This window comes from Macaca nemestrina, chromosome 7 (genome assembly GCF_043159975.1).
Source record: "Macaca nemestrina isolate mMacNem1 chromosome 7, mMacNem.hap1, whole genome shotgun sequence".
NCBI lineage: Eukaryota > Metazoa > Chordata > Mammalia > Primates > Cercopithecidae > Macaca > Macaca nemestrina.
In genome coordinates, this window is record NC_092131.1 from 52,601,232 (window position 1) to 52,862,653 (window position 261,422).

The following is a 261,422-nucleotide window of genomic DNA, read 5'->3' on the forward strand; positions in this document are numbered from 1 at the left end:
GGACGGTGGCTCACACCTGTAATCGCAGCATTTTGGGAGGCCGAGGCAGGTGGATCACCTGAGTTCAGGCATTCAAGACCAGCCTGACCAAAGTGGTGAAACTCTGTCTCTACTAAAAATACAAACAATTAGCTGGGTGTGGTGGTGTGCACCTATAATCCCAGCTACTCAGGAGGCTGAGGCAGGAGAATTGCTTGAACCCGGGAGCAAAGGTTGCAGTGAGCCAAGATTGCACCACTCCACTCCAACCTGGGTGACAGAGTGAGGCCTTGTCTCAAAAAAAAAAAAAAAAAAAAAAGTGGAGTTCAGAACAGATAGAAGCTGAAATCTTCATCCATACTTTCCCAAGCAAATACTGTAAAACCTAATCTCCCTGTTTTGCTGTGCGTGGCAGGAGGCAGGTAGCTACTGTCTGGGATCAGACATCCCTGATGTGCTCAGCGTGGAAAATGGTAAAGCAACTCTCTCCTGCCCAGAATCAGTGCTGATTGATTGGTTCTGTTTCCATGAAACAACTGCCAAAACGATGCTTATAAATAACACTTCCCAGTTATAATATGCTTTCTAAAACAATGCATTATTTATTGGAGAAACGCTCTCATGGAATATGTTCACACAGAAAGAAAATAATAGGGATCAGTCGAGGGAGAACAAGGAACTTGTGAAATTTTCATTCTTGTCTTTAATATTACATGAAATTAAGCCATTTTCCTGAGAAACTTTAAACACAGCGAGTCTTCTTTATGGCCAGTGTACAGCACCGCCTGAGAAAGAAAGCTGCACCATTACGATTCAAGATTTTCAGTGGACTGGGGTTGGTGAGCCAAGACTATGGAGATCAAGGTTATCTGTGTTGTGCTTCAGCACCTCCTGACTAAGCCATTACACAGCTCCTTCCCAGATGCTGACGTTCATGCTCCACCTCCACCAAAAAGGGGGAGGAAGAATTACTGTGGGTTTTTATTTCAAACGATTACTGAAAGGACAAGAATTCATTGAATTTTGATCTAGAAAAGGCCTCTGTGCAGTGCTCAAATCCACCTCCCTATTCCTGTATAAAAAATCACTGTCTGGAAACTGACAGCTCCATGTAGAGATTAATCACACCCAATGTCTGCGGCTTCTAAAAGAAAGAGAAGGCTGCATTTAGCAAATATTGCCACCATTAAAAAAATGTTCTCTCCCAACGTGGCTTCTAGAAACCTAATCTCATTTATGCAAATTCTTTTCCATTTTTTCCTGGGCAGCAAAATTGCCCCCTCACATTTAACAACCATCAAGATAGTGTGAATGTGGATTACTCTACAAGCACTTTCAGTTTAGCTCCTATAAACAGGACCTCCTTGTATAAAATGTGGACATACATTCACATTGACTGATACAGTAACTAATCTTATTTATTTTTGGAAGTACCCTCTGGTCTTCTGCCATGGAGAAGTAGCCACCCTTTTTTTCCTTAACATTTAGGGAGTACATGCTCCTTTTTTTTTTTTTTTTTCCTCTTTCCCCTCAAAGCTGTTTGTTTGCTCCCCAAATCAGAAGGTAGTCCCTTCATGGAGATGAAAGTGCGCCCCCTAGTGAACAATGTTTCTCAACATCCCTCCAACACTGAATTTCCATCTTCATTATTTTTGCCAGAGAATCTCAGGCCCCAGTGGTGACGTGACTGCATTTGAGAGGTTGAGGTTCAGTGCCTAGGGCTTAGCAGCTTTTCAAGGGACAATAAAATTGTTCAAGAGCTAAGAAAATCTATTGACTCCAAATATTTTTTTAAATTCCAAAACTGAAATTAGTGAATTTGATTAAATGTCTATAAAATATCAACTAATCATAAGCAATTCAACTCTTAAATTGTTACATAAAAATTATATTTAATGTACAATGTAGGTTCATTTTAATATTGTCTATGAGGAGGCCAGGCATGGTGGCTCACGCCTATAATCCCAGCACTTTGGGAGGCCAAGGTTGTGGGGGGATTGCTTGAGCCCAGAAGCTCAAGACTAGCCAGGGCAACTTAGCAAGACCCTCAGCTCTACAAAAATTTTTGTTTTAATTTCCAGCGAATTCTTAAAAATTTTGTGTAGAGATGGGGGTTTTCATCTGTAGACAGGTGTGTGGTACACACCTGCAGTCATAACTAATACTTAGGAGGCTGAGGTGGGAGGATTACTCGAGCCTGGGAAGTTGAGGCTGCAGTGAGCCATGATCACACCACTGCACTCCAGCCTGGAGTGTCTCAAATATATATTATATGTATATATGTATGTGTGTGTGTGTATGTGTGTGTGTGTGTGTATATATATATATATACACATTTTTTTTTTCTGTGAGGAGAGACAGGTCCTCTTAAAATAAGAGTTAAAGGCATATTTTCCATAGAGTTGACCTCTGTTCAAGACTCTTCATGATCACGAATATGCACTCCTGTCTTAACATTATTCTCTTAAAGATTCTAATAATAATACTTCATACTTGCAAAGTGCTTAGTAAAAGTTTATGTACGGCCAGGCACAGTGACTCATGTCTATAATCCCAGCACTTTGGGAGGCCAAGGCAGGTGGATTGCTTGAGCCCAGAAATTCAAGACCAGCCTGAGCAACCCCAAGGCAAAACCCCCATCTCTACAAAAAATACAAAAAATTAGCTGGGTGTGGTGGCGTAAGCCTAGAGGCCCAGCTACTTGGGAGGCTGAGCCGGGGGGATCACCTGAGCCTGGGATGTCGAAGCGGCAGTGAACTGTTACTGTGCCACTGCACTCCAGCATGAGCAACAGAGTGAGACCTTATATCAAAAAAAAAAAAAAAAAATATATATATATATATATATATATATATATATACTCCTATTTAAATCAGTTAATCCTTACAACAGTAAATTGAGAAAGAAAAGAATGAATTGGATAAAGTAGTTTCTTGGTTTTCTTCTTTTTTTGCCAAAGTATAAAATATTATAAATTCTAAAGCCAAAAAAAAAAAACAAAAAACTCAGGATCAAAACAGATAACAACCACAGTTCAAAAGAAAACATACTTCTAATTTGAAATGGTCTATGTAAGCCTTTGGTAAGGGACAATACATAGCAAATGACTCCATAGTCAGACACTCCAGGATGAGTTACTCAACCTCTCTGTGCCTCAGTATCCTCAACTGTAACATGGGGACAAAAAGAGTATTTATCACACCAGGTTGTTAAGACATTTAAATGAGTTCATATATGTGAAACATTTAGAATAGCGTGTGGTACATAGTAAGAGCTGAATAAATGCTAGCAATTAACTGTCAATCAAACCATAGCAATCTTTGATTCCCAGAAATAGAATAACTTAAGATTTTTGGCCAGGCGCGGTGGTTCACGCCTATAATCCCAACACTTTGGGAGTCCGAGGTAGGCGGATCACCTGAGGTCAGAAGTTTGAGACCAGTCTGGCCAACATGGTGAAACCCCATCTATACTTAAAAAAAAAATTTTTTTTTAAATGCAAAAGTTGGCCGGGCGCAGTGGCTCAAGCCTGTAATCCCAGCACTTTGGGAGGCCGAGTCGGGCGGATCACGAGGTCAGGAGATCGAGACCATCCTGGCTAACACGGTGAAACCCCGTCTCTACTAAAAAATACAAAAAACTAGCCAGGCGAGGTGGCGGGCGCCTGTAGTCCCAGCTACTCGGGAGGCTGAGGCAGGAGAATGGCATAAACCCGGGAGGCAGAGCTTGCAGCGAGCTGAGATCCGGCCACTGCACTCCAGCCTGGGCGACAGAGCGAGACTCCGTCTCAAAAAAAAAATAAAATGCAAAAGTTAGCTGGGCGAGGTAGTGTGTGCCTGTAATTCCAGCTACTTGGGAGGCTAAGGGGGGAAAATTACTTGAACTCGGTAGGCAGAGACTGCAGTGAGCCGATATCACAACACAGCACTCCCAGCCTGAGTGACATAATTATTTTAAAAAATAATTTAAAAACATAAATAAGATCTTGTATAAATCTCAAACAACTAAAACACTCACAAAACAATCACTAATATTATATTTTGAAATGTTTCACTTGGAAACAATCTCAAACTTACAAAAAGTTACAGGAATAAAAATAATGTAAGGAACATTGGTACACCTTTTACCCAAGTGAGCTTATTAGCCTTTTATTCCTCTATCATTTGCATGGCACATCACTGCAAATTTGTGTCCCTACTTATTATAATTTTGATGTATTTGTTTTCTCTTGTAAAGTAAGAAATTACCACAAATTTAGCAATGAAATGCCAACTTATAAGCTCACTGTTCTATAGATGTCTGAGTATAGCATAGCCAGCTTCTTTGCTAAGAGTCTTTACAAAGCTAAAACCAACATATTGGGCCACACTAAACTCCTTTCTGGAAGCTCTGGGAAGAATCCACTTTCAAGTCGATTCATGATTGATGGCAGTCATAGGACTGAGGTCCCCATTTCCTTGCTGGCTCTCAAATGTGGGCCACTCTAAGCTCCTTGAGGCACCCACATTTCTTCCAATATGATTTTTTAAAAATTATTACTTCAATTATTATCATCTTTTGAGACAAAGTCTCACTCTGTTGCCCAGGCTGGAGTGCAGTGGCGCTATCGTGGTTCACTGCAGCCTTAACCTCCTGGGCTTGAGTGATCCTCCTGCCTCAGCCTCCCAAGTAGCTAGGACTACAAGTGCATGCCACCACACCTGGCAAATATTTTTAAAATTTTTTGTAGAGATGAGGTCTCACTATGTTGCCCATGCTGGTCTCAAACTCCTGGACTCAAGCAATCCTACTGCCTTGGCCTCCCAAAGTGCTGGGATTACAGGAGTGAGCCACCATGCTGTGCCCACATTCTTTCCAATATGGCCCCATTTATCTTCAAAGCCAGCAGTGAAAAATCTCCCTCATGGCAAATCCTTCTCAGATTTTTGACTCGCTCTCCCAAAGAAGAGCCAGTTCCTTCTAAAGGCTTACCTGATTAGGTCAGGCTTACCCAAGAAAAGCCTGGATACTCTTTCTCAAAGTCAAATGATTTGGGACCTTAATTACATCTGTAAAGTATGTGCATAGCAGCACTTAGATGGGTATTTAAATAACTGGGAGAAGGTGTGTATATACCACGGATAGGAATTTAGGGGGCATCTCAGCATTCTGCCTACCACATATGATGAGAGACTTTATAAGTCTATGTGTAAGTCTGGTAGGGCTGCCACAATAAAATACTACAAACAAAATACTATAGCCTGTGGTGGCTTAAACAACAGAATTTATTTTCTCACAGTTCTGGAGGCTGGAAGTCCAAGATGAAGGTGTCAGCAGGGCTGGTTTCTCTTGAGGCCACTCTCCTTCATTTGCAGATGGCCGCCTTCTCACTGCATCCTCACCTGGCCTTTTTCTCTATGTGAACATCCGTGGTGTCTTTGCATGTCCAAATTTCGTCTTCTTGTGAGGACAACAGTCAGATCGAATCAGGGCTTCAACATATAAATTTGGAGGGGACGCAATTCAGTCTATAACAGTCTAATAACAAAATTAAGAGCTAATATTTGAGCTACTAGGCAGGTACTGTGCTAAAACAAATTTGTAGGTTATCTCAACACAAACCTCTAGGTTAAATTAAATGCCATCATAAGCAATTATATGAAATTCCAATCTCATCAAAATGTTTCCTTTATTCTTAATTAGAAATTCTGTAAGACTTCTGTTGTGATTTGATTCTTAGAGTGAGCTGTCTCTACTATAATGTGCTTCCTATGCTACGTTCAGTTTCCTCCCTATGCTAAGGTCAGTTTCCTTCACCTATCCAGTTTTACTGAGCAGATAAGCTTGGTACAGAGATATTAAAATTAGTTATCAAAATTCTTGCTCTCAGAGAGCAAAATCTAGTAAAAAAAGATGTATTTTATGTCTGCCTCTGTACAATTTTTTTTTTTTTTTTTTTGAGACAAAGTCTCACTCTGTTGCCCAGGGTGGAGTACAGTGACACGATCTGGGCTCACAACCTCCCAGGTTCCAGTGATTCTCCTGCCTCAGACTCCTGAGTAGCTGGGATTACAGGCACATGCTACTATGCCCAGCTAATTTTTGTATTTTAGGTATAGGTGGGGTTTCACCATGTTGGCCAGGCTGGTCTTGAACTCCTGACCTCAGGTGATCCACCTGCCTCAGCCTCCCAAACTGGTGGGATTACATATGTGAACCACCACACCCGCCCATCTGTACATTATTACACATCTTACATTAAAAATGTCAATTATAGGCCAGGCATGGTGGCTCACGCCTGTCATTCCAGCACTTTGGGAGGCCAAGGCAGGTGGATCACCTGAGGCCAGGAGATCAAGACCACCCTGGCCAACAAGGTGGAAACTCGTCTCTACTAAAGACACAAAAATTAGCTGGGCATGGTGGCAGGCACCTGTAATCCCAGCTACTCGGGAAACTGAGGCACGAGAATCACTGGAACCTGGGAGGCGGAGGTTGCAGTGAGCCAAGATCTCACCGCTGTACTCCAGCCTGAGTGACAGAGCAGACTCTGTCTCAAAAAAAAAAAGAAAAGAAAAAAGGTATCAATTATGTTTATAAAATCGTCTACATAGTACACAGTTAAGCTCTTATGAAAACTCAGGCACTGAAAATTAAAATAATGATTTCAGGAAAGAAACCCTCTCTGAATGTTTTGCGTTATTTTTGTGAGATTTCCTCAACCCTAACTGTGCAGCAACACACTGTTTTGTATGTGGCTTTAGACAGAACGCTCAGTGACTGGAGAAAAATCACGTGGGATTTGATGGTGAGAAGTACTGATAATGTAAAAATACTACATATGACTAGGTAAGGCGACTCACATTCCACTCACTCTGCTCAAGCGAAAAAAAAGATCCCTGGTGGAATGTGGTGGCTCATGCCTGTAATCCCAGCATTTTGGGAGTCTGAGGCAGGAGGATGGCTTGAGACCAAGAGTTCAGGACCAGCCTAGGTAACATACCGACACCTTGTTGCTACTAAAAATAAAAATTATAAAAATAAAATTAGCCAGGCGTGGTGGTGCTTGCCTGTAATTCCAACTGCTAGGGAGGCTAAGGTGGGAGCTTGAGTCCAGGAGGTCAAGGCTGCAGTGAGCTATGGTCACCTGTCACTGCATTCCAGCCTTGGCAACAGAGTGGAAACCCAGTATTTAAATTTTTTAAAAAATGGCTGGGTGCAGTGGCTCACGCTTGTAATCCCAGCACTTTGGGAGGCCGAGGCGGGTGGATCACCTGAGGTCAGGAGTTCGAGACCAGCCTGACCAACAAGGTGAAACCCCGTCTCTACTAAAAATACAAAAATTAGCGGGGGGGGGGGGGGGGGGGGCGGGTGGTGCACTCCTGTAATCACAGCTACTTGGGAGGCTGAGGCAGAATAGCTTGAACCCGGGAGGCGGAGGTTGCAGTAAGCCAAAATGGCACTGGCAAAAGAGTCGGATTCCATCTCAAAAAAAAAAAAAAAAAAAAAATCCCTTTTTTTCTCACTAACTTTCCATGCACTTGCACGGAGAATTTCTCTCCTGGAAGCAAAGACCACATTGCAGGTATCGAAGGAAATCAAATCTGCAGACCCAGGCGCTTCCCAGCTGCAGGCGGAGTAGGGTGACTGCTCTCAGGTGAGGCGCCCCTCTCCGGCCCACCCCTAGCCCATCTCCGCTTCCCAGCGCCCATGGGCCGGTAGCTAAGTTCCGCATCCCGCTCCAGGAACCATCGCCCAACGTTTCTCTCGCGCCCTCTGCAGGAGCCTGGGCCGAGGGCCGCCCCGCCTCGCTGCCCCCAGGCTCATAAATGGCCTCTGCGCCCCGGCCCGAGCGGGATCTGAGGCTGCTCGCTGGATGCTTACCCCCTTACCCGCCCCCACCCCCAACAGTGGGATTACTGTCCATGGAGCAGCAGGAAACCTACCTGGAGCTCTACCTGGACCAGTGCGCCGCTCAGGTAAGGCTGCCGGCCACTGTGCCAGAGTCAGGACCCAAGTCCCGCCCGGTCCTGTGTGCCAAGGGCTTTCCTTCGTTCCTCTAAAAACTCATAGCGACCCTAAGAGGCGGGCTTGGTTTCCCACGTCTTTCCGTGGAAGGTTAGAAGCTTCGAAAAGTGAAATAATTTGACCAAGGTTGCCAAACAGAGCTCGAACTTCATCTAGCGCGAATCCAGAACCGTTCACTCAGTCACCAGATTACACGGGCTATCCCGGGTTGTTTTGGTTTTTGATTGATTGATTGATTGATTGATTGATTGATTTTTTTCTGAGATGGAGTCTCGCCCAGGCTGGAGTGCAGTGGCGCGATCTCAGCTCCCCAGACTGGCTTGAACTCTTGACCTCAAGTCATCCACCCACCTTGGCCTCCCGAAGTGCTGGGATTTCAGGCGTGAGCCACCGCTCCTGGCCCCACGCCCGGTTCTAAAGGACACGCACAGAGAGCGCCTCGTGCTAGTTGTAGCGACTTCAGGTTCCCAAGGGTTTCTGCTTTGACAGGCGAAACAGAGATCCCTTGTACCCTGCAGCACGGATGCCAGTACTAGGCCTCCCTCGAGAATTCAAGTCTCTGGTGGAGTTGGTGGTAGCAGGGTTTGCCAAATATCAACTAGAAACACCTGTGGCTTCTTTTAGTTAATTACTCTTAAGACTTTTAAAAATCCTTAGCATCGGGCAGGGTGAGGTGGCTCACGCCTGTAATCCCAGCACTTTGGGAGGATGAGGCACGTGGATCATTTGAGGTCAGGAGTTCAAGACCAGCCTGGCCAACGTGGCGAAACCTCGCCTCTACTAAAAATACAAAAATTAGCTGGGCGTGGTGGCAGGAGCCTGTAGTCCCAGCTACTCGGGAGGCTGAGGCAGGAGAATTGCTTGCATCCAGGAGGCAGAGGTTGCAGTGAGCCGAGATGGCGCCACTGCACTCCAGCCTAGGTGACAGTGAGACTCCGTCTCAAAAAAAAAAAAACCAAAAAGCAAGAGAGCAATTTTTTTTTCTTTGCTGGGAGAATTTTTTATAAAGACAGTGGTCAGCACTGAGGTAGAAATGCTGACTTTCCCTAGAATTTAACACAGCAAAGAGCCCAGGCAGGAAAGGTTCTGAGAAAGATAAGTGGATACAGTTTAACAAAAAATGACTAAAGATCCTGAGGCCAAGGATGCAGTGAACATGCTACACAGACATGCTCTGAGGGGTGTCCCTACAGGCAGACCCTACAGGGAGCCCGTCAAGTGTCCATTACTGTAAAACATCCCCCTTCAACTCCCCGCCATTGCCTTACATTCTTGTGTACATTTAGCTTTGTTCCCTAATAAGATGCCTTGATGGGGAAGGGGAAGGGAGACACTGTTGCAGCTTTGGTGCTTTAGTGTAAATTGCCCTAGGAGACCCTTTCCATCCGGGACAGGTGAGGCCAAGGAAACCCTGCAGTGGAATCGGGGCCCATTGTCCCCACCTCACTTAAGGCCACTCTGTGGGTTGAGGGTGGGGAAAGATGAGAGCCTATCATGTATTCAAAATGAAACAGAGGTAAAAAAGTCTTATTTCAAGAGACTAGCTTGATTTTTTTTCTTCTAAGGGCTTTCTTCAAACAATTAGTCACCCCTGCCACCTGCTGGACTTGTAACAGAACACTCCAATAGGCTCTAGTCAGACGTACATTAGCGGAGGTAGCATTGAAACGGAGAAGATGCAACACAGTGCGTTCCTGACCCTTTAGTGGTCAGAAAAGAAATAAGATCTTTTTGAGTTTCTCTTGCAAGCAGTGCTCAAAATCTGGAGTTCAGGCCTTTAACTTGGGTGAAGCAGGTGGTATGCATTTATAAAGGTAATCGATATTTTTCCCGTAATAAAGTTCATGAATTTTACATTAGTTGTTTTCCTCAGGTGCACACGTCATTCTCTCCGTTGCCGGATAATGGTAGTTGAGCAGCCTTCCCTGGACTGAAAATACATTGATTTACACTATTCTTACCATTTAAGTTTCAATAACTTTTTTCCTAGTGTAAATTCTTGTAACTAGAACATTACAAGAATTCTTATTACACCTTTGCCTCAGAAGGAATAACCATGGGTCTTTAGTGAATCTTGATTAGCATTCAACTATATCTTAAACTTCATTTATTTAAATTCAAAACTCAAAATTATTTCAAAGTTAAGTCAACTAAAGTTTATAATTAACTTAAATAGTACAGTATATCTGTTCTCCTCAAAGTATACAACAATTTAGAGCATGGTTGCTAAACTGCCTCTACTGCAAAATTGGACTTAGAGAGTGGCAACTTATTAGAGATCTAACCAGAGTAGCAAAGATAGTCTATGAAGAATGCTTTTTCTGCATTTTAAAATATTCTTTCCTGTTTCCATTAAGTGTGCTGTAACCGTAATAGAATCTTTTTTTAGTTGGAGTCTTGCTCTTATCCAGACTGGAGTGCAGGGGCATGATCTCGACTTACTGCAACCTCTGCCTCCCGGGTTCAAGAGATTCTCATGCCTCAGCCTCCCCAGTAGCTGGGATTACAGGTGTACACTACCACGCTCTGCTAATTTTTGCATTTTTAGTAGAGACATGGGCCAGTCTAGTCTCAAAACTCCTAGCCTCCAGCCATCCTCCTGCCTCGGCCTTCCAAAGTGCAGGGATTATAGGCATGAGCTACCACACCTGGCCTGTAATAGAATCTTAACGGCATTTTCTAGAAAGAAGCAGTGCACGAATACAAGCAATCTTGAACTGCCTCTAACACTGAATACATTGCCTGCCTGCCAAAGTGACATCCCTTTTGTGTAACATGCTGTTCTGTCTGTTGTGTTTTTGTCTGTCTGTTTTGGGAACTGCCTAGGATGACCTTGCCCCACCCAGGTCTCCCCTGTTCAACCCAGTTGTACCTTACGATATGTACATATTGAATGCATCCAATCCGGATACTGCGTTTAATTCGAACCCTGAAGTCAAAGAAACATCAGGTGATTTCTCATCTGTGGATCTTAGCTTCCTACCAGATGAAGTTACCCAAGAAAATAAAGACCAACCTGTCATTAGCAGCAGACATGAAACTGAAGAAAATTCTGAAAGCCAAAGTCCACAAAGTAGGTTGCCATCACCAAGCGAACAGGACATTGGGCTGGGCTTAAACAGCAGTAGTTTGTCAAATTCCCATTCACAGCTGCACCCTGGTGATACTGACTCAGTCCGGCCCTCTCCTGAGAAACCAAACTCCGACTCCTTGTCTCTGGCACCCATAACTCCCATGACACCAATGACCCCTGTTTCAGAATGTTGTGGAATTGTACCTCAACTACAGTAAGTTTTTATTTTTGTTTTAATTGAGCAGATTGGGTACACATTTTATATTCCTGAATGTGATGACAACTAATTTCAGGATAATAATGTAGGGAAGAGAATTTCAGATTTCATAATTCTTTGTTTTATCAGTTCTAAATGGATTGTTGCTTTAGACAGTTTGATTATCTTTAAGGCGAAGCACTAATTCTTGATCTTCTATGGTGGGTGGAGGGGACTTAAAGATTAATAGACTCATTCTTGAAGGATTGTATTGTTTATACTAAAGCACTGAAGTTGCTGATAATTGTGGGTAGGGTTGGATAAACACCAAGGATATAAAGATGTAAAATTTAGTTTGATTTGCAAATTGATTCAGAATTAAAATTTCTATTTTGAGGCATTGTTTTGAAAAAAGATCTAAAACTTAATTTTAGCAGCTAGTCATGAAATTTTAGGAAAGGCTCTTTTAGCACTTCACTTTGGGATTTTACACTTTACTAGGAATCGTGTTGTCATGTATTTCACATTTGGAATAATTCTCCCCCTAGGAAATTGCTAAGGTATAACCTAAGAAATGAGAAAATAAGTTGTTTTGCATTTTTTTTTTTTTTACTCTTTATATCTGATATAATTTTCTAAACTAACTTATTTCTTCAGGAATATAGTTTCCACTGTAAACCTGGCCTGTAAGTTGGATCTGAAGAAAATAGCTTTGCATGCAAAAAATGCAGAATATAACCCAAAGGTAAGATTTCTCAGTATTCCTTTCAATAATTAGCTTCTCTTTAGATTTACTTTTCTTAATATGATCATGATATTGACTAATTCCTCTGTTTTTTCTTAAAAAAATTGTTACTGAAAAAGCTTTTGGCAACTCAAGGTTAATATCTCACTCTGTTTTGAGTTATAAAAAATAGTCTCATTCTTTATGCTGAATAAAGCAGTAATTGAGCAGTAATTTTCCACCTGACTATTGGGATGCTAACTTTCTTATATTCCATCATATTTCTGGAAATAATTTTTGCTAAATGTTGTCTCAGCTACCTGACACTTATTTATCTTTCCATTTACAATTCCTCTTATTTGAGCAGGCTAAATGGATTCTTGCCCCTATTGCAAAATTGGAATTAGAGAGTGGCAACTTATTAGAGATATAAGCAGAGTAGCAAAGATAGTCTATGTATAAAGTTCAAGCTCCTATTTACTAATGTAAGATTCAGGGATTTTTTTTCCCCCCTCCTCAAAGTTTAATAAAATCTGTTCTTTCTTGTATCCTGCAAAGGCCAGGCATCCTGTTTTCAATGGCTTGTTTACCTAGGGTAATTGGATTTGTCCATCCTGTCAACTTTTAACGATTTGCCAGGCTCTGTACTTAGGAATACAAAGACAAGTAAGACCTGCTTCCTACTGGCAAAAAGTTTACTGGCTTAGGTGGTGGAGGATTTACGAAATTAGATGAAAAAAAAGGTCACATTCGTAGGAACCCAGAGACCTTGCAGGCATCAACTATTTATGTATTATTTGTTTTCGCTGTTGTGGTAGTATTGTTGCTGACATCTGAATTTAAATGTTACCTGCACATTACCCGAACACGATCAAGCTTTCCTTTTGATATTTCATACAGCTGACAATGGTGAGGACAGACACAAAGATGAGCTAAGATCCTCACAGCTGCAGCTGTGATCACATTATTGAGCAATCAGCATTTTAGGCAACTTTTATTTTCCACCATCCTCAGCACACCCCTCATTTTGGATGAGTGGTAGGGGTAGGAATAGGCGGGACTGGGGATGAAGTGTATAGGATCTCTCTGAACTTGTGCTTGACACCCAAAGAAATTCTGACTTGGCCCTTAAGCTAGTACCCACCCCACTTCCCTTCCTAGCTTAATTGGGGAGAGGAGTTGGGGTGAAGAGACTGTGTAGGAGCAGGCCATTTGATGACATGTCAATGTGGCAGGCCAGAGGTTCCCTATCTCAATGTGTGTCAGCCTCACCTCCAGGGCTTGCTGATGCTACTGGTCTTGGATGACACTTTGAGAACTATAAGAGGCAAGAACTTGACATCAACTTTCTGTCATTCATCTTTAGCATGGCTGTCATATAGACTCTTCTGCATTTTGGTTGCTTTTCTGTACATTGTAAAGTCTTGGTGAGCCTTTAACATACTTCTTATTTTTTTCCCAAAAATTCTTCAAAAGAAAAGAAGTGTATCAAAGTAAAAAGTAGGGAATCTGATCGGTTTGGGTTTTGAATCTTAACTTTACCATTTCCTGTGTAACATCGGAGGTTAAATAGCTCCTTGTTTTCCCTGAGCACTAAATGAGAGTGATAATGAACACAGGTTCATCCTATCATGAGGATAAACAGGAACTGAAGCATAACAGGCATTCAAATTTAACAGTTACTGATATTATTTTTACCTGTTAATAAGTACATTTTAGAATCATCATTATTTTTGTTAACCTTAATGTAGGGAGAAAAGACCCAGACATTTAGTTTTCCCATCCAATCTGTTTCTTTGAGCTTTTCGTATGCAGCTCAGCTTTTCAATTGGGATAATGTTATCTCCTAGCAGAGGCTAATTCTCTTTTGGTTTCTGGGTATAGAGGTTTGCTGCTGTCATAATGAGGATCCGAGAGCCCAGGACAACAGCCCTTATATTTAGCTCTGGGAAGATGGTTTGCACGGGAGCCAAAAGGTAAGAGGAATCATCCCTCCACCCTTTCCAGAGAAACAGTTTTTAGTATGTGAAACAAGGAAGCATAGAATTAATGTGCTAAAGCACATAGTAGGAGCAAAATGCCCTTCTTTGCTGAAGCCTTTATTCAATGAAATACCTCATTTTGGGTTAAAAACAGTCTTATAATACTGACTCGGGCCAGGCATGGTGGCTCACATCTGTAATCCCAGCACTTTGGGAGGCCTAAGCAGGAGGATTGCTTGAGCCCAGGAGTTTGAGACCAGCCTAGGCAACATAGTGAGACTCCATCTCTGTTTAAGAAAAGAAAAGAAAGCTAAAAATAGCTGGATGTGGTGGTGCATGCCTGGAGTCCTAGCTTCTTGGGAAGCTGAGGTGGGAGGATCACTTGAACCCAGGAGTCTGAGGCCGCAATGAGCTATAATCATATCACTGCACTCCAGTCTGAGTTACAGAGCAAGACCCTGTCTCTATTAAAAATAATAATAATAAAATACTGATATAGCCCCATTTTACAGTTTCCCCTATTAAACCGAGGGGACTTAACTGTTACCACTTGTTTCTAAGGTAATTTTTTTAAAGTTACAGTAATGATAAAGTGTGTTATAAGCCTAGGCAAGTAGTTACTGTGGATTTTCCTCACTGCAGATAAATGGATAGAACTTTGTAAAGGAGCTAAATTAGACATTCCTTGACCATTAGCTTGCATTAGCTCAGGAGGCATCCCTTAAAAATCTCATCTCTCCTGGATCTCACCCAGAGGAAGCTCTGCGTTGATGGGTATTCTTTCACCATGACTCTGTAGTGGGAGAGCCTGTTCTCCCCTGTAGGGTTAAAAGATGAGAGACAAACTGTCCTCCTGAAAGGTTGTGCCAATTTCTAGCTCTAGAAATGTACTAAGTGTTCATTTTGTCCTATGAACACTGGGTGTCGATATTCTTTTCATATTTGCTAAATTGATTGGCAAAAAGTTATGTTGTTTTACATTTCTTTGATTTACTAGTGAGATTAAATAACTTTTTAGAAGCACAGAAATTGCTGTTTGCTCAATTATCTATGGAGAGATTTATCTTTTGTTTTTGTGTTTAACTATTTTCACCACTTTATACTGCAAATATTTTTTCTTAGATTACTGTTTATGGTGTTTTATGGTGGGTTTTTTTGTTTGTTTGCTTGTTTGTTTGTTTTTCTGAGACAGGGTCTCAATCTGTTGTCCAGGATGGAGTGCAGTGGCATGATCTGGGCTCACTGCAACCTCCACCACCCAGGTTGAAGCCATCCTTCCAGCTTGGCCTCTCCAGAAGCTGGGACCACAGGCATGCACCACCAGGCCTGGCTAATTTATTTTTAGAGATGGAGGTTTCACCATGTTGCCCAGGCTGGTCTCGAATTCCTGGGCTCAAGTATCCCAAAGTGCTGGGATTATAGGCGACATGAGCTACTACATCTGGCCTATGGTGGGTTTTTTTTTAAAAAAAAAAAACACAAATTTTGAAGGGTATACTCATTTTATCCCATTTTTTTCTTTGTTTTCTACATTTGGCTTTGCCCTTAAGGCATTTGTGTACAATATTATACAAATATTGACTTTCATATATCTTTCTGGTCTTTTTCAGGTCCTGCTTTGTGATAGGAAAAGGATAGCTGGTATTTTGATTCACCTAGAGCTTTCTCTAGATGGAAATGTTCTATATCTGCACTGTTTAATGCAATGATGTAGCCACTAGTCATGTGTGGCTATTGAGTGCTTGAAATACAGCTAATATAACTGAGGGACTGAATTTAATTTATATTAATTGGACAGAGCAGATCTAGAATTTTATTTCAACGTAAGATAACTATTTTTCCCAAATGATCATTCAGTACTCAGATACATTTACTGAAGAATCCATTGTTGCCACATTTCCCCCTACCTGTTTTTACATATTAAGTTCTTCACATGTGTCTGACTACATTTCTGGACTTTCTCTTATGTTGATCCCAGGAATCCCCATTTTAAAGTGATTATTGGACAGTTGTGCAAGATGTCTGTAACAATGTTCATTTCAGCATTAAAACGGGAAAACCTAATTAATAATAGGCTTTCAATTTGAAGTCATAAAGTAAAATTATATTAGCCATATACGCACACATACTGAGCTGAAAGGATGGTCACATTGTATTAAGTTGGATTGCAGAGGGAGAAGTAAGAAACTAAATGGTGTTTGTTATCCAACTTTCATTGTAAAATATGCTCATGTTACACATATTACACACATTCATGGGTGTCTTTTCTCATCTGAATTTATTTGGTTCCTAAAATCTGATTGTGAAAGTTTGGATAATGAGTTCAGATAATAAGAGATACTTGTTATCCAAATACATTTGATTTTCAAGTTTTGGATAGTGAGTTGTGAGAATTTGGTTAATAAGAGGTGCCAGTATTATCTCCGCATTTTATCCAAACCTATTCTCTTTAGTTGTAATAGCAAGAGTAGGAGAGATACCTGTGTTTGCATAGGAAAAGTACAGAAGATCAAATTTAGGTAGTTAACACTGCTATGGGTGAGATTTTAAGATTTTTAAACTACTTTCTAATGTTTGTACAATGAACATGTATGCAGACTTTCAACTATTAGTGGTTTCTTTTTTTTTTTTTTTTTTTTTTTTTTTTGAGACGGAGTCTTGCTCTGTCGCCGAGACTGGAGTGCAGTGGCCGGATCTCGGCTCACTGCAAGCTCCGCCTCCCGGGTTTACATCATTCTCCTGCCTCAGCCTCCCGAGTAGCTGGGACTACAGGCACCCGCCACCTCGCCCGGCTATTTTTTTGTATTTTTTGCTAGAGACGGGGTTTCACCGCGTTAGCCAGGATGGTCTCGATCTCCTGACCTCGTGATCCGCCCGTCTCGGCCTCCCAAAGTGCTGGGATTACAGGCTTGAGCCACCGCGCCCGGCCATATTAGTGGTTTCAATAGAAACTTCTGTGTCCTTAGAATATCACAGCTGATATCCCAAGAAACTACAGGACAATGCAAACTTGAAATTTGAACTTATTTACATTATGGGAAATGTAATAGATCAGTTAGGCAAAATGTAGTTCAAAATGGAAACAGTTTATTTCACTGCTAACCTGGGGACATGGCCTTGCTAAGGACATTTCAGGAGTGAGAAGTGGATGAAGAGAGCCAAGGGCAGTGCTGTGCAGCAGTAGTCAATCTAGTGACTAGATACCAGATCAACAGAGGGCCATGTGCAGTGGCTCACACCTGTAACCTCAGTACTTTGGGAGGCTGAGGTGGGGAGGGTCACTTGAGCCCTGGAGTTTGAGCCCAGCCTGAGCAAGACAGCAAGACCCTGTCTCTATAAAAAGTTAGGCAGGTGTGGTGGTGCATGCCCCTGCACGCTACTTAGGAGGCTGAGGCAGGAGGATCACTTGAGCCCAGAAGTTCAAGACTGCAGTGAGCTATGATCGTGCCACTGCACTGCAGCCTGGGTAACAGAGCAAAAACCCAGTCTCTTAAAAAAAAAAAAAAAAAAAAAAAAAAGGTGGGTGAGGAGAATCAACATTATCAACATTAAATGAGGTGACACATACATGAAGTGATGAATACCCAAGAGGGGGCAGTGTTGGTGAAGGATCTGGATAAGAGAATCAAACGCTTGCTTTGGTCCAGGCAAACAAGTTCAAACTGGCTTTTCTTTCAGGTGTTTCTGATTTACGGCCTAAAAATAGGGCCAAACCCATGGGGGTGGAATTCACCTGATTCACCCACCAGGTGTTGCTACCTGGTTTTGTTTTGTAACAGTTGAAAAATACCTAAGGAGAAATGAAGCCTCACCTCTGAGGACCCCACAGGCTCTGCTATGAATTTAGGGGTGCAGCAGGACAGACATTTAAAGGACACAGCCACAGAGTAGGACAAATTCCTGTCTTTCTTGTGTTGAGTATGAATTGAATTGAAGATTGGGCGAGAAAGCCAAGCAAAACAAGGCGGGTTTTGAGGTATTTTCATGTGGTTGTTTTGGACAATGTGTCCAGTAAAGACTCAAGAACTGATATCTTGTCTGTGCCACTCAATCAGCACATATCTTACCTCCTTATATGGGATTTTTTTTTTCTTTGGTATGCACGTGTCCTTATTTTTCTTGTTGTTCCCTTTTTTTTTTTTTTTTTTTTTTGAGAGGGAGTTTCACTCTTGTTGCCCAGGCAGGAGTGCAATGGCGCGATCTCAGCTCACTACAACCTCTGCCTCACAAGTTCACGTGATTCTCCTGCCTCAGCCTCCTGAGTAGCTGGGATTACAGGTGCCTGCCACCACGTCCAGCTAATTTTTTTGTATTTTTAGTAGAGACAGGGTTTCATCATGTTGGCCAGGCTGGTCTCAAACTCCTGACCTCAGGTGATCTGCCCACCTCGGCCTCCCAAAGTATTGAGATTACAGGCGTGAGCCACTGCGCCCAGCCATTGTTCTCTTCTAAATGGGACACACTTTGAGGCTGGATAAATGGTTCCCAAACTGTAGTGAGCAGCACAGTTACCTAGAGGGCTTGTTAAAAGACGGATTGCTGGGCCCCACCCCCAGAGTTTCTGCATGTCTGAGGTGGGACCTGGGACTTTGCATTTCTAACACGTTGGTGAAGCTGCTGGTCTGGGGACACACTTTGCGAATCCTTGGAATAGTTTTAGCAAATAGCACCCAAGTAAAAGTAAAAGTACCTCATATATGAAAGGTGACAAATTGAAGACAAAAATTTGATTGTGTTCAATAGCTGTACAACTGTACAAGATCTTTTATAAGGTGCTAGGGACCAAAGTATGGGAAGTAAGTCCTCCTCACAAAGCCTACAGCTTCATAGTATACGTTGAAAGATGAACATGGTACAAACGGTAACAACCCAATACAACACCAGTAGTTTAGAGGATGTAGTGATTAAGACATCTTTAAACATATTTGCCCCTCCCCAGTGAAGAGCAGTCTCGACTTGCAGCGAGAAAATATGCTCGTGTGGTGCAGAAGCTTGGGTTCCCTGCCAGATTCCTCGATTTTAAAATTCAGAACATGGTTGGAAGCTGTGATGTGAGATTTCCCATCAGGCTGGAAGGTTTGGTGTTAACCCATCAGCAGTTCAGTAGGTATGATGGTTATATAGCTTGAACTTTGAATTTACCAAGATATTTAAGTTACATTATGGGTTGCTTATATAATGTATCTTTTAGAGAAACTGTGATTAAAAAAAAAAAAAAAAAGGTGGGGGGCACAATAGTGAAAAGATTAAGATGCTATGTATGCCTGAGTCCTCATAGGTTACCACATGTGCCTAGTCTTTTGAAATCATGGTTCTTAAACTTAAATTTAAGTTTAAATTGCTTAGCAATTACTTAGCTTATTAAAGCACACATCTCTGACTGGGCTTCTTCATAAGAGATTTTGCTAGAATTTGTGCTTCTAAAAAGCTCAAAGGTGATGCCAGTGCTGCTGGTCAGAGGCCCACATGTTGCAATCCACTGATCTACAGATTATAAGCACACACGTAGAAAATAAGCACACATGTAGCTTGGCAATGGCACTGGCAAGATAAGGCATGTGAAAAGGACTAGGGCAGTAGGAAGGGGCTGACAGCTGGTGAGGGGAGAATGGATTGGAGAGAAGATGAAAAAAGAATGGCGGTAGCACAGTCTATGAAAGCAATCCTAACTAGCTTTCCCCTATTTGAGTGTGTGTGTGTAGCTGCAGCCCCCATCACAACATTGTCTGTAGTATATTCCTCTCCCTAGAGAATATCTCTAGCCTTCCTGACTTCAAACTTCCCGTCTCAACAGCTAGTGCTCCTCCCCTGCCCCCAGCTGTTTTGGTGGCTCTCCCATCCAGCCCAGGCCCTCAGAGAGCAAGGACGGAGGGTAACTCATCGACACCAAATCCCTCGACTGACCAAGATATACACCTGGGCTAGGGCACTTGACCTCGGTTAGAATCACAGATGCTCTTAAATTCTCTTGGCCAGGCTGGAACTGAACTTCTTTCATTCCAACATCTTACCCTCTCGGCCATCGAATGTGACTATCCTGTTAGCAGAGTAGATAGGGGCCGGGCGCAGTGGCTCAAGCCTGTAATCCCAGCACTTGGGGAGGCCGAGACAGGCGGATCACGAGGTCAGAAGATCGAGACCATCCTGACTAACATGGTGAAACCCCGTCTCTACTAAAAAAAGACAATAAAACGAGCCGGGCGCGGTGGCGGGCGCCTGTAGTCCCAGCTACTCGGGAGGCTGAGGCAGGAGAATGGCGTGAACCCGGGAGGCGGAGCTTGCAGTGAGCCGAGATCCGGCCACTGCACTCCAGCCTGGGCGACAGAGTGAGACTCCGTCTCAAAAAAAAGAACAAAAAAACACCTCTTAGCAGGTTTGAATTTTTAACATGAGGCCTCCCTAATTGTCTGTAGCTCTGTGGGGAACCATGGCACATAATCAGTTGTAATTATCAGGCCAAATTTGCCATGTGTTAAACCCCTAAGGTCATTCAGTTCCACAGGTTCTGCAAATTTGTATGTCAATATTTAATAATACAAGTATCTCCTTTTGTTACCGGGCACTTTCTCTGGCAGTCTTTCTATGTCATAATCATTTCCACAGTTGTCAATGAGAATTTTTCCTTTTTTTTTTTTTTTTTTTTTTTTTGAGATGGAGTTTCGCTCTTTTGCCCAGGCTGGAGTGAAGTGCCATGATTTCAGCACACTGCAACCTCCACCCCACCGGGGTTCAAATGATTCTCCTACCTCAGCCTCCGGAGTAGCTGGTATTATAGGTGCCCACCACCACATTCGGCTAATTTTTGTATTTTTAGTAGAGATGAGGTTTTATCATGTTGGCCAGGCTGGTCGCGAACTCCTGACCTCAGGCAATCCACCCACCTTGACTTCCCAAAGTGCTAAGATTACAGGCGTGAGCACCGCACCCAGCCCCCTCTTTAATTTTCATTTCAAAGGTATCCTGATGATAAATACTTGCTATATGAATAAGATCTAGGTGACTACCATGTAGCAGATACTAGGATGATAATGGCAAGCAATATAGCTATAGTCCCTTGCCCACATAGAGATCACTGTCTAAAAGAAAAGAAAAGATGGACAAGTAAATGATGAATAAGATGTAGGTGACTACCAAGTAGCAGATGCTAGGGTGATAATGGCAAGCGATATAGCTATAGTCCCTTGCCCACATAGAGATCACTGTCTAAAAGAAAAGATGGACAAGTCAATGACAGTAATGAAACATGATGACTGTGAAAGTAAGGCCCTTTGGGGACTATGAGACTATAAAGCAGGGTCTTTAATGTAATCGGGGGTGGCTAGAGATCAAGGAAGACCTTCTTGGGGAAGTAACATTTAAAGTGAGACTTGAAGGATGGGTCAAAGTTGGGTTGGCCAAGAAATTGGCAGGTGTTCAATATTCTGAATCTTTGTGAAATGTTCTTCATCCCTAACTAAAACCACTCTCTTTCTCTGCCTCAGCCTTCTTTTGGAATGAAGTATGTTCCTAATTGGGAGCTCATTATACTAGTAATCTTAAAACCATGGTTCTAAAAGCCAAACGCAGTTCAATATCATTTACATAGCAAAATTTTTGTTTTTTCTAAGTCTTAAAATTCAGCTGGAAGATCAAATGGAAATCTTCCTTTTGTGTCTGCAGCCTTCATTTTCTTGGCCTGGATCTCATAGTCCTGGAGGGGTTTTCAGGGCTCCCTCTAGTATCACGGTCTCCCCCATGTCGGGAAGTGGTTAGTGGGAGAAAGTCTTGACGGGCTCCCTGCAGTAAGACAGAGTGATGTTCCAGGAAGACAGTTCCACCCACAGTGACCTCCTATACTTGAGATGGGCAAGCCTCACTTCAAGATGGCCTTTCTGGAGCCAGTAAGAGATTCCACACCTGCTCTTGTTTTGGGGTTTGTTCATTGCTGAACTGAAGGGAGCTTTTCCATGCAGTCTGGATTCACCCTTTAAGTGCAAAGATGCTAGTGTTCCATTGCTTGGATGTCTTTTGTTCTTATATTTCTTGTTCATTGGCCACTGCTTTGAGAATAGTTTTATTCACCTCCTCTCACCCTCCTGACTTATTTTTGGTAGGTTCCTCGAGCTTTTCTAGGAATCTGCCCTCCTCTCCAGGCTGGAGTGTGGAGAAGCAGCTCTTAAGTGCTATCATCCTTTGCTCCACGGAGAAGCCAGCTTACATTTACTAGTAAATATGAGTTACTATTTATGGCAACAAATCCTGAATTTTAAAAACTTGGGATAATTGGATTTTCTTTCTTTATATAGCACCTCTTCAAATACAAAGAGCAGTAGCCTAGAAATATTTTTAGGTTCTATCTGCTGAAAGTGTGAACTTCAGCAGTTTATAAAAGCATACAAAATGTGTGTATGACTGGAGAATCTGGAAATCCAGAAAAACATGATTATGCATTCTTATTAACAGACTTTTTAGAAAAGATAGAGGGGCCGGGCGCGGTGGCTCAAGCCTGTAATCCCAGCACTTTGGGAGGCCGAGACGGGCGGATCATGAGGTCAGGAGATCGAGACCATCCTGGCTAATACGGTGAAACCCCGTCTCTACTAAAAAATACAAAAAACTAGCCGGACGAGGTGGCGGGCGCCTGTAGTCCCAGCTACTCAGGAAGCTGAGGCAGGAGAATGGCGTGAACCCGAGAGGAGGAGCTTGCAGTGAGCTGAGATCCGGCCACTGCACTCCAGCCTGGGTGACAGAGCAAGACTCCGTCTCAAAAAAAAAAAAAAAAAAAAAGAAAAGATAGAGGATGTTTAACCAACAAGATCTTAAATACACTAATTCAGATGCCCTAAGTTACCTTGATTTTTAATAACCATCCAGGATGGCTTGCACTTGAAAAAGTGTTATGACCAAAAATTAATTATGTTCCTAACTTCCATAAGATATTACCTAGGACACTCAAGACTCTTTTCATCAAGATAGTTAAAAGGTTTTTGATAAAATAGTTAACTTATTTACAAATGCTTTAATATGCACTTTAATATACTGGGCCTTACATGTTATGGAAAAGGAGCTGAATCGTGCTATTTTTAACATTTTCCTTTTACATCTTAACAGTTACGAGCCTGAACTGTTTCCTGGTCTTATTTATAGAATGGTAAAACCACGAATTGTGTTGCTTATCTTTGTATCTGGAAAAGTTGTGTTGACAGGTAAGTACCAAGATTATTTTCTGACTCATAAAATGTAATTGCTATGCATGTGCTTTGCTTATTCTTTTAAATACCTTTGTTCACCATGGCAAAGTAATTCTTGTTAATACAGAATACCTGGAATGAAAAATAAGAAAGGAATAACATAGGTCCCAATACAGAAAACAATAATTTTTTCATGTTTTTATGTCATTTTATAAGTATTTCATCTTTACATCCTGAGTTTAAAAAAAAATTATCCGTGATAACATATATGGCTTAAGCTTACTGTTACAAACTCTTCATAAAGGCTTTTAATAGCCACACAAGGTCCTAACACAGGGGTCAACAAACTCTTTTCTGGAATGGGCCAAATACTAAATATTTTAGGCTTTGTAGGCCACAGGGTCTGTCACAATTACTGAGCACTGCCATTGTAGTGTGAAAGCAGCTCTGAATGTTACATTATATAAAGGAATGGGCTCTGAATTGTGAATTTCATATCACATAATTTGTGTGTGTCATGCAATATTTTTTCCCCCAACTGCTGAAAAAGATAATAAACCATTCGTAGCTCATAGGCTAACAAAATCAGGCAGCAGGATGGCTTTAGCCAACAGACCTACCTTTCCTGAACCCGTCTAACATGTTGTTGAATCAAATGTACTGTCCCATTGTTAGCTAGGTAAATGTTCCTTCTTTGTTTGGTACTTATGAAGGGCAGATATTTGGCTGTTTTTACCTGTAGACAATTATGTTATTAGTGTGGACACTCAGAAATGGGACTTTCATTTAAGGCTATGTCCATTTTGTTCTTAGAACAAATCGCCCAATTGTTTTAAAGGGATATACGACATAGTTCTGTATCACATGGTCTTACATGCAATGTATCTAAATATCTTTTACCAAATACTCAGCAGCATTCCAAACAAAATGGTACCAAAGAAAACTTTAACTGTATACGTCAAGATTATCTCACTGCTTTAACTCCACTGGTAATCAGAGACAGAAATCGACCACTTTTCAACATATCCAATAAATAGCATTTTTTCTCTTGTAAATAATATGTACATAACTTATCCTTTGGTCTACTTAGTTTGTATTCATATTCTCAGGATTTATGAGTTTACTATAATACTATTAAAGATAAATTACTCTTTGCTATATTTGTTACTTTTCCAGTTGGCTTATTTTTAATAATTTTTACATAAACAGCACTTTTTAAAACTACTTGAGGGAATGGTTGAGACTCCTTTCTATGTCATTCTACAGAATGCTATATATATATATAGCAACCTATATATATGTTTTCATTTTTGAGACAGAGTCTCACTCTGTTGCCTAGGCTGGACTACAGTGGCGTGATCTTGACTCACTGCAACCTCCACCTCCTGGGTTCAAGCGATTCTCCTGCCTTAGCCTCCCGAGTAGCTGAGACTACAGGCCTGTGCCACCATGCCCGGCTAATGTTTTGTATTTTTAGTAGAGATGGGATTTTGCCATGTTGGCCAAGCTGGTCTCGAACTGTTGGCCCCAAGTGATCTGCCTGCCTCGGCCTCCCAAAGTGCTGGGACTATAGGTATAAGCCACTGCACCCAGCCTACAGAAAGTTGCTAGTTTGTCTAGTTTTGTCTTTTTATACATTTTACTCTCCTCTACCATAATGAATGTCAAGTTTATGTGGCCTGAGCCAAACTGATCTCCATGCCCCAGTCCCAAATAGCTAGCCAACCAACTTAACACTACATATTCTTCTCATTAATTTTGGATGACTCCTTTTGACCTTTATTTTACATATGCAGTTGTTCTTCGGCTCTGCCTTTGCTCTAGGATTATCCCATTATAATCCCATTGCCTTGATCTTATTGTAGCTTTAATACTCATGGTATGTCTAATAGGGCCAATTTCCCCTCATTACTTTAATTTTTATATTTCTTAGCTTCTCTTAAATATATATTCCTCCAAATTAGAATTTTATAAAATCTTGCCTCATCTAAAAAAATTGAGACTTTTATATTACCTGAATTCAGAAAAGTTGATTAAGTCATAACTCAGCATCCAGCAGAATGACATGTCTATTTTAAGTGTAACTCTGAGTTTTGTAGTTGCTTTTCTCTAAGAAATAATTAATGTGTCTTCAAAGAGGGGAAAGTTGCTGGGTATAGTGGCTCATGCCTGTAATCCCAGCACTTTGGGAAGTTGAGGCAAGCAGATCACATGAGGCCAGGAATTCACGCCAGCCTCGCCAACATCATGAAACCCCATCTCTACTAAAAATACAAAAATTAGCTGGGCATGGCGGCAGGCACCTGTGACCCCAGCTACTTGGGAGGCTGAGGCAGGAGAATCACTTGAACCCGGGAGGCAGAGGTTGCAGTAAGCCAAGATCGCACCACTGCACTCCAGCCTGGGTGACAGAGCAAGACTTCATCTAAAAAAAAAAAAAAAAAAAAAAAAAAAAAAAAAAATTAATTAATTAAAAATTAAAAATAAAGTGGAGAAAGCCAAGAGCCTTTTGAATGCAGCAAAACTACAGTTCCTCAGATGCCACTAATTTAGAGTCTGGAGTAATTAAGACCCTCTAGTGACTGACATAAAGTTTACCTCTATATGTCCTAGAGGAAGTGAGAAAAGCCTGCCAATAAAATTGAATAATATAGATATCAGAGGCAAATACATACCCCACTTAAGGAAACACACTTTCAAGTCCTTTGGAAGGAAACTTTCATAAATGCCATGTATCATTACAAATAAATCTTATTAAAAGTGAAAATTGCCAAGTACAGGCAAAGTTCCTATTATAGATTTCTTTAAATGCTCTTAATTCACATCAGATTTCCCACTTACCCCAAATCTGTTTTAAAAAGCTTTCATGGACACATTTGCCAGAAGTTTCAAATCACAGAAGTAAAGGATTGTTACTAAATACTAAAGACTATACAGTACACTTCCCTTAAAATTTCTAAGTATACAGAATAGGAAAATTTAAATTTCTTCATTCTTGCAAGATGTGGATCATGACTCTTCTGGAGGAGAGGATTAAATATATTAACTGAAATTCAAATTCTGCTTATATTGTGAAGTAAAAGTTAATTCATGACTTACTACTGAAATGATAAATAATTATCTGTTGGTGTTTTACCTGTTTATGCTATACCATCTTAAACTATTTTGCCAAAGCTGCATGGTTTAGGTGATTTTTGCCTCAACCTTAGAGACAAATGTTCCTTATTCCTTAATCCTGTGTCTCTAGACTCTTTTCACCTGCAAATGGATTAAAAACTTAAGGGCCTGGCTAGGCGCCATGCTCACGCCTGTAATCCCAGCACTTTGGGAGGCTGAGTTCGAGACCAGCCTGGCCAACATGGCGAGACTCTGTCTCTAATAAAAATACAAAAATTAGCCAGGCATTGAGGCGCATGCCTGTAATTCCAGCTACTCAGGAGGCTGAGGCAGGAGAATCGTTTGACCCTGGGAGGTGGAGGTTGCACTCTAGCCTGGGTGACAGAGCAAGAGTTTGTCTCCAAAAAAAAAAAAAAAATCTTAACACCTTAAGGGACTAATCTCAGAGAAACACCTCAGGAAAGGGACCAAAGTGGTCTCCTTTCAGACTTCTCCCTAAACTGAAGTTTGAGGAGGCTCATGTGTGGCCTAGTGCAGCATGGCACAACTGGGTACTCTATAGAGATGTTCTGAAAGCAGTAGCTCAGTAATGGTAAATAACTTGCCTAGAAAATGGTAATGTGTTGCAATTACAAATGAACTTTGAGTCTGACTGTAGAAAATAATTCCAGCTCTTGCCTAGGTAGGAACTGTAGAATGCCAATGCCCATAGTACAGATGGGTGGCAATTTGAAACCCTTGTATCATGCCATTTGCAGGCCTTAGAAAATAATTTATCCATATAAAATGGTCTTATTCCCCTGAGTTGCCAAAGCTACAGCCACCATGTTCAAGGTTACTTCTGAAAGTCCTAATTATCGTCAAGTAAGCTGAAAACAAAGAGGCCCTGCTGTCCTACTGTCATGGTCCTGAACAGAAAGCAACAGGACCTGGGCCCAGCTTACACTGTTCTCCTGGATCTGTGTTCGTTTTCTGTGGCTGGTGTGACATTTAGGACCCATGTTTTTTTCTCAAACCACAGTAAAATTAATAGCATAGCTAGGTTCTGCTGGAATAATGTACAACAAACAGCAAATATGTCAACTTCCACTTCTAAGATCAGGCATAATCATCAGAGCTAACATATTGGGCACTCATATGACAGACACTGCTACATAAGGACTTTCACGTGGGGTCTAGTTAACTGTGAGTTGTACTTTATACCTCAGTTTCCTCACCTGTAAAATGGAAAGGCTTAGTACACTTAACAGTGTCAAGCAGCTGTGTGTGCCACAGGGCAACAGGCATATGAGCAGCCTGGCTCCAGAGCCCACTGGGCTCACCCTGTCCCACAGCAATTTACAAGTCTACAATAACACCTGTGTGGTCTCTTGGGCAACTTCTTAATTCTCCTTGTCAGCTGAAAGAATGATTAAGATTCTCTTAGCAGCGAGGGTCAGCAGGTGTGGTGGCTAAAAGGATGGCCTGGAGAGTTGTCCAGTTTTAATCTTGATCTGCCATTTATTGACTGTATGGCCTTGGTGAGTTTAAGTTCTCCAACTTGGTTTCCATACATGCAAAATGCAGGTGACCACAGAATCTATCTCCTAAGCATTGTAAGGAAGCAGAAAACCAGTGCCTGGCACTGTCGAGCTATCATCTTAGTGAAAACCCACTCTCCTGGTTTTTTCTCTATCATTGACAAAGACTGGAATTTTGCTGTGATGTCTTGCCCTGATGATAGGAATATGAAGACAAAGAGGCTTCAGGAAAATGCTTATCTACTTATTTTCCTCTAGCAAAAAGAACTAAGTTGGGCCATTGTTGCTGAGGGTCACCCTCAATCAGCTCAACATCCGTGCTTCTCGGAAATGAGTAGATCAGAGGGCAGCAGAAAAATGCCAAGACTTATTAGTGAGTGGGCCAGAGACATGACAGGATGTCCCTGCCAATTGTTAACAGTAACCCCCAACTAATAGCAAGTTGGTATATGTCATAAAATGAATAACTTGAGCAGTGCAATGCTATTTTTACAAACCTGTAAGACTTTGACTTATATACACACGGATGTGGCATAACTTGGGAAAATAAGATGTGCAGTTATGACTTGATGTAAGAACAGAACTGGAAAATCCACATAGTATTGGAGGTTGACATTTGGAGCTGACTAAGGGGTAGGGATGAACTTACAAACCTTATCGACAAATTACAGATATTTAATAAATTTTGGGTGCCTACCAAGTACTTGTAATGTGCTGGGGGCTGAGGACAAAGGTGAATCTAACATACTCCCCATCTGGCAGGAATCCAGCCCTTCTGAAGGAGACAGACATAAAGAAACTACATGTTGCTGGCTTATCAGAATGAAATGATAAGCCATGTGTACTTGGACTAGCCTTGCCAGTCCCTAATCCAGAAGTATATTCCTCTAGGGCAATAAAATGGCTTAGATTTTATAAAATGCCCCTTTCTACAAACCTTAGCTCACACACTCTTTATCACAACTCTATAAGAAGGTTTATTGTCCTTATTTTACAAGAAAACTGAAAGTGGTTAAGTACTTTATTTTCCTGTTATTTTAAAGCTAGTTAGTGGTAGAGCTGGCACTTAAGCCCATATTGTTTGATCTCAAAGCCAATCCTTTCTCTAGTGCACCAGGCCACACAATTTTCACCTTACTCACCAAGGTTAGGAATGGTATTTATTCCCCAGTCATTACAGCCCAAAGAAAAGGAATGGTAAGTTTTGCTTAAAAAGCAAGGGTCATATCCCAGCACTTTGGGAGGCCAAGGTAGGCAGATCACTTGAGTCCAAGAGTTTGAGACCAACCTGGGCAACATAGCGAGACCCTGTCTCTACTAAAAATACAAAAAATTAGCCAGGCATGGTGGTGCGTGCCTGTAATCCCAGCTACTTGGGAGGCTGAGGCAGGAGAATCACTTGAACCCAAACCCAGGAGGCAGAGGTTGCAGTGAGCTGAGATGGCGCCACAGCACTCCAGCCGGGGTGACCCAGTGAGACTCTTTTTTTTTTTTTTTTTTTTTTTTTAAAAAGGCAAGGGTCATCTAATTGGAGCCTGGTACTACAAATTGGGGGTTTCAATTATTGATTGATTATTAATAGGACTATGGAGGCAATTTAGGTTCCCTTAAACTTTTGATGACAATATTTTAGTGAGGAAATGTTTGATTAAATTGACCAAATTCCCTCATTGTAACACCTGGTTACAAATACTGGCAATGTTGATTTGTTGACTTTTGGTGTAAAGGAAGGAACACTGGATACGCGAGCTCTTTTCCCACAGCTGCTGCTGTATGGTTCAGGTGACATCTGTTTCTTATGCCTCTATGAAATGAAGAAATTGTACTAATTTCCCTAAAGTCCTCTTATGTCTAAAATCATTTCTCTATGATGATCCCTCAAATGTCCATTTCCTCTTGGGAAAGGGTGCTCCCGAGGGGCCTCCAGATGGTATACTCCTTGTGCTTGAAGGCAATACTCTTAGTTATGATTTTTGGTCTGCAGTCTGATGCTCTACCCCTGAGCTATACCACCTCCTAGTTATGATTTTTTAGTATAAAAGTGTTATGCAAAAAAAGTGAAGTTCATGGCTATCCCAAAATACTGGACCTGGACACTGTTCCTCAATTAAATGTGAAAGAAGAACCTTGGTTTTGGGGATTCTGGGAGAGGGGCATGTGTGTGTTTGCAGTACCTATTATGCTTCACTGTCTGCTAACAAGGTTGTTCAAGATGAATGTAGCTAGAAGCCCAAGAAGTCCATCAAACCAGAGGCAGAGGTTCTTGCTTCTTCACCAACTCACTGTTTAGTTTCTAAAGAGACTGGTTTTGTAGAAACCAAAATTTTAGTGCTGGAACTAAAAATCTGCTGAAACTTGTGACTTTTTCTACCCCAAAGGTCCAGTTGCTCTTATGTGTGTCGGTAACTCACTCTCTTCCCCACCCGAAATCTTTGAAGGTGAAGACCTACAGATAGTAAACTTTTTGGCAATGAATAAATAACTTACCTTTTCTTCTCTTTATTTTTTCTCTTTTTATTTTTTCTTTTTTTATTTTTATAGAGACAGGGTCTCCCTATGTTACCCGGGCTGGTCTCAAACTCCTGGGCTCAAGGGATCCTCCCACTTTGGCCTCCCAAAGTGCTGGGATTACAAGTGTAAGCCACCATGCCTGCCCTTACTTTTTTTTTTTTTTTTTTGAGACGGGAATCTCGCTCTATCGCCCAGGCTGGAGTGCAGTGGCCGGATCTCGGCTCACTGCAAGCTCCGCCTCCCGGGTTTATGCCATTCTCCTGCCTCAGCCTCCCGAGTAGCTGGGACTACAGGCGGCCCGCCACCTTGCCCAGCTAGTTTTTTTGTATATTTTAGTAGAGACGGAGTTTCACCATGTTAGCCAGGATGGTCTCGATCTCCTGACCTCGTGATCCGCCTGTCTCGGCCTTCCAAAGTGCTGGGATTACAGGCGTGAGCCACCGCGCCCGGCCTGCCTGCCCTTACTTCTAAAAAAATTAAGCTTATAAGGACTTCATCCCTGATTATTTAATCTTTAAGGTGAATGCACATAACAAATTTAACCATTTTAAAGCGAACAGTTCAGTGGCATTTAGTAGCTGGTTGTGTATTGTGAATATATGACCAGCTCTACCTAGTTCTAAAACATTTCCATTGCTCCAAAATAAAACCTGATATCATTAAACCTTTCCCCTCGTTCCCCTCTCCCTGGATATTTCTTATACATAGAATCTTATGTGTCTTTTTGTGTCTGGCTTTTCACTTAGATGAGCCTAAGAAACATTCTGTATGTTGTAGCATGTGTACTTCATTTCTTTTTATGGCTGAGTAATATTCTATTGTATATATACACTATACATTTTTGTTTCATTTTGAGACAGAGTCTGGCTTTGTCACCCAGGCTGGAGTGTAATGGCATGAGCTCTGCTCACTGCAACCCCTGCCTCCCAAGTTCAAGCAATTCTCCTGCCTCAGCCTCCCAAATAGCTAGGATTACAGACGCCTGCCACCATGCCTAATTTTCTTTTGTATTTTTAGTAGAGACAGGGTTTCGCCATCTTAGTCAGGCTGGTCTTGAACTCCTGACCTCAGGTGATCCACCTGCCTGGGCCTCCCAAAGATATGGGATTACAGGTGTGCGCCACCACGCCCCACCTACACTATAAATTGTTATCCATCCATTGATGGGCATTTAAGCTGTTTCCACCTTTTGACAATTGTGAATGGTGCTGCAATGAAAGTGCATGTTTTTTTGAGTACCTGTTTTCAATTTGGGGAGTATTTACCAAGGCATGAAATTGTTGGGTCATGTAGTAATTATTTGACTTAAAGAATCACTGAACTATTTTCCACAGTAGCTGATCCATTTCATGTTCCTATCAGCAATGTACTTTATAGTTCTTAAGAGTCTTTATCAACTAAAGCTATTTTCCCTTTCTCTTCATGCTAACAGTTGTTAGTCCTTTCATTATCCTCCTTTCTTCCTTCCTTGCCTCCAGCCCACAAAATATCAGATTAGCTGATTAGTGTCCTGATTAGCTGAAGCTCCATATAAACATAAGTAGTATCAGTCCACGACCCTTAGCACAACGTGCCTGCATAATTTGGAAGGTGGAGGTAGTGGTGGTGGTTAGTTGGTGGTGGTGAGAGATGAGTAGGGACTGACTAATATTTCTCAAGAGTGGAGACTGTCTGATTCATGTTTTTATCCCTGTAATTCCTAGAGCAGTTATGATTTACAATTTCTTGAAACCCAAGACTTTACAAGTGACAGTAGTACAATTTTCCCCTCTAATCCTTCCCATGCACTAAAATTTAAAACCTTTTTAAACTTAAAATTTAAAACCCTTTTAAACTTAAATTTTAAAACTTTTTTAAATTTAAAACTAAAATGTAAAACAAATTTAAAGCTCATTTGTCTCAATCTGTTAGTCAATATTAGGGAATCAAGATGTTAACTAGAGAGGAGGTGGGTCAAAGGAAGTCCCTTTTGCTGGTAGCTAAGTGCCCGCAGGTGCTGATGAAATTACTCTGAGGCCATATTCATGGCACACGTAGAGGTAACATTCCACATTTCACACTGAGCACTGTGTGAGCAAAGATGACAGCCACAGAGAAGTTCTAGAAAACTCTGCTCTAAGGTTTGTGTCTTGTGGAAATATGGCTGTAGTTGCCAAATTATTTACCTGAAATAAATGCCATTTCTCAGGTACAGCTAAAGAGATGTCATATTAAAAGTAATTGGAGACAATACAATGAAATTTTAGTGTTTAAATTTTGGTATTTTTTATATTAAAAATTATGTAAACCTGGATTTCTTTATAGGTGCCAAAGAACGCTCTGAGATCTATGAAGCATTTGAAAACATCTATCCTATTCTAAAAGGTTTTAAAAAAGCCTGAGCATATCATTCAACATCTCACATTATTCTGGTCTGAATATGTCCATAAGCCCAGCACAGAAACAGCTGGATTCTTCTACCTTTAATTGTAGATGTTCCAAGTACATTACTTATTAAAGGGTGATTCTGTGTAAGTAAACCTGTCTAAGAAACGAAGAAAAATTTGTATTCAAAATGACTCCTGTGTTATTTTAAAAACTGAGCAAGTAAACATTTCAAAATTTGAGAGATTTAGGGTCTCACTAGAATGATATTGTAGCATCATTAAGACTCAACGCGTTTCCTTTTAGCCGGAAGGGCCATCTTCCAGTAATTTGCCATAAATAACGAACACAAAGGGAAAGAGGTGAGGCACCTGATACATGTTCTCTAGGCCTTTTAGAAAATATGAAATTGTTCCTTTGGCCACATACACGCGAATCTACGAAAAAGGTGATAATGTAGACATCAAGGGAATGGGTGCTTTCCAAGAAACGAGTGCCTCGCAAATGTTACCACAGCAAAGCTGGAAGAGTCTACAGTGTTACCCAGCATGCTGTTGGCATTGTTGTAAACAAGGGCAAGATTTTTGCCAAGAGAATGAATGTGTCTACTGAGCATACGAAGCACTCTAAGAGCCAAGTAAGTTTCCTGAAACGCGTGAAGGTAAATGATCGGAAAAAGACGTCAAAGGGAGAGGTGTGGGGAGAGGTGTCTGAGTTCAACTGAAGTGCCAGCCTGCTCCACCCAGAGAAGAACTTTGTGAGAACCAATGGAGAGGAGCCTGGGCTGCTGGAACCTATTCCCTATGAGTTCATGGCGTAATAGGTGTCAAAAAAAATTCTGAACTGTACAAATGTTTCTCTTCATTGAGAAGTGTGGCGCCCCCCTCCCTTGAAATATTTAAACTACATTTTGTATCCAAAAACCTCAGTACTCCGCTGTTAAGTAATACATTAATACGCGTTCTCTGAAAATACATAGCCATATATAGGAGTTTCAAATAACTGCATAAGCTAAATACTGTGATATCATCTACCAGGATAGGAATTAATGTGTATTTTTTGCCTTTTAAAATATTGAACAGTTGATCCTGATCATTAGGTACTAAGCACTGTGAAGGATCCTGTCTGAATACAAATTAAACATAAGCCTGAGACCTTAAAAATAATCCTTTCGTTTGAAATGATCAGAGAGAAAGACTTCTCACTTAAAAATAAATCTTAAGTTTTCAGGAACCATTCAAGTTTAGTGTAAACTCCATTCTGAAAATTAGAGAATTTTTGCTTTTGCTTGATTTTGTAATCCTACGTGATTTGTATTTAAAAAGACTGGATAAGATTAAGAAGACGGAGGGGCAAAGGGCTCAGATTCAAGACCGAATTAGCTTGTAGAATCCCCAGCATTTGACGGTGATGTGGAGATTAACAGGGAGGGACGGGCTGATATGAATCATGGCTCTTAGCTGTAAATCATCAGTGATTACGTCCTTCACCAAAGTAAGAAAACAGGTTTGTAGGGAGGTAGAGGTCAGTTTCCAACAATCTGAGTTTGTGGTGTCCTGGAATGTCACTTGATACCTAGTAAGCAGTTCTGGATCTTTGGGTATGGAACTTGAGAAAGGAATCCTGGCTAGAGAGAGAATTCAGGGCAGTTTTTCAGTGGATAGCCTAGTCAAATCCTTGAAAATCACTGGTCTATTTAATCTGACCTATAAACCCACTCTTCTCTGTAGTTTAGAGGCATATTCAAACACTAATTACTCTGATATGATCCTCCCAACACATCATCTTATATATCCCCTATCCCCCAAAAGAAACTTGAAGGGAAGTCCTAACCACCTACCTAGTTCAAATTCTCTTAGAGCATGCCCCAGGATAGGGAAGGTACGTTAGCCACGTGATTAACTTTTCAGAAAGATACAATTCTAATTTTGCACGTTCACTTTGGTTGTTTTCACTATTGGTAAAGTATAATACTATTAACCATATTAATCCTCTGCATTAGATAGGTACTATAATTCCATTTAACACGAGAAAACAGGCGCAAAGATTAAGGAACTTGCCCCAAGTCACACAGCTATTAAGTAGGTAAGTGAGCCAAAATTCAACCTAGTTCCAAGACCCAGCCCCTTCACCCTACTTTGTTTGCTGTAGTTTTAGCCAGATTTTAAAGCATCCACAGCAAGTTAAATTCCCTTATTCCGCTCCCATTCCGTTTACCCAGAATCCTTAGGGTATGGTATTACAATTTTCTGCACAAGTTTGAGGCTGTAACTCATAGTCTTGGCCTGAGCCAGCAGATGATGACATTTTGTTTGGCAGACTAGCCCCTCTAATATAACTCTCCCCTTGCTTCGGGACCTGTTGCCCCTCAGCAGACCGGAAAAACAACAGCGCCTGGGACAAGCACCCGCGCGGGGAGAGGGGTCCGGGGGGGTCGCCAGGATCCCAGCCCGCCTCCCCCAGGCCCCTCCTCCTGGCCCAGAATGCACCCGGTTGAAAACAAAATCCCACGTGACTGGCTCTCCTCTCAGGCCATCATGGCGTCTCCCAGTGGGAAGGGACCCCGGGCGCCGGAGGCTCCTGGGTGCGGGCCCCGGCCGCTCGCCCGGGACCTGGTGGACTCTGTGGACGACGCGGAGGGGCTGTACGTGGCTGTGGAGCGCTGTCCGCTGTGCAACACTACCCGCCGGCGGCTGACCTGCGCCAAATGCGTTCAGAGCGGCGATTTCGTCTACTTCGACGGCCGCGACAGGGAGAGGTACGGCGGCCGCCACGGCCCTATTGTTTCTTCTGCTGTGTCTCCTCCAGCCAGGCGGCCAAAGGCTGGAACCTGGGGCTCCCCGTCCGGGCACGAGATCCCGGCGAGAGGAGGGAGAGAGAGGGAGTGTAGCTAACTGCTCTGCACCGGAGCTTTGCTACCGGAGGACAGCGTAGGGGCCAGATGAGGGAAGGTCGCCGTTTCCCCATCACCCACCCAAGAGGAGTTTGACCCCACGGTGCTCTTGGCCACTGGGGAAAAAAGGAGTAAGTGGTGACTCTCTGGAGAAGTTTTCCCCTGTAGCTGCCATTGACTTGGATTCCCAGCTCTTTGCTGTGTGTGCTCCCATTCAAAAGCTTGGCTTTCTATTTTTTAAAGCACATTTATACTCATTCTCTAGAGAAGAGAGTAGAAGAGAATCAAATAACTGCTTTAGAGGTATTTGGGCCTGGTAGTCTGTCACAGATGGACTTTGTTATCAGACATACTTACTCTAATGTGTGAATTGGGGCTTGCTGTTAACTCCCCGTTCCCCTCCCTGCCTCTAAAGATTATTTTGGATTCTTAGGAATTTGTGAAAGTGTTTTGGCCTTGTTTTAAAATTCAGATTGAGAGCTGCATGCTTTTAGCTAAGAGAATTGCTTTTAGGAACATGTTTTGGTTCCATTTGGAAATCTAAACAGAGAGCTACAAGTTCTTGGTTAAGAAAATTGAAAAATTAGCGTGATTAGCTGCAGGGTCTCCCACTCTCAACTTCTGTTTCAACAACTTAGTGTCAATGATAGTAAGATAGCTAGCATTCTGAGCACAAAAATTCAGGTATTAATTCATTAGCAGCAACCCAATAACTTATCCCCAACTTACTAGGAAGCTGCATAGTAAGTGCTTTGCCCTAGGTCACACAAATGAGTGTAGGAACAAGAATTAAAATTCAGACAGCTTGGACCTATGTACCCGCATTTAACCACTAGATACTATATCCTCTATATTTGGGAATGTTTTGAGTTCTTAGTATTTCTGTGATCGTGGATGGAGTTCTCTTTTGAGGAGATTTGAATGACAAACTCTTTTTTAGTTTGTTGCTGTGTCTCATTGGTGCTTTTGATGACTTTAGAAACTGCTTAATGTAGTAAGTGATAGCTTTAAAAATTAAACCAGTTATAAAAATACTGGATATGAGATGGAAATGTCTAACTGATGGATTTAATTGAGGATTTAGTTCTGGACCTTCTTGTCTGTCTACACGTTTTACTATATCTGTTCACATAATTTAAATATCATCTATGTGCTTAAGACTGCCAGACTTGCATCTGCAACCTAGACTTCTCTGAAGTCCAGAAAACAGCTGCCTAGCAACATCAATATTTAGATTTGTAATAGATATCTTCATTTTAATATGGCAAACTGAACTCATTTTCCATCATAAATCTCTTTTCCCATGCTCATCCCAACCCAGTAAATGTCAATCTCATTGTTCGTTTGGTTCAGGCCAAAAAACCTTTCAGTTCTCCTTGACTTCTCTCTTAACCCGACTCTATTTAGTCCCATCAACAAATCCCATCTACTCTTCACAACTTATCTTAAATCTGACCCTTACACCATCACCTGGTACGATCTACCAGAGACAGAAGGTTATTTCCTGTTATGTCTCTGTTTCCATGCTTGCTCCCCTTTTATGCAATTTCCATGTTGCAGCCAGTGTTATGCTACTCCTCCATTTCTGTTCAGATCTTCCAGTGGTTTTTCGCTTTACCCAAAGTAAAAACTGGAGTCTTTAACCAAAGTTCTATATTATCTGTTCCTCTGATTTAATCTCCTATTATTTTCTCTCTTAACTAATCTGCTGTGCCACTGTGGCCTTCTTGTCTGTCCTCAGACATACCAAGAACACTCCTTCCTCAGGACCTTTGCAGTGGTATTTAGACAGCCAGGAACTCTTTCTCTGTCAGAAATCCTCAGGGCTGCCTCCTTTTTTTTTTTTTTTTTTTTTTTTTTTGGTGCTTGCTCATACCTTAGAGAGTATCTTTCTGATCCTTCTATTAAAATGCTAACCTCTTGCCTATTTAACCAGCTTTATTATCTTTTCTTTTCTATAACACTTATCATCATCTGATGGTTGTGCATGTTAATTTGTCTAACTGCCCCCCACCCAGTGATATAAACTCTATGAGGGTAAGAGTTTTTCTCTTTTATACACTGTTGTATTCTCACATAGTAGAAGCTCAATAAAGATTTATGGAATGATTGAACTGACTCTGGCGCTCTTTCCCAAACTCAGTTTCTAGACCATTTCAGTATTATTCATCATGATCTATTTGTTACTAAAGCCAGAAACCTGGGAGTTATCCTAGACTTTTCTTTTTCTCTTACTTTCTGCATCCAAATAATCAGCAAGTCTAATTCATTTTGATGTCAAAATATGTCTTGAATCTATCTAACTTTTAGTTCAGACCACCATCTTTTCTCTCCTGACTACTTAGTGATCTCCCTTCTTTTACTCAGACAACTCTTCCCTACCTTGCCTCTGGTCTCCAAACACAATAGAAATGTAAATAAGCCACAATAGAAATGTAAATAAGATGTCACTATTTTGCTTAAACCTCTCATTGGCTCCCATTGCATTTAAAATAAAATCCAAGCTCCTTATTATGGCATATGAAGCCTCCTGTGATTTGGCTACTGTTTGCCTCTGTAACTTAGACTCTGAGGTTGAGTTTAAAATGTGGGCTTTGGACTCATGCTCCCTTGAATTGAGTCCAAGTTCCACCACTTGCTATGTGATTTCTTTCTTTTTTTTTTTTTTTGAGACAGGGTCTTGCTCTGTCACCCAGGCTGGAGTGCACTGGCCCAGTCATGGCATACTGCAGCCTCAAACTCCTGGGCTCAAGCAGTCCTCCCATCTTAACCTTTTGAGTAGGTGGGACTACAGGCATGCACCACCACACCTGGCTAATTTTTAAGTTTTTTGTAGAGACAAGGTCTCCCTGTGTTGTCCAGGTCGATCTCAAACTTGTAGGCTGAGCCATCCTCCTGTCTCAGCCTCCCAAAGTGTTAGGATTACAGATATGAGCCCGGCTGCTATGTGAGTTTGAGGAAGTTTTTTTGACGAGGGAGGGGGCAGGGTCTCACTCTGTCACCCAGGCAGTGCAGTGGCAAGATCACAGCTCACTGCAGCTTTGACTTCCCTGGGCTCAAGGGATTCTCCTGTCTCAACCTCCCTGGTGTCTGGGACTACAGGCGTGCATCAACACGCCTAACTAGTTTTTTTGTATTTTTTGTGGAGACAGGGTTTTGCCATGTTGCCCAGGCCGATCTTGGACTCCAGAGCTCAAGCCATCCGCCAGCCCCGGCCTCCCCATGTGCTGGGATTACAGGCATGAGCCACCATGCCTGGCCCTGAGCAAGTTTCTTAACTTCATGTTTATTTCATTTTGAAATTGGCAGGGTATCTAACTCCATAGGTTTCTGGTAGTGATTACCTAAGAGCATGCATTTAAAGTGTTTACCATTATGCCTAGAATGTATTAAGCACTCAAATAAGTTCATCCCTGTGCTCCCTCTTTTTCACTGCTCCACAGTTATAGCCTTCTCTCAAATCCTCAGTCACATGAAACTTCCACCAATGGGGCTTTTTCCTTGCCGTTTCTTCTGCCTGGAACACTTTTCCTCCTGTTTGATACCTTGTCTTTCACCATTCAACTTAAAGTCCACTTCTTCGGTGAGGCCTTTCCTGACCTCCCTCAGTAAGATAGGTTCCCACCTCCATCTTTTCCCCCATTCATTATTTGCTGTCAAAATACCCTATTTCTTTCATGGTACCACACATGATGTGTAATACTATTTATTTGAGGAAGATGGCCACATCCAGAATGTAGTTTCATGAAGGCATGAATTCTGGTCTTGTTCTTTCAAATCACCAGCCCAGCAGCAGCAGGTAGCAGAACTTAGGCGTGTTGTTGAAGGAATGTCAAAAGCAATACAACTTTTGAAACTCAACATAGGGGTAGGGCTCAGTGGCTCATGCCTGTAATCCCAGCACTTTGGGAAGTCAAGGCAGGCGGATCACTTGAGACCAGGAGAGCGAGAATAGCCTGGCCAACATGGTGAAACCCTATCTTTACTAAAAATACAAAAATTAGACCGAGTGCGATTGCTCATGTCTGTAATCCCAGCACTTTGGGAGGCCGAGGCGGGCAGATCATGAGGTCAAGAGATCGAGACCATCCTGGCCAACATGGTAAAACCTTGTCTCTACTAAAAATACAAAAATAAGCTGGGCGTGGTGGCACGTGTGCCTGTGGTCTCAGCTACTCAGGAGGCTGAGGCAGGAGAATCGCCTGAACCCAGGAGGTGGAGGTTGCAGTGAGCCAAAATCGTGCCACTGCACTCCAGCCTGGTGACAGAGTAAGACTCCATCTCAAAAAAACAAAAACAAAAACCAAAATTAGCTGGGTGTTGTGGTGCAGGCCTGTAATCCCAGCTACTCGGGAGGCTGAGGCCTGAGAAGCGCTTGAACCTGGGAGGCAGAGGCTGCAGTGAGCCGAGATCATGCCACTGTACTTCAGCCTGGGCGACAGAGCAAGACTCCATCTCAAAAAAAAAAGAAGAAGAAAGAAAATCCCCAAAATTCTTGGCTAAATGTGAGCATTAGATTTTCAGAAGAGAGATACGTTATAGTGGATTTCCTTTCCTGACCAAGCAGAAAAATATAAAGCAAATAACCAGAACCATTCAGAATTTAGAATAAAAAAGAAATTTTAGGGTTCAGGGATAACAGAACTGTCACAGTGGTCTGCTTAGGTCCGCTTCACCTAACTCTCCATCTTTCTCTTTTCCAAACTATGTGTTTTAAGAAGAATGGCTTGTTAGTTTTTCTTTGTTTCTAGAATTGTGCCCAATATCTAGTAGGGTGAAAGAATCTCTTGAGACCCAGGACCATTGTTCTAATAGCCAAATATTTTTTAATGAGCTCTCATTGTGCACTGTTATGTGCACAAAATGGTCTGGCAATACAGAGGAGAAAGACGGGTCTCTGCTCTCAAGGATTTTTACTGACTGTCAATAGGCCTTGAATTTTGTGGGCCACAGGTTGATTGTGAGATATTCTATCTTCATTATTTTTGAAAATTTTGTATTCTGTGATTACCTTTAGACTCTTTTTCCTTTTAACTTCATGAAAAGCCCCTCACTGTAGAAAACCACTTGTTAATAAAATATGGAACCTTACAGCACAGTTTTAAAACCCTCGTTTAACCTCTGATTTTCAGTAAATTAGCCAAACCGGCTGTGCGTACATGGATCTTGAATGTGATCATGCGTATCAAAGTTCTTGCAAAGGTAAATGTATTTTTTTAAGGTTCCATTAACAGACTAGCGGAGTATCTAGGTTTTAGTGGTTTGGCAGCTCAAGGAAAATTAAGTATTAAAGAAATAACTCGATCTCACATTAATTAGTTCCTTTGACTCTTAAGGAGGGAACCATGTGTCTTTATATACTTTTGGGGACAATATGAGTTTGGCAGACAGATTAGTTGAGAAATACCTAAACTTATTATTCTTTTGTTGTTGTTCAATGGGAAGACTTCCCTACAACTTTGGTGTCCTCACCCACATCATCCTTTCCTCGTCTCCCACCTTGCCCCCAGTCCTGAACAGTACCTCCTCTACTTTCTCATCTGCCTTTTCTCCCCCCACTCCCGCCCCCACGGGAGACCCAGCCTTCAGTGTAAACTGAAGGTGCGTTCCCTATCACCTGCCCTTTAAACTGTATGCTTCCTTAAGGGATGAAGAAGAGGAATGATATTAGGCAGTACCTCCAACACAATCTTCTTTGAATCTGTACTGCTGTGAAGGGGTGGCCTGCCCCTCCACACCTGTGGGTGTTTCTCGTTAGGTGGAACGAGAGACTTGAGAAAAGAAATAAGACACAGAGACAAAGTATAGAGAAAGAAAAGCGGGGGCCCAGGGGACCGGCGCTCAGCTTACAGAGGACCCACGCCGGCACCGGCCTCTGAGTTCCCTTAGTATTTATAGATAATTATCTTTACCATCTTAAAGATAAGGGAGTGGCAGGACAATAGGATCATTTTTAGGGAGGAAATTAGCAGTAAGACATAAGAACAAGGATCTGTGACATGAATAAGTTTAAAGGAAAATCCTGTGCCTTGAGATAAACCTTTTAGCAACATTGTTTCATCCTATCACATGGGGATAAACCTTGGACAATACCTAGCTTTTCTAGGAACAAAGTCACACCCTGCACGCCCAAAATCCATTAAACCTTGAGTTACCACAGCACATGTCTCTTGCAAGGACAAGGTTGGGGGTAGGGTCACAGATTAACAGCATCTCAAATACAGAACAAAATGGAGTCTCTTATGTCTACTTCTTTCTATATAGACACAGTAACAGGCTGATCTCTTTCTTTTCCCCACACTGCTGGACATATTAAAATTACAGGAACAGAACTGTATGGATTATGTATTTGTCTGACACCAGAAATAGCACTGCCACCCAGTAGACACCTGATAGGTTGAAGTAATCTTTCCACTCACAACAGGAAAGAAATTGGTTACCAGTTCTTGTTAGATGGGGGAATGGGGCTGAGAATTAATCTAAGGATACCTGGGGAAATGTACCTGCTGGTTTAGGAGCCCTTGATTTTCACATGTGGATTAAAAAGAAAGACAAATTGTATGAACATCTAGGTACTACTTTATAATTATGTTTTCAGGAATGATGTCACATTATCTTCACTGACAAGTTTTTTTTTTTTTGAGACGGAGTCTCGCTCTGTTGCTCAGGCTGGAGTGCAGTGGCCGGATCTCAGCTCACTGCAAGCTCCGCCTCCCGGGTTCACGCCATTCTCCTGCCTCAGCCTCCCGAGTAGCTGGGACTACAGGCGCCCGCCACCTCGCCCGGCTAGTTTTTGTATTTTTTTAGTAGAGACGGGGTTTCACCGTGTTAGCCGGATGGTCTCGATCTCCTGACCTCGTGATCTGCCCGTCTCGGCCTCCCAAAGTGCTGGGATTACAGGCTTGAGCCACTGTGCCCGGCCCTCACTGACAAGTTTTAGAATATATGATTATACTTTTGCCAGGAAACAGAAATGCATGCCCTAAACAAATTGAGAAATGGGATAAAGGATGAAGAAGAAATTTAAATATTACTGCAGATTTCAAGGGGAAGGCACAACCAATATCCAAAAAATATCCTTTAGATACTTCTGTTCTGCCTCCAGTATATTTTGTCAGCCACTGTGGCTCATATAAATCTATTGTCTTGAGAATTCAATTCTGTATACTGAACTCAGCAGAACAAAAGCTCTACAGGTAGACAGGAGTTCACCAGCCTTACAACTATTTCACTGTGTCCTTCAGAGGGTCTCAGTTCCTGTCCCATGGAGTTTGTTTATGGTGTTTCCACCAGAAAATGGGGATCTGCTAGGAAAATATAACTTGTTTTCAGCCAGTATCACTGGCTACTCTTACGATTATACCTTCTAGAACTTATAAAAGGTTTTTGCATTTACTATCTCAATTCTTCTCTACCCTCACCCCATGAGTTATTAATGTATTTAAAGCAGAAAAAACTGGGTCTCAGGATTGTTGTGACTGACTTACTCCCGGGTTCTGCTAATTCTTAAGTTCATATTTGGATCTGAACTATATTTTTATACTGTGTGCATGTGTGTGTGTAACAGTATCAGAAAAGAAAAACATTCCATTTTGTTATACAGATTGTGCTATATCTTGGAAGGTCGTATGTGCTCTAGTGAACCAAGGGCTGGGATTAACCCTGGAGAGGCAGCACCCCTCACGTGTACACCCTGCCACTGTGTGAAGATTCCTGAAATGCCCAGTTTCTCTCACCTCTAGATATTTTCAAGGCCTGTCATAATGCAAAAGAGTTTTCATAATCTCAAGTCTCTTTTGAACACCAAAAGACAGACTTTATGGAAAATAAAATGTGATTATGTAAAAATAATCCTGAGATTTGCCACCTCCTGTTGCTAGGGAAGGTACTGAATTGATGTGATGATGGAAATTGAGTGCTTACTTGCGCATGGCAGAGCAGTGATGGCACATCTCAGAGGGTTGTGTAAGGATTCAGAGAGAGCATGTGTTTTCTTTTAGAAACTGCCAGAAAGGAGCAGGGCACTTTAGGGATCAGGGTTGTAGTTAAGATGTCATTGTGAGGTTTCAGTGAGTGTTTTTTAAGTAAAGTTGAACTACTTTCAGCCAGAGCCAAGTGAAAGTCTCCAGCCCTAGTTTAATCCTTTAAAATATTTTTCAGATGAATTTGTAGTCATGTCTTAAAATGGAAAACTTAGCTCCCTTAATAATCAGAGTCCATTTGGGATAGATATTTGTGAAATCCTCTTGAGCTGACCTACCTCAAGTAATTGATGTAATCCAGGCTCCCAGAAGGTCAGTTCCTTGGGTCTTCTACTTGGTAAAGAATAACTCGCAGTGACCATTTCCAGCCCATCAAATTTAAAAACCATTTTTATTTTGGATATTTTCTTCAAACAAGATGTAGTTGAATTTGAGTATTTTGAATTTTAAGTTTACATTTTAAATCAAAATGCATGTTTTTAAAGAGAGCTAAATATTGTAAATATGACATTTGAAATTTTGAAATGTTTAGCTCAAACATTGTAGAAATAGGAAAATTCTCTCACAATCCCACCACATAAAGGTGCCTCTATTATGGATGAGGCACAGTCCTGAATATTCTGTGCATATTCTCTGCCAGAGTGGGATCACGCAACACAACTATTTTGCTGAGTTTTTTTTGTTTTGTTTTTTTGGGGTTTTTTGGTCATTTAACATACCTAAACATCTTTTCATGCCAGTACACAATATTATTCCTTTTACAGCTGTAAATTTTTATCTTTTTAAAACCCAAAGTTAGAATCATTCAGTCACTTCATGAAAAAAAAGATCATATATGACTATCCCTTTTATTTTTCTGTTTATTTACTATTTTACAAACAAAAATGAACTTTTCTATTTTTGTTTCTAAAGGATGCCTCAGTTTAGAGTAAGTTGAATGAGGGAACTGTAGTATACATTTTCTCTGTGTGCAGAAGAAGCGAGTGTAGTTAGGACTGCCTTATCCTGGTTTCGTAATCCCTCAGTCTCTTCTATAGAACTGTATTCTATAGTTGAGTTTAATGCATGGTAAGATTAAGTGCAGAATCACTCATTGCAGTGAAGAAGTGGAAAGCTGGCATATGTGTGTGCTAAACATCTGTACCCACTGCTTTCACATTTATCTTATTCCTTTACCAAGGAGTATGTAAGCATTATTCCCATTTTACAAATGAGGAAACTAAACAACACTTTGTTTCTATTTTATTTTATTTTATTTTTTGAGACACGGGTTCTAACTCTGCCACCCAGGCCAAAGTATAGTGTAGGATCATAGCTCACTGCAGCCTCTAATTCATGGCTCAAAGGATCCTCCTACCTCAGCCTCCAGAGAAGTTAGGTCTACAGCCATGTACCACCATACCCAGCTATTTTTTAATATATATGTATTTTTTTTATATAGAGATGGAGTCTTACTATGTTGCCAGGCTGGTCTTGAACTCCTTGACTCACATAATCTTCCTGCCTCACACTCCTAAAGTGTTGAGATTACAGGTGTGAGCCACCACACCTGGCCTGTTTCTAATTTCCGTAAATGATTTTTAACCGTTATTCCTGACAGTGGAATATATTTATGCTATGCTTTCTCATATCCTAAATATTCTAACATAAGGTTAAAAAATCGTGATAAGGACCCGGTTTTTAAATCTTATTTGCCTATGAAAATCATACTCTTGTATGATTAAAGAATAAAAGCATACTCATATCTTTGCCTATAAAAATATTTTAATGTCTTTTGTGGCAATATACTATCATTTAGTCTTTCTCCCATTGAACACTAGTTTCCATTTCCTTGCAGTTAGGCCTGATTTTGTCATTGGTGCCTTCAAACATGAATCTTTCGTCATCTCTGTTATTTTCTTAGGATAGATTCTTTGAAATGCAATAACCGAACCAAAGGGTTGGATATTTTTTTTAGGCCTTCAATTGCTTATTTGAAATCTATTTTTTGCCTTTCTTAAAATACATTAGTAGTGTTTCTGACTTTTCATTGCCATAACCTTAGTAAGTAAATGTGTAACCCTGGGATGAGGGAAAGGACTGGACAGACAGGTAGAGGGGTGAGAGTTACTTTATGAAAGGTGCTGAGCTTGGGACATAGTAAGTGCTCAGTAAATTGTGGGCGTTATAGTGAGGCTAGTTATTCCTAGCACAGTATTAATAGTCTGCATCCCTAATAGAGTGCATGCCCTGGTGTTGTTTTTCTGGTAATAAAGGGCAGACTTATGTGAATAGTCTGACCTGTGGTTAGGTCCACTCAGTTGCCCATAATTGTAGTCGGGGTACAGAGTGGAAGTGAGACTCGCATTCATAACCACTACCGCATTAGTAGCATACTCCCATCATTGTTTTCCCACTTGGCATGTTGAAATGCTTTGGTGCGTTTACATAGAATTTTCTCTGCCTCCATGCCCTTCCTTCCCTTAACAGGATCAACTCTGGCTCACCCTCAGGTCTCAGCTTGGACAGGCAGTGCTCCCGGGTGGCTCCCTCTGAAGCCCCAGCTGGGTTGTGTGCGTTCTGTGGTGCCACTGGGGCTGTGTATGAGCAGCCTTCTCCTTGTTCCCATCAGTCTGTATCACAGAGGAATTGCTGGAAAGTCAGTTTAAGGGAGTACCTTTTTTTAACAGAAAAAAATTATAAGTCATAAAAGTATGGAAGAATTTATGAAACAACAAAGTTTATTTGAGAGAATACTTTTTTAGGGGGGAACAACCCAAGTCATTTAAGTGTGGAATAATTTAGTAAATAACATAGAAGACTTTTTTAACTGGGAGAGAAAATACAGGAAATAGTGTTGTAAGAGCCAGGCATGGAACAGATTCACCGGCAGATTTCTTTCAGAAAACAGCACAAAAACTAGTGCCATTAAACAACAGAAAAATGATGTGTGCCTACATAAAAGTTCAGAAAATTCTGTAGAGCAAAAACATAAGTAACAAGAGAATAGAAAAAATATTTTGTGTGAAAGAAAAATGGCCAATTTCCCTGCTAAATAATCCTCCAAGGAAAAAAAAAAACCTATTAAAAAATTGGGTGAAGGACATCGGGAAATAACAAGAAAAATCAGTAGCCAATAAAATATGAAAAGTTGTTCAAACTTTCTAATAATGAAATAAATGCAAATAAACGAATTACGAACCATCTCTCAGAGGGAGGGATGGGAAGCCAATCAGATTAGCAAAGAATAAAAAGAAATGTCCAATGTCTGGGGAGAGTGTGAGAAAACAGGTTCTGTTGGTGGGGTTGTAAATTGTATGAAGTGTTTTGGAGGAAATTTTGAGGATTACCCACAATTTTGCTTGTAAATATCTTTGACTAAGCAGTTTATTTTGTTTTATTTATTTATTTATTTAGGGACAGTTTCACTCTGTCACACAGGTTGGAGTGCAATGGTGTGATCTCGGCTCACTGCAACCTCCGCCTCCCGGGTTCAAGCAATTCTCCTGGCGCAGCCTCCCAAGCAGCTGGGATTACAGGCACCTGCCACCACACCCGGCTCATGTTTTGTATTTTTAGTAGAGACAGAGTTTCACCATGTTGGCCAGGCCGGTCTCAAACTCAGGTGATCCACTCACCTCGGCCTCCCAAAGTGCTGGGATTACAGGCATGAGCCACTGTGCCCAGCCCGGTTTATTTTATTTATAGGAATTTTTCAGAGAGAAACTTAAAAGCCTGTAAAGGTGCACTAGGCTATTCATTTGTATCGTTACTGATCATAGTGAAAATTTGGAAGGAAGACTAGTGTTCACCTGTAGAGGTTTATATAAATAAATTACATGGCATCCATCCAGCGAAATGCTGTGCACCTGTTAGTGAATTAGATCAATATGTTCTGGCATGGTAAAAGAGACCAAGATATTTTATGTGACAGCTGCAATTTGGAAAACAATATGTGAAATATGGATCCCCCTACACACACTTTTAAAAACTATATATATAATATGTATCATTAAATTTGGTTTGACTATAGTGATACTCTTATTTTTCACCTCTTGGAAGCTGTATTGAGAAAGCACAGACTTGTGGAATGAATTTTTTCTCCTTCTGTGAGTGGTGGGATGGAGACTGCAGAGCCTGGATGAGTGACCGAGTGAGCAGTTGCAGCCCTGACCCACCCATGTGGCCTGGTAGCATCTGCTCTTTAGCTTTGCTGATACCACCTATTTTTGATTTCTTTCATGAAGGAGGACATGACTCATGAAGTATTAGGTTGGTGCAAAAGTAATTGCTGTCTTTGCTGTTCCTTTCAATATTTGATGCACTAGTACTTATCTTTTGTTCGTTATTCCTGCTGCCATCTGTATATTTGTTTGTAAGAGTTTGTTTCTTTTGTGTTTTTAACAAAGTCTGAGAAAATCAACCAGCTCATACTAAGCTGGACACAGTTGTCTGTCTTCCCAATTTGTTTTACAGCAAAGTGGCATTTTTACAACAGACCTCAAAGGAGAACTTTTATGGCCTCTAAAGTCAAGATTTTATTTTCCCGTGTCAGTCCTTTGCATGGTTTGAGATTGCTAACTTGTGAGTTTGTTATTTTCTACATTATCAGAACATAAATCACCATGTTGTCTCAGTGATGTAAAAGTAAATACCATATTAGTCTCTCATTTTTGATACAAGGAAATGGAAGCATATAACAAGTGATAGGTCCAAGAATTCAAGTCAACTGCAGGAGAATTTATAATTAGACTTCTTAGTATTCTGGAGGATGCCTTGTTCTGTGTTGCAGGTACATAGTAAATGCCTGATAGACTGATTGATGAATCTGTGGGTTCATCCACATTCCACATTGGTTTCTGAGTTTTCTAATACTGTTTCACGCCGTTGCCACCTTACTGGACACTGCAGTGCTATCCAGTAGAACTTTCTGCAATGATGGGAATGTTCTTGTTATGCACGCCATCCAGTAAATCATATGTAGCTGTTGAAACGTGGATGGTAGTACAACTGAGAAACTGAACTTTTAATATAATTGTAATTAATTTAAATGTAAATAGTCATATTATAAGTATATAGTTCTGTCACATATAATATTGCCTATTTGCTTTTTCTGTTTAATGAATATTGTGCATTTTCAGTGATTATTAAATTTGTTAGAGTCATGATTAGACCATTATATTTCTTCCTCTTAGATATCTTGGGGTAGGTTTCAAACATGGGGTTACGGAAGTAGTATTTTAGAAAGACATCTTTGTCCAGATTATTTTTAGGTCTGTTATGGCCTATTGAATTGTTTTCCTTTATGCTGGGAGATAGCCAAAAGCCTATTCTTGAACACCACATCATGTTACTGCAGCATGAGTCATTATCCCTGTTCCCTTGAAAATGGTCAGTGGGTCACGTTCACTCCATAGTCAGTTGTATGATGTTAGTCATACAATTTTTTTTTTTTTTTTTGTCCATGCCCTTATTAAGCAGCAAGCCACATTTTAGGCACTCAGTAGCCATATGTGGCTGGTGGCTACCACATTGAACAGCACAGATCTAGCAGACATTTATAGAACACTGCCCAACAGCTGTAGAATACACATTATTTCAAGTACACATTGGAACTTTCTCCACGGCATACCATATGTAAAGCCATAAGATGGTCTCAAGTCACAAGATTGAAATCACACAATGTATTTTGTAGCTATATCAAAATGAATTAAATTAGAAACAGTAACAGTAAGCTACCTAGAAAAGCCTGTATATCTGAAAATTAAACAATATACTTCTAAATAACGGATGGGTCAAAAGGGTTCTTATGGAAGATTAAAAGTTTCAAACTAAATGATAATGAAAATACACAATATCAAAATCTTAGGATATAGCTAGAACAGTGCATAGAAGGAAATTTAAAACTTCATGTGATTATATTTAAAAGGAATAGAAGTTTAAAATTGACCTGAGTTATCACCTTAAACTGCAAAATTAAAAAAAAAAAAAAAAAAAAAGACCCCCAAGTAAGTTAGCAAGAAGAAAATAAGGATAGAAAACTGGCAAATAGAAAATAGCAACTGCGGCCGGGCACAGTGGCTCTCGCCTATAAGCCCAGCACTTTGGGAGGCCGAGGCAGGCAGATCACCAGGTCAGGAGATTGAAACCATCCTGGCTAACACAGTGAAATCCCATCTCTATTAAAAATACAAAAACAAAATTAGCCAGACTTGGTGGCGGGCGCCTGTAGTCCCAGCTGCTCGGGAGGCTGAGGCGGGAGAATGGCGTGAACCCAGGAGGCGGAGCTTGCAGTGAGCCGAGATTACACCACTGCACCCCAGCCTGGGCGACAGAGTGAGAAAAAAAAGAAAAAAGAAAATAAGCCGGGCGCGGTGGCTCAAGCCTGTAATCCCAGCACTTTGGGAGGCCGAGACGGGCGGATCACGAGGTCAGGAGATCGAGACCATCCTGGCTAACACGGTGAAACCCCGTCTCTACTAAAAAATATAAAAAACTAGCCGGGCGAGGTGGCGGGCGCCTGTGGTCCCAGCTACTCGGGAGGCTGAGGCAGGAGAATGGCATAAACCCGGGAGGCGGAGCTTGCAGTGAGCTGAGATCCGGCCACTGCACTCCAGCCTGGGCGACAGAGCCAGACTCAGTCTCGAAAAAAGAAAAAAAAAAAAAAAAAAAAAAAAAAAAAAAAAAAAAAAAAAAAAGAAAATAATAACTGCAATGTGATACCCCTTCTTTTTGATAACTTTTACTAAGTAATTTGTTAGCCTGTAGTAACTAGCAATAAAATTAGTGGAAAAAGTGTACGTACAATTTTTTAAAATTTATTGTAAGGAATCAATTTATAGGAGAGAGCAAGATTGAGTGTAGATTAGTAATTAAAATTTGTTTTCTAGTGAAAGCATTCTATTTCCTTGAATTCAAATTCACTTTAGTGTTCTGATGTTCCTGTTTTGACAAATAATTTAACCTGAGGGGAAGATATCTATAGACATTTTATAAACACAGGAAAGAATTTTAAAGTTGAGGATTTGAGCTTAGTTTTAAAAGAACCAAATGGTTAGCAGTGGTGTGCACCCCATTGAAAAGATGTGTATTTACTGTCAGGACAATGACATTTTCACATGACTCTGCAGAATGATTGGTTCTTGGGAATTTGCATAGTCTCATTGAAATGAAAAAAATGAACATTTAAATAAGACATTGAATTTTTTCTTACAGGTTTATTGACAAGAAGGAAAGGTTAAGCCGACTTAAGAGCAAGCAAGAAGAATTTCAAAAAGAGTGAGTGTTTTGTTTTGCCTTTTAATTTGTGGAGGTGATCTAGTCACCATTTGGTTTAATTCATTGCTGTGGTATGCAGATATATGGATTGCTGACTTACTGAATCTAGGATACAACCTCTTTTTTTTTTTTTTTTTTTGAGACGGAGTCTTGCTCTGTCACCCAGGCTGGAGTGCAGTGGCTGGATCTCGACTCACTGCAAGCTCCGCCTCCTGGGTTCATGCCATTCTCCTGCCTCAGCCTCCCGAGTAGCTGGGACTACAGGCGCCCGCCACCTCGCCCGGCTAGTTTTTTTGTATTTTTTTAGTAGAGACGGAGTTTCACCGTGTTAGCCAGGATGATCTCGATCGCCTGACCTCGTGATCCGCCCGTCTCGGCCTCCCAAAGTGCTGGGATTACAGGCTTGAGCCACCGCGCCCGGCCACAACCTCTTAAAGTGTAGGAAAGGAGTACATCTGGGAGAGGTAAAGTGGGAGAAGCTACCAAGTTTCTAGAAAATACTGGCCTCAGACCCCGTACGTGGTACAAAGTAGATACTCAATGAATCAAATCCCTGGCACTGGTAATTGATGTGTGAGTCCAGGACAGTTGGCATGATTAGTAGACTTAAATTAGTGCTGGTGGCTCCCATGGGGCATTACTGCTTCCATTTACCTTTCTTCTTTTGTCCATATCAGTATATTACAGCATATGGTCTGCACATTATCTATATCAGAATTCATTAGCTGAGATAATGGTTAAAAATTCAGATTCTTGGAATCCTATCCTCAGAGATTCTGATTCAGTAGATATGGGGTGAGGCCTAGGAATCTGACGTTTGTTTTTTTTTGGGGGGGGTGGGGCTGGGGAATCTGAGTTATTAACAGGTACACCTGATGAATATCTCACCCCCTAGGATTGAGAATTGTCCTATAGAACCTTCTGGTATAGAACCTGCTCCCTAGATGCACCCCAGATGTTTGCATCTCTGTGCCTTCATTCAGTTTCTCTCTACCTCAGTGTTTTTCCTCTTCTCTGAGCGCACCTTGCCCAACTCAAGGTTCTTAAAGGGTCGTCTCTTTTGTGGCACCTCCCCAAACCATGCCAACATGGATGTCTCACACCCCCGATGAAAACAGTTAATGCTCAGGCCAGTGATTCCCAAAGTGTGACCCAAGCTTCTCTAGAGTCTGCAGTGGTCTGATAAACACATTCATGAGCAGTTTAAATCTAACAGGATATTCTGTATTAGAGAAACCTGCTTGAATTTATTTAACTCTGTAATTTCCCTAACTTCCTCAAACACAAAAAGTTTATTTTTCCCATAGAACATTTTATTCCATAGAACCAATATTTGGAGATACTGGCATGTATCATTTCGTTGGGAACTATTAGATCATTAATTCTCTTGTAACTATTACTGTGAATTATGACGGATGGCAGTTACTGATGATGACTGAGGACAAAGGCTAAGACTGTTAGGCAGATTTATTGTGGACGTTTGTAGAAAGGCTCTTAGCAGTGTTCAGAACTACGAAAGGAAGGAGATGAAAAAAATTGCAGAGAACAGGGAATTTGGAAAACACTTTAAATGCTAAGTCCCATTTTAACATTTCTAGCCATTTCTGAGAACTTAATTTTAAAAGTGTTTGATTTTACATTTTTGAACTTAGAATTTTATTATTTTCAGGAACTTATTTTCTGTCTCTTTTCCTTACAGAGTGTTAAAAGCTATGGAAGGAAAATGGATAACAGATCAGTTGGTAAGTTGTAATACATGTTCTTTTTCTTGGGGCTACATGTTTTTAAATTGGTAGAGCTTATAAAATCTTTTTTTTTTTTTTTTTTTTTTTGAGTCGGAGTCTCGCTCTGTCGCCCAGGCTGGAGTGCAGTGGCCGGATCTCAGCTCACTGCAAGCTCCGCCTCCCGGGTTTACGCCATTCTCCTGCCTCAGCCTCCCGAGTAGCTGGGACTACAGGCGCCCGCCACCTCGCCCGGCTAGTTTTTTTGTATTTTTAGTAGAGACGGGGTTTCACCATGTTAGCCAGGATGGTCTCGATCTCCTGACCTTGTGATCCGCCCGTCTCGGCCTCCTAAAGTGCTGGGATTACAGGCTTGAGCCAATAAAATCATTTTTAATTATAATTTTTTAAAAATCAAATTTGGCAGTCCTCTACTTAATCCACTTGTAGCGTGGCCTTCTCAAATATTTTGTCTAGTTACCAAAAATGGGGTATCGGCAATTAATTATGGAGCCATCATAAAGGATAATTTTGAAATCTGGGGTGTCGACATAGAAAAACAAAAACAGCGGGCTATTATCCTTTTTGCAAAAATTATTTATCATACACACTCCAAATGGATTAATGATTAAATGTGTCAAAGAAAATATGGGTGGGTATTTACATAATCTTAGAGTGGGGAGAACCTTTATAAACCATAGAGGACGGCCGGGCGCGGTGGCTCAAGCCTGTAATCCCAGCACTTTGGGAGGCCGAGGCGGGTGGATCACGAGGTCAGGAGATCGAGACTATCCTGGCTAACATGGTGAAACCCCGTCTCTACTAAAAATACAAAAAACTAGCCGGGCGTGGTGGCGGGCGCCTGTAGTCTCAGCTACTTGGGAGGCTGAGGCGGGAGAATGGCGTGAACCCGGGAGGCGGAGCTTGCAGTGAGCCGAGATCACGCCACTGCACTCCAGCCTGGGAGACACAGCGAGACTCCGTCTCAAAAAAAAAAAAAAAAAAAAAAAAACCATAGAGGAAAGCATTTTGACAGATTACATAACAGTTTAAAACTTCTGGGCAGGTGCAAGGGCTCATGCCTGTAATCCCAGCTACTTGGGAGGCTGAGGCAGGAGAATCACTTGAACCTGGGAGGCAGAGGCTGCAGTGAGCCAAGATTGCCTCACAGCACTCCGGACTGGGCAACAAAGTGAGACTTCCTCAAAAAAAAAAAAAAAAAAAAAATTTTAACAATTAAAGAGTTTGGGGAAGGCGTGGCAGCAGCCAGGCAGCCCAGCTTTGCTAAGGCTCTAGAGGCGCTGTGCCTCGCAGGCACTCGGCACCTGCCTTCCCTGCAGCCAGCATGCCCAAGAGGAAGGTCAGTTCCACTGAAGGGGCCACAAAGGAAGAGCCCAAGAGGAGATCTGCACAGTTATCAGCTGAACTCGCTCCTGCAGAAGTGGAAATGAAGCTGAGAAAGCCGCAGGAAAGGATAAATCTTCAGACAAAAAAGTGCAAACAAAAGGGAAAAGGGGAGCAAAGGGGGAAAAGTCAGAAGTGGCTAACCAAGAAACTGAAGATTTACCTGCAGAAAACGAGAAACTAAAACTGAGGAGAGCCCCTTTTAAGTGTCGGTGCTTTTTTTTAAAAGGTGGAATCATTCTCTGATTGTTTACTTTTTGGTACAACCAGAAGATAGTGTGGGATATTGAGTTATGGGAGGCTTTGACTGTCTTGGGGGTCAGCTTAACATTCCATAGTTGGGGGGTTAGTTTTTATATCCTGTAATGCCAAGCATACTAAATGGCACTATGGAGTCACAGTCCTGCATTTAATGTATTGAACATCTGTTCCCATGTTGTTTTTTAGTAGAACTGTTTCCTAAAGAAAACCGCTCCTTGATGATGGCTCTCCCTGTCAGAATTTCGTGCACTCTGTGAGCTCTTTGGTCGTGGTAGTCCTGTTTTCCTAATAACTTTGATACTGTGCTATGAAAGATTAAAAATTTGAATATGTAGTGTACATGCTATTTGGTTGTGAATTGGTGGGACATACGTAACAGCTTATCAACGTGTGAAGATACTGGTACTTGATGACCTCATAAGGAAAATTTGCTTCCAGATTTTAAGCTGGAAAGTCACTGGAATAACTTTAAAAAAGAATTAAAATACATGGCTTTTAGATTTTTGGTACGTATATTAAGAATTGGGTACAAATTGCAATGTCTGTGTACTGATCTTCGGCACAACCAATGAAATCTCAATTACAAAAGAAAAAAAGGGCCAGGCGCGGTGGCTCACTCCTGTAACCCCAGCACTTTGGGAGGTGGAGGCAGGCAGATCACGAGGTCAGGAGTTCGAGACCAGCCTGACCAATATAGTGAAACCCCGTCTCTACTAAAAATACAAAAATTAGCCGGGCATGGTGGCAGGCGCCTGTAAGCCCAGATGCTCGGGAGGCTGAGGCAGGAGAATCGCTTGAACCTGAGAGGCAGGTTGTAGTGAGGCGAGATGGTGCCACAGCACTCCGGCCTGGGTGACAGAGTGAGACTCTCAAAAAAAAGAGGAAATACTCATGAATAGAGATTTATGGGTAAAAAAAGCTGATTATAGCATAATGGTGAAGCTAAATATATAAATAAATGTTCATCAATCTGGATGAGATAAAAAATTATACTGAGCTGGGCGTGGTGGCTCACGCCTATAATCCCAGCACTTTGGGAGGCTGAGGCAGGCGGATCACGAGGCCAGGAGTTCGAGACCAGCCTGACCAACATGGTGAAACGCTGTTTCTACTAAAAATACAAAAATTAGCCGGGCATGGTGGCGCACGCTTGTAATCCCAGCTACTCAGGAGGCCGTGGCAGGAGGATCACTTGGACCTGGGAGGCGGAGGTCACAGTGAGCCGAGATTGTGCCACTGTACTCCAGCCTGGGCGACAGAGCAAGACATTTCAAAAAAAAAAATGATACTGTGTAGTTGGTAAAAAGAATGTGGTCAGTCTACATGCTGTGGAATGATGTCCAAGTTGTAAGTTATATTTATTAATGAAAAAAAAAGTAAACTAGGATGAAGTATGAGTCCATTTATGTGAGTATGTATTTTAAATATAAATAGACTCATAAAATCTGGGCTGGGTGTTGTGGCGCATGCCTGTAATCCCAACACTTTGGGAGGCCGAGATGGACTGCTCGAGCCCAGGAATTCAAAACCACCCTTGGAAACATGGCAAAACCCCACATCTACAAAAACAAACAAACAAACAAACAAAAACCAAAAATTAGCCAGGCATGGAGTCCCAGCTACTCAGGAAGTTGAGGTGGGAGAATCACTTGAGCCAGGGAGGTCAAGACTGAAGTGAGCTGTAATCATGCCACTGTCCTCTATCCTGGGCAACAGAGTGAGACCCCGACTCAAAAAAAAAAAAAAAAAAAAACCCTGAAAAGATACACATTAAACTTTAATTTTAAAGATTACCCCTGAGAAATGGGAAGGAGTCAGGCTAACAGTCACATTTTCTGTTTTTCTTCTGTAATGTGTAATTTTTTTTCACAACAGTAAACGTTATTCATACATTTCATTATACTTAAAATTTGTGATAGAAGTGAATTTTGCTTATTTTAACTCTGAATGTTTTAGTAAACAAAATATGTTCTGTGGAAGATTTTTCTGAGTTCTGTCATGTTTCTAGTTTTTCTATCTAAGACCTCAATATTCATTTCTAAAGACTCTTACTACCTTTTAAAATTGAGCATTGGTCATATCTGATATATTTCTGAACCCCTCAGTCCCTGTGGATCTGTTTTTGAATGTCTGACTCTATTCTAGAGGTTAGAGTTTCGCTCACCACAACATCCCTGTAATCTGTTCTGTATCTCTTACCGTCAGACTACTTAGATAAGTGTAACACCATAAACATTTGAGCATTGTTTTAAGCTTTTAATTTTCCACGTTTACAGAGGCATTAGAGAATATTCATTCTTTTTAACTAACTAGTAGATCCCCTCTTAACTAACTAGTAGATCCCCTCTTTTTTTTTTTTTTTTTTTTTTTTTTTGAGATAGAGTCTTGCTCTGTCACCCAGGCTGGAGTGCCGTGGCACAATCTCGGCTCACTGCAACCTCTGCCTCCAGGGCTCAAGCGATTCTCCCACCTCAGCCTCCCTAGTAGCTGGTACTATAGGTGCATGTCACCACACCTGGCTAATTTTTTTTATTTTTGGTAGAGATAGGGTTTCACCATGTTGCTCAGGCTGGCCTCAAACTCCTGAGCTCAAGTGATGTGCCTGCCTCAGCTTCCCAAAGTCTAGGATGACAGGTGTGAGTCACTGCACCGGGCCATAGATCCTATTTTTATTGATCCTTTGTTCACTTTAAGGCGGGGTCCCCAACCCCCAGGCAACAAGCTACTGGTTTGTGGCCTGTTAGGAACCAGGCCACAGAGCAGGAGGTGAGTAGGGCGAGTGAGCATTACCGCCTGAGCTCCACCTCCTGTCGGATCAGTGGTGGCATTAGTTTCCCATAGGAATGCAAACTCCATTATGAACTGCATATGGGAGGGATCTAGCTTGTGCACTCCTTATGAGAATCTAAAGCCTGATGATCTGAGGTGGGACAGTTTCATCCCTGTAAACCATCCCCCACCCTGTCTGTGGAAAAATTGTCTTCCACAATTGTCCCTGGTGCCAGAAAGGTTGGGGACTGCTGCTTTAGGGGATGCTGAAGCTAACTTCTGGTAATATAAAGAGGCAATTTCATGTTTCATGTAATTTTCTGAGGCTTTTTAAGGAAATCTTACTTGAGTTATGCACTGAAAAAATAATGTTTTTTTGCCATTTTTATTAACTTGCAAGTACTGTTTGCTTATTGGGTGAGATGACTCGGTTATGTTAACCGTCTCCTCAGTAACTAGAACTAGAGGTTTGGAGCCGTGTGTCAGTAGGACCCTATGTGATGATGCTTGACTTCTGTATCTGCACTGTTTGGTCCAGTAGCCACTAGCCATGTGTGATGTCAGACATTTGACATGAGGGCAGTGTGAGTAAGGAACTGAATTTTTGATTTTTGATTTAAATTGAGTTTTAAGTAACCACATGTGGCTAGTAGCTGTATAGTAGAGCGGGTTTAGACAATGTCCTTCAACTTTTTTCTCTTTGCTTACTGATACATACAAAAGAGCTATGTGAATTTTTTTCGTGTAATTTCCCTTTCCTTTTTTTTTTTTTTTTTTTTTTTTTTTTTTTTGACGGAGTCTCACTCTTGCCAGGCTGGAGTACAATGGCGCGATCTTGGCTCACTGCAACCTCCGCCTCCCTGGTTCAAGCGATTGTCCTGCCTCAGCCTCCCGAGTAGCTGGGATTACAGGCATGTGCCACCATGCCCAGCTAATTTTTGTATTTTTTTTAGTAGAGACAGGGTTTCACCATGTTGGCCAGGATGATCTTCATCTCCTGACCTCGTGATCTGCCCGCCTCGGCCTCCCAAAGTGTTGGGATTACAGGCATGAGCCACCACACCTGGCCTAATTTCTCTTTTCTCTTCATTGAACTAGAAAAACATTGTTCTGTTTTTCGTAATGTTCCATAGTTACAAAAGCTATAACAAACATAATTATATTGGTCTTTTTCTTCATTATGTTTTCTGACATATCTGAAAACAAGCAGTGATCCCAGGTAGATAATCATATTAATCATAGGAGACCAACGTTTGTGATATTTATTACATGCTTTTTTCAGAGATGGAAAATAATGTCCTGCAAGATGAGGATTGAACAGTTAAAACAAACAATATGTAAAGGAAACGAAGAAATGGAGAAAAGTAAGTATATCGCGTCCTTCCTTCCAGCCCTAGAAAGTGCCCATGTGGAATTTCATGGGATTAATAAACTAGAGGGACACAGAAAGAGAGGGAGGGGTGGGGCAGTGGCAACTTGGAGAATTTTGCTACTCGCCTTCATCTGTCCTTGTAAAACATTTGTATAAGGAATTTTTAAAAATTAAATACACAATTATAGAGGCCTTAAATAACCAGATTCTTTTCTCAATTAAAAAAGTTAGCCAGGCATGGTAGCTTCTGCCTGTAATCCCAGCACTTTGGGAGGCTGAAGTGGGTGGATCACCTGAGGTCAGGAGTTCGAGACCAGCCTGGCCAACATGGCAAAACCCTGTCTCTACCAAAAATACAAAACTTAGCCAGGCGTGGTGGCAGGCGCCTGTAATCCCAGTCACTTGGGAGGCTCAGGCAGGAGAATCGCTTGAACCCGGGAGGCAGAGGTTGTGGTAAGCCGAGATCGTGCCATTGCACTCCAGCCTGGGCAACAAGAGCGAAACTCAGTCTCAAAAAAAAAAAAAGTTAAGGAATATATGTTCCTATTTGCCTTGGCTACCAGGAAGCTCAGAGTCTAACTTGGTACTCACTTGTAATAATTATTGGCTCATGCCAGAAGCACAGAATGTTTTTTGTTGTTTTTGTTTTTTTTCCCTTAGTGAGTCTCCACATTGTAATCTGTATTAATTTTACCTCATATTTGTACACTTTATACTTTATCATAGGTCGCTGTCAAAATGAATTCTCTTAGAAATCCTACATCCTTAACCCATTTCCCACTTGCCCCAGGAATACTCTTGTTTCTAATCCTAATGTAACATCATATGCATTTCTGTTACATTAGGGTTAGAGACAAGTTCTGTTTAGAAGTAACTCCAAGAACAGGTTTTTTGTTTTTTTTTTTTTTTTTCGCTCTGTTACCCAGGCCGGAGTGCAGTGGCGCAATCTCAGCTCACTGCAAGCTCTGCCTCCCGGGCAAAAACAGTTTTTATATTTTATTTTCACATTGAAAATCAGATTTACTTCAGACTCAAAGAGCGTGTTTATGTAACATTAAATGAGCGCCAGCAGCAAGCTGCAGTCCATGAATTTCTGAAGATCACTGTTTAAAGTTTAGAATGAGTCACCATCAGACCTCGTGAATTCTGTTTCTTGTCTACTCATTGCTTCCAGAAGCAAGTCTTTTATAGTGACATGTAATGGTGTAAAGCCTCCGCTGAAAACATTTGTCCTAATAAAGTGCTCACGTGGAGTTTCACGGGATTACTAAACTAGACAATTAGGGCAGCTCAGTGAACAGTGCACAGAACTATATAGAACCTACTTTCCACCCAGTCTTGTATGCATTCTCCAAAGGCTCTGGTTCAGTAGCAACATAAAAACCCATTCCTTAACATTAGTTCACCCTCTCCTCATCTTCCCGTGATATTCAGGGCTTTGTCACCGGGCATCTGTGAACCTCCTGAAATTGCTGAATTTACTGAGCATGTGTGTTTCTCTGATGAGCAAGTTAAAAGCCCTGATCAGCTCTTTGTAACACATTCCTAACTCCCAAAAACAAAAACAACCACCACAAAGAATTAGACACAAAGATCTAAAGGAGTGGACCCTATAACAGTGGTTTCCATCCCAAGCAAATCATCAGTTACCTGGTGACCCTTTTAAAATCTAGAGAGAGAACCCTAGGATCTATCCTGGACTTAGGAAAATGATCACATGCTTGAATGTTATGGCAATGTCAGATCGCCATGTTGAAGAAAATAGCTTCCATGTGCTTACTCTGTATTTCTGTCCTCCTCTCCTCATGACCGGTAACAGTTTACAGATGGGCCCAGGTCTAGAAGCCACACTTTGAGTAGTACTACTCCACGTGGTTCTGATGACCTGCCAGGGTTGGGAACTGTTGCTCTTTTAGAATGTACATGTAGTCTCCTTCCCACCCTCTAGACCAGACTTACAAAATTTGCAAACAATTTTAAAGGTGTTAATGGATTCCAGAAACTATGCTTGGACTCATGCTTAAGAGCTTGTTGTTGAATTACGCCATGTATTCACGAAAGGGCACACATTATAAATTGTAGAGACTGATGAATTATTTCTCTAGAATCTTTTGACTTAAGATTTCATGATATATGGTATAATACAGATAGGGCATAGATAGGGAAGTTAGGTTATATGCAATTGCAGTGTTGAGTTGATCTGTGCTGTAGTCAGAGTTACTTATCTAAAGAAGCAAGAGTAGATTATACAGCACCAAACATTTTGATGTTTATGGGGAGATGGTGAGGAGAGAGGATGACTGGGTGCTGAGTCTGCACTGAGTGCAGATGGGGTGACTGATGATTTCCTGCCACCTGCGAGTGGTCATGATAATAAATTTGAAATGGATCCTCCCCCAAAATTCTGACCATGATCCTGTATGACTCAGGATCATGGCTGGATAGATTCATTTCAGCACTTGTAAAGAGCTCGGTAAAGATAATGAAAATGAGTTAGCACGTGATGGAACCAAGAGACTGAACCTTTAGGACATTCACATTGAGCAGGATGGCAAAGAGATGTTGTTGTTGTTGTTGTTTTGAGATGGAGTCTCGCTCTGTCGCCCAGGCTGGAGTGCAGTGGCACGATCTCGGCTCACTGCAATCTTCACCTCTCAGGTTCAAGCAATTCTCTTGCCTCAGCCTCCCAAGTAGCTGGGATTACAAGCACCCATCACCACACCTGGCTGATAGTTGTTTCAAAACTGTAAGAAATCGGCCAGGTGCAGTGGCTCACGCCTATAATCCCAACACTTTGGGAGGCCAACGCGGGCAGATCACATTGAGGTCAGGAGTTCGAGATCAGCCATGGTCAAACTCCATCTCTACTAAAAATACAGAAATCAGCTGGGTGTGGTGGCCTGTGCCTGTAATCCTAGCTACTCGGGATGCTGGGTCAGGAGAATCACTTGAACCCGGGAGGTGGAGGTTGCAGTAAGCCGAGATTGTGCCACTGCACTCTAGCCTGGGCAACAAGAGCGAAACTCCATCTCAAATAAAAAACTGTCAGAAATCTCATACATGCAACCAAATACCTAAGTTCAGTGGTGCTCAGTGAAAGAGGGTGGGAGGGTGATTGGGACCCACAGACATTTATCAGGTGCCTTTTATACCCTAGTTAGGAGACAGCAAGGCTTCGGTGGGACCTCATGTGAGGAACCAAGAGCTATGTGCCATCAGAAGAGTCCTAACACATTACCGTAGGGTGCCAAGGAGCAAAAGGTCTAGGGAATGTTTATGGAGGGGGGCCTCCCTGAATGAGTAAAATTCGAACATTTAGAAAACAGGAGCAAATACATAGCCTGAGAGTTAGGGAGTGATGACTCGTTCAGCATTCATCCATCCATGCATTCAGGTGGTTCCATCTCACAGAAAGGATTTGAAATATGTTGCAGTTGAGTACAGCTAGAGCGAAGGGTATGCAGAGGGGAACTGTGGGATATGTACCAATTTGGAGGAGGCCTTGAGGCTGAGGGCTTTGCTCTGTGTTAGACAGGCAGTGGAGAAACACTGAGCATTGACTATAATTTGTAAAGATTGAGCAAGTGAAAGAGGGCATGAAGGCTTGGAGTTGAGCCATGCTGGAGATAGGCAGAGTGTTGGTGAGCATTAACTAGGATTGTGATAGTAGGAATGAAAAGAAAGGCCTCGATAGAAAGACTTGGAGTGGGAATGGAATTGACCATCAAGGGGTTGATTAGGCAGTGGACAAGTCAAACATAATCTTGAAGTAGGGAAACTGGAAAAGATGTTCCTGGAAAAATAATGAACTTGATTTTGAACTTGGGTTTAAGTTGCCTAAGCAGCTCCTAGGTATCTGTCTGAAAGTTGACAGCTTGTTTTTGTCATTCAAGTGAAGTTTAGCTACAGCCCAGCAGCCCTAGCAGGTGTAAGATCCAGAACCCGAAGGAACTCCACAGAAAGAACCTACGTCTGACAGGACGAGTGTATGTCTCCTCATGGTTGTGTGACCAGCGCTTAAAATGCTGGGCATGTGTGTTCTGGATACCTCACCAGATATGTTCCCACCCACCCTGCTGGTGGCTGCCACACTCCACTGTGACTTTGCAGAGCTCTTGGGCTGTTTCTGTTGCCCTTCTCCTCTACTGGATGACCACCTGCTGTGAGATTATACCTGGGTTCTCTGATGATAGCCCAAGGCACACCTAAGAAGTTTGTAAGGAAATCAGATAGCCAATAAGTTTTTCAAACTTGAATTAGATCTCTTTTCTGCCCAACACGACTATTCTTTGGTGCGCACTGTAGGAAAATTAGGTCCTTCCTGTGCTAAACTTAAACTCAATAGTAGTTGAGTGACTCCTTTTACTAATGGTGATTACAAATAGAGATCCAGAGTCATTTTAATCATGATTCTCTTTGCTTTATGTGTAATATCTACTTGAACGAAACTCTCCGAATTTCCACTTAGTGAACATTAGTTGATTTTATGGAGGTTTTTCTTTCAGTTTAGATTGCAAGGGAAAACACGTGTGCTTGCAGGGCGGAGCTCTGCGGTACACAGGAACTGTTTGCAAAGATAATTGTTGGGTGTGATTTATTTATTTTAGATTCTGAAGGCCTTCTCAAAACCAAGGAAAAGAATCAGAAGCTTTACAGTCGAGCACAACGGCACCAAGAGAAAAAGGAGAAGATTCAGAGGCATAATCGCAAACTTGGTGACCTGGTAGAAAAAAAGACCATTGACTTAAGAAGTCATTATGAGCGTCTGGCAAATCTTCGACGATCCCATATATTAGAGCTCACCTCTGTCATTTTTCCAATCGAGGAAGTAAAGACTGGTGTGAGGTACATTAAGCAAGTCTTTTGACTCCAGGAATAGATCAAGTTCCAAATACTTTTTAAAGTATGTCATTACCTCATTTATTGGGCCTTATTCTAGGGTCATTGGTTTTCCTGGTGATGGAACATAAGTCTTATCTGCTTCAACAAACAGTACGCACTGCACAGAGCTGGGGAGGCAGCCAGGCGAGGGGTGGGGCCCAGGCTTGTGTACTCTCCTGGAGCTTCTAGATGAGGTGCAGACTCACTCTTGATTAAGAACCATCTAATGGCTGGTAGTGGTGGCTCATGCCTATAATCCCAGCACTTTGGGAGGCCGAGGCAGGCGGATCACCTCAAGTCAGGAGTTTGAGACCAACCTGGCCAACATGGTGAAACCCTGCCTCTACTAAAAATACAAAAATTAGCCAGGCGTGGTGGCGCATGCCTGTAGTCCCAACCAGTTGGGAGGCTGAGGCAGGAGAATCACCTGAACCCGGAGGCCGAGGTCGCAGTGAGCTAAGATTGTGCCACTGCACTCCAGCCTGGGTGACAGAGCGAGACTCTGTCTCAAATAAACAAACAAAGAACCATCTGATGGGCGATATTGGGCCATTTATTCGTTGTGTGTTGTGGGGCATGTTCTTGGACCTCAAAATCTTGATTACCTTGTCTGATAAATGGAGATTTAAAAATGCCTTTTTCACAGAGAAATCATGACCAAATATATAAGAAAACATCTGGAGCTTGGGGTCTCCGATATGGTGGGCACTACATGTTGACTTAGGCTTTTCCTGGTGACTGCTGCTTATTGTGTTAACTGTTATCGAGCACTGAATACTGTGACTTTAGTCTTAGGCGGTAGTGCATGGATAACCTCTGGTGGGATGGACAGGACAGTGATTCCCCCATCTGGCTGTTCATCTGAGAAATAGAGGTTCCAGAGGGCACCCCTCCACCCTCCCAGTCCATCTTGTAATACTTCTGTATCTTTACACTTCCCTGATGCTGCTGCTGGTCAGCAGATTTGGAAACTACCACCGAAGGCTTCCATTTTATTCAACCACAAGCCACCAGACTGCTCTATTGAGGATTTTCCTGTCTCTTCTGACTGCTCTCACTCTCCAGCACCTTTTCCTGGAAACTGACACTCACTGGACTGTTGCTAGTTTCATAATTATTCTCTCCAGTCCGTCCTTTAGTCTGTTACCAGAGTTGGCTTCCTAAAAACCAAAAAGACTGACAGCTGCTTCCAGCTTGAGAAGCGGCTCTCTGGCTCTAAATATTTTGTCATTAGTAAGAGTTGGCAAATAGAAAAATAAAAAGGTAGATTCAAAATAGAGCAGAATAGAAAGTTTTTAGGAGACTAACAGCTGAGTGCAATGTGTGATCTTGGATCCTGAACCCCAAAAGAGATATTAGCAGGACAGTTGGAGAGAATTGAATAAGGTCTATAAATTAGTTAATAGTGTTGTAGCAGTGCTAATTATCTGGTTGTGATTATTGTGTAATATTTTCCTGAATTGATACTTTGGGGAAGTTGAGCAAAGTGTATACAGGGAAACTTTAAAATTCTTGCAACTTTTCTGTAAGGCTGACATTTTTTCAAAAAGAAAATACACGAAGAGAAAACGTGAAAAAAAAACTATTTCTGTGCTGTTTTAATATTTTATTTAGTGTATATTATTATATGCCATTAATTTTTTTTTAAAAGAAATTGGTGGTTTTAAAGTTATCCTTCTAATAAGGTTTCTTGTTTTCATTTCTCTCAACTTCTTGTGGGAGAAGGGAGACATAGCAGTACAGCTCATAACTGGCCACAGTCTTATCTGCGACAGGCGGTAGCAGTTATCTTACACGTATGTTGTGGCAGAAGGAAAGATATGAAGAACCCCTGGCCGAGAGGACAGAATCTAAATTTGGTGCAGCACAGAAGGCCCTTCCCAGTCTGCCTGCTTCCTACCTGCTTTCCCAGTACCATCTCCTGGCACTTCCCTTGTGCATCCCACACACCAGCCACACTGAACATCTCTGTTCCCCAGGCACACTATGTTCTTCCCCCTCAGTGCGTTTGTACCTGCTGTGACTTCTTATGGTGGGTTTGGTTTTTTTGCTTTTTTATTTGAGAGGGAGTTTTGAGAGGGAGTCTCATTCTGTTGCCCAGGCTGGAGCACAGTGGTGTGATCATAGCTCATTATAACCTTGAATTCCTGGGCTCAGGCAGTCCACCTGCCTTGACCTTCGAAAGTGCTGGAATTACAGGCATGAGCCATCATAGTGGCTTGTTGTTATTTTTTGTTGTTCTTGGTTTTTGTTTTTGTTTTTTTTTTTATTTTGAGATGGAGTCTCGCTCTGTCACCCAGGCTGGAGTGTAGTGGCATGATCTTGGCTCACTGCAACCTCTGCCTCCCAGGTTCAAGCAATTCTCCCGCCTTAGCCTCCCGAGTAGCTGGGATTACAGGCGCCCACCACCACACCTAGCTAATTTTTGTATTTTTAGTAGCAATGGCGTTTCACTCTGTTGGCCAGGCTGGTCTCGAATTCCTGACCTCAAGTGATCTGCCCACCTCAGCCTCCCAAAGTGCTGGGATTACAGATGTGAGTCTCACCGCACCTAGCCCTATTGTTTATTTTCTTTTTTTCCCCCCCCCGAATATTTTCGACCCTCGGTTATTTCGAGACATGGAACCTGTGAATACGGGGCTGGCTGTGGCATGGGAAGCATGCATAAGGCCCTTGTGCTGCACACTGAAGTACCATTGCTGGCTCGAGGAAAAGCACTTGAGAGACTGAGCTGCATGCTGAACTAGCTGCTGTTTTTGTGGGATGCTATTTTTACTTGAAAGAACAACAGAAAGACTTGAGTATTAAAGGGAGTTTTAAAAATGTAGAACAGTTTCACTCTTTACTAATTTTTTGTTTTGAAAAAGATTTTTTTCATAAAAATGTATAATAGGTTTATTGGTATTTTTGAATGAATTATTTATGTTTTTCTCAGTATTTCTACTTCAGTAAGTATCAGTAATCTAACCCATATAAACAAAAGTTCTTTGGGATTCCAAAGTGTTTTAAGCATGTAGAGAGGTGTTGAGACCAAGTAGTTTGAGAACCTAATATGTTCAGCCCTACCTCATGGTTCCATCTTCCTCACATACAGCTGGTTTGATCTTCCTCTCTGATGGCAAGCTCTTTTCTACCTATATTCCAGTTAAATTCCTGGCCAGGCATGGTGGCTCACAACTGAAATATTTGCACTTTGTCTGGTCACGGTAGCTCATGATTATAATCTCAGCACTTTCAGAGGATTGCTTGAGGCCAGGAGTTCACGACCAGCCTGGGCAACAAAGTGAGACCCCATCTCTACAAAAAAAATTGTTTTAAGTTAGCCAGATGTGGTAGGTACCTGTAGTCCCAGCTCCTTAGGAGGCTGAGGCAGGAGGATCTCTGGAGTCCAGGAGTCAAGGCTGCAGTGAGCTATGATTGCCTCTGTCACTGCGCTTCCTGTTGGGTAACAGAGTGACACCCATCTCTAAACATAAAAAATAAAAATGTAATGTAAAATTCCCGTGCTCATAGGCAGCTTTTCGATGTTCTAGCACGTCTCGCAGGTCTGTTGCATGCCCTTAAAACCCTCTCTCGAAATCCGTATGTGTCTTCCTACTTGTAGAGACCCCGCAGATGTGTCTTCAGAGAGTGACAGTGCCATGACCTCCAGCACTGTGAGCAAGCTCGCCGAAGCCCGGAGGACAACTTACCTCTCAGGACGATGGGTCTGTGACGACCACAACGGAGACACCAGCATCAGCATTACAGGGCCTTGGATTAGCCTCCCTAACAATGGGGACTACTCTGCCTACTACAGCTGGGTGGAGGAGAAGAAAACAACCCAGGGGCCTGGTGAGAAGCAGCATATCCTTTGAAATGTATATAGAGAGATAGTTATAGGTAAAATTGACATAACAAAATGAATAACTTTCAAGTGAACAATTCAGGGGCATTTAGTACATTCACAGCACTGTGTTCCCATCACCTCTGTGTTGTTTCAAAACATTTTGATCATCCCAGACAGAAACCCCATGGCATGAAAGTGTCACATTCCCCCACTCTCCCTTCCCCTCAGCTCCTGGCAGCCACACATCGCTTTCTGTGTCTGTAGATTTGCCTGTTCTGGGCAACTTATATAAATGGAATCACAGAATATATAGCTTTTTGTGTCAGACTTCTTTCACTTAGCATAATGTTTTCAAGGTTCATCCGCATGATATGTATAGTGTTTCATTCCTTTTCATGGTTGAATAATATTCCATTGTGTGGATAAGCCACATGTTGTTTATTCATCACTTGATGGACTGAAAACATTTTTTAGATGTCTCATCTTTTAGGGGTTAATATTGCCTTGTTTATGCAAGAAGACATTATTTAAAGAAGTATATTTCACCTGTTGAGACCCGTATTTTTAGAGTATAACTTTGTAACGTGTTTTAGTAGTCCTAAATGGAGATTGAAAGGCCCCGATGGAAAAACCCTTTAAGACCCCTGCAGTTTCTCTTTGGTGGAGAAAGATTGTTCATTTAGTCACTCAGTAAATATTTAGTGAGCTCATGCTTTGTGTTACGCACATTGCCGGGTGCTGGAGATAAAAAGGTGACCGAGACAGATGTGGCCCTTTGCCCTTCTCAGGGGAGAAAGGTAGGAAGCAAGTAAATGATCAAGGTGCTGTCCACTGAGTGGGTGCCGTGGAAGGAACTAGGGGAGCATCCTTGGGTGGGGTGGGGTACAGAGGAAGGGATGACTCTTCCGTAGGGTTGTCAGGAGAGGCCTTTCTGGGGAGGTGCCATTCAAGTTGGGCCTTTATTGTTTTGACATTACATTATCAGGTTCACGCAGGTCAGACTTTAATTTCATTTATGCTGGGTCTATTTAGGCCCATTTGCCCTGTTACATTGCTCTCAGCAAAAAAAAAAAAAAATACAAATAAGGGACTATGTCTGGTCATGGAGCATCTATTGAGTAAGCACTAAAACGTAACAGTGCTATCGTGATAAAATCATAAATGATAAACTCTTGGCTCATTAGTAGTTTTGCTGGAATTAAGGTTTTGTACGTGGTGGTTGTTTTCCTACTGCAGACATGGAGCAGAGTAACCCTGCCTACACCATCAGTGCTGCGCTGTGCTATGCAACTCAGCTGGTCAACATTCTGTCTCATATACTTGATGTAAATCTTCCCAAAAAGCTGTGCAACAGGCAAGTAATTGAAGGTGGTAATGTCATCTTTATCGTGGCTCTTTTGGGTTTCTATCTTGTCCATATTTATTCCAGTAAACCAAAAATAAGAATGTAAGTATTATCAAGACAAAGAAGGTCAGATTGAAATATTGAGATTAATTTCAAAAGCCTTATGTGCAGATTAGTTTCATTATCTTACAATTGTACATGAAGCCTTCGAGAAGGTCACAGAGAATATAAAGGGGAGTACCAGGATGTTCAGAGGGTTTGCTGCAGATCCTCATGTGTTAAATTGTAGCTGTTGAATTCTTTGGTTTGTTGTTGTTGTTGTTGTTGTTGTTGTTGTTGTTGTTTTGAGACAGTCTCGCTCTGTCGCCCAGGCCAGAGTGCAGTGGCACAATCTCTGCTCACTGCAACCTCCCCCTCACAGTTTCAGGCAATCCTCCCACCTCAGCCTGTTGCGTAGCTGGGTTACAGGCACCCACCACCACGCCTGGCTAATGTTTGTATTTTTAGGAGTGAGGGGTGTTTTGCCATGTTGGCCAGGCTGCTCTTGAACTCCTGACCTCAAGTGATCCGCCTGCCTTGGTCTCCCAAAGTGCTGGGATTACAGGTGAGCCACTGTGCCCTGCCCTGAATTCTTTTTGTTTGTTGTTGTTTTTTTCTTAATGAAAAACTCCCATGGTTTAAAATTCAAAACATTTATACAAAAACTAGCTGGGCGTGGTGGCCTGTGCCTGTAATCCCAGCAATTTGGAGGCTGAGGCAGGAGAATCCCTTGAACCTGGGAGCTGGAGGTTGCAGTGAGCCGAGATCACACCACTGCACTCCAGCCTGGGTGTCAGAGTGAGACTCCGTCTCAGAAGTAAATAAATAAAATTCAAAAAATTTAAAGATATACCGTCTACCCAGTTTGCACTACAACCTTCCTACTACCCTCCAGCTATCATTGCATTTCAAGCATATATAAACATATTATTACTGTCTTCTCCCACTTAAAAAAAATTCTTTTTAATTTTTTTTAAAAACTAAAAGTTTGCTTTCTTCTTTTTTCTTGAGACAGGGTCTCACTCTGTCGCCCAGGCTGGAGTGCAGTGGCGCTCTCTCAGCTCACTGCAACTTCCATCCCGCCCCAGGCCCAAGCGATCCTCGCACCTCAGCCTCCCGAGTAGCTGGGACTACAGCGCACGCTACCACACCTGGCTAATTTGTTTTGTATTTTTTTGTATGAGACAGGGTCTCCCTATGTTACCCAGGCTGGTCTTGAACTCCTGGGCTCAAGTGATCCGCCCTCCTCTGCCTCCCACAGTGCTGGGATTACAGGCATGAGCCACTGCACCCAGCCATCATCTTTCCCCTTTAAATAAACACAGATGGTAGTATGCTATACTGTGGTGTTATACACTGTGCTTTAAAAATTTTTAGTTATGTAACATTTATGAAGTACCTACTGTGTGCCAGCACTGGAGGATACATTGGTGACAAAAAAAATAATCCCTGCCCTCTTGGAGCTCACATTTTCATGGAGGGCCCAGCATAAATAGTAAACAAATCAACAGCACGTCACATGGCAGTAAGTTCTGTGGAGAACATTAAAACAGGATGAGAGGGCCAGGTATGGTGGCTCATGCCTGCCTGTAATCCCAGCACTTTGGGAGGCTGAGGCAGGAGGATCACTTAAGCTCAGGAGTTCGAGACCAGCCTGGGAAACATAGTGAGACCTTGTTGCTACTAAAAATAAAAAAAAATTAGCTGGGTGTGGTGACACACACCTGTAGTCCCAGCTACTCGGGAGGCTGAGGTGGGAGGATCACTTGAGCCCAGGAGATTGAGGCTACAGGCTGCAGTGAGCTGTGATCACGCCAGTGCACCCCAGCCTGGGTGACAGAGTGAGACCCTGCCTAAAAAACAAAAAAGGTAAGAGAAAGAGAATGTGGTGAGAGAGGGGCTTGCTGCGTTTGAGTGGGCAGGTGTGTGGTCATAGGGGAACTGAGGGAGGAAGGGAGTAAGCAGGCTGTGTGGACCCCTAAGGAAAGAGGCTGTGGGCAAAAAGAATGGCAGCTGCAAAGTCCTGGATAGAATAACGAGGGCAGAGAAGAAGATGGGGTGCAAATCTTGTGGGCCTCATAGGGCTGTTGTAAGCCTCTGACTGCCATTCTGCATAAAGCAGATGACAGTTGTATAGTTTACCTTTCTGTACAGGTGTCAAGATCTTACCAGTCTGCTGTTGATGCTTCAAGAAATAATCTTGTACATTTTTCATTTCATTAGTGTGCAGATATTTGTGTAGAATAAATGTCCTGAAGTGGAATTGCTTGGGCAAAGGGTATGTGCCTTCGTAACGTGTATAGGTGCAGTGTAATTGTTCTCTGAGGGGAATGGTGTTTTCTTAAAAAGTCCTTAAGTGCAATTTACTAAGGAGTCAAAGGGCACAGAGTATGTGCTATACCTAATTGTACTGTAAATGGAAATCTTAACATACAATTTTCTCAAAAAAATACAACTTTATAAATTGTATATTTGTTTTACAGTGAATTTTGTGGCGAAAATCTAAGCAAGCAGAAATTTACTCGAGCAGTGAAGAAACTGAATGCAAATATTCTTTACCTTTGTTTTTCTCAGGTATGAAAAATAGGTTGTGAACTAATTTTTACTTCGTTAAATAATTGAAAATATTAACCAATTCTTTTTTTTTTTTAGCATGTAAATTTAGATCAGTTACAACCACTGCATACCCTCAGGAATCTAATGTACCTGGTCAGCCCGAGCTCTGAACACCTAGGCAGGTAAGAAGGTATTTGTTGCTTTTCTCTAAGTGTTTTTGTGACTCCTGTTAGAGGAGTGGTATATTGGCATAGTAGAGTCGTGTTCCCTAATCCCAAACTCCTCAAACTGGACAAAAATTGCGGAGTCCCATACAGAAAGAAAGGTAATTATATTTGAACTTTTATGAGTTTTTTTCTGTAAACATGTCTTAGAAAAAATTAATATCAATCATTTTTAATACCTGAAGCACAGTCGAAGAACCCAAGTGTTGCTGGAGTGGTGCCTTTTTGTGCTCTCCCTGAAGGCCATGTCTTTGGATCTGCATCTATTTTTTTTTTTTTTTTTTTTTTTTTTTTTTGAGACGGAGTCTCGCTCTGTAGCCCAGGCTGGAGTGCAGTGGCCGGATCTCAGCTCACTGCAAGCTCCGCCTCCTGGGTTCACGCCATTCTCCTGCCTCAGCCTCCGGAGTAGCTGGGACTACAGGCACCCGCCACCTCACCCGGCTAGTTTTTTGTATTTTTTAGTAGAGACGGGGTTTCACCGTGTTAGCCAGGATGGTCTCGATCTCCTGACCTCGTGATCTGCCCGTCTCGGCCTCCCAAAGTGCTGGGATTACAGGCTTGAGCCATCGCGCCCGGCCGGATCTGCATCTGTTTCTTCTCCAGCCCTTCCTGGGCATAGACCCCTTTATAAAAAAGCTGGGAACTCCCTAGCCCTACCTAGTGTCTGCCCTGTTTCCCGCACATTTTCTTTTGCTCCTGCTCACTCCTTGTCCATCGTAACAATTCACAGTTTTCTTTTTTTTTGAGACGGGGTTTCATCCTGTCACCCAGGCTAGAGTGCAGTGGTGCAATCTCAGCTCACTGCAACCTCCACCTCCCAGGTTCAAGCGATTCTTCTGCCTCAGCCTCCCGAGTAGCTGGGATTACAAGTGCGCACCACCATGCCTGATTAATTTTTGTATTTTTAGTAGAGACAGGGTTTCACCATGTTGGCCAGGCTGGTCTCAAACTCCTGACCTTGGGTGATCCACCCGCTTCGGCCTCCCAAAGTGCTGGGATTACAGGCTTGAGCCGCCGTGCCCAGCTGCACAGTTTTCTTCTTATCACTGAGTCAATCTGATCACCATTTGTTGGCGACAAAAGGTACTAGAGGTGTAGGGGATGAACTGGTTTGAAATCAATTAGCTTAAAAACAGTTAAACAAAAAATATCAGCCAGGGCTGGTCTGTGACATCTTTTTATTCTCTCAGCCCACGAAAGCACGAACCATACGAGGCTTAGCTTTCATTCCATCCAGGCACCCTCGTGCTGGGTGTTTGCCCTTTTTTCCTTGCTCTTAGCAGTCTGTCCGTACATTTCTGCAGAGATGGGATATGGTTATATATTTACACTTTTGAAAGAGAACTCAAGGCAAATGGCGGGAAAGTTCTTTTGGGATTCCCTTCTGCATCATCCATCTACTGAAACCCAATGCATTAGGGGAGGCCTTGTCCTCTGACGCGTGTGCCTGGCTTCCCCCACGCAGCAGTTAACTTTCGGTGATAATCTGCCTTTAACCATTGTCTTATGCTTCCTTCCCCTCCCCACCTCAGACAGTTAACATTTCTGGGACATAGACTCCTTTGTAAAAAGCTGTGAACTCGCCAGGAAACTGCACATATACTTAGAATGTTGTGCCATTTTACAGGGAGTTCACACCTCTCACCCCTGATCCCTCATTGGTTCATGAGCCATGGAAATGTGAACATTAGAAATCCATCCCAGTTTTGATGGTTGGTTTCTGTGAGTTTACTCACCATCCTCTCTGTACCTTACCTGTAACGGGCTCAAATTAGGAAATTTATCCTTATTAATAAGAGCTAATATTTATTGGTCCACTCTATTGACACAGGGCCAACCTCTTTACTTGCCTTGGATATTATTCCTACTTTATAGACAGGAGAAACTGAAGCTTAGTATGGTCAAGTAACTCATGGCCATGGTCACAGAGCCAGTGCAAGTGGTGGAGCCGGGGTCTCAGCACACACCTGGCTGCCTCCACAGTCACAGATACTCATGCAGTTAACCAGTGTTTATTATTTCATCACATTGACAGATTAAAGAAGAAAAACCATAAAATCGAGCTGATAGATGCTGAAGAGAATTAAATAAAATGCAGCTCCCATTAATAATTAGGGGGAAAAATTACTAGCAAGTTAAAAGTAGATTATTACTAGTGGATATCTATCACAAACCTACAAGGAAAGTTATACTTAATGGCACATTTACATAGATATTGATGTAATTTATGTAATAGATTACATAGGAAAAAATCAAGGATGCCTACTGTCAGTGCTGTGTTAACAGCTCTGGAGGCCTTGCCAAGGCAAAGCATTTTTAAAAAGAAGTGAGGTGTATTTATATTGGAAAGAAAGAAACTAAGTTGGGATTATTGTAGATGGTATAATTATTGAACTGGATTCCCAAGAGAACTAAGAAACTATTTGAAGTGATAGTTCAAACCAGGCGGGGTGGCTCACACCTATAATCCCAGCTACTTGGGAGGCTGAAGTGGGAGGATCACTTGAGCCCAGGAGTTCAAGACCAGCCTGGGCAACATAGTGAGACTCCATCTCTACAAAAAGTAAAAAAAAAAAAATTTAGCCAGGCACAGTAATGCATGCCTGTAGTCCCAGCTACTCTGGAGGCTGAGGTGGGAGGATCACCTGAGTTGAAGAGTTCCAGGCTTGTACCACTGTACTCCAACCTGGATGACAGAATGAAACCCTGTCTCTTCAAAAAGAAAAAGATAAACATACAAAAAACAGTTGCTTTCTTGTGTGCCAACAGCAACCAGTTTGGAAATTTAATGGAAAAAGTATTCCTTTTATTGTAGCAGCAAAAACTGTAAATTCTATAGCAGTGATCTTAATAAAATATATGTAAAATGATTATAAAAATTATGAAGCTTATTTTTATTCCACATGTATTTTTTGAGTGGCTGCTACACACTATATGAGGAGTGGAGCTGAAAGAAAGCCACAGGTTACGATTTTCCAGGATGAGAAGGCTCAGTGTTGCAAAAGGGCTACTTCTCAAAAGGAAGACTGATCGTATTTCATGGAGCTTTGACAAGCTGATTCTAAAGTTCAACTAGAAGTATAGTCTGCAAGGAAGTTTTAAAAACTAATGAGGGATGGAGTTGGTCCATTTAAAACGTAGCATAAAGGTAATTAAAACAGAATGCTGTTAGCATGCAAATAGGTGGAGTGATTAGAGGAAGAGAATAGTCCCGAAACAGACTCTTATATATGTGGAAATATAATCTTATGATAGAGGAGGCGTTGAATCAGATAATGTTTCAATAGTGTTGGGCCAGTTGGGTATTCATATGGGGGGAAAGTTGAGTTCATACCACATTCTATATATAAAAATAAAATCCAGATGATATGAACAACCTTATTTTTAAAAAAATCTATAAAATAAGCCAAAGGACCGTGTTTTATAATGATAGGATGGTGAGAGAATTCCCAAGTAAGCCACAAAACCCAAAAACCATAAAGGAAAGGAGTTAGACATCTTCCTGTGTCAAAACTCTGAGTGTGTCTAGTGAAAGCTGCCATAAGCAAAGTTAAAAGACGTCATAGATAGGTTTCGCAACCTCTATAACAGACAACAGATTAAAATCTAAACAACTTAAGTCTTTCAAATCAGCACAGGAAAGACCAACAACCTATTAGAGAAATAGACAAAAGATTAAAACATGCAGCTCACACAAAAGATGAAGGTAGTCAGTATTCAAAGGAAAAAAATATTTAGGCTCAATCAAGAAGAACAAAAAAAAAAAAATGCAGCCAGGCACAGTGATACGTGCCTATAGTCCCAGCTACTTGGGAGGCTAAGGCAGGAGGATCACTTGAGCTCAGGAGTTGGAGGCTACAGTGAACTGTGATCACTTTTGTGAACAGCCACTGTACTTCAGCCTGGGCAACACAGTGAGACCCCCATCTCTTAAAAAAAAATTAATAAAAAATTTTAAATGCAATTCAAAACAAGTTTCCATTTGCAACCATCAGTTTGACAAAAATAGGAAGGAGCAGTGAATCCAGTGTTGCTGGTCGTTGGGGGGGAAAAGGCACGCATACTGGAGGTGAATTTTTGAAGCGGATCTGAGGTTTTCTGTAGGCCTACTCTTGAGTCAGGTTTTCCATTTAGAATTGCACACACAATTAGGCTGTGAGTCACATCTGAGTTTATGGCCAGAGGACAGGAAGTAGAACTTCAAAAGTCCCCTTTTCCCACCTGCTTCATCAGAATCAAAGTGTAAAGAAGATTGTTCATGGAACCTGGGTGGGATTTCCTGTTTCTACTCAGACTGGCAGAACCGAGGATTCTATTCTGAAAAGATAATTTTTTTTTTTTTTTGGGAAACAAATTTAAACTTACAGAAAAATTACAAAAAAATAAAAATAGGGCCAGGCATGGTGGCTCATGCCTGTAATCCCAGCACTTTGGGAGGCTGAGGTGGGTGGATCACTTGAGGTCAGGAGTTTGAGACCAGCCTGGCCAACATGGGAAACTGCATCTCTACTAAAAGTACTAAAATTATCCGGGCGTGGTGGCGGGTGCCTGTCATTCCAGTTACTTGGGAGGCTGAGGCAGGAAAATCGCTTGAACCCAGGAGGCGGAGGTTTCAGTGAGCTGAGATCATGCCACTACACTCTGGCCTGGGAAACAGAGTGAGACTCCGTCTCAAATTTAAAAAAAAAATTAATAAAAATAAAAATAGTACAGACACATATACCCTTACCCAGATTCTATTAATATTTTGCCCATTGCTTATCCTTTGTGCAGTCTCTGTATCCATAAATGCACATACTCCCACATATTTGAAATAGGATATATTGTAAAAGTGACTTTTACAAAGCCAGAAAGATCCTTTTGTTGCCTTAATTGGTAGAATACCTCCCTGCAGCACCATGAGAAAATGAGTATTCCTGGTTCAGGGCCTTGAAAAAAAGATATCCATTATTCAGCTAAACTAAAAATTAGGAAACTATTTTATAATCTTTATTCCTTAAAGACATTAAGCAAAATAGGACGAATTATTTTGCTCACTGGTTATGTGGGCTGTGTCTCTAGCTTGGGGTCTGGCGGGCAGGTGATGTGTCTCTAATCTAGAAGTGGTGGGAGAGAGGCATTGGGTGGAGAAACATCGCAGGGGCCTCTGCCACGACCCTCCTCCTGCTCTGTGGCTTCTCAGAGATGTAGGTTGATCGTTGGAACCAAAATTGTTCCATACGGGCTCCTTGAGGAGTCTTCCGTTCAGTCGCTTTTCATTGTACTAAGCTGAGCACCTGCTCCATGCCAGGTGAGTTTCTCCACGCAGAGAACTGGAGTCCACCAGGAACTCTGCCTGAAGGAAATGCCATTTCCTCCTCTCTGTCCCTTCCGCCTGCCTCCTGGGAAAACTAAGACCCCAGGATTAGAGAAGGCAGCATCAAAGAAGAAAACAGGCTGAGCCTTGGAGGGAAGAGGGAAGGAAGGAGCTGTGGTAAAAAGGAAGGAAGGAAGGGAGGGAGGGAGGATGGTGCGAGCTATGGATAAAGCTGACTGGGGAAGAAAGGGAGGGAGAGAGGAAGAAAGGAGGGGAATGAGGAAGGGAGGGAGGGAGAAAGGAGGGAAAGAAGGGAGGGAGAAAAGGAAAGAAGGAAGGGAGGGAGGAAGGGAGGAGCAAGCTGTGGTAAAAAGCTGACTGGGGCCTTTGGGGGATCCTGGGGAAACCAAGAGACTTAGCCTGGCAGTCAGTTTGGAGGCCCCCTGGACTGCACAGCTGAACAGAACAGAATCAGAGCATCTTGGGTTTAGTACAGGAGGGAGCCCAGGCAAAGAATTTAAATGGTGAACATTTTTAGTGGGTGCGTGCCAGAAGGAGAGAGAGGCAGCTCTCCAGCAAGAGGAGGCAGGTGGGAAGTGGTGGTGATAAGGTGAGGACCTGGGCCAGAGTGACAAATTGAGAATGGAAAGGGGGCTTATTTAATAACAGGTAGCCCTGGTGACCTCAGACACAGAGCAGGATGGGGGAGAGGAGGAATCTCAGCCAGCTAAAATTTTGAGACTGGTTCAGATATCTGGGATGAACCTGAGGGTTTAGTAACCAGACGATATTTGGGAGTGGCGCTAGGAGAGGAATCTGAAAAGATGGCTTTAGAGTAGAACTGTTTGCCAAGGAAAAGAAAAAGGGGAGAAAAGAAATGAAGTGCAAGGAGAAATGTGAGGATACAGAAAAGAGTGCTCGGAGCTAAAAACTGTGCAGTGGCCATTAGTTTGCTGGCAGAGCAATTCAAGGGGCAGTAGGAGGTTCTACTCCCTTCACCCTTGCAAAATACTGACTTCTGGGCAGGGTGGGGCCTAGTAAACTTGGAAGCCCCCTAGTCTGAGGGGCTTTTTGTTTTGTTTGTTTGTTTGAGACAGAGTCCCGCTCTGTCGCCCAGGCTGGAGTGCAGTGGCGCAACCTCAGCTCACTGCAAGCTCCGCCTCTGGGGTTCACGCTGTTCTCCTGCCTCAGCCTCCCGAGTAGCTGGGACTACAGGCGCCCGCCACCACGCCCGGCTAACTTTTTGTATTTTTAGTAGAGACGGGGTTTCACCATGTTAGCCAGGATGATCTCGCCCTCCTGACCCTGTGATCCACCCGCCTCAGCCTCCCAAAGTGCTGGGATTATAGGCGTGAGCCACCACACCCATGAGCCACCGCGCCTGGCCTGATGGACTCTTTGAACATGTAAATCGCTCACTGGATACCAAGTGGGAAACCCCATGGCATATCTTCCAATGTAATCACTAAAGCCCTAAAAACAGTCCCTGGAGCATAAATGATAGCTATTATTACTACTTTACCCAGCTGGGAAGCACAGGTGTCTGGGAGGAATGAGGGCTGCTTGCTTCTGTAAAAAGTGAGTCAAAGGTGCAGACCTGGTGAGGTGTGTTGGAGGCCAGTACTAGCCGTTCATCATTGTGAAGGCTGTGAAGAATTTGGGACCATAGGCTGAAATGTCAGGCTGTACAACTCTAGACTCTCATTTCTGCCTGCTATTTATTTTGACCTCTCCTTTTGTTCCCCAAAGTTGTTATCAGTGAAACCCTTAAATGAACCAAGGCTTATCTTGGGGGCAGCAGCAGGGAGATAGTGGCACCTTGGTCCCACCCTGTAGCTGGTTGCAGGGCAGTTCCCTGGAAGGCAGTGGGTGGGGGTGGCTGCCTACAGGGAGGACATGCAGCCTGGTTGCCCTGGAGCCAGAGCTGAGGGGCATTTGAAAGGGAGGGAAAAAGAAGCAGAAAGGTGGCCGGGCACGGTGGCTCACGCCTGTTTTAATCCCAGCACTTTGGGAGGTGGAGGTGGGTGGATCACTTGAGATCAGGAGTTCAAGACCAGCCTGGCCAACATGGTGAAACCCCGTCTCTACTAAAACTACAAAAATTAGATGGGCGTGGTGGCTTACACCTGTAATCCCAGCTACTCAGGAGGTTGAGGCAGGAGAATCGCTTAAACCTGGGAGGTGGAGGCTGCAGTGAGTCGAGACTGTGCCACTACACTCCAGCCTGGCAACAGAACAAGACTCTGTCTCAGTAAAAAAAGAAATGCAGAAAGACTTCTGAGGTTTGCTGACTCAGTTCCCTGTGCTGAGGTGCCAGCAAAGAGGATGAGGCCTAAGAAAGGGTAATAGGACTTGGCAGTGAGGGTGTCATTAGGGACCTTTGAGAAATAGAAATTGTTTTCTCCTGAAATATGGTGCAGAAATATACAACATTGCCTCTGAATGTATTCTAAACAGTTGTGCCTCATTCTGTGCTACAAATGTGTCCTAGAAAATTGTGGTGATATTTTTAAACATGTACAGGAGGCCACTGAGTCGTCTTTGTATACCATTTATTACTTACTACACTAAATAATATCCAGAGTATACATCAAGTGGCTTTTTGTTAGAATTGTCTCATTGGAGTGCCCTGTATTTACTTCATAGACAGTGCAGTTCTTTACAACAGGAAGTCAGACTTAGGACCAACATGGGCCATCTCAGTGAAGAGGTTTTTTTCCTATGCAGGGTCATCACCAATTAAGTAGGTAGACTTGTGGGAAATTGTGGTATCATGATTTTATTTAAAACATGGATGGAGATTATTTGGGTAAAGGAAAACGCAATCGTATGTCCACACGGAGCGCTGCACAGACTTGGGGAATGAACGCAGCATGCGGCACGCCTCATCCCCTCAGGTGGGCCTTCGGGAAGACGGCATGTTTTCTGGTGTTGAGAATGGCGGTTATCCTAAAGAGACCCTCATTGTCTGCACACAGGTCAGGGCCCTTTGAAGTACGAGCAGACCTTGAGGAGTCCATGGAATTTGTGGATCCCGGAGTTGCTGGAGAATCAGATGAGAGCGGAGACGAGCGCGTCAGCGATGAAGAAACCGACCTGGGCACAGACTGGGAGAACCTGCCTAGTCCCCGGTTTTGTGATATCCCGTCCCAGTCCGTGGAAGTCTCCCAGAGTCAGAGCACCCAGGCATCCCCACCCATCGCGAGCAGCAGTGCAGGTGGGATGATCTCCTCTGCAGCAGCCTCGGTGACCTCCTGGTTTAAAGCTTACACTGGACACCGTTAATGAGCATGGACCAAAACATGCCAAATCTGCATCAAGAAAGTTCTTCTCCCACTACACTCTAGTAAACATTATCTGTTTAAGTTAAGATAGTGCCTGGAACAAAGGTTAAAGTGTTTCTTTTTTTTTAAGCAGGGAGACAAACATTTCTATTTGTCAAGTAGCCTGTGATGGTGACCAATATGCTTATGATACTTAATAGAACAGGGGTTGAAGGTCTTTCTGCCCAGACCAGTGTTGGTGGAAGGAGGACCTGTGCGTGTGGCCAGTTCTGCCAAGGAAGCAATTGATTTGGGTTTCCTCTGGGCCCAGGCCACCAGGCCCACAGACCTGGGTCAGTGCGCTGGTCCTTGCGGTGCTGAGACTGTTCCTGACACTAAGTTTTAGGGGTTGGTTGAATCACAAGAGGTGATTCTTGATTATTAGGACATGAAAGATAAAAGCTCTTTAATAAAGAGTTTTTCTGCCATTGATTTTTTTGTACGGAGAAGCAGCAGGCAATGTGAAATGATTTCTTTATAATTTGGTCCTTTAATTTTGTTTGGGAGGGGTGAGTTACACGTATTGCATTCATGCTGCTCTGTCGTAGTTTGTCAGACATTTCTGTTTTTCTTTGCCCCACACACCAAAGAAAATTAAAGTCTTTTTCTTTAGGACCCACATCCATAAATGGAAGAAATCCTGGCTGCAATAATGTCCTAGAGGGTTTTTAACTATTTTCTTGTATTCTGAGGGGAATTAAGCCTATTCTTACCTAGTTGATTGAAGTCCTGCCATCTACACTATGAGCATTTTGAAATTGAACTTATCCTCTCTGGGTGAAAATAAGTCATGAAGGTCATTCCCTTATGTAAGCTCAGTGCCTGCCTGGGCACAGGGGAAAAGCCACTTAGTTCAGTGGCCTCTGGTCATTTTTGTGGTGTCCAGTTTCTTTCTGTGGGATTGAGTAGGTGGCAGGTGTTTTCAGGGGAAACCATCCTGCTTGTTTCCCTGAACCCTTTGTCGCTCTGAGAACACAGCTTTGCTCAGAAATGTAGTGCAGATCCTTACGGCTTGATGCTGCTCTGCTCTGTTCTGGGGAAAGCACAATATAAAGAATTTCTCAGCTGGGCACGGTGGCTCACGCCTGTAATCCCAGCACTTTGAGAGGCCGAGGTGGGCAGATCACCTGAGGTCAGGAGTTTGAGACCAGCCTGGCCAACATGGTGAAACCCCGTTTCTACTAAAAATACAAAAAATTACCGGGCGTGGTGGCGCACGCCTGTAATCTCAGCTACTTGGGAGGCTGCGGCAGAATCGCTTGAACCGGAAGGCAGAGGTTGCAGTGAGCCGAGATGGTGCCACTGCACTCCAGCTTGGGCAACGAGAGCGAAACTCCGTCTCAAAAGGATTTCCCTCACCAGGAGATCATTTTCAGGTCATGTGTCTTGTCATTCTTTTAGTGACAATCTTATAGGAAAACTATAATGAGAGAGGCATTATGTACAAATACGTAAGTAGTTTTTTATTTTTAATAACTGCAAAAAAAAAAATCCTGTGTAACAACTACCCAAAGAAATCCTATGGAAGATTCCTAAAAGGCATTAGTACCATGTTGTATGTGATTGGCATGATAGCACCTCATAAATCATTCAGAGGCTTGCCATGCCCCAGCTTCTTTTCTCATCATCACAATTATAGTTGATACTTTGCCTCCAAGTCCGAGGTGCTATGTAGCTTTTGCTAATGGTATATTTGGTGTTTGGTATAGTTTTGGGTAGAGTTGCAAAAGGGAGTTTATTTCTATCTGGTAGTCACAAATTCCTTGGCGCTATGAATTTTCCGTGAAAGGAAGAAGTAGGCTTTTCTTGTGGGTGTTTTTGTTTGTTTGTTTTGGAGACAGAGTCTCGCTCAGCTGCCCAGGCTGGAGTGAGTGGTGCCATCTCGGCTCACTACAACCACCATTTCCTGGGTTCAAGCAATTCTCCCATCTCAACCTCCCGAGTCACTGGGATTATAGGCACCCGCCATTATGCCCGGCTAATTTTTGTATTTTAGTAGAGACGGGGTTTCACCATGTTGGCCAGGCTGGTCTTGAACTCCTGACTTCAGGTGATCCGCTTGCCTCGGCCTCCCAAAGTGCTAGGATTACAGACGTGAGCCACCATGCCCGGGCCCTTGTGGGTTCTTCGACACTGCTGGGATCTCTGTTTTAAGTGCTCAGCTTCATGATTGCTGGGCTTCCATTTTCCCATCCAGTTCTGGAGTTCATAGAGAGTGAAGATGGTGGATTTGAACAGATACCAAATAAACACGATCTTGTAAGAGTTGTCTAGCTACCTAAAACCCTCAGAAGAGCTTAGTCTCACCAGTTGTAAGAGTGGGATTTGGAGCTTGGTGGTGATTGACTTCAGTTGAGAGATACGCAATCGTAGTGGTTTTCTTAAGCCTCTTATGAAACCATGAATGTGAGATGAAGCTAAAGAATAGAATCCAGAGATCAAACTCATCTAGAGTACTTCAACAAAATTTACAAATGTGGGAACTTTAGGGATAGGATATATTTTGTTGTTGTTAATATCAACTAGAGGCACTTTATGTAGGGTTAAGTGATCAAACCCTTTTGTGGTTTTGAACACCAACATACTGGCTTACACCTGCTGAAATATTTTGGGTTTCATTATTTTGCACTGGATCCACCCTGTAAATACTCTTAAGTATACATTTCAACCACTGTTTTTTCTACTCTTTTTGCTGCTCATTAAAATCTTTCATGTAGGTGCCAGAACCATATGTAAACAGCTTTTTTAAAAATTGAAGCTGGTATTTTTTTTAAACAAAAAGCCATAGAACTGGGTCATGTTTTCCATTTTAAAATGATTTATTGAAACAAGGTAATACTAATAAAAACCCACAGGCACCAAACAGGCTGCTTAAAATGGTCTGTTAAAGACATTTTTTGATAATGGAATATAACTAAGAAAAGTTTTGCACATCTGTAAGGGGGGAAAACAGTGTATCACCATTGGGTAGAGTGGATGGGACTCATGTAAGGACTCACATCATTTGGGGAAGAGCATTCAGTGGCCTGCTGTTAGAGGACTGGTGTCCGAGGATCTCACAGTATCATACTGCAGGAATTCCCCATTGCTCTGCAACTTCTAAACCAGTTTGAGTCATACAAATGTTTTCTAAACTTTTATTGTATTACTGCAATAAATCTTTTAACTGTACTTTGCTAATGTGTATGTCTTTTTCAAACTCTTTTCATTTCCACTGCTACATTAAGGGTAGCAAGAATGAGATTGAACCCTTTACAAATTATAGAAGAAGTTTGTAGAATTTTTTTGCCAGGTAAGAAAAAACGTTAATATGTTTTTTAAAATTATGGATCATGGTGGTATTAATAATGATCTCTCCCAAGCTGAGAAGCTGGTTGCATACTTTCCCTAAAGACGTGTTTTTCTTTGGTCGCCATCATTTGTTGCATGTGACCTACAATGACCTGGTTTTGTGCAACAGACCCCCGGGAGAGGGGAGAGGGGGCCTCTAGGATGCCCACATGGAACCTGCCCAGACTTTCTTCAGGACAAGAGGAAAAGGGAAATGTTAGAGGGAACCACTCAGAGGCCTGAGTAGCTTTGGAGGATCCCTCCCCGACCCAACACCCCTTCTCTTTTATAACTAATTTCTCCCAGGTGGGTAGTCGGTGGTGCCCTTCAGCTTAGATGATTGGAGAGAAGGACCACCTGCAGGTGGTGGAGAGACACCAAGAGTGACTGCTGTGGAAGAGCCGGGCCAGCCGGGATACCCCCAGGAGCTATTGCCATGGTCACACTGCCCCTTTATCTGGAATAGAAGGCTGGCAGGCAACAGGAGGAAATAGGCAAGGAAACGGAAGGGTTCTCGAACAGCGTGTGTGCTTCGGTGGCACTGTCCTTCAGTCTTTCCAGGCAGCGGTTTAAAGCATGCTCCCATCTGGTGTTTAAAAGGAGATCTCTCCATCCCGAGTTACATCATGATTGATGCAGGAATCAGATTGAAACAGATTGGGAGGAATTAAGGATAACTTTGTCATTGGTAGTGGGGAGATTATTTAAAAGTTGCATCAATAAAATGTACCAGAAAACTTGAAACTGGACTCTTGGGCAAGCCATCCGCACCTCAGCCTTGAAACTCTCAATGAGGAAAACCACCACCAGCCGACCTGGTGAGAAAATACACTGGAACGAGTTCACAGTCTGCTTAGATAGTTGAAGTGAATTTTTTTTAGGGCTGGGCACAGTGGTTCATGCCTGTAATCCCAGGACTTTAGGAGGCCAAAGGCAGGATTGGTTGAGCTCAGGAGTTCAAGGCCAACCTGCGCACCATAGTGGGACCCCCATTTCTTTTTTTTTTTTTTCTTTTTGAGATGGAGTCTTGCTCTGTCGCTCACTGCAAGCTCTGCCTCCTGGGTTCATGCCATTCTGTCTCAGCCTTCCAAGTAGCTGGGACTGCAGGCGTCCGCCACCACGCCTGGCTTTTTTTTTTTTTTTTTAGTAGAGGTGGGGGTTTCACCATGTTAGCCAGGATGGTCTCGATCTCCCGACCTCCTGATCTGCCTGCCTCGGCCTCCTGAAGTGCTGGGATTACAGGCATGAGCCACCGCGCCCAGCTGGTGAGACCCCATTTCTACAAAAATTTAAAAACTAGCCAGGCGTGGTGATGTGCATCAGTGGTCCCAGCTACTCAGGAGGTTGAGCTGGGATGAGTCTGGGATGTTGAGGCTGCAGTGAGCTGTGATTGTACACTCACTGGGTGACAGAGTGAGACCTTGTCTCAAAAAAAAAAAAAAAGAAAGAAAGAAACCAGGTGCAGTGGTTCACACCTGTAATCCCAGCACTTTGGGAAGCGGAGACGGGCAGATCACCTGAGGTCAGGAGTTCGAAACCAGCCTGGCCAACATGGCAAAACCCCATCTCTACTAAAAATACAAAAGAAAATTAGCCAGGTGTGGTGGTGCATGCCTGTAATCTCAACTACTCAAGAGGCTGAGGTGGCAGAATCGCATGAAACTAGGAGGTGGAGGTTGCAGTGAGCTGAGATCGTGCCACTGCATGCCAGCCTGGGCAACAGAGCAAGACTCCATCTCAAAACAACAACAACAAAAACCCCCAGAAACCACCAGTGGGATAATCTTTCCTCCAAGAAAGAGGATAGTAAACTAACAAGAGTTATATCAATGACTTCTTTGTTGTGCCTTTTGTAGGGAGGAGTGAGAGATACTCTGGTGATGGGAGGGATCTAAAAGAGCCTTTGAATGAATGCTCCCCTTTAAAAAGTGAGAAAATTAGCTGGGTGTGGTGGCTCACACCTGTAATCCCAGCACTTTGGGAGGCTGAGGCAGGCAGATCACCTGAGGTCAGGAGTTCGAGACCAGTCTGACCAACATGGAGAAACCTGGTCTCTACTAAAAATACAAAATTAGCCGGGAGTGATGGCGCATGCCTGTAATCCCAGCTACTCAGGAGGCTACGGCAGGAGAATCGCTTGAACCCGGGAGGCAGAGGTTGCAGTGTGCCGAGATCAAGATCACATCATTGCACTCCAGCCTGTGCAACAAGAGTGAAACTCTGTCTCAAAAAAAAAAAAAAAAATTGCAGAAGGTATTTGATGACACTAGTTAAGTGTTGAAAATGGGCTAGAGCCAGTTGAGTAAAAAAAAAAAAAACTCAGAGGCATTAAGGAGTGTCCAATCTTTTGGCTTCTGTGGGCCACATTGGAAGAATTGTCTTGGGTCACACATAAAATACACTAATAATAGCTGATGAGCTATTTTAAAACACTGCAAAAAATCTCATGATGTTCTAAGGAAGTTTACAAATTTGTGTTGGGCCATATTCAAAGCCATCGTGGGCCGCATGCAGCTCATGGGCCACGAGTTGGACAAGCTTGCATTAAAGAGTCTTGTGGGCTGGGGAGATGAAGGTGGGTGGATCACCTGAGGTCAGGAGTTTGAGACCAGCCTGACCAACATGGTGAAACCGCATCTTTACTAAAAATACAAAAATTAGCTGGGTGTGGTGGTGGGCACCTGTAATCCCAGCTACTCAGGAAGCTGAGATGCGAAGATCATGTAAACCCGCGAGGCTGAGGTTGGAGTGAGCCAAGATCATGCCACTGCACTCTAGCCTGGATGAAAGAGCAGACTCTATCTCAAAAAAAGAAAAGGCCAGGCTTGGTGGCTCATGCCTGTAATCCCAGCACTTTGGGAGGCCAAGGTGGGTGGATCACCTGAGCTCAGGAGTTCAAGACCAGTCTGGCCAACATCATGAAACCCCGTCTCAACTAGAAATACAAAAAAAAAAAAAAAAAAAAATTAGCCAGGAGTGGTGGTGTGTTCCTGTAATCCCAGCTACTCAGGAGTCTGAGGCGGGAGAATCACTTGAAACAAGGAGGCGGAGGTTGCAGTGAGCTGAGATTGTGCCATTACACTCCAGCCTGGGCAACAAGAGCGAAACTGTCTCAAAATAAATAAATAAATAAATAAATAAATAAATAAATAAATAAGTAAATAAGTAAAAAGAGAAAAGAAAGGGTCCTGTGGCTTTGATACCTCCAGATCCATATCAGATTGTTCCTGACCTCGCCCTCCCTTTGGGTGTGACATTTTAGCATTTACTATATGGCTTCAGAAGGCACCTGGATTTTGAGGAAAGAACTTTCCTACGCTTTCCAGCAGCTTACTTCCCTAATTTAAAAAAAAAAAAAAAATTGTCAAGACAGCATTTCTGGAGCGTAAGTATGTTGCTCTCAATTTGGAATGAAAAGTGCCAAGTGGTTTGATGGTAGATGGAATAGAGAGACCTCCCAACCCAAGGCTGATGAAAGAATGATAGGAACAGAGAGTAACTTTTGTGGTCAGCAGTTTCACAGTTGCATTCAAAATAAAGAGGACTAAGTCTAGTATCCACAGGAGGAAATAGCTGTTTTCTGGTTCAGGGGCCATTGGTACTGGCTTAAAGGAGTTCTGCTACTCCTTTGAGACATTTTACATTCTTTTTGCCTTAATCCAGGCATACCTTGTTTTATTGCGGTTTGCTTTGTCGCACCTCTCAGTGGGTTTTTCACAAATTGTGATAACTCTGCGTTGAGCAAGTCATCAGCGCCATTTTTCCAACGGCATGTGCCCACTTCATCATGTCTGACATTTCAGTAATTCTCACAATATTTCAAATCTCTTCATTGTATCTGTTACGGTGATCAGTGATCTTTGATGCTACTGTTGTAATTATTTTGGGGGTCCATGGTCTGTCTGTATAAGAGAGCAAACTTAATAAACGTGTGTATTCTGACTGCTTCACCAACCTCCTGTTCCCTCATTTCCCTTTTTTCAGGCCTCCTTATTCCCTGAGACACAACAATATTGAAATTGGGCCTAATTAATAGCCCTACAGAGGCCTCTAAGTGTTCAAATGAAAGAGTCCCATGTCTCTCACTTTAAATTAGAAGCTAGAAGTGATTAAGCTTAGTAAGGAAGGCATGTCAAAAGCCAAGACAGGCTGAAAGCTAGATCTCTTGTGCCAAACAGCTACGTTGTGAATGCAAAGGAAAAGTTCTTGAAAATAATGAAAAATGCTACTCCAGTGAACACATAAATGATTTAAAAAGCACAACAGCCTTATTGCTGATATGGAGAAAGCTTTAGTAGTCTAGATAGATGAAACCAGCCACATTACCTTAAGTCAAAGCCTTACCCAGAACAAGGCTCTTATCTCTTTAATTCTATGATGGTTGAGAGAAGTGAGGAAGCTGCAGAAGGAAAGTTGAAAGCTAGCAGAGGTTGGCTCATGAGGTGTAAAAAGCTGTCTCTGTAACATAAAAGTGTAGAGAAAGCAACAAGTTATCCAGAAGATCTAGCTAAGGTAATCTGTGAAGATGGCTACACTAAACAACAGATTTCCAATAGAGATGAAACAGAATCCTGTTGGAAGAAGATGCCATCTAGGATTTTCACAACTAGAGAGAAGCCAGTGCCTGGCTTCAAAGCTTGGGAAGGACAGGCTGACTCTCTCATTAGGGGCTAATGCAGCTGGGGACTTTCAGTTGAAGCCAGTGTTAATTTACCATTCCAAAAATCCTAGGCCTCTTAAGAATTATGCTAAATCTACTCTTCCTGTGCTCTGTAAATGAACAACAAAGCCTGCACAGCACCACATCTGTTTACAGCATGGTTTACAGATTGTTTTAAGCCCACTATTGAGACCTACTGCGCAGAAAAACAGATTGCTTTCAAATTATTACTGCCCATTGACATTGTACCTGGTCATCCAAGAGCTCTGATGGAGATATACAAGGAGATTAACGTTTTCATGCACAGTAACACAACATCCATTCTGCAGCCAATAGCTCAAGGAGTAATTTTGACTTTCAAGTCTTATTTAAGAAATACATTTTGTAAGGCTGCTATGGATAGTGATTCCTCTGATGGATTTGGGCCAAGTCAACTGAAAACGGATGGATTCACTATTCTAGATGCCATTAAAAACACTTGTGATTCATGGGAAGAAGAAAAATATCAATATTTTTTTTTTTCTTTTTGAGACGGGATCTCATTCTGTCACCCAGGCTGGAGTACAGTGGCATGATCTCGGCTCACTGCAACCTCCACCTCACGGGTTCAAGCAATTCTCCTGCCTTAGCCTCCCAAATAGCTGGGATTACAGGCACACACCACCATGCCCAACTAATTTTTGTATTTTTATTAGAGACAGAATTTCACCATGTTGGCCAGGCTGGTCTCAAACTCCTGACCTCAGGTGATCCACCCACCTAGGCCTCCCAAAGTGCTGGGATTACAGATGTGAGCCGCCACGCCCAGCCAAAATATCAACATTAACAGGAGTTTGGCTTAGAATCCTTTCTACTTTCACCTTTAAGTCTAATTTCTACTTTCACCTTCAAGTCTAGCCTCTGGTTGTTTAAAATAAACATCTTGTGTGAAATAGGCCAGGCGCGGTGGCTCAGGCCTGTAATCCCAGCACTTTGGGAGGCCAAGGCAGGCGGATCATGAGGTCAGGAGATTGAGACCATCCTGGCTAACACAGTGAAACCTCGTCTCTACTAAAAATACAAAAAAATTAGCCGGGCGTGGTGGCGGGCACCTGTAGTCCCAGCTACTCGGGAGGCTGAGGTAGGAGAATGGCGTGAGCCTGGGAGGTGGAGCTTACAGTGAGCTGAGATTGCACCACTGCACTCCAGCCTGGGTGACAGAGCAAGATTCTGTCTCCAAAAAAAAAAAAAAAGACAAAAACTAGAGTGAAAAAAAAAAAAAACCTAGGGTTTTTAAGTTGATTCCAGTCCTCATGGATGACTTTGAGGGGTTCGAGACCCATGGAGGAAGTAGCTGGAGATGTCGTGAAAACTAGCAAAAGAACTAAAAAGTGGAGCCTGAAGATGTGACTGAAATGCTGCAATCTCATAATAAAACTTGAATGGATAAGGAGTTGCTTCTTATGGATGAGCAAAAGAAAGTATTTCTTTTGGCCAGGCGTGGTGGCTCACGCCTGTAATCCCAGCACTTTGGGAGGCCAAGGCAGGCGGATCACCTGAGGTCAGGAGTTTGAGACTACCCTGGCCAACATGGTGAAACCCCGTCTCTACTAAAAATACAAACATTAGTCAGGTGTGGTGGTGTGCACCTGTAGTCCCAGCTACTTGGGAGGCTGAGGTAAGAGAATCTCTTGAACCTGGAGGTAGAGGTTACAGTGAGCCGAGATCGCACCACTGCATTCCAGCCTGGGTGACAGAGCAAGACTCCGTCTCAAAAAAAAAAAAAAAAAAAAAAAATTGTTTTCCTCACTCATCCAGGCTGGATCACAGCAGCTGGATCACAGCAGCATGATCACGGCTCACTGCAGCCTCGACGTCCTGGGCTCAAGTGATCCTCTCACCTCAGCACCTCAAGTAGCTGGGACTATTGGCATACACTACCATGCTTTTTTTTTTTTTTTTTTTTTTTGTAGGGCCAAGGTCTCCCTATGTTGCCCAGCCTGGTCTTGGACTCCTGGGCTCAAGCAGCCCTCCAGCCTTGGCCTCCCAAAGTGCTGGGATTACTGGCAGAAACAGATGAAATCTACTCCAGATAAAGATGCTACAAACATTGTTGAAATAACAGAGAGGTTTGAGATTTTGAAGTAAGTTATACTGCGGATAAAATACTGTCAAACAGCATCACATGCTACAGAGAACTCTTTCGTGAAAGGAAGAGTCAATCAATACAGCAACTTCATTGTTGTCTTAAGAAATTGCCATAGCTACCCCAACCTTCTGCAGCCACCAACCCTGATCAGTTGTCAGCTATCGATGTTGAAGCAAACCATCCACTAGCAAAAAGATTATGACTCAGAGCTGATAGTTGGCACGCTTTAAGCAATAAAGCATTCCTTAAAGCATGTACATTGTGTTTTAGGCATAATGCTATTGCACACTTAGTACAGTATCACATAAACACAACTTGTATATGCACAAAAAATTCATGACTTGCTTTATTGCAGTGGTCTGGAACTGCTGGATGGAAGGAATTTTATCTAGAGCCTGGTGAACAGCTTCCCAGGTGTGCATCTAGGGCCTCCTAGGGATCATCAAGTTTTAGGAAATAGATTTCCTTCTTCCACAGGCACGGAGAAGGAAATTTTGCACTGGCCTTTGGGGAGCTGAAGAAGAGCTGGGGGGAGGCTTGTTCTGACATAAAATAGTGACTCTCTCCCTGCTTGAGATGTTCCACAGAAGGCTGTTTCTGGTTCACTTGCCCCTCCAGGTCCATTCCCTCCCCTTCATTCTACTCACTGCCAGACAGACTGTGCTGGGAGTGCTGCATCGGCAGGCTCCAGGCCCTTTGAGGCTCAAGGTGTTCATTCCCTGGCTCCTTCCCTGCCATGTCTGTTTTCCTTCTTCCCTCCTTCCCATCCCAGCAACCACCCTCCTCCTTCCACCAGACCTGGGAACCATCATCCCAACCACACTCACCCTGTGGTTCTATTACACGTATCAGTAGTTCTCAACCCCACCTGCACCTGGAATCACCCGGGAGCTCTCACCCCCACTGGTTGATTTAACAGGTCTAGGGTGTGCCCTAAGCATTGAGAATTTTAAAAGCCCCACAGTTGATTCTAATGTGCAGCCACTACCCTGCCCAATGCGATCCCCAACCAGGCAGCTGGGGCCTCTGCACTGGCTCCTGCACATTAGGAGAGCCAATCCTTTGGCATTCCTGCCCTGCGCCTCTTCATGGGGAAGGAGTTTGAAGGATCAAGGGGGCAGACACTGCCCCAGAACCTTTGTTCCCCTTATAAACCATTACCTAGGCTCCCAGAACCTCAGGACCTCCAGCCCTTCCACAGCTTTGTCCTCCAGACAGATCCCTTCAGCCTGAGAAGTGACTGAGGCGTGGCTCAGTAAGAGGGTGGGAGGATGCTGGAGGGGATGTGCTGCAGGAGGGCTCTCTGTGTTCTTGCCATGGGCCCTGCAAATACTGGGGAGGGCTTGTCCCTGTATCTACACCCTTATAATAAATCCTTGAATTTACTCAAGTGTGCAGCAGTTTCCTTTCAAGACCCTGCACAGAGCAGACTTAGAAATCTGAGGGGCCTAAAGCCAAGACTACTGGCCATGGAAAAGCAAAAGTTCACATGAGAGGTCCCAGCTTAGGCACTGGGGCAGCCAAGTCATCTCTGCTTAGGAGAGAAAATAAGGGCTGGTATAGAAAGGGAATTGCTCAAGACAGGCCACACACCCTGCAGCAGAATCATGCTGGGTTGTCTGTATAGGGGAGGATTGGTGAGGAAGGGCAGAGTGAAGGCCAACAGTTTGGTCCCAGAACAGGGAAGGCTGGGTGGGCCAGGCCTGGCTCCAACCCTACCCTTGAACCAGACTGCAAACACTCAAGTTATGCAAACAGATTAACCTCACAATGGAGAGGGAACAGATACAATTAAATACAACCTTGCTTTCCATTTTACTCATGTTTAGCAATTTATTTTTTTATTTAACTAATTGATTTTTAGTTTTTTAAGAACTTTATCAACATCTTCATATTTTTTGAGACAGGGTCACCCAAGCTGCAATGCACTGATGCAATCATGGCTCACTGCAGCCTCGACTTCCTAGGCTCAAGCTGTCCTCCTGTGTCAGCCTCCTGAATAGCAAGGGCTACAGGTGTGTGCCACCCACCACGCCCTGCTAATTTATTTTTTGTACAACGACAGGGTCTCACTTTGCTACCCAGCCTGGTCTGAGCTTAATTATTTTTCCACCTCAGCCTCCCAAAGTGCTGGGATTACAGGCATGAGCCACCATGCCAAGCCCTTCATATTTCTTAATAAACAGACCTGTGACTTCAGTACCAGTATGTGAAGGAAAAGTCCACCTTAATTCAAAAAGAACGAGAGGGGGGTCCCAAAAGGAGTTTGTTCTGAGGCCTGTTCTCTGCTCACTGAAGGACACTCGGATGACGGGGCCTCTGGGAGAAAGGGTGAAATGTTTTGTTCTGCTTTTCAGATAGAGGAACATCACCTCTTACATGGGCTGCTGCCGCATAGGGACTGCCATCTCTGCTTCCGTTGCAGTTCTTCCCCGACACTGGCTCTGCTCCCCTAAAACGGTAAGGTCAAAGCAACCACCTAGAATGGTGAAGCTACTTACTGTGCTTTTCCTTACATCAGTTTGGTATAAATGCACTGGATGTTACCCAAGGGTTTATAACCACCAAAGTTTGCTCTTCCCATGAGGTTGTGCAAACATCAGCTATGGCCACAAATGATAGGCAGGAATGACATGTATGTCAGTTGAGACTGCACATCTCCCACACAGGTACCTTGATCAGCTCACAAAGATTAAAATACTAGCTTATTTGAGGAAAAATGAGAAAAAAAAAAAAGCCATCTGATTCCCAGCCTGGGCAACATGGCAAAACTCCGTCTCCACAAAAAAAAAAAAAAAAAAAAAAACGAAAATTAGCCAGGCATAGTGACATGCAGCTGTAGTTGCAGCTGCTTGGAAGACTGAGGCAGGAAGATCACTTGAGGCCAAGAGGTAGAGGCTGGAATGAGTCGAGATCATGCCACTGCACTCCAGTCTGAGCGAGACAAACCCTGTCTCAAAAAACCAGAAACAGCTGGGCGCAGTGGCTCATGCCTGTAATCCCAGCACTTTGGGAGGCAAAGTGGCCGAGGTGGGTGGATCACAAGGTCAGGAGTTCAAGACCAGCCTGGCCAATATGGTGAAACCCCATCTCTACTAAAAATACAAAAAAAATTTAGCTGCGCGTGGTGGCGCATGCCTGTAGTCCCAGCTACTCAGGAGGCTGAGGCAGAAGAATCGCTTGAACCCGGGAGGCTGAAGTTGCAGCAAGCTGAGATCATGCCACCACACTCCAGTCTGTGAGACAGAGCAAGACTCCATCTCAAAACAAACCAACCCCACAAACAATCAGATTTCCCAAGTGCCAGACACTGCACAGTAGAGAATGCATTTAAACGAAGCATACCCGACATACAGCTAGATAACATCAGCTCTCATTGGTTTAGTCGGTGGTGTACAGAAAAGAAGGGCTCGCAGTGCAGGCTAATGTCATGTTTTTGAATCAGGCTGTAGACAGAGGAGGACAAACAGCCAGTCTGCTGAGTGAAGAAAGAATGGAGCTATGGAAAACACCTGGGAACACTCACATAAAAATAGTGTCCCAAGCTGGTCCAAAAAGGTCGGCACGGAGGTACTGACGAGTCCAAGATAGAAGCGGTGACTGGACAAAGCCCAGGAAGGGAACCTCTAGGTCATAACATAACCACCGGCTCAGAGCCTGCTGCTACGGGAGCTACTGGTGCTAAGAGCTGAGGTTACACCAGATGCACAATGAGAAGTACTGAGCAAACCCCACATAGCTGCAGTGGGAGTTTCCGCCAAGGAAGCTCCCATGAGACCAGCTGTGGCCAGAGGACAAGGTCCTCCAAGACTCCTTTTACCTACCTGTCAGGTTTCTCATACTAAACAGAAAATTATGGTATGGCCCAGAGCAGTCAGGTCCTGGAAGCACCCCTCATATTAAAATGGTCACTTGAGAGGAATGCATGCATTTTACAGGGTGTGTTGTGTGAGGCACTGTGGGCAAGGCCCTCTGAGTGCAGTGGGTGGGCAAGCTCCACAGCGGTCCCTCGGTATATCTGCAGATGCTAGTCCCTCATGGAAAATCGCTTAGTATTTGCATATAACCCACGCATAGCTTCCCATTTACTTTAAATCACCTCTAGATTGCTTATAATACCTAATGCAAACAGTTGTTATGCTTGTATTGTTTAGGGAATAATGACAAGAAAAAGTGTATGTTCACTACAGACACAATATTTTTTTCTGAGCATTTTAAATCTGAGTTTGGTTGAACCTGCGATGCAGAACCTACAGATGGGGAGGGCCAAAGATACAGTGACAGAAAAGAAAGGCATATGGCGGCAGATGTGCAGAGGGCGCTGAAAGGCACCCAGCCAAGCAGGGGCATAGGGTTGGGTTCCAAAAGAGGTATCTCCCAAGCACAGAGCCACCAATGTGCTTTAGGGTTTGAACAGTCCTCTCGTATGGCTGTTTTAATCTGGAGTCATTTGAGAGAGCCTAAAAAAGCAAATGTTAATCTTACCTTGGCCCTTCCTTAGCTTTCAATTTACTCCTTCTTTGGGTCTGGACCATCCACTGGGCAGGGGAGAGGTGAACCACTCCAGGGACAAGAGGGAGCAGCTCCCTGACTCCTCTAGTTTCCATGGTTCTGGTTTTTGCTTCAAATGATCAAGTGAGGGCTTCAAGTATGAAGTAGGAGAGAAAAAAACTAAGCCAGGTGTATTGAGTCCCTGAAGAAAAGCTGAGGGGGGAGGTTTTCCCTTTTTTGGTGGGGTCAGGGTGCAGTGGGGACAGGCTAAGGTGCTGGTGCCCACACTGACACGTCTTTTCCTTTCTTGAATTCTGTGATCCTACAGCAATGCAGGAAAGCAGGTAGTGCGGCACTGCCAGAGACATTTTAAAAGTGGGCTGTTTTCACCAGCTTGGCACTAGAGGGCCCTGAAGAACAGCGTCTTTCACCTAAGGAGAAAGCTACACTTGTCTAGAAATGAAGCCCTGGGAGGGGGTATCCTCTGATGTCACCTGCTAATCCTCCACCTTTCATGCAGACAGCACTGGGAACCAGGTCCTGCCACACAGTTCAAAACAGATGATTGGCGATTTCTGAGGGACCCAAGTACTGCATGCCAACTGGGGCTGGGACATACTTACTGTGCCCTCTGCTCTTGATCACTTTAACCCCTCACGCAGTCACAGCTTTGTATCCCACAAGAAAACCAGATCAAGAGTGACCGACTTGTGAAAACCAACCAAGAGAGTTGTTTATCCAGTGTCCACGTTGGGCCAATGTAGAGCCATAGTCAATGTCAGCCATAGCTGACACTTACAGGCAAGTTGTATTCTAGGTCCTTTATGTTCATCTCCTTTAATCCTAATTACGAATCATAACAAACCAATTAAGAAGGCGCTACTGAGATGGCCAGTTTAGAGCAAATATAAGGGCAGTAGGACAAACACCGGAAACCTCAGTCAAGGCGACAACTAGGATTTAAAAGCATTTTCCAATATGCCTCACCTGGGTGAGTCACGAGGAAAAACACTCTTGAAGGAAAAGCTATTCTCAGCCTCCTCTTGAACCCATGTCACAGACAAATCTGATGAGCCTGAAGGCTGCAGCCTACCATGTCACCAAGCACATCAGCCCAGCACAGAGCCTACCCTACAGCCACATACCATCCTTCTCCACAGCCTGCAGCCGACACCGGTCACAAGGCTTTTTGGCGGGTACTCGATTTCAAGCCAGCCTAGTTTTTAGATCTTCCACCCACAGCAGCTTTCTGGGGCCCAACACCTCCCAACCCCACCAGGCACTACAAAGCTACAGGCCTGAATAGATCCTTAGTGACTCCCAAATGACAACGCCTAGATAAGCTGGAAGAATCTCCTAGATAATACGTCACCCGAACAGGAAATACAGTGGTTGTGAACAGACAACAACGGAAGAACTGAAGGGTTGCAAAAATTTAAACTTCAATGTTAAGTGAAGATGGCCTCTTCTCTGACAGAAAAAAACACCTTATCTCCAACAATTCAAAATAATTAAAAAGAATTCTTATGATTCAATTTACAAGAACCTTCTTCAACATTGCATCAAAACAGAAAAAATCTTCGCAAAGCTTGGGTTCCATTTAAGATGCATGTTTTTATTGAAGTTTTAAAAAATTTTGTAACCAGACAGGATAAAGTAGACAAGAATGTTATGAGCTAACTATATAATATTCTCTCAATGTTGTGGATCACTAAAATATAATGAAGGATTGTTTTCTATGCTAATTTTCAGGTTGTCCAGTTAAACCATTATTTGGTATCCTTTGAGCAGGTTAGCCTTTCAACTATTTAGAGTTTCTTCTCAGAAACATTCATATATTATACAGGAAACATTCATAGTTTATTTGGGAAACATTCATATTTTATACAGGATGTACAAATTTAAGACTAGACAATTAAAAAAAACACACACAATTATAGCCGCAACACTATCCTAGCTGCATTGTGATTATGTTGTTCAGTTAGCTGTCCATTATATACAACTGGATTTTAATCGTGCTATTTACAGAGGGGCCAAAGCACTCATCTAAAGGTAAAGGCGCTCAGGTTTAATGTGCACTTTCATAGCCCTATGAAAACACAACCATTATATACACTGTAAACACCACAGGGCATGAAATCCATCTCCAGCCACAAACATCAATCTCACAGGATCAAGCATACGAGGTCTAAGGTGGGGTGCCTGACTTTTCTTTTTAAGAATACTTTTCATCTAAAAGTCCTGCTATTCTTTTCACAGGACACTATTCACTTATTTCAAAGATGGTGCCAGTGCTCAAAACATTTCTCAAACCCCTTTTTGAAGACTACCTGAGAGTGTCTGCAGTGAACTCTTCTGAATGTCCTGGATGGTGGTGAGTCTTCATCCTTGGAGGATGGGTTTGATTTAGGAAAACAGGCAGAGTTATTCACAGGCAACTGAAACAAACTGTGGGATACCACCAGGTTCAAATGTGAGATGCCACTATAAACAACAAGACCAATTTTTTTGTACGGCTCGTAAATTTAGAGTTTATGCCTGAGCAATGCGGTCCTGATGAAGTACAGATTCTTCTAAAGTGATGACTCAGGGGGCTACGCTCATTTGAATGGTGTATCTAGGTGTTTTGCAGTTTTAAAAATCGGTCCTTTCGTTGCCTCTCACATGGACTTTAGTACTCCTCTTCAGCTTCAGTCCCTTTTGCCTTCTTATGGATTGCCCGATTAAAGCTGTGGCAGGCAGGAACCCAGTGATTGTCATGAAGCCCCAGCTTACAGCCAGGGAATCCTTTCTGAGACCGGTGGCAGCACATCCAATACCCTGGCCCATAGGGCAATGCCTGGCAATAGGGCTTGGGGTGCCATCGGCACAGGGACACATCCCCTTTCACATACTTTTTCTTGCACTGTTTGCAAGGATCTTCTCTGTAGCGTGGATCTCGAACCCAGCGAGAATCTGCTGGCCTGATATTGTAGTACTCAATGATAAACTTGAAATAGCAGCAGGTACATTTAAGGGCCACTAAACTCTTGGTGGGAAGTAACCTGAAGATTTTTACCATAATGTGGTGGGGCAGAAAAGCCATGTACTGCTGAGGCTCCAAAAGCTGCTGGATTTTAAACCTGGTCTCCAGGAAGTCATGTGACACCTGCTTCTTCCAACTGGATGCCTCAAGCACTGGTAATGTACTTTCCACAGAAGAGGCTGGCAGCACAAATGGCTCAGCAGACCCACTTTTTTCCTCAGATGCACTGTCACCCCCAGCAGCATCTTCAAGCTGGCTGGCCTCTGAAGCCTCTCTTGTTGTGCTTTCATTCAACTGGGAACAGTCTGACAAGTGCTGACCAGGTGGCAAAAAAAACAACATCCCTGGAAGTGGGTCTTCACAGGAGTTTAAACTGGAAGGCTGGTCTTTCTCTACCTTGGACACAGTGATACTAATGCACAAAGATTCTTTTCTTCTTTGATCAGGATTGTGGCTAGTAAGCGACACAAGCTCTCTGCTCATACAATCAACAGCATCTGTGGGCAATTCAGAGGCTTGGGAATAGGTATGAGAAGAAAAAGGTAACCCAACGAGTTCATCTGTCATTTCCACATCATACCTGTTGCTGTTTTTCATGGCAGTTTGTGAACCCGGCTCTAACTCTGCACTGTCTATGTGGAAACTCACTCCTGCTGGCAATGGGGGGCAGTCCTGAGAAGCACTGTCCCAGGCCTGGTCCTCTTTAGGAGAACAATGATCAGCTCTTGAGGGGCCACAATCCACAGATACAGACCCCACAGGATTCACCTGAGTGTCGGGTGCCTCCAAGGCGCCTTTCTTTGTTTTGCCTTCATCAGCCTGAGTGCTATTTGCAAGCAAAACTCTGCCCACATTTCGACGAAAGCTGTTATTCCTTGAGAGGCTCCCAGGCTCACGCTGGCCCTGCCGCTTCAGGCACTCAGACTCCAACTTGGCTACCATGTCGAGGACACGGACGGGTTCGCTCTGTGGTTCACCAACCTCAAGATTTCCCCTTTCTTCACAAGCTCCTGGGGCAGAACAGGACTCGGTGGCTGCGGGCACACCTCTGGATTGGCCAGAAAACCTCACAATGGCAGGTGAGTTTGTACAGTTTTTTGAACAGCTAGCTAGCAGAGCACTGGCTCTTTGCTCCAAGAAGGCAACCATCTGTATAACTGACAGAGGCCTCCCGGCATAGACTCCATCCCCACTGTCACTCACATAATGCACAGAACAGTGCTCAATGCCACATGCAAAAGGCTCAGGTTGGTAGCACCTGCTGTTAACTTCCTTCATCCTTTCAACCTGTACCTTGGCTTTTCTAAGATCCCCTGATTTTTTCCTTCTCTTAGTAGCTCTCCCATCAATATCCCAGGAACTTTTTATTTTCATAGATCCTATCCTGTTACTACACTGGTGGGCTGCAAAGAATGCAATTTTTTCCTTGGTATTTCCAGGTTTCACAACAGCCCAGATATCAAGTGGTCCTTCTTCTTCGCCCTGGTGGATCGTTGCAGATGGTGCATTCTTTTTGGTTTTAACATTCAAGCTGCTCTCTACAGGACTCTTCCCACTCATACTGCACAGAACATTTGGAGAAAGGATCCCAAACGGCTTTCGAGATGATGCTTTACCAAGAGAGGCTGAAGGAAAGACACTTGGTGTTATGTGGCTAGCTTTGCATGTTTCATCATTTACAGCCTTTTGGTGGTTCATAGGAGTTCTCTGCGTTTCCCTGCTGACTTCCGGGGGGTGCTCTTTCTTCTGGAGCTTCCAATATGGCTTTAGGTGCATAACAAAGCCCCTATAGGAAAGAAATACACATTTGATTCAGAAACCAATTTTGTTTTTAGAAAAAATGTTTTTAAATTTAAGCTCAGATGGTTCTAGCAACTAAGAAGAACATTTTCTACCAGTTCACTAAATCTTTACCAACTCTCTCATGATAGCTAGTTTTTACTGCACGTATCAAGAATAACAAAAAGCAAAATATAACCAGTTTATATGGTGTGTAGTACTTTTTTTTTTTTTTTTACCAAAAATAAATCGGTTTTGACTGAAGAACTTCAGAAACTGACATCAGTTAACATTTGGTAAACTTAACCTTTTAAATTAAAAAAAAAATCTGAACTTCCTGAAGACACCATAGAAGAAAGGAAAGTATAAAAAGAACTCCTCCATGATCCCTGTTAGGTTTTTAAACACTCTTTCTAGATCATCACAATTAGCATTTTATTAGTTGCAAATAGCCCATCAAAATTATTGCTTCCTGGCCAGGCATGGTGGCTCACGCCTGTAATCCCAGCACTCTGGGAGGACAAGCAGGCGTATCACCTGGGTCCAGGAGTTCAAGACCAGCCTGGCCAACATGGTAAAACCCTGTCTTTACTAGAAGTACAAAAATTAGCCCGGCGTGGTGGGGCGCCTGTAATCCCAAATACTCGAGAAGCTGAGGCACAAGAACTGCTTTAACCCAGGGGCGGGGGCTGCAGCCAAGATCACACGCACCACTGCACTCCAACCTGGGCAACAGAGTGAGACTTTGTCTCAAAAAAAAAAAAAGAAAAAAAAAAAGAAAATTATTGCTTCCTAAACTATTCCCATACCACTGAATACTGAATATTTAGATGTTTATAATTTTTCACTTGTTTCCTTGTGTACTTTGCCCATCTATTAGTCTTGATTTTCTAAATAATCTATGTGTAGAAACATTTAACTGTCAAATTTCCTGTAACCATCTTAAATATAGACCCTACAGTACTTATTAATTCTAAAACCATTTTGAACTAGTTCAGAAAGATGGTGCCTTATTTTGGTCCTTGGCCAGGACTAGAGATGGGAGCTATTTCAGAAATGAGACAAAAAGATGATTACTGCAGAGACTAGTGTTCTAGTGCCTGCCACATCACTGATTATCTAGACAGGGTGATTTTACCTTGGGCAAGTCACTTCCTCTCTCGGCCTCAGTTGAAACGTTAACTGAGGGGTTGAAATACTAGATAACCTAATGAACTGGTCAAATGTACGATTTACATAAAATAGCACACAGATACACAAAACACCCTGGACGGAAGAAAGAGTATTTTCTAGGGATGCCTGGACTCCTGCAAAATAAACTTAGAAACTAAAATAAAGATCTGCAGTCCCAGTTTGGTGGGAGTGAGGCAACAGCACCTACAGGTCTAAGCACGTGAAGTTTCACCTGCTCTTGCTCACTGGGACAGCAGCTGAACACATACATCTCAGAGAGCTCAGTTTATTCATCCTCTGCTCCACATTTACCGGGTGCCAGCCATATGGCAGCCTCTGTGGTAACTGATTTCAGGTTATCAGTTTTAATCACCAAGAATGAAAGTGATCGTCTAGAACAAGTTTACCTTTCACTTCAACTTTTAAATCCTACGTTCTAGTCTCAGATAAAAGAATAATTATGGATACTGTTATCTTCTAGCCAGATAAAGAGAAATTTTGCATTTAAAGCATACAAAAGTGTTTTTTAAAAGATACTCCTGAAACAGGAGCCAGGCATGGTGGCTCACACCTATAGTCCCAGTGCTTTGGGAGGCATAGGTAGGAGGACCCTTTGAGGCCAGGAGTTTGGGACCAAGTTTATTCCTGGTGATTAAAACTGATATGTGAAAACAGTTACCATAGAGGCAGCCATATGGCAGGCACTCAGTAAATGCGGAGCAAACGAGGATGAATATACTGAGCTGTCCAAAATGTACGCTTCAACTAGGAAAGCCTGGACAACATGGCAAGACCTCATATCTAAAGAAAAAAATGTTTTTAATTAGCCAGGTGTGATGGCACGTGCCTGTAGTCTTAGCGAATAGGGTGGCTGAGGCAGAAGGATCGCTTGAGCCCAGGAGTTTAAGGTTACAGTAAGCTATGATCACGCCACTATACTCTAGCCTGGGCAATACAGCAAGACCCTGTCTCCAAAAACAACAAAAAAACAAACCCAACTAAACAACCAAACAAAACCTTTGAAATAGATATTATCAAGGTCTTTCTGATCTTTGGCAATTTATAGTCTAATCATCTGTAGAGATCTTCCCCCTTTCTGCACTGTGACATTTTTAATAGCTTTCTATTATTATACTGTATAGTCTTACAAATACAGCCACCCAGAATTCAAGAACAGATGACATATAAATGAATAAAAGAGGCACACCTAGTGCTATCTCTCTGTGCCAACTATTTTCTGGGTTTTCATATCCGTTCAACCCCATTCCTAAATGAAATGAAATGGAAGTGTCAAAAAACCCAATAAATTCTCACATAATGATCTCATTACACAGTATCTATGAACAAATTTAATTTAAACTTTAGCAGTATGTGTGCCATTTTGCATTGCACAATATGTTCTCTTCGACTTCTTCCCCCATGTATTATTTTAGGTGCTATTATTGACAGACAGGGACATTAAAAAGAAACTAATGTAATTACAGAAGGCTTTTATTTGCATTCGAGCTTTAAAGTCAGCTCAACTAACACTATGTGTACAAGATTTCAGCGAGATTAAAATAGGAGATGATCCCAGGGAACAGATGTGAGGGAAGGAAAATAGCCAATAAGGACACACAAGGTGACTGCTGGAAAGTGCGGTGATCCTGTGAGACCCCTGAAAGAAGCAGGACATTTAGGCACCAGCTCCAATCCCTCACTGGTTGAAGGTTGCCTGAGGTTAGCCTTTCCCCCTTATGTGCTGGGTTTGAAAGCCCTGAGGCAGAAAATAGAAAGCTGTTGGCAAGATGTAGAGAAACTACAAAAATCTAAGTTTTGTTTGAAACCAGTGATGGCCTGAGAGGATATAATGCAGGAAGCAAAGGGCATCTGCTGCAAAAATCCATAAAGCAAAAACTTTAAATCTCTAACACATTACAACAGATGGTGGCACTTTCCCACCCCCAAGTCACCCCCACACACAAAGACAGGCATGGGTGGGGTAAAGCTCCAGCTACGTTTCCATGGTTGCCTACCTCTTCATCACAATTGTATTTTAAACTATTGCTATAATAAAGTCCTGCTCTCTTGCAATAAAATAAAATGCAGGTTTATAGCACCTACACATCAATGTTCCCTAGATTCTCAGAAAGGCCCTTAAAAGAAATTAAGATCCCCTAGGCCCATTAAATCACAATTTCTCAGACTGGGCCCAGAATCTGTTTTTAATGTTAGGTTGAAATTGAAAGGGACTTTAGAGGTCACGTGTTAGATCTAATGTAAAAGTGGGATTCTAGATGTGAACTTGGGTGCTGGGCTACTAACAGGGGTTAAGGTGGAACTGCCCAACAAAAAATCAAGCAGACAGTCCATACTGAAGCATCTTATCGAAGGGCTGGGTAAAAACAAGGGGAGGGAGAGCATTAGGACAAATACCTAATGCATGCGGGGCTTAAAACCTAAATGACAGGTTGACAGATGCAGCAAACCACCACGGCACATGTATACCTATGTAACAAACCTGCACATTCTGCACAGGTAACCCAGAACTTTAAGTTAAAAAAAAGAAAGAAAGAAAGAAAAAAAAAAACCACAAGAAGTCAAAAGTTCATGGTGGAGGGGTGACTAGAAGCTGAGAGGGTGAGCACCAACGACAGCGACTCTCTCACTAAGCTTGGTTATGAAGGACAGTCTCAACATACCTGTCACCTTAAATCCTTTCCAGGTCTACAGGGAGATATAACAGTGAACCAGGTATAATTTGAGCAACTTTATTCCAGTAAAGGCCCAAATCCTGTATTCAATAATTCCACTATTCCTTTTAGACTCTAAGTTCAGCTTAAAAAAGAAAACTCTCACCTAGAGTATACACTCCCCAAAATGAAGCCATAAAAGACAACTAAACTTTCCTTTTAAAAAAATGTAGTTGGATAAATCCCAACACTTCAAGAGTCATACTAACTCTTGTCCACAGAGGGGTAAACCTGATGACAAATCGACTGACAAATGTGGTCAGAATAGGGGAAAGGACAAGATTTCTCTTACTGCTAAAAGGAAGCCATAATATCAAAGGCAGATGCCGGTTTTCTAACTTGTTAGTCTTCAGCCTTGCTTATCAAAACAAGTTAGAAGATCAGGCAGTTCATGTGTCTTTCTGCTTCAGTAAAGGCACAGGAATGCTAATTCCAAAAAGGAGTCACTTATTAGCATAACAGCCACTCTTTATTTATAAAAATCGGAGGAATAATGGCTGGGGGCAGTGGCTCATGCTAGTAATACCAGCACTTTGGGAGGTGGAGGAGGGCGGATCACGAGGTCAGGAGTTCGAGACCAGCCTGGCCAACATGATGAAACCCCATCTCTACTAAAAATACAAAAATTAGCCGGGTGTGGTGGTGGGCGCCTGTAATTCCAGCAACTCAGGAGGCTAAGGCAGGAGAATTGCCTGAATGCGGGAGGCGGAGGTTGCAGTGAGCTGAGACCACATCACTGTACACTGGCTCTGGGTGACAGAGCAAGATTCCGTCTCGTGGGACCAAAAAAAAAAAAAAAAATTGGAGGAATAAAAATAGAGTAGTATACAAAGGCTCCTTCTCATTATATAATACCTTTAGAGAGGAAAAAAGTATACAGTAAGGAAATTCATCATTTGTTTCTTAAAAACTGTAGAAGCTTCCAGAGACCAACTTATGACAGCCTTCTTCACTGGACCATTGTACAAATGATTAGCAACTCGGCAAAGTGCTGCAGATATATATAATGAAATCCTTGTTTTCAAAAATGAGGAAGCACAAATAAAGTGACTTCTGAAGCCCCACAGCTAGGCAGTGGTAAAATTAAGATTAGAATTAGATAGGAAATACAGTCTCCTGGATCTATATTTTCCCCACTATGAAGGACGATACATCAAAAACCTATGATAAATTATGACACAAATAAAATTAAATAATTCTGACAGCATCTATTCCAAGAACTTTTATCTTTCAAATTAGGTCAGTTTTTCATAAGTGCCACATAAAACTACTACACAGAGCTGTGATGCATTAAGGCAGACAGATCACATAAACCATACTAATATAAAAGCATACAAAGGCTGTTTTGATGGCTATTAAATTGGAAAAAATGCCAAGAGCAGGAGGGTGTGAATATAGGCAGAGGCACAAGAAAAGACGTCCCCCTCCATATGTCTCTAAGCACTGACAGAAAGAATGCATCCAACTCCCACAGCATGCCTGTTTTAAAAAAGAAAAAAAGGGGGAAAAAAACCCTGTAAGTCAGAAAATGCAGTATTTCTCAAATTAACTTTCAAAATATTGGGGGATGGCTTTTTTGGGGAGGCAATTCACTCCTTTTCTTTTTAGGGAATATTCTCTAAAACCAACTCAAGGAACTTCTAAATTTGCCTTACGAGGATTGGGTGGTTAGGGTTAGTGGTGCACGACAGAAAAATCCTTTATTGTCTGTTAATGGATACTAAGTAATAAAGAGAATGGCCTTTGGAAACACATGTATGGTTTTCAAAAGCTCATCGCTCACGGTTTCCATCTTAGAATTCACAATGGTATTTAAATACAGCACCTACCTGCTTCAAAGTTATCTATAATATTGACCAAATGAAGCTAACTTCCAGAAAGTAGAGTAGATAAGCTTAATGGGACAACCAAGTATCCAAAACATATTAAAAAGGAATATTGACAAGTTGGGAACAACAGCCACTATCCTTTGCTTTTCTATTGTGTTCACAATCAATGCAACACCTAATACTGTTGGACAGTATTACAAAATAGTGAATTAGTAATATTATGCAAATTAACACAGGTCCCCAGCCTGCTTTTGTTGGAGCAGGGAGGGAAGAGAAGGGCCTGGAGGAAAAGAACTTCTGCTTAGGCTGTTGTGAATTATTAAATAACAGTTCAGGATAGAGACAAAATGAAGTATTCATTTTGTTAAACTTAACCATGTCTAAGTTAATCTGTAGTCATTTCCTATTGCTCCTGTGACATAATGCCAAACACCCACAAAACTCCAGCATATCACATTTACTGCTACACAGGCAAATGAAAAGCCTACCACTGGTAAATGCCACTAGAATGAACACCAAAATGCAGATGAAACCTAATAAAAAGTTAAAGTCCAAAAAATTAATACATTTTGAAAAGTACATTGAGCATTACCAGGAAAATTTAATTTCCAAGGATTTTTCAGATATTCAGAGTTCCTGTTAACAACTCTCTTGCATATTTTACCTATTCTAATTTTTTTTTTTACAGAAAATGAAGGAAAATAAAACTCCTATCCCTCTGCATAGCAAACCACTACTTCCTTGAGTGGGCTGACGCCTGCTTTTACTTTGAAACCAATCATTCTTCCATATGACAAAGATACTTTGCTTGGCCAACTTTAGTAAGGATTCCGAACTTTCTTCTAGGCCCATCTGTGCAGTTCCTTACAAAATCCAGTTTTAGCAAAAGACCCCCTCCCATCTTCAATATCTGATCAAGTTCTTCATTTTCCACCATCTCCCAGGTGATGTCTGATCACCCTGGCTTGTCTTCAGCAAGAATCCTGTTAGATGGGTTTAGCCAGAATCCCCCTTACTCCAAATGCTTCCTCTTAGTAGTTTACCTTCGACTGACCCCTACCCTGTTCCTTGCCCATGATGTATTTGGAGTTGAGCCCAAACTCTTTCCTTTGCTGCAAGATCCCGTTGCAGTGGTCCCTATATACTTATCGCCACGGTCCTGAATAGTCTTCTTTGCCCACCTTTAACAAGTATCATTAGTTTTTTCTTTAACATACATTTTTATGTAAACATAAATTTTTAAAAAATATTTTTAAGGTAATAGCAATTTCTGACATCACTTGCATACGCAGTACTTTCAAAGAGTTGATGAGAGCTTTAACATATGCCCTATTTGACCAAAATGTAACTCAAACAAAAGGCTCTCTCTCTTAAGGGATAATATTCAAGATTCCAAGGCTAACCTGGAATCCAGCTCAAAAATCCATTATGTGTCAAATAACATTTGATATGAAAAATAAGAGTACAGCTACTAATTCTAGAGTATAAATGCAACCTGACACTGCACATGTCTGCCACCATACACACAAATCCCTGGCTGGACAATGATCTTAGGCCAAGTACCTAACACATGCCACCTGGGCACAGGCTGGCCCATTAACACAGTTATATGTAACTGAATTTTAAAATGGCTTAACCCCGGGGAAAGAAAAAAAATAGGCTAAAATAAAAGTTCAGAGCCAGCCAGGCATGGTAGCTCACATGTGTAATCCCAGCACTTTGGGATACCAAGGCAGGAGGATCACTTGAGCACAAAAGTTCAAGACCAGACTGAGCAATATAGGGAAGTTCCCTATTTACCACCTCCCCCACCCCGACCCCGCCAAAAAAAAAAAAAAGCTGAGCATGGTGGAATGTATTTGTAGTCATATTTGGGAGGTGACCATGGGATTGCTTGAGCCCAGGAGTTAAGAGTTTGCAGTGAGCTACGATCATGCCACTACATTCCAGCTAGGGCTAAATAGAGGGACTTGGTCTCAAAAACAAGCAAACGTTGGTAAAAATTCAGGGTAATAAGTATTAGTGCACCAAGCAAAAGAGTCTGCTTGCAAGCCAGGCACAGTGGCACACCTCTGTACTCCCAGCAACCCGGGAGGCTGAGGTGGAAGGATAACTACAGCCCAGTTGTTTGTGTCCAGCCTGAGTAACACAGCAAGACCCGGTCTCTAAAAATAATAGTTTGTTTATAGCATCAATGTAGACAAAAGAGTTGGCAAGTTAAGACTTCTGTCAGCAATACTGAGTGGGAGTGAAGGGGGTGGGGAATTACTTCAGAAATAGGCCCCATGCTGTTTACCAAAGAAAGCCAAAGTCACTGTCCTGCCTGCCCACCTGCTGAGTAACTGTTCTTCCTTCTACCACATGCCTCTAGGATCTGCTGAACCAAGACTGAAGTAGCAATTTGTGCACTGGCTGGTTAAGGCATACTCTGTTTAGAATTACTACTTGTAAAGAAATGAGATTTATGTTCAACAGAAAACTAAAAAAAATGAGCTTTGGTGCCTGTTTTTGTAGCTTACCAAGGCAAATTTAACTATTGGGGTTAAAAATCAGCATTCCAAGGGGTACTGTGAGAAATAAATCTATACTATAGATCATTGGGCAACAAGAGCCCAAATTGTAATGTTATCTGGTGTATTTGTCTTATCCTTCAAACAAAACTATTCCTTAAGTACACAGAGGGAATCTTCATCTTTTTATATTATTCTGCAGAATCCGACAATACTTGGAATTCCTAAAGCCTTACATCGAGGATAATGGCTTATACAAAGGATACAGAGCACCTAGTTTCAAGGTAAAATTTGGGCCTTTGGAACCAGGTTAGCATACATCCAGGACTGGGGGAGAGGGGACAGGTGATTAAAGGAGCAGTTACAAGTCCTACAAATTCCTGAATGTCAGTATATATTACTTAATATGGTTATGATCATATTGTACATACAATGTACTTTTTTATCACAAGGAGATATTTTCCATGTTATTACATGGTCTTCAAAACCAATATTGTAAATGTGTAAGTACCAGAGTATATTTAACCATTCTCTCTAAACCTGGACATTATAACATTTTCATGAGTACAGTCTCTTATGCATTTAAGGGTATGTCCTTAGGAAATATTTCCAAAAGTGAAATTCTTGAGTCAGAGTGTATTTTCACAACTGGCTATATCTTGCCCAACCACTCTCCAAAGGGATAATGCTAATTTTCACTGCTACCAGCAAGACAAGCGTGCAAGTTTTATGGCAAGGGTTTTGTATCTTAGAGAATTGTTTTTAGGCCTAAGAAAAGAAATCAAGGTAGAGCTAGAGATAAAAGGTACAAATGAGACGAGAATAACTTGTTTTTATTCTAGAATAGTAATAGCTCTAATACCTCTACAATGTTTACTATGTGCCAGGTACTGTTTTAAGCTCAAAATATCCATAAAATCCCAAGAAGTACATACTCTTATCTACAACTGTAGATGAAGAAACTGAATCAGAGATGGGTTAAGGAACTTACAAAGATCAAGGTCACAATACCCATAAAAGAAGTACATACTCACTGGCCGCAGTGGCTCACGCCTGTAATCTTAACACTTTGGAAGGCCGATCATGAGGTCAGGAGATGGAGATCATCCTGGCTAACACAGTGAAACCTCATCTCTACTGAAAATACAAAAAATTAGCCAGGTGTGGTGGCACATGCCTGTAGTCCCAGCTATCTGGGAAACTGAGGCAGGAGAATCGCTTGAATCCGGGAGGTGGAGGTTGCAGTGAGCCCAGACTGTGCCACTGCACTCCAGCCTGGACGACAGAGAGAGACTCCATCTCAAAAAAAAAGTACATACTCTTATCTTCAATTGTAGATGAACAAACTGAATCAGAGGCAAGTTAAGAAACTTGCTAAGATCACACAGCAAGCATATCATGGAGTTGGATATGTGTGCAGTCAGGAGCCAAAACCTATGCTCTTACTACTACACTATGCAATGAGGAAAGGAAATTCTGAAGGGCCCATGGCGGGGTACTCCTCAGCAAGCTTATTCTCAAGTGGAAAGTGGAGTATAAGATGTGTGACTGTGAAAGGAAGCAGAACTGGGGCTTCAGGTTCAATTCTGGATGCCTCAAGTTTGATACCTTACTTAAAATTAATTCATTTGTTTATCAAATATTTAACTTCCCTCTAAGCATCAGACATTGTGCTAGCCTGCGGCTTCAGCATGAACAAAACTGAGGAATTTCTGCCCTCAAGGCACATTTGAGAGAGATGCATTAATTCCTTAGCCTTTCATTCATTTCCAAATCTGTAATTTTCTAATGTATTGAAATCAACTTAGGAATAAAAGCAACCATCATTAGAAACATTCAAGTTTTATTTTTGGCAAAAAGAGACCTCAAAAATTGAATATGATAGTCTTGAACAGAGGCCTGAGGACAGATGACATCATCAAAGAGTAAGGCTGGTACAACTATACAGAACACCTGGAAGAGAATCTGCACAGATATACTGTTGTGGTGTCAATTTATAATGGATTTACTTACAAAACATTGTTCCATAGAATGAGAAATGCTAGAGAACAGAAGAAAATGACATTAAAATATAACCATAGGCATGAGCCGGGTACAGTGGCTCATGCCTGCAATCCCAGCACTTTGGGAGGCTAAGGTGAGTGAATCCATTGAGTTCAGGAGTTAAGAGACCAGCCTGGGCAACATGGTGAGACCCCATCTCTACTAAAAACACAAAAATTAGCCAGGCATGGTGGTAGACATCTGTGGTCCCAGCTACTCAGGAGGCTAAGGCAAGAGGATCTCGAGTCCAGGAGGTAGAGGTTGCAGTGAGCCAAGATCGTGTCATTGCACTCTAGCCTGGGCGACAGAGTGAGACTGTCTCAAAAAAAGACTGAAGAGACCTATCAACCAAACACACCATATAGGATTCTGAGTCAGACCATAAAATAGTATGTGTGTGTGTGCGCGCGTGTGCGTGTACGTATTCTGGATGCATTTTTTTTTTTTACACATTTCTGGAAAGTTCTCAAAATGTGTGTATGCATTTTTAAGTCCTCATCTCTTACAGATAACATCCTGAAATATTTTTGGATTAAATGATACAGTATCTGGGATTTCCTGCAAAATAATATGGGAGAAAAGAAATGGATGGGAGTCCTGAGCAAACAAGACTGGCTATGAGATGATCAACTGCTGAAGCTGCATGATGGCTAAGTGGGGGGGTTTCTCACTACTATTTCTGTACATAGCTAAATTTTTCCATAATTGTTGTTTTTAAAAAGGAGAACTAAACAAATGGGAGCATTTGGAAAACACTGTATGAATGAGCCTTAAAATGTTCATTATGCACATACAGTGTAGAGCCACAAACTGTCCGATCTGGAGTTAGGAAACTGGAATTCAGTTGTTCCCTAAGCCAGGCAGCTCTGCCGGGACTGATCTGAAGTCCCTCCCAACTGAGCTCCAGGCTGTCTGATGCAGTCGCTCCTTCCTGGTTCAAACAACGGGCACCAACACAAGTCCTTGCCCTACTCCACACCCATTACTGAAAACCGAACAGGAAATAAATCAGAAAGCAATTTTTAAAAGATAAAAAGAAAAGGAGACAAACACATGGGAAGTCTAACAATAAAAAAGAACTGAAAGACAAGAGCAGTCAAGACCAATCAATCCAATTCCTAATTAAATACATATAATTTTCAGTTCCTCATTCTGTAATCTAAATGAGCAGTTTAATTAGTACCTGAATCTGCCTTGTATAAGTGCACTTAACTTTCACACGTTAAAGACATACATATATGAACATTTAAATAAACGCATAGGAAATTTTACCATTCCAAGGTATCTCATTCTAAATCCTTTTGTAACAAAAATAGTCACCTCCCACATTCAGTCATGTAGGAAGGGAAAATGACAGTACTAATTTTAAAATATTAATGATGTAGCCATTAATATTTTTTGAACAGTTGGCATGTAGTTATACATTGCTCTAAAGAGCTTCAAATTTCATCTTCGAGACAACTCTATGAGCTAGATATAACTATTATTCCCATTTCATAAACACAGAAACTGATTGATTAAAAGTGTAATAAGAATTTTAGGCCAGGCGCGGTGGCTCACGCCTATAATCCCAGCACTTTGGGAGGCCGAGGCGGGCGGATCACAAGGTTAGGAGATCCATTCATCCACGGTGAAACCCCGTTTCTACTAAAAATACAAAAAAATTAGCTGGGCGTGGTGGTGGGCACCTGTAGTCCCAGCTACTCAGGAGGCTGAGGCAGGAGAATGGCATGAATCCGGGAGGCAGAGCTTGCAGTAAGCTGCGATCACACCACTGCACTCTAGCCTGGGCGACAGAGCGAGACTCTGTCTCCAAAAAAAAAAAAAAAAAAGTGTAATAAGCATTTTCAAATGATCAATTATACAAATGGCAGTTCATCGTAGAATACTAAGTACTGGGTCATTTTTTAAAACATGCTTTATAGTATTTTAAACAAAGCTATATGCACACACATCTAACAGTCAAATAGTCAAATTAGTTGCCTAAAAGTCACCAAATTGGTTGTACAGAAGTTCCTACATACAGTATATTTATTATTGTATTTTATACACCCTCTAATCCCAGTTCTTCATTATCTAAAAGGAAATATAAGTCACAGATCAAAGTCAGAAGTTTGTTTTAACAGAAATGTTTCCCATTGCCCAGGAAATGGCTGAAGATAACTGAACATACACAGACCCAAGATGAACAAAAAGCCAAAGGAAAGTGTTATCTACCATCAACTCCTCAAGGGCAGGATCCCAAGTGTGACATTTTTATAACCCCCTACACCCCTAGGATCAAGCACAGAACACTTTTCACATACGAGGCACTTTTCCATAAAAAGTAAACACCAGAAACTACAACTGCATTCTAATCCCCTACGTCTTCAATCTGATCTCCAAATAAAGGAAGAAATAATGCTAAGGAACTCCTTTGACTAAAAGCACCTGCCCTTCACCTGAACTCCTTTGACTTGAAAACACAAGCCCTTCACCTGCCCTCCACTCAATCCACTGCAATGGGTCAACCTAACTTGCCGGGTGGGGAAACCCCGTTTGAAAAGGCAAGCCGCCGGGCGCGGTGGCTCAAGCCTGTAATCCCAGCACTTTGGGAGGCCGAGACGGGCGGATCACGAGGTCAGGAGATCGAGACCATCCTGGCTAACACGGTGAAACCCCGTCTCTACTAAAAAATACAAAAAAAAACTAGCCGGGCGAGTTGGCGGGCGCCTGTAGTCCCGGCTACTCGGGAGGCTGAGGCAGGAGAATGGCGGGAACCCGGGAGGCGGAGCTTGCAGTGAGCTGAGATCCGGCCACAGCACTCCAGCCTGGGTGACAGAGCGAGACTCCGTCTCAAAAAAAAAAAAAAAAAAAAAGAAAAGAAAAGAAAAGGCAAGCCATCCCCCTCTGGGGACCATTTCATAAACCCTATTCCCCAAATCCCACTATACCTCCCACAAGGAAGAGTGTGTTCTACCACAAAACTACCTTATTTCCCCACAAGTCTCACCATCTTGTCACCAATGGATGAAAACTCAGTGCAGCAGTGTCAATCTTTTTTGGATGCTGGACCCTTCCTAACATCTGAGAAAAGGTCTAAGTTCTCTGCTGCCCAGAAACATCAAAGCACACACATAAGTGATTTTGGTAGGATTTGGGGAAAAGCTCAGGGCTCCTGATTAAGAGCTCCCGCCTGAGTTCCTCTAACTTTGCCCTCCATGTTCACAGTGGCCTGATCCTGTCAATTTTACCTTTCCTCTCTGCTTTGTGAGCATCTTTATCACATTTTACCCATGGCAACTACTGAAACCACTTCTCCAACTAGCCACTCGTTGCCCAGATCACATCTACTGCCCCACCCCAACCCCATCAATATTACCCAATGGCTACTAACTATATGCCTTGTTGAATTCCCAGAACTGTGCCTTCCCTGGGACACTTCCCAGGTTCCACCCTGTCTTCAAGATAGAAGTAATCTTATTCTTTTCTGTGTCCATCATAGGGCACACAGCACAGTCCCCTGTACATGGTAAGTACTAATTAGAGTGAATATGCATCAAACTTAAGGACTTAAACCAGCCAGTCAGCAAGAATCTCGTTAAGTGGAAGTTTGTGAGAGTCTGACTAATCAATCCTTGAGCAGCCCACGAACTTAATGCAATTAAGCAACTCCACCTGATCAGTGCCCTGCTTTCTCTAAGATGAGCGGCGGAGAAGGTGGAGAAAAAGAGGACACTTCATCTTGGTTACTGTTCTGCAAAGCACAACAGGCTTTGGCTAGTGTAGCAGCTTTTTTCCAGCGCTCTAGTTACTAAAACATTCCTATGTAATCAGATTTTAAGGAAAATTCTACTCAGCAGCCATGTGTAAACAAACACTTCCACAATAAAGTTATTTAACTTAATACTATCAGTTTAACTAGAATAAAAACAACTTTCATGTTGTTAATAACCTCCAGGATGGAACAATCTAGACATGCAGGCATTTAGCTATGAGTCAGGTGACCTCCCTCTCATTTTCAAAGCACCAAACCACATCCTTTAAATACTAAAATATACAGACACTAAGTCCCAACAAGAAACACTGTAAAGTCTCCCCATGATTCTTCACTACATTAAACACAGCTGTCTAACAGGGTCATGTTTACGTAGATTTAAAAAAAAAAAAAAAAAAAAAAAAAAAACAGCCACCCCAGCATTAGCACTAACAAAAATTCCTGATAAACAGACTCCTACACACCCAAACTAGAAAGGAACAGGACACCAACAAGCTTAAAAATACTTCTATCTTTAAGGTTTATGTTATAAAAACATAATTAATTAAACTATATCCTGTTACATTTTGGTTATTTCTGTATAACAGTTTTTATATATTTTTAAGAGCCACAAGGTTTTATTATTACTTCAATAGGAAACTCACTTCCCTGGTTCTAGATTAATTGTAAAGTATGCACAGTTCACACCCAGAACCATTAGGTATTTCAATTATTAACAAACCAAACCACAAAGGAGAATCTGATACCCAAGATCAGATTTTATTTTTTTTTGGAGACGGAGTCTCGCTCTGTCGCCCAGGCTGGAGTGCAGTGGCCGGATCTCAACTCACTGCAAGCTCCACCTCTCGGGTTTACGCCATTCTCCTGCCTCAGCCTCCCGAGTAGCTCCACCGCCTCGCCCGGCTAGTTTTTTGTATTTTTTAGTAGAGACGGGGTTTCACCGTGTTAGCCAGGATGGTCTTGATCTCCTGACCTCGTGATCCACCCGTCTCGGCCTCCCAAAGTGCGGGGATTACAGGCTTGAGCCACCGCGCCCGGCCCCAAGATCAGATTTTAATGCTGGGTTATTAGATGGTAAAACTAGAGCACAGCAAACAGCAAAACCAAGAGGGATGAAGTCAAGGGCAATGTGGTAAGAGTCAGAAATTATACAAAACTCCCTCAGCAACGATTTCTGAGAGTAAACTTATTTTCACTCTCCTGTTACCAATCTTAAAGACAACGACTATTAGTACAAATAAAAACAGTAATCATTCCAGCAGTAACCACAAACTGCTGGGATTTGTGTCTTATGGATCCAACTTTTTCCTTTTCCCTCAAAGCAGGATCCTACGCCCTAGGCAAGGTCACCTTGTAGCTAACAGCACACTAGAAAAGAGAAAACACGCACATGTGCCTTTAACACAACAGCACCTGAGCTGGAAGGAATGTTTTAAATCTACAAACTATTTTCACAAACATCTCATCTGGCCCTCTTTCTGTTCCCAAACTCATATGCATCTTGCAGCTAATGCGCCAGCTGATCAATCCTTCTCCCCAGTCTCTGTCCACTAGTGGCTCTCATGTCACCACAAACAGTGCCTCATACCCCTCAGTATCTCCATACCTCACAACCTGCAACCACTGCACAGAAAAGATAAAAAGTTCAGAAAGTGAAACTTGCTGAAGATCACAGTAGCTACAGAAGTAGCCATTACATCAAAAGTCAACATTTTCTGATACACTAAAAGCTCAAAACATACCACATTTAAAGTTATATTTTAAAAATCTAGATAATGAGGTACACCAAGTTCTCCCTATGAAAACATTTGACAGTATGTCCATACTAACACTCAGTTCCATCATGTATTATACTTCCCTCCTAGTTTTAGAAGCAAAGTAAAACACAATCTGAGAAAGAGCTTTTTATCCAAAAAGACTTCTACAATAATCAACAAATAACTAAACATTACCCAGATGGAAAACAGAAGTTAATCTGCATTACCTGGGATCTTATGAAGAGGTGATAGCACGAGACCTCGGTTCACACTTAGGCAGACCTTTTAAAAATCAGTTGATTTTTACATAACAACACTTTTAAGGAGAGTAACATTTGCCATAATTATTGCTACTACGTATGGAATGTATAGGTGGGAAAAATGACCAAGGATAATCAAAAAAGATGTACTTTAGAGCTTGTGAATTTACTAACAATTTAACACCTACAGACATGCTCCAATGTGCTAGAAACCCTGATTTAATGAATGAAAATGAAAACCAATGTGTGATCAAAGGTTCCAGCAGCAGTTCAAGTGGAGAAAAGTAGTGAGAATGAGTTACTACAGTATCTTTAAAAAATGACAAACACAAAAGAATCAGCAAAGTGGGTGTTGGGGGGTGTGTCTGTGTGTGTCTGTGTGTGTGTGTGTGTGTGTGTGTGTGTGTATATATATATATATATATATATATACACAATGCATCAATTTAGTTTTCCAAACTCTAACCAAATTAATATCAAAATAATATTGAGGTGTTATGTATTTATCTGCTCTTTATAGCTGCATATATATTTGTAACACGGAAATTAGAAAATTACATCTACATTTAAGAACCTCAATACATGTCTTCTTTTGTATAGAATTCATACTCAAATTTACAAACTACTACTCTAGAACAGAAACTATTCAGTGCAGGAGAGAATGAGAGCAGCATAGGAAAAGCCATTAATATATTTTTACCAGAAAAATTTAATGAAAACCACAAAGAGGGAGAAATTTCTAGCCAGTCTCCTCCAGATACACAACACTGGAATTGTGCTCAAATTAAAACTACCTAGTGGGGCCTAAAGAGATCAGGGTTATTATAATAGAAGCCCAAACTGTAACCTTGGTGAATTCTCTTCTGTTTCACGTAACAAGTCTAAAAAAATTTCCTGTCTCTAATTTCAGTGTTCAAATCATTTCTCCTATTCAAATCCCACAGTTTGGGAGCTAAATTATCAAAAAGATCTTTTATTCACTCAATATATACTGAGCATCTGCTATGTACCAAGCACTCTTTCAGAGACTGGGGATATAGAAGTGAATAAAGCACAAAATCTCCATCCTCAACAAAGTTATGTTCTAGCTGAGAGACAGATTAATAAGGTACACAGTATATAAAAGGCTATGGAGAGAAAAAAGGCAGCAAGGTATGTGTGTGCCATACACAAATTATTGACTGATTGAACCAGGGTCTCTCTCACTCTGTTGTCCAGGCCAGAGTGCAGTGGCGTGATCACTGCTCACTGCAGCCTCAAACTCCCAGCCTTAAGCCATCCTCCCACCGCAGCCTCCCAAGTAGCTGGGACCACAAGCATACACCACCACTCCCAACTAATTTTTTTTTAACTTTAATTTTTTGTAGAGACAAGGTCTCGCTACGTTACCCAGGCTGGTCTTGAACTCCTGGTCTCAATCCTCCCACCTTGGCCTCCCAGAGTGCTGGGATTACAGGTGTGAGCCACCACAAATAACTTATTTAGTCACAAGATTTTGGAAAGCTGTTTTACAGTCATGCAGATCACAGAACAAAAAGTTTTAAAAAATAAAACCCACAAAAAGAATATAGTATGAGTGCCCATTTATATGACAAATCCAGAATGGGATGAGAACATCAGGGTAACCGAAACAAAATGGCACTAAAAGCAAGGTCTTTTTGAAACTGAATCTGATCCTGGTGTGTGCTCAAACCATTCCTAAAACAGATTTGAAACAAATTTTAGAAGAACATTTATGGAGGCAAAAAAACTTAAAAGGGAAAGAATGTGTGGAAAGAACACCCACCAATCAGGTTAAAATGTCAGATTTTAAAGTCACTCTTTGTTAGCAAGTAAGTGTAGTATTTCCCAAGTTTACAATACTAAAACTAAATTTGGATGGAAGAGAAAAGTGACATCATGGCTATCTGATGCCACTGAACTCTAAATTCCTTGCACAATTACAGAAACGCACAAATCTAAAACTACAGATAAATGCCCTCCACAGGTCCTCATGTGGGAAGACAGAAAAGGAGGAACAGGAACACCAGTAGCAGAGAAACAAAAAACAGGCCAGTCAAGCAGTTAAAAAAAAAAAAAAAATCGGCCGGGCGCGGTGGCTCAAGCCTGTAATCCCAGCACTTTGGGAGGCCGAGGTGGGTGGATCACGAGGTCAGGAGATCGAGACCATCCTGGCTAACACGTGAAACCCCGTCTCTACTAAAAAAATACAAAAATTAGCCGGGAGCGGTGGCGGGCGCCTGTAGTCCCAGCTACTCGGGAGGCTGAGGCAGGAGAATGGCGTGAACCCGGGAGGTGGAGCTTGCAGTGAGCTGAGATCCGGCCACTGCACTCCAGCCTGGGGGACAGAGCGAGACTCCGTCTCAAAAAAAAAAAAAAAAAAAAATCTATCTTATTGTAAAAATGCTAGCCAGCAGGTAAAGAAAACACCACTGAAAGCTGATAGTTTTCTTGGCATGGAATTAGGAAAAGAGGAATAGTAAGGCTTAAAGAGGCTAAGAGAAAATACTCAATATGCTAGTCAAATTTAATCAGATAAATCAAATTACTGTGAAATTTTCTTTCTGGTCTTAAAAAAAGGACTTCAAGCCAAAATGACATTTTTAAAAAACAGGTCCACAGATATTTTAATCCTATTCCACCATTTCTACCCAATTCCTGCAAATCTCAGAAACAAAGAAAACTCAAGTGACTCCTCAAAAATACTATTGAATAGAAAGTTAAACCTTTAGAAAAGGAGTGATTCAAGTGTCAAGAAACATAAAACCTGGTGAAACATCCTTTAAGATCACCAAATCGGTTTATTATACACTTTCTTCAGGTGAAACAATTGAATGGATTTTTAACTTCGTAAGTGTTCATATTCTAAGTCTGAACTAGTTTCCTTGACTGTTCTAAAGCTTTCTAGATGCTGATTTACTGCATTATGTTCCTTCTAAAGATATCTGATCTCATCCTTTACCACCTAATTCTCCCTACTTTTCTAAGAGTCATCTCAAAGTTAACTAGTACATGTCTTAAGAAGAGGAATCTACCGACACGTTCATTCCTGCAACAAACATTCTATAAAATTAAATTGAAACAATTTTAAGATTGGGACAATACAGGAGAAAAGAACTCAGCTGCATCAATTTTAGAAATAAACCACATTTTAAAGACATTTTTCACAAATCTCCCTCAGCCCTTTCCTGGGCCTCTAGGCTACTCCATTCTCTACAATCAGTTAGTTCTGCTATAACAGGATTGATACATTGGGGGAACAATTTGAGTAAAATGGGAACTATTTGCTAATGTACTATACCTTCAGTGAAGAAGAATACTAGGTGTACACACACAAAGGCATACAACTGGACCCAGCCCCATGGGAATACAAAATGCACACATGCTTACATCCTAAACATCATTTTGAAAACACAGGCATCAAAATACACATCCTATCATACTGTTTTCCTGGAAATTTTAAAATATCCTGTGAGTTCACTGCAATGCTCCAGGGCACCTCAAACAGTTTGGGAATGAATACACCAACTGAATCTCACAGCTCTAAGTGTTACCTACGTGTTTCTCCAAGTGGCTAACCCAAACTTCTCTCCAGGGCTACAAGTTTGTATACAGTAGTCTCTCCTTATCCGTGGTTTTGGTTACCCAAGGTCAACCGTGGTCCAAAAATAGTAAATGGAAAATTCCAGAAACAATTACGTTCTAAATTACACCCCATTTGTAGAAGTGTGATGAAATCTCTGCTCCATCCCATGCAGGATGAGAATCATCCCTTTGTCCAGGGCATCCACCTGTCTAGGCTTCCCAATGTATTAGTCACTCAGTAGCCATCTCTACGGACCAGCTCTATTGTTTCCGTGCTTGTGTTCAGGTAACCCTTGTGTTCAGGTAACCCTTGTTTTACTTAATAATGGCCCTAAAGTGCAAGAGTAGCGATGCTGGCCAATTCACACATGCCAAAGAGAAGCCTTATAGTGTTTCCTTCAAGTGAAAAGATGAAAGTTCTCGACTTAATAAACAAAATAACATTGGCAAGGTTTGGTGGCACATGCCTTAATCCCAGCACTCTGGAAGGCCAAGGCAGGTGGATCACTTGAGGTCAGGAGTTTGAGACCAGCCTGGCCAACATGGCAAAACCCCGTCTCTACTAAAAATACAAAAAAATTAGCCAAGCATGGTGGGACATACCTATAATCCCAGCTACTCTACTCAGGAGGCTGAGGCAGGATGTGAAACTCAGGAGGCAGAGGCAGGAGAATTGCTTGAACCCAGGAAGTGGAGGCTCCAGTAAGCTGAGACCACCACCACACTCCAGCCTGGGTGATGGAGTGGGACTCTGTCTCAAAAAAAAAAACCAACAACAACAAAGAAAATCATATGATGAGGTCGCTAAGATTTGTGGTAAGGATGAATCTTCTGTCCATAAAATTGTGAATAAAAAAAGAATTCGTGCATAATATATATAGGGTTTGGTACTATCCATGGGAGGCCATGGAACATATCCTCCAAGGATAAGAGGGACTGTTGTCTATTCAAAATCTCCACTTGGATGTCAAGCACCTTAAACTCAACACGTCCAAAGTAAAAACCCTGGGATTCCCTGTGCACTTTCCGCCACTACTCTCCAAAATCTTCCCTATTTTAGTAAACAGCAACATTTTTTTCCCAATAGCTAATGCTATTGGCAAATGACTCCATTTTTCTCTCACAAACCACATATGCAAATCCTATTGGCTCTACCTTCAAAATATATTCAGAATACAACTACTACTCACCACCTCCACTACTACTACCCTGTTCTAAGCCACTACCATTTCTCACCTGCATTTTGCTTCTACTGTCAAACTCAGCAGCCAGAGTGATCTTATAAAAGGGGAAGTTCCATCATCTCATTTTCTGTACCACACCCTTCAATGGTTTCTAAGATGCCCCCTCTCTTTTTCATGTTCAACTCAAATCTCTCCCCTTTGCTTACTCTGCTCCAATGAGATATCTTGCTGCTTCTGGAACACACAAAGCACAATCCCACCTCAGAGCCTTTACGTGTTGTTGTTCCCTCTGCTCCTTCCCCCAGATATTTACCCATGTCACTCTTTTGCATCCTGCAGGTTTTTGCTCAATGTCATCTTAGAGAGGCACTCCCTATTCTGTCCTCATATAGTACTATTCCCCACACTCCCTATTCCCCTTTTCTCTTGCTATACATTGTCTGCAGCACTTTTTTTCCCCTTTCCAACATGTGTCCATGGTACATCTCCCTCCACTAGATCATCTGTTCTAAGAGGACAGACTTAGTTTTGTTCACTGCCATATTTAACGGGTCCAAAATAATAACGTTATAGACACTCAAATGCAGAATAAAAATTATGCCAGCTGTTTTAGGAGGTAAAATTATACTAACTGTTTTGTCTGCATTAACATCAAAACATCCCTAAAAGGTCATATTATTGGGAGTTTTCTATCCTGCATTTGAAATTCTCTCCTTCTCCTAAAAATAAAATAAAATGCTCTTTTTCATCATCATATCCATAAACAAGAGATCTGACTAATCCAAAACGAATTATACTTTGCTTTTCCTGGACTCTTAAATTCTATTCATAAGCTAAGAAACTAGATTGTCCTCTATTACGAGCTACTGGGAAATTTACTTTTATTTCTTACACTCTCTAAAAATCATTTTTGGACAGAAAGTCTCACATCTTGATCTATTATTTTTTTCTCCTCACCAAACCTGCTCCTCCAGATTTTAGCTTCAAACACAACTGCTAAGGAAAATCTCTAAGATGTAGGCCCAAACAACGTTGTCCCACAGCAAGACCTAAGAAAAGGCACTTGAAAATCTAACACAACATATTTAGACAAAAGATTACCTGTAGCCCTCACCTAGGCAACCTGGCCCAAGTCTAAAAAAATCACATTTTACTTCTGCCTCATTTAATTATCTAGTCCCCCAGATCTTCCCTACTAGTTGTCTTCAATGTGAATGTGGAGAAGGGGGAGGAGACAGAGGGAGAGGAATGGACCTTAACAGGAAGCTGTGTGATTATCTTCAGAAATAAAGACTGGATTTGTTTTAGAGCTTTGTAATATGACCGAGAACCTCAACTCGGGGGATTTTACTTCCTCTACAAACTGTCTCAGCTGTGCTTTGTGTATGCTAAGAATGTTTAGAAACACCTTGAATAGGCCATGCTGTCAAGTGTACAAAAAAAGGTATTTGGATTGTTTCAGATCCTGAAACCAATGGACCAGAATCCTGCCCCACTTCAAGAATGAGTTGACTCCTTGTTACCATGGTAATAAGCGCCCCATGAATGGGGATAATTTGCCACTTTGCTGAAAATTCAAGCATTCTATAGTTTTGGTTTTGTAACATCAGAAATGATGTGGGAGGAGCAGCAGAACCAATTATAGAGTATATTTAAGTAACATGTAAAGGAGTGTGTTTCTTGATTCTGAATAACAAGATTTTAAATTGTTTAGTTTACGGCTGGGCATGGGGGCTCATGCCTGTAATCCCAGCACTCTAGGAGGCCGAGGTGGGTGGATCACCTTAGGCTGAGAGTTCGAGACCAGCCTGACCAACATGGAGAAAACCCATCTCTACTAAAACTGTAAAATTAGCTGGGCGTGGTGGCGCATGCCTGTAATCCCAGCTACTCAGGAGGCTGAGGCAAGAGAAACGCTTGAAGCCAGGAGGCAGAGGTTGCAATGAACTGAGATCACGCCATTGCACTCCAGCCTGGGCAACAAGAGTGAAACTCCATCTCAAAAAAATAATAATTTAGTTTACGAGAAAAAAGAAGGAAGAAGACCAAAGAAAATAAACATGTTAGACTGTATTCTAACATGTACAGCTCTACACTATCACAACTCAGCACTGCAGATCTTTCAGAACAAACAGAGGTTTTCAGATTGCCCATAAATACACGAAACACATTAAAATATTCATAAGTCTAGAACGTTCCTACGCAACAGTCTGGTTAGGAAGAAAAATCCACTAAAGTAAGAACCAACTAAGGCAAATAGTACTGTGCAAGCCCAATGCTGCTAAAATATAACAGATTAAAGAAGCCATATCTCAACAAATTCTTATAGGGAAATAATAATATTCAGCACTATTAATAGACTGAATGTTCATTCCCCAACACCCTGGCCAAAATTCACATGTTAAAACTTAATTCGCAATGTGAAGGTATTTGGAGGTGGGGCCTGTGGGAGACGACTGGGTCATAAGGATGGAGTCTTTGTGAATAGCATTAGTGCCCTTATGAGACCCAAAGAGTTCACTTGTCCTTTCTGAGATGATCATCTAAGTGCCAGGATACAGGCCCTCACCAGACTCCGAATCTGCTGCTGCCTTGATCTGAGACTTCTCAGCCTCCAGAACTGTTCTAATAAATTTCTGTTGTATATAAGCCACCCAGTGTATGGTGTTCTATAATAGCAGCCTAAACAGACTAAGACAAGCACTTATTCCTGATAAAAATTCTTAGCAAACTAGGGATAGAGGAAAACTTCTTTTCCTTTAATAAAAGGCACTCATCAGAAACTTACAGAAAATAGCATATACACAATGGCAAAATATTTAAAAAAACAGTCCCATATAGAGCCAGAAATAATATTACTGAGAAAAAATATTATGCCAGCTATCATATTACTGAGAAAAAAAACTATCATTACTTGCAAACTACATGTTATGTAGGGCTTTCAAGTTAAACCAACAAATTAAAAATTATTTAGACTAGTCTAATAGTAACCTCAATAAACTTAACAAATAAAAGATCAACATTAAAAAAAAAAACTTAAAGAATTACCACATGACCCGGCAATTCCACTGCTAGGTATATACCCCAAAGATCTCAAACCAATAATTACACAAATATTTATAGCAGCACTACTCAGAATAGCTAAAAGGTGGTAATAACCCTTCTGTCTACCAAGAGATAAATGGGTAAACAAACTGTGGTACAAGCATACAATAGAATATTAATTTAGCCATCAAAAGGAATTAAGTACTGATATCCACTACAACATGGATAAACCTTGAAGAAATCATGCTAAGTGAAAGAAGCCAGACACAAAAGGCATATACTATACGATTCTATTTGTATGAAATGTCCCGAAGAAGCAATTCTATAGACAGAAAGACCAGGGGTAGTCTAGGGCAACCACTGGGGAGAGGAGAGAATGGAGGGTAACTGCTAATGGGTATGGAGTTTTTCTGGGGGTGACAAAAATGTTCTATGATTGAACAGTGGTGATAACTGCACAACTTTGTGAATACACCAAACACCAGTGAACTGTACACTTTCAAAGGGTGAATTTTGTGGTATGCGATTAATACCTAAATTTTTAAATAAGTCAATAAGATCAGCAGTGGGAAAAATGTAACAACTCCCAAAATGGCTATAGTAATCAAGACAGTATGGCAGCAGTACAGAAATAAGTGGTTCAATAAACTGCACCCCAAATGATTAAGAAGACATCAAGTAAATGGGAAATGCAAGACGTCTGAATAAATTGAGGAAACTGGATCTCTGAGTGAAAAGATACAGGCCTACAACATAAACAAAAATTTCTGGCCAGGCGCAGTGGCTCACGCATTTAATCCCAGCACTTTGGGAGGCTGAGGCAGGTGGATCATGAGGTCAAGAGATCGAGACCATCCTGGCCAACATGGTGAAACTGCGTCTCTACTAAAAATGCAAAAATTAGCTGGGCGTGGTGGCACATGCCTGTAATCCCAGCTACTCGGGAGACTGAAGCAGGAGAATCACTTGAAACAGAGAGTCGAAGACTGCAGCGAGCCAAGATCACGCTATAGCACTCAAGCCTGGCGAAAGAGCGAGATTCCATCTCAAAAAAATAAAAAATAAAAAATAAAAAATTTTAAAATGGCCCAGGTTGAGGGGTGGCTTATGCCTGTAATCCCAGTACTTTGGGAGGCCAAAAAGGGAAGATCAATTGAGGCCAGGAGCTTGAGACTAGCTTGTGCAACGTAAGTGAGACCCTGTATCTAAAACAAAATAATTTTTTTTTTAAGATGGAGTCTCGCTCTGTCACCCAGGCTGGAGTGCAGTGGCGCAATCTCGGCTCACTGCAAGCTCTGCCTCCTGGGTTCACGCCATTCTCCTGCCTCAGCCTCCCGAGTAGCTGGGACTACAGGCGCCCACCACTATGCCTGGTTTTTTTTTTTTTTTTTTTTTTTTTGTATTTTTAGCTGGGATGGTCTCGATCTCCTGACCTCGTGATCCGCCCGCCTCGGCCTCCCAAAGTGCTGGCATTACAGGCGTGAGCTATCGTGCTCAGCCAAAAAAATAATTTTAATAAAAAAAATTTTAATGGAAGATTGAGTAAAATGTAAAATCCAATACTGTCATATATGGGAGAATGCTTTATAATCTTAGTTGGGTAACTTCCTCCTTCTAAAGACATAAATTACTGACATATCTAAATATAAACGTTAAACTTTTATTTGGAAAAAAGACACCATAAAGTTAAAACACAAGCAAAAGAATGGGACAATAATATTTGCAATATGCACAAAAGATTAATTTCCATGACACTGGCCAGGCATGGTGGCTCATGCCTATAGTCCCAGCACTATGGGAGGCCCAGGTGAGAGGATCACTTGAGCCCAGGAATTCCAGACTAGCCTAGGGAACAGAGCGAGACCCCAACTCATTAAAAATATATAAATTGTTTCTTAAATTGTCCACCACATTAAATCATTTACTGAAGCCAATGGTGGGGGAGGACAGAGACAATATTTTAGCATAATACTATCGGTGTAAAAACTGAAAAGACTGTATATAGTTTGTAAATAACACAGAGAGATGTCTTATATAGTAACTGGCAAACTGAATATTTGGGGAGGCAAGTTAGAGATTTTTTTGCATCTATTTCAACGTGGTTTGAATTTCTGATCACAAATACATGTTAAATTACATAACTTCAAAAACAATTTTGGATGCAAAAAGTCTGAAAGGCAAAACTGTAGGCATCTGACGGCCACTAAAGATGAGTATTTTTGACAGATCCCTCCAGCAGCTTTACAGATAATGGACATAAGAGGCATATAGGTATTGATTCGCTTTCTCCATTCAACAGATGATGAAAACCTACTGTGCCTTGGTACTGAGCTAAGCAATGGGACCAGTCAGAGACACTGCAAGCTGGCTGGGTGCAGTGGCTCACGCCTGTAATCCCAACACTTCGGGAGGCTGAGGCGGGCAGATCATTTGATGTCAGCAGTTTGAAACCAGTCTGGCCAACATGGTGAAATCCCCTCTATACAAAAAATACAAAACTTAGCCGGGGTGGTGGCATTCACCTGTAATCCCAACTACTCAGGAGGCTGAGGTGGGAGGATCACTGGAACCCAGGAGGTAGAGGTTGCAGGGAGCTGAAATCACTCCAGCCTGAGCAACAGAGTGAGACCCTGCCTCAAAAAAACAAACAAACAAACGAACAAACAAACAAAAAAACACACACTGCAAGTTGTCTCAGTAAAAGGTCATATGTAACTACTTTGGGCAACCATGCAAGGAAGCCAGGGAATAGAAGGCATGTGTTCTTTGCAGGTAGCGGGTGTGGAATGTGTAAAGCACTTGCCATTTTAAGGCATTTGTGGACAATATCCTTCTGATATTCCTTATATTACAAGATGGCCAAGTATTCCTGATAACATAATCTATTTTTTGATAACTCACTGAATACAAAAAAGAGCCCATATCAGCCTTGCTTTTACAAGTCACTCTCTTATTTTTAAGATTCTTTGACTTTGGAAAGTCCATGTCCTAAAAAATCTCCAAATGAAGGAATTTCAAAGCTACCCTTGGTCATTTTCTTTGTGTCCACTGTTTATTTTTTGGTTTTCTCAAAAGATGAATAAAAAGAAAACTATAACAACATTAATATTTAACCCAAAGGAAAAATATTTTAGTGAATCAGAGATATTTTAAATTATGATTTAATCCACACTGGTTTCCTTTTACAGCTGACATGTTCCCATTTTATAACAGCCATCTGCTATCTCAACAGTATCCCAGATTTAACAAAAGTTTTAACAAAGACTGACTATACATTAAAAGTATTCAACTTTCTCACCTTAAAACTTATTTTTTTAAAAGCACCCAGTATTAGCAAAGAGACAAGAAAAAAGAATCTGCTGATAAGTTTGGCAAAAAATTCACCCCACCATTTGGCTTTGGGCAGCTAACCACTATCCCATCTAGGCTGAGAAAAGGAGCTTGTCTGAGGCTGCTGGTCAAGCACACAATCATCACCACCTTGACAAAGACAACTGCCTGAGCAAGTTTATCGTAAACCTGTCATAATTCTCCCCAAACCACGCCAACGAGGTCCCTCCTTGGTAGATTTCCTCTTTCAAATGCATGCTTCAGGCAATGCCAAGGTAGGTGCAGGTCTGTTTTGAGCAAAGATTGTGGCAAGCATGGCAGTTAAAGGACCTAGATAACTGGAGACGGTCCAACTGCATACATTTTTTTTTCACTTAAAGTGATTTGTTAAATATGCCTTTCAAGGTGATATAACAGTTGTACTCTTAAAATAGTTTCCTATGAAAGTTCAGGAAAAATTGGCCGGGCACAGTGGCTCACACACACTTTGGGAGGCTGAGGTGGGTGGATCACAAGTCAGGAGATAGAGACCATCCTGGCTAACATGGTGAAACCCTGTCTCTACTAAAAATACAAAAAATTAGCTGGGGGTGGTGGTGGGCGCCTGTAGTCCCAGCTACCTGGGAGGCTGCAGCAGGAGAATGGCATAAACCCGGGAGGCGGAGCTTGCAGTGAGCCAAGATTGCGCTACTGCACTCCAGCCTGGCAACAGAGCCAGACTCCATCTAAAAAAACAAAGTTCAGGAAAAATAAATCCTTTCACACACTAAAATGAATGTTGGTCCTGTGCATATAATCACATGAAAAAACCTGGACGAATTCTCCTGCCACCCATCCAGGAAAAGAAAAGCATTTCTTCCCAGGGTTATCACCAAAAATTACAAAGGATTAAAAACAAAACAGCCATTAACCCATACAGAGTAATCATATAAACTGAAAACAACTCGAACACAAATCATAGTGAGAGAAGAAGAAGAGAATGGAAAGAACAACAACAAAAAGTTGTTGCTAGAAGTCCTTTCTATATAAATGCTTAATAAAATTTGGCAACTGGATATTTCTGTATACTGGATTTTTAAAAATAATTACCACCTTCACAACTTTGAAAGAGAAGGTTCACCTAAAAATCGATCACATGTACACTGTATCACAGGTACAGTGTCAAAAGAAACTTGACCAGGTATTTATTTCTTTTAGATATAGCTGTCATTGTCCTGAACCACAAAAATCTTTTTTTAAAAGAAGTGTAAATATGTGCATCCCTCAATAAAGGAATCCAGGAGTTTCTTAAGTGCCTAACAGACCTACATTCCCCCTTCTTAATCCCTAGGAATAATAGGGAAATTTTTCTACTTAAATTGCCACTTTCATATCCTACGACCCTTCTACACTGGCCATCAACAACAACAAAATCATCAACAAATAGACAAAGGAGAACTTAGTGGACTATGAGATGACCTAGTGTGAAAGTAAGCACAATGAGAGTCTAACCAACTCAGTAACATCAAATCCCACGGAGACAGTCACAAGACTGGAAGACTCAATCTTCCAGTCTTGGATAACAGAGCAATAAATGCCTACTTAAGAGCAAGTGAGATGACCAGGTCACCATATCCAGCTACTGATGGGTAACTGGAATTGCTGAAGAATTAGAGACAATAGAATACCAATTGTTCCAATTCTCAAGACCAAACAATATGACCTGAAACTATTTTGTGTGTTTTCTTATTTCCTCATACATCCATATAAAAAACTGATAAAGCCCAGTACAGTAGTTCACCCTTATAATCCCAAAACTTTGTGAGGACAAGGCAAGAGGATCACTTGAGGCCAGGACTTTGAGACCAGCCCTGGGTAACATAGCAAGACCCTGTCTCTAAAAATAAAAACAAAAAAACAAATACAAGTCATGTGGTTGAACAACTACATATAGATGGTTACTTCTTTAAGGAAATGAAAAATACCCCGGAATCAGTGAAAAAAAAAAAAACTTACTGACTGCATATATATATATATGACTAGCAAACCAATGGGGGATTGGCTATGCCTATTTAGAACTTAAACTGTTTAAGTTATTTACCTATTTTCATAAAGAATTATGTCCCAGACTTATGGTTAAGGATGGTAGACTAAACACACAGCTCTTTGTTGACTCTTCCCCAAAGACATAGGGAAATTTAAAGACATAAACTCACAGGTCAAAGGGAACTGGAGACTATAGCCACAAACTTTAAAAGCTAAAAAATAAATGAGTAAGAGTTAAAGGACTCAGATAACCTCCAATAAAACCAAACCCTAAGGTAAGCATCAGGGAACATTCTCCTACAAAAGGTTCCGAAATTAGAAGTAGAAGATAAAACAGGAAAGATTAACAGAAAATTTTTCTGAAATGCAATCCAATTCCCATATCCCCTTTCTTACTCTTAGGCAGGAGGGCAAATGCCCACCCCTGCAAAAGGCTGAAGATGATCTTTGCAGAGGGTTAAAACAGAGGATTATCTGGACTAGGGATCACCATGTAAGATGGGGCAGCTTAAGTGAACATGTGCAAGCCAGATCCCACTCTATGGTGGGTGGGTAAATGTTTATCAGCTGGCTAAAGGAAGGGGGAATGGGGAGAATGAGGGCAGTTGTTTGTAGTATTTGCTGATTCTGGGGTATAAATATCTTACCATGGCAGCTTCAAGCTACTAAATGATGTCACTGAGCACAGTTCAGAAGAGATGCACAGTATATATTACTATACGGTATTTCACCATATAAACAGAATAGGAGAGCATCCATAATAACAAAATGTAATAAAAACAATTAGAAAGTGATGAGTTTTTAGTATTTATTACCTTGCTTTTTTGAGACAGGGTCTCACTCTGTCACCCAGGCTGGAGTGCGGTGGCACAATCTCGGGTCACTGCAACCTCTGCCTTCCCAGGCTCAAGGGCTTCTCCCACCTCAGCCTCTCAAGTAGCTGGGACTACAGGCATGCACGACCTCACCCAGCTAATTTTTTATATTTGCCTTGGTTTTTTATATAACTTACTTAACTACAAATTTGTATAATTTTAAATAATTGTTATATTTAGCAACTGGCTTGCAAAATTTCTGAAAATTTAACAATTGGCTCTGATAAGCTAGTATGAACCAGCTCTAACACACCACTGACCAGAGCCCCCTCTACCCCTTTCCAAAAGGCTGACACAGTAAGGCCTTGATTTCCAGGGAGGGGAAACTGGAAGAGACTTCTGTGGGAAATCTGATCAGCCATTATTCTAAAAGGAGAAACACACAGATACTGAAAAATTCCACAGTCTAAATTTGCCAGCCAGATCATCCCCCAGTGAAGCTTCGTTGATAAGCCGTACTTGCATATTCAGAGCTTCTAATCAATTTTTTAAGAATCTCACTATTGAATATGAGCAAACAGCTAGACATCTCTAGCATAAAAGAGATAAAAACAAGAAAAACAAGTTGGAAAAAAGAGAGAGCAGGATCAACTTTATAGGCGTGTGACTTGGGCAGTCGTGCAGAGCCATGGACTTTGAGTCTGATAATTGGTTTAATGCTCTGCTGTTGCCGTCTTGAAATTCTTCTACGATTTTTTTTTTTTTTTTTTTTGGAGATGGTCCTGCTCTGTTGCCCAGGCTGTAGGGCAGTGGCATGATCTCAGCTCAATGCGCCTCAACCACCCAGGTTCAAGTGATCCTCCCACCTCAGCCACCTGAGTAGCTAGGACTATAGGCATGTGCCACTGTGCTCGGCTTTTGTGTGTGTGTGTGTGTGTTTTGTAGAAACAGGGTTTTGCCATGTTGCCCAGGCTGGTCTCGAACTCCTGAGCTCAAGGGATTCACCCACCTCTACCTCCCAAAGTGCTGGGATTACAGGTGTGAATCACTGCCCTAGCTAACTTTTTTTTTTATTTTTGTAGAGACGGGGTTTCACCATTTTGCCCAGTCTGGTTTCGAACTCCTAAGCTCAAGCAATCGACCCGCCTTGGCCTCCCAAAGTGCTGGGATTACAGGCGTGAGCCATTGTACCCAGCCTATAGTGGAACTGTTTGATAAATGCTGAACAAGGGACTCCACATTTTCATCCTGTACTCAGCCCTGCAAATTATGTAGTCAATTTCTGATAGAGACCATGCAGCCAGAAGAAACTTCTGGAGAAAAACAAATCATTATTTTCAGAAATATAAGAGAAAATATTCAAATAAGAAGAGCAGTATGCTACCAAAAAAAAAAAAAAAAAGAAGACTAAAAGAAGATACAGGGCAAGCACAAGCATGCTTTCTCAGTAGAAATGAAAAACTCAATAGAAAAGGAGGAAAACATTGGAAAACCAGTCCAAAATGTTCAATATCTGAGTAACAAGGTTCAAGAGAAAACTAAGGAAGAAAAAGGAGGAGAGAAAGTCATCAACAAAATAATGCAAAAGTAGTTCCCAGACTGCAAGGGTTCATAATTACTCACAATGATGGAAAGGATTCATTAAGTACTCAGCATCAAGTACAGCATTAAGTACAAGCATTAAGGCACATTATTGTGAAATTTCTAATGCTGACGGACAAAGAAAAGAACTGATAACATGAAAAATCAGGAATCAGAATGGCTTAGGTCTTCAGGAGCAATGCAGAAAGCATAGAAGAAACTAGAAAACAATGGAGCTTCCCTTTAATATTCCAAAGGAAAAATTTCAAGCTAAAATTCTATGCCCAGCCATACAATTGATTAAGAGTAAGAACAGAGTAAGACATTTTCAGCCTATTAGGATCTCAAAGTTTAACTTACATAAACCCTTTCACAGGCAGCTACTTGGAGAACCTGTTCTACCAAGACGAAAGACTAAACCAAGAAAGAAGACATGAAATCTAAAAAACAGGTAATGCAATGCAAAGAGGTAATGAGTATCTCTAAGGTGCTGGTAAAAGGAAGTCCCAGGGTAACAGGTATGCATAAACCCAGTAGGCAACCAGTCCAGATGGGAACACATCTTCAGGAATATGAAGCTAATAGAATACTTGAAGTGTCTGACCTTCCTGAAAGTAAATAAGGCCAAGTTACAATTTAAAATAAATTAGTGAGAAGTTAACAGAAAAGTAAACAATAAAGAAAAATACAAATTTCATGGAAAACCAAAAGTAATAAAGTAAAAGTAGTCATGATTACTATATGGCCTACCTGTGAATAGCACTTTCAGTCTTAATGTGTCAACACTGAATACTAGTCTAAGCAATGTTATAAATACCTATATATCAGGGAAATGGGTGGACAAAAATATTCCTGGGGCTGAGAAAAAAAGAACTAAATCCTCATGTGCCACAATGGAAAATCAAAAGACAATATCTGAAGCTGAGAAATCAAGAAATCAGAATACAAGAATGCTGTTAAGAACATGGAGGTAAATGCAAAAATAGTAAGCTAAAAGAAAGCCTCCAGGAGGGAGAAGTGCGGGGGATGAAGTGGGAGAAAGACTGATGCTTTTCAAAACAAGTCTTAAACAGCTATCAACTAAACTATTTACATTTAATATTTCAATCAAAAACACAATGTAAAAGCATAAGAATAGTGATAAAAGTTCAAAACGTTTTAGTTCTTTTTTCTTTTTTCAGATTAAATTTTTCCAACAAGGTTTTCTTTCATTTGTTGTATTCTCCAATTTTTCTACAACAAAAATTTAACGCTTATATAATCAAAACTTATTATCATCTTACTATCATTTTATACATACCTGTTACTACTGTCTGATATTCGCAATCATCTGTAACTCCATTTTCAGCTGTTCCTATGTCATATGATACCCAATCCATTCCCAGGGAATAGACTCAAGGGAAGACAAACATTTATGTGATACCCAATCTGGCACACCTCAGGAAGATAGCAGCTTCCCTTCCAGGAGGTAGCTCGGTAGTTTATACCAAGGTGTGTACTTAGCTAACTCTTTATTTCACATTAGGTTTCCCTCCACAAGGCTACAGTCTGTCAAAGCACTGTAAGATCATCTGTTTCCACTTAAGTTGTGAGAAACTGATAAACACGATAAACTCTAGAATGTGCCCTAAGGTGGCAACAAAATCCTTTTTTTTTTTTTTTTTCATATCTTTATTATTCCCAACACTAAATTACAGGTTTTCAGGGCTGGGCATGGTGGCTCATGACTGTAATCCCAACACTTTGGGAGGCCTAACTGGAAGGATCACTTGAGCCTAGAAGTTCCAGACCAGCCTGAGCAAAAAAGGGAGACCTCAGCTCTCAAAAAAAATTAAAATAAAAAAAATTGCCAGGGATGGTGGCATGCCTGTGGTCTTAGCTGCCTGTGAGGCTGAGCTGGGAGGATCACTTTAAGCCTGGAAGGTCAAGCCTGCAGTAAGTTGTGATCATGCCATTGCACTCCAGCCTGCGTGGCAGAGCAAGACCCTGTCTCATACACACAGTTTCCAGTATATGTGATATGGTTAGGCTTTGTGTCCCCACCCATATCTCATCTTGAATTATAACCCCCATAATCCCTGCATGTCAAGGGAGAGAGCAGATGGAGGTAAATGAATCATGATGGGGGTGGTTTCCCCCATGCTGTTCTCAAGACAGTGAGGTCAGTTCTCACGAGATCTGATGGTTTTACAAGTGTTTGGTAGTTCCTCCTGCATTCATTCTCCCTCCTGCCACATTGTGAAGAAGGTGTCTGCTTCTTCACCTTGTGCCATGACTGTAAGTTTCCTGTGGTCTCCCAGCCAAGTGGAACTGTGAGTCAACTAAACCTCTTTCCTTTATAAATTACCCAGTCTCAGGGAGTTTTTTTATAGCAGTGTGAGAACAGACTAATATAGTACATTGATATCAAGAGTGGGGCACCGCTACAAAAATACCTGACAATGTGGAAGCAACTTTGGAACTGGGTAATAGGCAAAGGTTGGAACAGTTTGGAGGACTCAGAAGAAGACAGGAAGATGTGGGAAAGTTTGGAACTTCCTAGAAACTTGCTCTGACCAAAATGCTGATAGTGATATGGACAATGAAGTCCAGGATGAGGTGGTCTCAGATGAAGAGGAGGACTTATTAGGAACTGGAATAAAGGTGACTCTTGCTATATTTTAGCAAAGAAATTGGTAACATTTTGCCCCTACCTTAGAGATCTGTGGAACTCTGAACTTGAGACAGATGATTTAGGGTATCTCGTGGAAAAAATGTTTAAGCAGCAAAGCTTAAGAGGTGACTTGGATGCTCTTAAAAGCATTCAGTTCTATGCATTCACAAAGAGATGGTTTGGAATTGGAACTTATGGTTAAAAAGGAAGTAGAGCATAAAAGTTTGGAAAATTTGCAGCCTGGTGATGTGACAGAAAAGAAAAATCCATTTTCTGAGAAGAAATTCAAGCCAGCTACAAAAATTTGCATAAGTAACAAGAAGCCAAATGTTAATTGCCAAGATGATGGGGAAAATGTTTCCAGGGCATGCCAGAGGTCTTCACAGCAGCCCCATCCCATCACAGGCCTGGAGGCCCAGGAGAAAAAAATGGTTTCCTGGGCCAGGCCCACAGCCTTGTTGCTTTGTGCAGTCTCAAGACTTGGTGCCCTGCATCCCCACTGGGGTGAAAATGGGGCAACGTACAGCTCAGGCCATTGCTTCAGAGGGTGCAAGCCCCAAGCCTTGGCAGCTTACACATGATATTGGGCCTGTGGGTGCATAAAAGTCAAAAACTGAGGTTTGAGAACCTCTGTCTAGATTTCAGAGGATGTATGGAAACATCTGGAAGATCATGCAGAAGTCTGCTGCAGGGTGGAGCCCTCATGGAGAACCTCTGCTAGGGCAGTGTGGAAGGGAAATGTGGGGTCAAAGCCCCCACACAGAGTCCCCACTGGAGTACTGCCTAGTGGAGTTGTGAGAAGAGGGCCACCATCCTCCAGACCCCAGAATGGTAGGGCCACTGACAGCTTGCAGCGTGCTTCTAGAAAAGCCACAGATAACGCCAGCCCGTGAAAGCCTCTGGGAAGGGGGCTGTACCCTGCAGAGCCACAGGGGTGGAGCTGCCCAAGGCCATGGGAGCCTAAATCTTGCAACAGTGTGACATAGAGGTGAGACATGGAGATCATTTTGGAACTTTAAGTTTTTGTGTTTTTTTTCTTTTTTTGAGACAAAAGTCAAGAGTCTCACTCTATCTCCCAGGCTGGAGTGCAGAGATGTGATCTCAGCTCACTGCAACCTCCGCCTCCCAGGTTCAAGTGATTCTCCTGACTCAGTCTCCCGAGTAGCTGGGATTACAAGCACATGCCACCACGCCCAGCTAATTTTTGTATTTTTAGTAGAGACGGAGTTTCACGGTCAGGCTGGTCTCGAACTCCTGACCTCGTGATCTGCCTGCCTCAGCCTCCCAAAGTGCTGGGATTACAGGCGTTAGCCACCATACCTGGCCAAAACTTTAAGATTTAATGAACAATTAGCTGGGTGTGGTGGTGGGCACCTGTAATCTCAGCTACTTGGGAGGCTAAGGCAGGAGAATCACTTGAACTCAGGAGGCGGAGGTTGCAGTGAGCTGAGATTACGCCACTGCACTCCAGCCTGGACAATAAGACCAAAAATCCCTCTAAAAAAAAACAAACAACAAAATAAAAAAAAGATCTAATGACTGCCCAGCCAAATTTTGGACTTACATGGGACCTGCAGGCCCCTTGTTTTGGCTAATTTCTCTCATTTGGAACAGGAACATTTACCCAATGCCTGTATCTGATCCACTGTATCTTGGAAGTAACTAACTTGCTTTTGATTTTACAGGCTGCTAGGCAGAAGGGACTTGCTTCGTCTCACATGACACTTTGGAGTTGGACTTCAGAGTTAATGTTGGAATGAATTAAGATTTTGGGGGGACTGCTGGGAAGGCATGATTGGCTTTGAAATGTGAAAGGGACATGAGATTAGGAGGGGCCAGAACACAATGATATGGCTGGGCTTTGTGTTCCCACCCAACTCTCACCTTGAATTATAATCCACATAATCCCCACATGTCAAGGGAGAGAGCAGGTGCAGGTAACAAACATGGGGCAGTTTCCCCCATGCTGTTCTCGTGATAGTGAATGAATTCTCACAAGATCTGATGGTTTTGCAAGTGTCTGCTAGTTCCTCCTGTGTTCCCTCTCCCTCCTGCCACATTGTGAAGAAGGTACTGCTTCACCCGCCATCATTAAGTTTTCTGAGTCCTTCCAAGTCATGTGGAACTGTGAGTCAATTAAACCTCTTTCCTTTATAAATTACAGTCTCGGGCAGTTTTTTACAGCAGTGTGAGAATGGACTAATACAATATGTAAATTGCAACATGCAGTATATTGTTTTAATGCAATCAAACTGCATTTGTTCTTATTTTGTCTTTATATATGTCAGGTTGGATTTTTTTTTTTTTTCTTGCAGTGATAGGTTGACTCTTATCTAGCTAGAAAAGTTAGTGTAGTCAGAGTTTATAAAACAGTTCAGATAAGAAAACACTAACACCTCTTGTATTTACCTCCAAACTTGATGATGGTTATCACAGGATGTTTAAGAAATTTGCTTAGCAAAGAGAATAGAAGCAATCTGCAGATAGATATAGTCCAGCCAAGGCAGATAAACATGTTTTCACTTATTCCCTTAAGAGTGATTTGGTTTGTATGGATTTGGTATAAAATCATTTCTGGATTTAAAGAAAACTAAACAAGGTTTTACAGCTTGTTATGTTGGCAGGCAGGCAGCCATGAAGAAACCCTAATCTAAAAGATTCCTTTTACACTTTTTTTTTTTTATTTTTATTTATGTTTTTTTTTTTTTTGAGACGGAGTCTCGCTCTGTCGCCCAGGCTGGAGTGCAGTGGCCTGATCTCAGCTCACTGCAAGCTCCGCCTCCCGGGTTCACGCCATTCTCCTGCCTCAGCCTCCCGAGTAGCTGGGACTACAGGCGCCCGCCACCTCGCCCGGCTAGTTTTTTGTAGTTTTAGTAGAGACGGGGTTTCACTGTGTTCACCAGGATGGTCTCGATCTCCTGACCTCGTGATCCACCCGTCTTGGCCTCCCAAAGTGCTGGGATTACAGGCTTGAGCCACCGCGCCCGGCCAAGATTCCTTTTACACTTAAAATTGAGGTAGGATAGACATACCTGAAGGCATAGTCTACATTTCTTATCTTCATTCTTCCTAATGAGGCCAAAAATTATCCTGTCTCCATTATTAATCGTAAACCCTGGTTTGGTGGTGTGACCTGCAGGTCCATGAGCACTCCCCACTTCCACTCTAACAACAGTAAAATACTCTATTGGCATGAAATGCTACTTGAATTTTTCTCTCAACTGGCAACAAAAGTAACCTATTACTAGCATTTCTCTTTTTCTCAAAGCCAAATTAGATTTTGCCAATTTATACAGAGAACAAACATACTTCCACATTAATAGCTATTACCAACTTGGTCTTATTCAAACCGTTATGTTCACACTCCAGTACTTTAGGTAAACAGTACTAATCTCTTGTCCATTCCAGATAGCTCACAGGCTTCAAGGAAGTTCATCTGGTTTCTTGCTACCTCCATCCATCCCCATCTCAACCTTCCCAAAAAAGCAACTCAAGTTTTTTGTTCTGTTTTTGAAACAGCTTACTTTTTCCATCCTGAGTTTTCCCAAACTATTTGAGGGTTCTGACAATTCTACCAGTGACTAAGTCTTCTCCCGGGAATAGCTGCCTCATTATCACTATTAAAAACAGTCACTCCTAATACTGACTGATAAGGATCAGAAAACTCATTGCAACTCAATGCAAATCTCACCCTACCCAATCTAAAGATAAATGCATTACGAATGGAATAACAGGCTCAACAAAGGACAGAACTCCAGCAGTCTTTGTGTCACAATGAAGCTACTGAGTTTTGTATGGATTTCTAATTATTACAAATATGAAGAATTTGTTACCATTTCCTCCCTCATAACCAGTTAGTATGTAAATTACTAACAGCCAAGCAAGCAAAAAAATAAAAAACAGAAACACAAAAACTCAGCAGTGAATGTGCTAATATTTTTAAAGTAATGCAGCCTTCCAACTGATTTGCTGTTTCAGAAATAATTTTATGCGGTACATGTGTTGTGTGGGTAACTTTTGTTCTTGGCAAGCTAGTCCTCCTGCTTAAAAAATCAGATCTAAGTTTAAATAAGAGGTCTTCTCCTAACCCCTCAAATGGAACAACTGTTTAGAAGCTTAATTCTTGCAAAAAGGATATCCAAATAATCATAAATTTATTTTTATCATCATTTTGCTCTATCTAGCTTGCTCTGTACTAGAGGAATGTGACACAATCATAGTCCATCGTTCTGGAAACCATGATACTGCTGTAGAGGCATCTCCCCCACCCACACACCGCCACACTCCTGCAAAAAAAACAGCAGTGTCCAGAAAGTTTTTTTCACATCAACCTTGGCCATTTTGTATTCACAGGAATATTTAACTTTGTTCCATAAACTCCTCTGGAAGTGTGTAAAGACTATAAACTCTCATAATACTTTTTTGAAGCAAAAAGTGTGTATACCTACACACACACACACAGAATACCAATTATATTAAAATACAGTTAAAATAGTTTCAAAAACTAATGATATTAAGTAAATACATGTTTGTTTTTTTAACATATTAAATAACAAGCTCTAATAACAGGTCTACTAGTTACCATAATTTCCAAATGGTAATCAACACAAATGGTATTTTCATGATGTCTGCAAGAACTACAATGTAGTAAGAAAATAGCTGTGATTTCTGTTGATGACAAAATCACAGGTATGGTAGTACTGCAGTGGTTAGAAATGCTACATTTCAGTCAGAGACTAGCAAAAATAAGTAACTTTTTTCTCAAATTCACAGACCTCTGAAGCTTTTAAACCATAATCATTCTCAAGCATTTAAAGAGGTACTGAGATCTCTTGGTTCAAACTCTTCATTTTAAAGATGAGGGAATTAAGGAGGAATTTGATGATATTGCTTGCCTAGAGTATCTTGATTCCAAATCAGGAATCACTGGGTATTGTTTACAGTAAACCAGTGTTTTCTTCTGAAAACCTGAACCTCAAATCTAGCAATACTTGGCAGTTACAATAGAGAGTAAAGAACAATATACTTCAAGGTAAGAAAATCTATTATAGTTTCTATGTGCAACTCAGTTTCATCATCTGTAAAATAAAGATAACTGACTATGGAAGAACCTTAACATGAAAACCAAATTTTAAAATCCATGTTAAGTACTACAGCGAGGCAATGAATTACATGAATTACATGAGAAATTGGATAAGTTATTCTTTTTCCTTAGTGTACTTTAAGTATCATCAAATACTATTTCATACATTAAATATCTTTAAAACTATCCAGTAGATCTCCTGAAAAACAAACTGACTTTAGTAATAAGCTTCTTCAAATGAAAAATATGTTTAGAACAAAAAACTAGCTTTGGAGTCAGATATGTGCCTGTAATAAGATATATGCCTGCTATTCTAAGCAAAATGCTTGTTTTCTCTGACCCTCTATATTAGCCTGTTCTCGCACTACTAATCACAATCATAGCAGAAGGTGAATGAGGTGCAAAGTCACATCTTACATGGCAGCAGGCAAGAGAACTTGTGCAGGGGAATCCCATTTATAAAACCATCAGATCTCGTGAGACTTACTCACTACCACGAGGAGAACAGTATGGGAGAAACCTGCCCTCATGATTCAATTATCTCCACCTGGCCCTACCCTTGACACATGGGGATTATTACAATTCAAGGTGAGATTTGGGTGGGGGCACAGCCAAACCATCTCATCCTCCATTTCTGAATCAGTAAAATGGGAATAAATGCTAACAGTCATATGAGATTGCCATGAAGGTCATTAAATGCCAGTCCCCTTCTCTTAAAGGTATCCATGAGAAATAATATAATTTAGAGGTAACCTCCTAAAGCAACAAGGAAACTTTTCTAATTTCTGCATTATATTTACTTTTTCCTCCATCACTTGATAAAGTTATTTTAAATCAGAATAAAGTAGGACACAAAAAAACCTTTGCTCATGTCAGTACGTTATCTCTCAGCAACTTAAACACTCAAACCGCCGGTCATTCTTTCTACCTGGTTTATAAAGAAATTACACAGTAAAGATGTGCAGTGAAGGAAAGGGATAATAACCAAATTTCTAAACCAGACAGAAGTAAATAAACATTTGGAGGACAAGAGTCACACAAAATAATTTAACAACTTATGTGTTTAATCACAGAAGTGGGGGGAAAAAATGCCAACAGCAGCAAGGCCACTCACCTTCTTCCCACACATCGTTTTGCCTGCCTCCAAGAAAAGAATTCAAAGAGGTCCACTCTAGGCAAGTTACAGTGACAAATATGCAAACACATTTTAGTTGACCAGAAAAAACATACAGAAAATATGGTAGGTAGTCCAGATAACACAAAAGGCTAGTAGTACAAAGCAGATCTGCTAAACAGAGGGACGGAAAAAAGAACCATTATCTGTCATGCCCTCCTGTCACACCCTTTTATTTGTAGCCATAACTGCAAGCTGTTTTAAAGACAATGGCAATGGATGAAGGGTACCTTCATGCTGTGCCAAAGTACACATACACAGCAATTCAGAACAATCAGTCTTGCTTTCATGAGAGCAAAGGGTGCAGCCAAATGAAATGGGTGGATACCATATTAAACAATCTCAGAATTAACTAATAGGATATAGGAAAAAATTATTCCAATGCAGATGCTAAGTTCCCTTCCTCCTTTACACAATAAAATTGTTTACTATTTGAAAAGCACTACTTGAGAAAGGTTTCCATTTACTAAGACCTAAATATGGCCTGTTTTTGTTTTTGTTTTTGAGATGGAGTCTCACTTTGTCACCCAGGCTGAACTGCAGTGGTGCAATCTCAGCTCACTGCAACCTCCACCTCCCAGGTTCAACTAATTCTCCTGCCTCAGCCTCCCAAGCAGCTGGGATTACAGACATGTGTCACCATATCTGGCTAATTTTTGTATTTTTAGTAGAGACGGGGTTTCACCATGTTGGCCAGGCTGGTCTCATCTCCTGACCTCAAGTGATCTGCCCCCTCAGCCTCCCAAAGTGTTGGGATTACACGAGTGAGCCACCACACCCAGCCAGCCTGTTTTTAAACAAAGGTTTGAAAGACCACGTACCATTTCCTTGTATAATCTGTTAAAATATATGCACTGGATGCTGGATTTGACATCATGTAATTTCAAAATGATGCTGTGTAGAAATGACTTTAGTGGAAACCTTTAAAAACATGTAATCATTGTGACTCTAAAGAAAACCACTTGTTTCACAAAGTGCAAACTGAATGAAGCCAACAAGTAACAACATAAAGTCTAATGTGTGGTTTGTTGTGGGTTTCTACTGCTTTTATTCCTTAGGAAACAAATTATTCTCCCATATGGTTTCCCTGACTCCATTTTCCCTAATCATAATGAAGTCCAAAACATTAAGCAATTAAGCAACTTTTTGGAAGTTTAGTGTTCACATAACTCAACTCCATGGCTTACTACGAGCTGAGCATAAACTCAAATTGTTTTTTTTTTTTTAATGATTGGGAAAAGAGGAGGACTATGTATTACATACATGCACACATACTTAAGTAGGCCTTTAAGCTAGAATGTAAAGTTCAGTTGATCAAACATTGAACTACTTTACTACTAGACCACACAGGTTTAAAATGTGATACTTTGTCATTGTGGCTCTGCTGACAGGCTTCAGGGCAAAAATCAGAAAGGAGATGAAAAACCAGCCTCAAAATTGATAAATTACGACTTTACAGCCAAATCAATGTAGCCTTATACATAGATACAGTACTTGCAGTAATGGGGATAAATATAGGGGATAAAATTCAGATCAGGAAAAATCCTGCTATTGAAGCTGATTCAGTAAAAATTTTTGTAATGTAATTTTATTGCTGACTTTCCCCCTCCCCTGTACGACTCCTATTGTAGAGGCTTCTTTTAAGGCTTTTTTTTTTTTTTTTTTAAGGAATGCAGTGGTACTATCTTGGCTCACAACCTCTGCCTCCTGGGTTCAAGCTATTCTGCCTCAGCCTCCCAAGTAGCTGGGGACTACAGACATGCACTATCACACCCGGCTAATTGGTGTGTTTTTTGGTGGAAATGGAGTTTCACTATATAGCCCAGGCTGGTCTCTAACTCCTGACCTCAAGTGATCCACTCACCTCAGCCACACCACTCACTGTGCCCGAACTAAGACTCCTTTTTTTTTTTTTTTTTTTTGAGATGGAGTCTTGCTCTGTCATCAGGCTGGAGTGTAGTGGGGCGATCTCGGCTCACTGCAACCTCCACCTCCTGGGTTCAAGCCATTACTTCCCCCTGCCTCAGCCTCCTGAGTAGCTGGGACTACAGGCGCGCACCACCATGCCAGGTTAATTTTTTGTATTTTAGTAGAGACAGGGTTTCACCATGTTGGCCAGGATGGTCTCGATCTCCTGACCTCGTGATCCACCCCCCTTGACCTCCCAAAGCGTTGGGATTATAGGCATGAGCCACAAGGCCCAGCCAACACTCGTTTTTGAAATAGTCTTTTTCAGTTGCAATTCTAATGCACTAATTAGGATGTTTATTTGAGGTTAAATGCTGGTGTGAGAGAAATCTATTGCTCAAACTAAACTGAAAGGGAAGTTGATTGAAAGCGGAGTTCGGCAACTCCTGCCCTAATGTACTCAAGAATAGGAACAGACTATGATAATTTTCACCAAAAAGTACAAAAACAAAATAGGTTAAAAACACATTTTAAATAAATCTTTTTTAAAAAGATTTTGAAAAACCAAACCTGTCTTATAGAGCTCCAAACCTAGAAAGATTATTACAATAAAAATGGGCTAGGTTGGGTTGGACACAATGGCTCAAGCCTATAATCAACACTTTGGGAGACAGGCGGGAGGATCACTTGAGGCCAGGAGTTCAAGACCAGCCTGGAAAACACAGCAAGACCTCGTCTCTACTAAAAATGTAAAAATTAGCAGGACACGGTGGTATGCACTTGCGGTCCCAGTTACTCCAGAGGCTGAGGCAGAGGATCACCTGAGCCCCGGAGTTTGACCTTGCAATGAGCCAAGATCATGCCACTGCACTCCAGCCTGAGTGACAGAGCAAGACCTTGTCTCAAAAAAGGAAAAGCGGGGTGGGGGACTGGCTGGGTGCTACAGCTAGCTCATGCCTATAATCCCAGCATTCTGAGGCTGAAGAGGACTGTTTGAGGCCAGGAGTTTGATACCAGCCTGAGCCACACAGTGAGATCCTGTCTCTACAAAAAATTTTAAAAATTAAAAAAAAAGTAAAAGAGAAAGATTTTCAAGGATGAGAATAACCATGATGATGTTAATGAGTTGAAGAGCTGGTGTTTCAAGTACTGAAAATAATCTGCTATTCCTAACATAAAAAGTACAGCACTCAATACATGGTAGAGTTTTTACTGTTTTTAATGATAGAAATGAGGTTACCATAGTAAAAGCTAAAATCACAAGCATAAACATAGACTTAGAGCTAGTTTCACTAGAATTAAGATATATGCTAACTCACACTAAACAATTTCATCACTTTAACAGCATACATGTCACTGTAACTAAGCAATAAATCCAAACGCTATTCTTTCCCCGTATCAGATGGCTTATTTCTGATTTAAAATCACTATCACAAGGGACACAAAACAGAGGGCTTCCCAGTAAGTCTGGTGAAACAACTCTTCTTTACATCAGTCCCAGAAGATCCATATAAATCACAGTAACCAACGGGAACTGAAACTGACTCTCTATTCACCTCCCTTGCATCTGAACTCTCTCATTTCTTCTTAGGCAGTAACATGGTCCTGGTACACATAGCTTCCTGGCCTTCACACTCACAACACTTGTCTGAACCCGCTGAATTCACAACATCATTCTCCCTTTCACAAAAGTTATTCTTTTTATTAAGAGGGAGTGGGAAGCAAAATGACGAAAATTAAGGGTTTTTTAAAAGAAAGAATATAAAGAAAGAAAAGCATGTTCCCATAAATTCCCAGAAACTTTACAACTATTTAAAAAAAAAAAAAAAAAAAGATAAGAATGGGAGGGGGGAGTTGTCCTAGCTACCAAATTCTACTTTGTGATACCTGATAAAAGCTGGTCTACTTAGTAAATTATGATATCATGACCTTAGATATACCCATTTACACATATAAGACTCTCTCTCCTCCCCAAATTTTTAAGGCAAAATAGCATCTTAATTCCTCCTATAAAGCCTGGATTCTGCCCTAAGAGAAGCTACATCTTAGTTCTATGGCCTTGGGCATGTCACTATTTCTGAATCTGACATTTCATAGAGCTGTGATGAGGGTTAGATTACTTAGCACAGTATCCAGCTGATACTATAATTACGCAGGTTCACCCTGTGTACTTTGTTCAAAGCAAATCAAAATTAATGCTCACTCTTGCATCATCTTTTTTCACAGCTGACAGTTCTTATAATGGTGCTAACACAGTGAAGTACTCAAAATTTAAATAGCCCATGCTTAAAAAAAAAGCCTGTAAAGAGAAATTAATGCACATTAAAACATACTATTCTGTTTTCAGAATTTATTCCAGAAGAGAAACTATCTTTGCCTAAATTAAAGATCTTTAGGGCACAAAACACTGGTGGCAAGACTTGCTCACCTCAGCAGTATTCAATCCCGTATCGGCTGACAAGCCCTGACAACTATTAGCCTCTTTACTACTTCCACTATTCACCAAAAAAAGGAAACACATCTAGTGCAAACCAAAAGCAAGTCCCTAATTCTTTCCTGCATTTGCCCCAAAACTACTTACATTAGATTTTAAAAGATTTTCCAAAGAAAACAAAATTTCTTAGTCTTTAACCAATTCTTCTCTAAACCCAGGAAACATCATAAAACTTGTTTCTGTATCTAGTAAAGAAGCACTTAGCACTACTTTCTAATTATAAAGCCTACTCTAGCCACAGAGTCTATGAGTAAAATAGCTACTAAAGGAGTTTAAAAGACTTGAAAAGACTCCTATATCTCCATACTTCCCTGCCCCCAAACAAGATAATACAGGCCAAGTTTAGTGGCTCACACCAGTAATCCTAGCACTTTGGGAGACCAAGGCAGGAGGACTGCTTGAGGCCAGGCATTCCAGACCAACCTGGGCAACATGGTGAGACCTTGCCTCAATTAAAAAAAAAAAAAAAAAAAAAGACTACACAGTCACTTGATGAGAGCAAAGCTATTTAAAAATTTCTATCCTGTTAACTGCCTAACATCATACAAACTTTCTACACAACCAGGCGAGGCAAACTAACAGATGACAATTATCCCAGGTCCAAATCTACCTATCTGCTTATCTCTATACAGCTGAAGAGAAATATATTCCAAAAAATTACCTCCATGTAATGTCCTGCTATTCAAACCTAGAAGTTTAGTTGGAATACTCCTATCAGTAAACTGTCTTGAGGTCTCATAAAAGAAACTATCACTTAAGGAGCCAGGACTGCTGCTTTATTTTTGTTCTCAATCGACTTTACACACGTAATTTTGCAACCAGTTTGTGTTTCCTTGCTGCTAGGGCTGTATCTGCATCTTTTGGAGAGTCTCCTTATTTGGTCCCAGTTCCCTATGGCCTCTGATCTGCTGCTCTGCCTTGCTGGTAATCCAATTATCATTCTTCCTATATGCTTAAAACTGATCTAATGCCTATCTTCTGAACTGTACTATTTGCCAGACAGGGACCAGAGTAGGCATGGGGAGGGGAGCCAAGGAAAAGCAGACTGTGGTATGGTACACGTGACATGACTCACCTGTTCTAACTGTTCCATAACCTGTCCTGACCAAGTGGCTCAGATAATACTGCCTGGCTCACTTTGAAAGACTTGTTCTTGATCCCAACCTAACCCATTACACTGGGCATGACATTCCTGGCCATGTGCCTTGTCCCTAAAACTTCCTACTGAAAATAGCAGAGTTTCACAATTAATTATGGCCATACTTACAGAAAAGGAAATTAACATTCAAGTCTCCTCCCTAGATACTTTCTCACTCAAGACCTACCAAAGGCCACCGATGTAAACACAGCAATGCCCTTATTTTACAGACGAGAAAACTATGGTACTTCACTATCTTCACATTTAAGAAAGTAAAACTAACAATACTAGATACTGTATAATGTTAACAAAGAAGTTTCTCTTTTTTTTTTTTTTTTTTTTTTTTTTGAGACAGTGTCTCACTCTGTCACCTAGGCTAGAGTGCAGTGGCACAATCACAGTTCATGGGAGCCTGCACCTCCTGGGCTCAGGTGATCTTCCCACCTCAGCCTCCCGAGTAGCTAGGACTACAGGCACATGCCACCACATCTGGCTAATTTCTGAATTTCTGTTGAGATGGGGGTCTCACTATACTGCCCAGGCTGGTCTCAAACTTCTGGAGACAACCAATCCTCTCATCTCGGCCTCCCAAAGTACAGGCATGAGCCACCAAGCCCAGCCAAGACGACTCTTTTTAACATTGCCCTACAGAGCTGATTTTCCTTGTTCATTATATGAAAAGCAGTCCAGTGTAGTAACAAGGAATCTGGTTTACAACTTCTAATTCACTATCATTTCACCTTACAAATTCTCCTTTACCAAAAATAAAAAGGCTACACCTTAGTGACTGGCACCATGTGCTTTTGTAGCATTTAAATCAAATCCTAAAATTTACAAAATAACTTTAGTATATTCAAAATTACAAGAATATTTAGTGTGCTCAATGGGATATAAAGCTTAATAAAAACACATCATTCATCCTAGACAAAATAATTCCTTCTGGGGAAGATACCTAAAATACTGTGTGGGAAAATGACCGACATTTCATTACAAAGACTTTTGAACTGTTTTAAATTTTACTATGTGCATATATTATATATTCTAAAACTAAGTATACCTATAGATTCAATTACCAATTTACAGGAAATACAGGACATACGAAAAAAAGTGTTGAACTGAGCCACAGATGTAATCATTAAAATCCAGACTCTGAGAAACACTAGAACAACATAGTTTCTTCTTTTTTGAGATGGAGTCTTGCTCTGTCACCCAGGCTGGAGTGCAGTGGCACAATCTCAGCTCACTGCAACCTCCGCCTCCCAGATTCAAGTGATTCTTCCGCCTCAGCCTCCTGAGCAGCTGGGACTACAGACATGTGCCACCAAGGTCCCGCTAATTTTTGTATTTTTTTTTTCAGTAGAGATGGGGTTTCACCATATTGGCCAGGCTAGTCTCAAATTCCTGACCTCGTGATCCACCCACCTCGGCCTCCCAAAGTGCTGGGATTACAGGCACGAGCCACCGCGCCCGGCCACAACATGGTTTCTTGAACAAAAAAAAAAAATTACCAAAGAGAGGTAGTAAAATGGACTATAGACTAAAAGGTTAGACTTAAAGGTCATTATCAACCAACTGCAAGGTAGAGACTTTATATGGATCCTGATTCAAACCATTACCAAAATAACTATGACATCTGAGACAAATGGATATTTGAATACTAGATACTTGAAGATATTAAAGAATGAAGGGGTGATAATGGTATTGTGGATATATACATATGCAGATATAGTCTGTATCTTTAAAAGACAAGGATTCTTTAACATCAGTTATATATGTTATATATGTATATGTAACTCATGTTAAAGAATCCTTATCCATATATAAATATACACACACACTCATTTTAAATAATCCTTTCCCTCTTTCAAAGATACAGACTAGACTGCCAATAAAATAATATCCACTCTGGAATTTGCCTGAGAATAATTCAGAAGGAGGAAGTTGGAGGGAAATAGATCAAACAAACTTGGGCATTTGATAATTTCCCCTCCTACATGAGTAGAGTGGTTGATAACTGTTGAAGCTGAGTGATAAGTACATGAGGGTTTCTTATATGGATTCCACCTACTTTTGTTTGAAAATTTCCCTAGCAAGTTAGAAAGTCAAACATTTACAAAATATACGTAAATGAAAAATGGGTCATTTAAAAGTGATAACCACAAACTTGAATATATTTTAATATTTTCAATATTTAATATATCTATTTTAATATTTTCAATATTTATCTAATATATTTTAATATTTTAGATAACAAAAAGGAATCTGAGGACACTAAGACTCAGATCAATCTAAGGCAACAGATCGGTTTTGTTAGGTGGGGATAATGGCACTGTGGTTATGGGGGGAAAATATCTTTTTAAAAGACACATACCAACGTAATTAGAGCCAACATGACATCTCTAGAATTTGCTTTTTTTGGATTTGCAAACAGTTTATTTTACAGAAATTCAACATTATAAACAGCAGGCACTTCCCCCCACTGCCCCTCTCCTCCATCCGCCCCCGCCCGTCCCACCAGGTGCAGATCATGCTATGCAGAGAGTGAGCAGCAATGCGGTCCCACTGCTTTGGAGTGAGAGTCGAGAGCGATGGAACCTGCCTGCACCACATCCATCCTGCCTGCCGCGCACATGCACACGCCAGCTCGCTGCGCAGGCCACCAGAAACCTGGCCCAGCCCGCGCTGGACCCAGCCCACTTCTCCAAATCCTTCATGTCGTTGTCTTCCTCTTCTTTCTTCTTGGCGGGTTTTGATGGTAGGGCTATAGAGGGAACACTTGGTAGAGGGACTGTTTTGGGTCCACTGATTTCCAGCAAATTTTTGTCTAGTTCCTCCTGATCTAGTTCTTAATTCCACCATGAGCTCATCCTCGTCAAACTTCTCTCCAAACCCTACAGGTTTCCAAATTGCTGTTGAAATCTCCTCCGCAAGTTCTTGCTGGTCAGCAATGTCCTGCGTTAACTCATCAACTTTATCGATGTCCATGTCGTCATGTGCCGCCTTCATGGCCTTGGCGGCACAGCCCACGTTCTTGAGCACCTCGTTGTTGGTGTTGGCATTCTCCAGGGCCTGCCGCTGGAACTCGATGGTTGATAATGTGCCGTCGATCTGCGCCAGCCGCTTCTCATACCTCTTCTTACGCTTCAGTGCCTGGAGGGCCGCGCGCTTGTTTTTGGTGCCCTGCTTCTTGGCGGCAGTCAGCTCCTGCTCGATTTTCTTCTCCAGGAACTCCTGTTTCTTGCTTAACATCTCCTCCGTGTCCTGCAGCCGCTGGATGGCCTCCTGGGGGATCGGGCCGCCCTTGCCGGCCTTACCCGCCTCCAGTCCCGAACAGTGTCCGAAACACCTACACGGTTGCTGCTCGCCGCGCCAGCCTTCGCCACCCCCTCCAGCTCAGCTCGCTCCCAGTCCCGTCGCTCCCTGCTGCCGCAGGCCTCTCCTCCGCCTCTGCCCTTCCCAATTTGCTTTTTTTAAAAGCTGAGGACAAGAACAAGTAGGTCAAATGTAGGGGTGGGATAAAACTAACTGCTACAAACATAAGGGCTCACTGACTCTACTTCTGTGTATGTTTCCATTTTTAAAAGTAGTAATAACAGTAGCAGTAAAATAGATTTCAAGGACTTCCTCCACTCATCCAGGAGGGTAAAAAAAGAGAAATAATCCTAGTTCAAATAAGGGTCAAGTATGGGAGAAGGGGGAGGAACCACTACACCAAGGGTGTCCAATCTTTTGGCTTCCCTGGGCCACAATGGCAGAACTGTGTTGGGCCACACGGAAAATACACTAACGATATTTGGTGAGCTTAAAAAAAAAATCTCAAAAAAAAAAAAAAACTCATAGTGTTTTAAGAAAGTTTACAAATTTGTGTTGGGCCGCATTCAAAGCCACCACAAGCTGCGGGTTGGACAAGCTTGCACTACACATTTAACTCACCTGAGTTTCACAAATAATCAGCAGAGGGTGTGGTGAGGGAAGTTTCCACAATGTTCCTTCGCTTACTGGAAGCAAAAAAAATGTTTTGGGAAAAGAATTATTTCCTCCTGCCAGTCCTGCCCTAGACATCTATTTACAAAAAAACTTTCAACATTTCTCAAGTCCAAGAAGTGGACGGCCAGTGTTTGTTTTCTATGGAACAAAGAAAGCTTCCCTAACATCCTAAGACGTACAATTCTGATTATACATACACAGTTTCTGGGCGTGAAAACAGTTATTTTTTCATTCCCGGTTTTTTGGCTGTGCTCCAAGGTGTTTTTTTTTTTTTTTTTTTTTTTAATCAAGTAATCTTCAGTGAGATCCTTTCTTGGGAAGAAGTAGAGGGTTTTTCAAAGACTTTTATGAAAATATTTGCACATATACATTTTAGCATTTCATGTAATGATACCAAGTGTTCTTTGAGGTTCTAAAAAGAAAAACAATCTAAAATTACCTAATCCTGTCAAAATTTCCAACAGAGGCTATCACTACCATATGTAAATCACATAATCGTTTTTGCTAGTAAAGAGAAAGGAAAATTAACATGCTCTCAGCACTTACTATATGTTAGCCATTTAATATGTATTTTAAACCAAATCTTCCTAACAACCCTAATAGGTGGGTACTATTATTGTCCAAATATTACAGATGAGAAAACTGGGGCACCAAGAGGCTAGTAAGGTGTTAAGTAACTTAGGGCACCAAACAGTAAATAGCAGAACCAGGACTGAACCCTAGCAGTCTGACTGCAACATTTGAACTACTCTATGTTAATATTGACATAGGAGTTAAAAAGAAATTACTGGCCGGGCACGGTGGCTCATGCCTGTAATCCCAGCACTTTGGGAGGCCGAGGCAGGCAGATCACGAGGTCAAGAGATGAGACCATCCTGGCTAACACGGTGAAACCCCGTCTCTACTAAAAATACAAAAAATTAGCCGGGCGTGGTGGTGGGCGCCTGTAGGCCCAGCTACTCAGGGGGCTGAGGCAGGAGAATGGCGTGAACCTGAGAGGCGGAGCTTACAGTGAGCCGAGATCGCGCCACTGCACTCCAGCCTGGGCGACAGAGCGAGACTCCATCTCAAAAACAAAAACAAAACAAAAGAAAAAAAAAACAGGGCCGGGCGCGGTGGCTCAAGCCTGTAATCCCAGCACTTTGGGAGTCCGAGATGGGTGGATCACGAGGTCAAGAGATCGAGACCATCCTGGCTAACACGGTGAAACCCCATCTCTTTTTTTTTTTTTTTTTTTGAGACGGAGTCTCGCTGTGTCGCCCAGGCTGGAGTGCAGTGGCCGGATCTCAGCTCACTGGAAGCTCCACCTCCCGGGTTCACGCCATTCTCCTGCCTCAGCCTCCCGAGTAGCTGGGACTACAGGCGCCCGCCACCTCGCCCGGCTGGTTTTTTGTATTTTTTTGGTAGAGACGGGGTTTCACCGTGTTAGCCAGGCTGGTCTCGATCTCCTGACCTCGTGATCCGCCTGTCTCGGCCTCCCAAAGTGCTGGGATTACAGGCGTGAGCCACCGCGCCTGGCCAAAACCCCATCTCTACTAAAAAATACAAAAAACTAGCCGGGCGAGGTGGCGGGCGCCTGTAGTCCCAGCTACTTGGGAGGCTGAGGCAGGAGAATGGCGTAAACCCGGGAGGTGGCGCTTGCAGTGAGCTGAGATCCGGTCACTGCACCCCAGCCTGGGCGACAGAGCAAGACTCCGTCTCAAAAAAAAAAAAAAAAGAAAAAGAAAAAAGAAAAAAAAACAGAAATTACTTAGGCAGATAGGGTACGCGAGTCCTCGGTAAGGTTTTCCTTTTAATGAAAAGCAGCCCCAAATCATTTTCCTAACAAAGAGCAGCCTGTAAAATAGAGCTGCAGACATGGAAGCTGGCAGTTGTGCCAATCAGGTTCAAAATGGCGGCTCCATCTTCCCTTCTCTCTGCCAGCCACGTGTACTGTAAAGAGCAGCCAAAATGGCACCGGTCAAGGGGAAAGAACATTTGCATAATAAGATTAGGGTGGGTCTCCCTACAACTGTAGATTCTAATTTACTCCCCTAAACTACTGTTTTAAAACAAATTAAAACTGATTTATGTACTGGAGATAACCAGGTATAGTCTGAAGCTCCTTAGAACAGAACAGAAATATATGTATGGTGGGGAATAAAATACATATTTTGTAGAAGACAAATGGCTAATTAAGGTTCAAAAGTAATTCACATTGAAGAATCAGAATATTCTAGTCAAAATTTTAAATTAAAAATTGTTTTCTATGGTAGGCAGAGGAAGACTGTTTCCATTACTATAATTTTGTATAAATTATGGGCAAGTTTTTCTTTTAAAAATCAAGAACAGTGGCTGGACACCGTGGCTCATGCCTGTAATCCCAGCACTTTGGGAGCCCCAGGCAGGCAGATCACAAGGTCAGGAAAGGTCAGGAGTTCAAGATCAGCCTGGGCAATATGGTGAAACTCCATCTCCCCTAAAACTACAAAAAAAAAAAAAAAAATTAGCCAGGTGTGGTAGCGGGCGCCTGTAATTCCAGCTACTCGAGAGGCTAAGGCAGGATAATTGCTTGAACCTGGGAGGCAGAGGTTGCAGTAAACCAAGATCGAGCCACTGTACTCCAGCCTGGGCGACACAGCTAGACTCCGTCTCAAAAAAAAAAAAGAATAGCAAAACCTACCCACTGTCTACCCCTCTCCTCCTTCACTAAATTATACTTCCTGTCCAGCTATACAGTTAAAACTTTTGCCTTGCTGAATCTAATTTTAGGGATAAAGGCAGAACATACAAATTCTGCTCCAAAAAGAAGCTAAACTCTTCCTGAACTAAGTCTAAGTAGTAGAAGAGATAATTAGGAGCCAACTATGGCTTTATTTAAAATATACTTACTTTATTAAAATTAGCATTGGTTAACTTTAAAAAAAAAAAAAAAAGGAGGGGGGACTTGCTAAGGCTGATCTTAAACTACTGGCATTAAAAGATCCTCCCACCTCAGCCTCACAAGTAGCTGGGATTAGAGGTGCAAGCCACTGTGCCTGGCAGCATTAGTTAACTTTAATGTAACATTACTGCTTCAGTCACAGCAGTCTCAATCAATCTAGTAAATCATTGGAAGGTAGAGCAAATAAAAGATAATGGTCTCTTTGTGACATTAGTATTCCACTAAGCTGTTCCTAATTTCTTTTTTACTTCAAAAAAAAAATTTTTTTTTTTTTGAGACGGAGTCTCGCTCTGTCGCCCAGGCTGGAGTGCAGTGGCTGGATCTCAGCTCACTGCAAGCTCCGCCTCCCGGGTTCACGCCATTCTCCTGCCTCAGCAAAATATTCTTTACTATAATAGGAAAGTGTTTTGTGCAGTGAAGTTCCTCTGTAAGACTGGCTGGATTTGAATTCCAGTTTCAACACTTACTAGCTAGACAAGGTGTTTAACGAAGAATCAATTTTCTGCAAGAAAAAATGGCCAAGAATATTTACCTCAGCCGGGCGCAGTGGCACTTTGGGAGGCCGAGGTAGGCAGATCACTCGAGGCCAGGAATTCGAGACCAGCCTGGCCAACATTGCAAAACCCCATCTCTACTAAAACTACAAAAAACTAGCTGGGCATGGTGGCGCATGCCTGTAATCCCAGCTACTCGGGGGGCTGAGGCTGGAGAATCGCTTGAGCCCAGAAGGTAGAAGATGCAGTGAATCAAGATCAGGCCACTACACTCCAGCCTGGGCAACAGAGAAGAGACTCTGTCTCAAAAAAAAAAAAGAATATTTACCTCATAGATCTATTATATAGAATAGATAATATTCATAAAATGCTTAGCATAAGGCCTAGTCCACATTAAGAAATAAGGCTAACTATTAATATTAACATTGTCATACCTCACTGTGCAGAAAGCTACCTCCAGTAGGAAAGCGATGTTCCATCTGGACACTAGGGAACACATTCAAACCTAGAGGTTTTTTCTATTACAGAAGGTTCCCAATTTAGGATGGTTCAACTTATGACTTTTTGACTTTATGATGGTGCAAAAGTGATATACATTCAGTAGAAACTGCACTTCAAATTTTGATCTGTTTTTCACTTTCAGTATTCAATAAAGTAAATGAGATATTCAGCACTTTATTACAAGGTAGGCTCTGTGTTAGATGATTTTATCCAACTGTTGACTAATGTACATATTCTAAGAATGTTTAAGGTAGGCTAGGCTAAGCTATGATATTTGGGAGGTTAAATATATTAAATGCGTTTGTTTTCAACTGATTTATCGGGACATAAGTCAAAGAGCATTAACTAAACCACCACTGAAAGCAACTTTACCACAAAACCACTAGAAGACTGAGGCAGGTGATGTACTGAGCAAACCAATACTCAGTCCTTTTCCACCAACAGAATACACAGTCCTTAAACTTAGCACAGCTGTGTTTGCCCTGGTATAATTATGGAACACAGTAGTCTCCAAAAGCAAAATTTTAAAATTCCTTTTTAAATAATGGAAATAATACTTTTAAATATAAGTATTTAAAATGTAAACTATTTTACAGCTAACTTTCTTACGTTATACCCTTTCCTCTCTTCACACATATAGCAAATGTTTTTTTAAGGCCAGGCATGGTGGCTCATGTCCATAATCCCAACACTCTGGGAGGCCGAGGCAGGTGGCTCACTTGAGCCCAGGAGTTCAAGACCAGCCTGGGCAATGTGGCAAAACCCTGTGGTGTGTGTGTGTACTCCCAGCTACTTGGGCGGTTGAGGTCAGAGGATCACTTGAACCTGGGAGGTCAAGACTGCAGTGTTCACACCACTGCACTCCAGCCTGGGAGACAGAGTCAGATCCTGTCTCAAAAAATAATAATTTTTTTTAGCATCTATTAGGCACCTGGAATACAATGAACTAATAGACAAAGCCCTCAAGGAACTAACATTCTGATAGTAAGAGAGACAACAGTCATAATAAGTAAATTCTACAGAGCTCTGTAGAAATAAGTAAATTCTACAGTTACCTCCTTTCAAGGATAGGTATCCTATCCTAAACAGACTAGGATAAGGAAGCTTAGAAGTGCAATCAAAGAGGGGCAGTTATAATTTTAAGTAGGGTGATCAGTACAGACTTCCTTAAGAAGGTGATAGATGAGAAAACATTTTAAGGAGGTAAGGAATGAAGATTTAGCTCAGGAATAGCATTCTAGACACAGGGAACAGCAAATGCAAATCCTAAGGAAAGCATATGCGTACCTGATTACCACCACCACCAAGACCTAACAAATAAGCAAAAATATCAGTCATTGCTGTTAAGTTTCTATATCCCTCCCTCCATACACACACAAACCTGTGCTAGGAAAAAACAAACAACAAAAAATATCTCAGGCCGGGCGCGGTGGCTCACGCCTGTAATCCCAGCACTTTGGGAGGCCGAGGCGGGCGGATCACAAGGTCAGGAGATCGAGACCACGGTGAAACCCCGTCTCTACTAAAAATACAAAAAATTAGCCGGGCGCGGTTGTGGGCGCCTGTAGTGCCAGCTACTCGGGAGGCTGAGGCAGGAGAATGGCGTGAACCCGGGAGGCGGAGCTTGCAGTGAGCCGAGATCGCGCCACTGCACTCCAGCCTGGGCGACAGAGCGAGACTCCGTCTCAAAAAACAAAAAAAAAAAAAAAAAAATCTCAATTCATAAAAATTCATTCATTCAACAAATGTTTACTGAATAACACCCACGTGCTAGGTCCCACTTTCCGTGCTAAGGATACAGAAAAGAACATGACAGGCAATACTTTCTATTCAGTCACAGGAACCTTAGCAAAGGGTCATTTACTAAGGAATACTTTTTTCTTACTCCTTATTAAGACTTCATTGATTTAAAAAAAAAAAAAAAAGGCGGAGATTTACAGAAATCTGATCTCCAGATAAGTGAGATGATACTGTACTCAAAGTATCTCAAAGTCTCTATCTTCAGATTATAGATATCGGGCCCTTATAAAGTTTCTTTACCTAGTGCCACGCACAGTGGCTCACGCCTGTAATCCCAGTGCTTTGGAAGTCCAAGGTGGGAAGATCCCTTGAGGTCAAAGTTCAAGACCAGCCTGGCCAACATGGCAAGGGTTAACCCCATCTCTACTAAAAACACAAAAATTAGCTGGGTGTGGTGGCGCACGCCTGTAATCCCAACTACTAAAGTGGCTGAGGCACAAGAATCATCTGAACCCAGGAGCAGAGGTTTCAGTGAGCTGAGATCATGCCAATGCACCCCAGCCTGGGTGGCAGAATGAGACCCTGTCTCAAAAAAAAAAAAAAAAAAAAGGCTGGTGCAGGGTGGCTCACATCTGTAATCCCAGCACTTTGGGAGGTCAAGGGGGGTGGATCACCTGAAGTCAGAAGTTCAATACCAGGCTGGCCAACATGGTGAAACCCCATCTCTACTACCAATACAAAAATTAGCCAGGTGTGGTGGCACACGCCTGTAATCCCAGCTACTTGGGAGGCTGAGGCAGGAGAATTGCTTGAACCTAGGAGACAGAGGCTGCAGTAAGGTAAGATTGTGCCACTGCATTTCAGCCTCGGTGACAGAGTGAGACTCCATTTCAAAAAAAAAAAAGAAAAGTTTCTTTACCTAAAGAACTGACATTTTAGCCCGGCGTGGTGGCTCACGCCTGTAATCCCAGCACTTTGGGAGGCCGAGGTGGGTGGATCACGAAGTCAGGAGATCGAGACCATCCTGGCTAACACGGTGAAACCCTGTCTCTACTAAAAATACAAAAAATTTGCTGGGGGTGGTGGCAGGCGCCTGTAGTCCCAGCTACTCGGGAGGCTGACGCAGGAGAATGGCGTAAACCCGGGAGGTGGAGCTTGCAGTGAGCCGAGATCGCGCCACTGCACTCCAGTCTGGGAGACACAGCGAGACTCTGTCTCAGAAAAAAAAAAAAAAAAAAGAACTGACATTTTAAAAGTACTAACATCCACCCTCCCTCTCACCCAGAAGAGAAGAAGAGCCAAAACATTGCTATTGGGAGTCCAATCTACTATGCCACAGTACCTACGGTAGCTAACTAAGAGGTCTCTGCTATCTAAGACTTCATCAGGTGGTATGGGGTAAACATGCATATATATCCTTTCTTTTAATGCTCCCATTTCCTACTTTAAAAGTAAGTACAGGCCAAGCACAGTGGCTCACGCCTGTAACACCAACACTTTGGGAGGCAGAAGGGTCTTGAATCCCAACAGTTCAAGACCAGCCTGTGCAAAATGGCAAACCCGTATCTCTACCAAGAAAAATACAAAAATTAGCCAGGCATGGTGGCGTACGCCTGTAGTCCCAGATACTCTGGAGGCTGAGGTGTAAGGATCACTTGAGCCTAGGAGATGGAGGCTGCAGTGAGCCGTGTTGGTACCACCACACTCCAGCCTGAATGACAGAGCAAGACGCTGTCTCAAAAAAAAAAAAAAAAAAAAAGGTAAATACAGCTTATAATACTACCCAGTGGCATAGAAAATTACTATGAAGTTTTTCCTTAAGTCCCAACCAAAAGCTCACAGAGTTGAAAATATAATTAAGGACACCTAACATTCTAGTTTTAAAAATTACAGTTTAAGCAGAATACATATTATGCAATGTATCTGAACCCATTTAGCAATCGGAGAATAAAAAGAAAATACAACAAAAAATATTACATGAAAAGAACCAAAAATATATATTACTTTCTTTTTCCCCATTAGGTTAAAGGGTACTTTAAGATCAGTTAAAAATATGTTTCTGAATGTTAAGAAATATATGTGATAGAAAACAGGACCAAAGAAAATTAATGCTAAATTAACCTTATACATGAATTGATTTTTTTTTTCTTTTTTAAAGAAATGAGGTATTACTTTGTTACGCAGGCTGGAGAGCGGTGGTGCAATGACAGCACACTGTAACCTTCAACTCCTGGGCTCAAGCGATCCTCCCATCTCAGCCACCCCCATACAGCTGGGAATACAGGTGCACACCACTATGCCCAGCTAATATTTTTTCTAAAGATGGGGTCTCCCTATGTTGCCTAGGGTGATCTCAAACTTCTGGGCCCAAGCAATTCTCCTGCCTTGGCCTCCCAAAGCACTGTGATTACAGGTGCATGTCACAACACCTAATTTGTTGGGGTTTTTATTAGAGATGGGTTCTTGCTATGTTGTCCAGGCTGATATCCAATTCTTGGCCTCAAGCAATCCTCCCCACCTCACCTCCTGAAGTGAGGAGGCACGAGCCACTATGCTCAGCCCTAATTTACTTTTTAATTAAAAAACTCCTAAAAAATACATTATTCCCGTTTTCCTGTCAGTTTACTGTGACATGTTTATGAGTAGAAGGGTTTCTCATCGACCTTTAACCATCAGTCTTCTGTTACAATTGGCCTACATAAAATGAAAACATGCTGCATATGCTTCACCCAACTAGCATTACATTAACTAGCTGTGCAATCCATGCTTTCTAGGTATCATCAGTATGTAAGGGTAGAAGTATTTTCTCTACCTACATGACCTATCAGGCAAATTAGAGCTACCCTCTGTCACATTTTTACCTGTGAAATTAGCAAATACAAAAATTGTGTCAGCAAGGATATGAGAAAATAAGTGTATTGTCCAACTGCAAATACTCTTTGATCCAGTAGTTCCCCTTCTAAAAATTTATCCCACAAAACACCATCTGAGGCCAGGTATGGTGGCTCATGCCTATAATCATAGCACTTTGGGAGGCCAAGGGAGGAGGATCACTTAAGGTCAGGAGTTCAAGACCAGCTTGGCCAACATGGTGAAACCTCCTGTCTCTACTAAAAATACAAAAAAAACTAGCCGGGCGTGGTGGCAGGTACCTGTAATCCCAGCTACTCAGGAGGCAGAAGCAGAAGAATCATGAACTCGGGAGGTGGAGGTTGCAGTGAGCTGAGATAGTGCCACTGCACTCCAGCCTGGGCAACAGAGATTCTGTCTCAAAATAAATAAATAAATAAAAATAAATCTGAACAAGGTTATTCACTGCAGCATTGTTTATAATGGGAAAAAAAGATAATAAAGACTGCATTTCTCAACCTCCTTTGCATTCAGATGTGGCTATGACACTACGTTCTAACTAATGAAACATAATTCAAACTGCTATGAAGTGACAACTTCTACAAACCTTCCTTTAAAAGGGTAACATAGAACCTCTGCCCTTTCATGCATCCTGCTGCTCAGAATGGGCTGCAATAGCTGGAGATCTTGCTAAGTCAATGAGGACACAGGCAGCATACACAGAGCAGTATTAGTATAGAAAAAGGCCAATCAGAAAAGTGATAGTAGGGGGTGATGACCTCACTGAACCATGCACTTAGTATCTGTGCATGTTACTGTATCCATTATGCCTCCATTTATTTTATTTATTTATTTATTGTTTTGTTTTGTTTTATTTTTTTTGAAAGAAGTCTCACTCTTGTCCCCCAGGCTTGAGTGCAATGGCTCAATCTCGGCTCACTGCAACCTCCGCCTCCCAGGTTCAAACGATTCTCCTGCCTCTGCCTCCCAAGTAGCTGGGATTAAGGTGCCTGCTACCACACCCAGTTAATTTTGTATTTTTTAGTAGACAGGGGGTTTCACCATGTTGGCCAGGCTGGTCTCAAACTCCTGACCTCAGGTGATCTGCCCGCCTCCACCTCCCAAAGTGCTGGGACTACAGGCATGAGCCACCGTGTCTGGCCAAATTATGCCTCAATTTAAAAAAAGCAGAGTAAGAGAAAAACAGCACACCATGAGTGCCAGATGAGCCCTAAATCACCTACCTGAACCTTCAAGAGAAAAACACTTTGTTGTTGTTTGAGTCGCTGTTAAGTTTTCTATCACAAATACACTCTTCATATACCAATATGTAAAGAATTTTAAAACTACTGTTAGGTAAAAAAAACCAAGCTAAGAGTATATAGAGTATGCTACCAAACTTGTTTCTTTTAAAAAGGTAGACAGTGGCTGGGCCTGGGGACTCACTCCTGTAATCCCAGCACTTTGGGAGTCCAAGGCAGAATAATCCTTGAGTCCAGGAGTTCGAGACCAACCTGGGCAACAAAGTGAAATTCTGTCTCTACAAAAAAAAAAAAAAAAAACTAGCTGGACATAGTGGTGCATGCCTGTATTCCCAACTACTTGAGAGGCTGAGGTGGGAGGATTTCTGGAGCCCAGGATGTTGTGGCTACACTGAGCGGTGATCATGCCACTACACTCTAGCCTGGGGCACAGAGTGAGACCTCTTTCTTTCTGTCATAAATACATACATACGTACATATGTCGAAAGAAAGAATCGTATACTGGAAGAACAGATAAGAAACTGGTAACATTGGTTGCTTCCAGAGAGGGGTAAAGTGTGCCCAACAGACAGGGGAAGGAAGAAAACTCGTCATTTTTGGCACTTTTTGTGTTTGAATCACGAGAACATATTATTCAAAAAGTAAATGTTCTTCCATCCTACTAAAATATAAACTTTCTTGAAATTTTGATATATGGAGATTTCAACGATTTGAAGGTCTGTATTAGATTTTGGTTTTGAAATACTTCCGCACTAAAGTAATTACCCAAGAACTACTAGATACAAAAATAACAAAATTTAAAAATGTTGGAAGGGGGGGAAAAAAGAGAGGGCAAGAACTCTGAATCGTTTGAGAGAAAAGGGCAAGAAAACATTTTAACCAAAAAGAGAAGCTTTGGGGTCATTTTGCTGCTTGAAATATGTATTACATATCCTTTTTCTGTTTTGTTTTTTGAGACAGAGTCTCGCTCTGTCGCCCAGGCTGGAGTGCAGTGGCTCGATCTCAGTTCACTGCAACCTTCACCTCCCAGGTTCAAGCGATTCTCCTGCCTCAGCCTCTCGAGTAGCTGGGATTACAGGCATGCGCCACCATGCCTGGCTAATTTTTGTATTTTTAGTAGAGATGGAGTTTCACCACGTTGGCCAAGCTGGTCTCAAACTCCTGACCTCAAGTGATGCACCCACCTCAGCCTCCCAAAGTGCTGGGATTACAGGCGTGAGCCACCATGCCCAGCCCTATATTTTTTTTTTTTTAATTTCTCATCATTTGCTCTTAGGGTAAAACAAACAAAGCAGCTAGCTAAATCAAATCGTCCAACAAGCCTTTTCTCTGATTAACTGAAGAAATCATTACAAAAGGTTCTTTCTTGCTAGAGGAATACAGTTTCTCAACCGTTACAAGTAGGATCATTTGAAAGTCTATGAATCAGATTGAAATAAAATGAGGATTTCTGAAAAATGTATCAAACAGGCCGTACATGGTTTTCTTTTCAACACTATTTTAAAATATGTGAATATAAATTCATGCCTTTTTCATGGCATAAATAACATAACAAGAGTTATTCAAAATCTAACTACTCTTAATTAAACCATTTAATTTTGCAGTAGCCCAAGTCTTGGACTATTTTTTTTCCCAGCTATGATTAGTGTATGTAATTTTATATTCCATTTTTTTGTACTTATTTCTATGTAATGATTATAATTTAAATACACAAAATAAAAAAAAAAATCCTTTACTTTAGAAATTTCCACAAAAAAAATTTTGATTTTCCTTTTGGAAAACCTTGTTTCTCACACCAATGCCAAAAGATGACTAACCACATCATAAGGTAGAAGTCATGAAGCATAAATTATTGATCCATTCACGAGGTCAGGAGATCGAGACTATCCTGGCTAACATGGTGAAACCCCGTCTCTACTAAAAATACAAAAAAAAAACTAGCCGGGCGTGGTGGCGGGCGCCTGTAGTCTCAGCTACTTGGGAGGCCGAGGCGGGAGAATGGCGTGAACCCGGGAGGCGGAGCTTGCAGTGAGCCGAGATCACGCCACTGCACTCCAGCCTGGGAGACACAGCAAGACTCCATCTCAAAAAAAAAAAAAAAAAAGTATTGATCCATACCAATTACAAGTAACTTCTTAAGCAATAAATTATATTTAAACCCACAAAGGAAACATCATTTATACCTCCTGGCTGATAGTACAGGTTGAGAATCCCTAATCCAAAAATCTGAAATCCAAACTGGTTCAAAATCCAAACTTTTTGAGCTCCAACATGATGCCACAAGTGGAAAATTCCACACCCAACCTCATGTGACAGGTCACAGTCAAAACACAGGCACACAACAATGAAGATGACAATGTTAACACAGCAAAAAAAGTGCTTATTGCCGACATGATGCAAAAGCATGATGGGCTTATTAGAGAACTAGAGCAGCATGCATTCATAACAAAACAAATCATGCTGGTTTATAAAATCAAAGAGAGACTTGTAAGACAAAAACTGTTGTTAATGAGACAAGTGACTCCGGAGGAAATATTTTTAAAAGCCATGTAGCAGAATGCCTTGTCTTCCCTAGAGGCCCCATTTCCTGGTCCCTCAATTGATTCTGATGTTTCTTCCGGCCTTAATAAAACAAACAAACAAACAAAAAATGTCCAGAAACCTTTTAATCAAAAAATAACATCATAAGTGGAGACTGAAAGCCTAACCTTATTTGCTGATGCTGTTGCTTAACAGCAGCTACAGATATTCTGGTGATGCTATTGTGCTTAGTTACCCTGAACACATTATTATTCCACTATATTAATGGTATGTCATTCTTTTTACTGTTATTTTTTACTTTTTTCTTATACTTACGTGTGAATAAGTAAAAGAAAATGACCGCTTATCAGTAGCATATAAATTCAGTTGAGTGTGATGGTGATGCCAAATAACTACAGACTATGCACGTAAGTGACTAAGATTGTGACACCTTTGCTAACAGTTCAATGTACACAAACTTTGTTTCCTGAACAAAATTATTTAAAATGTTGTATAAAACTACCTTCAGGCTATGTGTATAAGATGTAAATGATGCTGGGTACAGTGGCTCATGCCTGTAATCCCAGGACTTTGGGAAAGAGGTGGATCACCTGAGGTCAGGAGTTCAAGACCAGCCTGGCCAAGATGGTGAAACCCCATCTCTACTAAAATACAAAAACTAGCCAGGTGTGATGGCACACCTGTAATCTCAGCTACTTGGGAGGCTGAAACAGGAGAATCGCTTGAACCCTGGAGGCGGAGGTTGCAGTGAGCCAAGATCAAGCCACTGCACTTCAGCCTGGGCGACAGAGCGAGACACTGTCTCGAAAAAAAAAAAAAAGGGTAAATGAAACATAAATGAATTGTTTCAACATGGGTCCTATCTCCAAGATATCTCATTGTGTATATGTGAATATTCCAAATTCCAAAAAAAATCCAAAATCCAAACCACTTCTGGTCCCAAGCATGTAAGATAAGAGATATTCAACATGTAGTACAAACATCAAATTGTTTTGAACAGGGTTGGAACAAACAAAATCACTTATCCTTTAAAAATCCTTAGTAACTAGTGTGGAAAATTCGTGAGGGGCTTACAATCATTAACCCTATCAGAGTAAATGCTCCTGACGGCAAAGACTACACTTTCCAATACAGTTATGTGTATTATTCTATAAAGCAGAATTTCAGCAACATAGACTAAAGGAATATTCAAATGTAGAAGACTCAAAGTAGGCACACTATTAGTATTTGGTAAGTAAACTGAACAGGAGTTTAAAAACAAATACAATGCACAAGGAAATAAAATTAAGCATTATTTCAAGATATCTACACTACAGCCGTACAATGCAAATGACAAATGTCTTGAAGAAGGCCAAAAATTACACCGAGGTTCATTAATGAAGGCTTGATATGGTTTTCTTCTAAAGGGAAAAAAACTAAGTTTGTGTCTGCCAAGAACACTAAATTGAATTCACGTTGAATCTTCAAGAATATCACTGCTACTTTAACAAACCAAGAAGTCTAACATCCTTTAAAAGTAGAAAGATGGGAAATTACACTCATTTTTTACAAATTGGGAAGGGAAAGAGGTAGAGATTAATTTTCTCTTCTAAGTTATCAATTTGGAAGGGAAAAAAATGAACTAATCAAATTTTCATACAGTATTATCCATGAATACTAAATAAGCAGTATAAATACAAGCACAGGCGTTACTCAAATTCAATTCTAACCAATTTTGACTGAATATCTGACTTATGCAAGACTGAACTTATGCAAGAGTCCAAAATCTTAACACTTTAAACAGGAATTCTCACTGGATTATGACTTCAGTAACACCAACATGTATTTCAATCATAGCCATTAAACATGAGAAACATGAACAAGTGTTCAGTTCAACAAGTGTTCACTTAAAGGAAAACTTGAAACACCTGAAAAGACCTTTAATGAAATAAAACTGGAATGTTTAAGTAGACCAACAAATGAGCTGGCAGGAAGATTTTAATTGCTAAAACTGTTATCTTTTAAAGAGGCATGTTCTCCTTCTTGTTATGTCCCTTAAAAGGGGATGGCAGAAATCCCATGAAATGTTCATAAAGGAATTTTTTTTTTTTTAAGAGATAGGGTCTCATTATGTTGCCAATACTGGACAGCAGTGGTTATTCACAGGCACAATCCCACTACTGATCAGCATGGGAGTTTTGACCTGCTCCGTTTCCGACCTGGAGACCTCCCTTCACCCCTCCTTAGGTAACCTGCTGTTCCTAAACTCCCGGGAGAAGGAACAATTTTTTTTTTCTTTTGAGATGGAGTTTCGCTCTTGTTGCCCAGGGTGGCGTGCAATGGCACAATCTCAGCTCACCGCAACCTCTGCCTCCTGGGTTCAAGCAATTCTCCTGAATCAGCCCAAGTAGCTGGGATTCCAGGCACGCGCCACCATGCCTGGCTAATTTTGTATTTTTATTAGAGTCGGGGTTTCTCCATGTTGGTCAGGCTGGTCTCAAACTCCCAAACTCACATGATCCGCCCACCTTGACCTCCCAAAGTGCTGGGATTACAGGTGTGAGCCACTGCACCCAGCCGGAACAATTCTTAAAAGAAGAAGCTTTACAACCCCTCATCTTTGCAATTTTTTTTCTTTTAACCTCATTTGGCCAGAAAGAATGTTCTCTGCATTTTAAAATAGGACCATTAAAAGCAAGATAAACATGGTAAAGATTCACAAAATAAAACAAGACAACTGCAATAAGAACCAAGGTGAGGCCAGATATGGTGCTCAAGCCTGTAATCTCAGCACTTTGGGAGGCTGAGGCGGGAGGATCACTTGAGCCCAGGAGTTCAAGACCAGCCTGAGCAACGGCGTGAAACCCTATCTCTACAAAAGATACAAAAATTAGCTGGACATGGTGGCACATGCCTGTAGTGCCAGCTACTCAGGAGGATGAGGTGGAAAGATTGCTTAAGCCTGGGTGGTTGAGGTGCAGTGAGCTGAGAATGCACCACTACACTCTAGCCTGGGTGACAGAGAACCTGTCTCAAACAAACAAAAAAAAAGTAACATAAACAACATTTTAGGTAACCACAAACACTCGAAATCCAGAGGCTACGTCCCTGAATCAAATAAAAAGAGAAGAAAATAAATCATTTGCTTTTTTTTTTTTTTTTTTGAGATGGAGTTTCACTCTTGTTGCCCAGGCTGGAGTGCAATGGCACGATCTCAGCTCACTGCAACCTCCAACCCCTGAGTTCAAGAGATTCTCCTGCCTTAGCATCCCGAGTAGCTGGGATTACAGGCATGCACCACCACACCCGGCTAATTTTGTATTTTTAGTAGAGACGGGGTTTCACCATGTTGGTCAGGCTGGTCTCAAACTCCTGACCTCAGGTGATCTACCCCTGTCGATCTCCCAAAGTGCTGGGATTGCAAGCGTGAGCCACCACGCCCAACCCATATACTGTAATTTTTAAGTGTAAAAAAATTGTATACCCTACAGTCTTAAAAATATATGCAATTAGCACTAGGCATGGTGGTGCACGCTTGTAAGTCCTAGCTACTCGAGAGGCTAAAGCAAGAGGACTGCTTGAGCCCAGGAGTCTGAGGCTGCAGTAAGCTATGACTGTGCCACTGCACTCCAGTCTGGGCAAAAGAATGAGACCCTATCTCTAAAAAAAAAAAAACCACACACACTTAGAATGTAAAGTTACATTTTAATTTTAGGAAAAGTTGTAACTCCCTACCAGCTAATAAAACAAAAATGTGAACTCTCCAGTAAAGTTAATTTTTTTGGACTTTAATAACCAATTTTATTATATTTACCTAAAGGGGGGAAAACACAAAGTGTTAAATAAAAAGAATAAATTCTTGGCTGGGCGCAGTGGCTCATGCACCTGTAATCCCAGCACTTTGGGAGGCCAAGGCAGGCAGATCACGAGGTTAGGAGTTCAAGACCAGCCTAACCAACATGGTGAAACCCCATCTCTACTAAAAATACATTAGTCAGGCGTGGTGGCAGGCGCCTGTAATCCCAGCTACTCAGGAGACCGAGGCAGGAGAATCGCTTGAACCCAGGGGGTGGAGGTTACAGTGAGCCAAGATCGCACCACTGCACTCCAGCCTAGGTGACAGAGCGAGACTCTGTCTCAAAAATAAATGAATGAATAAATAAATAAATAAATAAATAAATTCTTAAAGACTGCTATTTGCCAAAGAATATAAATAATATATCTGTAAAATTATGCTAAAAGAAAAAGTGACAGAAATTAACTAATGCGCTTAATACCTGGCATATAAAATATGCTGTAATAAATCGGCTGTGAAATTCCACAAGTTAAAAATGTTGGTGTATTTTTTTAGCTTTTTATCAATCTAATCATAGCCTATGTTAAGCAAAATACAGCAAAGAAAATGTTAAATGAAAGACGATTCCTTAAAGCATAAAGCTCTACGGCCCTCTCTGGACTTTTTTTCAGGAAATATTTCGATAGTCCTTTGTTCCACAAATGAGCTAAAATATAGTGATGATGGTAGAGCTCTTCATCCAAGAAAGAAGACAGTCTGAACAAGAGAAACCTTTAACAAGGGTTAAAGTGACTGGAGTTTGTAAAAAGTACTGACAACCTCCAGAGAATAATCCTGATGACTGAACTTGAAATAAAACCTCTTGCCCCACTTTGGAAACAAGTTTGCCTCTCCTGGTTTCTGGACAATAAAGAAAAAGTGTCCTCTGAGACTACCTTATGAAACTCAAATTTCATCTTCAGAAACTCCAGCTAATCAATAATTCCCTATTCTGTAGTTCCAAGAATGATTCTACAGTTTCAAATAAACTATTCTATAAACAAAATCTTTTTAATTGTCATAAAGCAAATGAACACCAACTCCTACAAATGAATCTGCTAAAAAGCGTCTAAGTAAACAAGCAGAGTACAAAACACAGCAACTGCTTTTTTTTCCAGAGACATTGTCTAGAGTCACTCATTGTCTAGAGACATGGTCCAGTGTATGACATACAATCATCAGTTTTCCTACAATACAGCCTTCAACAGAAATAGGGCGACCCAAGGCCCTGGCAATAGAACTGTCTACCCACCAAGAAGGTTGAGAAAGACACAAAATCGGCATGTGGCATGTGCCCAGCCAGACTTCGAAGCACTTGTGCTCTGAGATTTAAAGTTCTTATAAGGTTGTCTACAAGGAAAAAAACATGTCAGCAGGGCCTATCGTGGTCCGATGTGTGCTAAATGAGTCCATGACAGGATCAAGGGTGTCTTCCTTATCAAGAAGCAGAAAATCATTGTGAAACTGTTGAAAGTACACAGTCAAAAAGCTAAATTTGGCCGGGTGCAGTGGCTCACGCCTGTAATCCCAGCACTTTGGGAGGCCGAGGAGATCAAGACCATCCTGGCCAACATGGAGAAACCCTCTCTCTACTAAAATACAAAAAATTAGCCGGGCATGGTGGCACACGCCTGTAGTCCCAGCTACTCGGGAGGCTGAGCCAGTGGAATCTCTTGAACCCAGGAGGCAGAGATTGCAGTGAGCCGAGATCGAACCACTGCACTCTGGCCTGGTAACAGAATAAGACTCTGTTTCAAAAACCTAAACTAAACTAAACTAAACTAAAATAAATAAAATAAAATAAAAATTTAAATTTAAAAAAAGCTAAATTTAAAAATGAAACTTTTTGGAGTAAACAATTAATTTCAAAAAAACATAAAGCTACAAATTTACATAGCCCAGCTATGTCCTTTCTAAAGATAAGGAAAAGCCAAGTCTTCAATATGTGCCTATAATTCAGGGATAATATATGAAGCTTAGAATTTATTAGGGGAGATAAGGCTCATTGTGTGTGAAACAAGGAGCAACAAGCAACAGCATACAATGAAATGCCAACGTGCTGAGTGGCTAAGTACTCAATACACACACCATAGGAATGTGGGAAATGGTAAGGATGTTACAGAGGGATTGGTGAGTCCAACAAGGTTTTATGGGAACAGACTTCCCAAAACAGATGTCATATTTGGAGAAATGAAAGGAGAAAGCAAGGCTGAGGAAACTGCCTGAATACCAGGTTTATGGCAGGGAGTCCCAGAAAAGGGAGAGGAAGGGTGGGCCTATCTTATGACGTCTAAACCTAGGCAGGTTTTCATTTGGAGAGTAATATCATCATCCCACTGGAATTTTTGTCCAACTAACCTGCCAACTGTGTATAAGACTGAAGGGGGCAAATATAGAACTATAAAAAACCATCACAGACACAATTACAGAAATCTAAATTCACAATGATCATTGGTCTAGATCTGTGCTATCCAATACAGCAGCCACTAGCCACATGTTGCATTTGGCAGCTGAAATATTAGTAGTCTGAACTGAGATGTGTGTGTGTGTTTTTTTTTTTAAGGAGGTGGGTCTCGTTCTGTCATCCAGGCTGCAGTTCAGTGGCACAATCATTGCTCACCATAACCTCAAACGCCTGTGTTCAAGAGATTCTCCTGGCTCAGCCTCCCAAGCAGCTAGGACTATAGGCATGGGCTATCATGCCCAGAGGGATATGCTTTAAGTGTAAAATGCACACCAGATTTCAAAGATGTTATATGAAAAAAAAGACTAAACTATTTCAGTAATTTTTATATTGATTACAATGTGAAATCATGTTTTGCATATATTGTGTTAACATATTTTTAAAGTATTTTTCATCTGTTTCTTTTTTTCTTTTTTAATGTGGCTAACTAGAAAATGTTAAATTACATACATACAAGGTTCATATTATAGTCATCCCTCAGTATCCATGGGGGATTGGTTCCAGGACCTCCCATGGACACCAAACTCCGTGGATGCTCAAGTTCCTGATATAAAATAGTGTAGTATTTGCATATAACCTATGCACATTCTACCGCATACTTTAAATAAACTCTAGATTACTTAAAATACCCAATACGGCCGGGCGCGGTGGCTCAAGCCTGTAATCCCAGCACTTTGGGAGGCCGAGACGGGCGGATCACGAGGTCAGGAGATCGAGACCATCCTGGCTAACACGGTGAAACCCCGTCTCTACTAAAAAATACAAAAAACTAGCCGGGCGAGGTGGCGGGCGCCTGTAGTCCCGGCTACTCGGGAGGCTGAGGCAGGAGAATGGCGTAAAAACCCGGGAGGCAGAGCTTGCAGTGAGCTGAGATCCGGCCACTGCACTCCAGCCTGGGCGACACAGCGAGACTCCGTCTCAAAAAAAAAAAAAAAAAAAAATACCTAATACAATGTAAATGCTATGTAAAGAGTTACACTGTACTGCCATGACAAGAAAAAATATCTGTACATGTTCAATACAGATGTAATTTCTTTTCCTCAAGTATTTTCCATCTGAGGTTGGTTGTATCCATGGATGCTAAACCCACAGATAGAGGGCTATTTCTACACAACAGCACTGCTCTACATAGTTATCTCAACTTTTCTGATTCTCCCATCTCCATTTTTTAAAACATTTTTAACATGTACCCACAAATATGAAATATGATATACATGTACCACTGTACATGATATATATATATACACATGATATATACACATGTACCACTGTGTGTGTGTATATATCTACATACCACTTTTTACATGATATATATACAGTAGTACATGTATATATATCATGTACTAATATATTTTACATACATATAAAATGCACATAAATACTAGTAGAATGAGAAGAACAAACAGAAGTTTCAATATTTTTCTTTCCACAATCCAATGGACTAATCCACACACTACCACACTGGAGGTTTAAGATATTATCAAAGAGACTAAACAAAAAAAGGCAAATGCAAATGAACGTTTCACTAAAACTTAATGACTGGTTGACCATGGAAGTAAAGGGAGAGGATGGACATAATGCTATTCAGTATCTACTGGCTCTTTTTTTTTTTTTTGAAGGGGAGGGGCACTTAGCAAATCTTCCAGATCCTGCCATCCGCTGCTTCTCAATTTTCCCTTGGAAATCCACTTCCTCTCCCATGATGCTACTTAGGAGGGAATGACCCCTAGCTCCAGAGGTAGGCCCAGGCTCGCTCAACTAATTAGCAAATCCTATTTCTCTTGCTTTAATCATTGATTCAGAAATGACAACATAACCCAAAGTCAATGAGACACAAGAATACATTTCTTGAGCTTCCAGAAAGAGAAACTCTCTTCTAGCAGTGGTTCTTAAGCTGAGGCTCACAGACACTCCAAGGGTTTATATACAGAATTCAGGGTGTCTTTAAACTCAGATGAGAAAAACAAGTTACATCTTTAACCTCCAACTGAAATTTAGCATTTCCTTTTACTGTGAATTCAGCCAACACACCACAATAGTATCATATTAGCAATATCTGTTCATTTTGTCACCAGTAGAAATCACAGATATTTATTTTCCTATCACATGATCTTTGGTTGCAGATACCTCCAAATAGTGATAATACTCATCACCACTTGGAAATTATTAGACCCCACTAAATATATACATATTATATATATATATGTATATACAAATATACATATATTTATATATATTTTTATATATATACACACATATATATATATATTTTTTTTTTTTGACGGTCACCCAGGCTGGAGTGCAATGGCACAACCTCGGCTCACTGCAACCTCCATCTCCCGGGTTCAAGCAATTCTCTGCCTCAGCCTCCCAAGTAGCTGGGATCACAGGCACTCACCACCATGCCCAGCTAATTTTTGTATTTTTAGTAGATGAGGTTTCACCACCTTGGCCACGCTGGTCTCCTGACCTCATGATCCACCTGCCTCAGCCTCCTAAAGTGCTGGGATTACAGGCGTGAGCCACCACGCCTGGCCTTCACTGAATCTTTTTATAAAGAAACAGTGTGAACATGGTGGCTCATGCCTATAATCCTGGCATTTTGGGAGGCCAAGGCAGGAGGATGGCTTGAGCCCAAGAACCTGAGACCAGCCTGGGCAACATGGCGAGACCTCATCTCTACAAAAAAACTTAAAAGTTAGCTGGGTGTTGTGGTGTGCACCTGTGGTCCCAGCTACTTAGAAGGCTGAGAAGATTACTTGAGCCTACAAGGTTGAGGCTGCAGTGAGCCGTGTTAGCACCACTGTACTCCAGCTTAGGCAACAGATCAAGAACCTGTCTCAAAAAAAAGAAACAGATATTACCAACAATTTTTAAAAATACTTTTATAACTATATTTTAATGTAACTAGTTTTCTTTGTACAGTAGTCCTATATATTTTCCTCTGGACTTGACAGCATGAGGATGTAGCGCTTGAGCTGCAACAAACGTGAATACAAAGGGACAAAACCACGGAAGCTGAGCTCATTAAATAAAGGAAGAGAAAGATGAAGTCTGATCACATAAGTGTAACCGAATCAAGCTTCACCTTTGGAATTTTTAATATTGTGAGCCAGTGAGTTTGAGTTGGTTTTCTGTTATATCAGCATTAAAAAATCTAAATGATACAGTTTTCAACAGTTTCTACCTCCAAAAACTAGAACAATACCCATGCCTTTGGACTGAAAAAGAAAACTTAGAAAAGCCTTAACTTTGTCACAATGAGGCAATTGGGGAAAATGAGTTCAGTTCCTCACAAACTGAATGTACTTCAGACTCAACACTCCAATCAAGCTCTCACATGCACTTCCTGTTTTATATATAGGCAATGCTAAGGTTTCACATATGACCTAAGTATGGGCAAGCAGACATACCGCGTAAGACACAGAGAACAGAAAGTACAGTCCTACCCAAGGAAGTTAAAGTTCTGATGGCAGCTTTCTGATTCAACAACATGGTTCTCAGTCGTGTGGTGGCAGTAGCCCCTTTGGCAGGCAAGCTCTGCAGTGTCATTCAGGGGTTTGTTTCTAGAAGTTCAGACTAATCTGTTCATGCAGCCCACTCAAAGTTTACAATCTCTTTCTCTCAATAAATCCTGTTTGCTATAACTGCTTAAAGCAAATGCTCTTGCTATATGATCCTGAATAAGTCAAAGTAAAAAGGGATATACAAAAGAAGCATCTTCTTAGTAGTCAAAAACCCAACAAGAGTTAACAGTTTATGAATAAAAATGTAGGCATGACTTGGATAGAATTATAACTGAGAAGTTATAATTACCCAAAAGGTAAGGGCTGGATTATAAGAAGGAATAAAGGTTCAAGAACAGAGCGTTAGAGAGTCTGGATCTGGAAGAGAAAGAATCGTCAGAAAAGCTGAGAAATTAGAGATAAGCAAAGAACTAAGAGAAGAGAGAACTCAAAACACAAAGTCTTCTATACAACTAAGTACCAAAGATGACAAACAGGATAAAGATTTAACAGAAAGATCTGTGAAAAACATTACTTCCTTCCTCAAAAACTATCACTGGGTACAAAATAATACTCAAACTCCTTCCAAAGCCTGGACCCAACCACCTTGCCTGCTACTGTTCCTTTATGCAAAAGCTTCTAGTCAGTCTTTAAAAAAACAAAAATAAAAAATTCTTCTCTGGATCCTTAAATAAAGGCCTGTCCTTGTTCAGTCAGGCTGCTATAAAATACCTTACGTTGTGTAACTTTTATACAACAGAAATTTACTGCTGACAGTTCTGGAGACTGAGAAGTCCAAGATGAGTGCACTGGCAGATTCAGTGTCTGGTGAGGCCCTGTTACTCAGAGATGGCACCTTACAGGATGGAAGGGACAAAGAGCTCCTCAAGCCTCTTTTACAAGGGCATTAATCCCACTCATGACTTAATCACCTCCTAAAGGCCCCAGCTCTTAACACTATCACACTGGAGATTAAGTTCCAACATTTAAATTTTGGAGGGACACCAACACTCAGACCTTAGCAAGACCCACTCCTAAGAAACTTTCCTCCTCTGAATTCATGTAACATTTACTTACCTCTCTTCAGATACCTAATTAAAACCCAAACTAAGCCCATGGTACATGCCAGTTACTCAGAAGGCTGAGGATCGCTTGAGTCCAAAAGTTCAAGGCTGCAGTACACTATAATCAGGCCTCTGAACAGCCACTGCACTCCAGACTGGGCAATATCTAGTCTCTTTAAAAAAAAAAAAAAAAAAAAGGCAGTCAGGCATGGTGGCACACACCTGTAGACCCAACTACTCAAGAGACTGAGGAAGGAGGATGGCTTGAGCTCAGGAGCTCAATGTTACAGTAAGCTACAACTGCACCACTGTACTTCAGCCTGGGCAACAAAGCGAGACTGTCTCAAAAAAACAAAACAAAACAAAAAATTGAATCACAGAGTGAGCAAGGGCTATATTCTTCATTTCTTTATACTCTGAACACCAATCACAATGCTACCCTAATGTACTTCTAACAAAGCAGATCATTTGAACAAGTAGTTTCAGAAGAAAGTAGTAGAAATAAGACTGCAGGAGATTAAACAGCTAATGAAATTAACCTACAAGGTGCCGGAAGGAACTTTTTGTGGTGATAGAATGTTCTATATTTTGACAGGGATATATGGGTTACACAGATGTATGAACTTGTTCAAACTAACAGAATGGTATAAGATTTGTACATTTTACTATATACAAGTTTTGCCTAAAAACAAGTAAACAAATTTAATAATAGGCATCGGGAAATGTCTAGGTGTAAAGTATACTTTGAAATACAACAAAAACAAAAGGATTGATGAATGGATAGACCGATAGATAGGCAATAAAGCAAATACAGCAAAATATGACTAACGATATAGGGATGGTGAGTATTTAGGTATGCAATGTACAAACAATTCTTTCCACTTTTCTGTAATGAATGAAATGTTTCACTATAAAATCCTCCAGAAAGAAAGCAAACACTGGAAATGAAGGCTGTGAGAGGCTTGCGTATTTCCCAAGTTCATCAATTAAAGAAAAGGATTGACTTTAAAGGAAAAGAAGGTAAATGCGAAAGGAAAACAGGTATTCGGGTTGTCTCTGCTTCTAATTTTAGACTGCCTATACAGACTAGTTCTGGCCTTGAGCACTTGTTCTTGCCTCTGAGGAAGCCCGAACTCACTAAGTTCCATTCATTCTAGCACAATCTTAATCTGTGGTATCTAGATCCTTTGTCTTGGGCTATAATAAGCTATTCCCTATTCTTTTTAACTGAGTTTCTAATACCTCCTTAAACTGACCTTTAACTAACACCTCTGGCCAATCTAGCATAACATAAATAGTTTATCCTTTTTTTTTTTTTTTTTTCCTGAGACAGAGTCTCGCTCAGTCACCCAGGCTGGAATGCAGTGGCGCGATCTCGGCTCACTGTAAGCTCCAACTCCCGGGTTCACACCATTCTCCTGCCTCAGCCTCCCAAGTAGCTAGGACTACAGGCACCCGCCACCACGCCTGACTAATTTTTTGTATTTTTTTTTTTAGTAGAGATGGGGTTTCACCATGCTAGCCAGGATGCTCTCGATCTCCTGACCTCATGATCCACCCGCCTCGGTCTCCCAAAGTGCTGGGATTACAGGTGTCAGCCACCGCGCCCAGCCAATAGTTTATCCTCTTGACCCAACTCTAGCCTCTCACACCCAAGACCCACCAGGGCAATGTTAATTTGTTTTAAGGGTCCTTGCAGCAAGGACATTTCATCCCCGTGTCACAGATCCTGAGTATGCGGCACAGAAATCCTCAAAAAAATGTTTGCTGGATGAATGAAATCCATACCTAAAAATGCAATAACCACACTTACATAGCACTTAGTTTCATATTTACAACTATACTATATGGAGGGTAGGAAATGTACATGTTAGGTTTCTGAAGCTGAATATTTTTAAAGGGACTAATGAGAGCCTCTTCTGTGGAGCATTAACTAGAAGATGGAGGTTGGAATGAAAGGTTGATAAGTTCTTTTAACCAACACTAAGAAACAACTACACTGTATTAATGCTCTCCTGGAAAATACAGTATGTCATCAGCTTCAAAATACCATAAGCATTAACTAAAAGGGAGAAGATAAATTATGCAAAGATAAGAACTGACAGAATTCAATTTCCAGATGACCTAAATGCATTTCAAGTTAATCTGCTCTTTTTTGTTTTTGTTGCTTCCAAAGGACTGCAGATTATGCACTTGCTGAATTTTGCCTTTGTCACACATGACCTAACAAGGAAGGCATTCATCATACCATAGTAGCTTCCCTCAAGTATCTGGTTCTAAACAGCTGCAAATTTTGGAAGATAAAACTAAATGATGTCTCTAAAGATAAGTACGTTCTCTCCCAAACAAATACTAAAACAAGATTAAAATTTACTAGAATATAAAAACTGTCAAATTAAGCTGAACATAAATTAAGTTTAAAAAATAAAGTAAAAATTTTGTAAGAATTTAAATCCTAAATGTTAATAAAATAATTGATCCAATAAACATATCCTGAGGAATTTCTACAATACAGCACTCTCATTCTTGACACTTGCTTTTATCCATCAGAAAGATGCCACATAACAAATGACTGTTTAATTTAGTGCCTTCAAATTACATAAGTGGATGACTTAAAATAATAAACCAATCTCAAAATTAATTTCCATAAAACCATCTATATGAAGTAAAAGCTGCTTCCCAGACCCAAAACTGGAAAGCACGGGTGAAAAATATCCTGCCAAAAATAGAAACAGACTGTAAAAATGTTTCACACGAGTTATGGCTTGTTAGATAACTGCACAACAACACTCACTAGCTGACTTTTTAAATATCTGTCATTGTTCCTCAGTCACATCAGTATGCCCTACGACATGTATTCTTCACCTATTAACTCATTTTCCATGAGGAAAAAGTAAAACTTCGCAATTGCTAAGCAAAACAGAGGGGAAAAAAGCACTGCCAAAGAGCAGGTGTCTCCTTATCAGCTGTAGGTCTTTCTGGTTTAGTCTGACTTTCATCCTTTCCCATTAATACTAGTACACCTGGCCGGGAACAGTGGCTCACACCTGTAATCCCAGCACTTTGGGAGGCTGAGGTGTGCGGATCACGAGGTCAGGAGTTCACAACCAGCCTGGCCAACACAGTAAAACTAAATACAAAAATTAGCTGGAAATGGTAGCACACGCCTATAGTCCCAGCTACTCGGGAGGCTGAGCCAGGAGAATCGCCTGAACCCGGGAGACAGAGGTTGCAGTGAGCCGAGATCGCGCCACTGCACTCCAGCCTGGGCGACAGAGCGAGACTCCGTTTCAAAAAAACAAACAAACAAACGAGTACACCTAACTTACAGAGAGCCATGTAGCCGGCCCCAGAATGGCTACCACTTGGGAAAAACACATGCAAGTTCCATTTTGGACCCCCTTCAGTTGCATTACATAGTATCTTGCCAAGACTCTTTCATCTTCAAGAGAAGGTTGATTAACTCTCAATATCAGCAGTTTCATATTAATTCAGGTGCCTCTCAAGTCTCTGGTTATCCAAAGGCTCAAATTTGTATCTTTTATACAAAATTTTGTATACAAAGTTTGTATATACAAAAAATAATTTGTACACAGAATTGTATCTTTAGAGACTTCACTCAACACTGTCAGCATAAAATTCCTAATTTCTTAAAAGAAGGAAGAAAAAAACAGAACAACTTTCAGTAGTGCACACAATGCTGTCAAATTCCCAAGGTTGTGGTGAGGATCAAAATAAGATGTACAGAAAAGCTTTGTTTTGTGAACTTCCAGTCAAATCCAATAGTACCTAACAGGGGTGAATTTTTGCTTTTATTTCCTGCCTGAAAATGGGCATAACTTCCACCTGCATGTTGATGTAAAACCCAGAGAGACAATATGTTATCAATCACCTTTAAAAGACAAATGGGGAGCAGGAAGTATTGAGAGAGAGAGAGAAAAAAAAAAAAAAAACCCTACCATTACAAGTCAAGGTCAGTGAGGAAAGACTAAGGACTTCTACTCAAGCTTCCTGCTAAAGACACCAATTGTACCTATGCTTCAATTTTAAGCCATCTACCTTTTGAACTAGATTCCATTTACATTATTCTACAAAGAGGAGGAAATGAAAAGTACTGATATGCTGGAATACCTGAAGAGGGTCAGTTACTACGACAAGTGACTAGCTTCTCTTCCAGTTTAGATCTCTTTTGAAAGCTTTGGAAGAAAAACAGCATTCATTGACAAATCATTTTTTTTTTTAATTCTGTAATTTCATATTTAAAAGCACTAAAGACAAAATGTTAGTTAACTATCCAGACAAGCGGTCCTGGAATATGTTATTATATTAAGTTACAGCCGGGTCTTAGTAAGAAAGCAAGAAAAAGGTTTGTTGCTGACTTCTAAACCATGGTAGCAAGGGGTGGTAGCATGGTAGCACAGGGTAGGATAGGGACAACCTGGATAAATTAATTCCTCAGGTAATTATTATTTAAGACAAATGTTGGATTAATTCAAACTCCTCCCTCCCTTTACAACAGAAAAAAAAGAAAAAAATCATGTAAGATCCACTCTCCCTCCTCCTAGCCATTTGCTAACAAAAAATGCTAACAAGCAGATAGATGTCCAGTTTAAAAAAAAAAAAACAAAAGTAAAGCAAACTGATTTATCAGCACTAGAAGTGGTTCTCTTTTTTTCAGTAATTCTGATCACAAACCATCAAACTATGAATTTAGCTTCCTAAAAGGCTTTTTACATTACACCCTCCAAAAAACCTCCTACCTTGACTTAAATTTTTCTAAATCAAATGTCTTATACTAAGCTGTACTCGAAACGCTTGCTGGACAAGAAGTTAAAGAAATTGACAACTATTACATTAAAACTGCAAAATGCTGATATCGAACAACTTTCGATTCAAATTCACTGCGATTCCAGGCGTTCGTGGAACACAACTTCCTTTTTCTCCCCTGCGGGTCCCCCCGGCCCTTCCGCGAGCCCAGGTCCCCGCCCGGGCCTGCGGTGACATCCCAGGACCCATCTACTGACGTCACAGACATGCGGACCCACAGCTCTATGACTTCACCGCGGACTGGGGACGAATCGCAGTCGGCTTGCGCCAACCCAGAGGCTGGGGAGGCGTCCGAGCCTCCGTCCCGCCTCGTCGCCGAGGAAGGTTAAGGACAAGCGCCAGCTCACCTGTGCTGGGGCAGGGAAGGGCAGAGTGGCCGAGCGCGACAGGGGCGAGGCGACCCAAGTCCAAAGGCTGACTTCCTCACCGCCCGGAGTCCCGTAGGTGGGAGCGCCGGTCCGGTGCCCGCTCACGGCCTATCTGTGATCTCCTCGGCTTCAGCCGGGACCCGGGACCCCGCTCCCTACCCGCCCGACCCTCCGTGGCCCGCGGGGGCGCTCAGCGCCCGGGCCGTGCGTGCGCGCGGGGAGGGCCGCCCCGGAGGAGGCGCAGGCAGCCGGGTCCCTGCCCCGGACCCGCGGGCGGCGCCCCCGCCCCCGCCCCCACCCCCACCCCCACCCGCCCGGCGCCCCGGGAGCGCAGGCAGGCAGGCGGCGGGAGGGGGCGGGGAGCGGCCACGGTGGCCGCCGCCGAACCCCAGCCGCGCGGCCCTTGCGCCACGCCCCACCCCGGCCCGGACTCACCTGCGCTCCTGCCCCGGCCACGGCCTGGACCGGGGCTGCACCAGCCCGATGCAGTGGCGGCGGCAGCAGCGGTGGCGGGAGGCCTGGCTCGCTCCCCACCGCTGAGGCGGACCGAGCACCCAGCACGGCGCGGCGGCGCCCAACGCTCGCCCCGAAACCCATTTGTTTGGCTAAAACGGAGTGACGTCACGCGCCGGCCCAATCGACGGTTGGCCGGGGGAGGGGCCACGGAACCAGGGTGTCACGGCGCCCCCTGCCGGCCACTGGGGGCGGAAAGGGGGAAAGTGAAAAGGGAGACCTGGATGACGCGTCTGCGGCCCCCAAGTGGTAGAAAATAAGTTTGAGCACTACTGTGGGGAATCAAACCCCCCAGGCCAGCCAGAAGGGTAGTGATGCCAGGGTTCAGTCAGCAGACATGTCAAGTTTATGAATATTCGTGGGTAGACCTGAAGCTATAAATGGTCTCAGATACTATTAGATAACCTAGTAGACCTGGATCCCCATCTTGGTTCTGCTGCTAGCTTGGAAGGCTGGGGTTCAAGTTTCAATTTGTGAAATGACGAAATTGGAAGGGTCCCTTCTGACTCTCTTTCCCATGCAAATCATGGCAGGGATACCTGTCAGAAAGTAGATAAACGTTGAGGTTGACACCAAACTGTTAAAGTCTGTAGAAGCTTAAGGACTGGTTAATGATGGACATAATTTTTTTTTTTTTTTTTTTTTTTTTTTTTTTGAGACGGAGTCTCGCTCTGTCACCCAGGCTGGAGTGCAGTGGCTGGATCTCAGCTTACTGCAAGCTCCGCCTCCCGGGTTTAGCCATTCTCCTGTCTCAGCCTCCCGAGTAGCTGGGACTACAGGCGCCCGCCACTTCGCCTGGCTAGTTTTTTTTTTTGTTTTTTTTGTTTTTTTGTATTTTTTAGTAGAGACGGGGTTTCACCGTGTTAGCCAGGATGGTCTCGATCTGCTTTTTAGTAGAGACGGGGTTTCACCGTGTTAGCCAGGATGGTCTCGATCTGCTGACCTCGTGATCCACCCGTCTCGGCCTCCCAAAGTGCTGGATTACAGGCTTGAGCCACCGCGCCCGGCCAATGATGGACATAAATTTTTAATACTTTACATTCAAATCAGAGGGTCAGTGAGGAACTTTTGATCCCCAACCTTTAAACTTATTATTGTTTTCATTGTGAAAGTAATATTAACCACATTGAAAAACATGAGGACAATGTATTTTCTTTTAGACCTTTTGCCCCATCACATATATTTTACTACACTGTGTAATAGTAGTTGTATGCGATATTGCATCCTCTTTTCACTTTTATAAGCATTTCTCATATTTCTACATAAGCTTCATAACCAGTTTAACAGCTGCATAAAAATACATTAAGTGGACATAAAATTTACTGCATTAATTCTCTAGTTTTGGACATAAATTGTTTCCTTCACTTTTTGCCATTATAAAGAAATCATAGAACATCTTCATGAATGTAGATTTTTAAAGACACCCAAAAGTGAAATTACTAGGTGAAAAAGACTATCAACACTTTCACAGTTACTAATACAAACTGCCAAATTATTTTTTAAAAGTTGTACCAAGTTACACTTAAACCAGCAACTTTGATTTTAGCCAGTCCTTAACAAAAGTGCTTTTGTCCAATTATAAAACTACTCTTGTAAAATATATGTGTAAAATCTTAAATATTAAAACATAAAAGCAAAATAAATATAAATATTTCCCATAATCTCACCACCAAGAAATAACCACTTAATATCTCCATCTAGACCTTTATCTATACACATATTTTTAATAAAAATTGGAGAGGGGAAGGCCAGGCACGGTGGCTCACATCTCAAAAAGAAAAAAAAAATTAAGGAGGGGTGTTATATGGTATACTTTGGCATCAAACTGTATGTCTGATTTAATATATGATCAATATTAGCTCAATATATCATTATCATTTGAAGGTTCCTTATGTCATAGTTAGCTCAAAATTGTAAAACTTCAATCTGTTCTTTCAGATTCATCTTAAACACTGTCCTTCTTAAAACCTCTTGATTCCGTCTGGGCATGGTGGCTCACGCCTGTAATCCCAGCACTTTGGGAGGCCGAGGCAGGCAGATCACTTGAGGTGAGGAGATCAAGACCAGCCTTGCCAACATGGTGAAACCTTATCTCTACTAAAAATACAAAAGTTAGCCCAGCGTGGTAGTGCACGCCTGTAGTCCCAGCTACTTGGGAGGCTGAGGCAGAATTGCTTGAACCTGGGAGGCGGAGGTTGCAGTGAGCTGAGACCACACCACTGCACTCCCACCTGGGCGACAAGAGTGAGACTCCATCTAAAAAACAAACAAACTTGATTCCTGTTGATCAGAGGAATCAAAAAGTTGATTCCTCTAATTTTTTCTCTTCCTTTATGGCCCTTATATTACTCCACACACATCTTCCATATGTGTATTTAATAGCCCCTGCTAGATTCTAAATTGCTAGGGGAAAGATTATATCCTAGTATTCACTAAAGAGTATTGCACTTAACATTGCTTAAATGTTTAATGAATAATTACAACCATATTAGTGACGTACACTTTTCTCATGACAGTAGATGAGTATGATGTCTGTTTTATAATGGTATTGGCCAGGCCCAGGGGCTTGAGGCTACAGTTAGCGGAGATCACACCACTGCACTCCACCCTGGGCAACAGAAGGAGACCCTGTCTCAAAATATATATATAATGCACATATATATGCATATATATATATATGTCTTTACTGCAGTGTGTTAGTATCCAACATTACATTTATGATGTTATTACATTTATGATGCATCATCCGGACATTGTTCTAAGTACTTTGCATACTTTGTTTCATTTAATCAGAAAAACACCTCTGTGAGGTAAGGACTATTGTTATTTCAGAAGAGGAGAGTGGGGCTTAAAGCATTAAGCTGTTTGGCCCAGGGTATAGAGTCAAACTTAGCAAAGATTCCAGAGCCCTGACCATGTCATATATTGTTATTAGGAGTTTCAAATGGGTCAAAGACATTGAAACTACAAAGCATAATGCAGATATCATTGAACTGAAATGACAGTGGTTTCCATATGAATAGCACATCATTGTCAAAAGTTCCATCAGAGTTCATGTGTTCTAGAGCAGTGCTTCTCAAACAATTTGTAGTTAGATTAGTTTTGCTGTCATTTTGCTTTGTTTCTAAGTATTTAGGACACTGTGAACTGATTGTTTTGTAAAATGTCATAAAACTGAAAACCACTATAAAAATGAAATTAATTTTAAAAAACATAATGAAAGCCCAAACTATTAATTGGTTTTTTTTTATCTTTTTCTTGAGATGGGATCTCACTATGTTGCCCAGGGTGGTCTCAAACTCATGGCCTCAAGCAATCCTCCTTTGTCAACCTCCCAAGTAGCTAGGATTACAGGAGTGGGCCACCATGCCTAGTCTATGAATTATTGATTATTAAAGTCCACAGACATAAAATTATTCCATCAAATTGCTAGTAAAGTTTCTAAAATCTTAATCTCAATTTCGCTTCTTGTCTCAGATTGGCCAGTGGACCACACTTTGAATAGCCCCAGTCTAGGAGAAAGAACTAGGAGAGAGTGTACCCATGTTAGGCAAGACCTTCCCTTGATTCTGTTTCTCCATTTGTATAATAGCAGTGATCCCCTAGAAGCAAAGTCAGAAGAGCCAGTATAGTTTATCAACCCACAGGCCCTGTGGTAGGTCCTCAGGAAGGTGCTCCCCAGGTGAGCATGGGGTGGCACACTGAGGCCATGGGACTGGTAAGAGCCAAAAGAAGGACAAGTCTGAGGTGGCACAGCAGCAGAAAAGTTCTAAATGTATATAGTATATAAATTAGGTTATTCCATTAGTAATTAAAACTTAGTTGTCTCAAGCCAGCAAACATCATATTAAATTAAAACTCAGTACAAGGGGCTTGTCTTGTATAGACTTGGTTTCATTTCTGTTCTCTGCTCAGAAAAAAACAAAAAACAAAAACTAGGAACTTACTGTTTATTCCTCAATGAGCTTACTCCAACCTCCAAAGAAAAGCACCCATTGCTATGGTTTGAACGTGTCCCCCAAAGTTTATGTGTTAGAAACTTAATCCTCAATGCAACAGTGTTAAGAGGCAGGGCCTTTAAGAAGCAATTAGGTCATGAGGGCTCCGGCCTCATGAATGGATTAATGCTATTATCAAGGGAGTGGATTACTTATCAAGAGAGTGAGTTACTATAAAAGCAAGCTTGGTCGTCTCTATCTCTTGCTCTGTCAGGTGTTCTCTTGCTTTTCCACCTTATACCGTGGGATGACGTAGCAAGAAGCCCCTCAGGAGATATGAACCCCTTGACGTTGGACTTCCCAGCCTCCAGAACTGTAAGAAATAGATCTCTGTTCTTTATACATGACCCAGTCTCAAGTGTTGTTATAGTAGCACAAAACCGACTAGGACACCCACCATTTCATCTTCTCCCTCTCACCCCCAGCCCCTCCTTATCAAACTTACTTCCCCCACTGCTGGAGAAAGGAAACCAAGAGGCAGTCTCCATTAGACTTTGCATCTAGACCCATCTTTGCTGCAGAACCTAGGCTACTGGGCGTGATAATGCCTTTCCCTACCTACTTGACGGTGTTATTATAAAGACCTAATAAGAAAAGAGAAGCAAAAGTGCTTTTAAAAGTTTCAACTTTGCAAAGGTAAAGCCTGCACTTAAAAATATGCCTGGAATGTGGCTGTTGGAGCATGCTTCAAGCCCTGAGCTTATGCCCAGGTTTATGCATGTGTGAAGCTCATTGGTGATGATGGGGGGATGGGCAGGAGCTACTCAGGCATGAGAATATAAATATTATCCACAATGAATAGAACAACTCAGGAAAAATTAGAAGACCAAGGCAGCAGACTATCTAACAGATATGGGTATATCTTATAATTAAGATGTGGATGGTGACATAAAGTTGAATAAGTATTAAAACTAGGAAATCATAGTTATAATCCTTCTTTTTGGATCTTGTGCCCCTGTGAAAATCTGATAAGAGCTAAAAACCAAGAGTCTCTTTGGAGACTTTTGGCAGAAGTAAAAAAGCACACCCTGATATACACACACAGTTTCGAAGATAATTTTAATTGTCTCAAAAAGTCCCTTAGATCAACTTGCCTTATAGTGATCTGCACTCCCATGGGGAGTGCAAGAGACATGTAGAGCAAGGACAGCCCTTCTAGTAAAATGGATGGGAAACAAATCAAGGTCCCAGATCCCCCTATCCCCACGGTATTGCCCTGAGAACATTCAGAAGATGGTTTCTACACTATCAATACAGTGAGCCACACAATTTCCATAGGTACCTTTTTTTTTTTTTTTTTTTTTTTGAGACAGGATTTTGCTCTGTCGCTAAGGCTAGCAGTGGCACCAGCTTGGCTCACTGTAGCCTTGACCTCCCGGGTTCAAGTGATCCTCCCACCTCATCCTTATAAGTAGCTTGGACCACAAATGCCCGTCACTGTGCCTGGCTAATTTTTTGTTGTTGTTGAGATGGGATCTCCCTGTGTTGCCCAGGCTGGTCTCAAACTCCCAGGCTTACATGATCCTCCCAACTCAGTCTCCCAACATGCCAGGATTACAGGTGTGAGTCACTGTGCCCACATCTCACTTCTGATAGCATATAAAAGGAGAAATTCCGGCCGGACGCGGTGGCTCACGCCTGTAATCACAGCACTTTGGGAGGCCGAGGCAGGCAGACCACGAAGTCAGGAGATCGAGACTATCCTGGCTAACATGGTGAAACCCTGTCTCTGCCAAAAACACAAAAAATGAGCCATGGGTGGTTGTGGGTGCCTGTAGTCCCAGCTACTCGGGAGGCTGAGGCAGGAGAATGGCGTGAACCCGGGAGGTGGAGCTTGCAGTGAACCGAGATTGCACCAGTGCATTCTAGCCTGGGCAACAGAGTGAGACTCCATCTCAAAGAAAAAAAAAAAAAGGACAAATTCTAGCCAGGCTCTGTGGCTCACAACTGTAATCCTAGCAAATTGGGAGGCTGAGGCGGGCGAATCACAAGGTCAAGAGATCAAGACCATCCTGGCTAACATGGTGAGACCCCCCCACCTCTACTAAAAATAAAAATAAAAAAAAATTAGCTAGATGTGATGGCACACACCTGTAGTCCCAGCTGCTCGGGAGGCTGAGGCAGGAGAATAGCTTGAACCCGGGAGTCGGAGGTTGCAGTGAGCCAAGATCACGCCACTACATACCCGCCTGGCAACAGAGTGAGAGTCTGTCTCAAAAGAAAAAAAAAGGAGAAAGTCCTTCTCTTGCTAAAGTTATAAGCAAGGCTTAGACTGAAATCTTCACATTCTTTTCATCAAAATTAACACTTGGGCAGATTAGATAACAGGCCACAATGGTCTCCAAGTCCCACCTTAATGTTTGAATTTTTACTAGAATTCTAGGCACAAGAAACAATCTGCATTCCTGATGTCCCTATATTTAAAATCTATATATATATTATATATATACATATATATTTTTTTAGATGGAGTCTCGCTCTTGTCGCCCAGGCTAGAGTACAGTGGCACAATCTCAGCTCGCTGCAACCTCTGCCTTCCAGGTTCAAGTGATTCTCGTGCCTCAACCTTCCGAGTAGCTGGGATTATAAGGATACACCACCACGCCCAGCAAATTTTTGTGTTTTTAGTACAGATAGTGTTTCACCATGTTGACCAGGCTGGTCTCAAACTCCTGACCTCAGCTGATTCACCGCCATCGGCCTCCCAAAGTTCTGGAATTACAGGCGTGAGCCACCATGCCTGGCCAAGCCTATATTATTTTTTTAAAAAACAACCACATCATAAGGTGTTTGTCTTACTTGTCATAAAAGAAAAACTTTAGACAAGTTAAATTTAACAGAGTTTAACTGACCAAAGAAAGATTCACGACTCAAGGAGCCTCCTGGGTCAGAGTAGGCTCAGAGAGACTCCAGCACAGCCAAGTGGTGGAATAAGATTTATGGACAGAAAATGGAAAGTGACATACAGGAAACGGAAGTGAGGTACAGAAACAGCCAGATTGGATACAGCTCAGCATTTGCCTTATTTGAGCACAGTTTGAAATAGTTGGCCACCTACTGGCCAAAACCCAGGAGGCTGGTACCAGCCAGGGGGTTTAGTACTGAGAGGTAGGTTAGTCTGTTTGCACATTCAGTTAGGTTTCAGTTTACTACATATGGATAAATTTTTAGGCTGAACTTAAAATACGTAAGGAGGCAGCTTTAGACTAAACTTGATTTAAAACTTGTTTTCCTTTTTTCTTTGTTCTTTTCTTCCCCCATGCGTGATTGCTCGCACATAGTCATTTCAGTAGAGGGTGGTCACTAATAATTGATTAACTTCATATCCTAACCCTCAGGGGCTGCCCACGAGATTAATGAACTTGTTTTTCTTTAAAAGAAAAATTGTTCCCGGGTCATTCAGACCTCCTTGATGGCATTCAGAAGTTTGATCGGCCTAAGGATCTCACCTTCCACATAGCTACCTTTCTCATAAAAACACTCAGTTATGCACAAAGGCAGGTTGGATTTGACAGTTTGCCTCTCCTACCCTCACACTTTGGCCAAATTGAATAAGCTTTCTCTGCTCCTAAGGCTGACGTATCTGTGTTCGGCTGACTGCACACCAGGTACTTGAATCTGGCTTTTGGGATTCTACAACGGTAGAATAATTTATGTTTAAATGCTAGAACGATTTTCTGCAAGGACAACAGTGATCTACATTTAGAATCATTTAACCCTTGCAGTTATGAAAGATGGAAGAAGTTTTTGAAAGGGAGAGGGAAGAAAATGAGGGAACCTTGCTCCTTAGGAAAGTGGGATGTTTCCCAGGCAGGGTTCTCTCCACAGCCAATGGAGTCAGATTAAAAGACATGATCCAGGCCGGGCACGGTGGCTCACTTTTGTAATCCCAGCACTTTGGGAGGTTAAGGCGGGTGGATCACTTGAGGTCAGTAGTTCGAGATCAGCCTGGCCAACATGGTGAAACCCCCCCCACCATCTCTACTAAAAATACAAAAATTAGCTCGGCGTGGTGGTGGGTGCCTGTAATCCCAGCTACTCGGGAGGCTGAGGCAGGAGAATCGCTTGAACCTGGGACGTGGAGGTTGCAGTGAGCCAAGATCACGCCATTGCACTCCAGCCTGGGTGACAGAGCAAGACCCTGTCTCAAAAAAATAAATAAATAAATAAAAATTTTAAAAAAGACATGATCCAGATAAAGCCATAGACCCTGGAGCTTGAACCTGGAGGTTTGGACCTTTTAAAGAACCAGGAGATGGAAGAGCTGTGCATAGGAGACTAGAAGCCAAAAGAGTAACATTGCCTTAAGAAATAGAAGGCAAAAAAAAATCACAAAAGGAGAACGCAGGTTTGCATATCCCACTAATTATAATAGCACAGAAGGAATTAAACCCAGCTGCACTTCAACTACAAAAATATAACAGGCAAAGGGAAGTAGCTCATCACACACACACACATACACACACACACACACACACACACACACACACACAATCTTCAAGCCCTTTGATTCTTCTCCCCGCCCTTAGAATAAAATCAGAACCCTTTACTGTGGCCCAGCATAATCAGACATGTTCCTTTTATCAACTCTCTTTATTCTCCCAACTTGTCTCAGCTAAAATGTCATCCCCTCGGAAAGCCTTCCCTGACCATCCTGTGTAGTATTTCAGCCTTGTTTTCCTTTACAGTGCCTCCTACCTGGCACATAATAGGCACCCAATGAATATCTGTTGAATTAATAAAAATATTTATACTTTCTTTTCCTAAAATATTTAATCCAGGCCACAAATGTTACAGTGGATGACTAATAAAAGTAACATGAGTAGAGAGACTTGTACATTAAAAATAGGACCTGAATAAAGGCAAAATCTAAGTCATTGCTGCAAATATGTGACCAAAAGTAGAAACCTCTGAACCCTACAGAACCTAGCCAACCAGCCAGTCATGATTTTGATGCTTCAACACAAATTATCTGTGATTTAATTACCAAGATCACCCATTGATTACCGGATATTTGCATAACCAGTTGGCATTTAGATAATGACTAGTATTCATTAGGTAATGCCAAATAACTTAATGTTAAAATATTTTATATTTTTAATAAGCCCCTGGTCTGTTTGTTGAAAATAGCAAGAAAGAAAATGGTGGGGGTGTGGGAGTCACTGCCCTCTGGCTGCCGACTGAACAGCAATTTCCCCTTTTCTTGCTTGTTAACAGAATCCTGATCTGCTACCCTATCTGGGCTTCTGGGGAGGTGGGCCCAGAACCATTGTGTGAATAATGATCGACCTCAGCTAATGGTTCTCATGGAGTGATTGATTTTGCCTCCCAGAGGACATCAGCAATGTGTCTGGAGACATTTCCAGTTGTCACTACTTGAGAGGAAGCACGATCTGCATCTAGAAGGGAGAGACCAGGGCTGCTACTGCTCAATATCCTATAATGCACAGAACAGCTTCTACGACAACGAGTTATCCCACCAAAAATGTCAGCAGTGCCAAGGTTGAGAGAACCTGCTCTAGGGTAATCAGTGTGGTCCTAATCTCCCTGTCAGTGACTGATTCAACTCACATAATAGTCTTATGGGAGTGTGAGGTAATTCTAGCCAATAAAATGCAATGGGAAGTTGGCTGAGATACTTCTGAAAAAAATCCTCTCTCATTCCTAAAAAGAGACATTCATTTTCTGTTGAAATGCATTACTTTCTTAAATAAAATCATATTTACCCACAATAAGAAAAAGAGAAACATGCAATAAACCGTCTCTTATCTGCTGCTAGATGCCATTGTGTCTGCAATGTGGTGTCTAGAACTATGGCTGTCATCCTGGAACCATGAGAGGAGTTAGCTGGAGAAACAGGAGGATGGCAAAGAGGAAGGATGGAAGTTACCTGAGGCTGAGGACATTAGTGCACCTCTGCTTTAACCAATCCTTGAGACTTCTTGTTATATGAGATAATAAATTCCATTGCTATTTAAGTCATGTACAGGGCTTTAAAAAATATTATAGCTGGTGTGGCCGGGCGCGGTGGCTCAAGCCTGTAATCCCAGCACTTTGGGAGGCCGAGACGGGCGGATCACGAGGTCAGGAGATCGAGACCATCCTGGCGAACACGGTGAAACCCCGTCTGTACTAAAAAATATAAAAAAAAACTAGCCGGGCGAGGTGGCGGGCGCCTGTAGTCCCAGCTACTCCGGAGGCTGAGGCAGGAGAATGGCGTAAACCTGGGAGGCGGAGCTTGCAGTGAGCTGAGATCCGGCCACTGCACTCCAGCCTGGGCGACAGAGCCAGACTCCATCTCAAAAAAAAAAAAAAAAAAAAAAAAATTATAGCTGAAAATATCCTGATATACATTTTATATTTTTATTTGATATGTGGGAGAGAAAATAAAATGTGGGAGGAAAGACACTAACCTCCTTTGGAGACAAGCTCTACAGTTGTCCAGCGATAAAATCATTTTGCTTTGCTGTGCTTCCAGAATGATCTTAAACTAATGATACCAGAAGTTGATAAAATCAGTGGGGGAAACAGTCTATCTATTAATACATAAGTCTGTGTTATTTAAGTAAATGAGTAGGCACTCATGTGACATTTTGAAATCTTCAAGAAAATGACATTTTCCAGTCATTGAAATTTAATTTGAGGGAGCCTGCAGCATTAGCATAAGACCAGCCAGCCTGTCCTTATTCTTCTAGCACACCTAATTCACAGGCACCTGCTACAGCAAAGGAGGAGCTGCCTGGTTAAAATAACCTAGTTACATCAGCCTGCTAAAAATGGTCCTGTGGATAGATTTTGCTCAGCATTGAGTTCTTTGAACAACAACAAAAAAAACCCCAGCAACTTATTCTGCAGTTTTAGGGTTTGCTGACATTTTCTTATCAGGCATAACTATGCTTTTATCGCCAAGTCTTACTTTGAAATACCAAAGACAACTTTTCAAAAAGCACAGGGCTTGGATATCAACATTTCCTTACCAAAAAAAAGCATTTGTTTTGTTAATTAGTATTGAACCTGAATAGGGGTGCCATCAGATACTTTCCTTGGAAAAGTTTATGGCGAGTTGGCATTTTTTTTTTTCTTTTTTTGTCTGTCACCCAGGTTGGAGTGCAGCGGCATGATCTTGGCTCACTGCAACCTCTGCTGCCCGGGTTCAAGCGATTCTCCTGCCTCAGCCTCCCAAGTAGCTAGGATTACAGGTGCCTGCTACCACGCCTGGCTAATTTTTGTAGTTTTAATAAAGATGGGGTTTCACCATCTTGGCCAGGCTGGTCTTGAACTCCTGACCTGATGATCCACCCGCCTCTGCCTCACAAAAGTTCTGGGATTACAGGCGTGAGCCACTGTGCCCAGTCAATTTGGCTTTTTTAAAAATGTACCATTATATAGGCTCGATCATGCCACTGTATTACAGTTCACTGTCACTGACAGAGAATCCCACTGACCTTTCACAGCAACTCATGCCTTGGCCCTTCTTAAGACTGCTGAGCTATATGTATTTTTGTGTGCCTTCAGCAAGACTCACTCTGAACAGTAATGCCTACATGTATCACTAAAGTCAGTTGAGTCTTTTTGTCCTTTCTCTTGATGTCCCTCCCCTCAGCAAAGCCAAAGTGTACCTTCAAAGTAGCATAAAGATGACCTTATAAAATTACTGAAGTTGTGAGCATCTCATTGCTCCTCCTGGTTCAGATCTATTCTGGTTTGCTTATCTTGGAGCTGACATTTTCACACCCAGATTTTATGCTCCTTAATGCCCCATTGCTCCTGTGGTTTCTGCCATCTGTTACTTTTACTATTGCTGCACTTTTCTAGCTTTCTGTATTTCTTTCTCTCTCCTGCCTCTGTCCCTACCATATCTCCTATATATTTTTACTTTCTTTCCAATAGGCTTGACATCTATAGTCATCACTAGCCAAGAAGACTCCTGTTGATCTGCGCATGATATCCCTCTGGTCTCGGCGTGTCGAGTGTAGATCTGAATCCTCTCCCTTTCTCAACTCTTTCCTCCATTCCTTGCTACTCAGGGGCTGCTTTTGCATGGATGCATGCATTTTCTTTTTTACATTTTTCAGTACTGGCAAAACTCTAGAGTTCTGTACTCTGAAAAATGCTAATATGTGTGGTAATGGCTGAGCACCGGCGCTTATGCCTGTAATCCCAGCACTTTGGGAGGTCTAGCAGGAAGGACTGCTTGAGCCCAGGAGTTCAAGACCAGCCTGGGCAACATAAGGAGATCCCGTCTCTACAAAAAATAGAAAAAGTTAGCTGGGCTTGGTGGTATGTGCCTATAGACCCAGACACTTGGGAGGCTGAGGTTGGAGGATTGCTTGTACCCAGGAGTTCGGAGCTGCAGTGAGCTACAATTGTGCCACTGCACTCAAGCTTGGGTGACAGATTGAGACCCTGTTTCTAAAAAAAACAGTGTGGTCACTAGCTCCATTTTGAAGTTCATTAAATCCTTCTAAAAAAATACCCTAAATATGTTTTCACATCTGCATGATTCTGTGTGTTGGCACATCGAAATCTGGTTGTTGTTGTTGTTGTTTTTGTTTTTGTTTTTGAGACAGAGTCTCACTCTGTTGCCCAGGCTGGAGTGCAGTGGCATAATCTCGGCTCACCACAACCTCCACCCCCCGGGTTCAAGCAATTCTTCTGCCTCAGCCTCCTGAGCAGCTGGGACTACAGGCATGCACCGCCATGCCTGGCTAATTTTTGTATTTTTAGTAGAGACGGGCTTTCACTATGTTGACCAGGCTGGTCTCAAACCCCTTGACCTTGTGATCTGCCTGCCTCGGCCCCCCAAAGTATTGGGATTACAGGCATGAGCCACTGTGGCCAGCCGGCACATCTAATTCTTAATTTCCTGCTTTAAGGAGGAAATTGTGTTCTGATAAATAAAAGCCCAATTGGAACATCACAGGAAGAAAAAAGAAACATGGAGTTTTTCAAGCTCCAAAATTATCGGCTGAGCCATCCTTCTTTCAAGAGCCCATACAAAGTATAAAATGAGTAAAGCTGGTATTCATTGCCTCTTTTAATTCCACCCTTGTGCTTCTCCTGGGTGGCTGTCAAGCCGCCCAGAGAAGACACAAGCACTGTGACCCACATCAACATGTTCCTATCCACTTACTGCAATGTCATTCCCCGTGACTTCTTCCCTACCTCTCTAAACAAATTAGTTATTCCCAAGATCTATGATCGTGTGGTATACTTTGTTTCCATGTTTGCTATTTCATTTAAAACACTTTAATGTAATTTATGCATAGAGCTACCCCTTTCCCTCCGTGAGCTCTTTAAGGGCATACGCTACTGATTTATTGAATCAGTGAGTGGATGAATAATCAATGAGAACAATTTCATTGACTACATCACACTATTCAGAGATAAAAATACTTCTTCATTAAGTGCAGTGATATTTAAATTGCCACATTTGTCGATTTTACATAAATGGAACAAAATTAAAGAGTATGACCCTCCCTAAAGGCCATAGCTTTGGGATCCTTTCCTGAATCGTTAACTAGTCTTCATTACCTGAATGTGCTGGAATGAATCTTACTGGCCTTTCCAAAGGCTGACATTTTTCTTGGTGCCTTTTCGAGGGTAAGATGACTTACATGTTCTTTTCAGGGAGTTTGATTTCAAATGTTGGCAGATTGAACCTTATTATCATGGATGAGACTAAAATTTGCACATTGTTGTCAAAGATAAATTATATGAATCTGAGTCCAGGCACAGTGGCTCATGCCTGTAATCCCAATGCTTTAGAAGGCCAAGGCAGGAAGATCACTGTAGGCCAGGAGTTTGAGACCAGTCTGGACAACATAGCAAGATCCTGTCTCTAAAAAAAAAATTTTTTTTTTTGAGACAGTCTCACTCTGTTGCCCAAGCTGGAGTGCAGTGGTGTGATCTTGGCTCACTGCAAGCTCTGCCTCCCAAGTTCACACCATTCTCTTGACTCAGCCTCCCGAGTAGCTGAGACTACAGGTACCCACCGCCACGCCTAGCTAATGTTCCATATTTTTAGTAGAGACAGGGTTTCACCATGTTAGCCAGGATGGTCTTGATCTCCTGACCTCATGATCCACCCACCTCGGCCTCCCAAAGTGCTGGGATTACAGGCGTGAGCCACCGCACCCGGCCTACAAAAACTTTTTTTAAAGTAGTGGGGCATGTTAGCACACCCTGAGCTACTTGGAAGGCTGAGGGAGAGGACTTCCTGAGCCCAGGAGTTGCAGACCAGCCTGGGCAACACAGCGAAATCCCATCTCTACAAAAAATTCAAAACTTAGCCAGGCATAGTGGCACGTGCCTATAGTCTCAGCTACTAGGGAGGCTGAAGTGGGTGGGTCACTTGAGCCTGGGAGGCCAAGGCTGCGGTGAGCTGCAATGCAGCCTGGGTGACAGAACGAGATTCTGTCTAAAAAAAAAAAAAAAAATTAGCCAGGCATGAGGTCATGTACCTGTGTTCCCAGTCACTTGGGAGGCTGAGGTGGGAGGATCACTTGAGCCCAGAAGGCTGAGGCTGCAGTGAGCCATGTTCATGCCACTGCACTTTAGCCTAGGTGACAGAGTGAGACCCTGTTTCAAAATAAATAAATAAATAAAAACACAATTTAATATTCATCTAAGTGACAATTGAATCTGACAATTTTTTTTTTTTTTTAGCAATAGAGATCAAAGTAAAAAACCTGACAACATTTTAGTCCAGTCCGAGTACCCTTTTATTTGATTCCCTGTCAGTCTTATGGAACTGTCAGTAAAATCTAAATCCAGAGCCAGACTCAGAAGTACCTAATTCTTTTTTAAAAGCTGTTTTCAAATACTTAAGAGAATGCAAACTATTTCTTTCCTGTATATGATTTTCCCCTATTCATTGGGGTAAAAAATAGAGAAAGGGCCAGAAAACATTTTGTTCATGTGATAAAAGCAAATTGCAAAACAACATACACAGTATGCTACCATTTATACAAATCTTAAAAACATACAAATCACACACACACACACAACAATACTTGGTATTGCTTACGGACAGCTACAATTGCAATAAAAGCTTAAAGACATGCATAAAAAATATCCAAAACAACTTCAGAATAATAGTTACCCCTGGGGAGAAAGGAAGGGGGAAAGAATTGGAATGGAGCACAAAAGAGCTTCAATTTTATCCATAACATCATATTTAAGAAAGAAAATATGTGAACAAAATATGGTGAATCTGTGGATGTTTGTAAAATTACTCTGACCTTTTTTGCATCTTAGATATATTTCATAAAAGTAACAATTAAGTGCAGATTTTTCACTTGAAAAATTTAGAAGTTGTGATATGAATACCTTTGAGAAGAAAACCAATAAACTTATTAATTACCTCTGGGTAATATTGAAATGAAACAAAAAAAACCTTAGATTCATTCTTATTTTCTGTTCTTATCCCAAAACATTTATGAAACATAGACACTATTAGCTAAATGTTTAAAAGCCTTACTATATAAAACATAATTCTTTGTTAAGTGGAAAAAGTGAAGCTATTATTTCTACTACTATTTATGGGCATAACTGCTCTATTTTTCCACTGAGAAGACAATAACAGATCCTAGGCATTTATAAGACACGTGGAATTTGAAGTCTAGGGGCAGGCAAATGCTTCTGTAATGCTGGGAAGAGCACACATGGAAATGGCAATGAGACAGATATCAAAGTTCTCCTTTTACCCCTAAATCATCCTTCTGTCAGTTTCTTTTCTAGTTGGTTCCACACTCTTGAAAGAGGAGTTCCGTGACCTCCCTCATGGGATGTCCGACAGGGGTGTGGGTCCTTATGGGAGGGGGAGCACACAGACAGGCAGGTGCAGGAGCTGGGGTGAGCACTTTTGGGCTCCAGCCCCATGGTAGCATCTAGGGATGGGTGCCTGCAACTCCTGAAGCCCCAGTGGGCATGTTACAGTGCTCTTTTAACTCTGCCATCCACAGACAGCTTAAGTGTTAACCAGCTCAATGCCTTCTTGGTACCTGAGTTCTTGTCTGGCATCCAGGAATAATCAGGTCGCATGGACAAATCGAGGGATGGTAAATGCGGGGAATTTTATTGCCAGATGGAAGTGGCTCTCAGCAGAACGAACGGAGAGCTGGAAAGAGGATGCAGTGGGAAGATGATCTTCCCCTGGAGTTCAGCCATCCCGCGGCTTATCTCCTATCCAACCATCCCCAGCCAAACTCTCTCGATGTTTAAACGCTTCTTCTCTTCTCTCCTTTTCTTCCGTGCCATGTCACTCTTTTATTCCTCTGCTCTTCTGTTCATCTGCCCATGGAGCCTGGGGTTTGCGATTTATATGGGGACAGGATGGGGGGCGTGGCAGGCCAAAAGGCAACATTTGGGCACGAAAAGAGGAATGCCTGTTTTCATTTAAGGCCATGGGTTTCCAGGCTTGGGGGTGGGGCCTTTGCCAGGGAACTGCCCTCTTCTACCCATTATTTCCCTGGCTCCTGCCCGTATCCTTCTCAGAGTGTGTACACAAAACAAAGAGATTCGTGGCTAACCTGTTACAAAACAGTACCATTCAATGACCAAGCACAGTGGAGGGCCCAGGGAGCCAAGAAATACATAAGGAGAAATGCACAGGATCCCAGCCTTGTCTTTATGGAGATACGGCAAAGTCTATGGTCACACTGCATCACATGCCCAAATTCTTGATCCATATGCTTCATGCAAAATAAATTGCAAATATATTGTTAGGGCTAATGAAGCCTCAGCAGGCTCTAAACAAAAAGCTGAATAATTATTAAAACCTTTTACTTTTGCCTAAAAAGTATAAAAGTCTTGTTAAAAAAAAAGAAAAGGCAGCACTTATTTTAAAGGAGCTAGTGCCAGAGACCTATGTCAAAAGCTCCACCCAACATAAAGAAATCATTCTGGGATAATATTGGGTACCTGATGAGAAGGAGAGCTAGTAACAGCAAAGTACACTCAGAGGGCTTTTGCTAGCTGAGAACACCCTGGGTTCTGTGCAAGGCATTCTACAACCTTTTCCCATGCTGGTCTTTACTTGCCTCAGGGGAGTAGATGGCAACTTAGAACTCAAGGTAGATTTATTTTTCCTTAAAGAAATGTTAAGGTAACATCTAAAGGCCTCTTCTACAACAAACAGATCAAAGGCTCATTGAAAGCATTTACAGGCAGTGGTTTACAATCTTAGTTGCACTTTAGAATCACCTAGGGAGCTTTGGAAAAGTACAATGCATAGTGACAGCCCCAGAGCAACTGAATTAGAATCTCTGGGAGGAGGAGCCCCGGCATGCATGATTTTGATGAATAATGAAGAATTACTGCCAAAGGGACAGGGACTGCTGGCCAAAGTGCTGGTTTTGGGGAGGGGGGTGGGCTATGCAGGGAAGCTTGATTTCTATCACGTTTGCCTATTTTATGGTGTAAATATTCCCATCGTGGCCAGTTTCAAGCTACTAATGTGAAGCTGGGAAGAGATGCGTACAATCTGCTCTCACTAGCACCTGAGTGCTAGCTCCACCACACCACAGTTAGGAGCTTTTGATGATGAAGTTACAGTAAGGGATGGAAAGGCAACATAGTGTGTCCTGGGGCTTTTCTGTCCCCTCTATAACATCTCACCCCTGACAGGAAGATAAGAGAAGAATCAACTGGAACCAGTGACTCCTGGGTCAGGTAGGAAGGTGAGCCAAAAGAAGATCCCAAGTATCTGTTAGTGTGAAGGACACTAAGACAAGGTCTCTCTTGCTCCTCTAGAAGATCCACGTTGAGATGGAGTTGGCCTCCTGATGAAGGGAGCCTTTCTCTGGGATCCTGACCCAACGAAGGCAGCATATGATTCTTACAAGACGCGGAGCCCTGGATCTCCATGACAGTACAGTTGAATGTTCCTTTTTCCCTGGGGATCTGGTCATCCAGAGGATTCCCTAGTGATCCTCTTGGGCCTCTGCCAAATATTCCATTTGGAATACAAGGATTCTTTTCCAGACATCCAAATGCATGCATTTTCTCCTCTTAAATTATCAGGGTTTCTCTCAACCAACACAGCTCCCAGCTCATTATCATAAGCCTTTCTTTTATAGGTAATAAGATAGCTTTGATAATAGCCAGCTTTTTTTTCAAATTTTTCTGAAAGAATTTGGTTTCTATTTTATAGGTGTTCAGCTCTTTACATGCATGACTGATCTTTACATCTGCTTTCAAAAGATTCTTCTCGGCCGGGCGCGGTGGCTCAAGCCTGTAATCCCAGCACTTTGGGAGGCCGAGACGGGCGGATCACGAGGTCAGGAGATCGAGACCATCCTGGCTAACACAATGAAACCCCGTCTCCACTAAAAATACAAAAAAAATTAGCCGGGCGTGGTGGCGGCGCCTGTAGTCCCAGCTACTCGGGAGGCTGAGGCAGGAGAATGGCGGGAACCCGGGAGGCGGAGCTTGCAGTGAGCCAAGATCGCGCCACTGCACTCCAGCCTGGGCGACAGAGCGAGACTCCGCCTCAAAAAAAAAAAAAAAACAAAAACAAAAACAAAAAAAAAACAAAAGATTCTTCTCTGTAGTTATAGCGCAAACTTTCTCTGAATTGTTTTTTCAGTGAAAATTCATTTTTTTCCTTGAAGCATTTCTGAAAGAACTTAAAGTTTCTGCCAAAGCTTTGGCCTCTCCCTTCCTGTTTTGTTGTTGTTGTTGGTTTTTGTTTGTTTGTTTGTTTCCTGCAATGACCTGTACTCATTTGGAGACTTTTAAGATTATCTTTAAGTGTGTCAATTAATTTACCTTCTGTCAGTTAGTGACATTTGTTTCTTTTTTTCAAGAGGTTTTAAATAATTAACTTATCAGTACCAATCCATTTACTCAAGCTCCTTCTGGTTTATCTTCATTATATCCAAATGTAAGTTCCCGTCATCTAGGCTCGCTTCTTCAAGAATGGCAGCCTAATCTCCCACTTTTAGCACATGTTCACCCAGAGGCTTGCTTTTATCATTTAGAGCTTGTCCCTTGTGGCTGGGAGCAGTGGCTCATGCCTGTAATCCCAGCACTTTGGGAGGCTGAGGCAGGAGGATCACTTGAGCCCAGGAGTTCGTACACCAGCCTGGGCAACATAGGGAGACCATGTCTCTACAAAAAATTAAAAAATGAGCCGGGCGTGTTGGTACACAGCTGTAGTCCCAGCTACTTGGGAGGCTTAAGTGGGAGGATCACTTGAACTGGGGAAGTCGAGGCTGCAGTGAGCTAAGATTGCGCCATTGCACTCGAGCCTGTGCAACAGAGCAAGACCGTGTCTCAAACACAAACAAAAAGCCTTGTCCCATGTGCAATTTAGAGTTTCTAACTTTTTTTTCTGTTAGATGAGGTAATTTATACTCCCATTCCACTTTTCGCTTTATGTTTCCTTTTTTTTTGTTTTGTTTGAGACAGAGTCCAGCTCTGTCGCCCAGGCTGGAGTGCAGTGGTGCAATCTTGGCTCACTGCAACCTCCGCCTCCCAAGTTTAAGTCATTCTTCTGCCTCAGCCTCCCAAGTAGCTGGGATTACAGGCGTGCGCCACCAGGCTTGGCTAATTTTTTGTATTTTTTTTTTTTTTTTTTTAGTAGAGATGGGGTTTTGCTATGTTGGCCAGGTTGGTCTCGAACTTCTGGGCTGAAGTGATCCTCCCGCCTCAGCCTCTCAAAGTGCTGGGATTATGGGATTACACTGTTAACAATGGACGCCACCACGTCCAGCCCTTTATGTTTTCTTGAAAACCAGAATTTTCATCCAAAGCATCTTTTAGTGCTTCTGAATTTGTTTTCATTCTTGTCATGTATTTTGAAAGCTGTTTTGGTTGCAGCTACTTAAAGTTGTATGTGTTTTGATGCATCTTCTAAAGACTGAATCTTTCTTTTAAATCAATCATACCTCAACTTGTTTTAAATGTTCAGATTTCTCTTCTATCAGTCCTTTTCTCAAACTCTTTATTTTGAGCCCAAGAAAAGAGTTGAAAATTTCCAGCTCTTTATTAATGGTCTCCAGTTTTTCTGTTTTTGATCGTTTGTTCTCAAATGTGACTTCCGTTAAAATTATTCAAGGTCTCTCAATTCCTTTTTTTTTTTCTTCTTCTTCTTGAAGTGGATTCTTTATTTTGCCTTATTACTGGGACCACTGATGAAATTTAATGAGGTTTCAGGATTAGATACCACTAATTACCAATGTTAATTCCCTGATTTTTTTGTGTGATTAAATAAGAGAGTGTTCTACGTAAACTCCTGAAAATATCTGGGGGTGGGTGATAGGGCATCACAAATAGTGATTACTCCCAAACAGTTTAAGATTATGTTTTTTGTTTTTTTTGTTTGATTTGTTTTTGAGACAGAGTCTTGCTCTGTCACCCAGGCTGGACTGCAGTGATGCAATCTCGGCTCACTGAAACTTCCGCCTCCCAGGCTCAAGGGATTCTCCTGTCTCAGCCTCCCGAGTAGCTGGGATTACAGGTGTGTGCCACCATACCCAGCTAATTTTTGTATTTTTAGTAGAGATGGAGTTTCACTGTGTTAGCCAGGATGGTCTTGATCTTCTGACCTTGTGATCCGCCTGCCTCAGCCTCCCAAAGTGCTGGGATTACAGGCATGAGCCACTGCACCCAGCCAATATTTTTTTTAAAAAGGTTTCTGGCCAGGCACGGTGACTCACGCCTGTAATCCCAGCACTTTGGGAGGCCGAGGTAAGCGGATCACAAGGTCAGAAGATCAAGACCATCCTGGCTAACACAGTGAAACTCCATCTCTACTAAAAATACAAATTAGCCGGGTATGGCGGCAGGCGCCTGTAGTCCCAGCTACTCAGGAGGCTGAGGCAGGAAAATCGCTTGAACCCAGGAGGCGGAGCTTGCAGTGAGCAGAGATCGGGCTACTGTACTCCAGCCTGGGCAACAGAGAGAGACTGTCTAAAAAAAAAAAGGTTCTGTACTGCACTTGCAACTTTAGTGTAAGTTTCAGGTTAAAAGAAAATAATGACCTTATTTTTTAGTGCAGTTTTTAGGTTCACAGCAAAATTAAGCAGAAAGCACAGAGAGTTCCCATATATCCCGATTCCCACATATGCACAACCTCGATCACGATCAAGATCCCACACTACAGCGATACATTTGTTACAACTGATGAACCTACATTGATACATCATTATCACCCAAGGTCCATCGTTTACATTAGGTCTCACTCTTGGTGTTATATATTCTTTGGGTTTTGAAAAATGTTTAATGGAATGTATCCACTGTTGCAGTATTGTACAGAATAGTCTCACTGCCCTAAAATTCCTCTGTGCCCTGACTATTCACACCCCGTCCCCCAGTCCCTGGTAACCACTCATCTTTTTACCATCTCCATAATTTTGCATTTTCTAGAATGTCAGATACTTGAAATCATACAGTATTTAGCCTTTTCTTTCCTTTTTTTTTTTTTTTAGACAGTCTCTGTCACCCAGGCTGGAGTGCAGTGGTACAATCTTGGCTCACTGCAACGTCCACCTCCCGGGTTCAAGCAATTCTCCTGTCTCAGTCTCCCAAGTAGGTGAAATTACAGGCACCCACCACCATGCCTGGCTAATTTTTGTATTTTTAGTAGAGATGAGGTTTCACCATGCTGGCCAGGCTGGTCTCGAACTCCTGACCTCAGGTGACCCGCCACCTCAGCCTCCCAATGTGCTGGGATTACAGGTGTGAGCCACCTGGGAGCTAACGCGCCCAGCCATAGTAGCCTTTTTAAAATTCTTCTGAATGAGGTTAAAATTGTAAAATATTTAATGTCTTTCTCCAGAAGGGCAAAAGTGGCCAGTCATTTGTCTCTACTTGCATAAAGTAGACTTTTAATAATTAGAAATATGACTATGAATACCACCATTTTCCACAGCAATCCATGAGGACGTGGGCCTGGGATGAGGCACCTGGTTATGCCGCCACCACCTGGCACAGTATCCCTAGGACAGGTGTGACACAGAGCATCATCATTATCACTCTGAATCCCTCAGGTTGCCAGGACACTGCCAGCCACATCAGATGCAGAGAGCACCAGCGAGCATTGCACCTAGAACCAAACCAGCAGCTGGCAACAGGCACAGACCTCAGTGGAAGCAGGGGAGGGAAGCCCATAAAATGCTGGCCAAAAGCTTCTCCTTCCCTGAGTTCATATTTCATTCCAAGGCCATGAGGGCTTTATTCTGCACAAAGGTCAAAGAAAACTCCCCATTCTCAGCTCCCTCCTTGATTTTTGTCTAGCCTTTGAATGTGAATGGGGCAATTTACTGGAGGAGTCATACAAATGATTTCAACTTACTTCACTACTTTTAACATTAAAAAGCTAAGGACGAGGCCGGGCGCGGTGGCTCATGCCTATAATCCCAGCACTTTGGGAGGCCGAGGAGGGCGGCTCACAAGGTCAGGAGTTTGAGACCAGCCTGGCCAATATGGTGAAACCCCATCTCTACTAAAAATACAAAAAAAAATTAGCTGGGCGTGGTGGTGCAAGCCTGTAATCCCAGCTACTCGGGAGGCTGGGCCGGAGAATTGCTTGAACCCGGGAGGCAGAGGTTGCAGTGAGGCAAGATCTCGCCACTGCACTCCAACCTGGGCAACGGAGCGAGACTCCACCTCTACTAAATATACAAAAAAAAATTAGCTGGGCGTGGTGGTGCATGCCTGTAATCCCAGCTACTCAGGAGACTGAGGCAGGAGAATTGCTTGAACCCAGGAGGCGGAGGTTGCAGTTAGCCAAGATCTCGCCACTGCACTCCAACCTGGGCGACAGAGCAAGATCCCATCTCAAAAAAAAAAAAGCCAAGGAGGAAGCAAGTGGTACTTTCAAAGTCTTCATGTTTCTAGAATGTGGAGTCCAACTGTGATCAAGGAAATAATTATTCTTGCATGATTCCTGCATGTGGTAGTGAAATGTTTGATGACACAAAAGCCCTTCAGGTTGCTACTATTCAAAATAATAATCTGAGGGGGTATTGAGTGCTGGAGGGATCTCCTCTCTCTCACAAAGGCAAGAGTATTGGGCCACCTGAGTATCTTTTCAATGTAGCACCTGAAAAGTGCCACAATCTCCAGTCCTGGAGGCAGGACTGGTCCAGTTCAATGAGTAGCTCTATCTTAACAATGAAACTGTGGCTCAGCTGGGGATTGGTTGATTTTAACTGGGTAGGGATGAGTAGGTTTGCTGACCTCAGCTGGCCTTGCTCATATGTCCCAGGGTTACCTGGGGGTCAGCTGATCTGGGCTAAACTGGGCAGCTCTTCTAATCTCAGCTGGACTTGCTCATGTGTTTTGGGGTCAGCAGGGGGTCAGCTGATGTGGGCTGGGCAGGGCAAGCTCAATGTATCTCTGGGTCAGCTGGGAGTCAGCTGATGTAGGCTGCCCCTAACTATGAACTGGGACCTGCCTTACCTGTCTCTCATCCTCTTCCTAGAACAACAGGAGAGCTCACTCTTGTCTTCCCTCAGCTATAGCAGAGGCACAAGAAAACCTTTGGAGGGTAATGATCCAATCTGTATTTTGAAACATTTTCTCTGGCTGCAGGATGTCAGCAACTATTTTGACAGCCTTTTCTCTCCATGAAGTCCTCATCCTCAGGGAAACAAAAAGTTATCTAGAACTGGGATATAGAGTAAGTGCAGATGTGAATGTCCATTGCTTCTTTTGTTTCTATGGTTCACTTCACCAGCTCCAGAACCACACCATCTTTGCCAGGATCTGCACCTGCAAAATGCAGGCCCTGTACTCTCCCTCCTTCCCCATGTAACTCCATCTTGAAACAAATGCTTGAATCTAGTTAGCAGAATCTACGTCACTCGTATGCACCCTGACAAGAAGGAAATCTTGGAAAGGGAGTTTGGGGTTCCACATTGAGAAGGCAGGATTTCTACTGAGGAACTGTGATAACGAGGAGAGACTATTTGGAAGATTTCGGGCAGCTGCGAATGACAGATGTTCATGACGGTTGCCGTATTTGTCTCGTGGTCTGGCTACTCAGGACAAAGCTGCTCATCTATAGACCGGACATAAAGCAAAGCATTGCCACTTAAAATGGCTTGTAGAAGCACTCTGCCCAGTAAGAACAGAGAAGGATAAACTGGCCCAATTTCATCCTCTTTCAGGGAATCTGAAAGTGAGACATACAAAGAGGGTCAGCAGTGAGCAGGCAGAGAAAGTCAGGTTACAAGAATGGGAGTCAGACAAAAGTAGGAAGCAGAGCGACACCGTCATCTGAGTCAGATGCGATAGTTACAAAACCTGTTATGGTGTCAGTACATTTGCCACAGTATCTGGACTGAGATTCTAATTTTGTGTGGAGCCTGATGTAGAACTCCCATCACATCAGACTTGAAAACATCTCTGCTCTTTTCATCTATAAAAATCCAACCCACCCACCGCACCCATAGAAAAGACAAAACACAATATAAAGCAGCAAATTCTGTGTCCAAAGGTGGCCCACCAGATTTGAGCTCCTAAAGGGGCCATGTGTGGTTAATTTGTGTATCATGCCCAAGCATCTAGTACTTGGGAAGCACGCAGGAGATGGTCGTTGAAAATTGAAATGAGGGTTTTAGCAATAAGTGCTACGGGATTCAGAGTAGAGAACAATCACTGTTATAACTGTGGTGCATTATATATGCTGGGTTTATCCTCTCACCACAGATCCATAATCTGCCTTTCCTCTGCCCTCCTCTGTATCTTACAAGGATGATTTCCAAGGACTGTATGCACTGCCCTCCCTTATTCTGTGGCTTCTTGTTGGGAATGGCCAAAGAGAAGCACTACTCCTGGTAATGGGAAGAGGGAAAGAGGAATTGGTTTCCTACCACCCTCTGTGGCCACAGCTACTGCCAGGTTGTCTCTTTTCCACGGTTCTGACTGCCCAGTCTATGGTGATACTGCGCCTTTCCCTTGTCTCTTCAGGCCTGCGGTGGTAATAGATTTAATCCCTGGGTGCTTTACTAGCCTTTGATGGGTCCCTCAATCCTGCCCACCCCTCTGAAAACAGTCCCTTTATTAAATTCTTCAGTGAAACCCAGTAAATGTGTCATCTATTTCTAGCCAGCACCCTGACTAGTACATTGCATTCATATTCCAAAAAGGAGGGAATAATTCTGTACTTGTCCCCAAGTAGTCTTACTACCTGACCTTACCCAGGAGGGCAAGTTCACACAGTCTGAAAGAATGTACAAAACAGCCTTTTGCTTCTAGCACTGGAGATACAGGAGTGATTCCTCTGTTTCTTCTAGCAGTTTCTACTCCCTCAGATTCTCTCACTGGGGCCAGGTCTCAGCCTCTCCTTCTCCCATCCCCTTCACAGAGAAGCCTCCTCTCCTGTAGTCTCTGTCTCTCTCTCTCCCTCTCTCTGTCTCTCTCTCTCTCCCTTCCCTCCTCTCTCTCTCTCTTTAATCTCTCTTTCTCTTGACTCCAGGGACCCACTGCTCCTGGGGCTGACTGTCAGTCTTTGGATCCAGTCTGGTTTTTCCAGATGGGGTTGGGGTTTCCAATACTGGAAGCTCAAGGTAGAAGGAGAAAAAAGAGGCCTTGGTGGTCTGCCCTCAGGTTGTGGTGTCTATGAAATAATCAGACTGTTTTAACAGGTAAGATTAAACATCCTGTAGGTGTTTTCTGCATTTGCTGGAAGGTGTGCTAGATGGCTGGGTGTCTTCGATTAGGTTGACTCTAGGAAGAGAAAGCGAAAAAGTGGAGATCGGACCTCCATCTTACCACCTTAGGAACTATTTCTTTGAGGCTGGGTGCAGTGGCTCATGCCTATCATCCCAGCACTTTGGGAGGCTGAGGCAGGCGGATCACAAGGTCAGGAGTTTGAGATCAGCCTTGCCAATGTGGTGAAACGCTGCCTCCACTAAAAATTTAAAAATTAGCTGGGCATGGTGGTGTGTACCTGTAATCCCAGCTATTTGGGAGGCTGAGGCAGGAGAATCACTTGAACCCGGGAAGCAGATGTTGCAGTGAGCCAGATGACGCCATTGTGCTCCAGCCTGGGCGTGGCAGTGAGACTCTGTCTCAAAAAAGAAAACAAAAAGCCAAAGGGAAAACAAAGAAACTGACTTGAGCTTTGAAAAAGAGATAAAATTAGTCTGGGTGTGGTGGTTCACACCTGTAATTCCAGCACTTTGGGAGGTTGGGATGGGCAGATCACTTGAGTTCAGGAGTTTGAGACCGGCCTGAGCAACATGGTGAAATTCCATTTCTACAAAAAATACAAAAATTAGCCAGGCATGAAAATTAGCAAGGCACAGTCCTGTTGTCCCAGTCTACTCAAGAGGCTGAGGTGGAAAGACGGCTTGAGCCTGGGAGGCAGAGGTTATAATGAGCTGAGATCACACCACTGCACCCCAGCCTGGGTGACAGAGCAAGACATGAGACCTTGTCTCAAAAAATAATAATAACTGAAAAAGAGATAAGATTAAACATGTAAGAAGACAGAGGGCATTTCAGAATGATGGAACAAAGAAGATGGGCAAATGGCCAGGTGCGGTGGCTCAAGCCTGTAATCCCAGCACTTTGGGAGGCCGAGACGGGCGGATCACAAGGTCAGGAGATCGAGACCATCCTGGCTAACACGGTGAAACCCCGTCTCTACTAAAAAATACAAAAAACTAGCCAGGTGAGGTGGCGGGCGCCTGTAGTCCCAGCTACTCGGGAGGCTGAGGCAGGAGAATGGCCTAAACCTGGGAGGCGGAGCTTGCAGTGAGCTGAGATCCGGCCACTGCACCCCAGCCTGGGCGACAGAGCAAGACTCCGTCTCAAAAAAAAAAAAAAAAAAAAGAAGAAGAAGAAGATAGGCAAATGTAGCATTTGGGAAGAAATTGGTACACCACTTTGTCCAGTTGATGTAAACAAGCAGGGGGAGATGGGTTTGGAGAGCCAAGTAAAGAACCAATTTGGGGGCCTTAAGTGCTAGGATAAGAGTTTTGAGGAGTCTTTAAAGCAGGGCAGTTTTTCATAATTCACATATAAATTGAGTTGTAAGGGTAGAGAAAATGACAAGTTAAAAAATAAACACACTTATTCAGATGTGAGATTGTGAAGGGCTATGCCCTAGTAGTGGTCCTTGAAAACTTTATAGAAGAAACAACACTTTGCTTATGGACTAAATGTGGTAGAAAAGGAAAAGTAGAAGATAAGAATGACCTCAAAGTTTTAAAATTGAGAGACTGAAAGAAAGGCATGCTTGGTAAGAATAGAAAAACTTGCAGACAGCTATTAATAGTTTAGGATGAAAGATTTCAGTTTGAGGTATACTGCCTTTAGATGGCTACCGTGCCTCCTAGTGGAGTTGGAAATCGAGGCCTGAAACACAGTGAGGATTGGAGACAATTGCAAAGGTGATTATCTGAAGTTATGAGTAAGTGACACCTCTGAGAAAGATTTCACATTAAATCTGTGGGTCAAGAACTAAGCTTTGTCATTTGCAACAGCATGGATTTACCTGGAGGACATTATATTAAGTGAAATAAGCCAGGCACAAAAAGAAATACCACATGATCTCATTCATATGTGGATTCTAAAAAATTGGAACACTGAGAAGCAAGAGTGTAGACTGATGATTGCCAGAGCTGGGGAGGGAAATGGGGAGATGTTGGTCAGAGGACACAAACTTTCAATTGCAAGGTGAAAACGTTTGGGGAATCTACTGTAGAGCACAGTGACTATAATTAATCATACTCTATTCCATAATTGAATATTGCTAAGAAAGTAGATTTTCAGAGTTCTTACCACAAGAGAATGATGTGCATGAGGTAATGCATGTATTAATTAGCCCAATTTAGCCATTCCACAATGTATACATATTTCAAAACATCACAATGTACACCATAAATATATACAATTTTAATTTGTCAATTAAAGAAATAATTTTTTCATTGGAAGAATATACAAGATTTTTAAAAATGAATTTTAAAAATAAGTTGTAAAAAACAAAACCAAAAAACTAGCACTTTTCAGGAGCTGGAGAAGAAAACAGATTTGTGAGGGGAGTCAGTACAGAAACAATTTGAAAAATGGGCAAAGGAAGAGGTAGAGAAACGAGGCAGTAGAGAAATGAGACAGCATAAGAAAACCAAGGAGTGATTTTCCAGAAAGGGTAAGCTTCACATTCGAATTTTAACACATCCATTGCAGCCTTTACAAAACCATCCTTCAAGGTTTGAAAAATAAAATCAGAGAATAAAGCAACGGGACAAACTGTGTGAAAAAAGTTGTGTTAAATTGGGAAAATTTGAACATGAAAATAAATAAGACTGGGTGTGGTGGCTCACACCTGTAAATTCCAGCACTTTGGGAGGCCAAGGCAGGGGGATCACTTGAGCCCAGGAGTTCAAGACCAGCCTAGACCACACAGTGAGACCCCATCTCTACAAAAAATTATTTAAAAAATTAGCCAGAAGGCCGGGCACGGTGGCTCAAGCCTGTAATCCCAGCACTTTGGGAGGCCGAGGCTGGCGGATCACAAGGTCAGGAGATCGAGACCACAGTGAAACCCCGTCTCTACTAAAAATACAAAAAATTAGCCGGGCGTGGTGGCAGGCGCCTGTAGTCCCAGCTACTCAGGAGGCTGAGGCAGGAGAATGGCGGGAACCCGGGAGGCGGAGCTTGCAGTGAGCCGAGATCGCGCCACTGCACTCCAGCCTGGGCAACAGCGTGAGACTCCGTCTCAAAAAAAAATAAAAATAAAAAAATAAAAAAATAAAAAATAAAAAATTAGCCAGATATAGTGGCACATGCCTGTAGTCCCAGCTACTTGGGAGGCTGAGATGGGCCCTTGAGTCTAGGAGGTCAAGATTGCAGTGAGCCATGATTGCACCACTGCACTCCAGCCTGGGTGACAGAGTGAGACCACACACACATACACACACACATACAATAGCAAAAGGTGATCACATACTGAATAAAATAGGAATCCATTACAGTTGTGTTCAAAATGGTCAAAAAAAAAATATCAAGAAACACTACCCTAAAAATGTCAATCTACATTATTAAACATTGATGTAATCCTGAAGACACTGGAAGGTATATCAGTTATATGACCTTGAATACAATGAACAGAAAACTCAATTCAAATTAGCTTAAACAATATAACTGGATGATTGTTGGCTCATTCTCTGAAAAGACCACAAGTCAGGCAGGTTTTAGGGTTGGTCGAATCTGAAGGAAAACATCCACAATTCTTTCATTTCTACCTTCCTCCACCAGCCAGTCACATCCTCAGCCTGATTTCTCTAAAGCTATGTGCCTCCATGTTTACACCTGGGCTACATCCTTCCCTAAGAGAGGGCACCTCTCCCAAACCTCCCATGATTCGTGTCTTAGGGAACCAGCCACTGGGGCCAGGGGAAGGCTGTAAGCTGACTGACTTATGCACTCATTACTGAACCAACCACTATGGCCCTATGCCCTACATTGAAATCACCCTGAGGGGCCCTAAAGCAATCAGGGTCTGCCTCTGGATGTGGGGTGAATGGTCAGTCTCACTCAACTTTGGGACTGGTTAGGTAGGATCTGCAGATAGATACTGAATGTATACATTAGGTTGTGATTGGCCAAGTCAAAATATCAGTGGCTTAGCTGGGCATGGTGGCCTGCACTTGTGGTTCCAGCTACTCGGGAGGCTTAGGTGAGATCTCTTGGGAGGTGGAGGCTGCAAAGTTCTAAGATTGTGCCTGTGAATAGCCACTGCTCTCCAGCCTGGGTGACAAAGCGACATGCTCTTAAACAAAAACATCGAGTGGCTTTTGAGTTTTCTGAAGTCTGGAATTTTGCAGTCCCGATAGATATGGTAGCTCTGCCCCATAAAGTTATTTGGACCCAGGGGTCTCCTTCTAGCTCACCACCCTGATGACATTCTTGGGGTAGAGCCCTAATTCTCATTATTCAAGGCAGGATTTCTGCTTCAGGAAACAGGATGGAAGAAGTGACAAAAAAGAAGTACAGGGGCACATTTGAAGGAAGGTTCCTAGGAGCTGTTAGCATCACTACCCTTATCACATGGCCATACCCACCTAACAAGTAGGCTAGGAAATGAACTTTTTTCTTTTTTCTTTTCTTTTCTTTTTTTTTTTTTTTTTTTTTTTTTTTTTTTTTTTTTTGAGATGGAGTCTCATTCTGTCGCCCAGGCTGGAGTATGGTGGCGCGATTTCAGCTTACTGCAACCTCTGTCTCCTAGGTTCAAGTGATTCTCCTGCCTCAGCCTCCCAAGTAGATGGGATTACAGGTGTACACCACTACCACCTGGCTAATTTTTGTATTTTTAGTAGAGACAGGGTTTCACCATGTTGGCCAGGCTGTTCTTGAACTCCTGACTTCAAGTGATTCGCCTACCTCGGCCTCCCAAAGTGCTGGGATTACAGGTGTGAGCCACTGCTCCCAGCCGGAAATGAACTTTTTTCTGAGGTGGCCATTTGTCTGGCTAAACATTCTATTACTGTGCAACGCAGGGGAAATAAATACTGGGGGTCAATAGGCACTTTCGGGAACTTGAATAAATGAACCTATTAGAGTTGATTGATCTAAGCCTAGGTGACAAAATTAGTAAATTACATGGAGAGTAGTTATTCATTTATAATCTGTCAAACAGGACAGGCAAGATGAGAGAAAATTCCCAATTCAGGCCCGGCGCGGTGGCTCATACCTGTAATCCCAGCAGTTTGGGAGGCCGAGGCGGGCGGATCACAAGGTCAGGAGATAAAGACCATCCTGGCTAACACAGTGAAACCCCGTCTCTACTAAAAAAAATACAAAAAAATTGGCCGGGCATGGTGGCAGGCACCTGTAGTCCCAGCTACTCGGGAGGCTGAGGCAGGAGAACGGCATGAACCCGGGAGGCGGAGCTTGCAGTGAGCCAAGATCTCACCACTGCACTCCAGCCTGGCAGAGCGAGACTCCATCTCAAAAAAAAAAGAAAAAGAAAAAGAAAAAAAGACAATTCCCAATTCAGAGGAATGAAATAATGAAAAGGGAAGAATAAATGGTAAGTTAAAATAACTCTGTTTATATACCGTTTCTGCCACCTAACAGTTGGGCAATCTTTAACAAGTTGCATAGCCTCAATAAGTATATGATCTGTCTGTAAAATGGAGATAACATCATCTACTCTACAGAGCTGGGAAAAGATTGAGATAATATTTGTTAGGTGCTTTGTAAGCAATAATGCTCAGACAGATCACAGTTATTATTAGTCATAACAAAGCTTACAATGATGTAGTAAATATTTTAGAAAACATTGATTAAAAGTGATATGAGACTTGTTATCTTTTAAAATCACTTTTTAAAAACATATTGAACTTGTAGTTAATTTTTTTTTAAATTCTCACTATTTCTTCCCCTACTGGTCAGGTCTCATTTGTTAAATTGTGTATCCAAAAAGCAGTTGAGCAAATATTCTCATTGTATCATAACAAACTCATGAACGCAAAGCCAGAAACTTCAGATTAAAAATAAATTTTGATTCTAATATTATAATATTTATACATTCATTTTTATAGCAAAATAAATTTCACAAAATTATAATAAATTCAATAAATGGAGTCCCAAATTTTACACGTACTCTCTTTTGCATAAAGAATAGGAATTAGTTTAGAAGAGGATCTCACTGGCTTTGTGTAGTGCATTTACAAGTTATAGTGGGAAGAGCAAAGGGGCTAGCCTCGTTTCTACTACACAATGGCCTCACTGCAAAGTAATATCTTGGTCTGCAAGGCAGCCATAAGGTCAGGAGATTGGTTACATACAGGTAGATTAATTAAGTGAGCGTATTGAGATGAGAGCTGGGTTTTTCTCTGTCACAAAAGGGAATTAACAGTTCAGAAAGGGAGAAGACTAAACCTGGAAGTAGTGATCTCCTAGTAGCAATGATCACACCCAGCACCCAGATGGAGGCTTCTGAATACCATTCTCCACTAACAGAATCCAGAAATCCTTGAAGAAATGGTTGATTTTAGGACTGGAACAAGGACAGTACAAAATGTTCCTGGAACATCTTGTTTATCACGAAAGTAGGAAAGCAGTCAAAGAATGATGAGGACATGTTAGAAGAAGAAGTCCTAGTTTGAAGGGCTTCCATTAGCTAAATCTGGAACAATTTGAATATCAAAATAAATGATAGCAACAGATTATCCATTGAATAAAATAGATAAACAAGGGAGAAGGAAAAGCTTTTTTTTTTTTTTTTTTTTTTTTTTTTAAGAGACAGTCTCACCCCGTCACCCAGGCTGGAGTGCAGTGGCACAAGCATGGCTCACTGCAACCTCAAACTCCTGAGCTCAAGTGATTCTCATTCCTCAGCCTCCCCTGTAGGTGATGCTACAGGTATGCACCACCATGCCGGGCTAATCTTTTGATTTTTTTTTTTTTCTTTTGTAGAGATGAGGTCTCACTATGTTGACCAGGCTAGTTTCGAACTCCTGGCCTCAAGTGCACCTGCCTTTGCCTCCCAAAGTGCTGGAATTACAGGCATGAGCCACTGTGCTAGGCCAAGGAAAACTTTACCTTATAATAGAAAGCCAACTAATAAATGTAGAAAGAATAATGGGATTAGAATAGCATCATTTGTCAACCATTATAGTAATAATTGATTTAGGAAAAAACCAATAATGGATGCTAAAGCCAGTGGGGGAGTGGGGACTGGGGAATGTGATGAAGAACGCGATATTTATATAACATAAAAGTAGCTCTCGCCGGCCCCCACCAAATGCGGAGCAACCCGCGAACTCACACCGGTTTCTCTCCATCCTCAGCCTGCGCGCCACCATCGCCGTCATGCTGGCGCCGCTCTCCGCTGCTGCGCGGTGACCGCAACCGCCCGGGCCGGCCCTCGAGGCCTCCTGCATTCTGCCCCAACCCTCGGCCCCGCTGCGGCTATCCAGTCAGTTCACTGCTATTCCCATGGGTCACACGAGACAAATGAGGAGTTTGATGCTCGCTGGGTAACATACACCAACAAGCCAGATATAGATGCCTGGGAATTGCATAAAGGGATGAACAACACACTTGTTAGCTATGATCTGGTTCCAGAGCCCAAAATCATTGATGTTGCTTTGTGGCCATGCAGACGGTTAAACGATTTTGCTAGTGCAGTTCGCATCCTAGAGGTCGTTTAGGACAAAGCAGGACCTCATAAGGAAATCTACCCCTATGTCATCCAGGAACTTAGATCAACTTTAAATGAACTCGGAATCTCCACTCCGGAGGAACTGGGCCTTGACAAAATGTAAACTCCATGGCTTCCCAAGGATTTATTGATATTGCTACTTGAGTGTAAACAGTTACCTGGAAATACTGATGATAACATATTACCTTATTTGAAAAAGTTTTCCTTTATTAAGTACCAAGCCATGTAATGGTAACTTGGACTTTAATAAAAGGGAAATGAGTTTGAACTTAAAAAAAAAAAAGTAGCTGTCCACAAAATACTTATTCATAACTTTTAACCTAGTAAGTACAAAATACTTAATTAATTTTACAGTGAAGAAATTCGGCAGACACCATCTTAACCAAGTGATAAAAGTCAACGCTGATAGAAATAGAACAAATTACATTGTTGCCTTCTGATGCCGCATTGAGAAGAACATAGCATCACTTCTGTGGTACGTCTCCACAAAAACCCACTACCAACAAATAACCTGAATCTAACCATGAGAAACTTAAGGCAAACTCAAGTGTAAGGACAGTCTACAAATTAATTGCCTGTTCTCTTTTAAACTGTCAACATGAAAGACATGGAAAAACTGAGGAATCTCCAAGTTGAAGGAGGTTAAAGAGACATAGCAATTAAATTCAACACATGATCTTCTATTGGTTCCTGGGTCAGAAAGGAAAGGGTGATTATAAAGCACATTATGGAGACAATCAGTGAAATTTGAATGCAGTTTGCAGCTTCGATGTTAGTATTGTATCAATTTTAATTTACTGATTATAATGATTTTACTGGACTTTTATATGTTTTATATACAAAATGAGAGAGAAAAAGATAATGTGGTAAAATGTTAACAATTGATTAGGAAACCTAAGTAAAGGATACAAAGAAGTCTCCAAATTATTCTTGCAATTTTCTGTAAGATTGAAATTACTTTAGAAGAATTATTTTTTAAAAGCATAATGTATCATATAAAATATATTAAATTTCAGTTCCCTGAAAGTTATAGGGCTTCTAGAAACGTGACAGTGAGAGCATGGTTTTGGATCTTCTCAAACCCCTACATATAAACAGAGAAACTAGACAACAAAATTAAAACTCACGGGTCACATTTACAGCAAAAGAAGATGGCAAGGCATTTCCCCAAACCACAGAATACAAGCATATGGGGACACATCACCATCAAGCACAGGACCTGCATGATGGCGCAGTGTATGTAAGAGATAGGAAAGGGAGCCCATGGGACATTTGATAGACTGAGAACAGGAGATTCCAAAGAGCAACAGGCATTCACTGGAAAGCACAATGGATCGATCCGTGAGTGGCAACTGAAACTGGAAGGGGTTTTGCCCATTTTAATTGCAGATGAGCACAAGGAAACCCAGTAAGACCTAAAGGGGTGGGGACATTCTAGACATTCTAGCCCCTCTGAATTTCCAATACTATCTGTCCAAATCTCACTTCCAGGACACAGCTCGGAAAGAAACTGCTGGGTGTGTGATCAAAATCGATCAAGATAGGGACAACACATAAAAAGGAGATCCAGGCCGGGCGCAGTGGCTCACACCTGTAATCCCAGCACTTTGGGAGGCCGAGGCAGGTGGATCACCTGAGGTCGGGAGTTCGAGACCAGCCTGACCAATATGGAGAAACCCTGTCTCTACTAAAAATACAAAATTAGCCAGGTATGGTGGTGCATGGCTGTAATCCCAGCTACTCGGGAGGCTGAAGCAAGAGAATTGCTTGAACCCGGGAGGCAGAGGTTGCAGTGAGCCGAGATCATGCCATTGCACTCCAGCCTGGGCAACAAGAGTGAAACTCCATCTCAACAACAACAAAAAAAAGGAGATCCAGATAAAAAGTAAATAAGGAGAGCAGAGCCAGGAAATCTCAAAAGTGCAGACAGCTATATATTTAAAACTTTACACAAAAGCAAAGAAGTACCTCAGTGATGTTAGCAAAATCTATCTGAACCTAGCCACGATTTAAAAGTTCAGAAAGGCCGGGCGCAGTGGCTCAAGCCTGTAATCCCAGCACTTTGGGAGGCCGAGACGGGCGGATCACGAGGTCAGGAGATCGAGACCATCCTGGCTAACACGGTGAAACCCCGTCTCTACTAAAAAATACAAAAAACTACCCGGGCAAGGTCGCGGGCGTCTGTAGTCCCAGCTACTCGGGAGGTTGAGGCAGGAGAATGGCGTAAACCCGGGAGGCGGAGCTTGCAGTGAGCTGAGATCCGGCCACTGCACTCCAGCCTGGGTGACAGAGCGAGACTCCGTCTCAAAAAAAAAAAAAAAAAAAAAAAGTTCAGAAAAACTAATTTTACTTAAGAACGAACAATAGAAAAATACTAAGGTCAAATTCCAAATTTACTAAAAGAAAAAAAGAGAAAATAAGGGGCAGAATAACATTACTACAAAAAATAAAAGTACAGCATAAAGACATACTCAAGAAGCAGTTCAAAACTATAATGTGGGAAAAAAAAAAAAAACCCAAATAAATAAAACCCACTATAATGTGGCCAGACGGAATGACTCATATGGCTCATGCCTGTAACCCCAGCACTTTGGGAGGCCAAAGCAGGTGGATCATTTGAGCCCAGGAGTTCCAGACAGCCTGGGCAACATGGCGAAACCCTGTCTCTACAAAAAATTAGCTGGGTGTGGTGGTGCACGCCTGTGGTTCCAGTTTCTCGCGGGGCTGAACCAGAAGGATTGCTTGAGCCCAGCAGTTCGAGACCAACCTGGGCAACATAGGGAAACCCCATCTCTAAAAAAAGGAGAAAGAAAAAAAATTATAGTAATAATTAACACTAAACTAGAACAAAAGGCAGGGCGCAGTGGATCACGCCTGTAATCCCAGCACTTTGGGAGGCCGAGGCGGGTGGATCACAAGATCAGGAGATTGAGACCATCCTGGCTAACATGGTGAAACCCCATCTCTACTAAAAATACAAAAAAATTAGCTGGGCATGGTGGCGGGCATCTGTAGTCCCAGCTACTCGGGAGGCTGAGGCAGGAGAATAGCCTGAACCCGGGAGGTGGAGCTTGCCGTGAGCCAAGATCGTGCCACTGCACTCCAGCCTGGGCTACAGAGTGAGACTCTGTCTCAAAAAATAGATAAATAAATACATAAATAAACTAGAAGAAAAAAGGGAAACACACTCACATACATACACAAAATGCCTTAAGAGAAGTAGTAGATGAAAGGAGGAAGTTGCCTGTAGAACTAAGACAAAATAAAACTTAAAAGGGAGGCAGATGATAGAATATAAAGGTTATATGATCTGACAGGGTAGCTATGATACAACAATTTAAAATTGGGGTAAGAATGGGGATAACATGCAAAATTGTTTACCATTTTCAGTAGTTGGCGGTGATTATATTATGAATATTAATTGTCAGTAGTAACATGTTGTTATTCTAAAATAACTACTACTATTATTCTATGACTGCTGGTTTTATGTGGGAAAAAGTAAATGAAAGTCATGAAATTTTCCAATTCTATCATCCCCTGTTACCTTGAGAACTAGGGTTCTTGGCGTGGAGGAAAGGAGATACAGATGTAATACAGAAGTTAACTAAAAACCTTGTAGTTATAATTTAAAATGGAAATGTTAGCATAAACTCTGGAAAGGAAATAAATCTTTGGGCCCCAAAAATCACTCAAGCTGGGAACTGCTTAGGGCAAATCTGCCTCCCCTTCTATTCAAAGTCACTCCTCTGCTCCCTGAGATAAATGCATATCTGATTGCCTCATTAGGAGAGGCTAATCTGAAGCTCAAAAGAATGCAGCCATTTAAATCTTATCTACCTATGACCTGGAAGGCTCCTCCCTGCTTCCAGTTGTCCTGCTTTTGCCTCAAGTTGTCCATCCCACCTTTCCAGACTGAACCAATGTACATCTTACACACGTTGATGTCTCATGTCTCCCTACAACGTACGAAACCAGGCCAGGCACGGTGGCTCATGCCTGCAATCCCAGCACTTTGGGAGGCCAAGGCAGAAGGATCACTTGAGGTCAAGAGTTCAAGATCAGCCTGGCCAACATGGCAAAACCCTGTCTCTACTAATAAAGTACAAAAATTAGCCAGGTGTGGTGGTGCACACCTGTAATCCCAGCTACTTGGGAGGCTGAGACAGGAGAATCATTTGAACCCAGGAGGCGGAGGTTTCAGTAAGCTGAGATGGCGCCACTGCACTCCAGCCTGGATGACAGAGTGAGTCTCAAAAAAAAAAAAATTACAAAAGCAAGCTGTGCCCCTACCACCTTGGGCCTATGTTGTCAGGACTCCTGAGGCTGTGTCACAGGTGCGGGTCCTCAGCCTTGGCAAAATACACTTTCCAAATTAACTGTGAACTGTCTCAGATTTTTGAAGTTCACAACTCATAAGACATTATACCTACTATATGTAGTTCTTTCCACTGAAAAGACTTAGAAACAGTCACTCCATTGTGGTCTTGAAGTATCATTTCCCATTAGAAGAAACCAGGGTTTCTTGGAGAAATGGCTGATTCCAAAATTCCAGGGTTTGGTTTTTGGTCATTGGTTTTAATTTATTTTATTTTTAATTGACAAATAATAATTGTACATATTTATGGAACACAAAGTGATATTCTCTCTTTTTTTTTTTTTTTTTTTTGAGTCTCACTTTGTCGCCCAGGCTGGAGTGCAGTGGCACCATCTCAGCTCACTGCAGCCTCCATCTCCCGGGTTCAAGTGATTCTCATGCCTCAGCAGGAGGTTCACTCTGTCGCCCAGGCTGGAGTGCCGTGGCCCGATCTTGGCTCACTGCAACCTCTGCAATCGCTTGAACCTGGGAGGCAGAGGTTGCAGTGAGCTGAGATGGTGCCGTGGCCCGATCTTGGCTCACTGCCTCAGCCTCCTGAGTAGCTGGGATTACAGGCATGCGCCACCACGCCAGGCTAATCTTCGCATTTTTAGTAGAGATGGGGTTTCACCATGTCGATCAGGCTGGCCTCATGATCCGCCTGCCTTGGCCTCCCATAGTGCTGGGATTACAGGCGTGAGCCACCGTGCCTGGCCCCAAAGTGATATTTCAATTCGTGTATAAATTGTGGCATGATTACATCAGAGTAATTAGCATATCCACCATCTCAAATATTTATTGTTTCTTTGTGGTGAGAACATTAAAAACCCTCTCTTTTTAGCTCGTTTGAAATATACAATACATTACTAGCTATAGTCACCTTGCCGTGCAGTAGAACACCAGGACTTACTCCTCCTATCTAGCTGTAACTCCGCACCCATTGACAAATTCTCTCTCCTTTCTGGTTCACCCCCACCCTGTCCCTAAGGCTCTGGTAACCACCATTTTACTCTCTACTTCTAGAAGTCTGGCTTTTTTAGATTCCACATATAAGTGGATCATACTGTATTTGTCTCTCCATGCCTGACTTATTTCACTTAACATAATATCCGCTAGGTTCATCCTTGTTGTCACAAATGATAGAATTCCCTATTTTTTTAAAGGCTAAATAGTACTCCAATGTGTATATACATCAAATTTTAAAAACCCATTCATCTGTTGATGAACATTTAGATTGTTTCTATATCTTGGCTAACATGCATACTGCTGCAATGGACGTGGGAGTATAGACATTCTTTCAGCATACTCATTTCATTCCCTTTGTCCACACGCCCCATAGTGGGATTGCTGGATTTTATGGTAATTCTATTTTTGGTTTTTTGAGGAACCTCTATACTATTTTCCAAAATGGCTGTAGTAATTTACATTCCCACTAACAGTGTACAAGTTTCCTTTTACTGCACATCCTCACCAACACTTGCTATCTTTCATCTTTTCAATAATATACAATCTAACAGGTGCGAGGTGACATCTCATTGTGGTTTTCATTTGCATTGCTCTGATAATTAGAGATGTTAAACATCTTTTCATATAGCTATTGGCCATTTGTATGTCTTCTTTTGAGAAATAGCTATTCAAGTCCTTTGCCCATTTTTAATAGGGTTACTTGATTTCTTGTTATTGAATAGTCTCAGGTCCTTGTATATTTTGGATATTAACTCCTTATCTCATGTATAATAATGAGTTCTTACAGCTTAGTATTTCTAAAAATGACTTCTTGAAACATGCATTCACAGGAGGTTAAGAAGCACTATTCTGGCTGGGCATGGTGGCTCACGCCTGTAATTCCAGCACTTCGGGACGCCGAGGCAGGTGGATCACAAGGTCAGGAGTTCAAGAACAGCCTGGCCAACATGGTGAAACCTGTCTCTACTAAAAATACAAAAATTAGCCAGGCGTGGTGGCGAGTGTCTGTAGTCCCAGCTACTCAGGAGGCTGTGGCAGAGAATTGCTTGAACCTGGGAGGCAGAGGTTGCGGTGAGCCGAGATCGCGCCATTGCACTCCAGCCTGGGTGACAGAGCAAAACTCTGTCGCAGAAGAAGAAGAGGAAGAGGAAGAGGAAGAGGAGGAAGAAGAAGAAGAAGAAGAAGAAGAAGAAGAAGAAGAAGAAGAAGAAGAAGAAGAAGAAGAAGAAGACGACTGTTCCAAAAGAGAAAAATGAAGTTTAGGTAGTCAAATAAGTCAAACAGATTTCTTTATTGTGTAATATCTTAAAGTCTTTAATAAGCTAATGTGTATTTTAAAGCATTAAAAAGGGACTATAATTGCATTATTTCCCAAATTTATTTGACCATAGTTTTTCCTTTTTTAAGGACGCAAATGTAATATCTTTATTAAACAAGATGTATGCCTATCTGTAACAGCAGCAAATAAGGGGTTCTATTATGCTTATTATTTTGTAACATATTCTGTTCAATCAGGTCAGAAACTTTGTTCTACTTATTACGCTATTCCCAATGCCTAAAACAGTGCCTGATTCACAGTAGATTAAAACTATTTTGTGAAAGAATGAATGATTTAATTCTCAGCCTGGAAAGCAGGTAAGATTAAAGACCTTTGGTCAGAAATCAAATGAAATTCAGTTGTAGATTTTGTAGAAACTCGGAGTAATGGCTTCATTAACAGATTGCCAGTCTGTTAAGTAATTCTCCATGCTGTCCTAATTGCAGCCTAATGTGTATCTTCACTGCATTTCCAGCAATAAAACTGCAGGGATGGTTATTTAAAGAAACCTATAATATACAAGTGCTAAATTATATTACTCTGATGAATAATGTATAAGTAAACTGCTTCTAGAAATTTGCTCAAACTTTTATTGTACTGTCTGAAAGTTTACCTTTGCACCTTATAGATCTGGGGAGGCAGTCAATGTTAGAGTTAATTAATATCACAGGCTTTGGGAGTTAGGTAGTGACACCCCATTCTACTTATTTCCTTCTATTCTTTTGGAGGAAATTTTAATCCCACAACATACTGTGACATCATGGCAGAAAAGGAACCAGAGATAGTTGGCTGAATTAATATATGAACCACAGCCTCCACCACAGCAACTCCACTTCCATGGTGTCCCACTCTTCTATTTATTTCAGGTTGGCATTTTGACAGAAAAAATAAATCTCGTGAGTACAACCTTGGACTAAAATTAGAGTACTATATTTCATTTCCAGTGCTACCTCTGATAAGCCCTATTGCCATGGGAAAATTATTTAACCTGAAGCGCATTTATTCCTTTGTTTATAACAATGACAAAAGTCTGATACTCAGGGAAACAGATAAAATGAGAACAAAATAGCATAATGTGATATTTTTAAAATCTCAGCATATTAAGGAAGCAGCAGGGCATGGTGGAAAGTGCAGTGGGCCAAAAGAAAATTTGGATTGTAGTTCTGATATGTCACTAGAAGGCTCGGTAGCTTTGGACACATTACTTAACCTCTATGGGTTGGAATCTAGCTGCTAGGTTATCTCCAGGATACCTTCTGACTCTTAAAAAAGTCTAAGAATTTAATTATTACTTTGGGCATTACTACTGCACATATCCAAAACTTTTTTGTAAATTGCTTCTTCTACTGTCTCATGCTGAAGTCTTTGTGGGGGCCAATAACTACCATCCCTTTCAAATTCTGAATCAAATGATAAAGTATGAGATAAAATCTAGCCTGGATGCAGTGTTTCATGCCTACAATCTCAAAACTTGGGGAGGCTGAGGTGGAAGGATCACTTGAGGCCAGGAGCTCAAGAGCATCCTGGGCAACCTAGTGAGACCCCATCACAACCAAAAATTTACTAATTTAAAAATTAGCCAGGCATGAGGCCGGGCGCGGTGGCTCAAGCCTGTAATCCCAGCACTTTGGGAGGCCAAGGCGGGCGGATCACAAGGTCAGGAGATCGAGACCACAGTGAAACCCCGTCTCTACTAAAAATACAAAAAAAAATTAGCCGGGTGCGGTGGCGGGCGCCTGCAGTCCCAGCTACTCAGGAGGCCGAGGCAGGAGAATGGCGTGAACCCAGGAGGCGGGGCTTGCAGTGAGCCGAGATCGCGCCACTGCACTCCAGCCTGGGCAACAGCGTGAGACTCCGTCTCAAAAAAAAAAAAAAAAAAATTAGCCAGGCATGGTGGTGTGCACGTGTAGTCCCAGCTACTTGGGAGGCTGAGGTAGGAGGATCACTTGAGCCCAGGAGTTTGAGGTTGCCATTAGCTATGGTCACACCACTGCACTCTAGCTGCAAGACTCTGTCCCGCCACCCACCCCGCCAACCCCCTGCAAAAAAAAAAAATAAAGTCTAAGACATTAGGGATTGAGTGGAGGCCACATATCATCTTCATTATTAATAAAGACTTGAACAGATAATATGACATTTACCTGTAGGCAGATTGACTTCTTAAAACAACTTCACACTTACAAGACAGTCTTGCATGTGTAGGTTCAGATATTTCTGGCCTAACCTAGCCCTCTTCTCATGGGGTCAAGTACAGCAGGTCCTTGAATAATGTCCTTTCATTTAGTATCATTTTGTTACAAGGTTGATTATGAAAAAAAATCAATTCCTAGTGGGGCCGCTGTCTGTGTGGAGTTTGTGTGTTCTCCCCACATCTGCATGGATTTTCTCTTGCATCCCAAAGATGTGAGTGAAGTTCATTGGCATGCTATATGGTCCCAATCTCAGTGAGTGTGGGTGTGAGTGTGCCCCGCGATTGGATGGCATGCTGGCCAGGGTGGGTTTCTGCCTGGTGCCCTGAGCTACTGGGAGAGGTTCCAGCCACTCATTACCCTGAACTGGAACAAGACGGTTGGAAAAGGAATGAATGAATAATACAAATCATTGTCAAGTAAAAATCTGTAAAGTCTGCAAATTTGTATGATTGTCATGCAATCATACAAATGCCTGACAATAATGCCACATAAAAGCACTTGGCAAGCCCACCATATCTGTTATTTATTTATTTATTTCGAGGCAGGCTGGAGTACAGCGGAGTGATCTCAGCTCACTGCAACCTCTGCCTTCTGGGTTCAAGCGATTCTCATGCCTCAGCCACTCGAGTAGCTGGGATTACAGGAGCGTACCACCGCACCTGGCTGATTTTTGTATTTTTAGTAGGATGAGGTTTCTCCATGTTGGCCAGGCTGGTGTTGAACTCCTGGCCTCAGGTGATCCACTCGCCTCAGCCTCCCAAAGTGCTGGGGTTACTGTCATAAGCCATCATGCCTGGCGTACTGTTTTTGAACTTTGTGGTGGTAGTAGGTGCTCCTTAAAATCTTCACTTTGTAAACATTTCTTCCTAGATTTCACCTCCACCACAATGACTGCCATTGCTCACTGATTCATCAAAAATTGGGTAAATAATTACCTTGTTTATCTTTGTTAATCTTTCTTTAATATATGGTAACTTCACATTTATTTTAATGTTTAATGTTAGTAGTATTTTGGGTCTTTATTTAGAAGTTTGGTGATGTTTTGTGACAGCAATATGCCATAGAAACTTAACTCTTGTTATATCAATTAGCCCATGGTAAAACTGGTTTCATTATGTATCATTTCGCTTAAAGTCAGTTTCCAAGAACTTATCAACAATGTTATGTGAGGACTTACTATATAAGTACAATTTATAGAATGGAAGAGCAAAGGGAAGTGTGGGCTCCCTGCAGAAAGCTCAGTTCCCAGAGAAAGAAAGAGGATGTAGCTAGGCTGTGCCTGCCCACTATCTTCTGCAAACTCATTAATCAATTACAGTGTGTGAGAGGAGTGAGAGCATACATAGAACCAAGGGTGTTAAAAAAATGCGTGATTCTCCACAGCAGGGGAAACATCAAGTTAAGCAATAAATGTTCTCTGGCCTCCCAAAATACTCAGCTTTTTGTTCGCTTTACCCATTGAGCTTAAAAATTAAGCTCATGGTCAAGAAGAGAGAGCTCTTCGCCTTGGACAAAGAAAGAATCACTATGATTTCACTGGAGGCTGCTTTTCTAGTCCCAACTACTGCTATTCCCTCTGACCAAAGCCTTGTCAACAATCATTCTAAAAGTGAATGGTGATTTGATATTTGGCAGAATCCATGACCCCTAAATCCTCAACCAGATAACTACCCCAGGTTCTTGAGATACATATTTAGAGAAACTCTTGACCACTGGTTTCCATAACAGGTTTCAACCAGTAGGCAGAACAAGTTTGTTACAAGGAATTGGCTTACACAGTTGTGGGGCTGGCTAAGCAAGCCTGAAATCCACAGAGTGGGCAGTCAGGAAGGGAAGATCATGAGCAGGCTGGAACCCTATGGGAACAGGCTAAAGTCTGTTGTCCACAGGCAGTCAGGAAGGAAGATCCAGGAGGAAGGGAGTGCAATTGCAAGTCCAGCTGCTGTTTGGAGTCTCTGAGTTCAGGGGAGATGTAACCCTTCCCTCCCTGCTTTTTAAATAACGGCTTTATTGGAATAAAATTCACATACCATATAATGCACCTATTTAAAGTATTCAGTTGATGACAGTATATTACAAAAGTTGTGCAACCATCATAACAATCAATTTTAGAACATTTTCATCACCCCAGGAAAAAGTCCTGTATCCATCCAACCCCCACACCACCAGCCATAGACAACTACTTTCTGTCTCTGTAGATTTGCCTGTTCTGGACAACTCATATAAATGAACTCATAGAATATGTTTGCATCTGACTTCTTTTACTTAGCAAAATGTTTTCAAAGTTCATCTATGATGTAGCATGTATCAGTGCTTCATTCTTTTTCATTGTTGAATATTCTATTGTGTAAATATATCACATTTAAAATAGTATTTAGGCCGGGCGCGGTGGCTCAAGCCTGTAATCCCAGCACTTTGGGAGGCCGAGACGGGCGGATCACGAGGTCAGGAGATCGAGACCATCCTGGCTAATACGGTGAAACCCCGTCTCTACTAAAAAATACAAAAAACTAGCCGGGCGAAGTGGCGGGTGCCTGTAGTCCCAGCTACTCGGGAGGCTGAGGCAGGAGAATGGCATGAACCCGAGAGGAGGAGCTTGCAGTGAGCTGAGATCCGGCCACTGCACTCCAGCCTGGGTGACAGAGCAAGACTCCGTCTCAAAAAAAATAAATAAATAAAATAAAATAAAATAAAATAAAATAAAATAAAATAGTATTTATTCATCATTTGAGTTGTTTTCACTCCTGGACTATTATAAATAATGCTGCTCTGAACTTTTGTGTAAAGGTTTTTCTGTGGACATATATTTTCATGTCTCTTGGGTGTATACCTAGGAGTGGAATTGCTGGGTCATATGGTAACTCTATGTTTAATTTTTGAGGAAGTGCCAACGTGTTTTCCAAAATAGCAACACTATTTTACATTCCCACCAGCAACTAATAAGGATTCCAATTTCTTCACATCTTCATCAACACTTGTTACTGTTTATTTTATTTTTATTTTATTTTTGAGACAGAGTCTCCCCCTGTCACCCAGGCGGGAGTGTAGTGGCTCAATCTTGGCTCACTGCAACCTCCGCCTCTTGGGTTCAAGCAATTCTCCTGCCTCAGCCTCTCGAGTAACTGAGATTACAGGTGCTTGCCACCACACCTGGCTAATTTTTCAAATATTTTTAGTAGAGATGGGGTTTCACCATGTTGGCGACGTTGGTCTCGTACTCTTGACCTCAAGTGATCCACATGCCTCAGACTCCCAAAGTGCCAGGATTACAGGTATAAGCCACCATGCCTGGCTTGTTATTGTATATTTTAAAAACTTTTTTTAGCCATTCTAATGGATGTGAAACAGTATCTCGTTGTGGTTTTAATATGCATTTCCCTAATGACTAATGATGTTGAACACCTTTTCATGTGCTAACTGCCCATTCATATATCTTTTTTGGAAAACGTCTATTCAAATCCTGTGTTCATTTTGCAAATGGGGTTGTCTTTTTATTGTTGAATTGTAAGAGTTATTTATATATTTTAAATACAAGTCCCTTATCAACTACATAATTTGCAAATATTTTCTCCCATTTAGTAAGCTGTCTTTTCACTGTCTGGATGATATTCTTTGAAGCACAAACATTTTAAATTTTGGTGAAGTCCAATTTATATAGATATATTTTTCTTTTGTCACTTTGGTTGCTAGTGTCATATTTAACAAATCATTCCCTAATCCTAGATCAAGAAGATTTACTCCTATGTTTTCTTCTACGTGTTTTATAGGTTTAGCTTTTATATTTAGATCCATAATCCCCTTAGAAATAATTTTTGTGTACAATGTGAGATTGAAGGTTTAACTTCATTCTTGTATATGTGAATATCCAGTTGTCTCAATCACATGTGTTGGAAAGAGTATGCTGTCCCTCGTTAATTATCTCGGCACCCTTATTGAAAATCAGTTGACCATAAATGTAAGAGGGTTTATTTCTGGACTCTCAATTCTGTTCCATTGATGTATATTTCTGTCTTCTGTCAGCACCACAATATCTTTATTACTATAGCTTTGTAGTAAGTATTGCAATCAGGAAGTGTAAGTTCTCCAACTTTGTTCATTTTAAAGATTGTTTTGGGGGCACAGCGGACACCAGGACTCCAAGATGGCGTCAGTCGTACCAGTGAAGGACAAGAAACTTCTGGAGGTCAAACTGGGGGAGCTGCCAAACTGGATCTTGATGCGGGACTTCAGCCCTAGTGGCATTCTCGGAGCATTTCGAAGAGGTTACTACCGGTACTACAACAAGTACATTAACGTGAAGAAGGGGAGAATCTCAGGGATTACCATGGTGCTGACATGCTACGTGCTCTTCAACTACAGCATTTCCTACAAGCATCTCAAGCACGAGCGGCTCCGCAAATACCACTGAAGAGGACACACTATGCACCACCCCCTGACCCCACGACCTTGGCCTGAGCCCCTCCGTGAGGAACACAATCTCGATCGTTGCTGAATCCTTTCATGTCCTAATGGGAATTAACCTCCAAATAAAAGATGACTGGTAAAAAAAAAAAAAAAAGAAAGAAAAAAAAGATTGTTTTGATTGTTCTGGGTCCCTTGCATTTTCATGTAAGTTTTAGGACTAGCTTGTTAATTTCTGTAACAAAGGCAGCTAGAATTTTTTTTTTTTTTTTTAGACAGAGTCTCGCTCTTGTCGCCCAGGCTGGAGTGCAATAGCATGATCTCAGCTCACTGCAACCTCTGCCTCCCAGGCTCAAGCAATTCTCCTGCCTCAGCCTCCCAAGTAGCTGGGATTACAGGTGCACACCACCATGCCCAGCTAATTTTTGTAGTTTTAGTAGAGATAGGGTTTCACCATGTTGGCCAGGCTGGTCTTGAACTCCTGACCTCAGGTGATCTGCCTGCCTGAATCTCCCAAAGTGCTGGGATTACAGGCGTGAGCCACCACGCCTGGCCAATTTTTACTTGTTTCTACTCAATCTGGATGTCTTTTATTTAATGTTCTTGTCCAGTTGCCCTGGATATAACCTCCAGTAAAATGTTGATTAGAAGTGGTGAGACAAGACATTTTTGTCTTGCTCCTAATCTTAGGAAGAAAACATTCAACCTTTGACCACTAAGTATGATGTTAGCTGTTGGTTTTTCTTTCCTTTCTTTCTTTTTTTTTTTTTTTTAGACTGAGTCTCACTCTGTCACCAGGCTAGAGTTCAGTGGCACGATCTTGGCTCACTTGCAACCTCCGCATCCCAGATTCAAGCAATTCTCCTGCCTCAGACCCCCAAGTAGCTGGGACTTCAAGTGTGCACCACCACATCCAGCTAATTTTTGTATTTTTTTTTAGTAGAGACAGGGTTTCACCATGTTGGCCAGGATGGTCTCGATCTCTTGACCTCGTGATCTGCCCGCCTCAGCCTCCCAAAGTGCTGGGATTATAGGCATGAGCCACTGCACCCAACATGGTTTTTCATAAATGCCTTTTATTAGGTTGAGGAAGTTTCCTTCTATTCCTTATTTGTTGATTTATTTTATTATGAAGAGTTGCTGAATTTTGTCAAATACTTTTTCTTCACCTATTGAAATGATCATGTGGTTTTTGTCCCTTATTCTACTATATAGTTTATTACATTAATTGATTTCAGGTGTTAAACCAGCCTTGCATTCCTGGGATAAATTTTAGTCATGGTGTATAATCATTTTTTACATGCTGCTAGATCCAGTTTGCTAATATTTTATTGAGAATTGTTGCATCTTTATTCAAAACAGATATTAGTGTTTAGTTTTTTTTCTTGTGCTGTCTTTCATTTTGGCATCGGGCCTTATAGAATAATTTGGGAAGTGTTTTCTCCTCTTTTACATTTTGGAAGAATTTGTGAAGAATTGGTTCTTCTTTAAGTATTTGACAGAATTCACTAGCAAGCCCTGGCCTGGGAAGAGCCCTATTTTAAAGGCCTTCTAACTGATTGAATTAACCACCCTGGATAATCTCCCTTTTATCAACTTAAAGTCAACTAATTAGGGACTTTAACTACAACTGCAAAATCCCTTCATGATAGCACTCAGATTATGTTTGATTGAATAACTGAAGGAAAGTATGTGTATACTATAATAGGACAAAACATCTGCTGCCTCCCTTTCATCTCCCAACTTTTGCAAGAGATCTGTTGCCATTCACTCAAACGGGAAATATACTAGAAAGGGACTTCTGGGGACTGTAGTTCAGCCTAGTCAAGTTTATACATCACAAAGCCATCAATTTCCAAACCCACAAATGCATTAGAATTGTGGGGAAAAGAAAGAGATCAGTCTGTTACTGTGTCTATATAGAAAGAAGTAGACATAAGAGACTCCATTTTGTTCTGTATTTGAGATGCTGTTAATCTGTGACCCTACCCCCAACCTTGTCCTTGCAAGAGACATGTGCTGTGGTAACTCAAGGTTTAATGGATTTTGGGCGTGCAGGGTGTGACTTTGTTCCTAGATAAGCTAGGTATTGTCTAAGGTTTCTCCCCATGTGATAGACTGAAACTATGCTGCCAAAAGGTTTATGGAGATGTTTGCATATGCATCTCAAGGCACAGCATTGTCCTTTGAACTTATTCATGTCACAGAGGTTTTTGTTCATATGTCTTACTGCCGACTTCCTCTTTTTTCTTTGATCCTATTGTCCTGCCACTCCCCTGTCTTTAAGATGGTAAAGATAATTATCAATAAATACTAAGGGAACTCAGAGACCGGGGCCGGCGTGGGTCCTCTGTAAGCTGAGCGCAGGTCCCCTGGGCCCCGCTTTTCTTTCTCTATACTTTGTCTCTGTGTCTTATTTCTTTTCTCAAGTCTCTCGTTCCACCTTACGAGAAACACCCACAGGTGTGGAGGGGCAGGCCACCCCTTCATAGAATCATCTGAGAATTATTTTTTTTAAGAGATTCTCTCTGTGTTACCCAAGCTGGCTTTCAACTCCTAGGTTCAAGCCATCCTCCTACCTCAGGCTCCTGAGTAGCTACAACTCATGCTACCTCACCTGGTAGGTAGATTTTGGGGGGGCCACAAACCTACTGAATTAGAGTCTCCAGAAAACTTAATTTTTTTATGTATCCAGAAAATATAATTGAACTGGGATTTAAGAATCACTGCCTAATAACAATTATAATGATGCAAATGATAACTAATATATACTGAATCTATGTGCAAAGCTAACCACTTGTATCAATTATATAATTTGGTTTTTACAACAAATAGGTACACTATTATTCCCATCTTACATATGAGAGAACTGATAATCCAAGTTACACGCTCAAGATCACATGGTTGAACTTGAGATCACAAAAAGGGTAAAGCTTTTTAGTCTCTAACTCTAACCACCAGTTTATAGAAAATGCATGGGGCAGAAGAACATGTTTAATGACACCACAGGAATCAATCAGTAAAATCCAGAATGTTGGAAATTCTATAAGACAAATGACTTGGTTTTTTTCAACAATTGAATTGAAAGGAATAAAATAGAAGAAGGGAGAGACTTGTAGATTAGCACTGTCCTACAGTGCTTTCTACAATGATAGAGATGTTCTGTATCTGTACTATCCATGTGGCTATTTGGCACTGGAAACATGGCTACTGCAGAAATGGAATATTTAATTTGATTTAATTTTAATTAATGTTTGAATTTAAATAGTTATAGGTGGCTAGTGGCTACAATGTTGGACAGTGCAGTTACAGATTAAACTAAAAAGACAGATCAGCCAAAAGCTCCATGTAGACCTTATTTAAATCCTGAGTCACACAAAATAATGTTTTTCTTTTCTTTTTTTTTCTTTTTTTTTTTTTTTTGAGGCAGGGTCTGGCTCTGTTGCCCAGGCTGGAATGCAGTGGCGTAATCACAGCTCGCTGCAGCCTCAGCTCCTAGGCTCAAGTGATCCTCCTGCCTCAGCCTCCAGAGTAGCTGGGACTACAGGAACACACCACCATGCCCAGATAATTTTTATTTATTTATTTATTTTTTGAGACAGGATCTTGCTGTCTCACCCAGGCTGCAGTGCAGTGGCGTGATCACAGCTCACTGCAGCCTCAACCTCCTGGGCTCAAGCAATTCTCCCACCTCAGTCGCCTGAGTAGCTGGGACTACAGGTGCATGCCACCACCCTTGGCTAATTTTTTAAAATTGTTTATTAGTAGAGATGAGGTCTCGCTGTATTACCCAGGCTGGTTTCAAACTCCTGAGCTCAAGCGATCTTTCTGCCTTGGCCTCCCAAGTTGCTGGGACTACAGGCATGAGCCACAGTGCCTCACCTGTGGCGAATTAAAAAAAAAAAAAAAAATCTGTGGAGACTGGGTCTCATATGTTGCCCAGGCTGGAAGTAAAATAATTATTAAAACTTTTTTTATGACACAATTGGGGAAATAGATACTTAGTGGATATTTGTTGACTTTTTAAAGTGTGATAATGGTTTCATAGTTATGCCTAAAAAAAGACTTTACCCTTTAGAAACACATACTAAAATATTTAAGCAGGGAAATGACATGATGTCTGGAATTTGTTTTATATTCCTTTTGAGGAAGGAAGGGAAACTGGGTGGAGTATAGATGTAACAGGATTGGCCATGAATGGATGATTGTTGAGGCTGGGTGATGGGCACATGATGGTACAAAATAATTTTCTCTTGACCTAAGAATTAAAATTTTCAATAATTAAAAGTTTTTTTCAAAAGGCATTTGAGTGATGCTTTTCCCATGCATTACATCATTTAATCATCACCACTGTCTTGTGAGGTAACTAGAATGACTATGTGCAGACTAATAATCTAAGGCTCAGAGAGATTAAGTTACATGGCTAGGATCACACAGCTAGTTAGAGGCTGGATTCAAATCCAGGCTCTCCACTTCAAACTTTCATTCTTCTATCAACCCGTACTTTGTATGATGAACACTAGAGTCATTATGGATTGCTTCATGGAGAATAAGGTGAGAAGAATCAGAGGAATGGATTTAACACCTTTGCTCTCATGCAGAATGATGAATTTGTGGCATGTGCTTCTCTAATAAGGAAGAGATTAATACCAACCCCCAGCTGCTATGAGTTATCATCAAGCATGGAGAAAGCATGCTACTAACGAGGATTGATTTATAAGTTCCAGATGTGAAAAGAGAGGATCTATTAAGTTTTTTCCATATACCATCAAAGACGATAGTAAAAATAATTTATGCTATTAAATTCATTGACTGAAATTGCTCTTTGCAGGACTAAAAGCTTTTATTATCTTCCTTTTCCTTCCAAATATAGTCAATAGGTGCTGAGAAAATTTTTTTTACCAGGATAACATCTGAAACAGGGATGAATAATTAACTAATACTTGAATCTTGTTAATACATCTATTGTAAAATTAAATGACTTTTGGCCAGATGCAGTGGCTCACACCTGGAATCCCAGCACTTTAAAAGGCCAAGGCAGAAGAATTACTTGAGCCCAGGAATTTGAGACCAGCCTAGGCAACATAGTGAGACCTTATATCTACAATTCTTTTTTTTTTTTTAATTAGCCAGGTGCACTGGTGTGTGCCTGTAGTCCCAGCTACTTAGGATACTGAGGTGGGATGATTGTTTGAACCTGAGAGGTCAAGGCTGCAGTGAGCTGTGATTGTACCACTGCACTCCAGCCTGGGCAACAGAGCAAGACCCCATCTCTAAATAAATAAATACATTAATTAATTAATTAATTAATTAAATTTTTTTGTCCTTAGATCACTTATGATTTCCTAAAAGGCCTATGCCTATTGGGATATGATGTATGTTTACATTTCATACATAAAAGATTTTGCAAAGTATAACTTTGCCAATGCTTTTAGCAAAGATTTTCACTCCTTGACAATTATAATACAATGAAGTATTTTTCTTAAGCGAATAAATTTACCACTAAATATCTTGTAGGAAATACAAACAAGGCATATTAATAGTAATACTAAGTATTACTCTTTGTATCTAGATCTTTGGTCTTAGGTCTCACTACTTACAGGTGATATCCTTTTTTTTTTTTTTTTTTGAGACGGAGTCTCGCTCTGTCGCCCAGGCTGGAGTGCAGTGGCGCGATCTCGGCTCACTGCAAGCTCCGCCTCCCGGGTTTACGCCATTCTCCTGCCTCAGCCTCCCGAGTAGCTGGGACTACAGGCGCCCACAACCGCGCCCGGCTAATTTTTTGTATTTTTAGTAGAGACGGGGTTTCACCGTGGTCTCTATCTCCTGACCTTGTGATCCGCCCGCCTCGGCCTCCCAAAGGGCTGGGATTACAGGCGTGAGCCACCGCGCCCGGCCCATGATATCCTATTATAATAGTCAAACTCAGCAATTGAATGAAAAATTACATGTAGCTTCATATCCTCTGAAAAGATTTGCAAAGCTTTAACCAGTTCTATGTCAGCATATAATAAAAGAGACAAAAAACAATGGACCATTAATGACGAGACATAAATAGTAAGAAAAAAAGCTTGTGAAGTCAATCCTGAAACAAACCAAATGTCCTGTAGAATGTTATTTCTAGGCCAAGATAGTAACAGCCTTGAAGAACCTTAGCCTTCTTGTCTAGCACAAATGTCTGCTTCCCAAGCAGCTGCTTTAAATCCAACATCTCCATCATCAAGATCAGTGGTCATTTCCTGCTTCACACCTGAGTTTACCCATTTCGCCTGAGAGCTGAAGTTGGTGGAAGGCAGGAATCAGGGATCAGGGAGTCAGGTAGAGGCTAAATGACACACACCGATTTCTAGAACACTGAGTGCCAATAATTAAAGAACGAAACACAAATGAGAGATGTTGCAGCACAAGTTGCAACCAAGAGTGCCCTGGAGTTTCCTTGGAAAGAATAGGATATGAATACTTTATCATAAGGGTCTGAGAAGGCTTCATCAACTAGGAATGTCTTTCCATGTGTCTTGAGTGAAGACTTATGTGTTTTCTTTAAATGCATTTTATTTAAAAACTGAGGTCTGGCGAAAAGGGTTTAAAGATTTTCCTATCTTCTAAAAATTGTGAAAACTGAAAAACAAAATCACTATTCCTATGCAGGACAAACTTCTTTTTTTCTAAAAGAAAAAAGAAGAAGAAAAAAATTCACACATAAATTGGGGAAATACTCAAGGCAAAAATTCTCCATTTAGGTACATATACATGATGAAGTAAAGTAATCCTTACCCTCATAGTCAGGAATAGTATAGAAAACTACTGTTAGATCTTATACTGTTATGAAATATCTTTTACTAAAAGGGTTGAATGTGTAAGATAAAACACCTCTTTGTTTCAGAAGTAAGCACATCATCAGTTTATGTCAAGAAGCCATTCCTGATTTACCACACCTGCTACATTCCTTCCTCACTCTGTAATTTATTGTTTTTTTTAAATACAGGATGGTTCAGCAGACGTCACATCTGGGAATCCTACAGATTGGAGTTTTAGTTTGTTTTTAGCTGGATGGCATGACAGAGTTTAATGCCTTGGATAAGCTTACACTGCAAACATTTTTAGCCTGAACTATGTTACATCTAAGATTTTCCTGAGACTTTAAGACTGACCTGATAAGGAAGAAAAAGTCAATACTATTTCAAAAGGAGGAGGAGGAAGATGGGGGAAAGAAACAACAGTTTTGGACCTACCAGATTATCTGTGTACCCTGGACCTGATACAATAATTAATGCTGCATTAGATAACCCAGTTCTGTGCAATGAGCAAAAACTGTCAATGAAAAATGTCTGGCTATTACATACAGTATTTAGTGCAGTTTCCCAAACACAGTTTTCTGAATTTGATTTAGCTTTTGGCCCCTCTTAATACTTGGCAGGCAAAGTACAATATAAATAAAATCCTGTTGTAGGATTACCAGATTTCTGGACTATTAGCGCTATTCTCTTTTTATTTCATCATTGTGAAACAAACTGTACTTGCAACTTAAACTGGAATAGCCATTAGTAGCTGGCTACCAAATGCCATTAGTAAATATGCTACCAAAACTAAACAAGACAAAAATATTCTCTAAATATGACCACACACACACACACACACACACACACACACCCCTCCCCACTACAACACACACAGGCTAGGAGTCATAAAGCAAAGTTTGATAAATTAAACTACTATCAAAAACACAACCTCAAAGCAAAAATACCAGAGGCAGAAAGGATGTGAGTAAACAGTGATCTTCACTGCTGACTGAGCAAGAATTATATGATGTAGCCTTTTTTTTTTTTGAAACTGAATTTCCTTCTGTCAGCCAGGCTATTGTGATCTGCAACCTCTGTCTCCCAGGTTCAAGCAACTCTCGTGCCTCAGCCTCCTGAGGAGCTGGGATCACAGGCGCACAACATCATGCCCGGCTAATTTTTTTATTTTTAGTAGAGACAGGTTTTCACCATGTTGGCCAGGCTGGTCTCCAACTCCTGACCTCAAGTGATCTGCCCACCCTGACCTTTCAAAGTCCTGGGATTACAGGCATGAGCCACCGTGCCAGGCCTGATGTAACTGTTTTGAAGAGCGATTTGGCAATATCCAGTAAAGAGGTGTGCAAACCTTATAACCCATCAGTTTCATTTGTAAATAGATAACCTAGAGAAATCAGACATTTGCATAAAGAGGTATGTTCAAAGCAGCATTGTTTTTACTAGTGAAAAAAAGGAGAAATAATCTAAATGTTTATTAATTTTAGAATAGAAAGACAAATTCATAAAATGTAATACTATTCATTATTTAAAATAAATAAACTCCATCTACATGTTTCATCATAAATAAGTTTTGAGGTCATGTTGAATAACAATGGTGAATTCCAGAATGATAGGCAAAGTAGATGCAATTTATATAAATGTTAACATTTTACAAAAATATATTATTTAAAAATGTTAGGGTCAGCCATCATGACTCACACCTGGAACCCCAGCACTTTGGGAAGTCGAAGCAGGAGGATCACTTGAGCCTAGACATTTGAGACCAGCCTGGGCAACATGGTGAGACTCCATATCTACAAAAATAAAAATAATTAGCTGGGTGTGGTGGTGTGCATCTGTCATCCCAGCTACTTGGGAGGCTGAGGTGGGAGGATCCCTTGAGCCTGGGAGGTCGAGGCTGCAGTGAGTCATGATGGTGCCACTGCACTCCAGCTTGGGTGGACAGAGCAAGACCTTGTCTCAAGTAATAAATAATTCAAAATTTAAAAAACATGGCTCTGTGGAAGAAGCATAAAACCACAGAAGTATTGCAGGATTTCAAATAGTTCATGAAAACAATGGAATTAAAACATAAAAATAAAAAATATAAAGCTTATTTTTCAACATAAGTTCCATCAAGTTCAAAACACTTCTGTAAGAGATAATACTAGTCATTTAGTCCATCCCTAAAGAACTGAGCATTCTGGAAATGTGTGCAGTCTTTTTTACATTATTAACTGAAGAAAAATGGCGGCCCATTAAAGATATTTTTTAAGATTAGGAAACAAAAAAAGTCAGAAAGAGCCAAGTGAGGACTGTGAAGTGGATGTCTAATGGTTTCCCATGGAAACAGTGACAAGATTGCCTTGTCTGAAAGAGGAATGAGCAGGAGCATTGTCATGGCGGAGAAAGACTCTCTGGTGAAGCTTTCCCAGCCATTTTTCTGCTAAAGCATTGCTAACTTTCTCAAAATACTCTCACGGTCAGCAGAAACTCAACCAGCAAAATGCCTTTAAGTATTCCCCCAAACTGTTACTGTGACCTTTGCTCTTGACCAGTTCACTTTTGCTTTGACTGGCCTACTTCCACCTCTTGGTATCCATTGTTTTGATTGTGCTTTGTTTTCAGGATCATACTGCTAAAGCCATGTTTCATCTCCCGTTACAATTCTTCAAAGAAAGGCATCAGGATCTTGATCCCATTTACTTAATATCTCCACTGAAAGCTCTGTTCTTGTCTGCAGCTGATCCGGGAGCAATTGTATGGGCACCCATCAAGTGGAAAGACTGCTCAACTTTAATTTTTCAGTCAGCATTGTGTATACTGAACCAATTGAGATGTCTGTGGTGTTGGTTTTTGTTTCTGTTGTTCATCACTGGTGCTCTTAAAGTATAATGTTTTCCTTGCAAATTGATGTGGATGGTCTGCCACTGCAAGCTTCATATTCAACACCATCTTGTCCTTTCTTAAAATGAACTATCCATTTGTAAACTGCTGATTTCTTTGGCACATTGTCCCCATAAACTTTTCATAAAGCATCAGTGATTTCATCATTCTTCCACTCAAGCTGCACCATAAATATGATGTTGGCTTTTGCTTCAATTTTAGCAGAATTTATGTTGCTCCAAGAGGGGCTCTTTTCAAACTGATGTCTTATTCTTCTTAGTGTCTCAAACTAGATTCTGTTCAGACATGTTATGACAAGATAATGCGAGTTTCCTTTGGTGCCAAAAAATTTTGAAATCCATTCTTAGTTTTTTTCATAAAAGGCACTTTCCAAAATCTTTTTGAAGGCCCTTGCTATAATGCTTAAGGTACTTGTCAAAATTGGAGGTGACTCACTTGTTTAGGCTAGGCCTAATTTGGGTCCTTAAAAAAAAAAAAAAAAAGCAGCCGGGCATGGTGGCTCATGCCTGTAATCCAAGTACTTTGGGAGGAGGATTGCTTGAGCCCAGGAGTTTGAGATCAGCCTGGGCATCAGGGTGAGACCCTAGTTCTAAAAATAAACAAACAAACAAAACTTTAATAGAAAAATAAAGCAATGAGGTAGAAGTTTCAGTATACCAAATAACTGGAGACCATTCAAAAGGTTTGTGGGTTTTTTTAAGCTGTTTTAAAATTCATTCTTCAAAAATGTTCAGACATGACCACATTGGTTTCATAAGCACTACAGTGCTTATGAAGTTTCTTCATTTTTCATATGTCCAAGCAAGCCTGAACACCCCCAACTCTCTCAACCATGACCTTTTGCAGAAGCAGACATGGAGGGCTTTGATGCCAACTAATATGTGCTTCAAAGTGGACAGAAACAGATCTTATGACCTTAAAAAAATAATCTCTCCTGAGGTTGAAATAAATTATAATGATGCCATCTGATCATAACTCAGTGACCTCATTTGAGCCAAGTTTAATGGGCAGATCCTTCTCTGTTCTTTATTAGCAACATCTGTCAAGAGGCTAGCACAGTTTGAGAATAGCTTCTCATGGGAACTATGCAAGTGTTACTATTGCAATACTGTGAAATTAATCTCTCTTAGAAAGATGCTTGAAGATCCTGTTGTAACTTACTGAAGAACAACTGTTAACAATCCATTTGTTCTTTCTTTCTTTTTCTTTTTTTTTTTTTTTTCTTGCAATGGAGTCTCACTCTGTCACCCAGACTGGAGTGCAGTGGCACAATCTTGGCTCACTGCAACCTCCACCTCCTAGGTTCAAGCCATTCTCTCTGTCTTAGTCTCCCGAGTAGCTGGGATTACAGGTACCCGCCACCACGCCTGGCTAATTTTTGTATTTTTTAATAAAGATAGGGTTTCGCCATGTTGGTCAGGCTGGTCTTGAACTCCTGACCTTAGGTGATCCTCCCACCTTGGCCCCCCAAAGTGCTGGGATTACAGGTGTAAGCCACTGCGCCTGGCCCCAATTGTTATTTCTGTCTTTTTAACATTTTCTTTTTTTTTTCCTGAAAGACAAAGGAAAATATTTAAATATTTGTTTCATGTGATGGGGGTTTGAGAGGTATAAAGGGTCTCCAAAAACACAGGCACATTTCCTTCAGGATGCTAGTTATTCTGGTGAGGGGTGGAAAGGAATGGAATTGGAGAGGGTATGAAAGAACTTCAGTTGTATCTGTAACATTTTTTCTTTTAAAAAAAGAAGGCTGAAGCAAATATTACAAAATGACAACATGTTAAAACTAGGTAGTAGCTGTATGAGTGCTCATTATATAATCCTCGCCTGTTTTCTCTCTACTTAGAACATTTAATAGAAAAAGAAATTCAGAAATAAATTACCAAAAGGACAAACAACAAAACAAGAGTATTCAAAACATGTAGGAGAAAAGAATCGATTTTCTTAATATGTAAAGACAAATCAATAAGGAAAAGATAAATGACCCAATAGAAAAATCAGCTAAGGATATGAATAAAAAATTTACATTAAAATAGTTAATGAAGTTATAAAATAGCCTAAATATGCATGTGTCTCTCCATGTATGTCTGCATGTGTATGTGTGTGTGTGTGTGTATATATATATATATATATGCACTCACTAAACAAATGCAAATCAAGAAAACAATACTGCTTTTCATTATCGCACTGGCAAACTTTTCTAAAGTTTATCAGTTTTATCAGTGCTGAGGAAACATAGCTTCATGTTTCTGAAAAGAGTGTAAATTGCTGTAATAATTCTGGAGGCCAAAAATTTTAAGTGCACATTCTCTTTGAGCACTTTCACTTTTAGGATTTTTTTTCCTTTTATAGCTACACAAATGCACAAAGATATATGTACAAAGGTAATGTTTGTCAAAGTAAAAAATTGAGGAAAAACTAAATTTCTATCAATGGAAGAGATTAAATTGATGATACATCTAATTTATAGAATTTTATGCAACTATAAAGAAAAAGTGGTAGATCTATATGTTGACAAAGGAAGATGCCGATAATACAACGTAAGTTTTAAAAACGCAAGTGGTGGAACTATATATTTAATACAATCCTGTTTGCATTAAAAGACATACATTAGATACATGTTTGCAAACGTATGTCTGTAAGAAACAGTGATCATCTCTAGGAGATGATACTGGAGGTTGAGAATAGGAAAGAAATCTTTTATTTCCTCCTAGACTTTTATTACACCAGATCTTTAGGCTTCAAATGACAGAAAACTGAAACTGCCCTAAGAAATGAATTAATTTATTGGCTCAGTTTAAATGAAATCTGTGAGTACTTTCAGGTTCCTCTTGAATCAGGGCTGCCCAGTGTGTCACTAGGATGCTTCTTTTGGGTGTTGAGTTCGTCCTTTGCACATATGAATGGTTCTCTCTGGGGGTATCTGACAGCCCTGGTTATCTGGATGACTCCACTCAAGTTAGCTATATGGTGACTGTTACCAAGCTTTACCACCTTGCAAAGCTGAAAGGCAAGAATGAAAGCCTCTCTTGCCGGGCGCGGTGGCTCAAGCCTGTAATCCCAGCACTTTGGGAGGCTGAGACGGGCGGATCACGAGGTCGGGAGATCGAGACCATCCTGGTTAACACGGTGAAACCCCGTCTCTACTAAAAAATACAAAAAACTAGCCGGGCGAGGTGGCGGGCGCCTGTAGTCCCAGCTACTCGGGAGGCTGAGGCAGGAGAATGGCGTGAACCCGGGAGGCGGAGCTTGCAGTGAGCTGAGATCCGGCCACTGCACTCCAGCCTGGGTGACAGAGCGAGACTCCGTCTCAAAAAAAAAAAAAAAAAGAAAGCCTCTCTTTTCCAGAAGTCTCTATTTATTGGCTCCCAGGTGTTCATCAGTTCTTACTGGATTATATGACCATTCTTGAATCAATTATCATCAAAGGTAGTGACTGATTTGGGGTCAATTTCACCCAAACCAAGTAACAGAATGGGGTCTGGATGGTTTCCCAAAAGAAGGTGGGATGCTATGCAACGAACAACAGATATTCACTGTTGCTAGATAATGCTTTACCAAGTGCATCACACCCACACCCACACATACACACACACACACACACGTTACAGTCTTCTAGGGCCTAGAATCTGAGCTCCATAGGAAGGGACTGTGTCGGTATCATACATTGTCCTGTCCTTTGGGCCTAAGTCAGATCCTGGTACATGGTCAGGAGAATACATGTATTAGTAGAAAAAAAACAAAACAACCTACCTTGAAACTTCACTTCTAAGCATTGGCTACAAATTAGAAAAAAAATTAGTTATAGAAGAGTATCGTCAAGACTATCATCTATACTATCTTCATCCAAAGTAAATAGAAGAAAGGCTGATGCAGTGAGAGAGAGATATTTTTTTAAGGAGAAACAATGATGGCTCTTTTAAACATTTGCTTTTTGTTGATAGAAATTATTCAATGCATTATGGAGATTCATTCCCATAAACTATTGCAATAATGGTTGAACTCAGTAAATTTTTTTTTTTTTTTTTTTTTTGAGACAGAGTTTCACTCTTTTGCCCAGGCTGGAGTGCAATGGCACAATCTCAGCTTACCGCAACCTCCACCCCCCGAGTTCAAGCAATTCTCCTGCCTCAGCCTCCCAAGTAGCTGGGATTACAGGCATGCGCCATCACACCCCGCTAATTTTGTATTTTTAGTAGAGACAGGGTTTCTCCATGTTGGTCAGGCTGGTCTCGAACTCCAGACCTCAGGTGATCTACCTGCCTGGGTCTCCCAAAGTGCTGGGATTACAGGCGTGAGCCGCCACGTCTGGTCAGCAAATTCATTTACACCATTATTCAAATAGGAACTTAGGGTCAGGCTAACTTACTTTAAGATTTTTCTTCTTCCTCCTCTTCCCTTTCCTTCAGCCTCCTCTGGGTACTCCTTACCCCGGTCCACTGTGAACTGCTTCTGCTTGTGCAACTGGCCATACAAATAGTGTCGCCAGATAAAATACAGAATACCCAGTTACATGTGAATTTCAGATAAACAATGATTTGTTTTTTATCATAAGTATGTCTCAGATATCGCATGGGGATATGCTTATACTAGAAACTTGTTATTTATCTGAAGTTAACATTCAACTCACAGCCCTGAATATTTATTAGCTGTAGTTCTGTATTTTTATTTGCTAAATCTGGCAACCTTACACGTAATTCTAAGGGCCTGTTGTGTCCGGAATTGGTTCCTTCCGGTGGGTTCTTAGTCTCACCGACTTCAAGAATGAAGCCACAGACCCTCGCAGTGAGTATTACAGTTCTTAAAGATGGTGTGTCCGGAGTTTGTTCCTTCAGATGTTCAGATGCGTCTGGAGTTTCTTCCTTCTGGTAGGTTCGTGGTCTTGCTGATTCCAGGAGTGAAGCCGCAGACCTTTGCAGTGAGTGTTATGGCTCATAAAGGTAGTGCAGACCCAAAAAGTGAGCAGCAGCAAGATTTATTATGACAGCAAAAGAACAGACCTTCCACGGCATAGAAGTGCACTCCAGCGGGTTGCGGCTGCTGGCTCAGGTGGCCAGCTTTTATTCCCTTATTTGGCCCCACCCACATCCTGCTGATTGGTCCATTTTACAAAGTTCTGATTTGTCCGTTTTTACAGAGTGCTGATTGGTGCGTTTACAACTCTTTAGCTAGACACAGAGTGCTGATTGGTGCATTTTTACAGAGTGCTGATTGGTGCATTTACAATCCTTTAGCTAGACAGAAAAGTTCTCCAAGTCCCCACCCAACCCAGAAGCCCAGCTGGCTTCACCTCTCACAGTGACAATTTTTAGTTTACTAAAGGGTAAAACCATGGACTTTCTGGACTACAAAATACCTGATTGCTGGAATTTTACTTTTAGATCTGCCTCTTTTATAAAGTAAGACCCTGTGTAACCACCACTCAGGTTAAGAAATATATATACACTTTTATTTTATTTTTATTTATTTTTTTGAGACAGGGTCTCGCTCTGTCACCCAGGCTGGAGTGCAGTGGCATGATCTCGGCTCACTGCAACCTCCACCTCCTGGATTCAAGTGAGTCTTCTGCTTCCGCCTCCCGAGTAGTTGGGAGTACAGGAACGCACTGCCATGCCCAGCTAATTTTTGTATTTTTAGTAGAGACGGGGTTTCACCATATTGGGCAGGCTGTTCTCAAACTCCTGACCTCGTGATCCACCTGCCTTGGCCTCCCAAAGTGCTGGGATTACAGGCATAAGCCACTGCACCCAGTCAGAAATATAGTAATAGTAGGACTATGCCAGTACCTTAGAAGCTATCTGTGTTCCTCTCCTCGGGTGGCATCCTTCTCCTTTCCCTCAATGGGTAACCACTATCCTGACTTTTATGATAATCATTCTGTCTGGTGTTTCTTAGGTTTAGGTATCCATAAACAATATAGTTTATTTTGACTGTTTTTGAACTTTATACAAAAGTTTCTATGTAAGTGATCTTTATGACTTGTTTCTTTCACTGTGTTTATAAAATGTATCCTTTTTTTTTTTTTTTTTGAGATGTGGTTTCACTCTGTCGCCCAGGCTGGAGTACTGTGGTATGATTACCATTTACTGCAGCCTCAACCTCCCAGGCTCAAGTGATCCTACCATCTCAGCCTACAGAGTAGCTGGAACCACAGGCACATGCCACCACATCTGGCTAATTTTTTTTCTTTTAGAGACAGGGTCTCACTAGGTTGCCCAGGGTGGTCTTGAACCCCCAGGTTCAAGCAATCCTCCCATCTCAGCCACCCAAAGTGTTGGGATTACATGCATGGGCCACCGTGCCTGGGAGTTTATCCATGTCAATGCATGCAGTTGTGGTTCTTTAATTCTTCTTTTGTATATTGTTCCAATATGTGATTGTGCCCATAATTTATTCATTCATTGTACTGTTGTGCTGCTGATGGTACAATTTTAACTTAAACTGACAATTTTTTTAATGTTTTAAGTGTATAGAAATAAGCCCAAATAACTAGATCATGTGTAAAATGGGAATAATAAAAGAAAAAATAAAATAAAATAACTATCATAAAATAGTTTCATACCTATGCAGGAAAATTGCTAATATTTAGTACTCTCTAAAATTTGTTGTTGTTTTCAATAATAGGGAAATATTTAAGATGGCTTATATAAAATGGTTCTCATTTATAGTCATTTAATTTTTTTTTTTTTTGAGACAGAGTCTTGCTCTGTCGCCCAGGCTGGACTGCAGTGGCAGGATCTCGGCTCACTGCAACCTTCGCCTCCTGGGTTGAAGCGATTCTAGTGCCTCAGCCTACCGACTAGCTGGGATTACAGGCAGGCGCCACCACGCCTGGCTAATTTTTGTATTTTTAGTGGAGACGGGGTTTCACCATGTTGGCCAGGCTGGTCTCAAACTCCTGACTCAAGTGATCCGCCCACCTTGGCCTCCCAAAGTGCTGGGATTGCAGGTGTGAACCACTGCACCTGGCCTAAATTTTTTATTGTTGTGCAACATACAAAGAATAAAATGAACAAATCTTAAGAATATAGCTTTATGAATTTTTACATATACACCTGTGCAATGTAGAATATTTCCAGCACCCTTTTAAGATGACTGTCTTACGACTCTTTATTTCCTGTTGCTACCTGCTAGAAAGCTGACTGCCCCCATTTTTGAACACATGTCTAATACTGGGCCGCACGATGTTGGTTTCTGGGCTTTTGGGTGCCACCATATGGTAAGCCTGCTGTACTGCAACAGATTTCCAAACTAAAAAGTAATAATACAGATTCTGATGTGGTTAACAACGAAAACAGAGGACCTAATATTTCCACTAAAAAAGAAAAAGACTTATCTTCCAAAAGGATAATTTAAGATCATGTACATAATGACATTACATGTTCACAGTTAAATTGATCATATAACTTTCTACTTGTATATTTAGAGTATAAAGAAAAAAAGATTGCAGCCTGGCATTGACAAGAGAATACTGATAGAGGCAGGAGGCAGAGAACTCTCCTAGCCAGATAGGGGAGGGTCCCTGGAGAACCCCCGACCTGCCAAGGTCATTGTGCACAGGGGGCCTGCTTAAACATGCCCGCTGAAGGGGTGGCCTGCCCCTCCACACCTGTGGGCGTTTCTCGTTAGGTGGAACGAGAGACTTGAGAAAAGAAATGAGACACAGAGACAAAGTATAGAGATAAAAAGTGGGCCCAGGGGACTGGTGCTTAGCATACAGAGGACCCATGCCGGCACCTGTCTCTGAGTTCCCTCAGTATTTATTGATCATTATCTTTGCCATCTTAGAAAAAGGGAAGGGGCAGGATAATAGGATCATCATAGGGAGAAGGTCAGCAGTAAGACATGTGAATAAAGATCTCTGTGACATAAGTTTAAGGAAAAGTGCTGTGCCTTGATATGCATATGTAAACATCTCCATAAACCTTTTTAGTGCATGAAGAGCAGCACTGCGCTAGCAAGTCCCACCTTTCACCCTATGGCGGTTTTCTCCTTTCTCAGTAAACAGAACATACAATCGGGTTTTACACCGAGATGTTCCATTGCCCAGGGACGGGCAGGAGACAGATGCTTTTCTCTATCTCAACTGCCAAGAGGCCTTCTTTTCTCTAATACTAGTCCTCCTCAGCACAGACCCTTCACGGGTGTCAGGCTGGGGGACGGTTAGGTCTTTCCCTTCCCACGAGGCCATATTTCAGACGATCACATGGGGAGAAACCTTGGACAATACCTAGCTTTCCTAGGCAGAGGTCCCTGCAACCTTTGGCAGTGTACTCATCCCTGGGTACTTGAGATTAAGAGAATGGTGACGACTTTTAACCAGCAAGCTGCCTTCAGGCACTTCTTTAACAAAGCACACCCTGCACAGCCCAAAATCCTTTAAATCTTGAGTCACCACAGCACATGTCTCTTGCAAGGACAAGGTTGGGGGTAGGGTCACAGATTAACAGCATCTCAAATACAGAACAAAATGGAGTCTCTCATGTCTACTTCTTTCTATATAGACACAGTAACAGTCTGATCTTTCTTTTCCCCACAGCCCGCGATGAAAAATTCCATCCGTTAACACATCCGTAGAAAGGAAATAAATCAATGTGGAGCAGCTCAGACTAAGGACCAGCATGCGCACTGGAAGGATGGGGTGGAGCCACCAGGAATTGGTGCCCTATGCAAATAGGGAACCCAGCCCCATCAGCGGATGTAGAAGCAACTATACTCAACTGTGAAGGAAGACAACCAGCAACCTGCTTTCAGGACCCCTCTTTTTGCTGACAGCTCTCCTTTTCGCTTAATAAATTCTATTCCACTCACTCTTTGATGTTCCCATGCCTAATTTTTCCTGGTCATGAGACAATAACTTGGATCTAGCTGAGCTAAGGAGTAAAAAATCCTGTATCAATATGAATTTTATTTAAACACTGGATTTTTGTAAAAGTCATGGTGTTCAAGCCCAGCAGGCCAACTTTAATCTCTGAAATACGGTACAATCCAATGGTAATACAAGCACAACATATTTCATAAACACTAGAAAGGTCAATGTTGATTCTTTGTGTAAGACTTTCCCCAAAAAGATATTATTTGGATTCAGTCTTGAAAAAAGAATAAGTGCGTATAAGGCAGTAAGAGCGAGGAATGACTCTTCAAGCAGAAGGAACATAATGACAAAGGTATGGGGAATGGAAACTTGACTTGTCCATAAGCAGAGAGAAAGCAGCTCAATGTGGTTAGAATGTGGCCAATAGGAGAGTAACTACTAGGAAATAAAGCTTAAGAGGAAGATGGAGTCCAGATTACTACCGCCCTTCCATGAGCTGGAATTTGGGTATCATCCTGAAGGGCAGACAAGGGGGATCCTTTGACTTAAGAAGGAGTTGGTCAAAAGCAATGGAGAAAACTGTTCTTGGTGTTTTAAAAATGCAAAATCACTACTTTTTATGTGTTTAGAATAGACAGTATTGTTGTCTTTTGTAGCACTGGCTACCATCTGTCAGTATTATTTTCCTTTTTGCTTTGTGAAGAGAATGGGATAGTTAAATAGCTTCAGAAATCCACGAGTATCTTATTATTCTGTTTTAGACACAGCTTCAGCACTGGGTTTGCGTCTCCCTTTATATATCATGGTCTACTATACAACAGCCTATGTTAATTTTCCTTGCATTTTAGGTTGGCAGATATTTCAAGTATTATCAGCCACTAGCTGTAAAATGTCTTGAGGCTGGTAATGTATAGAAAGTATGAGAATAGGCCGGATGGGCTGGCTCACGCCTGTAGCCCCATCACTTTGGGAGGCCAAGGTGAGTGGATTGCCTGAGCTCAGGAGTTCAAGATCAGCCTGGACAACATGATGAAACCCCAACTCAAAAAAAGGAAGGAAGGAAGGAAGGAAGGAAGGGAGGGAGGGAGGGAGGGGAAGAAAATTACATGCAACTAGTTTATTCAAATCTTCGCACTTATTGATATATTTTTATTTTAAACTGTATCCCGACCGTAAATTACTATAATTCCCTTTAGAATTATGGCGACCTATAACAGCTACATAACAATAACAGTATATCTTAAATTGTACACTGAAATTTTTTAATGCTTATTAGGGACACATTATTCAAATAGGTCTTTCCAGTATTTTACATTTTCAGGATAGGGAAAAAAGAGAACCCAAGCATTGATAGCTTAATGAATATATATATATATATATATATATATATTTTTTTTTTTTTTTTTTTTTTTTTTTTTGAGATGGAGTCTCACTATTTTACACAGGCTGGAGTGCAATGGCGCGATCTTGGCTCACTGCAACGTCTGCCTCCCCAGTTCAAGAGATTCTCCTGCCTCAGCCTCCGAGTAGCTGGGACTACAGGCGCCCACCACTACCCCCAGCCAGCTTAATGAATATTAAGGAAAAGTGTAAAAATGATTAAATGATTTAGTGTGCACATATGATGCATGTTGAAGACCCAGAGAGGGAAGAAATAAATGGATGGGCCACTAAATGAAGTTTTATTCTTATGGATGCAGAGCTTATTATTAAGAATCTCTCATAGGAAAGGTTCTAGGTCAAGCTGCAATAGACTATATGTACACGATTAATTCTATACCTCCCACAGCAACTTCAAGACAGTTTTTGTTTGTTTGTTTTGCTGTTTCTCCAAAATTTTCTTTTAATTTAAATTACAGGATCAGTCAGATATTCTGACAAGAAATTCACTTTTCCTCAGGAGAAAGAAAATGCTTTCAAGGTATTTTTAACGCATGTATACATCTCCACTTTTTTAAGGGTTAAAAATCACATTAAGTAACCAAGACAGGTTTTTTTTTTTTAAAGCACAGACACATAACAGTGGAAAACAATTAGAGTATCATCAATATATCAGAAATGTTGATAACTATGTGGAAAGTAAAACACAGATAGGTTTGAATTTCCAGAAAAATCAACAGAGAGAAAATTGCATCTCAGAACACCAAAGACAAGCCAGGTTCTTTCCAAGAAAGCCTCAGATAAGCTCCAGGTTCAGCATTAGCAAATTCAAAGAGAGGAATGGGCTGTGGAGCAACCATCAGAGTAGTTCACTAAAGATGCTTCCTGGTGAGAGAACTGGGGCCTGAGAGAAAAATGAAAGCCAGACTTGGAATAATCACAGAATCTGGGCCAAAAAAAAAAAGAATTAAACTAATTAAACTAGAGGCCAGGCACAGTGGCTCACACCTGTAATCCCAGCACTTTGGGAGGCCAAGGCAGGCAGATCATTTGAGGTCAGGAATTCAAGACCAGCTCGGCCAACATGGTGAAACCCTGTCTCTACTAAAAATACAAGAAATTAGCCAGGTGTGGTGGTGTGGGCCTGTAGTCCCAGCTACTCAGGAGGCTGAGGCACGAGAATCGCTTGAATCCGCGAGGCGGAGGTTGCAGTGAGCTGAGATTGCGCCACTGCACTCCAGCCTGGGCAACAGAAGGAGACTCTATCTCAGGAAAAAAAAAAAGAAAAGAAAAGAAAGAAAAGAAAAGAAAAGAAAAAAGCATTAAACTAGATAGTCATAATGAAGTTGTAGCATCTATACACCAAATAACATAGCATCAACACTCAAAGCAAAAACTGTAGGAGTTACAAGGAGAACTAGAAATACTCTAGAGGTAGACTTCAATTAACCCCCCTTAATCAATGTTACAGCAGTGGACAAAAAGTAAGTGAGAATACAGGAAAAAAAAAAAAAAAGAGTAATATCTTCAAAGGTCTAAGGAAAAAATTTTTGGAAGTCAGCATTATTATTAACTAAGCATGAGGACAAAACAAAGACATTTGGGAAGTAAAAAAAATTACCATTCAAGCTCCCTATATGAAAAAGCATGACTTGAGGAAGTTCTTTAGCACAAAAGAAGGAATCTAAGGTATCAGGTTATGCGATTATGGTGGCAGCTAAGTAGAACCAGAAACAAATGAAGGAAAGATTTCAGCAGCAAAGTTTTAATGTCGTAAGATTAAGTTTCCTTCTAGCTTAGTCCAATCACAATATTTGTTTATAGTGAATAATACTTATGCAATCATATTATCATAAGTGCTAGCTATTGATTTTTCAATTTCAGGTATAACAATACCCAAATCACAGTATATTTAATAATTATATTAAAGAATCACATGAAAAATCTCAACGAATTCAAGTATGCAAGAAATATCACCTTATTTTTTACACTTCAACTTAATTTCTGTATCTAGGAAATATCCTCTTTCTCCCCATACCTCCCTCATAGGTCCGGCTTGATGGGAAATGTAATCACAGACATTTCTGGGGTTACTCTGCCCTCCCTTGGTCTGGTCAATGGCACACAGTTACAAAAGCATCAGAGAAAAGGGAGACCCTCCCATCATGAGTGATCTCTATACCCAGGTAACAGAGCCTTGATGAATGATTGTTTCCCATGCTGCAAGTCTCTGCTCTTTTGGGACTTTTGGGGCCCTATGTGAGGCATGAGAGTTTTAGCTAAGCTGGGGAACCCTGTGCTAGGGTCCTTCCTTCCCCAGATATCTGACACATCTAACCCTTCTGAGCCTCCTCCTTGGAGCTCCACCATGGAGCAATGTTTGAATCCTGCATACCTTTTCACCACCACCCACCCTCATGGAATCTCTAGGGGAGAAGCTTCTCCCCACCACCTGTATCTCCCAGTCACCACACTGCCTCCCTTCAATCCTGCACTCCTCAGTGAATTTAGTTTTACAGAAAACAAAATCCAGGAAAAATTGTACAGACTAATTCTGCTTTCCTCCGTGTCCCATACCTCCCTGATATGATAAAATTCAGAGGCTGTTACTTGCTTCAGTGGAGAAATGGAAAGGGAGAAATACAAATATCATAAATATTATTCAGACACATATTAATATAACTAAGAAAAATTGAGAAGCAGATAGAAGAGAAGTAGAAAGGATAGTATTCTTATCTTTCATTGTGGTTATTCAATCCATGTTAAATTTGATAAATGAAGAATTAAACATTTAAATACATTGTTTAAAGTGAATAAAGCAACATTTAAACACATTGTTTAAAGTGAATAAAGCCACACACAGAGGCTCACACCTGTAATCTCAGTGCTTCGGGAGGCTGAGGCAGGATTGCTGGGGCCAGGAGTTCGAGACCAGCCCAGGCAACATAGTAAGACTCTGTCTTAACAAAAAAATTACAAATTAGCTGGGTGTGGTGGTACGTACCTGTAGTCCCAGCTACTTAGGAGGCTGAGTTGGAAGGATCACTTGAGCCCAGGAGTTTGAGGCTGCAGTGAGCCATGACTGTGCCACTGTACTTCAGCCTGGGTGACAAAGCTAGACCTGTCTCTGAAAAAAAAAAAAAGAAGAAGAAGAAAAATATAAACTATAAATAAGTCCAGAGGTGGAGGGGTAGGTAGGTCATGATAAATTCTTAATCTTTCATAGTAGAAAATCAATAGATTTTGTGTAAACTTGATAAAACTTGAAGTAGATAAGTATGGTTAAACTAAAAGCAGAAACTTAACAGGGGTGATTTCTGGGAAGTGAATTCAGAATTGGGGAGGACATGGTTGAGCAGAGGAGGAAGATTTTATTTTTCACTTTGAGTTTTTTATCCTTATCTTTATATTATGCAAATGTAATCCTTTTCTAACAAAAATTAGTTTAATTAAAAATAAACAACACTACCTCCTTTCCAACACACTACCTCATAAATATTTATAAGATATAGTTAATAAAGATTTCATGTTAAAATATGCCCGTGGGCACTAGATCTTGGCTTTTGTGAAACAGAGTAGCAAACATAAGAAGCCATGTTTGCTTGCCAGCATAATTTTGCAGCTCTCCAAAGAATGCCTTAAAGATGATAAACAGGATAGAGCACATAGCTCCCCAGTCTCTCGCCTGAGATACTACACTCCTTCAAAGATAAATGACCTTGGTCCTTGCCTTTTCTGACACATAAGACAAAGCCTGCCAAGGTTGCAAGATTATGCGCCTGCAAACTGGAACCAAAGGTACTCTTGCACTCAAGCTTTACTGCAATTTTTTTTTACACTGTATCTTCACTGCTTGTATAAAAACTGAACTGAAATGCTGTATTGGAGTAGTATGACAGACATTCTCTAGGAAACTCTCCCGGGTTGTAATCCTCAGTAAGACTTCTGAATAAAACTGACTTTAACTCTTTAAGGGTCTGACTTGTCTTAATTTTACAATTTTAAAATTTGTTATTAAATTCCTTTCCATATTATAAGCATCTGCTAAAATGTTTGCATTTTAAACAAATCCTTAGCTTTATACAGATGAACAAGTAATTTACCCAAGAAGAAACACTTGCAAAATAACTAGAAGGAAACAGTAACAAAAAATAACTAGTGACAAAGCAATATATATATTGTTATGTCACTTTTTTTTTTTTTTTTTTTTGAGACAGGTCTCACTCTGTCATTCGTGCTGGATCACTGCAGCCTCCATCTCCTGGGCTCAAGTGATTCTCCCACCACCACACCTGGCTAAATTTTAATTTTCATAGAGATGGGGGTCTCACAACATTGCCCAGGCTGGTCTTGAACTCCTGGGCTCAAGTGATCCTCCTGCCTCAGCCTCCCAAGGTTCTGTGATTACAAGTATGAGCCACTGTACTTGGCCTGAAGAAGCAATAGTAACGAGCATGAATTTTTTCAGAAAAGAAAATTATTCAAACCTTTCATTATCAGAATCACAAAAATAATCATGTCATTTGATCTAGTAAAACTATTTTTAGGAATATATTCCAGGCTGGGCACAGTGGTTCACACCTATAATCCCACCATTTTTGGATGTTAAGGTGGGAAGATCACTTGAGCCCGGGAGTTTCAGACCAGTCTGGGCAACATAGTGAGATCCCATCTCTATAGATTTTTTTTTTTTAATTAGCCAGGAGTGGTGGCACTTGCCTATAGTCTCCACTACTCAGCAGGCTGAGGTGGGAGGATCACTTGAGCCCAGAGGTTTGAGGCTGCAGTGAGCTATGATTGCACCACTGCACTCAGCCCGGATGACAGAGTGAGACCCTGTCTTGAAAATAATAACAATAATAATATATTCCAACATTTTGCTAAAAGAAATCATGATTCCTATGTGTAATCTCTATCCATGTATATTACATGTAATCTGAACTTTATGTAGCAAATTTGCATAAATCATAAATCTTGAATAAAAGAATATATAAGATACTATAATCATTAACCACATAGGCCTAGCAGACTCATGGCAGGATACATTTCATCCCTAGCTCTCATTCTTCTCCGTTGTAAAATATTTACTTATCCATTGAATACTAGTTATGTTCCAAAGAAATGTATCTCAGTTATCTTTATTAGATACCAAACTTCCGTCCGGAATATTAACTGCGCTCTCTCATTTCCCCACTCCGTTGGTGTTCTTTTTTATCTTTCTTTTCTGCAAATGTTTCCCTCTTTTTTTTTTTTTTTTTTTTGAGACAGAGTCTCACTGCATTGCCCAGGCTGGAGTGCAGTGGCATGATCTCAGCTTACTGCAATCTCTGCCTCCTGGGTTCAAGTGATTCTCCTGCCTCAGCCTCCAGAATAGCTGGGATTACAGGTGTGTGCCAACACACCTAATTTTTGTGTTTTTTGTAGAGATGGGTTTTCACCATGTTGGCCAGGATGGTCTCGAACTCCTGACCTCAAGTGATCCTCCCACCTCAGCCTCCCAAAGTGCTGGGATTACAGGCATGAGCCACCATGCCCAGCCATTTTTCTTATTTTATATAAATATATATACAGTTTGATTTTTTTCTATTTTGTCATCAATGATTTTCTTTAATGTTTTTATAATTTCTAAATTACCTGATTCCTTATTACTCAATAATTGCCCATCTGGCATTCTCTCTTGAAAAATGATTAGAAACTTGGACACCCTGAAAGGGATCACAGTTAGGTGGAGATGGTAGTGGTGAGGTGGGAAGTGGGGATTTACTTTCTAAAGCATACATTTTGCATTGACAGGTATTTTTGCTTCTTTCAGTTTTAAAAAATTGTTTTTTGTTTTTTGGGTTTTTTTTTTGAGACAGGGTCTCACTCCCATCACTCAGGCTGGAGTGCAGTGGCTTAATCACAGCTCACTGCAGCCTCAACTTCCTGGCTCAAGTGATCCTCCCACCTCAGCTTCCTGAGTAGCTGGGACTACAGGTGCATGCCACCATGTCTCGCTAATTTTTGTATTTTTTGTAGAGAGAAGATTTTGCCATGTTGCCCAGGCTAGTCTCGAACTCCAAGACTCAAGCAATCTTCCCACCTTGGCCTCCCAAAGTGCTGGGATTATAGGGGTAAGCCACCATGCCCAACCTAAAAATAGTTTTTAAAAAAATTATACTACTTCTGTCCCTTGTTATAAAGACTTTAAAATGAGGAAATATTTTAGAGATATAAAAAAGAAGTCTGAACAAAAATCAACATTTTAAAATATGTTAATTAGAGGTTTATTTATAATAGGAAAATTTTAAATAGCCAACAAAAAGAGATTGATTTGTAATATATAATATGTTTAAAAAAACAAATTGGACAGTGGTTAAAGAAAATAATTTAAAAATATATTTTTTTAATAACTGGAAAAAATAACTATTTAATTTGTTCCTCAGGGACTTATAATTAGATTCAGCTATTTGCAGTCATTTTAAAGCTATTATTTATTGTACAAAAACCATTATTAAAACACAAAGTAGAAATTAAAATGCAAGAAAGGTTCACACAGTCTTGTCACATCACATGGTAAGTGCCAGGCTTTGTCAACACATGCACATAACTTTTAAATAATTGTCATTTAACAACTTTGTGCTTACATATTTTCAGAGGTGTTTTAGGAGGTGTGTGCCTAAATTTTAGAGATTTTCAATTAAGAAGTGTTTTCAATCATATTACGAGTTTACAGCATCATAAAAATGTCACTTTATGTAAAACATCTACATAATAAAAATACCAATCAGTATATTTATTGCATTTCTGCTATGCTTTCTCAGATGGTTCCTAAGGGAAGAATTATTAACAGCCTTTGATGATTGGTAGAAGAAAGCAGCAATAAGTGGATGAATAAAGAAAAGTTTGGAAGAGTTCCACTTCGTTAAAATCTCAAAATGAACATGTAGGGGAGAAAAGCTGATCCAAAGCAATTTCTCACAATGCTGTGAATTAAGTCAAATCTTATCCATGTTTTAAACAAGTGGTACTGATCAGGAAACATCTTTTTTTTTTTTTTTTTTTTTGAGACAGGATCTCGCTCTGTCACCCAGGCTGGGGTGCAGTGGTGTAATCATGGCTCTCTGCACCCTCAACCTCCTGGGCTCAAGCCATCCTCCCACCTCAGCCTCCTGAGTAGCTGGGACTATAGATGCACGCCGACAAGACTGACTAAGTTTTTTGCAATTTTTTTTGTAGAGACGAGGTTTCGCCATGTTGCCCAGACTGGTCTTGAACTCTTGGCTCAAGCAGTCTGCCGCCTTGAGCTCCCAAAGTGGTGGGATTATAGGCATGAGCCGCCATGCCTGGTGGGAAACATCTTTTGTTTTCTAGATAGACTCCACCAGTTTATAGTTGTGATCAGCTAACATTAAAATTTTTCATTCATACTAAGTGTGTGTGTGTGTGTGTGTGTGTGCGTGCACGTGCGCGCGCCTGTGTGTGTGTAGATGGCATTTTGCCATGTTGCCCAGGCTGGTCTTGAACCCCAGAGCTCAAGTGATCCTCCTGCCTTGGCCTCCCAAAGTGCTGGGATTACAGGGATGCACCACCATGCCCAGCCATTCTTACTAATTGTTGACAGCAAAACTTCTCTTTATTTTTCAACATTTTAATTAAAAACGCATATGGTTTCTTTTCTTTTTCTTTATTTCTTTCGTCTTCTTTATTTTTTTTTTTCCTACTCTCCTGTTAACTCACAAAACAACACAGAGTTTCTGTTGGTAACAATTCAAGGACATTGTTGTTACTGTTGTTGTTGAAAATCTTTATTTTCCAGATGAGGAAACCAAAGCTCAGGAAAGATTAAGTTACCTGCCCAAGGCCACATAGATTAAAAAGTGGCAAGATTGATATTTGAACCAGTCTGTGGGGCCCAAGCCCACACCCTCTCCACACTAATTTTCACAACAATCTGACAAAGTAGATGTTGATATGATCTGCACCTTACAGATGAAGTTTGAGAACAGGATTTGAGCAGCTCCACGACTATAGCTCAGGGTGGACAAACTTAAACTCCACTCTCTTTTTTTTTTTTTTTTTTTGAGACGGAGTCTCACTCTGCTGCCCAGGCTAGAGTGCAGTGGCCGGATCTCAGCTCACTGCAAGCTCCGCCTCCCGGGTTTACGCCATTCTCCTGCCTCAGCCTCCTGAGTAGCTGGGACTACAGGCGCCCGCCACGTCGCCCGGCTAGTTTTTTGTATTTTTTTAGTAGAGACGGGGTTTCACCGTGTTCGCCAGGATGGTCTCGATCTCCCGACCTCGTGATCCGCCCGTCTCGGCCTCCCAAAGTGCTGGGATTATAGGCTTGAGCCACCGCGCCCGGCTAAACTCCACTCTCAACCTTTATGTTATCAGTATTTCTTGAATGAACGAATGATTCCTTTTGCTCCTTTTGTAACCAAAAGACAGATTCAGTCACTCACCACTTGCAGAGTACAATTAAAAGTGACTTTTGTTCCAAAGCTAGCTTAGTGGAAGAAGCACAGGCTCTTGCTTTTAAGGGTACCAATTTGCTTGTGGAGCAGAAAGCAGGCACTTTTTTTTTTTTTTTTTTTTTTTTTTTTTTGAGATGGAGTCTTGCTTTTGTCGCCAAGGCTGGAGTGCAATGGACGATCTCGGCTCACTGCAACCTCTGCCACCCGGGTTCAAGCACTTCTTCTGTCTCCGCCTCCCGAGTAGCTGGGACTACAGGCGCCCACCACCACGCCCGGCAAATTATTGTATTTTTAATACAGACGGGGTTTCACCATATTAGTCCAGGCTGGTCTTGAACTCCTGACCTCAGGTGATCCGCCTGCCTTGGCCTGCCAAAATGCTGGGATTACAGGCTTGAGCCACTGCGCCCAGCCGAAAGCAGGCACTTTTAAAGGGGGACTTGGTATGAATGGCATGCAGAGAGGAAAACGCAGATGGGAACCTGCATAACTTGATTTGGTGCCTTATCTATGGGCAGTGGAGCTGGTGCCTTTTGTGGGCAGAACTAGGTTGTGAAAATGGCTGAAACTCTCCAGGTGGGAGAGAGTTTCATAGTAGGCATACTTTGGATTGTACTTTGGATCTTTTACCAGTGACACCCCCAGTTCTGCTTTGTTCCTGTCAGCTCCAAAACAAAGATTATTGAGAACTCTCAATTGCTAAACTGCCCCTGCTTCCTGACAGCACTATTCCAGAGCTGATCCCTGCTTCTCCCGGTCCCTCCTCAGAATCATTCGGCACAAGCCCAAACCCTGTGATAAGCCTCTCCCAAGTCTCTCTTGCCCAGAAACCCCAGGACAGCAAATAAACAAACCAAACGTTAACTACAAGTGTGTTCCTGGTGGTGTTCATCTGATGGGTTCTATCTGTAAACATACTGAAATGGACTAAAACTGGTACTTGTCTTAAAATCTTGAAGTTGGAGCCAAAAGTATAACCGACTACCCCCATTTGCTAAGAGATACAGAATGAGTTATTTTTTAATTATTTTTTTCTTTTTCAAAGGAAAAAGAAAGGGGAGGGGCTGTATAGCACAAGAAGAAACACTGTTTACATGGCCTTAGCCGCCTCTCATTAGAAACATTTTCTTTTTAAGGTTCTGTTAGGAACATGCTAGTCTGATTACCGGTTTCCTTGGAAACTACAATTTAAAAATCTTTTATCTGAAGCTCTGGGTTGGAAACTGAGGTAGCTCTCCTATGTCACACATGGCTACCTCAGTGACACACATGGCTCAGATCTTTCAAGTAGGAGTGAGACATTCCATTCTCATTGATATAATTTCAAACAGGAAAGTTTCTCATAAATTATGATGTTTTCCAATAGAAATGTAATGTGAACTATCCACGTAATTTAAATGTTTCTAATAGTCACATTAAAAAGTAAATAGAAACAGGTGAAACTAATTTTAGTAATACATTTTAACTCAATATATTCACAATATTCAACCTGAAATCAATATGAAAATATTAAATTACTTTCTTTTTTTTTTTGTACCAAGTCTCAGATATCCAGTATACAGCTGGGCACAGTGGCTCATGCTTGTAATCTCAGCACTTTGGGAAGCTGAAGCAGGAGGATCGAGGCTAGGAGTTCAAGACCAGCCTGGGCTGACTTTGGTTAGTATGACTTTGTTTCTAAAAACAGAAAAAAAGAAAGAAAAAGAAAAAAAATAAATCCAGTATAGTAGATATCAATTTGGGCTTTAGAGTTTCACTGGAAATACTTGCTTTGTATTTAGAAAATTTGTAGTTGAAAAAGTGAATTTACAAGGGCCGGCACGGTGGCTCACGCCTGTAGTCCCAGCACTTGGGGAGGCCGAGGTGGGCGGATCATGAAGTCAGGAGATCGAGACCATCGTGGCTAACACAGTGAAACCCTGTCTCTACTAAAAATACCAAAAAAAAAAAAAAAAAAAAATTAGCCGGGCTTGGTGGCAGGCACCTGTAGTCCCAGCTACTCGGAAGGCTGAAGCAGGAGAACAGCATGAACCCGGGAGGCGGAGCTTACAGTGAGCTGAGATCGCACCACTGCATTCCAGCCTGGGTGACAGAGGGAGACTCCGTCTCAAAGAAGAAAGAAAAAAAGAAAAAGTGAATTTACAGTTGGAAATGTAGATTTATATACTCCAGTTGTTCCAGCATACTCAAGAGTTTTCCAATAACTGAATTTAAAACACATACCAGTTTTATATTTAAATTTAAATAATAGCTGACCCTTAGATAACATGGGTTTGAACTGCCCCATCCCCTTATACACGGATTGTCTTCTGCTTTGGCACCCCTGAACAGCGAGACCAACCCCTCCTTTTTAGCCTACTCAATGCGAAGATGAAAAGGATGAAGATCTTTACGATGATCCACTTCCACTTAATGAATACTAAATATATTTTCTTTTTTTTTCTTTTTTTTTTTTTTTTTGAGACAGAGTCTCGCTCTGTCGCCCAGGCTGGAGTGCAGTGGCGCAATCTCGGCTCACTGCAAGCTCCGCCTCCCGGGTTCACGCCATTCTCCTGCCTCAGCCTCCTGAGTAGCTGGGACTACAGGCGCCCGCCACCGCGCCCAGCTAATTTTTTTAGTAGAAACAGGGTTTCACCGTGGTCTCGATCTCCTGACCTTGTGATCCGCCTGCCTCGGCCTCCCAAAGTGCTGGGATTACAGGCGTGAGCCACCGCGCCCGGCCTAAATATATTTTCTTAATAACATTTTCTTTTTTTTTTTTTCTTTTTTTTTTTTTTTTTTGAGACGGAGTCTCGCTCTGTCGCCCAGGCTGGAGTGCAGTGGCCGGGTCTCAGCTCACTGCAAGCTCCGCCTCCCGGGTTCACGCCATTCTCCTGCCTCAGCCTCCGGAGTAGCTGGGACTACAGGCGCCCGCCACCTCGCCCGGCTAGTTTTTTGTATTTTTAGTAGAGAGGGGGTTTCACCATGTTAGCCAGGATGGTCTCGATCTCCTGACCTTGTGATCCGCCCGTCTCGGCCTCCCAAAGTGCTGGGATTACAGGCTTGAGCCACTGCGCCCGGCCATAACATTTTCTTTCTCTAGCTTACTTAACTGCAAGAATACAGCAAAAAATACATGTAACAGGGGAGGTTAAGGCAGCATGATCGGTTAAGCCCAGGAATTTGAGGCTGCAGCAAGCTATGATCACATCACTGCATTGCAGGCTGGGCTATGGAGCAAGACCCTGTCTCTAAAATAAATAAGTAAAGAAATAAAACATAGGAAATATGTGTCAATTCACTGTTTATGTTATCAGTAAGGCTTCTGGTCAACAGTAGGCAATTAGTAGTTAAGTTTTAGGGAAGTCATGAGTTATACTCGAATTTTCTACCGCTTGAAACGCCTCTCATCTTCGTATTGTTCAAGGTAAACTGTACTGACAGTAAAATTTAAAATTCAGTTCCTCAGTCACTCTAGGCACAATTCAGGTGCTTAATAGCTATGTGGCTGGTGGCAACCATGTTGGATGACTCAGGTCTATGATTTTAGAGAACAAGTTTTCTCATCAACTGCCCTTGATGTCTGAAAACCAGACTTTGCATGTCCATACTATCTTTAGTTATTTTTCTCCTACCTTACCTTTTTTGTAGCCATAAATTCTCTGCCACATTACATGAATTCTCAATTTTATTATATTTCATTTTTTCTTTTCAGTTTGAAGCTTAGCGTTACTGTCCAGCCCTGTCCACTCCCCCGTCAAGGGATTGTATCATCATTGTGAAACAAGGATATAATGTTCTGTGACTTCCAAGTACATACATAATGGCACAAAGGAATTACAGAGTTTTTCAGAGCTCTTCCCTGAAATCAGATGACATGACAAGTAAGATACATTACAAGTTTCTTGATATAAAAATAATGAGGTTCCTCGAGTTAATCGTAAAGAACTTTGGCAGACTGCAGACAATGTTCCTGCCTGCATCAATAGTTTATTTTTTTTTTATTTATTTTTTATTTTTTATTTTTTTGAGGCAGAGTCTCGCTCTGTCGCCCAGGCTGGAGTGCAGTGGCGCAATCTCGGCTCACTGCAAGCTCCGCCTCCCGGGTTCACGCCATTCTCCTGCCTCAGCCTCCTGAGTAGCTGGGACTACAGGCGCCCGCCACCGCGCCCGGCTAATTTTTTTTGTATTTTTAGTAGAGACGGGGTTTCACCGTGGTCTCGATCTCCTGACCTTGTGATCCGCCCGCCTCGGCCTCCCAAAGTGCTGGGATTACAGGCGTGAGCCACCGCGCCCGGCCTGCATCAATACTTTAAAATAGGGTTCTGTGTGCCTAGTTCCAGAGACAAAACATGTTTGTGCCCAATGATGATCTAATAAAGGGAAAAGTGTACCCATATTCATGATTCAGTTCTGCCATTAACTAATTATGAATCAATGGGTAAATAATTTAAATCAGTAAGTTTTCCAAGGTGTACACTGATACTTGCTTCAGTATTGTGAGAGCATTTTTAATCTATAGAGTAAAAGAAATCTGGCCAGGCATGGTGGCTCACACCCATAATCCCAGCACTTTGGGAGGCCAAGGCAGGAGGATTGCTTGAGCCCAAGAGTTTGAGACCAGCCTGGGTAATGTAGTGGGACCTCATCTCTAAAAAAAAAAGTTTTAAAAAAATCAGCCAAGCATGGTGACGTATAGTCCCAGCTACTTGGGAGGCTGAGGTGGGAGGATTGCTTGAGCCTGGGAGACAGAAGTTTCAGTGAGGCAGGATTGCACCACTGCACTCCAACCTGGGCAACAGAGCAAGACTCTGTCTCAAAAAAAAAAAAAATTTTTTTAAGAATAAAAAAAATCAACGAGAAGTAAAGTGATATAATCATTTTAAAAGAGAGCTTGTTGTTCTAGAAAGAGCATAAACACTGAAGAGTTATCTCTCTTCAGAGAGATGTGGATTCAAATTAGGAGCCAAGTAGTCAAGACACCAAGATGTAGCTAGGGTCACTGTTTAAAGCGGGAGCTGCAGTTAAAAACCAGTTACTATAGCAGCACTGCTGACTCTGCAATGCCCTGTTTCATTAGATTATGATTGGATTAATATGTATATATTAGATTCATTCTGTAGAACTTTTGTGTAAAGTTACTTTTTTTTATATAGCATGTATTCCCACGGGGAGAAAAAAAACGCAAGCCCAAGGATTTTCACACTCAAAAAGGAGCATTCTAACTTTACCAATGCGCCTCCTAAGTCATTTCATTTCCCTATTCAAAGCTGCAAGAAAATGTCATCAAATAGTCAATACAAATGCTCTTTGCATGCTCAACAGTAAAGAACTGTATGCTTGTATTGAAATATGCTGGCACACAGCACTCCATTTACTCCTATTTTATTGAGCAATATTACTGATCATAAAACTTGGATGTTGTGTTGTTAAACAATGCTATAACTACAAAATATATTAGGTGCATATCGAAAAACTAGGAAAATATGTAATCATAAGAAGAGGAAAATATAAATGATAAAATTATACTCTCTGGATCTAAGAATTAATCCAATATTTTTTATTTGTCTACTTTCCTTGTGTGATCTTGAGTAGGTTACTTTAAGGCAAGTTTCTTGCCAGGCTTGGTGGTGTGCACCTGTAGTCCCAGCTACTCTGGAGGCCGAGGCAGGAGAATCACTTGAACCCAGGAGGGGGAGGTTGCAGTGAGCCGAGATCATGCCATTACACTGCAGCCTGGGTGACAGAGCAAGACTCTGTCTCAAACAATAAATAAAAAAATATAAATAAATAAATAAATGACTTGTGAATACTGCCACCATTCCAGACAGCAGCAGAATCCTCTTCTGGGAATAATTATTTGGGGATTTTTATGGAGCATACAATTCACTGGCATCCTAATGAAACTGTACTCATTTTTAAAATGTTTAGTATACAGTATAAAAGACTGCTAAGATTTGAAAGATTTAAAATTGTACATTGTTCAGAGATTATCAGTGTTCGTTAAAATGTCACTAATTTTATGTTTGTCATTAATATTAGGCATTCAATAAGCAATTGCTAGTTGGCTGATCATGCGACTGCTCAGGTAACAGAGTTGATTAACAGTGAATGGCGTTATCATGGCTCCTGTGGACTTGAAACAAAAAAATTGCTTACAACTTCACCATTAGAACTGTGTGAGGGCAGGAACTGTATCTTCTTCAATTGTGCTTAAATACAGCATTTGGTACGTAGTAGGGCTCAATGCATGTTGAATTAAGCTCTATAGAATGATTTAAATGATTTAACCACTTATCTAAGTTTCACAGGTTCTCTAATTTTAAAAATACAAGTAAATAAAATACAAATTAATGCTACTTGGAAAAATGCTGATTTTAGCACTGTGGCAGGAAAACATATAAAAGATGAGTTATGAGCCTCTTGTGGTATCAAAGAGTAAGGAAGTGCTAAATCAAATAAACAGAGACAAAAAAACCTGTACAATGATGGGAATATGTCAAAGTGATAGAGGAACAAACGGAAAGAGCTGCCAATGGCTGTAGCTGGAACAATTTGAGCAATAAAATAAAGTAGTATGGGAGTATAACCCAAAGTATAAAATAAATATTCTAAGACTCCATCGTGATATAGGCAAATGATTAAATAAATAAGTAATGAGGGGAAAGGAAGTAAGAGATTGGAAAGCCCAGATTGTGAAGACTATAATAAATACTTAATTTTTCAATGCTCAGACACCAATGAACATCTACAAGCTTTACCAATGAACATCTACAAGCATTAACACCATCCAGGAAACATGATCTCACGAAATGAACTAAATAAGGAACCAGGGACCAACCCTGGAGAAACATAGATATATGAACTTTCTATCCTATTTCGTATATCTATGAAAGTTCATAGATATATGAACTTTCAGGCAGAGAATTCAAAGCAGCTGTTTTGAGGAAACTCAAAGAAATTCAATATAACACAGAAAAGGAATTCAGAATTCTATCAGATAAATTTAACAAAGAAGCTGAAATAATTTAAAAGCAGCAGAAATTCTAGGGTCAAAAAATATAACTGAAGGCCGGGCGCGGTGGCTCACGCCTGTAATCCCAGCACTTTGGGAGGCCGAGGCAGGCGGATCACAAGGTCAGGAGATCGAGACCACGGTGAAACCCCGTCTCTACTAAAAATACAAAAAAATTAGCCGGGCGCAGTTGTGGGCGCCTGTAGTCCCAGCTACTCGGGAGGCTGAGGCAGGAGAATGGCGTGAACCCGGGAGGCGGAGCTTGCAGTGAGCCGAGATCGCGCCACTGCACTCCAGCCTGGGCGACAGAGCCAGACTCCGTCTCAAAAAAAAAAAAAAAAAAAAAAATTATATATATATATATATATATATATATATAACTGACATGCTGAAGAATGCATCCAAGTTTCTTAATGGCAGAATAGTTTTGTTTCTGTTTTGTTGTTGTTGTTGTTGTTTGAGACAGGGTCCCACTTTTTTGTCCAGGCTAGGGTACAGTGGTGCCATCATAGCTCACGATAACCTCAAACTCCTGGGCTCCAGTGATGTTCCCACTTCAGCCTCCCAAGTAGTGAGACTAGAGATGTGTGCCACCATGCCCAGCTAATATTTTATTATTATTTGGTAGAGATAGGGTCTTGCTATGTTGCCAGTGCTGGACTTGAACTCCTAGACTCAAGTGATTCTCCTCCCATCTTGGTCTCCCAAAGTGCTGAAATTATGAGCCACCATTCTCAGCCTCTTTTTTTTTTTTTTTTTGAGACTGAGTCTTGCTCTGTCACCCAGGCCAGGCCAGAGTGGAATGGTGCGATCTCAGCTCACTGCAACCTCCACCTCCTGGATTCAACTGATTCTCCTGCCTCAGCCTCCTGAGTAGCTGGGACTACAGGTGTGTGCCACCACGCCCGGCTAATTTTTGTATTTTTAGCAGAGACGGGGTTTCACCATAGTGGCCAGGCTGGTCTTGATCTCTTGACCTTGTGATCCACCCGCCTCAACCTCCCAAAGTGCTGGGATTACAAGCGTGAGCCACAGTGCCTGACTAGAAGGGTGAACATTAAAGACTGACAACCCCACATGCTGGAAAGCATGTGAAACAAGTGGAACTCTTATACGTGACTGGTGGGAATTGTAAAATGGTACAACCACTTTGGAAAACCGCTTGGCAATTCCTTATAAAGTTAGACATACCCATAGCCAAGGGTGACAGCACCCGCTTATAGTCCCAGCTATTCAAGAGGCCAAGGCTGCAGTGAGTTATGATTGTGCCACTGTATAGCCTGGGGGACAGAGAGACCTGGCTTCTAAAAAAAAAAAAAATTAAGTTAAACATACCCAGAACGACCCAGAAATTCCACTCCTGTATTTCCTCAAGGGAAATAAAACATGCCCACAAGGACTTGTTCAAGAATGGTTATAGCAACTTTGCTCATAATAGCCAAAAATTGAAAGCAATACATATCAATCAACTGGCGAATGCATAAAGTATTCAATGGAATGCCTCTCAATAACAAACACTACTAACTTCTGGTTCACGCAGACCCAACAGAGTACCTATCACCTTCATTTTTATAGTGTCAGAAATAAGAGGAGTGG

General features: G+C 41.6%; 4 protein-coding genes and 2 pseudogenes across 32 annotated transcripts; 4 read left to right on the top strand and 2 right to left on the bottom strand.

Moving 5' to 3' along the window:
• Positions 1 to 7,716: 7,716 nt before the first annotated feature.
• On the top strand, positions 7,717 to 32,834 carry LOC105473587 (TATA-box binding protein like 2). The gene is made up of 7 exons (XM_011727428.2): positions 7,717 to 7,937; positions 10,813 to 11,273; positions 11,913 to 12,000; positions 13,864 to 13,955; positions 18,901 to 19,068; positions 23,052 to 23,146; positions 32,584 to 32,834. Exons 1-7 carry the CDS (start codon positions 7,788 to 7,790, stop codon positions 32,658 to 32,660), a joined length of 1,131 nt encoding a protein of 376 aa, XP_011725730.2. The 5' UTR covers positions 7,717 to 7,787; the 3' UTR covers positions 32,661 to 32,834.
• Positions 32,835 to 35,165: 2,331 nt separating this feature from the next.
• Positions 35,166 to 82,966, top strand: LOC105473586 (autophagy related 14). The gene is made up of 10 exons (XM_071100136.1): positions 35,166 to 35,401; positions 50,713 to 50,775; positions 52,475 to 52,517; positions 58,213 to 58,294; positions 62,910 to 63,147; positions 66,788 to 67,017; positions 68,249 to 68,366; positions 70,880 to 70,970; positions 71,049 to 71,134; positions 79,451 to 82,966. Exons 1-10 carry the CDS (start codon positions 35,181 to 35,183, stop codon positions 79,755 to 79,757), a joined length of 1,479 nt encoding a protein of 492 aa, XP_070956237.1. The 5' UTR covers positions 35,166 to 35,180; the 3' UTR covers positions 79,758 to 82,966.
• LOC105473584 (F-box protein 34) lies at positions 79,236 to 210,940 on the bottom strand. Of its 8 annotated transcripts, none has more exons than XR_011625862.1 (4): positions 177,284 to 177,553; positions 96,735 to 99,215; positions 87,470 to 87,583; positions 79,236 to 79,515 (listed from the first exon to the last, which is right to left on the bottom strand). XR_011625862.1 is itself a non-coding variant. In XM_071100135.1 (2 exons), the coding sequence occupies exon 2, from the start codon at positions 99,203 to 99,205 to the stop codon at positions 97,076 to 97,078; it is 2,130 nt and encodes a 709-aa protein (XP_070956236.1). In that variant the 5' UTR covers positions 99,206 to 99,215; positions 210,872 to 210,940; the 3' UTR covers positions 95,999 to 97,075. The 8 variants fall into 8 exon arrangements, 4 of the variants coding, with proteins under 4 accessions (XP_070956236.1, XP_011725719.2, XP_011725722.2 ...); XR_011625860.1 differs by having other exon boundaries at positions 79,236 to 87,027; XR_011625861.1 differs by having other exon boundaries at positions 79,236 to 87,027; positions 87,452 to 87,583.
• LOC105473716 (putative charged multivesicular body protein 4B-like protein CHMP4BP1) lies at positions 147,747 to 177,408 on the bottom strand (annotated as a pseudogene).
• Positions 177,471 to 224,634, top strand: LOC105473585 (ATP synthase subunit f, mitochondrial-like). 22 transcript variants are annotated; one of them, XM_071100139.1, is made up of 5 exons: positions 177,473 to 177,581; positions 180,077 to 180,186; positions 182,351 to 182,451; positions 220,968 to 221,020; positions 224,202 to 224,634. In XM_071100139.1, the coding sequence occupies exon 5, from the start codon at positions 224,239 to 224,241 to the stop codon at positions 224,503 to 224,505; it is 267 nt and encodes an 88-aa protein (XP_070956240.1). In that variant the 5' UTR covers positions 177,473 to 177,581; positions 180,077 to 180,186; positions 182,351 to 182,451; positions 220,968 to 221,020; positions 224,202 to 224,238; the 3' UTR covers positions 224,506 to 224,634. The 22 variants fall into 22 exon arrangements, 16 of the variants coding, with proteins under 16 accessions (XP_070956246.1, XP_070956240.1, XP_070956238.1 ...); XM_071100137.1 differs by having other exon boundaries at positions 177,567 to 177,701; XM_071100141.1 differs by having other exon boundaries at positions 177,577 to 177,697.
• On the top strand, positions 194,180 to 211,370 carry LOC105473724 (cytochrome c oxidase subunit 5A, mitochondrial-like; annotated as a pseudogene).
• Positions 224,635 to 261,422: the final 36,788 nt, after the last annotated feature.

Excerpts from the sequence above, each read along its gene's own strand:
- LOC105473587 (XM_011727428.2), top strand. The coding sequence starts at position 7,788 with ATGGCCTCTGCGCCCCGGCCCGAGCGGGATCTGAGGCTGCTCGCTGGA. Across the intron at positions 12,001-13,863 it reads ATGCAGAATATAACCCAAAG|AGGTTTGCTGCTGTCATAAT; the intron begins GTAAGATTTCTC and ends TTCTGGGTATAG. Across the intron at positions 13,956-18,900 it reads GTTTGCACGGGAGCCAAAAG|TGAAGAGCAGTCTCGACTTG; the intron begins GTAAGAGGAATC and ends GCCCCTCCCCAG.
- LOC105473586 (XM_071100136.1), top strand. The coding sequence starts at position 35,181 with ATGGCGTCTCCCAGTGGGAAGGGACCCCGGGCGCCGGAGGCTCCTGGG. Across the intron at positions 35,402-50,712 it reads GACGGCCGCGACAGGGAGAG|GTTTATTGACAAGAAGGAAA; the intron begins GTACGGCGGCCG and ends TTTTTCTTACAG. Across the intron at positions 63,148-66,787 it reads GAAGTAAAGACTGGTGTGAG|AGACCCCGCAGATGTGTCTT; the intron begins GTACATTAAGCA and ends TCCTACTTGTAG.
- LOC105473584 (XM_011727416.3), bottom strand. The coding sequence starts at position 177,465 with ATGTCTGTGACGTCAGTAGATGGGTCCTGGGATGTCACCGCAGGCCCG. Across the intron at positions 99,216-177,283 it reads CAGCATTTTGCAGTTTTAAT|GGGCTTTGTTATGCACCTAA; the intron begins GTAATAGTTGTC and ends TCTTTCCTATAG.
- LOC105473585 (XM_011727423.2), top strand. The coding sequence starts at position 212,019 with ATGCAGTTTGCAGCTTCGAT. Across the intron at positions 212,039-224,201 it reads ATGCAGTTTGCAGCTTCGAT|ATTGTTTTGGGGGCACAGCG; the intron begins GTTAGTATTGTA and ends TTCATTTTAAAG.